The 260,585-nt window shown below is 34.6% G+C and overlaps 15 protein-coding genes, 2 long non-coding RNA genes, 1 other non-coding gene and 1 pseudogene across 26 annotated transcripts in view; 16 read left to right on the top strand and 3 right to left on the bottom strand.

Moving 5' to 3' along the window:
• Positions 1-594, top strand: part of LOC146914227 (DNA-directed RNA polymerase subunit beta-like) — a 10,421-nt gene extending 9,827 nt beyond the window's left edge. The window contains exon 3 of the mRNA XM_085717127.1: positions 1-594. This exon is cut by the window's left edge and continues 2,811 nt beyond it. The gene's annotated coding sequence lies outside the window, so the exon portion shown is untranslated.
• Positions 595-4,353: 3,759 nt separating this feature from the next.
• Positions 4,354-5,301, top strand: LOC146914226 (ATPase, F0 complex, subunit A protein). The gene is given in 2 exon segments (XM_085717125.1): positions 4,354-5,055; positions 5,058-5,301. Coding segments are annotated over 2 exon segments (744 nt in total). The 3' UTR covers positions 5,100-5,301.
• A 24,453-nt stretch (positions 5,302-29,754) lies between these two features.
• Positions 29,755-56,606, top strand: LOC146914222 (uncharacterized). The gene is made up of 3 exons (XM_085720588.1): positions 29,755-30,168; positions 30,602-30,801; positions 56,289-56,606. Exons 1-3 carry the CDS (start codon positions 29,859-29,861, stop codon positions 56,490-56,492), a joined length of 714 nt encoding a protein of 237 aa, XP_085576714.1. The 5' UTR covers positions 29,755-29,858; the 3' UTR covers positions 56,493-56,606.
• On the top strand, positions 31,396-38,232 carry LOC146914225 (DExH-box ATP-dependent RNA helicase DExH14-like). Its single transcript, XM_085717756.1, has 5 exons — positions 31,396-31,407; positions 32,245-32,333; positions 32,540-32,630; positions 32,871-33,020; positions 37,975-38,232. The coding sequence occupies exons 1-5, from the start codon at positions 31,396-31,398 to the stop codon at positions 38,230-38,232; spliced, it is 600 nt and encodes a 199-aa protein (XP_085573882.1).
• On the top strand, positions 35,631-40,996 carry LOC146914224 (uncharacterized). 3 transcript variants are annotated; one of them, XM_085717116.1, is made up of 6 exons: positions 35,631-35,882; positions 37,975-38,435; positions 38,523-38,649; positions 38,778-39,053; positions 39,156-39,263; positions 40,353-40,996. In XM_085717116.1, the coding sequence occupies exons 3-6, from the start codon at positions 38,632-38,634 to the stop codon at positions 40,800-40,802; spliced, it is 852 nt and encodes a 283-aa protein (XP_085573242.1). In that variant the 5' UTR covers positions 35,631-35,882; positions 37,975-38,435; positions 38,523-38,631; the 3' UTR covers positions 40,803-40,996. The 3 variants fall into 3 exon arrangements, with proteins under 3 accessions (XP_085573242.1, XP_085573240.1, XP_085573241.1); XM_085717114.1 differs by having other exon boundaries at positions 35,640-35,882; positions 38,775-39,053; XM_085717115.1 differs by lacking the exon at positions 35,631-35,882 and adding an exon at positions 37,443-37,666 and having other exon boundaries at positions 38,775-39,053.
• Positions 43,243-43,349, bottom strand: LOC146914223 (small nucleolar RNA R71). Its single transcript, XR_015017114.1, has one exon. It is a non-coding gene; the product is annotated as a small nucleolar RNA R71 (small nucleolar RNA).
• A 5,520-nt stretch (positions 56,607-62,126) lies between the features above and the next one.
• LOC146914218 (receptor-like protein EIX2) lies at positions 62,127-119,755 on the top strand. 2 transcript variants are annotated; one of them, XM_085717122.1, is made up of 2 exons: positions 62,127-65,530; positions 119,587-119,755. In XM_085717122.1, the coding sequence occupies exon 1, from the start codon at positions 62,171-62,173 to the stop codon at positions 65,525-65,527; it is 3,357 nt and encodes a 1,118-aa protein (XP_085573248.1). In that variant the 5' UTR covers positions 62,127-62,170; the 3' UTR covers positions 65,528-65,530; positions 119,587-119,755. The 2 variants fall into 2 exon arrangements, with proteins under 2 accessions (XP_085573248.1, XP_085573247.1); XM_085717121.1 differs by lacking the exon at positions 119,587-119,755 and adding an exon at positions 65,888-66,102.
• Positions 71,551-74,609, top strand: LOC146914221 (uncharacterized). The gene is made up of 3 exons (XR_015014042.1): positions 71,551-72,047; positions 72,229-72,301; positions 74,326-74,609. It is a non-coding gene; the product is annotated as an uncharacterized LOC146914221 (long non-coding RNA).
• On the top strand, positions 96,059-119,755 carry LOC146914219 (receptor-like protein EIX2). Of its 2 annotated transcripts, none has more exons than XM_085717124.1 (2): positions 96,059-99,461; positions 119,587-119,755. In XM_085717124.1, the coding sequence occupies exon 1, from the start codon at positions 96,102-96,104 to the stop codon at positions 99,456-99,458; it is 3,357 nt and encodes a 1,118-aa protein (XP_085573250.1). In that variant the 5' UTR covers positions 96,059-96,101; the 3' UTR covers positions 99,459-99,461; positions 119,587-119,755. The 2 variants fall into 2 exon arrangements, with proteins under 2 accessions (XP_085573250.1, XP_085573249.1); XM_085717123.1 differs by lacking the exon at positions 119,587-119,755 and adding an exon at positions 99,855-100,015.
• On the top strand, positions 115,775-119,755 carry LOC146914220 (receptor-like protein EIX2; annotated as a pseudogene). The gene is made up of 2 exons (XR_015014046.1): positions 115,775-119,185; positions 119,587-119,755. The product of XR_015014046.1 is annotated as a receptor-like protein EIX2 (transcript).
• Positions 119,756-151,981: 32,226 nt separating this feature from the next.
• Positions 151,982-158,183, top strand: LOC146914217 (uncharacterized). Its single transcript, XM_085717113.1, has 7 exons — positions 151,982-152,125; positions 154,096-156,294; positions 156,422-156,507; positions 156,996-157,202; positions 157,311-157,532; positions 157,766-157,890; positions 157,982-158,183. The coding sequence occupies exons 1-7, from the start codon at positions 152,123-152,125 to the stop codon at positions 158,092-158,094; spliced, it is 2,955 nt and encodes a 984-aa protein (XP_085573239.1). The 5' UTR covers positions 151,982-152,122; the 3' UTR covers positions 158,095-158,183.
• Positions 158,184-161,248: 3,065 nt separating this feature from the next.
• LOC146914216 (uncharacterized) lies at positions 161,249-168,698 on the top strand. The gene is made up of 7 exons (XM_085717112.1): positions 161,249-161,324; positions 163,514-166,459; positions 166,586-166,671; positions 167,317-167,505; positions 167,615-167,836; positions 168,075-168,199; positions 168,294-168,698. Exons 1-7 carry the CDS (start codon positions 161,322-161,324, stop codon positions 168,386-168,388), a joined length of 3,666 nt encoding a protein of 1,221 aa, XP_085573238.1. The 5' UTR covers positions 161,249-161,321; the 3' UTR covers positions 168,389-168,698.
• Positions 168,699-175,449: 6,751 nt separating this feature from the next.
• LOC146914215 (uncharacterized) lies at positions 175,450-183,121 on the top strand. Of its 3 annotated transcripts, XM_085717110.1 has the most exons (4): positions 175,450-175,581; positions 177,494-180,187; positions 182,359-182,444; positions 182,830-183,121. In XM_085717110.1, exons 1-4 carry the CDS (start codon positions 175,579-175,581, stop codon positions 182,957-182,959), a joined length of 2,913 nt encoding a protein of 970 aa, XP_085573236.1. In that variant the 5' UTR covers positions 175,450-175,578; the 3' UTR covers positions 182,960-183,121. The 3 variants fall into 3 exon arrangements, with proteins under 3 accessions (XP_085573236.1, XP_085573235.1, XP_085573237.1); XM_085717109.1 differs by lacking the exon at positions 175,450-175,581 and having other exon boundaries at positions 177,305-180,187; XM_085717111.1 differs by lacking the exons at positions 175,450-175,581; positions 182,359-182,444; positions 182,830-183,121 and adding an exon at positions 180,314-180,461 and having other exon boundaries at positions 177,305-180,187.
• A 16,622-nt stretch (positions 183,122-199,743) lies between these two features.
• Positions 199,744-201,058, top strand: LOC146914214 (uncharacterized). The gene is made up of 2 exons (XM_085721022.1): positions 199,744-200,566; positions 200,760-201,058. Exons 1-2 carry the CDS (start codon positions 199,744-199,746, stop codon positions 201,056-201,058), a joined length of 1,122 nt encoding a protein of 373 aa, XP_085577148.1.
• A 3,311-nt stretch (positions 201,059-204,369) lies between these two features.
• On the top strand, positions 204,370-205,422 carry LOC146914213 (uncharacterized). Its single transcript, XM_085721021.1, has one exon. The coding sequence runs from the start codon at positions 204,370-204,372 to the stop codon at positions 205,420-205,422; it is 1,053 nt and encodes a 350-aa protein (XP_085577147.1).
• Positions 205,423-217,083: 11,661 nt separating this feature from the next.
• LOC146914212 (uncharacterized) lies at positions 217,084-219,184 on the top strand. The gene is made up of 3 exons (XR_015016483.1): positions 217,084-217,257; positions 217,451-217,665; positions 218,593-219,184. It is a non-coding gene; the product is annotated as an uncharacterized LOC146914212 (long non-coding RNA).
• A 9,542-nt stretch (positions 219,185-228,726) lies between these two features.
• Positions 228,727-235,056, bottom strand: LOC146914211 (ABC transporter C family member 10-like). Its single transcript, XM_085717107.1, has 11 exons — positions 232,712-235,056; positions 232,230-232,550; positions 232,059-232,145; positions 230,965-231,552; positions 230,709-230,873; positions 230,282-230,576; positions 229,966-230,180; positions 229,565-229,870; positions 229,424-229,484; positions 229,105-229,344; positions 228,727-228,991 (listed from the first exon to the last, which is right to left on the bottom strand). The coding sequence occupies exons 1-11, from the start codon at positions 234,815-234,817 to the stop codon at positions 228,894-228,896; spliced, it is 4,482 nt and encodes a 1,493-aa protein (XP_085573233.1). The 5' UTR covers positions 234,818-235,056; the 3' UTR covers positions 228,727-228,893.
• A 2,570-nt stretch (positions 235,057-237,626) lies between these two features.
• LOC146914210 (uncharacterized) lies at positions 237,627-238,277 on the bottom strand. Its single transcript, XM_085721020.1, has one exon. The coding sequence runs from the start codon at positions 238,275-238,277 to the stop codon at positions 237,627-237,629; it is 651 nt and encodes a 216-aa protein (XP_085577146.1).
• Positions 238,278-244,612: 6,335 nt separating this feature from the next.
• On the top strand, positions 244,613-252,321 carry LOC146914209 (ABC transporter C family member 10-like). 2 transcript variants are annotated; one of them, XM_085717106.1, is made up of 12 exons: positions 244,613-244,917; positions 245,324-247,404; positions 247,533-247,853; positions 247,938-248,024; positions 248,311-248,897; positions 248,982-249,146; positions 249,321-249,615; positions 249,745-249,959; positions 250,057-250,362; positions 250,468-250,528; positions 250,842-251,081; positions 251,688-252,321. In XM_085717106.1, the coding sequence occupies exons 5-12, from the start codon at positions 248,529-248,531 to the stop codon at positions 251,798-251,800; spliced, it is 1,764 nt and encodes a 587-aa protein (XP_085573232.1). In that variant the 5' UTR covers positions 244,613-244,917; positions 245,324-247,404; positions 247,533-247,853; positions 247,938-248,024; positions 248,311-248,528; the 3' UTR covers positions 251,801-252,321. The 2 variants fall into 2 exon arrangements, 1 of the variants encoding a protein (XP_085573232.1); XR_015014039.1 differs by having other exon boundaries at positions 244,792-244,917; positions 251,688-252,308.
• Positions 252,322-260,585: the final 8,264 nt, after the last annotated feature.

Below are 260,585 nucleotides of genomic sequence, written 5' to 3'. Positions count from 1 at the left end.
GGTAGAATTGGGAGAAGCTGTAGGTATTATTGCTGGTCAATCTATTGGCGAACCGGGAACTCAACTAACATTAAGAACTTTTCATACTGGTGGAGTATTCACAGGGGGTATTGCGGAATATGTGCGAGCCCCCTCGAATGGAAAAATAAAATTTAATGAAGATTTAGTTCACCCTACACGTACACGTCATGGATATCCTGCTTTTATATGTAATATAGACTTGTATGTAACTATTGAAAGTGACGATATTATACATAACGTGATTATTCCACCAAAAAGTTTTCTATTAGTTCAAAATGATCAATATGTAAAATCAGAACAAGTGATTGCTGAGATCCGCGCGGGAACATATACTTTTAATTTGAAAGAAAGGGTTCGAAAACATATTTATTCTGACTCAGAAGGCGAAATGTATTGGAGTACCGATGTGTACCATGCATCCGAATTTTTGTATAGTAATGTACATATCTTACCAAAAACAAGTCATTTATGGATCTTATCAGGAAAGTCGTGCAGGTCTGATACAATCCATTTTTTACTTCGCAAGGATCAAGATCAAATTAACATTGATTCTCTTTCTACTGGAAAAAGAAATATTTCTAATCTTTTAGTAAGTAATGATGAAGTAAAACGAAAATTATTAAGTTTGAAGACTTTTGGTACAAAAGAAAAGGGGATTAGCAATTATTCAATATTTAATCAAATAATATGTACGGATCATTCTCATTTAATGGATCCTGCTATTTTTCACGATTCTTTTTATTTATTGGCCAAAAGACGAAGAAATAGATTTCTTATTCCATTCCAATCGATTCAAGAAGGAAAGAATGAACTAATGCGACCTTCTGGTGTTTCCATTGAAATACCTATCAATGGTATTTTTCATAGAAATAGTATTTTTGCTTATTTCGATGATCCTCAATACAGAAGACAGAATTCAGGAATTACTAAATATAGAACTATAGGAATTCGTTCCGTTTTTCAAAAAGAAGATTTCATTGAGTATCGAGGAATCAAAGAATTAAAGCCAAAATACCAAATCAAAGTAGATCGATTTTTTTTTATTCCCGAAGAAGTGCATATTTTACCCGAATCTTCTTCCATAATGGTACGGAATAATAGTCTCGTTGGAATAGGAACACCAATCACTTTCAATATAAGAAGTCGAGTAGGCGGATTGGTCCGATTAGAAAAGAAAAAAAAATCGAATTAAAAATATTTTCTGGAAATATCCATTTTCCCGGAGAGAGGGATAAGATATCCCGACACAGTTCTATCTTGATACCATCCGGAACGGTAAAAAAAAAATGGAAGGAATCAAAAAAAATTCATAATTGGATCTATGTCCAATGGATCACAACTACCAAGAAAAAGTATTTTGTTTTGGTTCGGCCTGTAATTTTATATGAAATATCGGACAGTATCGATTTTGTAAAACTTTTTCCCCAAGATCTATTCCAGGAAAGAGATAATCTGGAACTCAAAGTTGTCAATTATATTCTTTATGGAAATGGAAAATCCATTCGGGGAATTTCCGACACAAGGATTCAATTAGTTCGGACTTGTTTAGTCTTGAATTGGGATCAAGGCAAAAAAAGTACTTCTATTGAGGAGGCCCCCTCTTCCTTTGTTGAAGTAAGTACAAACGGTTTGATTGAGTATTTTCTAAGAATTGACTTAGTAAAATCGAATACTTCATATATCAGAAAAAGAAATGACCCATCTAGTTTAGGATTGATCGCGGATAATGAATCGGATCGGATCAATATCAATCCATTTTTTTCTATTCATTCCAAGGCAAAAATTAAAAAATCACTTAGCCAAAATCACGGAACTATTCGTATGTTGTTGAATAGAAATAAGGAATGCCGATCTTGGATAATTTTGTCATCATCTAATTGTTTTCAAATAAGACCATTCAACAATGTTAAATATCACAATGGGATAAAAAAAAATCCTAAAATTCCAATTAATAATAATAATTCATTAGGCCCTTTAGGGATAGCCCGTCAAGTTGGAAATTTTTATTCACTTTACCATTTAATAACTCATAATCAAATATCAATAATGAAAAATTTCCAACTTGACAAAATAACGGAAATTTTTCAAGTAATTAAATATTATTTAATGGACGAAAATGATAAAATTTTTAAACCCGATCTAGACAGTAATATCGTTTTGAATCCATTCCATTTGAATTGGTATTTTCTACATCATTATGATTGTGAAAAAACGTTTACAATAATTAGTCTTGGACAATTTATTTGTGAAAATATATGTATAGCTAAAATGAAAAATGGACCACATCTAAAACTAAAATCGGGTCAAGTTATAACTGTTCAAATGGATTCTGTAATAATAAGATCGGCTAACCCATATTTGGCGACTCCAGGAGCAACCATTCATGGCCATTATGGAGAAATCCTTTATCAAGGAGATATTTTAGTTACATTCATATATGAAAAATCGAGATCCGGTGATATAACACAAGGTCTTCCAAAAGTGGAACAGATATTAGAAATACGTTCGATTGATTCAATATCGATGAATCTCGAAAAAAGAATTGATGCTTGGAATGAGTGTATAACAAGAATTCTCGGCATTCCTTGGGGATTCTTGATTGGTGCTGAGCTAACTATAGCGCAAAGTCGTATTTCTTTGGTTAATAAAATCCAAAAGGTTTATCGATCCCAGGGAGTACACATCCATAATAGACATATCGAAATTATTGTGCGTCAAATAACATCCAAAGTCTTGGTTTCAGAAGATGGAATGTCTAATGTATTTTTACCCGGTGAATTAATTGGATTATTGCGAGCAGAACGAACAGGGCGTGCTTTGGAAGAAGCAATTTGTTACCGAGCTTTATTATTGGGAATAACAAAAACATCTCTGAATACTCAAAGTTTCATATCCGAAGCGAGTTTTCAAGAAACTGCTAGAGTTTTAGCAAAAGCCGCTCTTCGGGGTCGTATTGATTGGTTGAAAGGTCTTAAAGAGAATGTTGTTTTAGGGGGAATGATACCCGTTGGTACCGGATTCAAAAGAATAATGCACCGTTCACGGTCAACGCAATATAACAAAATTACCTTGAAAAAAAAAAAATTATTCGAAGTAGAAATTCGAAATCTTTTGTTCCATCACAGAAAATTATTTGATTCTTTTCATTTCAAATAATTTTCTGTGATACATTAGAAATATAGGATTGAATGCGCTTTTAGGAAGCATTCAATTCATCCCTTTAAATGCAGTCATTTGATTTGGTAATAAAGTATAATAAATAGAAAAAAATGAATGACCTGATTATATATTAACGGCCAATCGTCTATAAAAGAGAAGGTTCCATCGGAACAATTATTTATTGCTATTTCAGGATACCAGGTCTCGTTTTTTTCACTTTTTAAAAAAAAAAACGTGTGGGGATAAATGACAAAAAGATATTGGAACATAATTTTTGAAGAGATGATGGAAGCTGGAGTTCATTTTGGCCATGATACTCGGAAATGGAATCCTCGAATGGCACCTTTTATATCGGCAAAGCGTAAAGGTATTCATATTACAAATCTTACTCGAACTGCTCGTTTTTTATCAGAAGCTTGTGATTTGGTTTTTGATGCAGCAAGCATGGGAAAACAATTCTGAATTGATGGTACAAAAAAAAAGCAGCCGATTCAGTAACACGGGCTGCAATAAGAGCTCGATGTCATTATGTTAATAAAAAATGGCTCGGAGGTATGTTAACGAATTGGTATACTACTGAAACGAGACTTCGTAAGTTCAGGGACTTGAGAACGGAGCAAAAGACAGGGAAACTGAACTCTCTTCCAAAAAGAGATGCCGCTATGTTCAAGAGACAATTATCTCATTTGGAAACATATCTGGGTGGCATAAAATATATGACGGGGTTACCCGATATTGTAATAATCGTTGATCAGCAAGAAGAATATACGGCTCTTCGAGAATGTATCACTTTGGGAATTCCAACGATTTGTTTAATCGATACAAATTGTGACCCAGATCTAGCAGATATTTCGATTCCAGCTAATGATGATGCTATAGCTTCAATCCGATTAATTCTTAACAAATTAGTTTTTGCAATTTGTGAGGGTCGTTCTAGCTATATACGAAATTTTTGATTAATAATAAGATAAATAAATTTTTAGATTTGGTTGGGCGGTCATAGATTTATGGAATCGGTTATTATAGCATTACAAAATTTTGCAAAAATAAATATTTTGTGATTAGTAGGTATTCAAAATAGAAAAGGAAATGAAAGTCAAATAAGGAAATGGTTGAATCAAAATAATTCCCTTTCAAGTTATATATATTTTTTTTTTTAGAGGGCAGGGCAATATGAATGTTCTATTATGTTACATCAACACATTAAACAGATTCTATGATATATCTGCTGTCGAAGTAGGTCAACATTTCTATTGGCAAATAGGGGATTTTCAAGTGCATGCTCAAGTACTTATTACCTCTTGGGTTGTAATTGCTATCTTATTAATTTCAACCATTCTAGTTGTTAGAAATCCGCAAACTATTCCAACGTCCGGTCAGAATTTCTTTGAATATGTCCTTGAATTCATCCGAGACGTGAGCAAAACTCAGATTGGAGAAGAATATGGTCCGTGGGTTCCGTTTATTGGAACTTTGTTTCTATTTATTTTTGTTTCGAATTGGTCAGGGGCTCTTTTGCCTTGGAAAATTATAAAGTTACCTCATGGAGAATTAGCTGCACCCACAAATGATATAAATACTACTGTTGCATTAGCTTTACTTACGTCAGTAGCCTATTTCTATGCGGGTATTTCAAAAAAAGGATTGGCTTATTTTGGTAAATACATCCAACCAACTCCAATCCTTTTACCGATTAACATCTTAGAAGATTTCACAAAACCCTTATCACTTAGTTTTCGACTTTTCGGAAATATATTAGCTGATGAATTAGTAGTTGTTGTTCTTGTTTCGTTAGTACCTTTAGTAGTTCCTATACCTGTTATGTTTCTGGGATTATTTACAAGCGGTATTCAAGCTCTTATTTTTGCTACCTTATAGTTGCGGCTTATATAGGTGAATCCATGGAAGGCCATCATTGATTAGTTATCAAAATAGTCTTTTTTTGACCAATTTGTATTTTACTCCAATGAATATTATTTTTATTTATTATTTTGTTCATTTAATTAGAACTATAAACATATTTAATGAAAATTCTTATTAGATGTCAGATTAGTATATTTCATATATTTACTTATTAGTATATTAATTATTTCTAATATTAATTAAATATAATATACTAATAAGTAAATATTAGTATATTATATTTAATTAATATTAGAAATATTAGATTGGGAACTATAATTTCGGATGATATCTACGTTGTTTATGACATGTGATTAAAAAAAAAAAGATGTTATATCGAACTAGAAAATATTTCCGTTTCATTCATTCACATTTAATAATTGACCAAAGTTTATTTGATTTTCCTAAAATCAAATTAAATACGAATATTTCCATAGTAATAATTTGGTCTTTCAAATTGATTTAGATTAATTCGATCCATGTGGGATAATAATGAATAAAAGAAAGGACAAAAAATAGGGTGAGGGGGTCGAACTAAGTGTATATATATAATCTAATCATTATAAGACAACTCTTAGTTTTTTAGGGGTTTCCAAGAATGATTCTCGAATCCTATTGAATCCTATTGAATCTAAGGTATAACTAATTGGTTTACGATATCGAACAAACACATGTATATGTCATAGTAGATATTCATTAGTTATATATGACTATCTAAATTTGTCCTGCTACTACTCTAAATTTAGGTATTGAATAATTCAAAAATGGAAATAAAGAAAAAGAAAGAACGAAGAATTAAAAGAATGGTTCAAAATTTAAGATAAGAAAAAAAATTGTATGTATTCACAAAAAACTACATGGATAGAAACGAAAAAAAGAAATGAATATCGAAGTTATTTGGATAATTCAATAAAAATTATTCATGAATTAAACTTCGACTAGATAAATGAAGAATGAAATAATTAAGTCATAATTTCTTGGTTGATTATATTATTAACTATTTCTTTTCTTTATTTTATTTGGAATAGGAGAAACTTATCATGGATCCACTGATTTCTGCTGCTTCTGTTATCGCTGCTGGGTTGGCCGTCGGGCTTGCTTCTATTGGACCTGGAGTTGGTCAAGGTACAGCTGCAGGGCAAGCTGTAGAAGGGATTGCGCGACAACCGGAAGCAGAGGACAAAATAAGGGGTACTTTATTACTTAGTCTGGCTTTTATGGAAGCTTTAACTATTTATGGGCTGGTTGTAGCATTAGCACTTTTATTTGCCAATCCTTTTGTTTAATCTTTTAAAAAAATAGAAAAAGAAAAATACATATTGTTTTTTCCGTGGACTTTCATTGCTGCTATTGCTTTTATATATATTGCTTTTTTTTTTTATATATTTCTATATATATATTCCGATTTAACTCCTACAATTTATTCTTCATTCGGATTAACATACTGATTCGCCTTCTTCCGTCCCTTTATTTAGTCCAATGAGCGCCCCCTTTATTTAATTTAGAATTGAAAACAACTAGATATTTTGCAATTGACATAAGAACTAGTATCTACTTCTAAGAGGTATCGTGTGACTTATTAAAAGACACCACCAAAGGGTATATATATATACTCGATTAGATGTATATCTTAAACTAACGTTACAAAACCGTAAAGCTACAATTTAGGACTGAACAAGTAAATTGCAATGTGGAATATTGACTAGGCTCTAATAGGACTGAACAAGTAAATTGCAATGTGGAATATTGACTAGGCTCTAATAAACGTGTAGGCAGTTAGTTACATGACTTATTCAAAGATAAACTCTACACACAAGCCAGATAAAGAGATAATGTGTGTGATCGTGTAGATGAAAATCAATAATAATTTTTTACCAAAAAAAAAAAGTCAAAAGTGTTTGACAGAAGGGGGCATGGATAAATCAAAAAATAAGGAGTGAAGAACCTGAATTTCGATCAATTGAATCATTTCTATAAACTATGTGAAAAAGAAGATAGATCGACTTCTTTGAATTTGTCAATTGAATCATGTCTATAAATTATGCGAAAAAAAGCCATTTTGTTAATTGAATTTTTCAATTTCGAAAAAGAAGCGTCCCAATTCAATGAAGGATTACAACCCCTATAAATAGATAGGGTATATTAAAAATGTCTCTTCTTCATCGTCCTCTTTACAGAAACTGTATAATCTTTATGTTCCTTCGATACACTCGATGGCTTCTTCACCGACCATATTCATATGTTTTTATACTATCTCTATCCTTACAACCTACCTCATGCACGACTGATTCATCTGCGGGCTGTTCCAACGACAAAAATAAAAGGCTACCCAAGTTGCATGGACTTTCCAATCCTAAACGACATACTCCATTACTCTTGCAACAAAATAAACTCCAGCCTCACTCCGCCATGAACAACACAGAGAGGCTGGATTTTGTTATGTTGTAGGAGTAGTGGAGTGTGGAGTTTAGGGTTGGTTGTTGGAAAAGCCTACGGATGAATCATCCGTGCATGAGGTAAGGTTGTAAGAGAAGGGATATTATAAAAAAATAGATGGATAGGATTGATAAAGAAGTGTTTTGAAGAAATCGGAAGATTATAAGGTTTGATTAAAGAGGAAGAGGAGAGAAAAGAAGTTATTTAATCTGCAATATTTATTTATAGGGGTTGTGATCCTTCAATAAATAGTGATCCTACTTTATCGTCCATCCTTCTTTTCCAGAATCGACAAATTCATAGAAGTTGATTAAATATCTTTTCACACTTAGTATTCAATATTGTCTATGTTCTCCTCAACGTCTCAAGTTCGATTTTCCCCGGTATCAATTTAGTGGGCTAATTTAACTTCTTCAAAAAGCAAAAAAAAAAAAAAAAAAATTGCCTATGCACCCTACTTAGTTTAAATTAAATATACATACAACAAGTTACTTTTTCCATTAATTTGTATTTTAATTAAATGGGACTCATGGTTATAAAATGGTTATAAAATTTAGCTTATAATTTCTAATAAAACCAGAGTTTGTAACCTAAATTACTATTCAATGACTTGTGTAATAATTTAGTAACAACATCATGTCACATGCATATGCAGTAACAAAAAATGAAAAGAACGTGAAGTTGAAGAAAAGCATAAGTAATAGCAAAAAGCAAGCGTACACCTTTCTTCTTCTGTTGACGATGTGAATTGGAGAAGGAATCTCAACTATATCACTATCCATTATCTTTATCACCGAGAAAACCAAAGCAAGAATGAAGGAGAGATAACACAGCAAATGACACGATCAACAACACAAACGGTGTGAGGCAGCGTCAAGAGTTGCTCTCTCCTCTCGTGTTCGATTCCCTAGAAAAGGAAATGTAAACAGAAATATCATACTGAAATGCTAAGATCAGATAAATATGACTCAAAATTAAATAAAATAGAGAATATATAGAATTTATCGATGTTGATCGAGGCGTGTAAAAGTACTAGGCTTAAGGGTATTTCGATAGTATGGGTCAGTTACCTGATACGGTTAGTCTCAAAATTATATGAGTAAACTATTTTTGAATGTCTAAGAAAACGATAACAACTCTCAAATATATATGTGAGTGGAGATTTATTTTATGGTTTAGTTTTTGTCACAACAAGGGATGTATGTAATAAATAGCTACTAATTTGTTTATGGCTACAACACAAAAAAAAAAATCCTTCAAATTGGCCCTTCAAATTGCTTTTCTTTTTCTTTTCAAAAAAGTATGATCGATCAAATCAATTCAAGTGCATACAGATAAAAGGCGTATTGGGAGTTAAGAAACCATCAGTTGAAGGGCCTGCGAGCAATATAAACTGCGACAGATCTTGTCCAAAATATTTGAGAGAGCAACAAAAATTAACTTAGATATTATAATTAAAATTTTCTTGTGTACCATTTTTTATGGTTTACCATTGCATCGCTCATAGATTCCTACAAAATGCACAATTCAAACATCAATTACAAATAACATACAACATCACAATTTGTTCAAACGCTAAAGCCACTAAAAGGCAACAAACATAAAGAAGAAAGGACTACCCAAACACTTAGAAACCAATAAAGAAATTATATTAATAATAATTACGTTTTTTTTTTTTAGTTTAATCCCTTTGAGTTTCATGAGTTTAATCCCTTTGAGTTTGAAATTTGCAGAAAAAGTAATGAAACAAATAAAATAGAGGAAACGTTGAAAGAAATGCTGAGGGTGGGATGAAGATGAGATAAACACATGTTGGAAAAATTAGACATAGAATAATTTAGTACCCTACAATAATCAAGAAACATATGAGCATCAATAAATATAATTCAAAATATGTAAAATAGATGAGAACACGGAAACTTATCGATGTTGACCGAAGCGTGCAAAAGCTAAGCTAAGGGTTTTTCATTGTCACGGGTCAGTTACCATACATTTTGTCTTAAAGCTAGTACTATACCACACTCACTTGCTAACACCGCATTGTAATAGTAAGGGATTTATTTTTTGCTTCAGTTTATAACAGCAAGAGATGTATGTAATTGTAAGTAAATAGCTACCAACTCTCGTGTGTGTTTTACTTCAATTGGATGTCTATCTTTAAGTTAAGGTTGCAGAATTTTCTCTAAAACAAAACCGTAAAGCTACAATTTAGGATTCAACAAGTAAATTGTAACGTGCAATATTGACTAAATAAACGTGTAGGTAGTTAGTTACATGACATATTCAAAAGGTAAACAAATCTTCTTGTCTTCTTGTATATAAAAGTTAACCCGCTGAATATTTTAGCCCTAATTTTAACCTAAATCTATTGCATAGATTTACTGTTTTAACCCTAATGCTTATTTTTTGGTTTAACCTTATCTGCTTCTTACTCTTTCTCTTCTTCTTCTTATTATTATTATTATTATTATTATTATTATTATTATTATTATTATTATTATTATTATTATTATTATTATTATTATTATTATCTCTTATTCTTATCTTCTTATGTTAACCCGGGTGAATATTTTAGCCCTAATTTTAACCTAAACTTATTGCATAAATTTACTGTTTTAACCCTAATGCTTATTTTCAGGTTTAACCTTATCTGCTTCCTACTCTTTCTCTTATTATTATTATTATTATCTTCTTATCTCTTATTTATTAAAGTTAACCCGGACGCTAACTGTTGCCCTAATTTTAACCTAAATTTTATGCTTACTTTTACTGTATTACCCCTGTTTAATTAAACCTATTTAATTTAGTTAATTTAATCAAATTCTTATTTTCAAACGGAGAGATCTCTTATCTCTTATCTCTTATTCATTAAAGTTAACCTCGACGCTAACTGTTACCCTAATTTTAACCTAAATTCTAGGCTTACTTTTAATGTATTACCCCTGTTTAATTAAACCTATTTAATTTAATTAATTTAATCAATTTAATCAGAATCTTATTTTCAAACGGAGAGATCTCTTATCTCTTATTTATTAAAGTTAAGAATTATACCAATCTTTAGGTACCAAATAGGGGGAGAAATCTATATACAAGCTTACGAAGGGACGAGAACGAAAGACAAGAGACCTAGACCAAGTGAAGTAAACGATGAAGAGGGTAGAGTTTTGGTTCAAGAAAGAGATATTAAGGATAGATGGAAAAAGTATTTCCACAACTTATTTAATGAAGGATATGAGATCTTACCAGACTCTAACAGGTTAGACATCAGAGAGGATGACCGGAACTATAACTATTATCGTTGGATTCAGGAGCATGAGGTGAAAGAAGCGTTGAAAAGGATGAGTAATGGCAAGGCAGTTCGGCCGGACAACATACCTATCGAAGTGTGGAAAAGTCTTGGCGATAAAGGAATTGTGTGGCTCACAAAATTTTTCAACAAGATTATGAGGACGAATAAAATGCCAGACGAGTGGAGAAGAAGAACCTTAATTCCAATCTATAAGAACAAGAGGGATATACAACATTGCGCGAATTATAGGGGAAATAAGCTAATGAGTCATACCATTTGGGAGGTCGACTATGGAAGCGATCTACTTACTTCGACACGTGATGGAGCGATATCGGGCGGATAAAAAAGACTTACACTTAGTTTTCATTGATATGGAGAAAGCGAATGATAGAGTTCCCAGAGAGGTTTTGTGGAAAGCCCTGGAGAAGAAAGGGGTGAGGATTGTCTATATTAGAGCTATCGAGGATATGTATGAGGGAGCTTCGACTAGTGTGAGGACGCAGGATGGGGATACCATAGATTTTCCCATAACAATAGGACTGCACCAAGGTCAACCCTAAGTCCTTATCTTTTTACTTTAGTTTTGGATGTACTGACGGAACACATCCAAGAGTTAGCACCGAGATGTATGCTTTTTGCAGATGATGTTGTCTTGCTTGGTGAGTCGAGGGAGGAGTTAAATGGGAGGCTAGAGACCTGGAGGCAAGCCTTAGAAGCGTATGGTTTCCGCCTGAGTAGAAGCAAGACGGAGTATATGGAATGTAACTTCAGCAAAAGGAGAAGTGGGTCTACCTCGGAGGTGAAAATTGGAGATCATATCATACCCCAAGTTACACGGTTTAAATATCATGGGTCCATAGTACAAAATGACGGAGAAATAGAAGCTGATGTAAATCATCGTATTCAAGCTGGGTGGTTGAAATGAAGAAGAGCCTCAGATGTTTTTTGTGATAATAAAGTAACACTAAAGCTGAAAGGAAAGTTTTATCGGACAACAGTCAGACCAACAATGTTGTATGGTACAGAGTGTTGAGCGGTTAAGAGCCAACATGAGAGTAAAGTAAGTGTAGAGGAGATGAGGATGTTGCGTTGGATGAGTGGTAAGACTAGACATGATATGATTAGGAATAACACCATTAGAGAGAGTGGGGGTAGCACCTATAGTAGAAAAGTTGGTAGAAAATAGGCTTAGATGGTTTGGAAATATGGAGAGAAGACACGTAGATGCTAGGGCTGAGCATGAAAACCGAACCCACCCGAAAATCGTATAAACCGCAACACACATTAATTAAATGGGGTGGGTCTGGTTGGTTGTCGAGTTAAAAAATGGACAAAAACGAGTCCAAACGGTTTCCAACGGTCGGTTGCAGTTCCTGGATTTATAACCCATCAGAACCCACAACCGACCGAATAATAGCCATCCCATAGCAATAAACTAATAGACCTTTCCTGATACCTCACATCCCCCACTTCTCCAGAATAGAAACCTCTCACGGTAGTCATGAGTTTAAAGTTGTGGTCTACTAGAATCAATTTTCTTCTATTACTTGGGAGCTAGTTTCTTAATAACACATGGATATATAAACAAAAGATTGACATTTATTAGTTTCATTTTTTTGTCTCTATTTCCCAGCATACTCTTTTCCTTCTACAATGAAACAAAGACCCAAACCTTAGATCTCTCATTCAAAAATGTCCTTATTCTTCAACTTCTTCAACTCATGTCCATTGTTAATAATAGGACCTCAACTGTTCTTCTTTCCTTCTCTATTGCTCTTCCGTTTTATTGTATGTTTCATCAACATCTTCTTTCCTGTATAGGGGTAAAATTAGGGTCCCATTCATGTTTTTTTGTTCACTGTTTCAATTCTTTCATAGCAACTTATTTATTTTTTAACTTTTTTTTTTCTTGATGAGTCTCGTAACCGATCCCACCCACCTGCACTAACCGTTCAACCGACGAAACCGAACCCGCCCAAACCGATCATGTTAGTGGGCGGAATTGGGTCTTGAAATGGGATGTTCAGTTTCATCCATCTTGCCAAGTTCATTCCCGATCCCGCCCAAACCCGACAGTTGCTCTGCCCTAGTAGATGTCGTTGTAAGAATAGTAGATCACTACAAGAAAATCTGCATTTTGCGACACTTCAATTGCGACCCTTACCTCATAACTGCCTCAATGTGCATATTTGCAACAGTTGTTGCGACGGTTATGGTCAACAGTCGCAAGTTTTTTTGCTAAATTAGAAGGCTTGTTAATTTCCCATTCTCGCTTGGCCAAAATATTTCATTCACTCCAATACTCATCTCACTTTCCCAAAATTTTGTCTAAACCCTTGTTATACCCTAATTTTGGACCTAAAAATACTAGTCAATTTTTCTTTTCTTGCATTATAAGCCATTTGAACTGGCTCTGATCAATTGCATCTTTCTCTGCATTTTATTTCAATGATATTTGCAAAATTTACATGCAAGGGTATTTTAGTCATTTCCTATGTCAAGTGTCTCTCAATCTTTCAAAATTTTGTTTGAGGTCCTTTTAAATAAGTTTGAATAAATTTTTGTTTCATTCTATGTCAAAATCCATTCAAAATTTGCATTTGAAGTCATTTTGAGTCAGTTTTGTCCCTAGAGGCATTTTGGTCATTTCAAGTGTCAAGTCACTGTTTAAATCCTAAAAATTGTCTCTGAGTCTTTTAACTTTGCTTGTATGAGTCTTTGATTCAATGTCTGTTAAAAGTCCATTTTTCAACTGCATCTGAGTCATTTTTAGTCATTTTCAGCCCCAGGGGCATTTTGGTCATTTCACACGAAATTTCGGCAGAGAGGTACTTTAAAGTACCTCATTTAGGCCATTGGTTCGTTTTAGTCCGTTTTGTCAAATTTTAGACGTTTCACTTTACGTTTAGTCAATTTACCTTTTTTATTCCAATTTTATTTTAGTTTTTTTTCTAAGTCCTAAAGTTCCTAAAAATTGCACTTTGGTCCTTCATGTTATTTTCTCTTATTTTAAGATTTTCTTTATTATTTTAGGTCAAATTTCGTTTAAGTCTTTTTGGTCAAAATTGCACTTTAGTCCCAAAGTCCCAAATATTGCAAGATAGTCCTTTTTGTCCAGGTTTTTTCTTTTTAAGTTTTTTATTTTTGCAGGTCAGTCCTCCAATTTTCGCAAATTGCAGATTAGTCCCTCAAACAAAAAGTCCAGAATCCAGTCCAAGTCAGTCCAATACCACGTGTCAGCCACTCATAGGGTCAAAGGCCACATGGCTCCCTATAAAAGGAGCATTCACTGCAATGTGTCAGAATTCACCACACAATCATCGCCAACTCATCAAAAACAGAATCACCAACTCATTTTCACGCGCGCAACGCGCCACCATAACAAACCCTAACAAACTCTTTCAGCCCTTACAACCACCGTAACAAACACAATTCAACACCAATTTCGCCCCAAAATCACCGTCAGAAACACAATTCAACACCAATTCAAGCAAAGAAATTCATGATCTAGCACGTAGATTCCACAAAAAAAGCAACAAAACAGTTTCAATTTTGGCCTATTTCGATTCTCAGAATATCTTCGACGAAGATTTTCATCACTGAATCGGTGTCTTCTCCCTGCAATCCAAACCCTAGGGTGATCACAGAGAAGAAGACCGAAGAAGAGTAGAAGAGGGATCGAATTCGAGGTGAATCGAAGAGGAAGAGGATAAACAACGTTGAAGCACTTACCAGAAATCTCAGGGAGAGTTCGAAGAAGGTTTCATCATCTTCTTGCTCAGATTTTCGTTCGAAGCCAGGTAAACACACAGATCCTACTCATTTTTGCATCATTGAAGAATCCATGGTCAAAACGAACGGTGAAACTAGTTAGATCGAAGAGTTTCGAACTCTGTTCTTTCAAAAAACTAAAAAACTTCAAAACCGAAACAATCAGTGCACAGATCCATCACGTTTCACCGTTTGTTTCGAATTTAGGGTTCATATTCATAGATTATGTGAGGATTTAGGGTTAATTTAGAGTATCATGTTGCCTAGATCATCAAAGAAAATGAACGGCGCCGTTAGGGTTAGGGTGAGAGGAAGAGAGAACGAGAAGAGGATGAGGAGAAGAAAGAGAAAGAATCTGTTAAAATGAAAAGAAAACCGGCTCTTTGTTTTTATAAGGGAGCGAACCGGACCGGTTCACCTGAACCAGTCTGGTTCACTCCCTAAACCATCTTTTCTCTCATCCTCACCGTTCGATCTGCTTCAGAGTGACGTGTACGGTCTAGATTGAGTGTTAAGGTGTGCCTGATGTGTGTTATTGTGCGTTGTGCATTGCTAGCCGTCAGATCTAGGTCAAGCATGGACCTGGATCAATCCAAAGGCTGTGGAGCCAATGGATGATCCAGGATCCATCCAAGACCTTGGGCCTGGGCCTCTCTCTGCTGAATTTCGTTTTATCCTCCTTTTTCTTGCTATTTACACTACGTCGCATGTTTTTACACCTCCTGCATGATAAAAATTTCTTCAAGAAATTCCAAATAAATTTCCACATTTTTTTTGATAATTTTCTTGATGCTGCATAACCTTGTTTCACAATAAAACTTGATAAAAAATATGTGTGACTTTTTCACCATTCTTGATTAAAACTAGCAATTTTTCTTGTAATTTTTAGCTTAAAAAACCTCTAAAAAATTTTCCAAAAAAATTCATGTAGGTTTCTTGATATTTTTGTAGCATTTTGTGATAATTTTCATATATTAAAATTGGTTAAAAAAAATAAGGTGTTGATTTTCTTGCTATCTTTGTCATATTTTGTGCTAAAAATGAATGAGACTTGGTTTGATTTTAATCCAAATAGCTTGATGAATGTTGGTGACCTATACTACTTGAGTTCATAGGATTTTGGCTACTGTTTGTGTTTAATATTGTTGCATAATTGTGAGTCTTGGTAGGTTACTTAGCTTACAAGTCATTGTGTAGTTAAATAATGTAAATATGCTTGAAGTTGGTTTTAAAATGCCAAGTAAATCATGTGGCCTTAATTCCCATTCCAAGGCTTGATTCTAAACCTTTAAGAATATATTGGAATGTGAGAATTATAGGTCATTTGGTTCTTGCATTTTATGAACAAATTTTAGCTATATTTGCACTCATTTTCTATCCTTTATATTCTAGTGTTTCTCTTGCTTCATTTCCTTTGATATTGTCATGTGCTATTAACTCCTTTCATTTCATGCCTCATCATTTCATAAGCATCATCATTTCATACCATATTCATCTCTATTTCTTTCTTGCAACTTAATTTGTACAAAAATTAGAATGTAAACACTTAGGAATTCTTGTAATATTTTACTTTCATGCTTTTAATTTTCTTGGCAAAGAGGCCATAGAATGTATCTAGGGTATGATGTAAAGGACAATGGACTCTAATGATGTACACCGACACAAACACCGACACATGCACACACATCACTATAATATAGCTAGGATATGTATGTTTAGATGTATGTTTAGGATTGTATGTTTAGATGAATGCCTAGGACTTATACTTAGAAAAAACCAATTTTCCAAACAAATGTGAACAACTTCACTCAAATCTTTTCCAAATAAACCTTGGGATCCAACATCCCATTGAATTTTCCTTTTGTTTTCTTAATCAAAAATCCAATGAAAATAATCCTACTTTGACCATATTTTGCAATTCACTAATTCAACCTCACTATTTCCTAATCTCATGCCCTTGAGGCCTCCTTCTATTCTTCCAAAAATCCATTTTCAAACTTAAAATCAACCAACAAAAACAAAAACATTTTTTGAGAGAGAACTACGGTGGATTTGATCCCTTAATCGGGTACGTAGGCAAGGAACAAAATTCCTTCAATTCAAATAAAATAAAAATCCAAAAAACATTCTTCTCCCTCCAATTCTTCACTTAGTAACTTTTAGGTGTAAATAACATTTTCAAATAGCATTTAAAAATAAAGCGCGCGCGTAGAAATTAAAGACGGTTCCTATAGGTTACTATAGTCGTTATGGGTGCCTAACACCTTCCCGTAGCGAAAACAACTCCCGGACCTCGATTCTCAAGGGTTTTGCTTACTTTTTCCCTTCCCAAGAAAAAATAAGATATCACCGGTTTAAAAGGTTCAAACGTAAGCTATGTTTGACACCCGAAAACCAAGATAAAACAGCTGGCGACTCCGCTGGGGGGATTCGAGAGTTACGCCTAGTCTTTATTTCCACGCTTGCGCTTGTATTTTTACTTGTTTCTTTTACTTGCTTTCCTATGTGAATAAATGTTTAATTTCTTGCAAACGTGTGGGGTGAGAATATCAAAAGTCCTGCACCCGGGCTAAGTGAACTTAGGATTTAGGAGGGATATAATCGACAATTCATTCCGGGGGTTGCCTCGTGTTTTGGATTATGCGATCAATCCCACATAGCTGAGGCATTTTGGGGGTGATGTTGTCGGCGCGTGTTGTCGCGTTTAGGCACTTTGCTTCTAATTGTTCTATGACGCTATGAACCGTAGATAACCAAACCCATCCATGGCCATTTTCTGGGACGTAGTGCGGAGGCTAAACCGAGTGTTGTCTCGAGTTTTAGTCGTCACGCGATACTACACTCAAGTTAGACCTTCCACGGATAATCATGGAGCGAGTGTTGTCTCGTGACACCATGATATACGTCGGAGAGGTTGCAACTTGGGAACCTTTTTAGAACCCGGTTACTATTTCCTAAAGCCCTAGTTTCACCGGACGCCGTGTCCACCCATGACTCCTCGACTTTGAACTTCAACCCACCATGTTTTCTCCGAACTTGAACATAATCATGCATTCATGCATACATGCATAAACTTTTTTTTCATGCATTTATCGGAGGACTTAGACAAGTCATCTTTTGAATATCACGGATGTGAACACCAAGTGATACCATCTCAACTAAACTTCTAGTTTTGCTCAAGATTTTCAAATAAAACCGTGTTTCTCCGTGATGTTCACAACCACTTTGACAGGTCTTCTGACAAAAAAAAAAGAGTCTTTTTGCATTTGCATATCATGCATCATATGCATCATTCATCGGTCACAAATGGCTTCTCGTGCTCATTGTCTCCTGGTTCCTCTGCCGCAGTCTGAAAAGTGGCTCGTGCTCGTAAGGTTTACCAACTAGATAGAGTTCATCAAACAAGATTGTGCAAGAGAAGAAACATGGCTAACCTTGAGGAAGAGAATGCCAGCCCCTCGGGCCAGCCCATTGAAGAGTCTAATCTGGATGAGATTTTGAGGCTTATTAATAAGAGTGACTATAAAATTGTTGACCAGCTGCTGCAAACTCCATCAAAAATATCCATCTTGTCTCTACTCTTGAGCTCAGAGGCTCACAGGAAAGTGTTGATGAAAGTACTGGAACAGGCCTATGTTGATCATGAAGTCTCTGTGGATCAGTTTGATGGAATAGTGGGTAACATTACTGCTTGCAATAACTTGGGGTTTGGTGATGATGAACTCCCCGAAGCAGGAAAATATCACAACTTAGATCTCCATATCTTGGTGCACTGTAAGTCTGACATGATATCCAATGTGCTGGTGGACACTGGATCATCCTTAAACGTAATGCCTGAATCCACGCTAAGGCAATTGAGCCATCATGGAATCTCTTTGAGGGGAAGTAGCTATCTGGTTAAGGCTTTCGATGGATCTCGCAAGGATGTTCTTGGGGAAGTAGACTTTCCAATTACCATTGGTCCTGAGACATTCCAAATTACTTTCCAAGTCATGGACATCAATGCTTCCTACAGTTGCCTCCTCGGAAGACCGTGGATCCACGACGCTGGAGCAGTCACTTCTACTTTGCATCAGAAGCTCAAGTTCATGAGGAATGGTAAGATTGTCACTGTGCATGGTGAGGAAGCATATCTGGTTAGCCAAGTGTCATCTTTCTCTTGTGTTGAAGCAGGGTCCGCTGAAGGGACGTCATTTCAAGGCTTGACTGTCGAGGGTGCAGAACCCCGGAGGGCTGGTGCTAACATGGCCTCGCTGAAAGATGCCCAGAAGGCTGTCCAAGCAGGGCAAGCTGCTGGCTGGGGCAGGATGATTCAGATCTTGGAAAAACAAGCGTAAAGAGGGCCTTGGATTCTCCCCGACATCTGCTGTTTCAAAGGGAACCTTTTACAGTGCTGGGTTCATCAATGCTATTACTGAAGATGCTGCTGAAGGTGGTTACGTGCCTGCATTTGTTATACCAGGAGGCACTGTGAGAAATTGGGAAGCCATTGATGTTCCTTTAGTCATGCATGCTTCCATGTAATGTGTTTTGTTGCTCATGTTTTTTGTTTTCAAAATAACAATCCTTTCGCTCTGCCCAAGGCGAAAGTGATATCATTGTAAGGGCATGTTTGTTTCGGCATTGCCGTTATCAATAAAAAGTTGTCGTCTTTTTCGCGACTCTTTGTTTTTTTCCTTTTAGTGCCTTTTTCTTGGAAATAATGGTAATGCCAGAAAAAACCAAAACATCTGTATTTTCTTATTAATTTCAAAAATCTGCATGAAAAACATTTTTCTAAAATCATCCCAATCATATTATGCAGATTGAACCATAATAAACCCGTTGAACACAGTGACCCTATGGTTCCTCGAAATTTTGAATTCCCTGTATATGAAGCTGAAGATGAGGATGATGACGATGAAGAGATACCGTATGAGATCACTCGACTGCTTGAACAAGAAAGAAGAGCCATTCAGCCTCACCAGGAAGAGATTGAGTTTATCAACCTGGGTACTAAAGAAAACAAGCGAGAGATCAAGATCGGTGCTGCACTTGAGCCAGAAGTGAAAAAGAAGATCACTCAGCTTCTCCATGATTATCCAGATGTCTTTGCATGGTCCTATGAAGATATGCCGGGTCTAGATCCCAAGATTGTGGAACATCGGATACCGACAAGACCTGAATGTCCTCCTGTCAAACAGAAATTGAGAAGGTCTCGTCCAGACATGGCTCTTAAGATCAAGGCTGAGGTACAAAAGCAAATTGATGCAGGTTTCCTCATGACAGCTGAATATCCTGAGTGGATTGCCAACATCGTACCAGTACCAAAGAAAGATGGGAAAGTTCGAATGTGTGTTGATTACAGAGATCTGAATAAAGCCAGTCCAAAGGATAACTTCCCACTACCTCATATTGATGTGCTTGTTGACAGTACTGCTCAATCCAAAGTATTCTCCTTCATGGATGGTTTCTCTGGCTATAACCAGATACGAATGTCACCTGAAGATAGAGAAAAGACGTCCTTCATCACTCCGTGGGGAACATTCTGTTATAAAGTGATGCCATTCGGCTTGATAAATGCTGGTGCTACCTATCAAAGGGGTATGACCACTCTGTTTCATGATATGATTCACAAAGAGATTGAAGTATATGTTGATGATATGATTGTGAAGTCAAGTGATGAAGAGCAGCATGTTGTGTATTTGAAAAAGATGTTTGAAAGACTGAGAAAGTACAAGATGCGATTGAATCCTAACAAGTGTACATTTGGTGTAAGATCTGGAAAGTTGCTAGGCTTCATTGTCAGTCAAAGAGGCATTGAAGTTGACCCTGACAAAGTCCGAGCCATCAGAGAAATGCCGGCCCCTCAAACTGAAAAGCAAGTCAGAGGTTTCCTCGGACGTCTGAACTATATTTCAAGATTCATATCTCACATGACTACTACTTGTGGTCCAATTTTCAAATTGCTCAGAAAGAATCAGCCTGTTGTATGGAATGATGAATGTCAGGAAGCTTTTGATAGCATCAAAGAATACCTGTTGGAACCACCTATCCTTGTCCCACCAGTGGAAGGAAGGCCTTTGATTATGTATCTGTCAGTGTTAGATGATTCAGTGGGTTGTGTTCTCGGTCAACAAGATGAGACTGGTAAGAAAGAGCATGCTATCTACTATCTGAGCAAGAAGTTCACCGACTGTGAGACTCGGTATACAATGCTTGAAAAGACTTGTTGTGCTTTAGCTTGGGCTGCCAAACGCCTGCGTCATTATATGGTGAATCACACAACTTGGTTGATATCCCGAATGGATCCAATCAAGTACATCTTTGAAAAGCCCGCTGTTACTGGAAAGATTGCACGTTGGCAAATGTTGTTGTCTGAATATGATATTGTGTACAAAGCTCAGAAAGCAATCAAAGGAAGCGTCCTTGCTGAGCATCTTGCTTGTCAACCTCTTGATGATTACCAGCCGATTAAGTTTGATTTCCCTGATGAGGAGATTATGTATCTGAAGGCAAAAGACTGTGAAGAACCACTGATCAATGAAGGGCCGGATCCCAATAGCAAATGGGGATTGGTGTTTGATGGTGCTGTTAATGCTTATGGTAAAGGAATTGGGGCCATCATTGTAACTCCACAGGGGCACCACATTCCTTTCACCGCTCGAATAACTTTTGAATGCACAAACAACATAGCTGAGTATGAAGCATGCATCTTGGGCATTGAAGAAACCCTTGACCTGAGAATTAAACACCTTGACATCTATGGAGATTCTGCACTTGTTATTAATCAGATAAAAGGTGAATGGGAGACTCATCATGAGAAGCTGATCCCATACCGTGACTATGCAAGACGGCTGTTGACATACTTTACAAAGGTTGAGCTACACCACATCCCTCGGGATGAAAATCAGATGGCTGACGCTCTTGCTACTTTGTCTTCCATGTTTCGTGTCAATCACTGGAATGACGTGCCTGTAATCAAAGTGCAGCGTCTTGATAGACCCGCTCATGTGTTTACTATTGAAAATATGCCAGATCAGGCTGATCAAGATGTGAATGGTAAAAAGCCTTGGTATTACAACATCAAGCAATTCTTGCAGAATCGTGGATATCCACCTGGTGCTTCCAACAGGGATAAGAAGACTTTGAGACGATGGGCTAGCAGATTCTTTCTGGACGGAGAAATCCTATACAAGAGGAACTATGATATGGTCTTATTGAGATGTGTTGATGAACAAGAAGCTGAGAAATTGATGCATGACGTACATGACGGTACCTTTGGGACCCATGCTTCGGGCCACACCATGTCGAGGAAACTGTTAAGAGCCGGCTATTACTGGATAACTATGGAGCGAGACTGCCACAAACATGCCAAAAGATGCCACAAATGTCAAATCTATGCTGACAAGATTCATGTGCCTCCACAAGCTCTCAATGTTATATCTTCCCCATGGCCTTTCTCTATGTGGGGCATTGACATGATCGGAAGAATTGAGCCAAAAGCTTCCAATGGACATCGTTTCATCCTGGTGGCAATTGACTATTTCACCAAGTGGGTTGAAGCTGCCTCCTATGCCAATGTGACCAAGCAAGTGGTTGTCAAGTTTATCAAGAATAACATCATCTGTCGATATGGTGTTCCCAACAAGATTATCACGGACAATGGTTCCAATCTGAATAATAGTATGATGCAAGCTTTATGTGAAGAATTCAAAATTGAACATCACAACTCTTCTCCTTACAGACCTCAGATGAATGGTGCTGTTGAGGCCGCTAACAAGAACATCAAGAAGATTGTTCAGAAGATGGTCACCACTTACAAAGACTGGCATGAGATGCTACCTTTTGCGTTGCATGGTTATCGTACTACAGTGCGCAGTTCAACTGGGGCAATTCCCTTCTCTCTTGTGTATGGCATGGAAGCAGTTCTCCCCCTGGAAGTGGAGATTCCATCTCTTCGGGTGATCATGGAAGCAAAGCTAACTGAGGCTGAATGGTGTCAAAGTCGGTATGATCAATTGAATCTGATTGAAGAGAAACGTATGGATGCTATGACTCATGGACAGTTGTATCAAGTTCGAATGAAGAATGCTTTTGACAAGAAAGTCCGACCTCGAGAATTCAAGGAAGGCGAACTTGTATTGAAAAGAAGAATAAGTCAGCAACCCGACCCAAGGGGCAAGTGGACACCTAACTATGAAGGTCCTTATGTTGTCAAGAAGGCTTTCTCTGGTGGTGCTTTGATTCTTACACACATGGATGGTGTTGAACTCCCAAATCCTGTTAATGCCGATATAGTCAAGAAATACTTTGTCTAGAAAGAAAAGAACAGCGCGGTAGGTCGAAAACCCGAAAGGGCGGCCTAAGCAAAAATGCGCTTCCCGGTGGATCGAAAACCCGAAAGGGCGATCCAGGCAAAAGTTAGGGACAAAAAAATGAATATGAAAAAGCTCGCTGAGATTGTACGCAACTCAGGCAAGAATGAGCGCCTCGATGAGCCGAAAACCCGAAAGGGCAGTTCATGCAAAAATGAGGTTGATAAAAGACAAGTAACTATATCCGGCAAATCACCATCACCCCTTGGGGCATCTGCAACTGTCAATGATCGTCTTCATCAGAGGCTTCTGTACTTATGAATTCAAAATTTCTATGAAATGTAGCGGTCATCGTGTTCAATGTATCACCGACCAATAAAATTACCATTTTCCAAGCTTTGTAAATCCGTGAAATCACGCCTTTGGCTGACTTTCACTCTTCTACATCAATTTGAGCCTTTCTATTGTTCGAAACTCTATTTTTCTTCCTATTTTCAATGCCTTATACAAAACATTTTCTTTCTATTTGATAATGTCAACGTCTGAAACAAACATTTTTGAAAGTTAAAAAATCTTTTTCTGTCTATTTTGAAAGCAAACCTGAGCAATAGGGTACATTTCAATGAAACATGCATGAATAAATGAGTGTCAATGTCTATTTCAATACATGTTACAGGCAGGTTACTCCCCAGGATGATCCGTGGTCAATGGCAAGAATGAAAAAATAGAATGAAAATGAAAAGAAAAATGAAAAATGAAAATGAAAAGCTCGCTAAGTTGAAAACCCGAAAGGGCGGCTTAGGCAAAAATGAGCACCCCGCTGATTGACAACCTATGAAGGCAATTCAGGCAAAAATGGGGCAATGAAAAGAATCTTATTCCCCGGTGAATCGAAAACCCGAAAGGGCGGTTCAGGCAAAAATGGGGTTTGAAAATGAAAAATGAAAGAATGAAATATTGAGAAAGCATTGACCACAGATGCGAACATCCAATGTTTACCCAGCACTGACACGCCTAGCAACGGCGACTTGTATCCAAGAACCTTCCAAGGGTCCCTCCTTTACAAGTTTTATTGCCCTCAACCATGGTTTTGATACGTCTCTCAACGACGGTCTCTCCAAAGAGGTTTTCCCCCTGTGAATATGTTGCAGCACGAGCCACTACGTGCCCAATCTTCCAATGTCTCATCTGCCTTTGTGAAACTTCTCTGTCAAACTGCCAATCAATCATGCATTTCAAGCATTCATACATGCATAATCATGCATTTTGTGTGCTCATTTATCCAATAATCTTGTTATATCATACATACATGTTGCATATCCAACTCTCAACTGTCAAATTCAATCCAAATTTCAACTGCCAATTTCAATTTCAATTCCAATTCCAACTGTCAAATTCGAAGCAATTTCCAATCTCAGTTTCAATTTCAAATGTCAAATTCGAAGCAATTTCCAATCTCCAATGTCAATTCCAATCTCAATTTCAATGTCAAACTGTCAAATTCAACTCAATTTCAATTGTCAAATTCGATGCAATCTCAACTTTCTAATCTCAATTTCAATTTCAACTGTCAAATTCAAAGCAATCTCAACTTCAATAACAATGACAATGTCAATGTCAATCTCCAATTCCAATGTTGACATCCAATGACAATGTCAATGTCAATCTCCAATTCCAATTCCAATGCCAATCTCCAATTCCAATTCCAATGCTAATCTCCAATTCCAATTCCAATGCCAATTTCCAATTCCAATGTCAATTTTCAATGTCAATTTCCAATTTCAATCCAATCTCAATGTCAAATTCCAATTTCAATCCAATTCCAATGTCAAAATTCCAATTTCAATCCAATTCCAACGTCAATTTCCAATTTCAATTCCAATTTCAATGTCAATGTCAATATCCAATGTCACTGTCAATGTCAATGTCAAATGTCAATGTCAAATGTCAATGTCAATTTCAATTTCCAAGCCAATGTCAATGTCAATGTCAATGTCAAATGTCAATTTCAACTTTCAATTCAATTCAAACCAATGTCAATTTACTCTCAATTTACTCTTGGGCCAACCAAAATGGTCATGTCTATTTTCAAGTCAGGTCAATGACAATTTACCCTCAATTGGTATCTTGTTAAACCAGACTTTCAATTGGTATCTTGTTACTGGTCAAGTGCCAGGTTCGATCCAAAAAAGAACCACTTGTACCTGCTTGTATACCTGTGCTTCCAGACAAACAGCAAGTTCGATAGAACATTTTGTACCCAGCTTATGCTTTGTTATTGGTCAAACGGCAAGTTCGATAGAACAGTTTGTACCCAGCTTATGCTTTGTTATCAGTCAGACAGCAAGTTCAATCTGAAGAACAGTTTGTACCCAGCTTATGCTTTGTTATCGGTCAAACGACAAGTTCGATCTAAGAGAACAGTCTGCACTCTCCCACATGATGTGGTGATAATCCAACAAGCAAGTTCGATCCAAAGAAACAGCTTGTATCAACCCTTTTGTCTATGTCTCCAGCCAAACGGCCAGTTCAATCCGAAAGAACAGTTTGTGTCTGCCTATCTGTTTGTATCTTCAACCAAGTGTCAAGTTCGATCCAAAGAACAGCTCGTATCTGCCTATATGTCTATGTTTCCCGGTCAAGTGTCAAGTTCAATTCCAAGAACAGCTTGCACCTATCTCTTATTTTGTATTCCTTGGTCAAGTGACTAGTTCGACCCAAAGAACAACTTGTACCCTTTTTCTACTCCCTGGTTTGTCTACCCTGTCAATGTCCATCTGAATCCCCAGTGACATGATAGGTTCCATAGACTCCAGTTGTTTGTCTTGCATTCATAATCAAAGTATTGCATAACATTCATGTTTTTGAAAATCTGAAAACGTATTTTTATGTCCAAAAACAGTGCAAATGTTAAATATTTAAGTATCTTCGTCCCGTCAACTCTAAGACTTCGTCTCTTGACTCTCCGGACAAAGAAACTTAAATAGGGGCAGCTGTTATACCCTAATTTTGGACCTAAAAATACTAGTCAATTTTTCTTTTCTTGCATTATAAGCCATTTGAACTGGCTCTGATCAATTGCATCTTTCTCTGCATTTTATTTCAATGATATTTGCAAAATTTACATGCAAGGGTATTTTAGTCATTTCCTATGTCAAGTGTCTCTCAATCTTTCAAAATTTTGTTTGAGGTCCTTTTAAATAAGTTTGAATAAATTTTTGTTTCATTCTATGTCAAAATCCATTCAAAATTTGCATTTGAAGTCATTTTGAGTCAGTTTTGTCCCTAGGGGCATTTTGGTCATTTCAAGTGTCAAGTCACTGTTTAAATCCTAAAAATTGTCTCTGAGTCTTTTAACTTTGCTTGTATGAGTCTTTGATTCAATGTCTGTTAAAAGTCCATTTTTCAACTGCATCTGAGTCATTTTTAGTCATTTTCAGCCCCAGGGGCATTTTGGTCATTTCACACGAAATTTCGGCAGAGAGGTACTTTAAAGTACCTCATTTAGGCCATTGGTTCGTTTTAGTCCGTTTTGTCAAATTTTAGACGTTTCACTTTACGTTTAGTCAATTTACCTTTTTTATTCCAATTTTATTTTAGTTTTTTTTCTAAGTCCTAAAGTTCCTAAAAATTGCACTTTGGTCCTTCATGTTATTTTCTCTTATTTTAAGATTTTCTTTATTATTTTAGGTCAAATTTCGTTTAAGTCTTTTTGGTCAAAATTGCACTTTAGTCCCAAAGTCCCAAATATTGCAAGATAGTCCTTTTTGTCCAGGTTTTTTCTTTTTAAGTTTTTTATTTTTGCAGGTCAGTCCTCCAATTTTCGCAAATTGCAGATTAGTCCCTCAAACAAAAAGTCCAGAATCCAGTCCAAGTCAGTCCAATACCACGTGTCAGCCACTCATAGGGTCAAAGGCCACATGACTCCCTATAAAAGGAGCATTCACTGCAATGTGTCAGAATTCACCACACAATCATCGCCAACTCATCAAAAACAGAATCACCAACTCATTTTCACGCGCGCAACGCGCCACCATAACAAACCCTAACAAACTCTTTCAGCCCTTACAACCACCGTAACAAACACAATTCAACACCAATTTCGCCCCAAAATCACCGTCAGAAACACAATTCAACACCAATTCAAGCAAAGAAATTCATGATCTAGCACGTAGATTCCACAAAAAAAGCAACAAAACAGTTTCAATTTTGGCCTATTTCGATTCTCAGAATATCTTCGACGAAGATTTTCATCACTGAATCGGTGTCTTCTCCCTGCAATCCAAACCCTAGGGTGATCACAGAGAAGAAGACCGAAGAAGAGTAGAAGAGGGATCGAATTCGAGGTGAATCGAAGAGGAAGAGGATAAACAACGTTGAAGCACTTACCAGAAATCTCAGGGAGAGTTCGAAGAAGGTTTCATCATCTTCTTGCTCAGATTTTCGTTCGAAGCCAGGTAAACACACAGATCCTACTCATTTTTGCATCATTGAAGAATCCATGGTCAAAACGAACGGTGAAACTAGTTAGATCGAAGAGTTTCGAACTCTGTTCTTTCAAAAAACTAAAAAACTTCAAAACCGAAACAATCAGTGCACAGATCCATCACGTTTCACCGTTTGTTTCGAATTTAGGGTTCATATTCATAGATTATGTGAGGATTTAGGGTTAATTTAGAGTATCATGTTGCCTAGATCATCAAAGAAAATGAACGGCGCCGTTAGGGTTAGGGTGAGAGGAAGAGAGAACGAGAAGAGGATGAGGAGAAGAAAGAGAAAGAATCTGTTAAAATGAAAAGAAAACCGGCTCTTTGTTTTTATAAGGGAGCGAACCGGACCGGTTCACCTGAACCAGTCTGGTTCACTCCCTAAACCATCTTTTCTCTCATCCTCACCGTTCGATCTGCTTCAGAGTGACGTGTACGGTCTAGATTGAGTGTTAAGGTGTGCCTGATGTGTGTTATTGTGCGTTGTGCATTGCTAGCCGTCAGATCTAGGTCAAGCATGGACCTGGATCAATCCAAAGGCTGTGGAGCCAATGGATGATCCAGGATCCATCCAAGACCTTGGGCCTGGGCCTTTCTCTGCTGAATTTCGTTTTATCCTCCTTTTTCTTGCTATTTACACTACGTCGCATGTTTTTACACCTCCTGCATGATAAAAATTTCTTCAAGAAATTCCAAATAAATTTCCACATTTTTTTTGATAATTTTCTTGATGCTGCATAACCTTGTTTCACAATAAAACTTGATAAAAAATATGTGTGACTTTTTCACCATTCTTGATTAAAACTAGCAATTTTTCTTGTAATTTTTAGCTTAAAAAACCTCTAAAAAATTTTCCAAAAAAATTCATGTAGGTTTCTTGATATTTTTGTAGCATTTTGTGATAATTTTCATATATTAAAATTGGTTAAAAAAAATAAGGTGTTGATTTTCTTGCTATCTTTGTCATATTTTGTGCTAAAAATGAATGAGACTTGGTTTGATTTTAATCCAAATAGCTTGATGAATGTTGGTGACCTATACTACTTGAGTTCATAGGATTTTGGCTACTGTTTGTGTTTAATATTGTTGCATAATTGTGAGTCTTGGTAGGTTACTTAGCTTACAAGTCATTGTGTAGTTAAATAATGTAAATATGCTTGAAGTTGGTTTTAAAATGCCAAGTAAATCATGTGGCCTTAATTCCCATTCCAAGGCTTGATTCTAAACCTTTAAGAATATATTGGAATGTGAGAATTATAGGTCATTTGGTTCTTGCATTTTATGAACAAATTTTAGCTATATTTGCACTCATTTTCTATCCTTTATATTCTAGTGTTTCTCTTGCTTCATTTCCTTTGATATTGTCATGTGCTATTAACTCCTTTCATTTCATGCCTCATCATTTCATAAGCATCATCATTTCATACCATATTCATCTCTATTTCTTTCTTGCAACTTAATTTGTACAAAAATTAGAATGTAAACACTTAGGAATTCTTGTAATATTTTACTTTCATGCTTTTAATTTTCTTGGCAAAGAGGCCATAGAATGTATCTAGGGTATGATGTAAAGGACAATGGACTCTAATGATGTACACCGACACAAACACCGACACATGCACACACATCACTATAATATAGCTAGGATATGCATGTTTAGATGTATGTTTAGGATTGTATGTTTAGATGAATGCCTAGGACTTATACTTAGAAAAAACCAATTTTCCAAACAAATGTGAACAACTTCACTCAAATCTTTTCCAAATAAACCTTGGGATCCAACATCCCATTGAATTTTCCTTTTGTTTTCTTAATCAAAAATCCAATGAAAATAATCCTACTTTGACCATATTTTGCAATTCACTAATTCAACCTCACTATTTCCTAATCTCATGCCCTTGAGGCCTCCTTCTATTCTTCCAAAAATCCATTTTCAAACTTAAAATCAACCAACAAAAACAAAAACATTTTTTGAGAGAGAACTACGGTGGATTTGATCCCTTAATCGGGTACGTAGGCAAGGAACAAAATTCCTTCAATTCAAATAAAATAAAAATCCAAAAAACATTCTTCTCCCTCCAATTCTTCACTTAGTAACTTTTAGGTGTAAATAACATTTTCAAATAGCATTTAAAAATAAAGCGCGCGCGTAGAAATTAAAGACGGTTCCTATAGGTTACTATAGTCGTTATGGGTGCCTAACACCTTCCCGTAGCGAAAACAACTCCCGGACCTCGATTCTCAAGGGTTTTGCTTACTTTTTCCCTTCCCAAGAAAAAATAAGATATCACCGGTTTAAAAGGTTCAAACGTAAGCTATGTTTGACACCCGAAAACCAAGATAAAACAACCCTAAGACCCAAAAATTTCATCTCACTCTCAAATTTCAAAAATTTTATCAATTTCATCCCCAAAATCTTTGTTCCTTGAATCTTCTCACTCTCAATCGTTCACCCCCAAAACCTAGCCTCTCAATCGATGCTCAACTCACTCACTCATGGGTCAGGCGAAAACCACCAAAGGTCTTGTTCTTGTGTTGTGTTGTGTTTTTCCTCAAAGGAAACCCTTAACATCATCATCAACTATGAGGCCTCCGAGAACATCGATCCACGCCATCTCCACATGGGTCAGGCGACAACCACCAAAGGTCAAGGCTTTTCTCGCCGTTGTTTTCGGTATGGCCACTCTTGTTCTCCTCCGATTTATCGTTCATGATCACAATAATCTTTTTGTCGCTGCTGAAGCTGTTCACTCGCTTGGAATCTCTGTTCTTATCTATAAACTCATGAAGGAGAAGACTTGTGCTGGTTTGTAATTGTTTCCCCCATTTTACAAAAAAAGAATTGAATTTTTTTGGGTTATTATTGATGTTTGAATCTTTTTGTTTTCTTGGGTCTTTGTTAATTGGGTAGGTTAAAAATTTCCCCTCTTTATGTTTTATCATTCAAAGGTTAGTTTTTTTAATAATTGGTTTGAATTTTCATGCAAAAAAACATAAAACGTTACATGGGTCATGAAAAAGATCAATTTTTTGGGATTTATTTTTTCAGATTTTTATCCCTTTAGATTGGCATTGCTCTTAAAAAATTACATGGGTCAGGAAAAATTACATGGGTTAATTTGATTTGTGTTTGTGGTTGGCTTAATGTGTTATTTTTGGATCAAGAAAGACATGTATTAATTGAAGTTATGATTTTTTGTTTGTTTTTGTTTTGATGATGGTTATGAATGATGTAACAGGATTATCACTCAAATCCCAGGAATTGACAGCTATATTTTTAGTTGTTAGGCTGTATTGTAGTTTTGTCATGGAATATGACATTCGCACCATACTTGATTTGGCGACTTTTGTGACCACGGTGTGGGTTATATACATGATTCGTTTTAAATTGAAGGCGAGTTACATGGAAGAGAAGGATAACTTTGCAATTTACTATGTGGTAAGCTCCAATTGTTTGTTTCATCCTAAATTTAAAAGCATTACCTTATTGATGTTTTTGTGTCAATGGTGAAGCATTTTTTCCTACTTTTTTTATGGTAAAGATGTAAGTTTTGACATTATTAAATTCTATAGTATTTTTAGATGATAGAGATGTACTATGAAGCATCTCACAACTTCGACATGTCACCTGTGTGCAATGGTAGTATACATGAAAAATTGTCATATATGTTTCACTGAATCTTTAACTATTTGTTCTGTAACGTTAAAATTGTCAAATGCAAGTTTCCTTCAGTGAGCCTTGTCTTCTCATCCTCGATGACTTTGTAGATCCATAGTCCTTCACAATTTCCCTGAGCCATAGTGCTAAACTTGGCTTCTGTAATACGTCTTCCTACAACTCCTTGCTTCTTCTCCATGTCCCAAGATTTCCCCTGACATTTGTACCATATCTAGAGGTCGGTATTCTGTCTACGACGGATGCTGCCCCTTCTGCATACGTAAAGATAGAGACATTTCATTCACTAGTCTTCTTAAAGAATAGACCTTTCTAGGGGGTGGCCATCAAATATCTCAGTATTCTATAGACTGCCTCATGACGTTGAGAGTGCGTAAATTGAGTCACGGCATTGATTGAGATGGCAACGTTAGGTCTAGTCTAGTGTGAGAAAATGCTTATCTGATCTTGCGTTTTCTGATCATGATACTTCAACCCCGATGCTAGGCAAGAGCTCCATCTTGACATCATTAAACTCAATATCATTAAACTCAATTCTCCACGTATCCTTAGACTAAGTACCAGAAACAATAAAATTAATGGGTAGTGAACAAAGTTAAGGCTTGAAAGAAGGTGATTTACTGCTTGCTAAGAGAATCAATGACTGCTTGTAGACTAACCGACTCATCTTAATGAATGGGTAGGGACATTATCATCTACCGGTGGGATATTTGGACAACAGTACTTAATGCACATAAAGAATTTTTTTTTCGGGGAGGGGGGTCTTTTAATAGGTTATCGTTTTTTCTCGTGTACTTTACCCATTTCTTCTTTAGTAATACTGCAAAAGGTTACACTTTCCTACTACTCCCTCCATTTTAAAATGAGTGTCGCTTTAACCAAAATAATTTGTTTCAAAATGAATGTCACTTTCAGTTTCCAATGCAATAATAACTTTTTCTTTTCAATTGTACCCTCCAATTAATACTTTGCACACTACTTCCAAAATATTACTTTTAAAACTAACCAATAGTTAATAAGGATAATTTGGTAAAATAACCATTATCTTTCTTTTAATCATTGCATTTCTTAATATGTGTGTAAACACCTAAAACGACACTCATTTTGAAACGAAGGGAGTATTAACTTTCTAATCATATTATATAGTATGTTATTTGTTTCTTAGTTGTTGTTTGAATGCTCAACTGTGGAAATTTCTGTTTTTAGGTTATTGTTTCTAGGATGAGATATATATCATCACAAACTGAGCGTCCAGTACGGTTTGTTGGCCTTTCTACAGCTCTGGCAAATGCTGGGTAAGTTTATTTCATTTTTCTTCATGTTTCTTAAAATATAGTTATTTTAATATTCTTTCCATATCTTCTCCACTCCACTATTATTCGTGTATGTTTTTCGTGTCCGCACTCTCTAGACTCTCCAAACTTAAGGAGAGAGAAAGAGAGTACAAGATAAGAGTATGTTCTATCAACGTACTCCTTATTTTTTCCCCTTCTATTTGTAGTGATCTAGCTGATTGGTTAGGCGTGGAGGAGATCAGATTCTTCAATTTCAAGCCAAGTGTGAGGCCTGTACCTTTGGAAGTTCATATCCAGGCAAGTGGATATGTTGTTTCACATAGATTGTGACGTTACATGTCCGTTTTTTGTTTGGTTTTTGATTTAAGTAGTAAAATTGAGGAATCGATGAATGAAATTTGGAAAGCATGTATACATATCTACGTTAATTCTCCATATAAACCTTTACCCGTTTACTCCTATTAAGCAACCCCTAAGTGATGCGTAGTCTTGAAATAATATCATTACAAATATGCTAACTACTTGGTCTTCTTACAGGGATATCCTGGAAAGTATTACTGCCCACGGATGAACAGTATGAATAAACCAGCATATGCTGCAATATGCACACATTCACCTGCGAGACCAGTTCTTATATTTGTCTCGTCACGGCGCCAAACAAGACTTACTGCACTAGATCTAATTCAGGTACATACCCAATCTCTTTTGGGAAATAATATTTGATTCATTATGGTTAACTGCTAATTATCTTTCTCTGAATGAAGCATGAAATAATACGAATTTTTTTAATCATGTTTGATTCCTGGACTAAAAGGATCAGATTTGTTTAAGGTAGTGGAGGCTAATGGTGTAGTAAATCTCGCCCAACCAGACCAAAACCTGTTTAACTTGTCCAAAATGATAATGGACGATTTCTTCATGTTGTGTACTAAGTTGGAGATTTGGACAAGACCATGAAGTGTGTGTGTGCTTTAATATATTTGGTATGTCTTGTTATTTCATAATATTGAATTCCTCATATATATATTTGGAGGTAGCTGAAAAATGATTAAATTTTTAAAAAATAACACAAGCATGCACATTCCTTAAATCTTATATCTTGATCTAAACTTATAGGAAGAAACAGGAATGCTACTGTGTAACACCCATACTAGACGTATCTAGAAAGTCTAGCACGTGCGTTGAATTTAGTACTGGATACATTAAAATATACAACATAAAAACTTCGAATGAATTTATATACAACAAAACGCGTTCGTACAATATCAATACATCATATCTGGTCTAATTTAAAATAAATACATCCTTGAGATCCATATTCTTCATGCTTCGGGTACGAACGAGCTCTTGCTGAAAAATCCATCCGGCTACTACCTTGACGTCCAACCTGATATCTGAAACAAATAAGGATTGGGATGAGACATAATGTCTCAGTGAGTTCCCCTAAATCCTAGGCTATAGGTAACCTCAGGGGAAACCTACGGTCACCACGTGTCTACAATACAACCTGACGGTTGATTATACGTGTGTGGTCATGTTTCCTAGACGGTAGTGCATGCTAGACCCGTCTTAGGCTTATCTCACTTGTTATAGGCTTCACTTCCTATATGTGTCATGGCGGTCGAGGGGGAATCTAAAACCGGACGATTAGGGGAAACCTAAGATCGTCATCGGTATCGTGTTCTTTACTTGCTCTATTCCATGCCTTTGTACTTGTCTTATAGCACCTCTTGCTCTTGTTCTTAAACATAAACGTGCATGGATTCATTCTTGCATAATCATGAACATAATCATAAACATAACATGCATGGGCGTACATAAGTTCATTCATTTTATGTTAGCGTTGAACAAACAATTATTATCTTGATTCATTTTACGGAGAGCCCCGGGTGGAGTAACCCCGAGAACAATCCCATACATGACCGATGTACGTACATCGGACTCCCTCGGTGTCGTGCGGGTCCCTTGCGGCTTGAACCTCGGAACCTTGATCGATCCGATTAGTGGTAAATTCTTACTTGTTCATGCTAGTACTTGATCATGGTGGAGAGATTAACTAATCAAACCACGACTTAACGTGCTTGCTTTCTTATTCTTGTTCATGTGCGAAGAGAATAACTTCGCGTCTTATCATTCTAGGGATTCTTGCTAACTTGCTAGTTCTCGACTAACTATGTCGAGGCTCTAGTCCTTTCCCTTACTTAAGGAATATCTTGCTAACCCCAATACATATCATAACATCTCTCATTTGCCATGCTTAACTAGCTATACCAAATACTTGCTTTATTAACGTGAAAGCCTTGCAAAAGATTATCATTTAAGACCTTAGTTTGAGGGGTTTATCTTATTAAAAGACTGCTTGAAGAAAAACTGGACCGAAGTACTTTAAAAGCGCCTGAAGCAAGCAAACAGAGTGATGTCACCCTGTTACTCCCAATTGCAAGTAAATTACTCGCCATTGCGAGTTGCTTTGCTCGTCATTGCGAGTTGGTTGCGAGCTGGGGGAGAGTAAACACCCCTGCCTGTGGTGTTGCTCGCCATGGCAAGCTGTTTGCTCGCCGTTGCGAGCTATGACAGTCCAGAAGTGCAAAAATGATGTTTTTGACCCAAAATCCTCAAAACCAATTATCTCAATGCATGTTATGACTCTAGAGGTCATAGAAAACTTGTAAAACATTTACATGGCAAGTATTTGTAAGCATAGCAAGCATGGCTCAAAGGGGCAACTAAACATTTCACATATAAACCTGATGAGTCATAATTTAGTCTATTTTTATGCATTATTTAGTTTCGTTTTATTTAGATTTGAATTTATTTTATTTAAATATTATTTCCTTCTTGAGCTAGTTTACTTCAATTTCCTATTTTTATATTTTAGGAACGAATATATGCACTACAAGAAAATCTCTCATTACCCACGAACAATTACCCGCGGCCGTGAGGCCGCGGGTAATTTTTTTGAGTAGTGACGGATTACCCACGGCTAAACCGTCAGTATGGTTAAAAGGTCAATGTGAATTTTTTGAAATTGTTACCCACGGCTTAGCCATCAATAATTATAGACGGCTTTTTGCCGTCAATAGTTACCCACGGTCTAACCCTCTATATGATGCATTTATTTATTTGTTTATTTTTAATTATATTAATTCATATTCATAATAGCAAAAATTTATTTGTTTATGATTTTGGCTCCAAACTTTTTTCCCATTCCCAAAATTTCAATGATTTGGCTCCAAATTATTTTTGCCAAAACACATATCGACTTAGAAACAAAACAAAAGTGTCTCCAAAACAAATTGCCAAAACACATATTGAATTAGAAACAAAACAAAGCAGTTACGATTCCCCCATTATCCCTTTAACCTCCGATTGCACACTGTCATCTTATTCTCCACTTCGATTACCCATTGCCCCACTTCGACTGCCCACCGACTCCCCCTCTCTCTCTGTCTCTGTCTCTCTCTGATTTTGGGATTCTAGTTAGAAAGGGTTCTTGTGATATCAAAAGGGGGTATTCGTAAGGAAGAAGATTCTCTATTTTGGATTTTGGTAAGTTTTCTCACCTTCATTGTTAATTACATATTTGTATTCTTGTTCAAAAAAAAAATTACATATTTGTATTTCATGCATGTATATTTGTGGTTATTAGGGTTTAAATTTTCATTTGATTGTGTTTTTCAATTAACTGTGATTGTGGCTTATGTGGTTCAAATTGTTCAATGTGTTTGTGCCTGATTCATATTGTTCAATGTGATTGTGGCTGATTTATATTATTAGTTAAATGTTACGCTGATTCAAATTGTTCTTGTATATAAGTCAATAAGTTGTTTCTATATGAACAGATTAAATATGGTTAAATTGTTTTTGTATAAGCTATAATCTGTTTTCATATTGGTAGATATAGCTTATATGAAAAGTATAAGCTATAATCTGTTTTCATATTGGTAGATATAGCTTATATGAAAATATTGTAAAGATTATTTTTGGTTAATTGTAAATCTCAATTGATGTTAAGCTAAAAAAATAAAAAATACCTCAGCAATGCTCACTGCAGAATATAAGCATATACGAACATTTAATTCTTAATTTGCTGAGTCATTTTATTTGATTCTCTGTTTTGTTAATGTGGTTCTTGCCATAAAATTTTGATACTTAACACTTTTGATATCAACTTTTCTGCATAACAAGATTCTTAGGCCAAAAAGTTGGTTTGAGAGAATTTTGCCCTAAGCTAGTTGTACATAGACATCTTCATGGTTTCTCTTTTACTGCAGATTCTTATATTTTTCTCTCTTGGGATCACACAACAATATTGTTTACATGTTCTTTACCCTTGTTCTTGTCAATTCTCAAGTTTGCTAAATTTCTAGTTTTATAAGTTATATAACTTCAATGCATATACAACTAATGCTAGTCAAAGTAGTCCTCCATAATTTTTGGTCTGACCTCTTGTGTTACGGCTTTGGTTAGCTTAGAATCAAGTAAATTAGTTGGTAGTTGGGCTTCTAAATTTAGTCAACGTATAGATGTCTAATTAATCAATTAAATACATTTTTCTAATAAATTTCATTTGCATTTTTAACCCTCCTAGTTTAGGAAATCCAAAACTAAATAAGAACATATTTCAAACAAGCTCATCAGCCATGGTTTTTTCCTATAGCAATTAATAACCGTACAAAAAAAAAATGAACACAAGTGAGTACTCAAGTAACAATGGTGCAGGTGAGGTGTGTTGGGCTGAGTGCGTGTGTCCCCACTCTGTTACTGTCTTATGGGTGTTGGAATAATGGTGCTGATCCTGTTTTTTGTTTTCTGTTAGCACTTTGTTTTTGTTGTTGTGCATCGGTGTATGTTCTAGGCGTTTTTAATTTTCTGCTGTTGTGTGCCTTTCGGCCTCTCTGTAATGCTAGTTCATCCCACTTTTCTTTGTGGTATGGCTTTATTAATAATATTTTGATGTTAAAAAAAAGTAACAATGATGCAAATAGTGAAGATAGTGATGCAACCAAAGTCACATAGTGATGACAAAGATAGTGATTCTGATTCGTTTTGAAATGAAAATTAACTTTTGAGTATCAAAACCTGATTCAACAAAAAATATATGTTCCAAAAATATTATCCAACTTTTGAAGAAAATTTGGTAACTGATTGTGTATGTTTTTGTGTATGTACATCTACATTTGTGTCCATTTTGTCATTTTTGTTTTGTCCTTTATTTGTTGGTTCTTTCTTTGGTTGTGAGCGTATATTTTTTGTTAGCATATATTTTTTGGACAGATCACAATATGCTCCATTTGATTAACTTGTTGAGTGACCACATCGACTGTCATAAGGTAAAAGTCATCGCCACTTCATAATATGAAAGAGATTGCACACAAGGAATCAAAATTTGATACTAATATTGTACTTAAAAAGTTCTAATACTTTTAAGCACACTAAACTATGTTTTCTTCTCTTTTGTGTCTTTGTATGAAATTAGAAGAATCAAATTTCCACCTCACTGTTTGTCTCATTTAGTGTGCTATGTTTCAACTGTCACTCTGATTTTATTCACAGCTTCTGTTTTCCACTTCTTTAAAGTTAGCATATATTTTTTGTTGTTTCTCATTATCAACTGTATTCTTTTATGTTTTTTGGACAGATCATGGCTCCTAAAGAAAACTGTAAGAAGTTCAAAGGTTCACAGATGAAAAAGCGGATGATTATGCCACATAAGTTGAAACAAGCTACTAAGCATCTACATGCATCTGCTGCAAAGTCGCCTTTCAGTGATGACACTACAACACCATGGCAGCAGGATGCATATCAGCTGAATGAAGGGGAGCGAGATGCAGGGGAGCGAGATGTCGAGCAGCTGGATGCAGGGCAGTCGGACACAGGGCATCTAGATGCAGGGTAGTTGGATGCAATACCCTCATCTTCACCTACCATTGATCCTTCCCCATCAGCACAGGGGTCACGACAGACACCAAATCCTAACAATCAATCAAGTTCAGTGCATGTGCACAGCAGTGATGATAGGGCACAACTGTCAAGACACACTAATCATGATCTTGATAAAGCACCTGATGGAAGACCATATATTTTTCCAGATGGGAAAGGGTACATAATTAATTATTGTTAAATTATTGATTATATGATTATGTGTGTACAAGGTATTTTAGTCTTTTATTTATAACTTGTTTGTAGGTGGAACCCGTGTAGGGTGGCTTCGAGGGCCCTGACCTCAGTGATTCGATCTCAGTTTCGCAGTGCATGGTCTAGATGGGGAGAGATCCCACCTAAGAGGGTGGAGCGCATGTTCTTAAAACTTGGGGTAAGTTTGTCACTTTTCTTAGCCATTCAAAGTTTGTGTAAATTTGTCACTTTGCTTAGCTATTCAAAGTTGTGTGAAGTTTTTCACTTTGCTTTTTTTTTTGTTTATGTTGATTCTTATTGCTGAAGAAAGTTGCATGGCGGCCTGAGGATGAGTTTGAGCTTAAGATTATCTTCAAGAGCAAGGGCTCAAAACGCCTTTCTGAGATGTTAATGGAGGCGAGGAACAAGAATGAACGCCCATCTTGGATTGGCCCGCGTTCTTGGAAAGGGCTTGAAAAGAAATGGCAATCTACAGATTATAAGGTGAAATCTGCCAGAAATAAGAATAATCGTGCTTCTGCCAAGGGTGGATCCGTCCATACAGGTGGATCCATATCCACAAATGAGTATGTCATACGAATGGTATGTTTTTTTATGTTAAACACTTGATTTCTTAAAATTCAACTTATAGGTTCAATATTTAATGTTTCTAACATTCATATACAATTTTTTATCATATATAAGCGTCAAGAGATGGGTAGAGAGTCCACAGTTGATGAGGTCTTCTTATGGACTCATACGAGGAAGGAGGACAGATCTTCATGGGTGGACGAAAGATCCAAGAGGACATACGTAAGTGTCTATTGATGTTCAGTAGATGTAGTTTATATTTTGGGTGTTGCTGTTTTTGGGTTTCAGCCTCTTTGTTGTTTTTCGTTCAAATACACTAATGGGTCCTCTAAAGTTGATTGTTTACAAAAAAGACATAATGAATGGTTCTGTCAAGAAAGTTATTATTCATTCCATAGACCTTTGTAAGTGTGTGCATCCATTTTGCATCTCTCTCTTTCTTCTCATCAGATTACATATATAATAGAATTAAGTTTCTGCATGCAATGTGCGAAAGTGTTATAATATTAAGATCAAATAATAAATGAACATGTAGGTACTTTTTATCTATCTGATGATACATAATAGAATTCATTTCTTGACTAGTATTTTATTTCAACGATAACCAATGAAGGAACTCTTGCAACTGATTAGATGATGTTCAACTACATAAGATTGAAATCTCCCTTTTCCCCTAGATTTAGTATTAGAGTAATCTCCATCCTTTGGTAGAACAAACTTACAACAGATGTCATCAGCTTTTCTTGTCATTGGTGACATGTTTTCGCACTCTATAATGGTTTCTTTATGGGCAGAGTTGTGAAGCCACACCTCATAATCACATATTTTGTAGTGACCACAATATTCACAACTAGTACTATTTTGTGCTTGTTGCTTGGGATGATTGCAGATTTATGTATAATATAGCTTATCTGGTTTATTGGTGGAAAAATTCACTAGTTGTTTCTTAATAAGAAGTTAGAGAAAAATAGAGACAAAAAATACATAGGAAAAAAGTGCTAAATGTAATGTGCATCTCTCAGTGAATTTCTACTTGCTATGTTTATTATGGTGAAGTGTGGGAAACAACAATTGCTGATTTAACAGTAGATCAACAATATTTATTACATATTTGAGAACTAAGTTATTGAAGGATATATACCTACTGCAGTATGATGGAAAGTTACTGAAGGCTATATTCCTACTGCAGTATGTATGCTTCAATCATCATATAAAAATGTGTATGTTTGTATACTTTTGATTGCTAAGTAATTTCATACATTGTGTGACAACTTAAATGTAATATGTATGTTACATTGTTATGTTGAGCAGGAAACATATAAGGAGAAGATGAAGAAGGCATCTGATAATGGCACCAAGGAGGTTGATCCTGCAACTCAATTGAACTTATGGGCTGAATCAGCTGGGGGAAAGACTCGGGGACGTCTCTATGGTTTTGGTGATATGGCAAAGCGCTACAAGCCAGGTGTATCCTCCCTGACCCAGCAGTCGCATGTATCTCCATATAGTAGCCAAGTGTCTGCTGGGATTGCTGCACCGATGGCAGTAATTGAAGAGAGAGCAAATGCAGCAGAGAATGATGCTCGAGTTGCACGTGAGGAATGTCTCAAGGCGAATAAGCGTACACAGGATTTGGAGAGACAACTGAAGGAATTGGCTGAAAGTGTTGCTTCCATCAAGGGTAGCCGACAACGTCGCCATCCAGACTATGATGATGACTCTGACACTGATGCCGACTCTGTTGACAGCGTAGAGGATTGAATTATGCTGTAGTATTACTTTGACATCCACACGCTGTTTTATTGAAGACTTGTTTTATGTTTTGTTTAACTTCATGTCAAACTGCTTACTATATTAATGTTTATTTCATTCGGAGAATTGCGGATTGATAATCATTGAGACTTGTTTATGTTAAAATCCATTGGAGTTATGAAAGTTATTGAGTTTTGATTTCATTTTAGCTTTTGTTGATTACATAAAGGTCAATGTATTATATATATATATATATATATATATATATATATATATATATATATATATATATATATATATATATTGATAGGTGGTTCTAAAAATATAGAAATCTTTAAGGCTAATATGCAATCTATATATGAAACAAAAGAACCATCAATTGAATGAGATATATTGTGTATATATTGTATACAGCGAAAAAAACATTACTGATGGCTTAGCCGTGGGTATTAATGATTGAAGCTCAAAGCATATCAAAGAATTACAGACGGCTTAGGTAATTTTACTGATGGCTAAGCCGTGGGTAATATTACTGAGGGTTACGCCGTGGGTAATGTTACAGACGGCTAAGCCGAGGGTAATGTTACGGACGGCTAAGCCGTGGGTAATATATGACCAAAAATTTGTTGTTGAAACCACGCTTACCCACAAATTATCCATGGTGTGGCTGACGGTAAATACAGAGGGCTTAAATGGCCGTGGGTAACGTTACCGACGAGGCATTTTCCCACGGCCTCGGAACCCTCGGTAAGCCGTGGGTAATTAATATTACCCACGCCTTTTTGCTCCTATAGACGGATTTTGTCCCTGGGTAATAACAGATTTTCTTGTAGTGATGGTGGAAGGTGTCTTGGAGCAAAAGAAAGAGGACTGGAGCAAATACAGTGCGAAAATATGAAGATACGAGACAAAAATATGTATCCACAAAGTCAAAAGCTTGGCACGGCCCGTGGCAACATGTGGCACGGCCGTGCCACCTCCCAGAATCTCTTTTGCTGCTTTTCTTCGGGCCCAAGTTACTTTGTTGTAGTTTTACTGATTAGCCCTTATAGTTGCTTAGATTTTAAGTCAATTGTAAAGCTATAAATAGAGTAGCACTCCATCATAAACATTCATCTTTTGTTCTTGGAATAAAAGTTCACTTTTACTTTAATTGTTATTCTTCTTCTTCTCCTTCTTCTCTATGTCTACAATGAATGTTAGTGAGTAGACCATTCTTGTCTTGGGATTGTTGGATAAGTCTAATGACGTAATCCTAATCGAACCAAGCTTTAATCTTAATTTCATGTAATTCTAATTTCTAATTTAGGTTCACCGTTTTAACATGAATTAACCATTATCAAACTGTAGAAGCGAAAGTGGAGGGTTTGATAATTGTTAATCCATCATCCCAAACATCAATTCATAAAGCGAAAGCGGAGCTTTGATGTTGGAACAAGTGAATCTAAACAATAATTGCAAAGGCAGCGAAATAGTCTTTGCAATTATTGAGACACAAGTAGTTTCAATCCTTATAAGCATCTTCTAGTAATCAAGTCAGCGAAATAGGCTTGGTTGCTAGGAGTAAACTCTCACCGGACTTTCATCGGAAAGGTGAGGGGCTAAAGGGAAACCGGTCTTTAGAAATTAAGGTGTAAACCATGAAATTAGATTGTTATTATGACGAACCAACGATCCCAAGGCTATTTTTATTTATTGTTATTTACCTTCAGCAAATTAAACCCCTCTTTGTATAAACTTTCTTCTCATCTAATCATTTTCTAAAAGTTAATTAAATTCATAACTCCCTAGCAGAACGATACTCTCTCTTACTACTATTACTTCGATAGACCGTGCACTTGCGGTTTGGCTCTATCAAGTTTTTGGCGCCGTTGTCGGGGAGTTATTGCAATTTGATTAACTTTTTTAACGATTAGACTGAAGAAAAAAAAAACTTTTTCGTTATTTTATTTTATTGTTTTTCTTTTTATATTTCTTTCTAAAAAAAAAAATCTTTCTCTTTATTTTATTTTAATTTTAATTTTTTATTTTAATTTTTATTTCTTTTTCTATTTCTTCTTTAACTTCTTGGGAAGATAATAACGATATGGCTAAGGAACGCTCTCTCAAAGAGTATGCAATCCCATCTTCAAATGAGTCATACGATGTTATTGTGTACCCAACGGATGAGGACAATTTTGAAATAGAACCTGCACTTGTTCACTTAGTGCAGCAAAATCAATTTTTCGGATCACCCACTTAGGATCCGAATTTTAATATTTCAACTTTTTTTAGACTCAGTGGAACCTTGAATGCAAACCAAGAGGCCGTAAGGCTGCACCTCTTTCCTTTTTCCTTAGGGAGTAGAGCTAGTGCTTGGTTTCATTCATTGGAAATTGGTTCCATCACTTCATGGCAACAATTGAAGCAAGTTTTTCTTGCCCGATTCTTTCCCTATTCTAAAACTGTTCAATTAAGGAATCAAATCACACAATTCACTCAAAAAGATGGAGAATCTCTTTACGATGCGTGGGAGCGTTTCAAAGAAATGCTTAGACTTTGTCCCCATCATGGTTTAAAGAATTGGCTTATTATTCACATTTTTTATAATGGTCTTTTGTATACCACAAAAATTTATGTTGATGCAGCTGCAGGTGGAGCTCTAATGAACAAGAATTACACAGAAGCATACGCCTTGATTGAAGACATGGCTCAAAATTATTACAAGTGGACCGACGAGAGAGCCATCACTAATTCTTCACCCTCCAAAAAGGAGGCAGGTATGTATGAAGTCTCTAACTATGATCACCTTGCCGTTAAGATTGATGCATTAACCCAAAAATTTGAAAAAATAAATGTTATTGCCATCTCTTCTTCTTCTTTTGCATCTCCTTTTTGTGAAATTTGTGGTGTATTTGGCCATATTGGCATTGGTTGTCAACTAGGTAGTGTTGTTAGAAGTCCTGAGCAAGTAAATTATGCTCAATATAATCAAGGGTTTAGAAACAATCAAATTTTTTTTCAAACCCCTCAAAATCTTTTTGGACAACAAACAACATCACCCAGTTATGCAAACAACCAAAGAGTCCCTCAAAAATCCAGCTTGGAACTTTTTTTAGAAAATTATTGTATAAATCAATCCAAGCAGCTCCAAGAGCTTAAAAATCAAACTGAACTTTTGAAGGACTCTCTTGCCAAACATACATCAAAAGAAGACCCCATAGTTACTCACAGTAAGATGCTTAAGACTCAGACTTCTCAAGTGCCCCAACAGATGGCTACTTCCTCTCAATCCTCCGAAGTCCTCCTAGACCAAACCGAAACCAACCCCAAAAACCATATAAGTGATATTACTCTTAGGGATGGTAAACAATTAGAGGACCCCGTTGTGAAAATTAAGAACAATGAAGGAGAGATAGGGAGTGATGAGCCTCAAAGTGAGAAAGCCAAAGGAGAGAATGAAAAGCTACTTGTTTCACCATCTCATGAGCATGAAATTCCATTAACACAAGGGTTTGATGAGTCCAAGTTAGATGAGCAGTTTAGAAAATTTATTGAAATACTTCCAAACAAATTGCCACCTAAACTTAAGAATCTAGGAAGCTTTTCCCTACCTTGTGTCATAGGATCTGAAACTATAGAAAAAGCCATGTGTGATTTGGGAGAGAATGTTAGTTTGATGCCATTGTCCCTTTCTGAGAGATTGGGTATAGGATAGATGAACCACTTTCTAAACGTCAAGCTAATGACTCTAAACGAGCGCTTCGTGGGAGGCAACCCATGAATTTTATTGCTTTTATTTTTGCTGTGTGTTATTTTAATTTGTTTTGTAGGTATTTGTCCAAATATGATGCAAAAAGGGGAAAGAAAGTTGAAGCCATTGACCAAAAACAAAAAAAAAAAATTCCCTCTTTTTACAGAAGCTTGGCACGGCCCGTGCTAATGTTGGCACGGCCGTGCCAACCTTTCAGCCAAAAAAAAAAAATTAAAAAAAAAATTTATTTTTTATTTATTTATTTTTTTTTTTATGTTATTCAAAACAACCTCTTTCATTCTTCCTCCATAACTCTCTTCAAACTTCACCAAACCATAATTTCTCCACCAATCTTCATCAATAAACTCAAAAACCTTATTTAAACTCCAACCCCATCACTAAACCAACCTTTCACACACAAAACCTAACCTTCACCCAAACCAACGCAAAGTCAACTAGGTCAATGGCATCCAAGAGGAAAAGTAAGGAAATTGAAGACTCCGGAAGTGGTGCAAGAAGCAATCAACATCCCGCAATCAACATCCCGGAAGTGGTATAAATCTCTAATCTCTAGAACTATCTCTACTTGCAGGTACCTTGATGTTAATGCTATGACTAGAAATAGAGGATAATGTGATGAGGTTGTTGAATAACACAACCCTGTGCTTAGGAACCTTCAAAGGGTTATGGCTTGCACCATATAGAGTAGGAAAGAGGTAGGAATGATGAGGATTGATGAGCTGTTTATGTTGTGGGCTATGCTTTATAACCATCATATTAACATTTGCTATTTTTTTGCTTGATTATCTTGTTTCAATTGTTAAAAAGAAACCGGATGATAAGGGTGATATAATGGTAGGTGGAATCATCACTTTTATTGCTAGGAAGTTTGGGGTGAGTGTGAATCAAGGGATCAAGAGGATAGAGGGGAACTATTATCTAGACTTATATACTCTCGCTACTTTGTCCTTCCTTAGAACCCATGCCCCTACTCACAATACCAATATGAATGGAGAATTATTAGAGCTTATTGTTTGATTATTCTACCTAATCCGGACTTAACTATTCTGGAGGTGGTGGAAAATTTACTTTATGTTGGTACTAACCCACATGTACATAATGATGGTGATGATGATGGTAATAAAGAGGAGGTAGGTGCAAACTTGCACCATGAACAAGAAGCCGGTGGAAGCTATAATGATGCACGGTGGGCATGGATGCAAACCAAAGTTCAAAGAATAAGCACCGAGCATCAAAGACAAGGTGTTAAAAAAACAATGTCAAAAAGGAGCAATCGAATAAACGAAGAAAACGATCAAATGCTCCGAAACATGATGCAACACCTTCACCTCCAAAGTCCACCTTATGGACCTCAATGAAATTGTGAGCTTTCCTCTTCCTCTACTCTTCTTCTTCTTCTTCTTCTTCTTCTTCTTCTTCTTCTTCTTCTTCTTCTTCTTCTTCTTCTTCTTCTTCTTCTTCTTCTTCTTCTTCTTATATTCTTCTTCTTTTATATTTCTTTTTGAATCATTGAGGACAATGCTTTTCCTAAGTGTGGGGGGAGCCTAATAAAGTGTCTAGAGTCGTAGTGTTCCAAACTCCCTTGAACTTTATTCTTTTGTTTTGTTTTTATAGCGAAAGGCATGATTAAGTAGCTTGTTTTTAATGTAAATTATGGCATAAAATTTTTTGTTTTGTCTCTTCTTAAAAAAGGTTGTTTCTTGTACATGAAAGTGATTTCTTGTGTTTTTGTGCTCTTGCTATACCCATATCTTGTTTTATTGTGAAAAAATTCTCCAATGAGAAAAGCACCCAGTTGCAATCTTTGAGCAAGTGTATGAGTAGGTATTTTAAGGAACTCGTTCTATCTTTAGTGGTAACGTACACCCTTAAAAGTCTTTAGAGTAAAAGTAGTATAAGTTTGTGTGGGAAAATAATTAAATGTGCTTTATTGTTATATTCTCTTAATTGTTAAAGTTAAATGGGGCGGGAGAATGAGGAAAATAAATTCATCGATGCTAGGGGGAAAGGACAATTACATCCAAAAAGACTTCCTACGCGGAGATGAAATAAATAATTTTGCAGCACTGCTTAGGGTGATTTTGAATCTAGGGGGAAATGACAATTACATCCAAAAAGACTTCCTATGAGGATAGATAGCCCCTAAGCATCTACAGCCCCTTGTGCTTAAATTGTTAATCTAATCTAATTTTAACTAAATTCCCATCACTTTTATATGAAATGAAGAAAGGACTTTTTTCGGTTACTTTAGCATTAGGGATAGAACTTGTTCCTCATAATATCTGTCTTATACAGGAGCAAGAAAAAGGTTGGACTGCACACACACACTCACATGAGACTTGATGTTGGGTTGAATAGGTTCACGAGGAATGTTTGAAATTATGATTAGTGTACTTGAAACAAAACCTTCAAAGAGACATGTTGTTTTCAATTGCATTGCCATGATTAATCTTTTTATTGCTGCTATGTCCATTGCCTTTTGCTTGAGGACAAGCAAAGATTCAAGTGTGGGGGAGTTTGATGAGTCACAATTTAGTCTATTTTTATGCATTATTTAGTTTCGTATTATTTAGATTTGAATTTATTTTATTTAAATATTATTTCCTTTTTGAGCTAGTTTACTTCAATTTCCTATTTTTATATTTTATGAACGAATATATGGTGGAAGGTGTCTTGGAGCAAAAGAAAGAGGACTGGAGCAAATACAGTGCGAAAATATGAAGATACGAGACAAAAATATGTCTCCACAAAGTCAGAAGCTTGGCACGGCCCGTGGCAACATGTGGCACGGCCGTGCCACCTCCCAGAATCTCTTTGGCTGCTTTTCTTCGGGCCCAAGTTACTCTGTTGTAGTTTTACTGATTAGCCCTTATAGTTGCTTAGATTTTAAGTCAATTGTAAAGCTATAAATAGAGTAGCACTCCATCATAAACATTCATCTTTTGTTCTTGGAATAAAAGTTCACTTTTACTTTAATTGTTATTCTTCTTCTTCTCCTTCTTCTCTATGTCTACAATGAATGTTAGGGAGTAGACTATTCTTGTCTTGGGATTGTTGGATAAGTCTAATGACGTAATCCTAATCGAACCAAGCTTTAATCCTAATTTCATGTAATTCTAATTTCTAATTTAGATTCACCGTTTTAACATGAATTAACCATTATCAAACTGTAGAAGCGAAAGTGGAGGGTTTGATAATTGTTAATCCATCATCCCAAACATCAATTCATAAAGCGAAATCGGAGCTTTAATGTTGGAACAAGTGAATCTAAACAATAATTGCAAAGGCAGCAAAATAGTCTTTGCAATTATTGAGACACAAGTAGTTTCAATCCTTATAAGCATCTTCTAGTAATCAAGTCAGCGAAATAGGCTTGGTTGCTAGGAGTAAACTCTCACCGGACTTTCATCGGAAAGGTGAGGGGCTAAAGGGAAACCGGTCTTTAGAAATTAAGGTGCAAACCATGAAATTAGAAGTTAAAGTCTTGTCTAGTGAAGGGTTTGTTATTATGACGAACCAACGATCCCAAGGCTATTTTTATTTATTGTTATTTACCTTCAGCAAATTAAACCCCCCTTTTTATAAACTTTCTTCTCATCTAATCATTTTCTAAAAGTTAATTAAATTCATAACTCCCTAGCGGAACGATACTCTCTCTTACTACTATTACTTCGATAGACCGTTGCACTTGCGGTTTGGCTCTATCAAAACCCTAGAATTATCATAAAAATCTAACATGGCATAATCATGATCCCAAAGGGTGGGAAAACTATCTATGGAACTCACCTAATCAAGTTCTTGAAACATCACTAAGTTCCAAGCCCAATCAAGCCAAAACCCTAGCTTTGTTCCTCTTGCTTCCTTTGTTCATACCATTCAAACTTGCTATTCAATCTTGCAAACAAAGACACCTTGACCATGAAGAAACTTTAGGTTGAATCATCTTTGTACTTACCAACAAACAACCCTAACTCTTGCTTCCAAGGTGGCTCCAAAGCTTCCATCCATTCCATAGTTGTTTCCTGCTTACTTTCCAATCCCATGAAATATACCCAACATAAAGCTTCTTGATCCAAAACCAAACCCTAAATTTGAATCCATTTTAGAAAGAGAGAACAAACAAATCCCAAGCTTCTAGTTGTTCTTGAGATAGGGGAAGGAGAAGAAAATCATGATGAAAGATCCATCTCCAACCTAAGAATCCAAGAAGGAAGAAGTTTGCAAGCTTGATGGAAGGTGGGAAAGGAAGAAGTGGCGTGAGATAAGAGAGAAGGGAGAGAGAATTGTTTGCCAACACTTGAAGAGAGAGAAATGGATAAGGGAAATGAGATATTTTCCTCCCAAAACATATAAATATCCTTTTTCCATGAAATTACAATTATGCCCTTGCCTCAAGCGTGTTTAAAACGACTCTGATACTTTTCCCGTAAAAGCTGACATCTCATAAAATATTATCCGTTAACTTACCTTTCCATGAATTTAATTCCTGTGACACGATCACGGGTAATATATGGATGCTGACAGGCGGGATATTACATCCTACCCCCTTAAAAAAATTTCGTCCTCGAAATTTAAAGACCGTCTACCAATCATCATGACAAAAACTTACCATCTTTGGTCTGAGCAATACATTTTCTATTCATGCATATTCAAAGGGCTCGTCGTATCATGTCCTCATCTTGTTTCTTAACCCACATGCAACTGAACATAGCCTTCTTAATCTTAACGTCACTCAAACTTAGAGTTATCTTAGTATATCATGATTTGGAACTTACCTTGATACACATAGACTTATTGTCTCGAACTCATATCTTAGCCGCTTAACATAAACCATTCATGTAAGTAGCTCATCATAAACATGAACACTCAGGATTTGCCTTTTAACTGGAATCCTACAGGAAACCAGGTTTGCCCTGCAGTGCTTACTTGTAACATTAAAACATCTTTTCATGCATACATAATCTTATCGGGTAAACATATATTTTATGCATCAATTTACTTACTGTACCTGGAGACACATGCCTCTTACTTGCATTACTCATATAAACGATTCCACGAATCTCTTATCTCTTTTCAGAGCCTTAGGAAATCTTTCGATTTCATGGCAATCTCATTGCATCTTATCACACCCAAACTAATGGGTAAATCATATAGCTTGACATAGAAAGTGAAATCAACTATGCTGTTTCATCTGACAATCTAACAACCAGTGTTGTAGTTCACATGCTCTTGAAACTTTCTAGTAATTCCATTTGCACTTACGTCGAACACTCTAAACACAATTCCGTGTATTCTGTATGATATTGCTTTCATATAGACGTTGTTGTTTCCATAACGTGTGCATACTTTCAAGTGCCACTTCTTGTTAAATGATAACGATACATGTTCTAGCATCTTGCTTAAAGAAATTTATTTAAATATTGGTATACGGGTTCTTGGAACGAATAGATACTTGGCTAAAAAGAATTATCATTTCAAAACCGAAACTATAAAAGTATTACAGAACCACATGACAAGTCTCCATATTTTGAAAAAAAAAAAAAATTTACATCTCACCCTGAACTTGTTCACAACAAGTTGGTCCTGAAATTTGTAAGTCTTAAGTGAGCTCAATCACTTTCGACATACCTCCTCAGTTTCGACAAGGAAAACTTTCACATTTTAAAATAAGCATCGTTCCTAAGTTCCTTAATACCAATCTTAACTTTAAAAGTTATAAAATCATGGCTTGACACGTCTTAACGAGTATCGTTTTCACTCAATAAGTATTGCTTACAAAAGTATGAATCTCATGAATTGTGTCTCCTTTCGTGATAACATGCTTAACTTCGAATATGGGTTCTTCCCTTTTAAACCGATATACATACTCGCAATACCGCTTACATATTCGTAGGAAATCCTTGGATCTCTTGACATTACTTGTTCTTCTTCTTCTTCAGAACATTAAACTTGAATCTTCAAATAACCTTTTCAAGTATTACTTGAACATTACTACCTCCTCCGAATACCGGTCATCATTCTTAATGTTTCGATTCTTTACTTGAGTCACGAAAGGTGACCTTCTGAATCTTACATGTTTTCCATTATCATCATTCATGCATCCTGACCAATTCATATATGGCAACTCTTGTCTTTCTCATCTTACCTAGGTAAAGACACATACTTAAAACTTTTACCTTAGCCAACACTGATTGTATAAGCATCCATTCTTACTTATCACATTTTAGGATTCCTTGCTTGTCTTATGATGCTTCTTGTTAAACTTGTGCTACCAACCGAATATTCTTCACAAAGATTCTTTCATACTAAAATTCCATGTTTCGTGTTTAACGATTAGCTTCCATCTCGCTACTCTGATTCCCACCGGTTGGCTTAGACCATTACTCTAATCAGTTAGAGCGAATGAACTTCACCTTCCTGATTACCACTCAAATACTAACTTCTTGGACTGTTCTCAAGATTTCCCATGTTGCAACCTACGTCACAATCCTACACTTGTTTTTACCACTTCCTTGTAAGAACAAAACTCATGATAACTTATCTTATGCTCATAATACTTGACTTGGGGGTAAACCTTACATTCTTGCTGGTTGCATTTACCATACATATCATACTTGAACTTGTTTCCAAGAAACTTAAACTCCTTTGACAAACTCATCTAGCATTCTCACATACTATATTTTCTTAATCATATCAATGCTTGCTCGTTAATTTTTCTTTTAAAGAAAACTTCGTAAACTAACGCACGGGTCTTTGACGTTGAAAATTTTCTACTATATATATTGAGTTTAGGCCCCGGCCGTTGCTCTAAAATCATAGAACGAGTTGATAACACATACTTGCCATCAAACCTAGACTCTAATAAGTCTAGCCCGCTCCACGAGTGTCGAAGCAAACCGGTTCCTAGAAAATCTCGTGAATTTTCAAAATATCAACCTCAATCACCCATACGTGTAAATCTTTTTAAAATCCTTTAAACTTTATAGTTCAACTTCATAATGAGCCTTAGCAAGTCAATTAAGCAAAACATAGATTAGAGAGATACGTCATAATTCCACATAATCCGTGAACCTTGTGATTTCTCATAACTCTACACCGCTTTAACTTCTTACTTCATACCTCATGCATAAACATCTGTGACTTTCCTTCTAGATACCGAAACTTCTATACTCTTGATCTTGGCTCGTTCTTGACTCTTAACACATTAACTTCCAAAGCTACCTTAAACCGTATCGATTTCGTTGATGGTTGCCCATGTCTTTTTCCTTGGAAATCTTAGGATATGATATGCATTCGTTACTTGATGTCATAAAAGATTTTCGTCACATAAAAGTTTATTGTGAAGACATCTCCCCAATAGTCATTGCAAACCATAGGAACGAATTGGTAGGTTTCATAAACACGGAAAGTTTCGTCCCAGGCTTGCTATTGGTGAGCTTCTCCAACTCTATTTTTCAAAAAACATTTTTTGCATGAAATTCTTATTCTCATGTATACAATGCACATCATTCATTCCTATCATCGTGAAATATTCTATAACATATGCATGGCAATCCTCAACCTTTTTCGATACAATTCTTGGCACGTCGGAAATCAATGCCTTACTCCTGATAACATAAAACTTTCTCTTGAATCCTTAACTTCCTCCACTACTAATATCTTACCTCATTACGTTGCCACTTACACAACTTTTCGAACATACATGTCCTTAACTTCATTCATATAATACTATTCCTGAGAGCCTGCTGACTTCGTCAACATATGTCGATTTCTCACTATCTTGTAACCTTGTACTGACATTCCAGAATATCGTAAATCTGTTTCAACATCTCTAACCGAAACTTTCGGTCATGCTTAGATATATATATATCCAACTTCTTCACTTACGGGTACATGAAGTATTTCTAACATCTTACCCGACATTGTCGGAACGTTCCTTCTTAACATGACCTTATATTCCCGGAGGATTTACACTTCTACTTGATTAGTTCACCGGCCACCTTTTGGCACGATCAAACTTCTTCATCACATACTTCGTTGCTCCAGGGTCCTATTCAGCTCTCAGGCATCCGTTCTAATCGTTGAATGCTAAATTGAGTTAATCAGGCTCAACTAACAACAACAACTAGAGCATTTACCCGGAACCCAATGGTCCCACTACCTTAGTTGTAACTTAATGACCCAAGGCACGGTTTGAATCGACCAGCTCTGATACCAAAATAACACCCATACTAGACGTATCTAGAAAGTCTAGCACGTGCGTTGAATTTAGTACTGGATACATTAAAATATACAACATAAAAACTTCGAATGAATTTATATACAACAAAACGCGTTCGTACAATATCAATACATCATATCTGGTCTAATTTAAAATAAATACATCCTTGAGATCCATATTCTTCATGCTTCGGGTACGAACGAGCTCTTGCTAAAAAATCCAGTCGGCTACTACCTTGACGTCCAACCTGATATCTGAAACAAATAAGGATTGGGATGAGACATAATGTCTCAGTGAGTTCCCCTAAATCCTAGGCTATGGGTAACCTCAGGGGAAACCTACGGTCACCACGTGTCTACAATACAACCTGACGGTTGATTATACGTGTGTGGTCATGTTTCCTAGACGGTAGTGCATGCTAGACCCGTCTTAGGCTTATCTCACTTGTTATAGGATTCACTTCCTATACGTGTCATGGCGGTCGAGGGGGAATCTAAAACCACATTGCCAAGATACGCTCTACGTATCGAGGCCTAAACATAACTTATCATGACACGACTCTAAACCGGACGATTAGGGGAACCTAAGATCGTCATCGGTATCTGGTTCTTTACTTGCTCTATTCCATGCCTTTGTACTTGTCTTATAACACCTAGTGCTCTTGTTCTTAAACATAAACGTGCATGGATTCATTCTTGCATAATCATGAACATAATCATAAACATAACATGCATGGGCGTACATAAGTTCATTCATTTTATGTTAGCGTTGAACAATCAATTATTATCTTGATTCATTTTACGGAGAGCCCCGGGTGGAGTAACCCCGAGAACAATCCCATACATGACCGATGTATGTACATCGGACTCCCTCGGTATCGTGCGTGTCCCTTGCGGCTTGAACCGTTCCCCTTGAGTCGAGAACCTCCCGTATCCCCCTGACGTGGATAGCAAGAGACACGAGCACCGACATGCGGTTATAATCTTAGTCTTGCGTATTCGGTGACATGCGGGTCCCTTACGGCTTGAATCGTTCTCATAATGAGAACCCCTTGTATCCCCCTAATGTGGATAGCAAGAGACATGCCACCTACATTACATTAATCATGGTCTTGATGTTCATGAGAGTTAAACTTAATCATGCATACATGTTTACCTCGAAACCTTGATCGATCCGATTAGTGGTAAATTCTTACTTGTTCATGCTAGTACTTGATCATGGTGGAGAGATTAACTAATCAAACCACGACTTAACATGCTTGATTTGTTATTCTTGTTCATGTGCGAAGAGAATAACTTTGCGTCTTATCATTCTAGGGATTCTTGCTAACTTGCTAGTTCTCGACTAACTATGTCGAGGCTCTAGTCCTTTCCCTTACTTAAGGAATATCTTGCTAACCCCAATACATATCATAACATCTATCATTTTCCATGCTTAACTAGCTATACCAAATACTTGCTGCCACCCTGTTACTCGCAATTGCAAGTAAATTACTCGCCATTGCGAGTTGCTTTACTCGCCATTGCGAGTTGGTTGCGAGCTGGGGGCGAGTAAACACCCCTGCCTGTGGTGTTGCGAGCCATGGCAAGCTGTTTGCTCGCCGTTGCGAGCTATGACAGTCCAGAAGTGCAAAAATGATGTTTTTGACCCAAAATCCTCAAAACCAAGTATCTTAATGCATGTTATGACTCTAGAGGTCATAGAAAACTTGTAAAACATTTACATGGCAAGTATTTGTAAGCATAGCAAGCATGGCTCAAAGGGGCAACTAAACATTTTACATATAAACCCTATAATTATCATAGAAATCTAACATGGCATAATCATGATCCTAAAGGGTGTGAAAACTATATATGGAACTCACCTAATCAAGTTCTTGAAACATCACTAAGTTCCAAGCCCCATCAAGCCAAAACCCTAGCTTTGTTCCTCTTGCTTCCTTTGTTCATACCATTCAAACTTGCTATTCTTTCTTGCAAACAAAGACACCTTGACCATGAAGAAACTTTAGCTTGAATCATATTTGTACTTACCAACAAACAACCCTAACTCTTGCTTCCAAGGTGGCTCCAAAGCTTCCATCCATTCCATAGTTGTTTCTTGCTTACTTTCCAATCCCATGAAATATACCCAACATAAAGCTTCTTGATCCAAAACCAAACCCTAAATTTGAATCCATTTTAGAAAGAGAGAACAAACAAATCCCAAGCTTCTAGTTGTTCTTGAGAGAGGGGAAGGAGAAGAAAATCATGATGAAAGATCCATCTCCAACCTAAGAATACAAGAAGGAAGAAGTTTGCAAGCTTGATGGAAGGTGGGAGAGGAAGAAGTGGCGTGAGAGAAGAGAGAAGGGAGAGAGAATTGTTTGCCAACACTTGAAGAGAGAGAAATGGATAAGGGAAATGAGATATTTTCCTCCCAAAACATATAAATATCCTTTTTCCATGAAATTACAATTATGCCCTTGCCTGAAGCGTGTTTAAAACGACTCTGATACTTTTCCCGTAAAAGATGACATCTCATAAAATATTATCCGTTAACTTACCTTTCCATGAATTTAATTCCTCTGACATAATCACGGGTAATATATTGATGCTGACAGGCGGGATATTACATACTGAGATGCGAAAGAAGGGAGTTGGTTTTCAGCAATCAAAAGGGCTTTTACACACCACTCAAAGGGGAAGGTAATTTATGCCACTGCCTTCATACATCGTCTATTCCAAGAAATGTGAAATGCTTGATTTGTTTTTGTATGTTCTCGTTCTGGTTCTTATAATTGGTTTTCTTATGGCATTATATGCCAAAATGGTTAACCATTTAAGGACATGAAGATATAATGAGAAATTTTAATTGAATGCTAAGATTATAATTATGTGATGTGATCACAACAGACCCCGATATGAAAGGTCTACTCTTGGCTATTATATGGTGTGTTTGTGGTGATTAATTGAATTAAGAGCTTGGAAACAGAAAATTTGATAAACTCCCTCCTGTGAAACAATATAAATTGAGTGTTGAGAATAGTAGAGGAGAGTCTAAATTTTATAACACACTGGTTTATCCCTTAAGAATATGGTTTGAATCTCACTACTGATGTGAAGATTTCATGATAGAGTAGTTTGTAAGTACCTATTTTCTGAGCTGAAACTTTTACCAATGACATTGAGCGTCTTGGATTCAACTCACCTAAACTGTTATTGACAAAAAAGTTATAGCAAATTTGATGAGAATGTACTGTAATAGATAGACCTTGGTAATATTAAGAAAATTCTTCCTTATGAGTTATGAACATTCCAAAGCTTGAAGCTTCTACCTTTTATGCTTATGTATAAATGCGCATTATATGCATAAATATGTCAGTCATCAAATCTGCATTATAATGCGCATTTTTGTTGGTCATCCTTGATTTGGCCTGATCATCCAAAGTGCAGTTTTAGCCATGTCGTTTAACGAACAAGAACTTGTGAGTTTTATGTTATTGTAAATATTTTTAACTCATATTGTTCATGAATCTTAGGGTCTTATTTCTCTGTTCTTGATGCCTCTGCGTGCACCAAAGTTTCAGGCTATTGTTGAGGATAGCAGCAGACGCAGTACCGATAGAAGTGCATGGATCATGTTTGTGCATTCAGATATATCTATTGTAATGAGGCTCTTCAACTTTTCCGGCCAACAATATTTAGGAATATTACTTAATCTAATTTTTTGGAATTTGTTTTGAATTATTACCCACTAGTGTATTGGTTTTTCAATGTTCAAACTATGTACTTTATATATTGTTTTGATTGTTACTCTTGAAAGAATTATATGAATGAGATTTTGATATTTTTAGTTATATATTTCTGTATTTTAAGTATTTAATAATATATTTATTTAAATTGACAACAAAAACTGCCCCATTCAATTTTATTTTTTTTTAAAAAAACTTAACATTTGCGACTGTTGGTGAAGGGTCGCAAGCCCTTCAAATCTTATGAAAATTCTTCATTTGCGACTGTTCGCAACTGTCGCAGCACCTTTTGCGGCTATTGGTGCGTCTGTTCCACGAAGGGTCACAAAAGACAGTTGCGACCCTAATATCTGTGACTGTTGGGGAACAGTCGCAAATGTACATTTTCGACCCTTCTAACAGTCGCAATCAGCATTTTTAAAAGTCGCAAAATGCAGTTTTTCTTGTAGATCAAATGGAGGAGAGTCATGTTAAAAGAGGTAGAGGAAGACCTAAAAAAACCATTCGAGAAACCATTAGAAAAGATTTAGAGGTCAATGAGTTGAATCCAAATATGGTTTTTGATAGAACACTATGGCGTCATTTGATCCATGTAGCCGAGCCCACTTAGGCTTTGTTTGGTAAAAATAAGCTATAAGCTAGCTGATAGCTGATGACTGATAGCTGATAGCTTATAGCTGAAAAGCTCGATTATTAAAAATAATGTGTTTGGTAAAATTAGCTGTTGAAGTGGCTGATAAGTATAAAATGACATAAAAGGACATTTTTTTTAAGTTTTATATATATATATATATATATATATATATATATATATATATATATATATATATATTACACACATTTTTTCTAATGTATTTTTTTTTAATATTTTAATATGTGGTTAAATATGTTTTTGTTCCCTATAAATATTCAAACTTTCGGTCTTAGTCTTCATAAATTTTTCCTTCGACTTATAATCCTCAAATAAATTTAACTGACAATTTTGACCTCTGCTTTATGAATCTCAAAAATAAGAGGAAAGTGGAAACAAAATGTGAGCTAGAATATATAAAATTTTACAACTTATAATAGGCCAGTTTCCTTCACAAAAAAAAAAAAAAAAACTTATAATAGGCCAGTTATTTATTATTTGGTGTACAGTAGGCTAGTTATAACAATATATATATATATATATATATATATATATATATATATATATATATATATATAGCATTTCTTTAAAAAAAAAATACATGAATATAAAACTTTCCTTAAAAAAAAGCGTGGCAGTTTTTTTCTTAATGGAAAAAACGTGGCAGTTTTTTTTTTGGTAGTGAAAAAAAAAAACGTGGCAGTTATAAACATGAACATGGGGTAATTGTTTTATTAAAAAATAATTAATTTAAATTAATAGGGTTAAAATTGGAAGAAAATATAAAAAGCTACCAGTTATAAGCTCAAAAGCTACTTGAAATAGCTTCTCAAAAAAAGCTATAAGCTCGTGAGAAAAGCTTGTTACCAAACACATCACGTTTTCATCCAACAAGCTTATAAGCTAATCCAAGAAGCTATAAGCTAGCATTTTTGTGTTACCAAACACAGCCTTAGTGGGATAAGGCTTGGTTGTTGTTGTTGTTGTTGTTGTAGAAGCCAACACTACAACTAGGGTTTGTAAAGAATTCTCTTGACAACAAACACTAGGGTTGAGATTGAATCATCATTGATTCACCTTGGAAAAGACTATTAGGATTGAGTCTCTTGGTCACGGGAAGAGATTCGGGACTTTGGGTAGAATTAGGTTTGAAGACTAATTCTTGTAATCCTTTTGAATCGTTTGTATAGTTATTCATCATTATAGTGGAACGGAAAGCTGCTCTCTCCCCTAGAGTAGGTCAGTATTGGACCGAACTGGGTAAACAAATTTTCTTGTGTTCCCTCTCTCTTTCTCCTTTGTTGTTCTATATTTTACTTGTGTTAATAATTGTCACACACGTTGTTTTGGTTGCTTGATAATTTGCTCCACACATCAAGTACTTTATTAGTGTGATTTTTGACGAATTCACAACATTTTACAATTACACTAAAGAGATTTACAATTACACTAAAGAGATTAATTGTTATACACGGAATGTCTGGAACACTTTTACATATACATTCAACCAAATCATACAATAAAGCTACTTTATTATGTTAGGAAATATCTCTACAAATGTTTGCACAATGAGATATGATTGGATGTCCAAGTAAAAGAGAGTTTTGTAATGATTGTGTGTATACAAATTACATCCTTACACAAAACTCAATTAAGTAAACCTTAGTCACTACCTATTAAGTTCATATTCATAAACACTAAGCACATTCAATAAAAGTGGACTTCACTGCTACAGGGTGTGGATACCTATACGCAATAAGAAATTGTGATGGTGACTCGAACTCAGGTATCTCAGATTTCCATTACGAGTCCAATAAAACGATTGTCCTGTGCAGCTATTGGGAAAATCTCTTCCAACTCATGAGCATTGATGACATATGCTTTCACCGTGGTTAAACACTGTATTGTTGTCTTACTGATTTGAAGCGATAAACATACTAATTTCCTCTCTTGGAGTGAATGAGTATCACTTGGTTTCACATTGTAAAACAGCTAAGCAATGTCGAGCACTTTGGAAACTCTCATGAGGGTACCGAAGATGTTAAGCAATCAAAAATCAATACTCTCATCCAACAATATGAACTTTTTCACATGGAGGATGGTGAATCTATCTCCTTCATGCAAATGAGGTTCACACGTATTGTTAACAAATTGCAAAACTTAGGAAAAGACATCTCAAACCAAGATTGTACTAATAAAGTGTTGAGATGCATGACCAGAGATTGACAGCCCAAGGTCACCACAATAAAGGAATCTCAAAACCTAAGAAAAAAGAGATTAAAAAATTAATTCAAAGCTAGAGACTAGGAGTGTACTTCACTTATTAAACAAGTAATTATTCAAAACTAACTAACTTGCAAAAATTTAGCTAACAAACCGAACAATAATTTTTAGCTACATCTTATCTCAACTAACTTGACCTTATCTTTAACTAACTTGAAGTTGTTCCTCTATTAGACAATGCATGACCTAGCATTTCTTTGTTCACTTATTCTCCGATAAAGTGAGATCGTTCCTCTACATGTTTGCTTCTGCCATGCAATGCTGGATTCTTGGCCAAATCTATAGCAGATTTGTCGTCATTGAGCAATGCAATAGGCTTGTCGACTTCTATCTTCAGTTCTTTTAACACAATTCGACCATATTGCAGAATCAACCATATTCCCCATTCACACAGTCAAAATGAACAAAAATGTTACGCGGAGTGATTACAGCGAAACCAAGCCAACAAAACCCGATATCCATACTTTAAAAGCCATGTCACAATGCAAAAATAGATGGATGAGAAGAGAAGATGCACATCTAACAATTTATAGGTCAATTAGACCGTGAAAACACCTCTGCCTTCCGGTCTCTACCCCCAAGCATTGGCCCCCCTCTATCCTCGGCATACTATCCACCATCTCTAACCCTTCAATTACATGAAACTATACGCCAAGAGAATAGCCAATTTCAAATACCTCCAACCTCAAATTCCTCACCTCTGCCTCCTTTCGCTTCAAAATAGAGACTAAACTTTGAAATTGCACAAGGAGCATTACCAACCAAATAATCCCTCCTAAAACTTGTTAATCCACGATTTCCAACTTTTCTAAAAACTCCCCCTTTGAACCACTTGAAACCCCCCACTTTCTTTAATGTCAAAGCATCCATCTACCACCTCGAAGACTAGTCTGGCCTAGTAGCACTACTCAAATCCACCTCATTCAAGATCAGCTCTCTACAATTCCCACGAAAACCTTCTTCCAAAATGGTCTATCATTTTAAATTAACATTCATCCCCATTTTGAAAAAGACTTAAATTAACCATTCTTACATCTTTCAACCAAATCCGTTAACAAGAATTGACATAATCCCTTGATGAAATGTCATCTTACGTTGTTTTCAGCATATTTTAATAATGATTGACCCAAATAAGAGGAGTTTTAAACCAATTGCCTATGATATAAGGGACTATTTGTAATGTTTTCATATCAAGTAATTTCATTCTATTTCTTCTCTAAATCAAGCAATTCTTAGGTGTTTTTGATGTAATTCATTGAAAAATCATGTAATTAGGCAAAGCAAGACACCTCAGGAAGAATCGGGAAGACATGGAATGAAGAATTAAGATGCCTCTGAAGACATTAGATGTTGGAGAAATACTATTCCATGTCCCAAGACAAGTTTGAAGGAAGAAATCACTCCAAAAGACAAAGAAAATAGCAAAAACATACATTCAGCAAGTGCTACGCACCCCGGTTGTGCTCCCACACGCCTCGAGCATGCGAACCAGTGGTGGAAGGCTCTAGCACGCGCAAGGCACACTACCCCACACGCAAGGCATCTTCGGTTCCTTGAAACACAACCTTCAGTTGTGCTTTCCACAAGGGTTTCGGGAAAAAGCCAGTTTTTCACCTTACACGCACTCGAATACATGTCTATAATTACAAGAGCGTTCATTAAAAAATTCTCATACACAACGAGGCGTTTCAAGAGGAAGGTAGACACTATGAGAATCAAGGGAGAATTATCTCCTCAACCTTTCTTACAGTATATTTTATTTCTTCTGTAATTTGCTTTTAGTTGCAATGACAATGAGTAACTAAACCCTAATTAGATATGATTCTAAGATGAATCTCCATTTAACTTATATATGCAAAGTCCTTAATGCTTTTATGAATACTAGGTGACATATCTAGAGTCTCTTAGTTATCATAGAAATAGGGGGCTAAAATATTTCTAGTCTACTTTTCAACGTTGCATTTTAAAATTTATTATGTCTCGTTAGTAAGATAGGATCAAGCCTATCCATTTAATCTACTAAGGACCATTTAAAGTATGTGGTGTACTTCTATGATTCAAAAATGTGGTTGGAGCTTTTAGATGATAATTTATCGGTCAACATCAAGAAACTTCTTGTCACTTAAATTTGACCAATATCAAATTTATTTTGTGTATACGCGTGCCGAATTTACTAAGGTATGTCATCGTGAATTTAACTCAGTTGGTATAGACAATGCATAATATATACAAGGTCCGGGGTTCGAACCCCGACCACCACAAAAAAAAAACATACTTTTTGGAATTTCAAAATCGTTGCTGACGTTCAATTTATTGCCAAAATAAAGGCCGTTTAACTAAGAGCAGGTATTTTATGGTCACAAACACAAATCAAAAATATTTGACCACGCTCACATCAAATGGAAGTTGCTCAAATGTTTTTTATTTACGGTAGTGCAAATAAAAAAATTGTTGCATCATCATAAAAAAAATACACTTGTAAGAGGGATTCAAATATACAAGCCTTGCCTAACGAATATCCACATAAGTCAATTTAAAATCATGATAAGATAGCAATTGGACGTGTATCACATGGTCCTTTTTCTTTTGGTAGTGCCTCTTTTGGTAGTGCCTTTTTCTTTTGGTAGTGCCTCTTTTGGTCAGGAGAAAGAGACATCCACTCCTTCGTGCAATCAATCTATATAAATCTATCCCATGAGTTTTTATACTTCACAACTAAAAAGAAAAGCTTTAACAAAATATTTAACAGAAGCAAATGAGCAATTATATTCTCAAAATATTTTATGTATTGCAATTGCTTTTATTGCTTACCTCAGGATCCACTCATGAGTTCAAAAATACTATAACTGAAAGTGTAGAATCAAAATGGATAGAGAAGGAAAAACAAGCACTCCTCAGGTTCAAACAAAGCATCGTTGATGACTCTTACATACTGTCTACATGGAAGGATGATAACAAAGATGGAGACTGCTGCAAATGGAAAGGAATTGAGTGCAACAATGAAACAGGTCATGTGAAGAAACTTGACCTTCGTGGTGATGATTCACAACTCTTGGTAGGTGCAATTGATTTCACTTCGTTGATTGTCTTGCAAAATATGGAATATTTGGATCTTAGCTATAATTTATTTCATGGCAATCATATTTCAGAAAACATAGGCTCACTTACCAAGTTAAAGTATCTCAATTTATCAAATTCTTATGTTGGTGGGAGGATTCCTTATCAAATTGGAAAACTTTTAGATCTTGAATATCTAGATCTAAGTGACATGTTTTATGGTACAAACGGAGAAATCCCTTCTCAACTCGGGAATCTTACACGTTTACGATATCTCAATCTAAGAGATAATGAAAATATTATTGGAGAAATCCCTTGTCAACTTAGAAATCTCTCACAACTGCAGTACCTGGATCTTGAAGGAACTTCTCTTTCTGGAGCAATCCCTTTTCAACCAGGGAATCTTCCCGGTTTGCAAACTCTTAAACTTGATGTGTATTTTGATCTCACAAATGATAATATAAACTGGTTGTCTACACTCTCTTCTTTAACAAGTCTTTCCCTTAGCGGACAGTATCGTAGTTTTGTCTCTTTTCACTACTTGCTGCAAACAATCATGAAGTTTATTCCAAACTTAAGAGAGCTGAGGTTAGTTGATTTTGGTCTTATAGATACTGATGTCGCGTCTTTGTTTCATTCTCATTCTAACTTTTCCAATTCTCTTACCATCCTTGATTTCTCTGACAATATGTTGACATCATCAACTTTTCAATTCTTGTCAAATATTAGTCTTAATCTTCAAGAGCTTCGTCTTTCTCAAAACAATATTGTTTTATCATCTCATCACTATCCAAACTTTCCTTCTCTTGTCATCCTTGACCTCTCATATAATAATATTTCATCATCCCAATTTCCAGGTAGTCGCAGTTTTAGCTCCAAATTGCAAGAGCTTTATCTAACAAATTGCAGTCTTACAGATAAAAGTTTTCTTGTGCCATCTACTTCAATCGTGAACTCTTCATCTTCCCTTCTCATCCTTCATCTTTCCTCAAATATGTTGAGATCATCAGAAATATTTCTATGGGCTTTGAACTTTACCACTAGTCTTCATATCCTTTACCTCGATGGTAACTTGTTAGAAGGTCCCATTCCAGATGGATTTGGGAAAGTAATGAACTCTCTTGAATATCTTTCACTCTCAGAAAACAATTTACAAGGAGATATTCCATCTTTGTTTAGTAACATGTGCACATTGCATACATTATACCTATCATATAACAACTTGAGCGGTGGAATTTCTAGCTTGATCAACAAAAATTCAGGGTGCAATAGAAACATATTTACACAATTGGATTTATCTCATAATAGAATAACAGGCGCGCTACCTGAATGCATCAACTTGCTATCTGAGTTGGAGTATCTATACTTGGAGGGTAATTCTTTGGAAGGTGAAATCAATGAATTACATCTAACTAGTTTATCCAAATTGAAAGTATTATCCTTATCATACAACTCATTATCACTAAAGTTTCCCCTTAGTTGGGTTCCTCTTTTCAAATTAAGAACTTTGAACTTGGCATCTTGCAAGTTGGGTTCAAGCTTTCCAAGTTGGCTCCAAGCACAAAGATCCATAATGCAACTTGATATTTCTGATACAGGGCTTAATGATGGTGTACTCGAATGGTTTTGGAACAACTCGCAACATATGATATTAATGAATATGTCGTACACCAATCTAATCGGTACAATTCCATATTTTCCATATAAGCTTCCTCAAAGTTCGGTTGTATTTTTGAATTCAAATCATTTTGAGGGTACAATTCCGTCCTTTTTGCTACAAGTTTCACGTCTTATGCTCTCCGGAAATAAATTTTCACATTTGTTTTCATTTTTATGTGATAAAAAAGCACCAACAACAAACTTGGCCACCTTAGATTTATCAAACAATCAAATAGAGGGACAACTTCCTAATTGTTGGCATTCTGTAAACACATTATTGTTTCTTGATTTGACAAACAATAAGCTTTGGGGGAAGATTCCACAGTCAATGGGAACCCTTGTTAAATTGGAAGCTTTGGTTTTAAGAAATAATAGTATGAATGGTGACTTGCCTTCCACTTTGAAGAATTGTAGAAATTTAATGTTGTTAGATGTGGGTGAAAATTTGTTGTCTGGCTTAATTCCAACATGGATAGGAGAAAAAATGCAGCAATTGATAATCTTGAGCATGACAAGGAATCACTTCTCCGGGAACATTCCTATCCACCTCTGTTATTTAAGGAAGATTCAACTTTTGGATCTTTCAAGAAATAACTTATCAGAAGGAATTCCAACATGCTTAGAGAATTTTACATCATTGTCTGAAAAGAGCATCAATACTAGTGAAACTGAAAGTCAAATATATTCGACAAGTCAAGGCTACTTTTATGGTGTAATTTTCTATGATTATACGTTTAAGATACCTTTATTCTGGAAAGGTATGGAACGTGGGTTCAAGCATCCAGAGATGCGTCTTAAGGGCATTGATCTTTCAAGTAATAACTTAACAGGTGAAATACCAAAAAAGATTGGATATTTGGTTGGATTAGTCTCTTTGAATTTATCAAGAAACAATTTGAGTGGAGAAATCCCATCTGAAATTGGAAATTTAGTTTCACTTGATTTCCTCGACTTATCAAGAAACCATTTCTTTGGTAAAATTCCTTCCACTCTTTCCAACATCAACCGGCTGGAAATTTTAGACTTGTCAAACAACTCTCTCTCTGGAAGAATCCCTTTTGGCAGACAATTGCAAACCTTAGATCCCTCAGGTTTTGAAGGAAATCTTGATATTTGTGGTGAACCACTTGAAAACAAATGTCCCGAAGACGCGACAACAGTAAATCCTCAAGGGTTAGAAATTCATGGTGAAGATGACAATTCAGTTTTCCATGAAGGATTTTACATGTGCTTGGGGATAGGCTATTTCACAGGTTTTTGGGGATTATTAGGGCCAATACTACTTTGGCGACCTTGGAGAATTGCTTATATAAAGTTCTTGAACAAGTTGATAGACTATGTATATGTATTGGTGGCAGTCAATGTGACAAGGTTCCAAATGTGGCTCAAACACTAGAAGGTACGTAGTGCTGATGATTTTGATATTTTGTCATTTAATTTCTTTGCAAAGTTTTAAACCTTACAACTATATATATTTAGTACTCCAATAATTAATTAGGAGACTAATTTGTATGCACTTACGATGTAAAACCTTTTTAGACATGCGTCCAATCAAATCACACTAAAATGTCATTTTTATAGGTTAGTTTCTAAAATATCTACATGACATGATTTAATTAGATGCATGTGTAAAAATGTTTTACATTGTCAGCGTATACAAATTAAATCCATTAATTATTTGGTTGTGAATATTTTTAACTTTGTTTCTTGATCACCATGAAATTAATGTTTGTATTGCACACTGTAAAATTTGCAGTTTACAGCATCCCAGTAGCAAGCATTGAGAGTTGCTGGACTGGAAGGGAAAATATTCCGTTGTATATAATGACAAGCAAAATCATTGTTTCGTGAAGCTTGTTAGTTCTTTCTTGAATAATGTTTGTATTCGAGATGTAATTTCCATTTCTGTCAAATCTGTTAAATGTATCAAACACTTTGTTTTTCTATTAATCAAATAAGGTTTAATCATAATTAAGCACTAAAACCTTAATAAACTATAAAAACAAAGGAACGTTGTAAGATTCATAATATGTTCTATTACCTTTCTCGATCCACTCAAAATGAAACTATGCGTTGAAGGATGCAAACTCAAATTGTGTAACGACAACCACACGAAAATGTCAACCTTCCTCTCAGTGATTGCAAATCTAGCGTTGGAAACTATAACTAGATTTGAAAATTTATGAGGAGCTAAGTTGAAAATGTTTTTTATTTTGAGAGGGAATATATTAAAGTTTTTTTGTATAATTTTCAAAAAACCTTAGTAGATCATGTAATAATAAAAGAATTTATTGAATATACCTGAATATTGCTTTAGAATAGCAAAATAAGAATATATTTGAATAAAAAAAAGGGCAGCCTAGTGCACTAAAGCTCCCGTATAAGCAGAGTCCGGAGAGGGGTCCCACCATTTTGGTGTATTGTATGCAATTTTACCCTATTTTTTAGACAAGAGGTTGTTTCCAAGACTTGAACCTGACCTTTCAGTCACGTCACATAGGAAGAGGAAGACAGAGAAAGGGTAATCATTGAAATTTTTAAAAGGGGTTAAGATATTTTTGTCTAATGATGTTGTAACTGGATTTTCCTGAGGTGTAACTAGAAAAATTCTTTCTATTTTTATTGTGATGATAAATTATTGCCATCAATCACATGTCTCTTAAGGAATGTTTCCTAATCAGCATTATGAAGTCTTAGAGTATGTGGTTGGGACTTGGGATCCATCAAATTCTTGATTGAAGCCATCACAAGTTTACATTCTCAAATGGTTCAATTTGTGATAAAATCTGCAAAATGTTATTGCTTACAATCTTGCAAGTAAAATGAAAATAACAACTTCATACCGAGGAACAGAAATAATTGAGTGCAAATTACCATCTCCAAGGTGACCATATCCGATTACATTAGCTGCATCGCCTACAATAATAAAACAAAATACCACAGAAACGAAATTATAATAATGTTGATGTCCTAATATGTACCGTTGTGATATGACTAATACCATTGATAGAGCACATTGCTTCGACAAGACTGTACAAATTTTCAACAATTCCTCTGTAATACCCGGAAATTATTACATAAGAACTTGAGTTTAGCTTCGTTGATGACAAAATCGTTCTTGAAAAAAGCATTTTAAGAACTTGAGTTTAGCCTCGTTCTTAAAATGTCAACCTCACGTAGACGCCAAAAAGTTCATGCTTGGTTTATTTCTTGTGCAAGAACACCATCAGCTATCAATTCAATTTCCATAGAGCAGAACATTGGCCATAAGTTCTTTATATGCTTTACCATTTATTTATGTGTTTTTTTAGTATGCACATTTTACCTTTTACTGCTTTCAAATATTTATGATATGTACAAATTGTAACATGATTTTGTTGATGAAATTAAATGCATATGTGCAAGGTGTATATACATCTAGACAATTTTAATGTATTTAAACTTGGTAATTAGCAGACACATACTAATTAACTTCATCACAAAGCATCAATAGAGATTACCAAATCCATTGACTGGCCATCCAAAAATTCAAATGCAGATAAAATCTCCACAAACTTCCTTTTTGCTTCTGATAAGCAGTACAAAAACAAGTAACATGATAAGTACATTTCCATGAAGAGATCCGTAACAAAAAAGACGTAAGACACCGCGTCTGGCAGCTTCCTTTTGACACATAAATCTAGTGGTATAATAGATCTGAATGAAAAGTTTACACAACTTGAATACAGAAAGCATACATCAACTTCAAGGTCTTGAGTATAACTCAAATGGGCAAAGTAAGGAGAACCAATCTAAGACTGCCCAAAAAAATCATCTAATCGAAACTGTTATATGAAATTTCATCTAAGACTTCCCAAAAAAAACCAATGGTTTTAGAAAGTGAAGTTACCCTTCATTGTAGAGGAATGACATTATATTTTCCAATATGCACATACCAATATTCCACTAACCTAAGTGGAAGTAGGACAAAAAAAAAACAAAAAGAGATCTCATAAACTCTACACGCAAGCCAGATAAAGAGAGAGATGTGTGTGACTGTGTAGATGAAAATCAATAATAATTTTTGACAAAAAAAGAAGTCAAAGTGTTTGACAAAAAGGGGCATCGACAAATCAAAAAATATGGAGTGAAGAAGCTGAATTTGGATCAATTGAATCATTTCTATAAATTATGTGAAAAAGAAGATAGATCAGTTTCTTTGAATTTGTCAATTGAAGCATTTCTATAAATTATGCGAAAAAGAAGCCATTTTGTTAATTGAATTTGTCAATTCCGAAAATTAGGATGGGCGAAAAAGAAGGGTGGCAATTCAATCAAGGATTAAAATCCCTATAAATTAATAGGGTATATAAAAAATGTCTCTTCTTCATCTTCCTCTTTACGGAAAGAATATAATGCTCATGTTCCTTCAATACAACCGATGACTTCTTCACCGACCATATTCATTTGTTTTTATACTATCCTTGTTCTTAAAACTTACCTCATGCCCGACTAATTCACATGCCGGCTGTCCCAACGAAAAAAATAATAAAAGGCTACCTTAATTGCATGGACCTTCCAATCCCAAACGACACACTCCATTACTTTTACAATAGAACAAACTCCAGCCTCACTCCGAACAGCACAAAGAGGCTGGATTTTGTTCTGTTGTAGGAGTAGTAGAGTGTGGAGTTTAGGGTTGGAAGTCTCATGCAGTTTGCATAGCGTTTTATTTTGTTGTTGGAAAAGCCCACGAATGAATCATCCGAGCATGAGGTAGGTTGTAAGAGAAGAGATAGTATAAAAAAAATAGATGGATAGGATGGGTAAAGAAGTCATTGGTTGTTTTGAAGGAAGAGGAAGATTATAAGGTTTGAGTAAAGAGGAAGAGGAGAGAGAAGAGGTTATTTAATCTGCAATATTTATTTATAGGGGTTGAGATCCTTCAATAAATAGTGATCCTACTTTATCGTCCATCCTTCTTTTCCAGAATCGACAAATTCATAGAAGTCGATCAAATATCTTTCACACTTAGTATTCAATATTGTCTATGCTCTCCTCAAGGCCTCAGGTTCGATTCTCCCCGGTATCAATTTAGGTGGGCTAATTAAGCTTCTCAAAAAAAAAAAATTGTCTATGCACCCTACGTAGTTTAAATTAAATATACATACAACCCATTTGATAGAATTTGAGAGTCATTCAAATTACCTGTCGATGTTGCTGATGGATCCGAGAAAATTTTCGCCAATGTATCTATTGGTGTTAACAGAGACGAAATGCCACCATTGAAAGTAATGTAGACAGCTGTAGTAGGTAAAAATGGATTTCTAACATATTGGTTAAACTTGGATGGTTTTCCTGCTGTTGGATGGGCATTCAGCTATCTTGCAGAGATAGATGATTTTCCGCAAAATTAATATCGAAAATTCAGGCTAGTACTTCCGGGACATCCAAATTGGAAATCGGCATACTTTGATACATCCAAATATCACTTATATATCAGCACAGATAAATATTAGTTGAGAGCAAGGTTCTAAAAAACGGTCGCGGTCGCGATTGCGGTCGCGTTAAGGTTGTCTCGATTTCGGCTGTAACGGACGCTGCGATACAAATAACGGTCTTCGCGGTGTGAATTAATCAAAACCTTTCACAAAACCTATTAAAACGATTTATATTATCATATAATGTATAATAACTTAGATTAATACTTTTTCCCATAATTATAACATCAAAGTCCCAATTTTTTCTCTAAAATTTCATCTAATATTTGTTACCTAAATACTCAAATGAAATGGTTGTATTGAGAGTGTCAATATAAAATTACGTTAAACTTAATAAATAAGAGATGAATGCACACTTTTTTTTTATTTGAGTTTAATAAATAAATATATGAATAAACAAATAAACCATCTAAAAGTAATTATTAATTATTATTATTAATTTATTATTATTATATGAAGAGTGAAGCTGCACAAACGTGTCTATTTGGTAACCAAGTGATAAGTGATAACAATTAACAAACCTTATTCACTCAAAATAAAAATAAAAAAACAGAACAAACCAGAATCGGCAAGGAAATTGGAAATTGGAAAACTGAATGAAGCAAGAAACCAGAATCGGCAAGCAGGAAGGAATCACACAACACCAGAAGAATAACAACCCAAGAGAAGCATGTTTGTTTGTCACCACCACCACTGTATGTTAGTAATAGTTACTACCACCACAAGAGAAGAGAATAGAAGTAAGTAATTGATTTGTGTCTGAGAAAGGTTTAATTGAGAGTGAATGAATTGAGTTTCAGATTCCTTCTTCTTCTGTTCTTGTATTCTTGTGCTTTTTTTAATCTGAGATTCAATTCCTTTTCTCATATACAAATTTCTCTTTTTAAGTCTGTAATGGCGTTTTCGCGTCCGTAACGGCGTTTCGCGGCTGTAACGGCTTCTGTAACGGCCGTAACGGCGTTTTTCCTGTGATTTTCGTTCTCACCGTTAAAAGGTCCAAAAACGGTCACGGTGGTTGCCGATACCGTTTTGTAACGGCCGTTTTTGCCGTAACGGACCGTTTTTTAAAACCTTGGTTGAGAGCTGTCTGCTAATTACTCATCTGTTTTAATATTAGATTATGCTTATAACTAATTAGAAATAGTGTGTGTGCGTGTGTCCAGAACAATATGTTATCGGGAACTGTACCGTCAGAACTTTTGAGCAAAGATTTGGTTTTAAAGTGAGCACTGTTTTAACTATACTGAACTTAAGCATAGCATAATGCAGCATTGCATATGTGTTTAGTACATTTCAACATTTTGAACCTTTTTCCTCGAAATACTATCATATCAATTTGATCAATATATTTCTTCTATGTTTACTCTTCTGCAAGTTCTCTAATTCCCTCATCACCAGCTACTTTTATTTCTGTCCTCAACAGCTATTCTGGAAACATTGATCTTCCTAAAGGAAGCGGAAAAAAGAACCAAAGTGATATGGAAGAAAATATTAACTAAAATTCTAAAGTGATGAACCATTGTGTCACTACAAGAATTCCCCAATCTACTAACCAATACAAAATTGCATTACTGAGGGATTTAGGCCCTCGGTAATTACTAGCGGAATAAACCTTCAGTAACATCCAAAAAACCCTCAATAAAGTTACTGACGGAAAAATCCCACAATAATTTAGTGAGTTACATTACTGACGGATAAATCCGTCAGTATTTTCAATAAAGAACCTACGAATTATTACTGAGGGATATAATCCGCCAATAATGTAAACACATATGTCTTTGCTTTACTGAGGGAGATAATCCGTCAGTAATGGTATAACGGAATTATATAATCCGCCAGTAATTCAAAAGATCCGCCAGTAATGTTGTTATTTACGAATCCGTCAGTAACACATACCGTCCGCCAGTAATTAATGCAACAATCCGCCAGTATTGAAACCAAATCCGCCAGTATTGAAACCAAACCCTAAAACCCAATTTTAGAACTCATTTTCACTTTCCCTTAATTTTGTTCCCCAAAAGCGTTGTTCTCCCCATCTGAAACCCAATCTTTCTCAATCACCTCAAACTCTCACGCACATCCTTTCCTTTCCTTCAAACCCTCTTCAACCTCAAAATCCACACTCAATCGAAGCTTTCTCCACCTCAAAGCTTTGTTCACTCAATCGGTTCCCCTGAAACCCTCTTCAACCTCAATCGGTTCACTCAATCGAAGCTTTCTCCACCTCAGAGCTTTGTTCGATTTAGATTCCTCACTATTCAATCTCAATCAAAACTTTCTCCACCTCAAATCAGCGGTCAATTTCAATCAAAGCCACTTCAAATCTTTGTTCGGTTCCTCACCATACCTCTTCCACCTCAAAGCTTTGCTCATTCACTCAATCGAAGCTTTATTCAATTCCTGACTGTTCCTTTCTCCACCTCTATCTTTTTCCAGGTTATAACTTCACTCCCAGTTCACCACTTCTTCCTTTTCTGTTTTAATTTTTTCTATTCATCTAAGAATTTTTTTTTAAAAATTTTCAGCTTTTCTGTTTATTTGAGTGTTTTTTTTAATATCTTGATTTTTTTTAATCCTGTGTGATTCCTTGATTTGAGATTTGTTTGTGTTATTTCAGTTAGTGCATTTGGGTTTCGCGGCCGGGTGTCGCCGTCGTTCACACTTCAGCTCTATTACTGCACCTTCTTAAGGTATACCCTTCTCTTGACACTTAGTTGTGATTTTGATGAATTTTGAATTGAATACATGTAATGTTAGGTTTTAGAACTAAAATGTTAGTGTGTTTGTTAATGAAGATTATGAGATGTTTTTGTTGTTTGATACTTTGACTTTGTTAATGATTTTTTTGGTGGATTTAGTTTTGGTACTAAGTTGTTTCGACTTAGTTTTGCTTCTAAGTTGTTACTAGTTTTGATACTTTGACTTTGTTAATGATATTTGTTAAACCTGTTGTGCCATGGACTGCTAATAAATCTAATGTTAAAGTGCAGTGCAATCATAATAATGAATATATCAATATTAGGGCTGCTGTGATGTGTATGCACTCATCATTTTGATTTTTATTTTCTGCTACAATATATTGCATAAATTGTATCCGTTTAACAAATATCATACATTACAAGTGTATGTACGACAGAAAGTGAGAACTCAAAATATCTACATACTAGAATTCTTAGTTTGTATAACACCTTAGATAACTCTCAAACTGTTAGAAGATATTTGTCAGTATATATAATGCCATTGATGGTGGTGTTCACTTACCCTGTTGATATGTTCACACTTCCACCGTAACTTAACATATTCAGCTCCACCTTTCCGGGTTTATCTCCGACAAGTGTTCTCACAAGGTCTAAGCTTGTTGAGTTGTATAACTTTAGTGAGTTTTGGCTTCGAATGCGGATGCCCTTTGGTTGCTGAAATTTGATTTTCATATGAGTTGATGTTTCTTTATGGCTAGATAATGTTTTGGCTAGGAGAGTATGCTCTTATTTGCTTTTGTTGGTGTGTTGTTAAAACATGATTTATTAACGGTGTCCTTGTCACTCAATAAGAGAGGGATTAGCATTCTTGTAAACATACATGTGTTATTTACTGCCACTTAAAAAGTAAATTGGACTCTGCAGCAAGCTAACTAACTACAACTTTAGTTTTTGGTAAAAGTCATGTGTTGTACTTTAACTTTATTTATACTTTAACTTAGTGTATGATATGTTTATACTTTATACTCAGTTCTCTTTGAATTCTGTTAGTCTTTTAATGTTTAGTAACTCAGAGAGTTATTGTTCTAGTAAAAAATAAATCATAGCAAAAATAATATTGAATAATTGTAAATCTCAATTTGTTATAAAAATGCAGTTGCATATGTATCCCTCCTAATCTCTGTCAACTGAATTCTTTTTGAGTGCATATCATTGTGTTTGATTGGAAAAGCTGCCAACAGGTTTAGTACGAATGCTTATATGATTCGTTTCATATGATGAGTTGGAGAAAAATCTGGTTTATAATAGCCTTTGTGTGAGAATGCTTTGTTGTATTCAACTTCATTTTCATCACTGAATGAAAGTGTGTCCGATGTCTGACATTAACACATGGTGTTACATTCAATCACTTTCATTTTAAAAAATTTATTAATGGTGTCTATAACTTGTGTTTACGAGTCAGTGCATTCATGTTTCATGTCAATGTGGTATCTTCTGACTTACGTGTGAGTGTTCTGTTTGGTGTTACATTCAATCACTTTCATTTTAAAAATTTTATTAGTCATTTACCTTGATAGTTCAGCATGCCACCTTCATGATTTTTCGTCTTCCTTCCAAAATTAAGTTGATAAATAGAACTTGATGTACACATTTAGAGCTTATACTAACTTACATTCTTTTAAGAATGAGCATAACTTGTGAGAAGTTGTTATAATAAGCATTTTATTCACAGTAGCAACTGCTAACAGACTTGGTTCCTTAAATGCTGACATGCATAATGTGGTAAGGTTCTTAGTTGGAAAAGATTAATTATGTCAGCTCTATCTATTAATGAATCATTTTTAGCCAATCTTCATCATTCATTCTTTTTCATTCCTATAATCGGCTTGATCTCGCGTTTTACCTTTTATTCTGATCGTCTTTGCTTTAACTTGTACTCTGATGTAATTTCATCTAGTTTCTTTATTATGTTAGAATTTGTTAACTGTCTTATTCAGTTTGTTACTTTATCTTAGGTAACAGGCATTGTAACAGGTTTTGTACTAGAAGAGGACCTAAACTCACAATCCATCATTCATCCTTTGTTCCGATGCCACCGGAGGAAATACGAGCAGCAAATTACCAAGAGGGAGACTAGGAACAAATTTGTTTGAATATTATGATCATTAGCTTATTATGTTAGTTTTATAAATTGTATGAATATTATTTAAATATTTATGATTTTTTACGAAAACTATTTAAGGATTGTACAAATATTATGATATATTGATTAATTAATTTGTGTCTTATTAAATTAAAATTTTATTTCTTTTATTTATTTGTGTTGAATTAATATTATTTCTTTAATTAGAATTAAAAAGTAGGTAGGGATCACAAAAAAAAGGTCCATTACATTACTGGCGGAATTTTTCGTCACTAATGCAAATCTGTATAAACATTACTGGCGGAATTTTCCGTCAGTAATGGGGAGTTAGTTTTGACAAAGCATTACTGAGGGATTATTCCGCCAGTAATTACTGACGGATTGCAATCCGCCAGTAATTACTGACGGAATAATCCCTCAGTAATGCTTTGTCAAAACTAACTCCCCTTTACTGAGGGAAAATTCCGTCAGTAACATTTCTGACGCTCATATTACTGAGGGACTCGAATCCGCCAGTAATGCGTATTACTGAGGGATTTTTTGCATTACTGGGGGATTATTTCCACCAGTAATAAGGAAAATTCTTGTAGTGTGTTGTGATTAACTAAAATTTTATGAACCATAATGTAGTTTGTACATTATGATAGAGCACTTACATTTAGTCTCTATAATCTATACAATTGCATCTAGAATCAGTTATTGATCTCAACTATCCTAACACACTTCATAACATAAAAACAGTTAATTGGTTAGTCAACTAATTAATGACTTGTGATACAAGCAACCACCGAACCTTATCAATTCTACAATTAACAGTTCATATCAGTTAAATATAATCACCAATGATTGAAACACATTGGAGGACTTGGTGAAATAAAAAATATCAGCAATGTTGGAAAACAGTTATAAGTGACAACTTCAAAAAAATAAAGTGGAAGAAGTAGGACTAGGTAGCAAAAAGTTGACCCTCAATTAAATTATTTTCCTTAGTTTTTCTCTGCCAATTAGAAGAAAAAATAAAGTATAAAAACAAATTAGCAAAATTTAGTTGAAGAGAAAATCCAGAGAAGCATAAATCACAAGAATAAGTCTTTTCGTGAAATTCTAAGAATGAACTGGAAGCTTTATGTCCGTTGGGTTTAGCATATTTCTTTGACTATTCGCTTAATAACAAAAAAATAAAAGCAACAACCCATGTTTTCCGGACAGAAACAATTTTAATTGGCCAAAATGTAATTCGAGAGCATTTCTTGAGATAATCTCTCGGGAGATATAGCATTCCTCAAAATAGATACTTCAGAAACACTTGTAAAGCATAGAAAAAATAAAAAGGTTGATATACATATCAAAGAAATTTGTAGTGCTTTGATATTTTTGTTAAAAATCAGAACATAAACATGTGTACCTGCTGTCACAACGTACAAAACTAGCAACATGTTCTTCAACTCATTTCAAATTTTAAGGTTATCATGGTTACTTAAGTATGTGCATATAATACATTGTTTTCTAAGATGAAAAAAAATAAATGGTTATTAAATCAATAATAATTTTCGACCACAAAAAAAAATTGTCAGTGTGTGTTTGTTGCACAGGCAGAGAGAAACAAAGGGGCATCGACAAATCGGAAAAAAGTAGCAATGAAGCTGAATTTGGGTCAATTGAATCATTTCTATAAACTATGCGAAAAATAAGTTGGTTTTTCAATTGAATCATTTCAATAACTTATGTGAAAAAAAGAAATTAGATCGGCTTCAATGAATTTGTAAATTCCGGAAAAGAATGATAGGCAAAAAAGAAGGATCGTTATTCAACGAAGGATCACAACCCCTGTAATAAATATTGTAAATTAAAACACCTCACTTGTTTCTTCTTCCTCTACCTCTTTACACAAACTTTATAATCTTCCTCTTACTTGAACACAACCAATGGTTTCTTTACCAACACTATTCATATGTTTTTTAAACTATCTGTGTTCTTACAACCTACCTCATACCCGGCTGGTTCATCTGCAGACTGTTCCAACGATCCGTGAATCTTTCAACCCAAAACGCCATACTTCATTACTCCTCGAACAGACCAAACTTCAGCCTCTCTGGCGTTCAACTCCCTTGAACAACACAAAGAGACTGGACTTTGTTTGTGTAGGAGTAGTGGAATATACGTCGTTTAGGGGTTGGAAAGGTCCACGCAGTTTCCGTAGCCTTTTATCTTCTCGTTCGAACAACTCACAGATGAGTAAGCCACGAGGTAGGTTGTAAGAGCAGGGATAGTATTAAAAAATAGAAGAATAGGGGTTTGTGAAGAAGTCATTGGCTGTGTTCAAGGAAGAGGAAGATTATAAGGTGTGGGTAAAAAGGAAGAGAATGAAGAGACATATGAGATGATTTAACTTACAGTATTTATTCATACGGGTTATGATCATTTATTGAATAACAATCCTTCTTTATTGTTCATCCTTCTTTTTTTGGAAACGACAAATGAAGCCTCTTCTTTTCCAACACTCTTTCTCTTTTTAGAAGGTACCAATATCATTTCAAACTTAGTATTCAACATTGTCTATGCGCCTTACTTAATTTAAATATACATACAACAAGTTACTTTTCCATTTGTATTTTAATTAAATGGGACTCATATTGGTTATAAAATTTAGCTTGTAATTTCTAAAGAAACCAGAGCTTCAAATCTAAATCATATATAATTCAATGACTTAGAAATAATTTAGAAACAAAGTTAAATCCATGCATTCAGTAACAAAAATGAAAAGAACGTGGAAATGAAGAACATCAATAGTAATAGTAAAAAGCAAGCATACACATTTCTTCTTCTGGTTGACGATGTGAATTGGAGAAGGAATCTCAACTATATCACCATCCATTATCTTTATCACCTAGAAAACAAAAGCAAGAATGAAGGAGAGATAACACAGCAAATGACACAATCAACAACAAAAACGGTGTGAGGCAGCGTCAAGAGTTGCTCTCTCCTCTCGTGTTCGATTCCCTAGAAAAGGAAATGTAAACAGAAATGCTAAGATCAGATAAATATGACTCAAAATTAAATAAAATAGAGAATATATAGAATTTATCGATGTTGATCGAGGCGTGTAAAAGTATTAGGCTTAAGGGTATTTCGATATTATGGGTCAGATACCTGATACGGTTAGTCTCAAAATTATATGAGTAAACTATTTTTGAATGTCTAAGAAAACGATAACAACTCTCAAATATATATGTGAGTGGAGATTTATTTTATGCTTCAGTTTTTGTCACAACAAGGGATGTATGTAATAAATAGCTACTAATTTTTTTATGGCTATGACACAAAAAAAATCCTCCAAACTCATCTCAGCAGGGATGATTGTTCAATTGGCCCTTCAAGTTGCTCTCTCCTCTCGTGCATACAGATAAAAGGCAGACTGGGAGTTAAGAAACCATCAGTTGAAGGGCCTGCGAGCAATATAAACTGCGACAGATCTTGTCCAAAATATTTGAGAGAGCAACAAAAATTAACTTAGATATTATAATTAAAATTTTCTTGTGTACCATTTCTTATGGTTTACCATTGCATCGCTCATAGATTCCTACAAAATGCACAATTCAAACATCAATTACAAATAACATACAACATCACAATTTGTTCAAACGCAAAGCCACTAAAAGGCAGCAAATACTAAAAGGCAACAAACATAAAGAAGAAAGGACTACCCAAACACTTAGAAACCAATAAAGAAATTATATTAGTAATAATTACGTTTTTTTATTTTTTAGTTTAATCCCTTTGAGTTTGAAATTTGCAGAAAAAGTAATGAAACAAATAAAATAGAGGAAACGTTGAAAGAAATGCTGAGGGTGGGATGAAGATGAGATAAACACATGTTGGAAAAATTAGACATAGAATAATTAAGTACCCTACAATAATCAAGAAACATATGAGAATCAATAAATATAATTCAAAATATGTAAAATAGATGAGAACACGGAAACTTATCGATGTTGACCGAAGCGTGCAAAAGCTAAGCTAAGGGTTTTTCGTTGTCACGGGTCAGTTACAATACATTTTGTCTTACAGCTAGTACTATACCACACTCACTTGCTAACACCGCACATGAAATAGCAACGGTCACAAGAAATACTTATTTTTTGATTCAGTTTATAACAGCAAGAGATGTATGTAATTGTAAGTAAATAGCTACTAAACTCTCGTGTATATTTTAGATCTAAAAAGCCATTTTTATATATTTTCAATTGGATGTCTATCCTTAAGTTAAAGGTTGCAGAATTTTCTCTAAAACAAAACCGTAAAGCTACAATTTTAGGATTGAACAAGTAAATTGGAACGTGTAATATTGACTAAATAAACGTGTAGGTAGGTAGTAAGTTACATGACATATTCAAAAGGTAAACAAATTAATTAGTAATTTACTTTAAAATAAACTAGACTTTTCACCCGTGCTGCCGCACGGGTCATATACAATGTAAATATATTTTGGAAAAACAAAAATACATGGTATAATTCCAACTTAATATTCAAATGTCTTAACTTTAAATTTAAGAATAATGGAAGTTTTCCGTGTCTACACATTTCTGAAAATTTCTTTAAGCACTACATTCAAAGTACTATCAATGTAAACAACACCTTCTTCATCTATTAGCAAAACTTTTAGTCCATTTCTTGAGGTAACCCTTGATATTGATACATAAAATTGACCATGCGAGAACACTGGTTGTAGAAGGTATATGCCGACTTGTTTTAGTGACTGTCCTTGACAATGTTGCAATCAAAATCTTCCTAATACACCCTTTAAGGACACTTGGATAATAATAAATAACTTCAAAATTATAATAAACAAACGCAATTGACAATAAGAAAGTTACAGTAACAATGACGACGATGTGATATGTAACAAAAACAAAAAACAATGACGATGTGATGTCATTTTTATAATTAAACATTTCATGAAGCTTCTTTATATACTACATTTGAGGTATTGTCAATGCAAACACCATCTTCATCAGTTAACAAAATTTTCAGACCATGTCTTGATGTAGCTCTTGATATCGCAACATTTAGTTGGCCATGCAAGAACACTAATTGTGGAAGATATATACCAACTTGTTTGAATGAATGTCCTTGACTTTTTTAAGTCATTACAAAACATACAGATGTAGGAAACTGTCTCCGTTTTCATTACATATATTTTAGACTGATGATATAAATTTTAATAAGCTTTGTAAAGGGTGATGTGCATGTCTGCTATACAAACTTGCAGCATGTTGTAAACAAAAAATATAATACACAAACAAAATATAATAAACAGCATGTTGTAATTTGTCATCTTATTTTGAATTTTCAAAATATGCTACATATTTTTTTTATGCCAGATGAACTGCAAAAAATTAAAAAAAATTGGTATCATCCATGTCTCTTTTTAATGTCCAACAAAATTGAAGTGGTGGCTAAGAGTTGGAACACTATCCACGTGAATTGGGATTAATCACGGTGACTTTAGTGTTTCATGAGAGATAAAGATGAAATAGTAAGTAGTTAAGGTGAGAAACAATAATATATATAAGTTTTATATTAACAACATGTCTTCAAAGTTAGCCAATCTCAATCCATATCCACAACATGTCTTCAAAGTGTATTAACACAAAATCCCTTATTGTGAAATGAATGGGAGAATCACTACATCCTGATTCCTGAGTTGGTACTATAACAGAAGCCTCTGAGGCAAAAGAACTTTTGCAATATCGCAAAAACTTTGCCGAGGAAATAGTTTTCGGGTCCATTTTTTGGGAAGAAATAATCATTGAGAGGCTATGCTTACTTGCCCATGATGGCATAAACTTATTATTTGGCACATCTTCATCTTCAGCATCATCTGATCAATATGGAGACATCTCGTATGATTTCTCTTGAAGTGAGTATTTGATGATAGTGTCATTGTCTTCAACAGCTTTGATCAAATCAACCATTTTCGCCTTTCCTTTATGGGCACATTAGCTCACAGATTCTGACTTACCATAACAGCTTTCCTTGGTTTTGTTTTTGGATGAATCGATGATGGTCAAAGGTTCAGTTTCTTAAATTTTCTGCACATTGCCTTGTCTATTATTCTCTTGCAGTAGCAAGTTGTTACAATTGTCTCTTAGAGATGTTCATTTTTCATTATGAACTATCTTAAAACACAAAGTAAAGAATAGTTGGTCCAAAAAACACAAAGTAGAGAATGTGAAAAACTACCTTCATCCTAGCTCTGCTGTAAACTATTTAGAATTTTGGTAAGCAAGTAACCTTAATGCAGAGCCAAATTATCATATGCCTTCAAACATCTTGATGAAGAACCAAGATAGACCCTGAAATGCTCACCATTATTGTCCTAATTCGCATTAGAAGATAAATGCCTAAAGCAGTGACCTAAAAGTGATACTAACTATAGAAATTATACATGTGTTTCAAATATTAACAATGCACATGCACTAACTAAAAGGTGAATGCCATCTAGAATGAGAATAACAACAAATAATAAACTTAACTATTAAATAATCCAATAAGTAAACCAATTGTTGTCAGCTGTAATCCTATTAGATGTGCTTGTGCTCTTCATCAATACCTAAGTAAGAAGAAAATTTGAAGGAAAAAATTTCACATAGATCATGAAAGTACTTAAAAACAAAACGTGCAATGACACATATAATTGTGAAATCGAAAGTGTGAACAACATGCAGAAATCAAAAGCTCAAATTTTAATGTTAAGGGTGAACATATAACATCCTTGTAAAACCTTTGCTTATATGTTAAGGTTGAACAAATCACAGAGACAACACTGTCGAAGATAACATAAACTTAAAGGATAGAAAATCATAGAGACAACAAAGTCGAAGAAGACGTATTACCTTCAACGTATGAAAGTCCATTGACAATTTTCTGTGTGAAAACACCTTATTTATGCCACCAGCCCCAGATCAAAATTCTCATAAACTATAACTCCATTAGCTTATATGACTAAGATCAAATCAAGAAGTGATAGTTGATATCAAATCGCAGAAAAATGCAACCCAAATGCAATGAATTTATGACCAATCTAGCTGCATCAGTTATATAAAGTAACAAAGAATTAGTAACAGAGACTAATGCATAAAATAAAATACCAATGATAGATACACATAATATACAATTCCAATGATAGTTAAACAAATAAACAATAAACAGTTTACTTCTATAATAACCTATTGATTGTTGAAGTTTGAAGTAACAATAATAAAAAAATTTAATTAAACCCCAAAGTTCACAACAAATATAAGTGGAAAGTGGAAAAAAAATGAAAATTGAAATAGATAGGATACCTAAGGGGAAGATGGCTTACACGACTGGGGATTAGAGGAATGTGGCTAACCCAAACAAACAAACAGGGACGTTAAACAAAACCTCGAGCCATTGAATTAAAACTAAAACAAATTAATTACACTTGATTAACAAAACAAAAAGGGTTGATAGATTGAGTACTTGGAGAGAAAAATTCAATGTGCTACCACAAATTGAAACCAACATATGGAGAGTAAAATTCAATGTGATAGGTTTTCAAATTCCAATGATAAAATCGATCTAAAATATCAAGAGAAGAATAATAGAAGAAATATAAAAAATATCTAATGGAAATGATTGACCCATTCGACGAATTATCATACACCTGAAACGGCGATTAACAAAACAGTAGGTGAACCATTGCAAAATCCTTAGGCTCAATCTTCACACATTTCAGCTTGACCGGCTTCGTGGCGGATTCCTCGCCATCCAGCTCATAGACCGTCAGTTCAGAAATTCCTTTCTCAACAGACATTATAACAAAACAGTAGGTGAACCATTGCAAAATCCTTAGGCTCAATCTTCACACATTTCAGCTTGACCGGCTTCGTGGCGCATTCCTCGCCATCCAGCTCATAGACCGTCAGATCATAAATTCCTTTCTCAGCAGACATTTTCCCCACAACTTTGCTGAAGGTGTCTGTTCATCCTCATTCTCATTCGCTTCCTTAAAAACACCTGCTTTTTGATTAAGGGCAGACTTGGATGAATCAGCGCACTCAACCATCTGGATCTGAACACAAAATGAGTGTAACGTGAGCATTTAAAATTGGCTTAATTGCACTTTTAACCCCTCAAGTTTCTCAATTGTGCTATTTTGGCCCCCCTAATTTTTTTTGAGCTATTTTGGCCCCTCAATTTTACCACCTTTTGAATTGTAAAGCCCCTCACTCATAGGTGGTTGGATTTGTTTGAGGTCTATAATAGTAACATAGACCATTCACACCTAATCATCTATCCCATTTTCTTCTCTCCCCTTACAATCCTCCCTTGTTCTTTCTCTGACCAACCACACTCAACGCAACTTCTTTCTCTCAGCCTTCTTCTTCTTCTTCCGTTGATTTATGTCATTTCCAATCAATTTTGTTTATGCTCCTTCAATTGCAAAATGGAGATGGTGAGAAATTCTTGTTAACTATTACAACCAGCATATTAAAATAAAATAAAAAATTGTGGAAAATAAAAATAAAAAAAGTTATTCTTCTCTCGGATCACCATTGTTAGTTGTTACCATATTAAAAATATAAAAAAAAAAGTTGCAGACTTATCCTTCTTTCAGATCCATCATTGGATACACCAATTTTAAGCGAATTAAAGCAAAAATTCAATTAAACAAGTTTTCAATCAACGATCCAACAACTTTGTTTTACTCGGTTAATCATTGTTCTTAATATTAAGGGAATTTGTTATCCATTTTAATTCATGGCGTCCAGTTTTGGCCGGCGGGAAAAAGATCTTAAATTTAAGGCTGCTGAAAAAGTTCTGCATCTTGCTGGAGAAGCTGCGTTAGTTGGTGAAAGAATGGAGGAGAGTAAGAGGAGAAGAAAAGGGAATAGATGATTAGGTGTGAAGGGTATATATTATTATCATAGACCTCAAACAAATCCAACCACTATGAGTGAGATGCTTTAAAATCAAAAAGGGGGTAAAATTGAGGGGCCAAAATAGCTCCAAAAAAACTAGGGGGGCCAAAATAGCACAATTGAGAAACTTGAGGGGTTAAAAGTGCAATTAAGCCTTTAAAATTTATAGGTTCATCACGAATATACCATCTTCATAAAAGTCAACCAAAAAGCAATTTTTGTTTTTTACTTCATAAAAGTCAACCAAAAAGCAATTTTTGTTTTTTATACAGATGATTTGGTTGTACCTTCCCATAATTGCAAGAATATGAAAAAGACCCAAAATTCAAGCATACCCTAATTCAGAGAACAAACTGAAAAATCTTTTTTTTTTTTTTGTTTTTTTTTTTTTTGCAAAATTGAACCGACCCAATTCAAGAGAACCTGATAAAGAAGCAAATTTCAATCATGCCCAATTAAGAAAACAAACAAAAAATTCATTCAAAACTAATCACAAAATTCATTCATGTACCGGCATTCTCCTCTTCTGCTCCGACAACCAGTATCGTCGTCGTGACCTTTGTCGCCTTTGTTTAAGCCCTATCTTTTCAACAACTTTAAACCCTATCAGTTCTAGAAAAACAATGGTGAAAAGAGAGTGGAGGGAGGAGACGGTATTACTATTGCCAGAAGTGGAGGCGGCACGCGGAGAGGATGAGGTTGTTGTTGCGGTGGGAGGTGAACAGCGGGAAGAAGAGAGTGGTTAAGTTGTGTGAGGAGGTGTGTGGAGCAGAAGGGGGAAACGTCGGTGGCTGATGGAGAGGTTTGGTGGTCGCTGCCGATGGATGGGGGGGATAGGGTTGGCGGTGGTGATGATGATAAGAGGAAGAAGAAGAAGAAGAAACGCGTGACCTTGTTTTGGGGAAATAGGAGATTATATTTTAAACAGGGGTAATACAGTAAAAACAAGCATTAGGGTTTGGTTAAAATTAGGGCAAAAGTTAGCTTCCTGGTTAACTTTTATATATAGATCTTTTCAACAACTTTAGACCCTATCAGTTCTAGAAAAACAATGGTGAAAAGAGAGTGGAGGGAGGAGACGGTATTACTATTGCCAGAAGTGGAGGCGGCACGCGGAGAGGATGAGGTTGTTGTTGCGGTGGGAGGTGAAAAGCGGGAAGAAGAGAGTGGTTAAGTTGTGTGAGGAGGTGTGTGGAGCAGAAAGGGGAAACGTCGGTGGACTGATGGAGAGGTTTGGTGGTCGCTGCCGATGGATGGGGGGGATAGGGTTGGCGGTGGTGATGATGATAAGAGGAAGAAGAAGAAGAAACACGTGACCTTGTTTTGGGGAAATAGGAGATTATATTTTAAACAGGGGTAATACAGTAAAAACAAGCATTAGGGTTAGGTTAAAATTAGGGCAAAAGTTAGCTTCCTGGTTAACTTTTATATATAGATAGATTATAAATAAAAATATAACAACACACACGCTGATAAAAGAAGATGTTGTACTCGCAGAGAAAGTGAGAATGAAACTAACTGAAATAATTTGGAGGATATTTTAGTAATTTCCTGTTTTAAACAAAATTAATAAATAAACTAAAAAGGAGTTTAAAAAATTAATTCAAAGCAAGACACCAGATTATATGTATACAACAAACAAAGATGGAGTTTCTTTTCTTTCAAAAGATATGCTTTGAAGGTATTGAGGCGCCTAATGCTTCCAATTGTTGTACTTCCAATTGTTGTACCAATGCTCTTAACACGGTAACACGGTTAACAAAATTCTCGGCGCACACAATATTTTGTTGTTTTTTGGATTTTCAAACTGTTGAATTTGGATTTCCAAATTCCATTATCTACCGAAATTGTTATGAGTCACGACCACGTCTCGTGGCACTGCCTAAAATTGTGCCAACTACGCCGCCTACAGGATAAAAACAAGTCCAGCTACAACTTTTCGATTAACTACTGGACTGTAGAAAACCGTTTGAGAACTACACCACCAATATGATACCAAGACCATTCTTTTAATACTGAAACCACTTTGTTATGGTACTGTTACCAACACTATATTATGGTGCTGAGACCACTCAACTATGGTGTTACCACCATTCTAATTATTAATTTCTCCAACAATGATACTATGATCACTCAAATATGGTTTTACACCATTCTAACGTCCAACTTGTTCAAGAGTCGAAGAAGAATATATTTTAAGATCATTCATAAGTTTGAAGGGACGTTACACCGAAAAAGGGACTATGATCTTAAATTATTATTTATTTCGAAGGACATAAAAATATCGAAGGGACTATGAACTTAAGACCATTCTTAATCCCGAAGGGACATTAAACAAAAAAGGGAATATGGTCTTAAGAACACTCTTAATTCCGAAGGGACAGAAAAAGGAGATGAGGAGAAGAAAGACTCGTCAACACAAGTCAAGAAAGGGAGAAGAGAGAAAGAGTTCCCGACAACTCAATGAAACTCTTTGGTCTGTTTTTTTGAACTGAGTGGAGTCCTCTATTTATATAGAGATTTTGTAACCGTTTTAGCAAAAATTGCGGCAGTAGTTATTCTAATGGATATAATCAAAAGAGAACTTATCCATTAATCAGTTCAATCAACACTTGTGGATAGGATCAAAAGAAACAAATCCACAAAAGTGGAGGAAACAAACTATTGAATTTGAATGAAGGAAATATAAGAAATTCTATTAAATTTTTATTCTTATCATAACAACCATTAGCTAAATTTATGGGAAGTGATATTCACGAATAAAAATAATAATTACTATTATTTTTATCATTACTAGCGAAAAGACGGGCACTCACTTGTCCGTCTTTCCGCTCTTTTTCTTGCGCTAATGTTTGAAAATTATGAACGGTATTTTTTTGTATGAAATTTTGATTTTGATTAAAACTAAAAATATTAATGACTTTTGCATTCATATTATAACAAACTAGCGGAAAGACGGGCACTACTTTCTACTGCGCTAACACATGTGATTATTTTATTATGTTTGTTATTAAAATTTTTAAATTATTAAATATTAATGGAAATTATTGATATATCTATTTATAAACAAAATATTGTCAAGACATATAACAAAAATATTTTTGAACTCAATATATTTTAGTTTGCCTGCATATAAAATTAAGATAAAATAATGATCATTTATTGTTTATTCTAATAGTAATTAGTAACATCATAATATAAATGTATAAATGACATATTATGTAAAAGAAACATTGATATGATTACGATAAAAAAAATATCTTTAAAAACTACATTTTTTGTAAAGTCTCCATCTTCTTCTATTTTTCCTTCTTTAATGAGAACTTTTGTTGAATTTGAGAAACTCCTCTTGATAAAGCTACATATAATTGACCATGGCTGAAAACATGCAATGGAAGATAGATTCCGACATTGGGAATGGTCTTCCCTTGTGACTTATTTATGGTAATAGCAAAATTTAGTCTAACGGGAAACTCATTTCTATTAAGCACAAAGAGAAGTCTTGAACTAACATTTATTTTTAATTTAATTTTGGGCAAGAATGCTCTTTTTCCAGCATTGCTTCCTGTTAGGATTTCCACATCCAACATATTCTTAAATAAACCACGACATAACAATTGTGTCTCATTACACAGGCCATATATAGGGTCTTTGTTTTGCAACAACATCAAAGGCGCACCTTTTTTTACCTTTAAAATATGTGGTGGGATACTTCCTTGATCAATTGAGTTTAGAAATTCCTACTGATATAAGTTATGAGTATCACATTCAACCTCGTCAAATGACAACAAATTATGTTCTTCTCCTGGAAACTGATTGATAATTAATATTTAATATAGTGCTAACAAATCTTTTTCTAAACTATTTTGAGTCCTAATCTTTTTTTAGAGGGTTTAAAGTCCAATCTTTAACATTATTATTTTTTGCTCACGTTTGTTACTAATCTTTTTTTAGATGATTTAAAGTCCAATTTTTAACACTATTTTTTGCTCACGTTTGTTACTAATATTTTTTTTAGAGGATTTAAAGTCCAATCTTTAACAATATTTTTTGCTCACATTTGTTACTGATTTTTTTTAGAGGATTTAAAGTCTCATCTTTAACATAATATTTTGCTCACGTTTGTTACTAAACTTTTTTTCGGAAGATTTAAAATCCAATCTTTAACATTATTTTTTGCTCACGTTTGTTACTATTCTTTTTTTAGAGGATTTAAAGTCCAATTTTTAACATTATTTTTTGCTCAAGTTTGTTACTGATTTTTTTTAGATGATTTAAAGTTCAATCTTTAACAATATTTTTTGTTCACGTTTGTTACTAAACTTTCTTTTAGAGGATTTAAAATCCAATCTTTAACATTATTTTTTACTCAAGTTTGTCACTAATCTTTTGTTAGAGGATTTAAAGTCCAATCTTTACCATTATTTTTTTCTCACGTTTGTTACAACTGATCAAAGGCTAAGGAAGAGTAACTTATATTAATAAAATAAAAAAATGATATGGAAATACTGTTTTTTGTGGAAGTAATAAAATAATACGGAAATACTGTTTTTTGTGGAAGGGGTATGAAAATACTTGGCAATCTTTATCGGTTGTATTGAGGGCAACAACACAGATGTATAACATAAAATCGGCTGATAAAAAAGTAACATTAGTTTGTGTTTTATGCTAGTTTTTTGTGAGTTTGATATATGGTTAACGGAGGTAAAATAGGGTTAACGGGCTAACAGTAAGAATAATTCATAAGAAACTGTGTGTAAGTTTTCTCCTTAAATTAAATTTATTGCTATATATTTGTTACATGTGTTATTTGTATTTAAAATTAAGGGTATTTTTGGAAAGAAAAGTCCAACCCAAAAGTGTGCGGAAAGGGGTAGTTTTCTTTATATATAGTATAGATCAAGTATTTAAAATTAAATACCATAATTTAAACACTACTAATGTTTGTGTTCTATTTTATGTGGGACCTCACACTCTATTTTTTCAATTCACACAACATTATATCAAAGTATAGTTACTTGGTGTTTAATCTTCCAATTTTTCTTCCAACATCACACTAATGTTCCAACAATCCCCCACTTGAATTTATAAAATGGTTTCAATAATAACGTCAAAACGTTTCTATAAGGTTGCTAATAAACAAAGGTGTCGCCTACAACTTGAACCTTTGCATAGCGGATAATATTCCAATTTAACAAGAGTTTATTACAGCAGATAATATTCGAGATCCAAATGGGCTGGTAGCAGCGGCTGGCTGTTGGTGGTTGCCAATTTTGTGAGACTCTAATGTTGTTGAAGCTATGGCTTTGTTTAAAGGTTTGGAGTTCACTTTTGTTTTCATCTCTTCAGGCTGAATCCGACTCTAGTAATGTGATTGAGGCTCTCACAAACAAACAACATGCCTCACCCTACTTGGATAAAATGCAGAGGAGTGCACCAAGTAACATTCTAGTTTTAATTATATTAGTTTCACTCGTGTAAGGCGTGTGACAAGTCAAGTCGCTCCTTATTTAGAAAAATTTGCTCTAACGTCTAATTTAGATGTCCTTTAGATTGAAGAGGATCCATCTTGTATTTATGAGGTTGTGGCATTTGATTTATTGCCAGAAAGTATCCTTCCATTAAAAAAAGGATGGAGTTTTTTTTTTGGATAAGCAACAACACTTGTTTGTAGTATGATGTGGGGTTATCATGATTTTGATTTCTCGTTCAAGCCATCAGAAGGGAGGTCCGGTGGGTTGTTACTTGTTAGCAATATGGGATAATATATAATGCCTTTTCAGTAAAGAGAAAACAGGTCAGCGAGCATATGTGTTGTTATTGGAATGAGAATGAGATGAAGATAAGAAGCAAGTCAACATACCCCCATGCGACGCAAGGATAAAACTTGCTTTGTGGTTGGATTTAACTTTGATGATTGAGGCAAAGAGTGTCGAAAGGATGTATTTAATAGGGGATTTTGATGTTATTAGAGATTTTTTTTTGTGGTGGATGGGATTCGAACTCCGGACCTTACATATATTATGCATTCTCCATTACAACTAAGCTAAGCTCACGAGGACGATGTTATTAGAGATTAATCAGAAAGGAGATGCATCAACAAAATTATCATAAGGGATCAAATATAAGCTTTTGATGATTTTATTATAAAATTAGATTTGATTGACTTACCACTTAGTGGTAGAAGATTCACTCTGTTTAGAGTGTGGGCTTCAACTATAATAAGTTTCTCATTTTGGATTAATGTGTTCTATAAGCACTCAGTGGTATATTCGGAATAACATTGCCTCCCAAGTAAAACGTTTTCTAGGATTCGCCCCAATGATAAGTGCTCAAAAGTGATATATTTCTTGTGTTAATTTATGCACTTTAGTAATTTGTTTTGCAAGTTATCTATGGAAAAGCTCCAATTTTATGCAAATATGTCATTTATGCTTTATGTGCCTTACTCTACCCTCTTTGTGCCAGAAATACAAGCCAGGACCCAAGAATCAACCAAAGTGCACAAGTTTTCTAGCTTAAGCGAGTTTTCTGGCTTAAGCGAGATAAGTCCAGGAAGTACACGCTCCTAGAAGGCCCAAGCCAGATCCAGAAATGTTAACAAGATAAGGCTACGTGGCGGCCATCCATTGGAGCTGTGTGAGATTTCCTACATCTGGCTTAAGCGAGCTGAGCTGGCTTAAGCCAGTTTACCCAGACTTAGCCCATATAAATAATTTTCCTTTTCTTTCCAAAGGTGATATTCATTGTTTTTGATATTTTTCTGATTTTTTAGAAAGAGAGAGATCATGAATATATGGTTAGAGAAATCATGAAGCAAGAGTGTTAGAAGCGTATTCTTCCCAAGATTTTTAGAGAAATCATGAATCTTGTCATGAATCTTCATCTTTTCTTCCATTTTTGCAAGGCTACTATGAAAGTATGTAGCTAAATCTATCCTTTGGGGTTAGAGGTACTTGATCAAGCTAATATGTATTCTTTTTATCCTTAAATATATGGTTTTAGCAATTTTTACTTGATGTTGATTTTATTCTTGTGTTTAATGTTATATTTATGATTTGAAATGATGTTGAAAGATGCTTTTAAATATAAGGTTAGAATAATCATCTATCAATACGTCAAAGTTCTAGACATGGAATTTAGGTTTTGATAATCGCGTTTAATATTGGAACTCAAAGCTTTTGTATCATTTAAACGATTTAATAGAAATCACGACATTATTTGGACACGAATGATGTTGTTGAGCGATATGTGATAATATCGAGTAAAGCTAGAATTCATTTAAGCGATCATAAGAATGCACTATTTAATGCTTGGACAATTACTCTAACCCCAGGCGTGAATTGCCCTACGTCGTCTCAATTTTATTGCTATATTCAAATTTAGTTTAGTTTTTAATCAATCAATCATTTGAACCATACGTTTAGAACGATATCGATTGTTGAACGGCTAGAATATCGCGCTAGTCCATGTTGAGACGATACACAAAAATTCTTACTTTTAATTGACTTACCCTAGAATATCGCGCTAGATTTCATTGACTTGCCACTTAATGGTAGAAGATTCACTTTGTTTAGAGTGTGGGCTTCAACTATGGTTCGAATAGATAAGTTTCTCATTTTGGATTAATGTGTTCTATAAGCACTCAGTGGTATATTCAGAATAGCATTGCCTCCCAAGTAAAAGATTTTCTAGGATTCGCCCCAACCAAAAGACCCAAATATTAGAAAGGAAAGAAAAATCTAGATTACAATCTTGAAAATCGCAAGACCTATTTCCCTAAACTCATTAAGAACGTTAACCCCACGCATAAATTAACTTTCAACCCCAATACCATTTGAAAACCTCATAGCAAAGCCTTCATAGTCTACAAATGATCCACCGATGCTTCTTCTATATAAAGAGTATCACTGCCATATTAGAGATGGCAAATAATCATCCCATCTTGAATAACCTGAAAGCAACTCATATATCTTTTCAAAATCCACTTAAAAATAAGATAAATAGAATGTACCACATATTACCCCACATATCTCTTGATCAGTGTGTTGAGGTAAAGGGTCCAAATTATATCTTATTGTCCCCGTAAAAAGGGTAGGTTATGTTGAATATAAGAATAGTAATTAGTTGAATAACTTGTGGTTAGTTAGTTAAGTTTGATTCTTGGCTAACAAGTAATTGTTATAAATAAGTTGTAGTCGTTCCTATCATTCACTAATGATATTAGTTACAACACAAACACTTTCTCTCTCAATTTTCATCATCATAATATCATCTTCCATCATTCATTCATAGATTTCTTAAAACGTAAGAAACAAACGTTGCGCTAACTAGTGGCATCAAGAGTCAGGTTTCGATTTTCAGGAAACACGAGAGATTAGTGAGGGGACTAATCTCTAGGAAGCACAAATGAAGTGTGTGTGATTTCAGAAAATTCTTACATAGTAATCATGAATACAAATGGTGGTTTTCCTTCAAATCTTTCTGTTCTTGTTGGAAGCAATTAGAACGATTAAGTTCTTTGATGAAGTCATTGTTTAGTTCTCAAGAAGCCAGAGTTATTTTAGAATGGATATCAAGAATTGGTGTGGATCCAACAGATGCACAAAGAGCTATGTTCAGATATTCAAAGAAGAAGGATTGCAAAGCTTTGTTCTACATTCAACAAAATGTTGACTCTCACCACTTTGAGAAAATCTCAAAAGTAAGGAGATCATATGAAGCCTATGTAGTCGGGATATGCTAGAGAAATACAATTAGATTAGTTTGAAAATTTAGTTGCATATTATTTTCTTAAATAATTTTTTTTTCTCTGTGACATATAATATTAAATCAAGCTTTCAATAATCACTACAAGAAAATATCACATTAGCTACCAAAATTATGCTACAGTGCTTTGCTCTAGTTAAACTATCTTTAATTGGTTTTGCTCTTACCGCAAATGAAGTTTTTGTAGCTGATGCTTAATTAGGTTCATTACTGTACATAAAATAAAACTAATTGTTTTGTTTTATTTTTATTTTTCCTTAAAAAAAAGTTTCATTATTATTTGAAGTATTCATTAACGAGTAATTGTATGTTTGTATACAATTTCTAGATTTGTGTTGATCTGGTTCTTCAATACATTCAAAATGATAATATGAAATGCATTGAAACATGATGTGGTAGGTAAAGTTGAACCTATGTTGCTTTCTATATTCATGGTGTGTGCTGTTTTTTACCATCTGGCTTACTTGCTTATAACTGTGTCCTGTCTTGTCTGTTTGAGTATATCTGTTGTTCTATTGATTTCAGCAGGCCAGAAAAATGTGAATGATATGCATTGTTCAGTTATTTTAAACATGCCATTCTTTGCATATTGTTCTTTTAATTATCCCTTTTTGAATTCCGCTATGGAAGAGACGTTCCAGGTTCTGATTTGGATTCTGTCTCAAGTTCCAATACTTTTTATGTACTTGAAGAAAATAACTTAAGTTAAATTGATAGTTTGATCAATTGTGATGGAATATATATTGTTACAATATTGTTAATTGTTTAGTAATTTATGTGTAATCACTATTTATTGATGGTGAATCAATGCCTATTTTTACATTTAATTTTTTTTTTTTTTTTTTTTTTACGTTTCTAGATTAATCACCTTCCAATTTGCACCTGAAATTAATATTATTACAATATATATTGCTAGGAAATTGCGGCTAGTGATTTACTTCAAAATTATTGCGACAATATCCTTACTAAATAGCTAGGAAAGATATAAACTTTTGGCTAGGAGACATTAACCAACGATGCATTCGTTCCCATGCTACATCGCCTCACTCATTTCAAATCGATTGAAACTTTTGCCTCAGATTTACAATCTATTGGTTCTCTTAATGATGATTCAATGACAAACTTGTTATCACTTCTGGCTCATGCTGGTACAATCAATATGCTCATCCATAATAATGGAGAGGTCAATTTGTTCGGTTGGAATTGGAATTGGCTACGGAAAGGATTATTATTGTTTTTATTACTAGGAACATGAGAGTGAAGAAGAAGAAGATGACACTGACAATAACATTTCAACTAAGGTCATTTACATTCTAATTGAACAAATCCGTGTGTAGACATAGGGTTTCACGCTTTAACAAAAATTATGCTATAACATAATAAATAATACGATATGAATAATATAACAAATGGTGGTAAAGCGCCTTACCCATCAGTTGAGGGTCGCGGGTTCGAGTCTCATCTCACCCATAAATTTTAAATAATTTACTTTTGCACGATTTAATATAAAAAACGCGAAATCTCTTTGTGACGGAAAAAAAAGGACGTCACTAAGCATACGTAGATTTTCTGACGGAATCAATGACGGAATATTTAGAGATGGAATCAAAACGTCGCGAAATCCCTCAGTGATGGAATATTTAGAGATGAAATCAAAACGTCGCGAAATCCCTCACAAAACATGATCCCTTCAAATTACTGACCGAATTTGTGACAGAAATTTAGCGATGGGCGGAACCGTCACAAAATCCGTCGCTAAAGGTATCATTACTAAAACCCTCACAAAATCCATCACAGTTTGCGATGGATTCTATGATCTCCTCACAAAATTCCGTCGCTAAATCCGTGTTTTCTAGTAGTGATTAGAGAGCTTCTCTATTTTCTTTACCTTTCCTTTTGTCCCTGAGCCAGGTTGTGATCCTTCGTTGAATAGCAATCCAGCTTTATCATCCATCCTTCTTTTCTAGAGTCTACAAATTCATAGAAGTCAATCTAACTTCTTTTCTAATACTCTTCCTTTTATAAAAGGTACCAATATAGCAATATCTTTTCCCACTTAGTATTCAATATTGTTTGTGCACTGCACCCTACTTAGTTTAACCTATTTACATACAACACGTTAAGTTTTCCATTTGTATTTTAATTAAATGGGACTCATATTGGTTATAAAATTTAGCTTATAATTTCTAAAGAAACCAGAGCTTGAAATCTAAATCATATATAATTCAATGACTTAGTAATAATTTAGAAACAAAGTTAAATCCATGCATGCAGTAACAAAAATGAAAAGAACGTGGAAATGAAGAACAGCAATAGTAATAGTAAAAAGCAAGCGTACACAATTGTTCTTCTGGTTGACGAAGTGAATTCGAGGAGGAATATCACCATCCATTTTCTCTATGACCTATTTTCTAACTTGCTTTGCATGTAGAAATTATTTTGATTTTATGTTTGTCATACATATATTTTCTAACTTGCTTTACTAGTAGAAATTATTTTGATTAGATGTTGGTCATAAGTATAATTTCTAACTTGCTTTGTAGGGTAGGAATTAATTATGATTTATGTTTATCATACATATATTTTCTCTGGTGCCCTATTTTCAAACTTGCTTTGCATGTAGAAATTATTTTGATTTTATGTTGGTCATACATATATTTTCTAACTTGCTTTACGGGTAGAAATTATTTTGATTATATGTTAGTCATACATATAATTTCTAATTTTCTTTGTAAGGTAGGAATTGATTATGATTTATGTTGATCATACATATATTTTCTCTGGTGCCCTATTTTCTAAATTGCTTTGCATGTAGAAATTATTTTGATTTTATGTTTGACATACATATATTTTCTAACTTGCTTTACTAGTAGAAATTATTTTGATTATATGTTGGTCATAAGTATAATTTCTAACTTGCTTTGTAGGGTAGGAATTAATTATGATTTATGTTTATCATACATATTTTCTCTGGTGCCCTATTTTCTAAATTGCTTTGCATGTAGAAATTATTTTGATTTTATGTTGGTCATACATGTATTTTCTAACTTGCTTTACGGGTAGAAATTATTTTGATTTTATGTTGGTCATACATATATTTTCTAACTTGCTTTACGGGTAGAAATTATTTTGATTATATGTTAGTCATACATATAATTTCTAATTTGCTTTGTAAGGTAGGAATTGATTATGATTTATGTTGATCATACATATATTTTCTCTGGTGCCCGATTTTCTAACTTGCTTTGCGGGTTGAAATTATTTGGATTTTATATTTGTCATACATATATTTTCTAAGTTGTAGAAAATATATGCTGGTCATACATATATTATCTAAGTTGGTCAAAAAAAAAAGTTGTAGAAATTATTTTGATTATATGTTGGTCATACATATAATTTCTAATTCGCTTTGTAGGGTAGGAATTGATTATGATTTATGTTGATCATACTTATATTTTCTCTGGTGTCCGATTTTCTAACTTGCTTTGCGGGTAGAAATTATTTTGATTTTATGTTTGTCATACATATATTTTCTAACTTGCTTTACGGGTAGAAATTATTTTGAATATATGTTGGTCATACATATAATTTCTAACTTGCTTTGTAAGGTAGGACTTAATATCCACACAAGTCAATTTAAAATCATGATAAGATAGCAATTGCTTTGTAAGGTAGGACTTAATATCCACACAAGTCAATTTAAAATCATGATAAGATAGCAATTGGACGTGTATTATTTGGTTTGATGTATATATGTAATGTTCTTATTTTATTTTCAATGAATATATATATTTTTAATAAAAGAATCTTTTGGTCAGTAGAAAGAGACATCCACTCCTTCGAGCAATCAATCTATATAAATCTATCCCATGAGTTTTTATACTTCCCAACTAAAAAGAAAAGCTTTAACAAAATATTTAACAGAAGCAAAATGAGCAATTATATTCTCAAAATATTTTATGTATTGCTTTTATTACTTACCTCAGGATCCACTCATGAGTTCAAAAATACTACAATTGAAATTGGTGAATCAAAGTGCATAGAGAAGGAAAAACAAGCACTCCTCAAGTTCAAACAAAGCATCGTTGATGACTCTTACATGCTGTCTACATGGAAGGACGATAACAAAGATGAAGACTGCTGCAAATGGAAAGGAATTGAGTGCAACAATGAAACGGGTCATGTGAAGAAACTTGATCTTCGTGGTGGTGATACACAATTCTTGGTAGGTTCAATTGATTTCACTTCGTTGATTGTCTTACAAAATATGGAATATTTGGATCTTAGCTATAATAGCTTTGATGGCAATTCTATTTCAGAACAAATAGGCTCACTTACCAAGTTAAAGTATCTCAATTTATCAAATTTTTTACTTGGTGGGAGGATTCCTTATCAAATTGGAAAACTTTTAGATCTTGAATATCTAGATCTAAGTGTGATGTTTTATGGTACAAAAGGAGAAATCCCTTCTCAACTTGGGAATCTTACACGTTTACGATATCTCAATCTAAGAGATAACAAAAATATTATTGGAGAAATCCCTTGTCAACTTAGAAATCTCTCACAACTGCGGTACCTTGATCTTGAAGGAACTTCTCTTTCTGGAGTAATCCCTTTTCAACCAGGGAATCTTCCCGTTTTGCAAACTCTTAAACTTGATGTGTATTTTGATCTTACAAATGATAATATAAATTGGTTTTCTACACTCTCTTCTTTAACAAGTCTTTCTCTGAGCGGACAATTTCGTAGTTTTGTCTCTTCTCACTACTTGCTTCAAACAATCATGATGTTTATTCCAAACTTAAGAGAGTTGAGGTTAGTTGATTTTGGTCTTATAGATACTGATGTCGCGTCTATGTTTCATTCTCATTCTAACTTTTCCAATTCTCTTACCATCCTTGATTTCTCTGGCAATATGTTGACATCATCAACTTTTCAATTCTTGTCAAATATTAGTCTTAATCTTCAAGAGCTTCGTCTTTCTGAAAACAATATTGTTTTATCATCTCATCACTATCCAAACTTTCCTTCTCTTGTCATCCTTGACCTCTCAAATAATAATATTTCATCATCCCAATTTCCAGGTAGCCGTAGTTTTAGCTCCAAATTGCAAGAGCTTTATCTAACAAATTGCATGCTTACAGATAAAAGTTTTCTTGTGTCATCTACTTCAGTTGTGAACTCTTCATCTTCCCTTCTCATCCTTGATCTTTCCTCAAATATGTTGAGATCATCAGAAATATTTTTATGGGCATTTAACTTTACCACTAATCTTCATAGCCTTCACCTTGATGGTAACTTATTAGAAGGTCCCATTCCAGATGAATTTGAGAAAGTGATGAATTCTCTTGAATATCTTTCAATCTCAGAAAACAATTTACAAGGAGATATTCCATCTTTCTTTAGTAACATGTGCACATTGCATACTTTATACCTATCAAATAACAACTTGAGTGGTGAAATTTCTAGCTTCATCAACAAAAATTCAGTGTGCAATAGAAACATATTTACAGATTTGGATTTATCTCATAATAGAATAACGGGCGCGCTACCTGAATGCATCAACTTGCTATCTGAGTTGGAGGATCTTAACTTGGAGGGTAATGCTTTGGAAGGTGAAATCAATGAATTACATCTCACCAATTTTTCCAAATTGATAGCATTATCCTTATCATACAACTCATTATCCCTAAAGTTTCCCCTTAGCTGGGTTCCTCCTTTCAAATTATCATCTTTGTTGTTGGCATCTTGCAAGTTGGGTTCAAGCTTTCCAAGTTGGCTCCAAACACAAAGATCCATAGTGCAACTTGATATTTCTGATACAGGGCTTAATGATGGTGTACCCGAATGGTTTTGGAACAACTCGCAACATATGATATTAATGAATATGTCGCACAACAATCTGATCGGTACAATTCCAGATTTCCCATATAAGCTTCCTCAAAGTTCGGCTGTATTTTTGAATTCAAATCAATTTGAGGGTGGAGTTCCGTCCTTTTTGCTACAAGTTTCACGTCTAATGCTCTCCGGAAATAAATTTTCACATTTGTTTTCATTTTTATGTGATAAAAATGTACCAACAACAAACTTGGTCACTCTAGATTTATCAAACAATCAAATAGAGGGACAGCTTCCTAATTGTTGGAATTCTTTAAACACGTTATTGTTTCTTGATTTGTCAAACAATAAACTTTGGGGGAAGATTCCACAGTCCATGGGCACCCTTGTTAAATTGGAAGCTTTGGTTTTAAGAAATAATAGTTTGAATGGTGAACTGTCTTCACATTTGAAGAACTGCCGAAATTTAATGTTGTTGGACGTAGGTGAAAATTTGTTGTCTGGCTCAATTCCAACATGGATAGGAGAAAACATGCAACAATTGATAATCTTGAGCATGGAAGGGAATCACTTTTCTGGAAACTTTCCAATTCACCTATGTTATTTAAGGCATATTCAACTTTTGGATGTTTCAAGAAATAACTTATCAAAAGGAATTCCAAAATGCATTGAGAATTTTACATCATTGTCTGAAAAGAGCATCTATACTGGTGAAACTGAAAGTAAAATTTATTCGACAACGGAAGGCTACCCTTACAGTTATGGTTCTAGTTTCGAGGATTATGTGTTTAACACAGCTATATTTTGGAAAGGTATGGAACGTGTGTTCAAGCGTCCAGAGATGCGCGTTAAGAGCATTGATCTTTCTAGTAATAACTTAACAGGTGAAATACCAAAAGAGATTGGATATTTGGTTGGATTAGTCTCTTTGAATTTATCAAGAAACAATTTGAGCGGAGAAATCCCATCTGAAATTGGAAATTTAGTTTCACTTGATTTCCTCGACTTGTCAAGAAACCATTTCTTTGGTGAAATTCCTTCCACTCTTTCCAACATCGACCGGCTTGAAGTTTTAGACTTGTCAAACAACTCTCTCTCTGGAAGAATCCCTTTTGGCAGACAACTGCAAACCTTAGATCCCTCAGGTTTTGAAGGAAATCTTGATCTTTGTGGTGAACCACTTGAAAACAAATGTCCCGAAGACGCGACGACAGTAAATCCTCAAGGGTCAGAAATTCATGGTGAAGATAGCAATTCAGTTTTCCATGAAGGATTTTACATGTGCTTGGGGATAGGCTATTTCACAGGTTTTTGGGGATTATTAGGGCCAATACTACTTTGGAGATCTTGGAGAATTGCGTATATAAGGTTCTTGAACAAGTTGATAGACTATATATATGTATTGGTAGCAATCAATGTGTCAAGGTTCCAAATTTGGCTCAAAGACTAGAAGGTACATAGTGCTAATGATTTTGATATTTTGTCATTTAATTTCTTTGCAAAGTTTTAAACCTTACAACTATATATATTTAATACTCCAATAATTAATTAGGAGAGTAATTTTTATGCACTTAGATGTAAAACCTTTTTAGACATGTGTCCATTCAAATCACACTAAAATGTCATTTTTATAGGTTAGTTCTTAAAATATCTACATGATATGATTTAATTAGATGCATGTGTAAAAATGTTTTACATTGTTAGCATATACAAATTAAATCCATTAATTATTTGGTTGGGATTTTTTTTAATTAAATTTATTTGATCATGAACATTTTGATTACTCTAATTTGTTTCTTGATCACCTTTAAATTAATGTTTGTATTGCACAATGTAAATTTTACAGGTTACAACATCCTAGTAGCAAGCATTGAGAGTTGCTGGACTGGAAGGGAAAATCATTGTTCCGTGAAGATTGTTAGTTCTTTCTTGAATAATGTTTGTATTCGAGATGTAATTTCTATTTCTGTCGAATCTATTAAAAGTATCGAACACTTTGTTTTTCTATTACTCAAATAGAGTTTAATCACACTTAAGCACTAAAACCTTAATAAACTATAAAACTAATAAAGTAATTTTCATCTAAATCAAAGGAACCCAAATGAAAGAAATGTTGTAAGATTCATAATATGTTTCATTACCTTGCTCGATCCACTCAAAATGAAACTATGCGTTGAAGGATGCGAACTCAAATTGTGTAACGACAACCACATTGAAATGACAACCTTCCTTCCCGTCAATGATTGCAAATCCCAAATCCTATTGTTTGTTATTACTAGTCAAAACCCTGCAATTCATTATCCTACCCAATCTATAAATCCAATATTGACATGGATGTATTTACACTAATCTCTGCTATAGATTCCCGCATTACAATTTAGATGGTGTGTAATTTACTCGACGATAACAAACAAATCAATCAGCATAAAATGGCAAGGACTTTACTTTTCCGAAGATTCATCACTGCCTGTTGTCTCAATCAAAACATAAAAGTTATGATGTGAACTAGGAAATGGATTCCGAGAACCTTCCATGTGACTATTGACTATGATCCAACCGGGTGAAGAAGAAAATAAGTTACAAAGTTCTGATTCTGATAATTTTCTGAGTAATAACAGTAAGAGTTATAATTTTACACGAGTAATTTGTCTCAATCCTATAGATTTTTTTATCAAATAATCTATAAAAAAAAAATTAATGTTAAGAGTGGTGTAAAACCAGCTTGTTATTGTAATGATCAGATATAACTTGGTACTTGGTAATTCACATTACAGTTGTAAGGATTATATGAAAACCTTAACAAAGAAACTCTCTGTAATGCCCTTTCTGAACCAATCATCTATAACTTTCAAGACTTAAGTATTGTAAATTTTTTTCCTTGAAAAGTAAGGAGAACCATTCTAGACTGCCCAAAAAATCATCTAATAGAAACTGTTATATGAAATTTCATCCAAGACTTCCCAAAAAAATGAATGGTTTTAGAAAGTGAAATTACCCTTCATTGTAGAGGAATGACATTATATTTTCCAATATGCACATACCAATATTCCACTAACCTAACTGGAAGAAGAAGTAGGACTAGGTAGCAAAAAGTTGAACCTCAGTTAAATCATTTGTCTTAGTTTTTCTCTGCCAATTGGAATGAAAAAAAATAAAGTACAAAAACAAATTAGCAAAAGATAATGGAAGAGAAAATTCAAAGAAGCATAAATCACAAGAATAAGTCTTTCAGCATTGCATCTGAGTTTTGTGTTCTTGGCACTTATAGATTTGCTGGAAGTTGGTAGCCTTCAACTCATTTCAAATTTTAAGGTTTATCTTAAGTTTGTGCATATAATACCTTTTGTTCATATAAAGAGAAGCTAATTTACAGCATAATTGTTGGTTTAAGACAAAAATAAAAAAAGATAAAAAGAGCTCTCATAAACTCTACACACAAGTCAGATAAAGAGAAAGATGTGTGTGTGACTTTGTGTAGATGAAAATCAATAATTTTTTACCACAGAAAAAAGTGTCAGGGTGTTTGAAAGAATGAGCAAAGAAGCTGAAATTGGGTCAATTGAATCATTTCTATAAACTATGCGAAAAAAGAAGCTGGATCGGCTTCTTTAAATTTTTCAAATGAATCATTTATATAAATTATGCGAAAAAGAGGTTTGTTCGTTAAATGAATTCATCAATTCCGAAAAAGAAGGGTAGCTATTCGATTAAGGATCACAACCCCTATAAATAAATAAGGTGAATTAAAGATGTCTCTTCTTCCTCTTCCTCTTACACAAACCTTATAATCTTCATATTCATTCAATACAACCAATGGCTTCTTCACACACCTTATTCGTTTGTTTTTATACTATCCCAGTTCTTACAACCTAACTAATGCATGTTTGATTCATATTCGGGTTGTTCCAACCAAAACATAAAAGGCTACAAAAATTGTGTGTGTGCCTTTCAACCCTAAACACCACACTCCGCTACTCCTACAACAAAACAAATTCCAGCCTCACTCCGCTATGAACAACACAGAGAGGATGGATTTTGTTTTGTTGTAAGAATAATGGAGTGTAGAATTTAGGGTTAGAAGGTCCACCCTATTTACGTAGACTTTTATGTTCTCGTTGGAACAGCCCGCAGATGAATCATCCGAGCATGAGGTAGGTTGTAAGAGAAGAGATAGTATAAAAAAAATAGATAGATATGGTTTGTAAAAAGGTCATTGATTGTGTTAAAGGAATTTGAAGATTATAAGGTTCGAGTAAAGAGGAAGAGAAGAGAGATGAGTTGATTTAATTTTCGATATTTATTTATAGGGGTTGTGATCCTTCTTTTATAGAGTCTACAAATTCATAGAAGTCAATCCAACTTCTTTTCTAATAATTCTTTTTAGAAAAGGTACACCAATATGGCAATATCTTTTCCCACTTAGTATTCAATATTGTTTGTGCACTGCACCCTACTTAGTTTAACCTATATATACATACAACAAGTTACTTTTTCCATTTGTATTTTAATTAAATGGCACTCATGGTTATAAAATTTAGCTTATAATTTCTAAAGAAACCAGAGCTTGAATCATATATAATTCAATGACTTAGTAATAATTTAGAAACAAAGTTAAATCCATGCATGCAGTAACAAAAATGAAAAGAACGTGGAAATGAAGAAAAGCAATAGTAATAGTAAAAAGCAAGCGTACACGATTGTTCTTCTGGTTGACGAAGCGAATTCAAGGAGGAATATCACCATCCATTTTCTCTATGACCTAGAAAACCAAATCAAGAAAGAAGAAGTGAATTGTTTATCTACGAGATTAGGGAAATTCTTAATACAGCGAATAAATTAACCACAAGAGGGATCACGAAGAGATTGTAAGTGAAACTTGAAAACTTTGACCCCGCTACCTTCCATGGTTTCCGCATAGGAATAGATTTGATTGGTTGATAGCAATTTTGCGAGCTCTGCGCTATGAACTCTCTCGCTATGAATAGCAATACTCGTATGATTTTACTGAAACAATATAAAGATAGAAAATGACAATTAATCAAGGCAGCGTCAAGATTGCTCTTTCTTCTCTAGTTCGATCAAAAACCCATTTTATAGAAATAGAAATATTTCTTCTCTAGTTCGATCAAAAACCCAATTTATAGAAATAGAAATATTGTAGAGAAATATTAAAGAGAGAGACAGATATTATACAGGTCTTATTAACGAGTACGGGGTCTTATTAACGAGTACCCCGTACGCTCTTTAAGCATTTTAAAAGAAGCAATTATTTGTTTAAAAAGTTAAATATTTCGATTTCCAAGACATTGATTACATGCATTTTCATATATACTTATTATTTATGGTCCTTAAAGAGTGTCACAGGCCACTCGTTAACATTTTCCATATTATAATTAAAATTTTCTTACTTACCATTTCTTATGTTCCATCATTGTATCACTCATAGTTTACTACAAAATCCAAAATTCAAACATCAATTATAAATAACATAAAACACCGTCCTCGTATGGACAATGCAAAATATATGCAAGGTACGGGGTTCGAACCCGGCCACCACCAAAAAAAATAAAATAACATAAAACACCATAGGTTGTTCAAATCCAACGTATCTATATCTTTATTAATATTAACATAAAACATTGAAGTTTGTACAAGTCCACGATGTCTATTTTTTAAAACGGAACTAGTTACAAACCCGTGCTTCGCACGGGTTGAATAACGTATCCTTTAAAAAAATTGTTCTAAAGGAAAACCGAGCATCTTACTGAATATTGCACAAACATTATAAACATTTACCAAAATATTTCTGAAAGCTCTACCAAGTCTTGATTCATGAAAATGGGATATATTTTGTTTATGAGACCATCATAATAATTAAGATGAAACTAATTGGAACCAATGAAGGAACAAATAATGTGCAAGAAAATAAAGAATAGAAGTATTCCACACAAGATTCCATTTGGCAGCTAACAAAAAGGGGGAATCAATAAAGAAATGGTACATGAAATGAGCAACCTTAAACCCAACCAATTGTTGGATATATTAGGTTTATCTGCAAAACAAAGGTGAAGAAATTAATGTAAATAAATAATACATGACCAAACTATCGACTAAAATAATACATGCACATAATATTGACCAGAGTCACATAATTCGCTGGGTTGAGTGGCGAACCGCGAATTGGTTCGCGCGAACCGATTCGCGGTTCTTTTGCGTATTGGTTCGCTCAGATTCGTGGAGAAATTCGTCAAAACTCGCGAACCAAGAGTACCTGCAGAAGCCAGCGTCGTGAGAGTAAGGGCGATAGCTGTGAGTTGAAGAACGATGTTGTAGCCTGAAAGTGAGAAGAACGCGAGCAAGAGTGAAGAAACTCAGTTGAAGAAACTGGACTGGTAGCGGCTGCTGCTATGAAGGAACGAGGAAGAAGATAAGGAAATTAGGGTTAGTGTGTTGGCTGGGCTCTTGCTGGACTTTACATTCTTTATATTGGGCTTTTCTAAATTTGGCCCAATGAATTGAGAATTGCTACTCAGAAGTAAACAATATAATAAGTATGGCTTTTGTGAAAAAAAATTTAAACGTAAACCAATTTTTTTAAGTTAAATATTTTATTTATTTTTTGTATAAAAACTCTAGTAAAAATAAATATTTTTCTTAAAAATTTATTGATGGCTTACTATATTTAATTAGGTAATATTAGTATTACGAACCGAAGCGTACCGAAGCTCTATACCCCTACACGTACCGAATTCCTCTAATGTCGCGTACCGCGTACCGACGCGAATTGCGAATTATGTGACTATGATATTGACCTCCAAGCTTGCATTGAGCATGAGTTAATATCAAAACAACGGGCCTAACATCCTTTCGAAACACAATCTAATATCAATTCCTATAAAATATATAGAAACACAATCATGAGTTTTCTGTATCATTAATTTATACTCAAGTAATGGAGGAATCATAAATGAGCATTTACAGAGGTTGTTTATAAACTTATATAAGTAACGAAACTGTTTATAAACTTATATAAGTAACGAAGCTATTCATAAACTGTGGGTAGCAGAAATATTCAATCTTTTACAGTATATACGGAATCATGAACACAATGAATAAGAACTAAAAGAATAAGCTAGATTAATAATCAAACAAAATGTCTTCATTAAAACACAATAATTAGCAACTAATAAGTAATTATTTAAAGACCAAGAAGGACTAAGGAATAACTCAGCAAGGACTGACATGGTCCAAGAAATCAATGCAGTATGACAGACTAAGACTCGCGCGGATCCTAAAGTGGTAAGAAAAAATGAGGTACCAGCTGAAGAAATATCCAATAAAAATCAAGCTCAAAATTCTTACCGCATCAGCAAAAACTCAAAATTCAAAATCAAGCCCATCTCTTTCGAGCCCTGCACCATTTTCTGTACACATCTGCAATCCATATTCTTTGTTAACACTCCGCCAATTGAATTCATAAAAACACAAAGAGGAACTCATCAAAGAATGCATATTTATTACTAAATTTTAATATTAATGTAATTGTTGACTTACATAATAAGTTGTGACAACAACAGCAGAATCACCTCCTACTAATTTCAGCTTCATACTGAACCATCCAAATCTATATCTTTGTTTTGTTTGAAACCCGCATCCTGTCAAACATTCAATACTTAAAAAATGGCCTCAAAATCTCAACATTAATGAATGCTAACAATTAAAACATTTGGTCTATGTTTAGTACCACATTTGTACCTTCCAAAATAATGTTTAACTTACTCAAACATGATTCAACCATAAATTATACTTTGAACTTTAGAATTGATCCTAGTCCCAAAATCAATTCTATCGAAAAGCTAATATATCTAGCTTGTGCGGTGACACAAGAATCAATTCTCAAATTTATTGGCATATATACATACACACACTGACAACTTTGATCCAAACTATCCAAAGTAAGTTTATGTAAATCATTTTTTAATGAATGTATAAAAACATAAACCATTGTACATTCAGCTCAATTTCAATCAAAAACGATTTTTGTCACAGCAGATGAAAACATAATAATAGAGTGTATGTGCAACAAAATGCTCATTTTAATGTTATGTGTCATTGTCTAAGGAGAGATACCAGATCTGTCCATCTGTAGAGGTAGTAAAATATTTTCCGACCACATTATGTTGTAGTTGTCTTCAAAAGATTTCATAGACATAGCTGCTTCTGCTGAATGATAATAAGCAGCTACTATGGCTGCAAGGAAAAGAAGATAGTAGTGTCACAAAAATGCAACATACCTCAGCTATATGTACATTTCTAATACATTTACCAAAGCAGAGGTCAAATAAGACAGGTTTAGCGAAATTGTTTATTTCCCACACCAGATCTGACAATAATAGAGCGATTGTGTAACAGTTAATCGTCTCCCCAATCCAATTATCCCTTTATGCCAGATTCAGACCAAGGAAACATGAAAATTAGGTTGAACTTGAAACGTGGCGGTGCATGTCAATCCCTATCATTTATAATTAAAATTTTACAATGCAAGGGATGCACCAGTGCCATGATCCGTTCATAGCTTTATTGACTGTTAAATTGAATTACAGTATTTGATGATCACTACACTGTCAGCAGGGAATGTACTACATTTAACAATCCACAGACTTTGACTTCACCTTATAATTGTGGGTTTCTTTCGCATATTAAGAAGTTGCGATCACCTCTTCATCCAAAGAAAAATAAATAAAAAGATAGGCATTTAAGGAGACTTTCACATTAGCTAATTTAGTAAATAGAGTCATACCATTCTCTTAGTTCACGACCAAAACCACTACGTTTAATGCCTCCCCATGGCGCTTGAGTGAGGCATTGCTGAGAGCAATTGACCCATACTATTCCGCCCTTAAATGCCTGCATCAGAGCAAGATAAACTGTTCAATTGCAACAACTATCCAATTATTTAGTTGTTTTCTTGATGACCTATAATCAGTCTCACCTTATTTACACGCTCACATCTTTCTAGACCATTTGATATTACAGCAGCACCTAAGCCATAGCTGTAGAGGACCAGAGTATATAACTTAGATACCGTTCAACAAATGACCGGAAAACAGTATACAAATGAAGTTAACATTAGTTCGCAGAAAACTGACTCACATGGTGTCATTTGCAATAAGGTAATTTGAGATTCTAAGTATGATCGCATCTTCCAAATAGAAGATTTTAACACTGACCTTTTCTAAGGTAAAAGAATGAAGCAGACACACCAATAAGTTTCCATATGGAGGGCCTTTCAGTTACTGTTATCTGCAGATCAAGTTCTTCCTCCACTTTTCTGTATATAAAGGTCATTCAGATTGTGCCATTGTGTATCAAAAGTAAAGAAATTACAGGCAATGAATCGAAATCTTATGAATCAAAGAGAAACTGGTTTAACAGAGGAAATCAAAGTTTGCAAGGAGGAAAATCACACACACGGACTATATAGAATCAGAATGATACCATACCTGTCCTTATTCTTTTGACCCTTCTTCTTATTTGTAATCCCACCACTGCGCCCCCTTAGTTTATTTTTATAAGCAGGTGTCCTCTTCACCATGGCCACAACCTGTGCAATGAATCTGGATGTTTTAATCTTCTGAAAACATTTCACAAATAACAAAATAAAGCAAGTTTCGATTAAGCCGCAGCCAATATGTCATGAGCCCAATTTTTACACCTGTGGCTGTCACCATAATTCCTATCATCCACTTTTCTTTCACGGGATCCCTATCAGGTTGTGTTAACAATTTCAGCTTAATGAATTTAGTGGTACACATCATATTTATTGCTTTAAGTCTCTAAAACTGCAACATAGTAGCTTAAAAAATCTTAACATACATCATGCTAGGATTAACAAATGAAAATATTTGACAGATAAAAATGAAACAAATGATGCTTGTTAATAGAAACTTGAAACTTACCAAATACAACAATATTAAAAAGCTAAGCTAAGACCATGATGAAATTCAATGCACACAAAGAACAAAGCTGATGCACATGCCAAAAACAATATATTAATTTAAAGAAGATTGAAAGAAATCCAAAATAGAGAATTTAAAGAAGTTCAAATTACCCAATCTAGAAGATATATAAAATTCTCCTCTTTTGTGTTATTTCCCTTTCCATCATCACCTGCTCATTTGTTTGCTCTTCCTGCCAACACAAAATATGATGTTACTTATCAAAGCAAAACAAACATTGAGCTGGAATAAGTTATGATATCGCATCGTATAATCATTTTAAGCTACGTTACAGTACAATATTATCTACACAAAAATCCATAACATTGAAATCTACCACCAATAAGGAGGAAAGAAAATAAAAATCGATAAATAGTTTCAGTTCTGCCCCGATTTGAAGGGAGAAATCATTAACAAACATATTAACATTTCACATCACATGAACTTAATCTAAGTCAATTCACATTTCACAAATTGATTGTTTGCTAAGTCATTAACAAACAAATTAAGATTACATACCTCCTGAAGAGAAAATTGCAATATTGTTCGTTGAAAATCTGCACAAAGAAGACTACATAGCTTCAAATCAATTGATGCACAGCTTAATCGCAACTTTCATCAATTTATAAAGAAAAAACATCTTGCAAAACCAGTCAAGATTGATGCACAACCTGTTAAATAATTGTGAGCTCCATTCCAGGATGAGCTCCATACAGGTTGAAGAAGATTCCCTAGTCACTAAATTTGGTTTGCATTAGGTAAAAAAGACAAGCATGTTGATATTTACTTTCTCCATGCTTTAATTATCATATCATCCAAGGCTCAAGTAAATAGACTTAATTCATTTAAGGATAGATATGTTACTGTTACTTACAGTAACTTGTAATCAACTTAACAACATATAGCATAATGAAATTTGATGAAATCTGGCACAAATTATTATGAAACCATAGATATTTTTAAAAAAAAAGTACATATATCGAATGTTGTTTAGAACTCAAGTCTGCCGCACCGGAACAAACTTAGTTAAAAGTGTACCGGAACAGTAGTCCTATCGCGTGTGACTTATGTCCTTATCCTAGTTTCAATGTTCTGACCTCAAATCTGAGACACCACTTTTCCAAGGTATTGTCCGTATTGAGTATTGTGTAAGCCCTCAAAATTTGTTCTTAGTTGAAAAACATCTCAATGAGTAATGAGTTGAGGAGAGTGGTGTATATAAACTACTCTCAATTCCCAAGTAATGTGAGAAATTTTTGGTGTACTGTGACAAGAGTAAATCATGACCATGGTATATGCTCTGCACTTATATGTAACTATCACTCCTGGCACCACATTTGCCACACTAAACATGAGATATAGCATAATTTTGTATTTCAAAATTTTAGGGAATGTTTTACGGAACGGAACAATCTTTGCTTATATCTCAAATGGCCTCTCCTTGAGGCTGCAACAGTTTATATTGTATCTGAACTATGAACTAGTTTATTTTTACTCTTTAGGTTGGAAAAACCAATAATCAGATAATAACATATAGATGATGTAGTTCTTCTCTGGTTTTCATTAGGGAAAATCAATAATCTTATTTCAATTCCTAATGAAACTGCTTACTTTAATCCTTCAAACTATGAATACTAATTTCTGTGATATTCAGAATACAGATGGATAGTTTATTCTTCATCAATAGTTCCATATTCTACTTGCACATTTAGTTTGGAGTTTGTCTACATATTTGAGTGATATATTATTTCTTCCTTGTGTTGTGGTTTCAGTAATTATGTTTCTGGAAGGCTTACTTAGTGGGAATGAGGGTAGTCTTTTTTTATTTTATTTTAGAATATAGACCCATCTTGGTCCTTTACAATTTCTCTGTGGCTCAATTCAGTCCCCGACAAAAATAATACTAAATTAGTCCCTTTGTTATGATGATTCAGAGACTAAACTGGATCCATTATGAAAATGTCAGAGACTAATTTAGGCCCTTATGAATTGGGCTGAAGGAAATCGCAGAAGACGAAATTGGGTTTTTATTTTTTATTTTATGTTGTCGCTTGCTAGGAATGTGAAATTGGAGGGTGTTGGGACTTGAAATTGGTTTTATTTTCTGAATGAGAACAACTCTAACATTGTTGGAATTGAAACTTTTAAAAACTTATAGCTTCCTTGCATTATTCCTTACATTTTATAGAGTGGTTTTATTATGCCAAGTCTTGGTATAGAAACGGAGAAGTAGAATGACAAATAAGTTTTCTGCTGGTTTTTGCCCTTACCTGTCGGAGAGGTTCAGGTTGTTTGCTTTGGGTGTCTTGTTACTGGTATATCGTAATGTCGGGTTTTGGTGTGTCATGTGCTCGGTTGTGGTCATAGAGACGCATTTGATGTATCTACCTATGTGAGTTTGAGGGCATATGCCCCCTTCTATAAAAGACTTAAACAATCTTTCTAGAGAAAGTGCTTACTTTAATCTTGAATTTTATGTAATTGTGTTCCTTTGAGACTTGCTTAGTGGGAATAAGCTTGATTATAAGTTTTGATTTTAGGGGTAATCGTTCGTTTTAATATGATTATGTTTTTTTGATTAATTGAGTAAGCAGTAATAATACAAAAGTCTTTTTTGTTGTTGCTGGTTGGGATTTTGAACAATACTATTATCACTGCATAATTCCTCAAACTTTTTTTGTCGATATTGAAATTTATAAAAACTTGTACCATAGTATAATGTGATGATCAAGTGATGTTTTTTTATCACAATTTCTGGATGTTATCTTTTGCTTTGGCTTATTGACCGACTAGTATGAAGGTATTCATATTTGCTACTATTTTTTTGTTCTGCATTCAAGGTATTGTTAATCGTGCTTAAACTTAAACAATATTTGGTTAAATAATCTAACCAATTTATATTTATAGAAATCAATGCATTTGACCCCTTTGCTAATTCAAAGGGGTCATCATCGATATCTATGAAGCACAAACTTTGCATAAACAAGTTGACATTGCTAATTTATCAACATAGGAGGAGACATATAATTTGTCCAAAACGTGTCGTATAAATATAAGACACTGACGCGTGGTGGACACTAGGATACGTCTAATTTTAGAAGTGTCTCTGCTTTATAGTTCTTCATGCACTATATTTTAGAGTGGATTTATGCCAAGTATATGTAGGGAAATGGAGAAGTAGAATGTGCACTGTGAATAGCTCATTTTATCATAACTTGAATCCTAGGGTGAAACAAAATCAGAATATCACAATCTCTTAAAAGGATAATACATTCTTTGTTGAAAGCGTACAAGCAGAAAGCAAATTAGAAGTAAAAGAGAAAAAAACTGGAGAAGAATTTGTTTATTGCAATGAACTCAAAAGTGGTTACAGGTGTATTGCTAGTATTTATACATTATTTATGAAGCACGGACACCGGACATGACACGGACACTGACACTCCAACACGACATGTGTCCGACATTGGTACACGCATAATCGGAGGAATGTCCATGCTTCATAGTACATTAACAAACTAATTAGAATGCTAACAGAGCAATTAACCCTTCAACAATTCTCTTACAAGCTTTTGGAGTTCTGTTTGTGATGTTGTCGGATTTGAGTTCAATGTGAGGAATGTCATAAGAGAAAAAATAATCTGAATTGAATTAGTAAACAGTGGAATAAACAAACTATATGGAACAATACAGTTGTTCTAGGCCATAATACATTACGTAATTTACACCAAAAGATGTTGTTATAGGCCAAAGGTGTCTCCATTACATAACAGAATTTCGATCTACTCGAATGCCCTCCAACTTCATTCTCTCTGAAGTATACTAACTCCCCTCGACCTGTATATCACGAATTAAACTTTCTCTGAATATGTGTACGATATTATAGACGATGAATCTGCTATGACAATTAACAGAGGAGTCAATGTATATTTTAATTAACCGAAGTAGGAATGTCAAGATTTTCTTAAAAAATTTCACACAGAATAAATTGTTCAACAACTAAATGACATATCACAATTTTTTTACTTTTTTTTTCCGAAAGAATAGCGCCAAAATTATTTAGAAAGACATGTATAAAATATTGGTGTGTTATATTATTACCCCCTTAAAATAGTTTCGTCCCCGACACTACTAAGTATAAAAAGATTAAGGTAGAGTTCCTTCATTTAAATAAGATCATATGATACTAGAATCATTTTATCAAAGTGAATGGAGATAAAATATTCATAAACATAAATAGAATAAAATAATTATGAATATGTTAAAATTTGTCAAGATCATGGAACTCTATTTCATTACTTGATTAGCATGCTACTATAAAAAAAAAAAAAAATATTGGTCGGATAATGAGACAACACTTGCCTATTATTCAAATGCGTCGTACTTCTTTTATCAATACAACATTTATGATTAATGATGTTATTTTAGATGGATTCTAGTAACAATTATTTGGTTGTATACCTATTATTCAAACGTGTCGTACTTCTTTTGTCGATACAACATTTATGATTAATGATGTTATTTTAGATGGATTCTAGTAACAATTATTTGGTTGTATACCAATTTTAAAATTAAGTCCTAGCATAAAATCACATAGTCAATGAAACAATGTTCTATTCTAGACGTATGTGGATTTTACGCATAGCCAATGTCCAACTTCTTGGAAACCTTCATATTCAACAAATATGATATTAATATCTGGTATCATATACATATTGATGCAAATATAGAAACTTTTACTTTCTATATTAAGAAGTGTGAAGAGGAAGTGTTTTTTTTTTTTTTGTATCAACCGTGTTTAACCATCCTAATATAGAGGAATAAAATGTCAGGTTCCTGTTCAAAAAAAAAAAAAAACGAGGTTCATTACCATATCATTTTCCATCATGATTAATTGCATCTATGAGATATCTTATATCTATCTATTCCACCCCATGCTTCTGACAAGCATTTTTTCTAATCTAGATATAGCAAGTTGTCTGGAATTTATTTCTCGAGAACATACAATTTTGCTAATTCTTGAGAACAATTCTCAATTTTTATTTTAAGAAGTTAAAATGGAATATATTACCAAATGGTGCTATATGTACATAAAGAATTTACCACGAAGGGATAGCGAAAAACTTTATAGCCAATTAAAAGAGTTGTTGGCCACAAAACACGGTGGTCATGTTGTTATTGATTTTTTGTTTTGGGCAGTCAGTCAAATAGATATTTAATCCAATGAAGAATAAGCAGCCAACAAATTTGTGAAATTTCCGTGATGAGTTTATTCGCTCTACCTAGCATTTTCCTATATTACCATATCAAAATGTCCATCCTAACACACGGTGTACCAAAGAAAACATGAGAGACAGAAACAATTCTCAATTTTGCACCAATCTATAATATCCTTTGTGAAGCATTTCTCCGTCATAAAAACATTTACTGTAAAAAATATATGCAAATAAATTCGAAATACGGAAAGTATATAAATATATCATGATTAAAATATACCTAATTAGGCACTTAGTTAAATATGCTTCCATTATTTTACTCAAACCAAATGACCTTCAACAAGATTCAAAAAATCTTGTTGGAATATTTGCTAGTAGGTTTAAATAGGTATTTCATTTGTTTTGAGTCACCGATGGTTGAATTCTCAAAACTTAGTTCTTTAGATAGAAACTCATTCGTATTTTAAATTATTTGGGTGAGTATTTACTATAATTATTACTATAATTTATGATAAAAATGTTCTCAAACATTATTTCTAAATTTATTTTAATCTTATTCAAATAATTTAGTTAAATTAGACCCAATACAGTTGGGTAAATGGGAAAATTTGCGGTGCTCTAATATTTTTGTTAAAAATCATTTCAAATATCCATCCTAGGAACTGATTATAATTTATGTTGATCATACATATATTTTCTCTGATGCCCGATTTTCTAACTTGCTTTGCGGGTTGAAATTATTTGGATTTTATATTTGTCATACGTTTAATTTCTAATTCGCTTTGTAGGGTAGGAATTAATTATGATTTATGTTGATCATACCTATATTTTCTCTGGTGTCCGATTTTCTAACTTGCTTTGCGGGTAGAAATTATTTTGACTTTATGTTTGTAATTCATATATTTTCTAGCTTGCTTTACCGGTAGAAATTATTTTGATTATATGTTGGTCATACATATAATTTCTAACTTGCTTTGCAGGGTAGGAATTGATTATGATTTATGTTTATCATACATATATTTTCTCTGGTGCCCGATTTTCTAACTTGCTTTGAGGGTAGAAATTATTTTGATTTATGTTTGTCATACATATATTTTCTAACTTCCTTTATGGGTAGAAATTAATTTGATTATATGTTGGTCATACATGTAATTTCTAATTTGCTTTGTAGGGTAGGAATTGATTATGATTTATGTTGATCATACATATATTTTCTCTGGTGCTAGATTTTCTAACTTGCTTTGTGGGTTGAAATTATTTGGATTCTATGTTTGTCATACATAAATTTTCTAACTTGCTTTACGGGGAGAAATTAATTTGATTATATGTTGGTCATACATGTAGTTTCTAATTTGCTTTGTAGGGTAGGAATTGATTATGATTTATGTTTATCATACATATATTTTCTCTGGTGCTAGATTTTCTAACTTGCTTTGTGGGTAGAAATTATTTGGATTCTATGTTTGTCATACATAAATTTTCTAACTTGCTTTACGGGGAGAAATTATTTTGATTATATGTTGGTCATACATATAATTTCTAACTTGCTTTGTAGGCAGCGGCGGAGCCAGAAACTTTTAGTAGTGGGGGCAACAAACACACATTCATGTAGAATAAATTTTCAATTTAATCCTTAAACTATCACACTATTTTCGAATTTAGTGTAAACTATGTCAATATAATAAGGGATCCTTGAATTATATAAAATTCATCAATTTAGTCTCTACTATTAAGATATTAAGGATTAAATTCATAGATTTCATACACTTTACGAGCTATTCATAGATTTCATACACTTTACGAGCTAAATTGACAAATTTCACACGCTTTATTTGTTGACAAAAAAAAAATGGATTTCATAAATTTAAAAATTACCTACCTGCTAAGTTCTGAAACTATTATGATCTTTTTTTTAGGAACTGAAGAGTTAAAAAATAAGTCTAAAGCAAAACAAATGACTAACATACAATATATTTTCTGATTGCTGCAAATTTGATAGAAAGATCGTTAACCACTTCGAATTTAAATTTTTAAGTTTTACCATAACATATGGTATAATATATTGTCAATATCTTGCTAAAAAAAATGTTGTCAATATCATACAATTAAATGGAAGGAAACCAACGACAACAAAAAAGGATTTTAAGGGCTGCAAAACATAACACGTAGATTTTACCGAATGGGTCAAATGCATATAGTTGATCAAACTTCCTTTTTCAATAAACATATAAGTAAATTTGTATAGGCAATTATGATTATTATAATTTTATTCAAAAAATTTGTATAGCCACACACAAGTGAACGTGGCTCCGCCACTGTTGTAGGGTAGGACTTAATATCCACACAAGTCAATTTAAAATCATGATAAGATAGCAATTGGACGTGTATTATTTGGTTCCTTTTCTTTTGGTTTGATGTATATATGTAATGTTCTTATTTTATTTTCAATGAATATATATATTTTTAATAAAAGAATCTTTTGGTCAGTAGAAAGAGACATCCACTCCTTCGTGCAATCAATCTATATAAATCCATCCCATTAGTTTTTATACTTCACAACTAAAAAGAAAAGCTTTAACAAAATATTTAACAGAAGCAAAATGAACAATTATATTCTCAAAATATTTTATGTATTGCAATTGCTTTTATTACTTACCTCAGGATCCACTCATGAGTTCAAAAATACTACAATTGAAAGTGTTGAATCAAAGTGCATTGAGAGGGAGAAACAAGCACTCCTCAAGTTCAAACAAAGCATCGTTGACGACTCTTACATGCTGTCTACATGGAAGGATGATAACAAAGATGGAGACTGCTGCAAATGGAAAGGAATTGAGTGCAACAATGAAACAGGTCATGTGAAGAAACTTGATCTTCGTGGTGGTGATACACAATTCTTGGTAGGTTCAATCGATTTCACTTCGTTGATTGTCTTACAAAATATGGAATATTTGGATCTTAGCTATAATATCTTCTATGACAATTCTATTTCAGAACAAATAGGCTCACTTACCAAGTTAAAGTATCTCAATTTCTCAAGTTCTTTACTTGGTGCGAGGATTCCTTATCAAATTGGAAAACTTTTAGAGCTTGAATATCTAGATCTAAGTGACATGTCTTATGGTACGAATGGAGAAATCCCTTCTCAACTCGGGAATCTTACACGTTTACGATATCTCAATCTAAGAGATAACTTTAATATTGTTGGAGAAATCCCTTGTCAACTTAGAAATCTCTCCCAACTGCAGTACCTTGATCTTGAAGGAACTTCTCTTTCTGGAGCAATCCCTTTTCAACCAGGGAATCTTCCCGTTTTGCAAACTCTTAAACTTGATGTGTATTTTGATTTCACATATAGTAATATAAAGTGGTTGTCTACACTCTCTTCTTTAACAAGTCTTTCCCTTAGCGGACAATATCGTAGTTTTGTCTCTTTTCACTACTTGCTGCAATACAACATGAAGTTTATTCCAAACTTAAGAGAGTTGAGGTTAGTTGATTTTGGTCTTATAGATAATGATGTCGCGTCTTTGTTTCATTCTCATTCTAACTTTTCCAAGTCTCTTACCATCCTTGATCTCTCTAACAATATATTGACATCATCAACTTTTCAATTCTTATCAAATATTAGTATTAATCTTCAAGAGCTACGTCTTTCTGAAAACAATATTGTTTTATCATCTCATCACTATCCAAACTTTCCTTCTCTTGTCATCCTTGACCTCTCATATAATAATATTTCATTATCCCAATTTCCAGGTAGCCGCAGTTTTAGCTCCAAATTGCAAGAGCTTTATCTAAGAAATTGCAGTCTTACAGATAAAAGTTTTCTTGTGTCATCTACTTCAGTTGTGAACTCTTCATCTTCCCTTCTCATCCTTGATCTTTCCTCAAATATGTTGAGATCATCAGAAATATTTTTATGGGCTTTTAACTTTACCACTAATCTTCATAGCCTTGATCTTCATGGTAACTTGTTAGAAGGGCCCATTCCAGATGGATTTGGGAAAGTAATGAACTCTCTTGAATATCTTGTACTCTCAGAAAACAATTTACAAGGAGATATTCCATCTTTCTTTAGTACCATGTGCACATTGCATACTTTATACCTATCAAATAACAACTTGAGTGGTGAAATTTCTAGCTTGATCAACAAAAATTCAGGGTGCCATAGAAACATAATTAAAAATTTGAATTTATCTCATAATAGAATAACAGGTGCGCTACCTGAATGCATCAACTTGCTATCTGAGTTGGAGTATCTATACTTGGAGGGTAATTCTTTGGAAGGTGAAATCAATGAATTACATCTCACCAATTTTTCCAAATTGAAAGTATTATCCTTATCATACAACTCATTATCCCTAAAGTTTCCCCTTAGTTGGGTTCCTCCTTTCAAATTAACATCTTTGAACTTAGCATCATGCAAGTTGGGTTCAAGCTTTCCAAGTTGGCTCCAAACACAAAGATCCATAGTGGAACTTGATATTTCTGATACAGGGCTTAATGATGGCATACCCAAATGGTTTTGGAACAACTCGCAACATATGCTATTAATGAATATGTCGCACAACAATCTAATCGGTACAATTCCAGATTTTCCATATAAGCTTCCTCAAATATCGGCTGTAATTTTGAATTCAAATCAATTTGAGGGTGGAGTTCCTTCCTTTTTGCTACAAGCTTCACATCTTATGCTCTCCGAAAATAAATTTTCGCATTTGATTTCATTTTTATGTGATAAAAATGCACCAACAACAAACTTGGTCACTCTAGATTTATCAAACAATCAAATAGAGGGACAGCTTCCTAATTGTTGGAATTCTGTAAACACATTATTGTTTCTTGATTTGACAAACAATAAGCTTTGGGGGAAGATTCCACAGTCCATGGGAACCCTTGTTAAATTGGAAGCTTTGGTTTTAAGAAATAATAGTTTGAATGGTGACTTGGCTTCCACTTTGAAGAATTGCAGAAATTTAATGTTGTTAGATGTGGGTGAAAATTTGTTGTCTGGCTCAATTCCAACATGGATAGGAGAAAACATGCAACAGTTGATAGTCTTGAGCATGACAGGGAATCACTTCTCCGGAAACATTCCTATCCACCTCTGTTATTTAAGGAAGATTCAACTTTTGGATCTTTCAAGAAATAACTTATCAGAAGGAATTCCAACATGCTTAGAGAATTTTGCATCATTGTCTGAAAAGAGCATCAATACTAGTGAAACTGAAAGTCAAATATATTCGACAAGACAATGCTACCAATACATTTATGGTGTAATTTTCGATGATTATACGTTTAACATACCTTTATTCTGGAAAGGTATGGAACGTGGGTTCAAGCATCCAGAGATGCGTCTTAAGGGCATTGATCTTTCAAGTAATAACTTAACAGGTGAAATACCAAAAGAGATTGGATATTTGGTTGGATTAGTCTCTTTGAATTTATCAAGAAACAATTTGAGCGGAGAAATCCCATCTGAAATTGGAAATTTAGTTTCACTTGATTTCCTCGACTTGTCAAGAAACCATTTATTTGGTAAAATTCCTTCCACTCTTTCCAACATCGACCGGCTGGAAATTTTAGACTTGTCAAACAACTCTCTCTCTGGAAGAATCCCTTTTGGCAGACAATTGCAAACCTTAGATCCCTCAGGTTTTGAAGGAAATCTTGATCTTTGTGGTGAACCACTTGAAAAGAAATGTCCCGAAGATGCGACGACAGTAAATCCTCAAGGGTCAGAAATTCATGGTGAAGATGACAATTCTGTTTTCCATGAAGGATTTTACATGTGCTTGGGGATAGGCTATTTCACAGGTTTTTGGGGATTATTAGGGCCAATACTACTTTGGAGACCTTGGAGAATTGCTTATATAAGGTTCTTGAACAAGTTGATAGACTATATATATGTATTGGTGGCAGTCAATGTGAGAAGGTTCCAAATGTGGCTCAAACAGTAGAAGGTACGTAGTGCTGATGATTTTGATATTTTGTCATTTAATTTCTTTGCAAAGTTTTAAACCTTACAACTATATATATTTAGTACTCCGATAATTAATTAGGAGAGTAATTTGTATGCACTTACGATGTAAAACCTTTTTAGACATGCATCCAATCAAATAACACTAAAATGTCTGTTTAATTTTTCATAGGTTAGTTTTTTAAATATCTACATGACATGATTTAATTAGATGCATGTATAAAAAAGTTTTCAATTGTCGGCGTATGCAAGTTAAATCCATTGATTATTTAGTTGGGAATATTTTTAATTAAATTTATTCGATTACGAACATTCTAATCACTCTAATTTGTTTCTTGATCACCATTAAATTAATGTTTGTATTGCATAATGTAAATTTTGCAGTTTACAGCATCCTAGTAGCAAGCATTGAGAGTTGCTGGACTGGAAGGGAAAATATTCTGTTGTATTATAATGACAAGCTTGTTAGTTCTTTCTTGAATAATGTTTGTATTCGAGATGTAAAATTATGTGTTTGCTAGTCTTATTGACTAAATAAATTATGTGTTCGTAATGTTTGTTAGTTCATTCATTGAACTACTTGATTGCCACATCAAAAAGTATCCCAAATCTATTTGGATAAACTACAATAATCGCGCATTATATTATATATTTTCTATTGATAAAAGAAATTTAGGCAGTTGGGTCTTGAGGGCTCACATTGCTACTTACTTACAATCACATATTACTCATTAATGAGATTCTTACACTAACAGCAGAAGTTGAACTCACATCCTTGTAGAGTATGAGTCAACTTCTTACCGATTAAATCAATATATGTTATTTTATACAAATACATAGGAAAAAAGGGAAAACTTCAATTCTCTTCAGTGCCAATTTCAATGGGTAAGTTTGACTTATTAAAAAAAGGGAAACTTGTTAGAAAATCAAATCTCCGTGAAGGCCAAAAGCAACCATGCTCGAAGAATGACTAACAAGGCTGAAGAGAGACCTTAGTTGCATATAACACATGTTTGCGCATTGAACAGGGCTGAAAAGAGGTCTTGTTTTGAATTCGGACAAAATCACACCAATGAAAAACAAAGACGTGTGGAGCTAGCAAAGGAAATGGTAATCAATGGATAAAGTGTCTTCAAGCAACAACAACAAAAAACAGTCCTAAAACTAAGTGTAAAGCATCACTACAAGCATACTCAAAGCAACAAGATAAGAAAGCAAGAAAGAAAACAAACACACACAAGATGCTAACCCAGTTCGGTCCAATATGACCTACTCTGGGGGAGAGAGCAGCCCTCCAATCCACTAAGATGAAAGTGATACAAATAGGTTACAAGAAATTAGCTTGCAAGCTCACAAAGAACAAATCCTAATTTCTACCCATTTTCATGTCACCCACACTCACAATGAATCCTAAGAGAAAACACAAAAGGAAGCTTTTTGATCCTTCCAATGGTGAAATCTCACTACCCAGGGTGTTTACAATGTTTCCCAACCCAAGAGAACCTCACTACAAAGACACTCAACCCTAAAGTTACCTCCTTTGTAATCCAAGTTTCTCTATCTTCAACCTCTCCTTCAAAAACTAAACAGAAACACTTATATATCAGTCAAGCACAGGCAAAATCGTGTCACGATTGATGCGTACGACCAACCTTATCCTGAAAACGTGCCAAGCATGCCAAAAAAAAACATGCTTCCTGCCAAGAAAATTGTGACACGCTTACAAAATCGTGTCACAATTCTAAACTTTCTCAGAATCACAATTGAAGGCAATAACAACATTTCTCCACCCTGACTTCAAATTGGTGATGATGTTAATTTAACCATCAACCACCATGCTGCTCTCTCCAAAAGGGAATTACTCTTCAACAAACTTGATCAAGTCCAAGCAAAACCTTGATCTAGGCAATGACTTGGTAAACACATCCTCCAGATTCTCTTCCGATGCAACCTTTTCCACCACAATCTCTTTTGATTCAATCATGTCTCTAACAAAGTGCAAGCGAATGTCAATGTGCTTTGTCCTCTCATGATATACTTGATGACTTGCCAAGTGAATGACATTTTGGCGCTCACACTGTATCTTCACACATTCTTGAGTAATTGCTAACTCACCAATCATCCCTATCAACCATATGGCCTCTTTCACCTCTTTAACAAGGGCAATGTACTCAGCTTGAGTTGTAGATAATACCACCAAGGATTTTTTATTTTCCTTCCAACTAATAGCCGTTCCATGAAGGGTAAACACAAAACCTGATAAAGATTTTCTTGTGTCCACATTGCCCGCATAGTCCGCATCTAAAGAGTCTTTCTCATGAGCTGCTCTTGTGTACTTCAAATCGCCCTTCAAAGACCCATTCAAGTACCTCAACACCTACTTCAAAGCTTGCCAATGCACAATACCCAGATTTTCCATAAACCGACTCACAATGCTAACCGCATAAGCTAAGTCCGATCTACTACAAACCATTCCATACATTATGCTTCCAACCCCACTTGCATAGGGAGTACTTTCCATCACTTCCTTCTCATCCTCGGACTGAGGACATTGTTTTATGGACAACTTTGTGTGGTGACCCAAGGGAGTGCTAACGGTTTTATAGTTTGACATTCTATAACGCTCCACCACCTTCCTCAAATAACTAAGTTGAGATAACAAAAGTTCGCCTTTGTCACGATTCCTCAAGATATCAACACCAAGGACTCTCTTTGCTGGACCAAGATCTTTCATCTCAAATTCGCCATTTAATTTTTCTTTTAGCTTCACAATGTCATCCTTGCTAGAGCTTTCCATCAAGATATCATCCATATATAAAAGATGGTACATAATGACTTTCTCATCCTTCTTTAACATGTACACACAAGACTCATACTCGTTTATCACAAAATCGGTCTTCAAAAGAAATTCATCAAACCGACGGTACCATGCCTAAGGCTTTGCTTCAACCCATACAAAGATTTCTTCAAAAGACACACCTTAGACTTGTCCTCCACAAAACCTTCTGGATGCTCCATGTAGATTGTCTCTTCAAGGTCACCATGTAAGAAAGCGGTCTTTACATCCATTTGTTCCAACTCAAGGTTGAATTGATTCACAATAGCCATAACAGATTTACCTTCAATTCCTTTCTCATTACTTTCCTTCAATGAAGCAAACATCATAAACACACTAGCTTCACCGTCCAAAGATTTCTTCACTTGCTCCGCGGTCAAAAACTTTCCACCTACCTCAGCTACTAGCTTAGAGAATGTTATACTCTTGGTCAAACAATTAATGTTAACATCAAAAGACAACATCCAGTCCATACCAAAAATCACATCCATATACTTCAACGGAAGACACACTAGATTCAACTCGAAATCAACAGGAACCTTAACACAAACCACAACCAACTGAGCCTATGCAGCCAAAGATACCTCCCTTTCCAAACCACACACTAGGAGCAACCTGCTACTCCCCCACTACGCTCAAACCCACCTAAAAGAACGAAACAACACAACAAGTATCGACTGTACTCTCGTACATGTCGCATACAAACAGGAAATTTCACCGAGTTCTAGTCTGGACAAGACTGATCATGGCTCTGATACCAACTTGTAACTCCCTATTTCTATTAAAGCGATAAAACACGCGAATAATACAATTATTCAAGAAGTAGACGCTACGTCTCCAAAGTTCTCCAAAAATATAACATGCATAAATATTCAACCAACTACGCAGCGGATATAATTCATACATCTCCAAGTATACATGTCATAAACTCTAACACATCAATACATAAAATCTCCAAATCCCGACATATGGGTAAAATCTCAACAACATAATCAACATCAAAAATAAAAATAACGAATGACATCCTAGATCAGAGTCTAATCTAAGACATCGAAAAACAGATAGACGAGGTAGCTCCCGCTATCCTCAAGCACTCCGAGCAAGCAACAAAACTAAACCTGCACACCGTCTACCCATTCATACAAACAGGTAGACGGTCCACCACAGACCACTGGGGTTAGCTTCACATCAATCATAATCAACATAAACAAACATAGGCATTCATGGATTCATGCATAAATTATATACATACCCATCCCTAGAATGCTAACATCACATGATTATTATCCCACATTCCGTACACATCAAGCTATCACAATACTAACATAGCATAGCAAGCATATTCAATCTCTAATCAAGTCATCGACATAAGCTCATCATTTATCAACATCAATCAATGAAAGGATTACTCACCTTATTCTTCATTTATCATACTTAACTCAACAAGTACAATTCATTATTTCAAAGTTATAAGCAAGCAATCATCATTATCAAAGAAATCACCACATCACACACACACACACACACACACACACACACACACAATTCTTACCTCATTACTATTACCAAAATAATTATCATCAAATAGATTCACCATGTGTATAAGCACAAGCAAGTAAGACATGCAATTAGAGCATAATTCAATTATTCATAACCATCAACAAAATCCACCAATGTACATATACACCAATCCACATAAATCACAACATTCAACAAATTTCACCAATGCACAAATTCACCAAGTCACATATTCAATTATGACACAATTCATCAATTACTCAAATGCATGCAATGTTCTAGACTCTTCTAGATGCATGCGGTACCATCACCAACAAAAGTCGTCACCTTAAGATGCCAACATAACATCCTATCCATTGAACACAAAGTATTCAAATCACACCATTGGATATAAATATCCTAATCTCCACCAGTCATGTATGCATGAACGTATGACTCAACAACAATGCATATGTTCACACAAACAATTAACCACATCATCACCATTAAATATATATAAATATCATAAACCATTGAATACAAAGTATTCAAATTACACCATTGGATATAAATATCCTAATCTGCATCAGTCATTTTACAAATATGCATTCACCAACAATTGCACAATCAATCAACATACATGTATTCACCAACAATTGCATAATCAATCAACATATATGTATTAATCAACATCTACTATATCATATAGTTCTACAACTCCATACAATTTCTCACAATCCAAGTAAAGGAGAAACTACTTCACATGATGATAAACATCTTATTCAACACCTATAGCAATCATTCACATATCTTTATATAATCATATCAAACAATCCACAAAAGATTTGCCAAGTATTTGGTCTCAAAGATTATTTTCGACAAAGTTCGTCTCTCATTTTACAACTTTAACAATTGAGACAATTGAACCAAAACCAAGTAAACAAACTATAATGCCTCAACTATGTATACTCATATATCACATATGAGTGAAGTTGAGTATACATGTGCGGTTCACCGGCCAACTATGACAAAATCATAAAAATCACAAAGTTCGTCTCTCTTTATCACTTTTCCAAAAGAATTCCATTTTCAAAGTAAAACAAGTTGAAACTCAATGAAACCAATCACAACCATTTTTAAAAATCATATAATTAGTATACAACCTTAACCCTACTCCATTTCCTTGAGAAAAACAAGTTTTGGAAAAATCGACGATCTTGGACATTTTTCAAAAGTTAAGTTCAAAATCACAAAATCAAGTCCAATCCCATCTATGAGATGTTCCAGTAGGTTTAAGAATATAAACAGTAGTTAAAAAAGTTGGAAGAAGCATTTTGGAAAGCCCAGATTGGTCCCCGAATGCCCGGAACGAAAAACAAAAGATGCTGAAACTGAGCTCATTTGCTTAAGCGACCATCTGTTCGCTTAAGCGACCAAGTTCCAAAAACTTACAGCAGTTGTTCGCTTACCATTCGCTTAAGCGAACAGTCATCAGTTCTGCAGTAATTCTTTCGGGTTCCAACCTTTTTTCACCCAAAAACCCAAATTTTGACCCACCCCCCAACACCCAAATTCGTTTCCAAAGGTTGTTTAGAAGTTCATATACTCCAAAGGGCTTTCAAAAACACATCAAACATGAAATCAAATATCATTTCAACACAATTCATGAAATCAACCCATTTTTACAAAAACCTTCAACACCAACTCAATTCATACTACAAATTCGTATTCATGAACACCCAATTAAGGTATGAATCATCAACAACAACATCTCATAACAACAACAACATCAATTGAACATGAAATCATCAATAATCCATCAACAACAATATTATTCTTCATCAATTTTGTGCAAAACACAAGTATACATGTATATACATCATAAACATGTAAAATTCAACACTAACAACTTTATTATCATCAAATTCATATATCCAAACTTTGCATCAAAACATAAGCACAAATTTCACCGATTAAAATCACAATAATCACTTATTTCAAATAAGCACTTTTGCATAGAATTAGAGAAGGGATTACAACTAATAGATTATGAATGAAATCTAACCACCTTACCTCAATAAACAATTATCCTAGCAAAAGCTTCAATTTAGCTCCTAGAATCTCTATCACCCTTGATTCTTCAAGCTTCCTCTTTTAACCCTCTTCTTTCTTCCTCTTGCTCTTTCTCTCTCTACCTCTCTCAATTTTTTGCAAAATGAATGTGAACCATATTTTTCTACACAGACTAGAGCTTAAATAGTGTCCACACTAATGGGCTTAACCCTTAAAAAGTTTTGATGGACCTAAGACCTCTAAATAACTAAATCACAAAGTCTTACTCAATTACGGTAAAAAGTTATCGATTACTTACCGGCTCACAACTAATTACCACAACCCACTAGTACCTTAGTAAAAATAATGGTTCCCACTTGAAACACTAAAAATAATCATCACAGAGGAATTACTAATTTACCCTTGCTCACACAATGACTAAAATACCCCTAAGTCCAAAATGACTAAAATACCCTTCTAACACCGAATTCTAATAATCCCAACCAAAATACACACAGAGGCAATTAATCACGTATAACCACATATAAACACATATAAAAACAATTAAAATAAATCTAACGAAAATCGGGTTGTTACACGTGGAGGTGGACGTGCAGGCTGTTTGCGTGGGAGGAGGAGGAGGTGGGAGAATTAATGTTATTACTTCATAATGTTCATTCGCGGGTTGATAGGGATGCCAGATGGCTGTGGACATTGGATTCATCTAATGTATTCTCTGTTCGGAGTGCATATAATTTCCTATCAGTTTATCCTCCATTAGTTTCATCGATTCTTGTTGCCTCAATGTGGCATAAAGATGTGACGTTAAAGGTTGTGTTATTTGCTTGGCGTTTGTTCTGAGACAGGTTGCCTACAAAGGACAATTTGCATCGACGTGGTGTTCTTGATCGTGACTCTAGGATGTGTGTAGCTGGGTGTGGTTCGATCGAATCTTCCCAGCACTTGTTTCTACATTGTAATATTTTTGGGGCTGTTTGGCATTTCATTTATAGGTGGCTTGGCATCTCAGCGGTCATTCCTGCTCAGGTGCAAGATCACTTTAATCAATTTAGTGTCAGTGGTGGTATCGCGAAGACGCACTGCTCTATATCTTGGGTCATTTGGTTTGCGACAGTTTGGGAAATCTAAAAAGAAAGAAATAACAGGCATTTTAACGACAAAATATGCTTAATAAGTCAGGTGGTCGATAGGATTACGTCTCTCGCTTTTAGGTGGTTGAAGGTGAAATTTGCTACTCTTCCCTTTAACTACCATGGATGGTGGCTTAGTCTGTTCACCTGATAGTTATTTCTTTTTTGTTGTTTTTGTACAGTTTCCTTTTGTAAATATTGTTTCGACTTTGTTTGTCTTCCCTATTTACACATTGTGCTAGGAAAGACTTTTTTTAGTTGGTAATATATTCCATTTTAACCTCTTAAAAAAAAGGATAGATTATGGGACACATTCATGAGGCTAAATAAAGAAAATAAAAGGGCGTAGAATTATATTAAAGAATTAGAAAACAATAGTTTCTATGAAATTTTAACATAAACAAAACTAGGTCATATTTTGACAACCATATAAAAGCCCTTCAATTATGGAAGCTATATCAACAACGTTACACAAGTGGTGTTGTGAAAAAGCATATTAATCTACATCCTGTATGTTTGTTCAAAAGGTTGGTATACATATCAAGAAATTTGTAGTGCTCCGATATTTTTGTTAAAAAACAAAACAGAAACCTAGCAACATGTTCTTCAACTCATTTCAAATTTTAAGGTTTATCTTAAGTTTGTGCATATAAAGAGAAGCTAATTTACAGCATAATTGTTGGTTTAAGACAAAAATAAAAAAAAGATAAAAAGAGCTCTCATAAACTCTACACACAAGTCAGATAAAGAGAGAGATGTGTGTGACTTTGTGTAGATGAAAATCAATAATTTTTTACCACAGAAAAATGTGTCAGGGTGTTTGAAAGAAAGGGTTTTCGACAAATCGAAAGAATGAGCGAAGAAGCTGAATTTGGGTCAATTGAATCATTTCTATAAATTATGTGAAAAAGAAGCTGGATCGGCTTCTTTAAATTTTTCAAATGAATCATTTCTATAAATTATGCGAAAAAGAGGTTTGTTCGTTAAATGAATTCGTCAATTCTGAAAAAGAAGGGTAGCTATTCGATTAAGGATCACAACCCCTATAAATAAATAAGGTGAATTAAAGATGTCTCTTCATACACCTTATTCATCTGTTTTATACTATCCCAGTTCTTACAACCTAACTAATGCTTGTTTGATTAATATTTCGGGTTGTTCCAAGCAAAACATAAAAGGCTACGAAAATTGTGTGCGCCTTTCAACCCTAAACACCACACTCCGCTACTCCTACAACAAAACAAACTTCAGTCTCACTCCGCTATGAACAACACAGAGAGGGTGCATTTTGTTTTGTTGTAAGAGTAATGGAGTGTAGAATTTAGGGTTGGAAGGTCCACACTATTTACGTAGACTTTTATGTTCTGGTTGGAACAGACCGCAGATGAATCATCTGAGCATGAGGTAGGTTGTAAGATAAGAGATAGTATAAAAAAATAGATTAGATAGATATGGTTGGTAAAAAGGTCATTGATTGTGTTAAAGGAATTTGAAGATTATAAGGTTTGAGTAAAGAGGAAGAGGAGGGAGATGAGTTGATTTAATTTTCGATATTTATTTATAGGGGTTGTGATCATTTGTTGAATAGCGATCACAACCCCTTTTCTAGTGTCTACAAATTCATAGAAGTCAATCCAACTTCTTTTCTAATACTCTTCTTTTTAGAATCCATGCATGCAGTAACAAAAATGAAAAGAACGTGGAAATGAAGAACAACAATAGTAATAGTAAAAAGCAAGCGTACACGATTGTTCTTCCGATTGAAGAAGTGAATTCGAGGAGGAACATCACCATCCATTTTCTCTATGACCTAGAAAACCAAAGCAAGAAAGAAGAAGTGAATTGTTTATCTATGAGATTAGGGAAATGCTTAATACAGCGAATAAATTAACCACAAGTGGGATCACAAAGAGATTGTAAGTGAAACTTGAAAACTGTGACTCCACTGCCTTCTGTGATTTCCGCATAGGAATAGATTTGATTGGTTGATAGCTAGCAATTTGGCGAGCTCTGCGCTATGAACTCTCTCGCTATGAATAGCAATACTCCTATGATTTTACTGAAACAATATAAAGATAGAAAATGACAATTAATTGACGCAGCGTCAAGATTGCTCTTTCTTCTCTAGTTCGATCCAAAACCCAATTTATAGAAATAGAAATAGAAATATAAATAGACTTTTATTAAAATTCACCTTCAAGCCTGACACATGTTCAAAAATCATCAACACCGCCTGTATCGATCACACATTGGACCAATTATTTTCGCCGATGATCAAAGTATCATCAGCAAATTAGAGATGAGACAGACACACAGTAGAGGCGCCATCTCCCACAAAATAACCACGAAACAGCCCCACCTCTATTAACGACACCATAAGAACATTAAATCCTTCAACCGCCAATAAAAAAAGAAACAGAGACAAAAGGGTCACCCTGACGTAGTCCACGCTCCATTGGAAATTCATCCGTTGGACACCCGTTCACCAAAACCGAAGTTGTAGCCATTCCGATGTAAGCAGATATCCACTTCTGCCATATAGTCGGAAAGTTCATTTTATGCATTACCTTATCGAAATAATTCAAATCAACGGAATCATAAGCCTTTTCGAAATCAACTTTAAAGAGCAACATATCCTTATGTTGGCGTCATGCCTCATCTACCGCCTCATTCGCCACCAAAGTACCATCCAAAATATGTTTACCCTTTACAAAAGTTGACCGAGAGTCTGAGACCACACTTCCTAAAGTTGCCCGGAGTTTATTTGCAAGGATCTTTGCTAGCACCTTATACCTACACCCCACTAAAGATATGGGTCTGAAATCATTTAACTGCTGAGGACTATCAACCTTTGGAATGATTGAAATAAATGTTGCATTAAGTCCCTTTGTCAACCTGCCGTTATTATGAAATTCCGACACAAAATGCATAAAATCATCCTTCAATTCCGGCCAAAATTGTTTAAGAAAGCCGAAGCTAATACCATCCGGTCCTGGACTCTTGAAACTATCACAATCCCAAACCACTCGCTTCTTACAACGTAAACGGAAGAGTAAGAGAGACCGACTCCACCATAGACAACTGGTGAAACCGAAGCTCCTCCGCCCCTGGCCGATCCGAATCAGTGACTTTGTAGTGCAAAGAAAAATGTTGAAAAACGGCTTCATGGACATTTTGCACTCCCTCAATTTGAACACCGTTAACCTATAACATCTGAATTATGTCGTTTCCTTGAAGACATTATGCCATTAAAGAATTTCATGTTTGCATCACCTTCTTGTAACCACTTCAAACGCGCCTGCTGCCAATACATACTAGTTTGAATACGCGACATAGAATGCAAGGACTCGGAAAGTTCATGAAGCTCGACCACTCCAAAAGAGCAGATGTCTCCCCTTTTATGTCTATGATGTAAGATTTTTACATGTCTAAAAACTATATACACGTGAGTATAATATAGAATCGTTTCCACAGGGAGTTCCTTTAATCATAAGCGTTTTCACAATAATTCACATTAAGGGTTTGGATATAAATTGTTTGTTTGTAAAACTACTTCTAATCAACACAAAAGCAAAACGAGAAGAGATAGAACTATTTCGCTTGCGGTTAGAGAAATACCCCAAGCATAACAGTAGCAATCTCTCGATCGATTAACAGATTCTAGCTTTATAACCAATATTATCACAATCATTTCTACAATATCCTTCGTGTCCAAAGTGATATCGTTATTTCTAAAGTATCATTTAAACATTCGTGTCCAAACATTTAAAAGATAACAAAGTCGATCGGATAACTTAATCGATGATTTCCCAACTGATTAAATGTCCGAAAGCATTAAGTTCTTGATTAAAAGCGATTATCAAAGATTAGCAAACATGTCAAGAGTGATAACTTAAGATAGATTGTTATTCTAGTTTTAGATTCAAGAGTTCGTGTCCAAATCATCTTGAATCTCATTGAAAGCATTAAGAGCAAGAATAACAACAATATTGAATCAATAAGCTAGAACCATATATTAAAAGATCTAAAGATTACATAATAGCTTGTTTGATTACCTCAATACTACAAAAGTAGATGATTGCTACACATTTCTATGTAAGCTATGCAAAGGATGAAGAAAAGATGAAGATTCCATGCCAAGATCCTTGATGTCTCAATGAATCTAGGGTTGAATCTACTCCTAAACCACTTGCTTTGTGTTTCTCTCTTAAGAAATATCTCTAACCTCTCTCTAGAAATGTATAAAATATCTAATAAAACAGTGAATTATAAGGAGAGGTGAAAAATCTATTTAAATGGGCTGAGTTAACGAAATGTCGCTAATAGCGAAATATTCGCTATTAGCGAATGCATGTCGGCTTAAGTGGTGGCCAATGGGGTTGTGCCACGTTGGTCCTTGTGCCATGTTCTTCATGAGATTTCACCCAAATACGCTAATAGCGTAGTCCCCTGGAGTTGTTACGCTAATAGCGTAGTTGTCGCTAATAGCGACATTCTTCAAAACCATCTTCTGACTTCGCTCCAGATACGCTAATAGCGTAACTGTCTGGACCAATTTCGCTATTAGCGAAATATTCGCTAATAGCGAATTTCTTCAAGTGAGCTCCTGACCTCGCCCCAGATACGCTGATAGCGTAACTCTTTGGAGAGATTTCGCTAATAGCGACATTCACGCTAATAGCGACTTCTTGTGAACTTTGGCAATTCTTGCTCCTTACTTGTATTTTCCTGCACAAAAAGGGTAGAATAAGGCCCAAAAGCATAAATGACATATTTGCAAAATATTGGAGTTTTCCATGGATAATCTTGCAAAACAAGTCACTAAAATGCCTAAAATAACACATGAAATATATCACTTTTGAGCACTTATCAAACTCTCCCCAACTTGGCTTTTTTGTTTGTCCTCAAACAAATCATTCAAAAAGGAAACTTACAAGGCTTTGGACAAGGTTTTCAACACGGTGTCAACCAATTCAAAACAAAAAAAATTCAGGTGGTGACTCAAATATGATTGCGCGGGCAAGCATGAAGTCCTCCGCTACTATAAATGCAAACTATGAATGTGAAACAAGTCCTAAACACAAATTATACATCATAGAATTCAAAACATAAACATAACTATCTATGAACCACACCTAACACACTTCTTTAAAAGTAGATGAAATACTATAATAACAATAAGCAAGGGTAATGAACACACATCCAACAATCATGCTAACATCCTAACTTGTCTTTATTGAGCAAGTTGCTCATTGGCTTTGCTCTCTTTGAAAAGTTTTTGAAGAATCTCCAGTAAAACCCGGCATGGCCAAGAAAACTACGAACACCTTTGACATTCACCGGTGGTGGGAGCTTTCCAATGACATCGACCTTTGCTTGGTCTACCTCAATACCCTTTGAAGAAATCATGTGACCAAGGACAATACCCTCGGTAACCATGAAATGACATTTCTCCCAATTGAGCACCAAGCTAGTCTCAATACACCTCTTCAGCACGGTATCCAAGCTCTTTAAACACAAATCAAATGATGATCCAAAAACCGAGAAATCATCCATGAACACCTCCATACACTTACCAATTAAATCGGAAAAGATGGCTTGAACACACCTTTGAAAAGTTGCGAGTGCATTAAACAAGCCAAATGGCATTCTTCGATAAGCAAAAATACCAAAGGGGCAAGTAAAGGCTGTAACACCCTACTTCTAATAAGCGGTAAAACGCGCGAATATACAAATATATTCTAGAAATAGATGCTACGTCATCAAAACAAAAACAACATACATGTTTAAATTGTCAAGTTACATCACATAGCAGCCGAACACATATATAATCCATAACAACTTTAAAATCTCAGAATAAAGATACAAAAATAACATCCTCCAATCTCAGATAAAATAATATCGCAAATCTCAACATAATAATGTCTCGACACCAAACTACATAATCAAATAGAAATCCAACGTGCAAGAACTACCCTAGATCAGAGCCCTAATCTAGACACTTGTACATAAAAAGAGGAACTCCGCTCCTCGGCAACATCAACACAAGTCTAAGCATCCTGCACTCCATCTACCCGTCCATACGGAAAGGTAGGTGGTAAACCACTGAGGGTTAGCATTACATCATCATAATCCATATAAGATTAAACAAGAACATTGGAAATGAAAGATATATTCAAGAACGAAGGACAACAATTCATACATGTACTCACAAGTATTCACAACACTTATATCATTCAATATCATCATTCCAAGTTCGTATCAACAAGTATATCATACATGTATCACATATACATAACCATCCCTCCTAGAACACTAGCATCACATGATTATTATCCCCCATCACTTACATTTCAAGCTATCACATTATTAACATGGCATAGCAAGTATATCCAATTTCTAAACAAATCATCGACATAAATTCATCAATTATCAATCAATGGAAGGATTACTCACCTTATTCTCCACTTAGCATATTTAATTCAAAAGTACAATTCATCATTTCAAAGTCATAAGCAAGTAATCATCATCATCAAGGAAATCACCACATCATATGCATATACATATACAACTCTCACTTCATCATTATTATCAAATTAATTATCATTAAATAGATTCACCAAGTGTATAAGCACAAACAAATAAGACATGCAATTAGAGCATAATTCAATTATTCACAACCATCAAAAAAATCCACCAATGTACATATACACCAATCCACACAATCACAACATTCACCAAATTTCACCAATCCACAAATTCACCAAGTCATATATTCAATTATGACACAACTCATCAATTATTCAAATGCATATAATGCTCTAGACTCTTCTAGATGCATGTGGTACCAAATCACCTCAAGTTCGTCACCTTCGATGCAACAAAAACATCGTAATCACCTCAAGTGGATATAAAATCCACCACCATCAGTCATGAATGCATGAACATATGACTCGACTCAATGCATATGTTCAAACAAACAATAATCACCTCAACTTCACCATAACTTCACCACCACTTAACATATGCACAATCACCAACAACATCCATAATTCAAGCAACATATAGTTGTCACATATATACACCACCAACAATCAACATTTAACATGTTCAACAAATAACATAACATAAACATGTTCATCACCATTCAATTAGTATATATGTATCGACAACAATTCACCACCACTTGACATATACATACATCATTAATCATCTCCACAAAAATCAACATATAGTTGCCACATTTCCACATAATTCCTTACAATCCAAATAGAGGAACAAATACAACATATGATCACAAACATCATATTCATCACTCAACAACCATTCATACATTATCTCATAATCATATTAATCTATTCATAAAAGGTTCATAAGCAATTGGCTCTCAAAAATCATTTTCTACCAAGTTCGTCTCCAAAAATCACAACATTGAAAATAATTTTGCATTTAAGCCAAAACCAAGTAAACAAGTTACAATGCCTCAACTAAGCATACCCCTAGGCCACATATGAGTGCAGTAGAGGATACCTTGGCATTTCACCAGCCAAATATGACGAATTCATAAAAATCACAAAGTTCACCTCCCTTGATCACTTTCCACAAAAATTTCCATTTTCAAATCAAAACAAGTTAGATCCCTCAAATCATAGTTTAAATACTACTAAACACCTTAATTGAACTCATAAAACATAAGTTTGAAGTTTGGAACCAATCCATAAGGTTTGGGTCGACTTAAGAGTAGTTATGTGGAATTTTTGTAAAATTTCACCAAGACCACCTTGGAGTATTTTCATCATAACTCAAAAACCAAAAATCATTTTCAAGTCAAACCAAAGCCTCTGGAAAGCTAACAAAATTATCTACAACTTTCATGTTTACACCAAAAACTAAATCAAAACAGAAAGAGTAATGATATTTTGACATCCATTTGATGACAACTTTGTTGACAACCTTGTTTTTCTCACTTCTTATTGGTCAAAAACAATGGAGAGAGAAAAAGGAAGAGAGAGGATAACAACATCATTTGAGTATGAGAGAGAAAGTTGTCCAAAAGTTGTCAAAAAGTGGTTGTCAAAATATCATTTCTCAAACAGAAACGAGGGAAAAAGACGCAAGAATGCGAAACAGAGGGGTGCTGTCCTGTGCAACTTGCAACTGCGAGTAACTTTACTTGCAACTGCGAGTAGCTTTCAGGAAGCCCCTGCTGCTCGCATCCAACTTGCCATTGAGAGTACGGTTGCGAGTTATGACAGTAGTTTCGGGAAAAAGAGCCATTTTCACCCCAAAACCCCAATTTTGACTCCCCAATGCCCAAATTTGATCCCAAAGTTTGTTTAAACATTTCCAAACATGAAAAGACACTCAAATCCATGTAAAATTTGCCCCAAAACATTCTCTTAACAAAAATCATCATTTGACCCATTTTTCATCAAAACTTCAAAAACAACACAAATTCATAGCAAACTCCACAATTATGATTACCCAAGGTTTTAATCATCAACAACAACATCTCTCAACAACAACAGCAACTAACCATCATGAATTCATAAATAATTCATCACAACAACACATCATATCATCATTTTTAGACAAAAATGCATAGCATACATATAACCACAATTTAAGCATGTAATTTCATCATCAACAACTCAATTCACATTCAATTTACATACTCAAACATTGCATCAAAACATGAGCACGAATTTACAATTAATTAGGTTCAATTCATCAAATTTCACAAAATGGGTAGAAATGAAAAGTTAGGAATTATGGTTGAAACCTAACCCTCTTACCTCTAGCACCAAGAATCTCTAACCCAAGCTTCAATTTAGCTCCTAGATGATGAATCCCTTCTTGCCTCTAACCCTTGTTCTTGTTCTTCCCTCTAGCCTCTATCTCTTCTCTTCTCAAATGAAAAATGTTGGTGAAAGAACCCTATTCCTCTACTAACATTAGTTTATATAGGTTCACTTAATTGGGCTTATCTCACAAACCTTAATGGGCCTAACCCATTTCTATTTTAACCTCAAAAATGTTACTACTCACTTAACGGTAAAATATAACACTAACGGTCACTTACCGGTAAATAAAATAATTACTACACCCTCTAGTAACTTGGTAAAATAATACTCTTACTAAGCACTAAAAATAACCTTTAGCAAAATTACAAAATACGATTCCCAACCAAAAATACACACAGAGGCAATAATACACACAGAGTGCTTCAAGGCTTCCCGGATGTTGAAAGTAACCTCTTCATCATTTACTTTAACCTTCATGATATTATCATCAAGATCAATCATCATCCGAGCCGTTTGCATGAAATTCCTTCCCATTAATAGAGGCGTATCCTCATCTTCTTCTACATCCATCACCACAAAGTCCGCCGGAAAAACAAATTTGTCCACTTTTACAAGAACATCTTTGGCCATTCCTAGTGGTGTTGCAAAAGATTTATCGGCCAATTGCAAAGTCATCCTAGTCCGCTTGATACAAAGGTCACCAACTCTTTTGGCAACGGACAAAGGCATGAGATTAATGCTTGATCCAAGATCAAGTAGTGCTTTACCTACATTGGTTGTGCCTATTGCTACCGGTAGAGTGACTCTTCCCGGATCTTGTTCTTTCTTAGGCAACCTTCTTTGAATGATAGCTTTACAATTGGAATCAAGTTGGATGGTCTCTTCATCATTGATTTTTCTCTTCTTGGAAAGGATGTCTTTCATGAATTTTGCATAAGCCGGCATTTGCTCCAAGGCTTCCTAGAATGGGATATCAATTTGCAATTTCTTGAAGAGTTCAAGAAACCTTGAGTATTGCCGCTCTTTGTCTTTCTTTGATGGAGCATGTGGGTAAGGTAAGTGTTGAGCCGCCACTTTCTTCTCAACTTCCTTCTTCTTTCCTTTCTCTTTCTCCACATTTTTCTTCTTTTGCTCCATCTTCTCATCTTCAACTACTTCTTGTGGCTTTTCTAACTCTATTCCTTTTTCACGCTCTACAACTTTCTCTTGGTCCACTACATCATCCTCCTCTACAACATCATCAACAACCTTCTTTTTCCCCTCAATAACATCACCTAACCCCTCACTAATCACCTTGCCACTCCTTGTTGTAATAGACTTACAATGCTCTTTTGGATTTTGTTGAGTATTGGCGGTGAATGGTCCTCCTTGTTGATTACCTTGAGCCATTTGTTGAGCCAATTGACCGACTTGTGTCTCAAGACCTTTGATAGACGCATCGGTGTTCTTTTGATTGGCCATAGACATTTGCATGAATTGGTTCAAGGTTTCATCGGTACTTTGAGAACGATTTGGTTGTTGTGGGTTATTTTGTGGTGGATATTGGTATTGGTTGTTAAATGGTTGTTGGAATTGATTATATGGTTGTTGGTAAAAGTTTGATGGTGGATATTGGTAGTTATATGGTGTTCTCCATGGTTGGTTATATGGGTTCCCTCTTGGAAAATAGTTACCCGGATATCTTGGTTGATTGAAATTACCCGGATTTTGGCCTTGGCTTGAGCTACCGGCTTGTTGCCCTTGTGGTTGGTTTGGCCTTTGTTGTTGGTTTCCTACAAAGTTGACCTCTTCTTCAAAAGAACCAGGTGTTGGACAAAAATCGGTGGGATGATCACCCGTACATAACTCACAAGTGTTTACTTGTGAAGTTTCGCCTTCTTTTTAGAGAGATTCTAAGATTTGCTTGGGCATGGCTTTCATTTCTTTTTTGCATTGCCTCCATTTGTTGAGTGAGGAGTTTGTTTTGAGCCAACACCGCATCATTAGCATCCAATTCAAGAATACCAGCTTTCCGTTGTGAAGGATTCCGGTTGTGAGACGATTTGCGAGTGTTGAGTGTCATTTGGTTGATGATCTTCACAGCTTCCGCTGGAGTTTTTAACATTATAGATCCACCTGAACTTGCATCTAACATAGTCTTTGATTCACCTTGAAGCCCTTGGCGAAAGAGATAGATTTACATTTGGCTATCATAACCATGCTTCGGACAATTCCTTAGCAAAGACTTGTAACGCTCCCACGCCTCACATAGTGTCTCACTAGAACCTTGAGCAAAAGTTGTAATAGATGTCTTAGCTTCTAGATGCCTATCTTCCGGAAAGAACCGTTCTTGAAAAGCTTTCTCTAATTCATTCCAATTCTTCATCAAAGAAGTCGGTTGATCCAAGTACCACTCCTTAGCTTTCCCAATCAAAGAATGAGGAAACAATTTAGTGAACATATTCTCTTCCTCGTCTTCTTTCATGCCAAGTGTACCGGCTGTAACATAGAAATTGGTGAGATGTTTATATGGGTCTTCATGATCAAGACCGGTGAAGGGGTTTTGAGTTATCAAATGGATTAACCCCGACTTCAACTCAACTTGTTTAGTATTTTGATTTCCAAGACTAGCAAGCCTCCTTGGACTAACCCAACACGGTAGTGCATTCTCATCTTCATTTTCTTTAGCCATGGCTACAAATGTTTCCCTTTCCGGAGATGATGGTGCAGACAAGTGTAGAGACCCGCTAGGAGATAAAGTATGAACCGAACCAGAAGGTGTAGAAATAGAACTAGAAGATTCCGGCTGAGCCAGCCTGGCTAACCTCTTAGCTTCCCTTGTCTTTGCTAAGTTTAAACGAGCTGTTTTCTCTATCTCAGGATCAAACTGAAGTTGGTCTTTAGCAACGGTACCTCGCATAAACAAAGTTCACAGAGACTATACCAAGTGGTTAGCACAAAAAGGATAATAAATGTTATATGTGTATGTTTTATACAAGAAAGAATTTTGTGCAAAATTCCTTAACATGACAAAATTGTTTCGATACTTATGATAAAATTCCGCTACTCCCCGGCAACGGCTCCATTCTGATGTAAGATTTTTACATGTCTAAAAACTATATACACGTGAGTATAATATAGGATCGTTTCCACAGGGAGTTGCTTTAATCATAAGCGTTTTAACAATAATTCACATTAAGGGTTTGGATATAAATTGTTTGTTTGTAAAACTACTTCTAATCAACATAAAAGCAAAACGAGAAGAGATAAAACTATTTCGCTTGCGGTTAGAGAAATCAACCAAGCATAACAGCAGCAATCTCTCGATCGATTAACAGATTCTAGCTTTATAACCAATATTATCACAATCATTTCTACAATATCCTTCGTGTCCAAAGTGATATCGTTATTTCTAAAGTATCGTTTAAACATTCGTGTCCAAACATTTAAAAGATAACAAAGTCGATCGGATAACTTAATCGATGATTTCCCAACTGATTAAATGTCCAAAAGCATTAAGTTCTTGATTAAAAGCGATTATTAAAGATTAACAAACATGTTAAGAGTGATAACTTAAGATAGATTGTTATTCTAGTTTTAGATTCAAGAGTTCGTGTCCAAATCATCTTGAATCTCATTGAAAGCATTAAGAGCAAGAATAACAACAATATTGAATCAATAAGCTAGAACCATATATTAAAAGATCTAAAGATTACATAATAGCTTGTTTGATTACCTCAATACTACAAAATTAGATGATAGCTACACATGTCTATGTAAGCTATGCAAAGGATGAAGGAAAGATGAAGATTCCATGCCAAGATCCTTGATGTCTCAATGAATCTAGGGTTGAATTTACTCCTAAACCACTTGCTTTGTGTTTCTCTCTTAAGAAATAGCTCTAACCTCTCTCTAGAAATGTATAAAATATCTAATAAAACAGTGAATTATAACGGGAGGTGAAAAATCTATTTAAATGGGCTGAGTTAACGAAATGTCGCTAATAGCGAAATATTCGCTATTAGCGAATGCATGTCGGCTTAAGTGGTGGCCAATGGGGTTGTGCCACGTTGGTCCTTGTGCCCTGTTCTTCATGAGATTTCGCCCAAATACGCTAATAGCGTAGTCCCCTGGAGTTGTTACGCTATTAGCGTAGTTGTCGCTAATAGCGACATTCTTCAAAACCATCTTCTGACTTCGCTCCAGATACGCTAATAGCGTAACTGTCTGGACCAATTTCGCTATTAGCGAAATATTCGCTAGTAGCGAATTTCTTCAAGTGAGTTCCTGACCTCGCCCCAGATACGCTGATAGCGTAACTCTCTGGAGAGATTTCGCTAATAGCGACATTCACGCTAATAGCGACTTCTTGTGAACTTTGGCAATTCTTGCTCCTTGCTTGTATTTTCCTGCACAAAAAGGGTAGAATAAGGCCCAAAAGCATAAATGACATATTTGCATAATATTGGAGTTTTCCATGGATAATCTTGCAAAACAAGTCGCTAAAATGCCTAAACTAACACATGAAATATATCACTTTTGAGCACTTATCAATCTAGGAATGACATTCGTTCTTTCACCGTATTGCATTTACCTTCCATATTCTGCGTATGTTGTTGATGTCAATCTTTCAAATGTCTTTTAATGAGTTTTAGCTTTTCTTTCAGAAAAAACCACCCCAACCTTCAATATTAAAAGAACCCCATTTTTGCGCGAAAAAATTGAGCATATCCAGGAAAATCCGCCCAACATTTAAACATACGAAGAGGTCTTAGCCCCCAATTATCCACATTTACTGACAAGACCAAAGGGACGTGATCTGAGAGACCCCGTTGGTTAGCCACCTGAAAGAAATTTGGCCATGTGGAACACCAATTTACCGACAACAGATACCTATCCAACCTACTCATCGAATGCCCGTCTACACGATACCACGTAAATAATCTCCCGCAAATCGGCAAGTCTACCAACAATCCATCATCTATGAATTTATTAAAAATTACCATGTCATGTTGACGGAGAGTAGAACCACAACCCCTCCTTTCCTCAATCAATCTGATCGAGTTGAAATCACCACAAGGACAAATATTAGCGTTACAATTAGTCTGAACAAGATGCAACAACTGATCCCAAAACATTTGTTTCCCCGCCATATCACATGGAGCATAAACATTAGCTATAAAAAAATTCTTGACCAGTCTGAAGAACCCGTCCACGAATCACCAAAACATGAGCAAAAGTAGAAGTGGACCAGACTTTAACACAATTACTATCTCACACCGTTATAAGACCACCTGAACCTCCTAACGAAGGTTAGAAAGAAAAAACCTTCGCTGAACTCCCCCACAACGACCTCATTAACAAATCATCAACAGTAGAAAGCTTAGATTATTGTAAACATAAAACAAATGGTTTCTTTTCAACTATCAGCCTCCTAACTTCACTTCGCTTCTCAAACCCATCTAACTCCCTTACATTATAAGTAATGATCTTCATTGGGACCAATCTACACCCCACGACACACACACCAACCACCAACAGCTAACCGACACCACCACTCCCACCTGACCCTCCTTTCGACAAAATCCTCCCCACCTCTGTTCTAAGTTCCCGCCTACCTGCCTTCAACAATACATTAAATCTATTCGAAGTATCTCCTTTATATGTCACACCAATCAAGCCCCAAATACCACACACATCCTCTACTATCGCCTTACCACCACCTTGTAAAATCGCCTAATGCTCCCATCTTTATTTACTGAAGAAATTGAGGTATCAGAAGTTGTTTTTGAGCGAAGAGATCTTACCACTCCCTTTGACTTATTTGAATGAGATAAAAATCGAGCTCGCCGGTCAACATATTTTTTCTTAAAGAGTGTCGCTGACCACTCGTTAACATTTCCCATATTATAATTAAAATTTTCTTACTTACCATTTCTTATGTTTCACCATTGTATCACTCATAGTTTCCTACAAAATCCACAATTCAAACATCAATTATAAATAACATAAAACACCATAGCTTGTTCAAATCCAACGTATCTTTATCTTTATTAGTAATAACATAAAACATTGAAGTTTGTACAAGTCCTCGATGTCTATTTTTTACTCCCTCCGTCCCAAATTGTATGACGTTTTGGGCATTTCACACATATTAAGAAGTGCAATTAATATTGTGTGGAAAAGAGATATTATAAGTTGTTTTACAAAATTGTCCTTAATAAATAATATGGGAAAGATAAATGAAAGAATTGAAAGAAGAGGGAGTAATAAATAGTTAAGGTTATAATAGGAAAAATAACATTAATGTTGCATTGGTATTGTAAAACGACATATAATTTGGGACAAATATTTTTCCCTAAAGCGACATACAATTTGGGACGGAGGGAGTAAAACGGACTACAAATATCACACTTGGATCCAATTTACAAGGAACACCAAAAGAATTGCCAAGCCAACACACTCAAACATTAAAGGCATTCAAAGGCACATGTTAAGGAACTCACTATGGAAATATATATATTTCCATATTGGGAAATATGGAAACATTATGGGTTAAATATGTTTTTGGTCCTTATAAATATACCAACTTTTCGTTTTAGTCCCTCTAAAATTTTCCTTCAACTTTTAGTCCCTATAAAATTTTTAATCTTTACTTTTAGTCCCTATTTTTAGGTAAATTTTTGTATTTTTTAATGAAATTGTGCAGAAATTTATGGAATTTTGTAAAAATCACTCCAAAAAAGAATTAGAATTTTTTAGAAAAACATGAATTAAATATGAATTTTTTACCCCCAAAAAAATAAAAATTCATATTTAATTCATGTTTTGGTAAAAAATTCTAAATTTTTTTGGGAGAGATCCTTATAATATTATACATTTTTCTGCAAAATTTTATTTAAAAATATGAATTCTACATATGAGTTTACTTTAAACGAGGGACCAAAAGTAAAGATTGAAAATTTTATAGGGACTAAAAGTTGAAGAAAAATTTTAGAGGGACTAAAACGAAAAGTTGGTATATTTATAGGGACCAAAAACATATTTAAACCAAAAATTAATATTTTTTTTTAAGAAATCAAAATGGAATATATTAAACCAACATGCTACCCCTCCAGCACAAGGTGTACAAAGAAGGATAACCAACAATCCAAAGCTTGTGACCAAATTTTTTTTATTAGAAATGCTAATGAGAGCCCTGAGCACTATTTGAGGACTTTAAATGATAAGTTTTTATAAAAATTTATGACACCATCATAATGTTAATCTATATGGAAACAGGAGTATGCGCTAGAGGGGAGTGATTAACATTTTAAATTATTTTACAAGACAAATTGCAGTCTGACACTTCAGTTATAGAGGGTGCAGCACAATGAATCGAAGCAAGACAATACAGGTGCGCAACATTTTTTATTAGTAGAGTTTGGTCTTCAGGCATACCGAACAAGTATCTTAAGTTTCACCATTAATGCAAATTTAAGCTCAACAAATTAATTAAATATGTTCTATCTCATTACATTAATAAATAAATTATAAATGTATAAGATTGAAAATATAAAATTAAAATTTACAATAAAGGTTTAACCTTTAAAAGACTAGCAATGGAAGAAACTGTAAGTGAGTGAGGTTTGTTGTATGTAGTGTTTGTGTTACTTTTAATGAAATTTTATTATGGATGTGAGACAACTACAAGTGAGACAAAAACAAATGTTCGATAGAAATTGTAAAAATATGTGTACCGTGTTCTATGTGAGTGAAATAGAAAAGCTTCTAACATTTCAATTGAATGATAGATAAGTGTGGGCTGCTTGGTCAAAATTTCAACATATAGAGTAATTTCACAAAACATAGTGCAGACATGGGGAAATACTTCAGTGACTTAGAAATGATGCCATTGGTGCCATAACAGAAATCCTGGCCGTTGATGTGTGTGGGTCCGCGTGGGGATGTGTGTGTGTGGTGGAGATGGAATTGGATGGTGCCATTGGTGCCATTAATGGCACCAAAGTGGAACCCGCAGACATGTGCTCCCACCATGTTACATGTGCCTCCGCCCCTGCATGTTGTATTGTATTATCATTCAGATATGTTATGTATTGTGATTTTAATGCATCTAGTACTAAGTTTTAACACTCGAATGAATATTCTAATCAAATTTATTTTGGCTGTTACAGCTTGGTTCTCTTTTCACCAATATGATCACTTAATAACTCCTTATAATCAATTATGTCTGGTCCTTTCTTATTTATTCTTACACAAACACATAACCGACAACATAACTAAAAAATATAACTACAACTATCTAAAACTAAAATTATGCAAACAGGTTTCATCATGTTCTTACATGCAGAGAAAATCGAAAGATAAATGTTGCCGAATTTTGGAAAAAGAAAAATCAAACTTGCAAATTAACCCTTCCACATTATAGTATATGTAATGCAAAGAATGCAAGCAGCCAAACTATCTTTCTAAATTGATATTTAAAACGGTTGTATATAATTAACACATCCAAAGATATTGGAAAACAAATTATGGACCAATAATTTTATTTTACACCGATGACTTAAAATCAAACATTAACATGAAATCTTTCAACCTGAGAAAACGAGATGAGTAGAAATCTTTCATGTAGGAAATAAAATTTTATTTTTAACTAATTTTATAGGGACTCTATTCTATTATAGGGACTCTATTCTAGTACTTTTCTTTGATATTTTTTTATTAAATTAACAAGATATCAGCGTCAACGATAGCTTCTATTCGAGTGAAGCTAAACTGGGTAAAAAAATTGAATTGAAAAAAATACATGTGTGTTAGATTTAGTAGTCACTTAACAAAGATTTAGTGGACGTTATTAGCATCAAAATTGGCCTGACGCTAAAATTTCTAAAACTAAATTGTTGTTTTCTTGTAGTGACCTTTCACATCATAAAGACTTTAATGGCAGCAACAAAACTCAAATAGTGTAACAAGTCCGCATCTCTTTTTATTGAACATCATGGCTGATAACCAAAAAGACACAACAATACAGGCATAGACCAGCCAACGCAAAGTCAATAAATCATTTATAAAATATAATCTATAATTTCCTAAATATTGTAATCAATATTCAACAAAATTAATATCATTTTCTAATTTTAAATAGATGACAGTAAAACTTACGATAGGAAGATCCATGTTGTGTAAATATTCTATACTACAAGAGAAATGGGTTTTAGCAATAGCAGAAAAATAGGCAAAAAGTGGACGCTAATAGCTTTTAGCATCAGAATAGCGTTCACAAAACAATTTTAGTGTTTTGAGTCTTTTTATTTATAAATTATGTAATTCGGCAAGCAAGACATCTCATGGAAGTTTTTGAAGACATTGAATTAAGACCAACAAATTTGTAAAAGGCTTTGAAGTCATTATAAATTGGAATTTTTTTATCCAAAGTCACAAGAACAAGTTGAAGAAGCAAAACACTCGAAGAACGGTGAAATAAGACATTTTTTGCACATTAGGTTAAAGTTATGTGCTCCAGGCGCATTGGACAAAGAGCTCAACTCTCTTTTACACATACCATGCACTACGCGCACAGTCTGATTCATGAAAAAGCAGCTGATTTTTCCTCTAGTACAAGCTTTGTGCTTAGTTTTTCCATGGAGACAACTACCTGAGAATCACTTTCCACCTACAAGTTATTCCAGCCCATTTCTCTAGCATTTTTCAAAGACGAAATCATAGCCAAGTATTCAGCGGGTAAGCATTATGATCCCTAAGGATTTCCCATATATCTACAACTTTAGGAGAACAAATTGAAGATCAATCGATATCGACTTTTATCCCCCCCTCCCATGGGAGACAGGTTCAAATAAAGCTCAATTATGGGATTTGAATTCTTGTGCCTCTCGGTTACCTCAAAAAAACGAAGAACCACAAAATCCTCTATAGTAGAGGACATACAATGTTTGGATAGAGCGATACAATGTCTAACCTTAGCCATGACCTTTTCAATAATCCCTTAAAATGTTAATGAATATGAGATATTGATAAATACTAATAGTAAAATATTACCCTTCAAATAATACAAATTTATTACTAATATTATAATAGTACTAAGATACATTAATAAGAAATTTGGGGGGGTGTTACATTGGAAATGCACTTTAAAAGGAGGGCCTTGTCCAAACAAGATATACTGAAGAGTCCATATGTCATATGGACTTCTTGGACTAGTGAAGCCCGTCAATGAAACTTAACCTAATTACATCAACAAATCCTCGTGTGAGCTATTTATAAATGTGGTATTAGGTTAACTAATACAATACAAGCAGACGTCGCCGCTTGAATTCGTCCTCTTTGTGTCTCTCTATTTGTCCATGTTATCTTTCATTTGGATTTTTAATATCTTTCTATCATTCATCTACATATAATACAAGTTCACACGTATGGTTGAAGTGGTTATGATATGTAAGGGGGGATACGTCCTTTGTGATATCATTTTAGTCAAATCATGTGTGTTTATGTTCAGTCTATAAATTTTATTTTATTTTGCCATATATTGATATATTCTTTTTGTCATTGGGTTATTTTCTCTTGTTTAATCTTGTGTTTTTTCTATTAGATCTAAGTGTGGCAACAAACCCAGATCCATGGGCTATCCTTCCATGCTTGATCGAATTCAAATCAATGATTTTGTTTTGGATTTCTATACATTATCGATTATGATTTGCCGCTACGCAGTTAGTTTTTTCAATGTCCACGACAAATCTCTGACGAGTGTAATTTCTTTGATTAAATATGGAGAAAAGGTAAGCTTGGAAGAAACATAATTTTCTTTTAATTTTTAATGATTATTAAATTAATATATTAATTATATTTTATTGTGATGATTTTATTTTGATAAGTAATATTTTGTATAATTTATTTATTTGATATTATTTATTATGTTTTTCATCTTTTTCTTGAGAGTATTTTAAAAATTAGGATAAGTTTAAAAGGAGTAATTCTTGACTTGATTTATATGTACTATCTACATTTTTTTTTGTTAATTCTGTAATTTTGCTGATCTGATTTATAGTCGATAGAGTGTATTTTGATTTCATGTTTTAGGTCCAGATTTCAACTGAATTTCAAGAGTTTATGTTAACATCGAACATATGAATGTGTGAATCTGTAATTATCTTGATTGAATATAGAATGTGTCCTAATTTTTCTTAAGGTTGAACAATTATAAACTTTTATGGTTTCTTTAATGTTATTCAAAATGAATGTTCTCTAGTTACACAATTACATTGTTAGAGATTAAGGTCATTCAATTAAGAGCATACTCGATGTTTATATTTGACTCAACAATTTTGAAATCATATAATACTATTATGGCAAATTTTCAACAAATACTTGCATTCCCTCCCATGAATTATGATCATGAGAAATATGTGGTTGTTACTCCACTTGATTTTATTATCTTGTAAACTATTAAATGTCTTAAATACTATTTGATGTAGCAAACATTTAAACATAAAGATCATCTTATGAAAATTTTATTGAATTTTATTTCTCTGATATTACTATTGGAATCTTCATGAAAATCATGGAATGAGGTTTTTTGACTCTTTACTTTGGGCTAAGTTCCATCTATCTCAAATTAGTTCAAATGGTTTTAAAGTACAAATTCTTGAAGTGGAATATTGACCAAATTCTGAAAGTATGCTCTAATTAGTTTGACAATTATAATGTAAGTTGCTTGGATTTTAAGTCAGGTATATGTTGTGGCATGCAAAGTAACTAGCCTTCTCAGATTATGTTGTGGCATCCTGCGAATGGATCTATCAAACAAGTGCCATTATCTCTTTCAGATTGTGTCACTACTGAAATCTCAGGTTTGATCGCTGGTTATTCTCGATTCCACCAAGATGGTTATTCTCGATTCCACTGATTTACATTTGATTGGCTACTATTGTAGGAGCATAAAACTTTTGATGAGAAATTCATTCGCAGAGGTACAAAGATGTTATGTGGGTTTGCAGGTGTTGCTGCAAGACTTAAACTTAATCATTTTCTTAATTTGTCATGTAATGCACTTTCTTTGATATTTAAAGGAAAAACTACTGAGGAGATTCGTGATATATTTCTCACACAAGAAGACCTCACTATGGTTCGTGATGATTGTCAAAAGCTTAAATGTTGTCCCTTAAATTTTACAACACAATTTCATGATTTTGATTTGATCCTTTGACAGGAGAAGATATCGAAGCATATGACTAGTCATCGACATGAGAAGGCATATGCTGCACAATTTTACAATCTCATCATCAATGAAGGTGTTCTTCAAATCTTCTCGTCATCTCCTAAACATGAAAGTTTGGATTTCAGGGGTTGTTGTAGTATCAAACATGACTACATATACGTAAATCAGATAATTTTATGAAACTTATGGTTTTGGGGCCTCGAGTTCTTGGATATTATGAGATGTTGGACGATTGCTTGGATATCTTGGATTCTTTTGACTCGGAATATGATGATAGTGATGTGGACAAGTATGATTATTATGATGATGATGATGATGATGAAAGCGATGATGACATATGGTACCTTGAAGGAGGGATTGAAGAGTTTGACTATAGGGTTTATGTAGGAGGTATTGAAGATACTTCGATGTATTGATCTCCATCTCCATGAATTGTGTTGTTTCCTTGGACTCCATAATACACATTTAACTTATTAAAAATTATAGGGTTAATTGTTCGAATTGTCCTTGTAGAGAAGAAATCTATAAAATACATAGGAATGATCTGCAAAGTTTGATGGCATTTCAAATATGCCTCGACTTAATTTTATTTTTCAACTGAAACATGCGAAATTGTTATTTGTTCAGAGTAAGCAAACATATACTAACAGATTAAATTTTGTTCCCTTGTTTTTTAGACATGGTTTGGACATCATAAGAACTTTCACCATGAAATTTAGAGTTTTTAAACGAGGAACAAATTAATTATGAATTATTAAGAAATTTATCATGACGGGGAGCAAAAATTTATAATTGATTCATCCCTTGTCGAAAAAATCGATTTTATTTTGTAAAGACATACTTTAACCTTCTAAATATTCCTGCAAAAAATCATGAATAAATTAAACTTCTATATCACTTTTTTGGACTTCGTGTATATTACAAGGTCAAAAAAGCAAGAATATCAAATTACAGAATTTGAATATGTGTATTTTATTGTATAGGATCATTTTTCAGATTTCACGGATATTACAGGGTCAAAAGTAAGGGTATTTTTGGAAAGAAAAATTCAGCCCAAAAGAGTTGAAAGTGGTAGTGTTCTTTATATATAGTATAGATTAAAGCCTATATGTCCTCGTGAGCTTAGCTCAGTTGGTAGGGACAACGCATGGTAATATGTAAGGTCCGGGCTTCAAGCCCCAGCCGCCACAAAAAAAAAATTAAAACCTAAATGTTCTATTTTATTCTATTTTATTTTTCTTACCCTCCCTTTTGACTAAATCAAGTCCATTAATATAAAAAAAGGCATTGACTTATTTCTTTTCACTTACTCATCACTGAAATTATAATATTGACACTTTATATTAGCCACTAAATCATAGTAAATATGTATAAATTATATTGACACTCTATCAAGGACTTCCACTATTGTTGAAATTTGATTACAATGTTGTGATTACTAGAATTCCCTTAATTACCTTAATTTTCAATTCTTATGCAACCACAACCCACAATCTTCAAGTAACCCTTGAAATTTGTAATTCACCAAATATTCAAATCCTCAAACTCTCAGGCAATCCTTGAAGCTCTACACCTTGAACTCTTCTTTGCTATGTCTAGGGTTTGGATCCCATTGAACTTGAGAAGATTAGAAAGAACCCCAATCCCCTTGGAGGTGGAATGAAATCACTCAATTCAATTTGGACCCTTGATACCCAATCAAGTTCCTTAAATGAAACCAATATACAATCCGTATAGCACTCTAGCAATCTAGGACGACAAAGATTCTCTCATCGTGATGATTCTCTCAAACCAATGACATAATCTAAACTAATCATAGGGCCGACAATCTTGCTCCTTCAAGCTTGACTTTCAAGGTTGTTCTTAAATCATGTATGCTATTACCTTCTTGTATTCTAATTACATTACATTTGGAGGAAATTCATTTTACATACGACATAGTGAATGAAAAAAGAATGTACATACCTAACTCAAGAAAGAGGCACAACACACACGTTATATATTAAAATTCCAAAATATAAATTAAATTAAAAAGAACTAGGGCCATAACATACACTAAAACAATAACAATCACATTTCTCCTTAAAAAAAAAAAACAAACACATTTTATTATTAATAATATTATTGTTAAATTATCTTAATTAAATAAATTAAATTAAAATTTGACGATTGATTAAATTACCCAAAGTTTTCTAAGGGTTCCATATTTCACTACCATATCTTTGATTTATTTAAATCAGACTCAAATAAATTATATCTCTTGAAATAATTTTAAGACCATATCCTTGATTTTATTTAAATCCAATTTAAATAAAATATATATCTTAAAACAATTTCAACACCATATCTATGATTTTATTCAAAAGCATATTTTTTCTTTGAACAAATCAAAATGGATTATATTGCTCAAACGAGAAGTGATTCACCCCGCACAAGGTGTGCTAAAAGTGATGAATCATACAATCTGTTACAAATACAAGGCCCTTAGCTAAAGGAATGCCGCCACCAACTGAAAACAAAAAGATAAAAACTACATGACATCCATACAAAGGAGCGGATGCCTCCACCAATCATGAAAAGTAAAAGCTAACGGAATGCGATTCGAAGATAGCCAAAGAAAGGAATTAAACTTCACTTTATCAAGGATGCTTTGGGGATCTAATACCACATTTTTGAAGACACAGTTGTTCCGTTCTTTCCAAATTGCCCAAGTAGTAGCGAGCCAAATTACCTTAAAGTAAATATGGGAAGATCTCGGCATACCCGCCAAATTCGTAAACTGTAGAAAATGATCAGTTACCAAACCTGCGGGAACATAAGAAATGCCAAGCCAATTACAAATTAAGTACCAAGCACTCCCAAAAATATTGCAGCCGATGAAAAGATGATCCGCCGTCTCTAAGTTTCCACACCCACCGACACACAGATTGCCGTTCGGATGTAAAGCATGTCTTCTTACCAAATTAACTCTGGTTGGAACTCTATCTTGAAGTAGTCGCCAAGCAAAAATAGAAACTTTAGAAGGGACTAGCTTATGCCAAACATTGGAATAAGCGTGATTCACCACCGTATCTTCAACAGATGTAAGATAACGATATGTCTCACGCACCGAGTAGCCATGTATAGGATCAAGAAGTCACCTCCAAAAGTCCTGCATATTATCCTGCAAAATAACATTACTCAACAAATCACTGCACTCCCTGACACTCACCTCCTCCCACGCCAACAAACGTCTTCGCCAAACCCACGGCCCTCCACCATCCTCCCACCCTGAAGCTGCCATATCTGCCACCGAATACTCCTTATGCAATGATAAATCAAATAAGCGGCTGAACTGAAGCTTTAAAGGCACTCCACCCAACCAGTTATCAGTCCAAAAGTAGTCCTTTTATTAGGAATAAATTTCAAGAGATGATACCTGAAACATAAGTAGTCCTTTTATTTTTATTTTAATAAACATAAGTAGTCCTTTTAAGTTAAAAACATAAGTAGTCCTTTTATTTTTATTTTAATAAATAAATAACAAATTTATGTTTTTAAATTAAAAAATATCAATGACAATATAAATTAGTCCATTTATCACTACCAAAAAAAATTAGTCCTTTTATGATCACAATATAAATTAGTCTTTTTTTGTTAGTCTAATGACTAGAGCTCACACAATTTAATTGTGGAGAAGTTGGGTGTACATGGTTCGAACCCCGCCCTGTATATAAATATGCAATATAGTATCTATCAACTAAAACTCTAGTTAACCTGTCCCGTGAGCATAGCTCAGTTGGTAGGACAATGCATTATTATATGCAGGGGCTGGAGTTCGAACCCCGTATACCCTACTTATTCACCTTATAAGGTGAATTCTAACCACTAGGTTACTTCCTTACTCCTTCAAAATAAGGTGAATTCTAACCACTAGGTTACTTCCTTAAAAAAAAACCACTACACTACTTAACAAAAAAAAAAAAAACTCTAGTTAAACTCACAGGGATAAATTAGTCCTTTTATTATAACAAATTAATGACAAATTTGTATTTAACTTAAAATAAATAAAATATGAATGACAAATTTAGATTTTATTTTTGTAACAAATATATCAATGTACTTAAAATATATTTTCCAAAAATAGTGGACAAAGATTTTTGTGTTACATAGTAAAACTAAAAACCCTAGTTAATGACCGCATCTGTTTCCGTACTTTAAAACAAAACACTGTCGCATGTAACACATCATCGCATCGCAGGTTGCACTAACTTTCTCTCTCTACATTCTCAACACCATCATCGCGCTTGATTCATTCATAGCCACATCAATTATCAACCACAATTATTCGATTTTCTCATCTGATAAATTCTTCAATCCAACAAACACAATGGTTAGTTTTTCTTTTTTCTAATGAAAATAATTTTTTACCAATATATTTTTTTTTTGTTGTAGAGATGAATTTGAGTTTATGATATTACAATGAATTTTAAGAATTTTGTTTATGGAATTGTCAATGTGAATTTATAGATGAATTTTTAGAATTTTGTTTGTTCCAATGATAGTACGATGAATTTTAAGAATCTTGTTTTTAGTTTTGTTGATGATAGTACGATGAATATTAAGAATCTTGTTTTTTTTATTGACCCTTTTTTTGTTTTGGGTGAATTTTGTTAAAAGTTTTTTTTTTTTGTTTTGTTTTTGAAATTGGGGTTTTTGGGAAAAGGTTGAATGTGACTGAATTTGTTCTTAATTATGTTCTTTTGTTATTGTAGAGTTAAATTTGAGTTTATGAATCTCAAAGTGAATTAATTAATTAATTGTAGCTTTTTTTATTTATTAATGATGGTACGATGAATTTTAAGATTTTTTTTGTCAATTTTCTTTGACCCCTTTTTTTTTTTGGTTGGTTGTGTGAATTTTGTTAAAAAGTTTGTTTTTTTATTTTTTAATTGGGGTTTTGGGAGAATGTTGAATATGAATGAATGCCTTCTGAATTATTTTTTTATTTTTATTTTTTTTGTTGATGTAGAGTTGAATTTGAGTTTATGCATCTCAAAGTGAATTCATAGATTGTAGTTTCTCTTTTTTTTAATATGAATGACCCTTTTGTTGTTTAGAGTGAATTTTGTTAAAAAGATGCATTTTTGAATTTGTGGTATGGGAAAAAGTTGAATATCAATGAATTAGTTTTGAATCAGGGTAAATATTGTATGCATAATGAACTATTTTGAGAAGCGGTTTTAAGTCGTGAAAGTTTCTTGTTTGGTTTTGAGATTCTTTTTATCTGTTTTGTAAGGAATTTGTAGATTGTAGTATCACTTTATCTTAACAATTAAGGTTGAATTAAAATTCGTTCTGAATTAGGGTAAATAATAATGCACAATGATTAAGGGTTTTGGAAAGGGGTTTTAAGTAGTCGAAGTTTCTTGTTTGGTTTTGAGATCTGTTGTTTTTTGAATATGTTGTTATTCAGAACTATGGACATTGATTTGAATGCATCCATAGAGTTAGCATTGTTATTTTTGATTTTTGTGTAATCCTTAAATTCTCAATTAATTAAGGACATTGATTTGGATGAAATTTTAGATTAGGGACATTGATTTGATTGAAATTTTAGATTTTTTTAATAAGCCTGTAAATCGCAATGTTGCTAGGGGGGTTTTGGAGTGCATAATATGAATGGTGGTTGTTAAATTATTGATTTTTTTATTTTTTATTTTTTTTATAGCGGGTTATCACATGTTGCAATTGTTGTTTTCGGTACTTTTAAAAGTCAACTCTGTAAAAGAAGAAAAATATGGCAGGTTGTCGGTTATAGTTGAACTCATCCATGGTTTTATGTTAAACCAAAATTTCTCTATTAGAAACAAGTTGACTTTATGTCTCTTTGTACTGTGAAGTTTGTTTGAAATTTTGTGAAATCTGACTGATTTGTCTAAAGTTGGACTGATAGATGTGTGTCAATGTCAGGTAACTATATCGAAAATGACAATATGTAAATGTCGAAATGTTAGACTTTTTATGGGACTTATTTAGAAGTTAAGTTAAATGCTCGTAATGATGATGTTCCAACATTTTTAGTTGAATGTGAATGCTTTTCAAAATTGGTACTAGTTTAGAAGTTAAGTTAAATGTGGTTTGAGTGATTTAGTTTGTTTCTGAATCGTAGAATTATTCAAATAGTATAGTATTTGAACCTTATTGTTAGAAAGTCGAGATAGTTGTTTTTGAATGTTGTCACGATAGTTATCTATGCACTGTGTCATAAATCACTTGTTTCAAACGTTTAAGTTGTTAGGTGAAAGACATGATTGGTTTTATATCTAACTCATTGCTTCATGTTTGAATGCTTATTTGCAGAATGGAAATTTTCAAAACAATTATAGAGGTGGATGGAATGATATGCCATTCAATGCTTTCAGTCAGGGACAGTTTAACTACAATTACCAACAAACACCGACGCCGCCATGTGTTGATAACAGGCAGTTACCGCATCAAGCGCAAACGCCGCCATGTGTTGATAACAGGCAGTTAGCACATCAAATGCCGACACCGTATGTTGATAGCAGGCAGTTAGCACATCAAATGCCGATGCCATATGTTGATAACAGACAGTTACCACAACCAACGCCGACGCCATATGTTGATAGCAGGCTGTTACCACATCAAGCGTGGGAGCAATATGTTGATAACAGGCAGCTACCACATCAAATGTCGACACAATATGCTGATAACAGGCGGGTACCACATCAATTGCCGGTGCCATATGTTGATAAGAGTCAGTTGCCACCTCAAATGCCGGCACAATATGCGGATAACAGGCAGTTGCCATGTCAATCGATGGTGTCATATGCTGATAGCAGGCAGTTGTCACATCAAATGCCGGCACAATATTCTGATAACATGCAGTTACCACATCAACCGCAGGCGCCATATGTTGATAACAGGCAGTTGCCACCTCAACCGCCAGCACAGCATGCAGATAACAAGCAGTTAACACATCAAACACAGGCGCCATATGTTGATAACAGGCAATTGCTCCATCAAATGCAGGCACAATATTCTGATAACACACAATTACCACATCAACCGATGGTGCCATATGTTGATAGGCCGTTGCCACCTCAACCGCTAGCACAACATGCAGATAACAGGCAGTTACCACATCAACCGCCGGCGCCATATGCTGATAGCAGGCTGCTGCCACATCAAATACCGGTGCACTATGCTGATAACAGGTACTTACCGCATCCAGCGCCGGCACACTATGCTGATAACAAGTACTTGACACATCAAACACCAGCACCCTATGCTGATAACAGTCCCTTGGCACATCAAACGCTGGCACTCTATGCCGATAACAGTACCTTACCACATCAAATGCCGACACCTTATGCTGATAACAGACACGTGCGACATCATACACCAGAAGACTGTGTTGATAAAATGTGCTTACCACAACAAACGCGAGAAAGTTTTGCTGATAAAAGTCCTGTACCACCTCAAAATCCGGAAGAATTTGCTGATAGTAAGTGCCACTTGTCAGAGCAAATGCTGGAAGACCATGCTGATGAGAGTCAGTTACCACAGAAAGCACCTGAAGCTGATAAGAAGTGCTTACCACAACATGTACACTGTAAGATTTGTGATTGTGGGATTCCTCACAAGTGTTTGGAACAACATAATAAGGGAAGGAGACATCAAAAAAATTTATCAGAACTACGTGAGCTACGAAAGAAATTGAAACGTGCTAAAAGAAAGAATAAACGTGCACAAGCTCTTGGTTTCATGGTAGCAAATTTGAAAATTGAAGGTCCTAGTTTCAAGAAGAAGAAAGTTCCAGCTGAAAGGTCTAAAAGGAAAGTCAGGGATAACACAAATGCAGAGGATCATGGTTCCAAGCGCAAGATTGAAGGAGCAACAACAGGTAAGGGCATGAAGATCAATAATGGGAAAAAAGAGCCCGTGAAATCATCAAAACCTGGGGTCAATGCTCTGTCAAATCTTGCCAACTGTCTAGTTGAAATACCTGAGTCAGAATCACCACAGTCTCCTATTGGTTCCGAGGTATCCACATCTGTAGCAGCAGTTACACAGACAGAAATATCTGAAAGCAAAGTTCATAATGAGATTCAGAATTATGTTTTTGATTCAAATGATCAGCAACAATCAATCTCAATGGAATTGTTCGACCCTGCTGGTTCTTTAAATAACAACCAAACCGAATTTGTGAATTCTGATTCTGCAGCAATCGAAATAGTTATAGAACCACTTGCATCTGCACCACCAGATCCATCATTGTCAAGTTTTGAACCCCTAACCAAACATGGTCTACATACTGAAATCGAACCTCAAGTATCGGAAGCCGTAGTATGTTATGAGCGCCAACATCTTTCTGAGGAGATAGATATTCCACTGCTACCATCAGTCTCAATGCAGATTGATACCGCTTCAGAGGCCAGTGATGAAACCGAAACTGAAGATGAAGATGAAAGCTCCCAATCTGAAGTTGAGATGGATGTTCTTGAAACTCAGTCAGGGTCAACTAAATTGCCTAAGGTAGTTCTGATTTCCAATGGAAGTATCAACCGATACTGTACTTTTTTTCCATCAAAATATGTTCCTTTTTTGTTGTTATCTAACCTTTTATGAATCATTGCATTAAAACTTTGCCAACTTGTTGCAGATACCTGTTTGTCTTACGTGTGGTGATGTAGGCTTTGAAGAGACGTTGGTATATTGCAACAAATGTGAAGAATGTGCTCTGCATAGGTACTTGTTACTTACTCTATCCATCTACTTTGTTGCATGTACTCGTAGCGGATTTTAATCATTGAATTATGACTCTGAAGAATATTGAATGACGCACATTGTTTCGCTCAATACTCACCCTGATCCTGTTTTGTTTCTTTCCCGTCGTAATTTGTTAGATAAAGCTGAAATAAGATTTTATTGTTTTCATCATCACACTCAAGTAGCAAATGCATCTATTATGTAAGAAGCACTGAGACATGACATGAGCAACTCATTTGGTCCCGCATTGTACTTGATACGCCATCGATACGTATCAGCTAAATATCACGTCTTTCTAAAAAAATCCCTATTCTGTTCCATTTCTTCATCAGAAACACAGATTTTAGAATGCTATTTAATTTTGCCATCATATTTTTCTACACATGCAGATTTTACATTATATGAAGTTGTAGTTTCACATTCTTAAATGCCATTTCACCTTATAAATTTCAACTTTCCCTTTTCAGGTATTGTTTAGACGGGCCTGTGATTTTTACGGATGAGGTTATTTGGTATTGTGAGGATTGCGAAGAAGAGGTAATAGACACAAATTGTCTGGATCAAGACACTTCTGATTCTTCAGATTCTTCCGATTCAGAAAGTGAAGTTGATTCTAGTGAGGAGGAATGTGTGGCCGATGTTCATCCACAGCCTATTGCTGATCCAATCTGGAGGTAAAAAATTTGTTTTTTTGTGATTTTTCATACTGTCTTTTTTAATGAATTTTTTTGGTAGCTGCTACAGCGGAAGCATCGTCTAAAATTGAATTTTATGTCCAATAGGGGAAGTTTGAAGGTTTACCACAAAAGCGTAGATAAAATCACAAGACTAATGGGACATTTGTCCACATTAGCATGCCCTAAAGTTCTTGAAGAGGCAAGACATATCCCTGATGTGCTATATGCAGAATTGCTTCAAAGATCAGCTGTGTGGCCAGAGAGTTTCAAGAAATTTGGAACAAATAATCTGAGCATCGGCCTTTATTTCTTTCCGCAAAATGAAAGGTGACATTTTGTATAAACTTGAGAACATGTTTGATTTGATACAAAGGATATGCACCGTCGGTGCGAACTAGATTTATACTAACATCCGATAAAAACTCGCTATTTTGCCACATCATTCCACTTTCATAACTGTATTTTAAAAAATGAATGGACGTCAACGTAAATTAAGTTTCACCGACAATTGTGCTCATATTGAAACTAGTATTGAATTAAATGCTAATGTCTTTTTGCAGAGTTGAGAGATATTTTGACCAACTAGTTCATGAAATGATTTCCAATGACCTGGCCATAAGAACTTTCATTGTAAAAGCCGAGCTTTTAATTTTTCCGTCAACGGTGCTCCCAAGCGAATATAAGAGTGAGTTACATTACATTACATACATGCTCCTTCTTCATTTAAACTTCATTGTTTGTTAATTGTGTCTAAATTTGAGTTACTCATTTTGCAGGATTTCAATCAAAGTATTATTTGTGGGGAGTTTTTAGAAGAAAGCAATCACCATCCAAGATAAGTGATGCTGGTTCTTCTAGAAGTTTTTATAGTAACAAGTCTTGTGAATAGTTTTTAGGGCATTTTTGTTTGTACTAATGTGCTTCTAACCATAGATTATGTATGCTTCTTACAGTTTTATTTATCACATTTTTGTTTAATTCTTTTTTAGAAGTTACAAGTTAATGCTTTGTTTAAGTCTTTGTTAAAAGTTACTAGTTAATTTTATTTTTTTTTTACAAGTATTTTTTAAGAGTTGTATGATAATTAAATATGTTTTTTTATTTGCAATTAAAGTATTTCAAAACAGTTTTCTTGATGAAGAAAACATTCACATTTTGCAAAACCATTTTATTTAGGCATGTTAGACTAAATATCTATTAATAAGATAAGATTTGTTATAAGTTTTCTTTCTCTCAAACCAAAAGTGGAGTAGTTTGTAAGGTGTATAGTTTCTATTGGGTGACATGTGTGGGCAATTGGTCAAAATGTCAAACATATAGTAGTGTAATTTACCAAAATTTATTTTCTATTTTTGTTCATCCATCCTCTCAAATCAAAACTCAAACTCAATCATATTGATTTTTTTTATCAATGGTTCCAAACCAAAACAATCTCTACCTTAATTTCTCAATTTGTTTGAGCCAAAGGATATAAAGTTGGAGATCATTTGTTTAAACTTGAATGAATGGGTAAATATTAATTTAATTATGGTAAGAAACACAGAGTAAGTAAGGTTCACCTTAAAATGAAGATAAAAAATCTCATTCAATCATTGCTAAATATTTCTAAAGGTATAGTTTTGGGAGTGAATCAAACATGTGATTCTTTTGGCTAAGAATTTGCAATGGACATCACATTTGTTTACAAGATAAAAACTGGTCATATGTAAAAAGTTGATAGTCAAAGTTGAATGACGTAGTTCATATGTTTGCATGATGTTACCTATTACTCAAAGTATTTATTTTATATATACTATAAAATATTATTATAAGTAAATTAATTATTTTTTGATGAGAATAGATTATGTATGGCTCTTATAAATAATTTAAAATTGTTACTATCTCAAAATGATTTACCTTTTTTATATTTATTTTTTTTCCCGATATGTAACAATCAACCTAACAGTAACAACATTGTCAATTAAGTTATACCTTACTAATGATATTTACATATTTTTATTTTTATTATAAAATAGCAAACGTCTCGTCTTTTTTCTTTTTTTATGGCTCTGATTATATTTTTTTCTTATAAGACAATCAAATAATTTTAGCAAATATATCAAAATAAACTCTCTTTTAGTATTGAAATTATTCCTATTACAATGAGATTGTTCGTACTTCAATAAAATTTAATTATTTTTAATTAAATAATTTAAATAATGTTTTAAGAGGATAAAATTGGGAATACAACAATTGAATGAACATGTAATTGGGAGAAAAGGACATTACATTAGCTAAAAGGACAAAGACCATATCAAAAGGGGGCTTCAAGTAAAATAACAAGACAACTATCACTTAGACCTTCACATAAAGTATGTCGTAACCTAACCACCTAATCCCTACAAAGAAGGTACTTAATAGTCATGATCAAATTTTTATACTTGTGATATACATTCAAATTCTTTTGCATGAGGTGAACAACAATAGTTTAATGAGATAGACAGAACACGTGTATAAAGCCAATATCGCAACACAACTTCACATGATATAAACCAAAATCTCAAGATGAAGAATGCAAGGATGAATGAAAAAAAATAAAAATCTTATCTAATTTATAACCAAACTCATGTAGTAAGATTTTTTTTCTGACGGAAACTCTCATAGTGAGATATACTCGGGATATTTAATAAATTTTGAATGGAGACTAAATTTGATCCCTCATAATTTTCTCTTAATGCGTGACATTTTTATAAAAATGACAAAACAAATCTTTACGTATCATAACAAATGGACTAATTCACCCCAATATAAAAATGTCATGATTAAATTATTTTGTTGAATTAAAATCGATAAAAATTACGAAAAATCAAATTGAATCTTTACCCATATACTCTACCGTGTTACAATAAACGACTTAGTTTAACTATGTACACTATTCATATTGCATATTTTGAACATATTTTTCCAGTAATATATGAAGACAAATGTTAACATATAAGAAATTATTTTTAAAAGGGTATATAAAAAGTTGTTGTCTACCCTTAAAAAAAAAAAGTTGTTGTCTAGATTAATATTTTTAAAAGGCCAAATACCATTTGCGGTCCTTTAAGTCACATGATTATAACAAGTTAGTCCTTTAATTTTTTTAGTTACAAATTGGTCCTTTAAGTCATAAAATATTGCACTATTATCCTAATTTCATCAAACTCAATCATAAAGTGTTTACGTGAATGTTTAATGTTAAGTTGGTTTGTCCAAATTCATTGCTCTCAAAACTAGAGCTCATATGTGTGTTATTCAGTCTTGATTCAAAACAAAATTGACAAATTACTTTTTATAATATTGCTGATCAATATTTCTATGTAAAATTAGGTTTGAAGTTCAAAAACAAGAACAAGAAAATGTGTATAAGTAATCATATTTGATGTCATGAGCAATTTTGGACCTACCATCTTAATGTTAAACGGTCTATAAACACTTTTTAATGAAGTTGGATGAAAGCATGGAATGACAGTGTAAATATTCTATGACTTGGACCAATTTATAACAAAAAATAACTTAAAAGATCAATTAGTAACAAAAGAGCTTTGTTATTTGAACAACCATTTAGATGACAACTTTTATGACAACCATAGAAATACTAAGAAAGAGGTATTGACATAAAAACCAAAACAATAGAGAGAGAAAGGAAAAAGATAATGTGCGTATAAGAGAGAAAGTTGTCACCAAAGTTGTCAAAAAGTGATTATACAATTATCATTTCTCATAAAAAAAAACTTAAATAATTAATCTATTATAAAGATATAACTTAAAAGATCACGAGAGATATTCAGCCTTTTTAAAATATAAACTTTGACACTAATGTTTTTCACAAATAGATGGATAGATTGTGTGCTTTGTGCTTTAACATTTGTCTTCATGTAAACATATGATCACCTCATCAACACACACGTTGCACTCTTTTTTCTTTCTTTCTTTAGTTAAAAATTAATTAAAAATATATCTGCACTTAACACATGTGCGTTAGTATAAATATAAGTTATTGTCTTTCTCTTCACACTTTCACTCTTCATACTCTTCCTTCCTTCATTCTCAACAAATCTTCGCGCCGCTTCAGAGCAATATCAACACTACACAATGGTTAGTTTTTCTTCTTTGTTTTCTTTTATCAAAATGTTTTTTCTTCTTCTCTGTTTAGAGCTGAGTTTGTTTGAGTTTATGCATGCATGCATGTCAAACTCAAATTATAGATTGTACAATTTTTGTTGTTATTCAAAACTAAGGAGTTCATAGATTGTTGTTTCTTTGTGTTAAACATAGTCATATGAGTTTATCCTATGAATTACGGATAGAAACATGGATACTTAACACGACACAGACACTGACAGACCAACACATAATAATCTGAGAAAATCACATAATTCAGTGTAATTATATGCGTACCTGACACTGGGACACGCCCAATCTAATAAGTGTTTGTGCTTCATAGTTTGGTAAACAAACTTATTTGCATCTTATAGCACATACGACCAGACATTTATCGTGATAAACTTACATAAGCTATTTCTATAACAAAAGATAAAATTATTTAAATTGTTTTTGTATATGCTATAAGCTGTTTTCATAAGCTATATTGGAGAAGTCATGAAAATAAGTTGAGAAAACTTATGTAAGTTGTCATAAGCTGTTTCACAAGTTCTTTAAACAATCTCACAAAACTTATGTCAAATAGATAAGTTCAAATAAATCAATCCAAACAACCCTATTTGACTAAGAATCTTTTTCTTTATTGTCAATTTTGTTTCAACTTTTTTGTCTTGAGTGATTTTTGTTAAAAATATGCTTTTTTTTTGAATGGGGTTTTGGGAAAAAGGTTGAATGTGAATTCTTCCTAAATTTAGGTGAATAATGCTTGAATGATTAAGGGGTTTAGAAAGGGTTTTAAGTGTTGAAAATTTCTTAATTGGTTTTGGATTTTTTTTTATTGAGTTGTTGTTATTCAAGATGAAGAACATAAATTTTTTTTCTTGATAAATAAGAACACTGATTTAGATATATAACTGTGAAGTTGGAATAGTATTTTTTTTTCGTGCGTAATATATAAAATCTCGTTAGATGTTGAAATTGAGGTTTGGAAAGGGTTTATATATAGTGAACGTTTATTGTTTGGTTTTGAAATCATTTTTTGAGTAAACCATCAAATTCGTCTCTAACTTTGTAGGGCACTCTCAAATAGGTCCTTGTCATTATGAATATTTCAAAAAAGTCCCTTGACTATGTCAAATTTTATTCATATTTGTTCTTGTGATAGAATGTTAGTACTATATTGATAGTAAGTTGTTAAAATATAGGGAACTAATTGCTAGTAAATGATTCATTGAAAGACCAACGTAACAATTTAATAGAGTCGGGGACCTTTTTGAAATATTCATACTCTTAGAGATCTACTTAAGAGCGTCCTACAAAAACCAGGATTAATTTGGTGGTTTATTCATCTTTTTTTCTTTTAAACATACAATGATCTGACGGTGATGTTACATATTTATGAAATTTTTAGATTTTTAATAAGCTTGTAAAGTCCAATGCTGGAAGGGGCTTGGTGAATTGTCTAAGATAGGTTTTGAATTATTGATTTTTATTTTTTTTTGTAAACCGAGTTAGTACACGCTGTATTTTTTTTTTGAAGGAACGCTGTAATTGTTGTGTTCTATCACCTTTAAAGTGGCCATTGTTATTCTTTACTGAATTCTGTGTAATGTAATGCAAGACAATTATGGTTGGTGGGATAGTTGAAATCATCAAAGGTTTTTACATTGACCGGTATTGCTTTATTAGAAACAGGTTGAAATTTTGTGATATATCATAACATTGATTTGTCTAAAGTTAGATGTGTGTCAGTGTCAAGTTTACTATATAAGAAATGACACAATATCATAACATGAATGAACATGGTTGTAGTAAATGTCGAGATGTTAGAATTTTTGTTGGGAATTCAGATCGTAGTGATAACATTCCAACATTTTTATTTGAATCTGAATGTGAATGCTTTTCAAAACTATGTTTCAAATCGTAGTGATAATATTCCAACATTTTTATTTGAATCTGGATATGTTTGGAAGTTTCGGAATGTGAATGGTCAAATTATTCAAATGGTTTAGTGTTTGAACCTTATTGCTACAAAGTAGGTAGTTATTTCTCAATGTTGCCTCGATATAAATCTATGCACTGTGTCATGAATCAATTGTTTCAAATGCTCAAGTTGTTAGTAAAAAGTTATGATTGGTACTATATTTAATACACCTGCTTCATGTTTGAATATGTATTTGCAGAATCGAAATTTACAGAACAATTATAGAAGTGGTTGGAATGATATGCCATTCGATGATTTTAGTTGGAGACAGTTCGACTACAATTACCAAATTCCTCATGACAGGGGTCACCACTATGCTGATGACATGCAGATGCCGGCGCACCATGCTGATGACATGCACTCAACACATCAAATTCCGGAACACTATGATGAAATGAGATTTTTACCACATCGAAGTCCGGATCACTATGATGATATGAGGTTTCTACCACATCAAAGTCCGGATCACTATGATGATACGAGGTTTCAACCACATCGAATTCCGGATCACTATGATGATACGGGGTTTCTACCACATCGAATTCCGGATCACTATGATGATACGGGGTTTCAACCACATCGAAGTCCGGATCACTATGATGATACGAGGTTTCAGCCACATCGAATTCGGGATCACTATGATGATACGAGGTTTCTGCCACATCGAAGTCCGGATCACTATGATGATACGAGGTTTCTGCCACATCGAAGTCCGGATCACTATGATGATACGAGGTTTCTGCCACATCGAAGTCCGGAACACTATGATGATATAAGGTTTCTGCCACATCGAAGTCCGGATCACTATGATGATACGAGGTTTCTACCACATCGAAGTCCGGATCACTATGATTTTACGAGGTTTCTACCACATCTAAGTCCGGATCACTATGATGATGCGAGGTTTCAACCACATCAAATTCGGGATCACTATGATGATACGAGGTTTCAACCACATCGAATTCGGGATCAATATGATGATACGAGGTTTCTGCCACATCGAAGTCCGGATCACTATGATGATATGAGGTTTCTGCCACATCGAAGTCCGGATCACTATGATGATACAAGGTTTTCACCACATCAAACGCCGCCATACTATGCTGATAACCGACACTTGACACATCAAAGGCCTAAACACTATGCTGATAAGAGGCCTTTACCACATCAAACGCCGCCACACTATGCTGATAACCGACACTTGACACATCAAAGGCCTAAACACTATGCTGATAAGAGGCCTTTACCACATCAAACGCCGCCATACTATGCTGATAAGAGGCATTTACCACATCAAACACCCAAAGACTTTGCTGATAAAAGGAACTTACCACATCAGAGGCCGAAAGACTATGCTAATAAGAGGCACTTACCACATCCATTGCCAGAATGCAATGCTGATAAGAGGCCTGCACTACATCAAACGCCCGAAGATTATGCTGATAAAATGCATTCGCCACAACAAAAGCCGGAACACTCTGGTGATAAAAGGCACATACGACAAAAAATGCCCGAAAACTTTGCTGATAAAAGGATCCTACCACATCAAAAGACGGAAGACTTTGCTGATAAAAGGGACTTACAGCATCAAAAGTCGGAAGATACATCTTCCAGTCTTGATGCAATAGCAAGAGCACCACCACAAGGTCCTATGACTTCTCAAAGTGCTTTATGGACCAAAGTAGATGAAGGGAAAGAACATCGTGAGGTTCAGAATTGTGGTATGGATGAATGTGCTGAGAAAGTGTGCTTGCCACATCAAAAGCCAAAACCAACTATGCCTGTTGTAGCGACTGCTGAATGTGTACAATGTGAAATTTGTAATATTATGGTTTCTCACAAGAGTTTGGAAGAGCATTATAATGGAAAGAAACATCGAAGAATGTTATGTGATCTATCAAAGAAACATAAAACTTCAAATGGAGAAGAGAAGAGAGTAGTTCAAACGCCTGACTTACCACAGCAAACACCTGAAAACTGTGCTGACAAGAAGTGCTTACCACATCAAATGCCGGAACCAACTATTCCTGCTGTAACCACCATTGAACTTGTACATTGTGAAACTTGCGACATTATGGTTCCTGTTAAGTGTTTGGAAGAGCATAATGGTGGAAAGAAACATCGAAGAATGTTATCAAAACCATGTGAGCAATCAATGAAAGATGGGAGTCCGGTTGAAAATATTAGTCATGAAGCTCCTAGATTCAGGTACAAGGAAGTTTCAACTGAAGGTTCTAAAAGGAAAGTCAGAGATAACACTGATGCAAAGGGTCATGCTTTCAAGCGCGAGGTTGAAGAAACAACAGGAGGTAAGTACATGAAGATGAATAATGGGATAAGGCTTGTGAAATCATCAAAACCTGAGGTCAATGATATATCAAATTCAGCCGAATCTTTAGTCCAAATACCTAAATTAACATCATCATCAGGGCATGTGGCTTCTCCTAAATTGGCACCAATCCTAGCGTCTCAACATGTCTCACCCTCACTGTCTCAAGAGTTCAAAGGCAAAGAACATCACAAGTTTCAAAATACTACAGTGGAGCAGAATGATCAGCCACAATCAGGTCTAGTAGAGTTGAATGCCTCGGTAGAATCTATGAGTTGTGATTTTGTAGGAAACGCACCAGCACAAGTCCCTGTGACTTCATCGGTATTCACACCAGTAGAAGCAACAGCTGGATTAAGTCTTGAACCGTCAATTCAGATCAATTCACAGAAAGAAGTAGCAGAAGGCAATGAACATCTTGAGGTTCAGAATTATGGTGTGGAAACAAATGATCAGCCACACTCAATTGCGATGGAGTTTCATGCTCCTGCAGTTTCAATGGAGTTGCATGACCCTGCTAAAGTTGTGAATTCTAATTCTGCAGCAATAGTTGTTGAACCACTTGCATCCACACTGCAAGATGCAGTAGGGCCAAGTTTTGAACCCCTAACCGAACATGGTCTACATACTGAAACAAAACCTGAAGTATCGGAAGCTATAGTATATTATGAGAGTCAGAATCCACAATCAGGTTCAATGAAGATTGATGCCGATTCGAAGGTCCGTACTGAAACCAAAACTGCGGGTGGAAGTTTGCAAGTTGAAGAGGAGATGTATGTTCTCTCCGATGAGTCGGGGAAAGTTCCGTTGCCTCAGGTTTTTCTTAATTCCCGATTCCCAATACTGTGCTTTTTTCGTAAGATGTTTTTTTCTTTTTTTTTTGGAGTTATACATCTTTTATGATTCATTGGTATATTGTAAAACTTTGCCTACTTGTTTCAGGTATCTGTTTGTCTTAAGTGTGGTGATGAAGGCTTTGAAGAGACGTTGGTATATTGTAACAAATGTGAAGATTATGCACTGCATAGGTACTTGTTACTTATTCTTTCATTCTACTCTCTTGCATGTACTTGTTGCAAATAATAATCATCGTTCTTTGATGCATATGCAAGATGCAACCACTTCTATTTCTATCTGGAGACGTGACTCCAAAGAATATTGAAGCGATACGCATTGCTCTGCATTAATACCCTGATCTTGTTTTCTGCAGAAATAAGCTTTTATATTTTACCAACTTTTATTAACATATCATATGGACATGCTTTCCAATTTCTATTTACTTTGACGTTGAATTCTGACGATGAAAATAAGGGTACTATATAATCTACAACATGATTTAGATTCATATTACTATTGTATTGTAATATATTGTATGTCCGTCTTTTAGATTCGTCTCTTCTATAAGAGAAAATTGTTGTGTGAATACCAACGTTCTCTTCGTTTGAGTTTATAAGCAACTCGTTTGTATTAATAATACCATGAACTACCATTTCTTCATCAGAAGCATAGTAATTTTAGCTTTTGCAATTTATAGAGTTTCCACATTCTTAAATATCTATGAAAGTACTAACACAGACACGTACACTATACACAACAAGACGCGTTGACATGGATAATAATTTGAAGAAATAAAATAATTAAATGTAATTGCATGTGTCGGTGTTGTGTTTCAGGTATTGTTTAGACGGGCCTGTGATTTTTACAGATGAGGTTATTTGGCTTTGTGAGGATTGTGACAAAGAGGAAGTAGACACAGATTATCCTGATTGCCAAACTGCAGATTCAGAAAAAGGCAAAGTTGATTCCAGTGAGGACATTGTGACTGTTGCTGATCCACAACCTATTCCTGATCCAATCTGGAAGTAAGAAACACGCTTTGTAACTTTAGTCACCGTCTTTTGGAATTAACGAATTTTATGAAGCTGTTATGGCAAAAGCATTGTCTGAAGTTGAATTTTGTGGATATAATAGGGGAAGTTTGCAGGTTTTCTACAAAAACAATGATAAAATCACAAAACTGATGGGCCATTTGTCCACTTTAGCATGCCCTAAAGTTCTTGAAGAGGCAAGACATATCCCTGATGTGCTATATGCAGAATTGCTTCAAAGATCAGCTGTGTGGCCAGAGAGTTTCAGGAAATTTGGAACAAATAATCTGAGCATTGGCCTTTATTTCTTTCCTCAGAATGAAAGGTGAGATTTTGCACAAACTTGAGAACATGTTTGATTTGATACAAAGGATATGCACCGTCGGTGTGAACTAGATTTATACTAACATCCGATAAAAACTCGCTATTTTGTCACATCATGCCACTTTCATAACTGTATTTTAAAAAATGAATGGATGTCGGCGTAAATTAAGTTACACCGACAGTTATGTCATGCTCATATTGAAATTAGTATTGAATTAAATACTAATGTCTTTTTGCAGAGTTGAGAGATATTTTGACCAACTAGTTCATGAAATGATTTCCAATGACCTGGCCATAAGAACTTTCATTGTAAAAGCCGAGCTTTTAATTTTCCCGTCAACGGTGCTCCCAAGCGAATATAAGAGTGAGTTACTACATTACATTACATACATTCTATTTCTTCATTTAAACTTCATTGTTTGTTAATTGTGTCTAAATTTGAGTTACACATTTTGCAGGATTTCAATCAAAGTATTATTTGTGGGGAGTTTTTAAAAGAAAGCAATCACCATCGAAGATAGCTGGTTCTTCTGGAAAGGATGCTAGTGTCTGACCTGACAATAATCTTTTGAATAGTTTTTATAGTAACAAGTCTTGTGAATAGTTTTTAGGGCATTTTTGCTTGTACTAATGTGCTTCTAACCATAGATTATACATGTTTCCTACAGTTTTATTTATCACCTTTTTTTGTTTAATTCTTTGTTAGAAGTCATTGGTTAATGCTTTGTTTAACTTTTAAGTCTTTGTTAGAAGTTACTAGTTAATGCTTTTTTTTAGAAGTATATTTTAAGAGTTGTATGATAATTAAATATGTTTTTTTATTGGTTAAAGTACTCCGGTGATCATAGCTCAATTGATAGATATATTACATTATTTTTTATCAATTAAAGTATTTCAAAACAGTTCCCATAAGCATAGCTTAGGGACATCGTATTATATATGCATGAACGTGGGTTCGAACTCCAAATTTTCTACTTATTCCACTTAAGGGTGAATTCTAGCCATTACACTACTTGATAAAAAAAATATGTCAACAAAAAATATGTCAACAATTAAGTTTGATATTTTTCTTAGAAAATAAGTTAGTAGCTTAGGAAGAGATCGTTTGCATTTTGCTAAATAATAATCAAAACATAAATATAAAGAGAAACATCATATATAAATTACTCTGATTTGTGTAAGCATGAATTAATTCACAACTTGTTGAATCTTTTCATTCTAATCCTTGAAGTGTTACGGTTGTTGGTTGCTGGTGCGTTTTGCTAAAGTTTTTTCTTATTTTAGTGTTAATTCTCTAGGTTCTTAGAAAAAGAGGATTTAATAATGTAGAGTTTAGTCGTGAGGTAAATACAATTTGATTTAATTCATCCGATAATCAAACTCAGATTCTATCAAATGATTCATCATTTAGTGGAGTTTTATTAATCATTTGTCCTAAATCACTTGTTGGAGTGTTGTTGAAATTTGTTACTTTGTTTGTCTTTCTTTTAATAAGAATTTTTTTCTTTTAATAAGAGTTGTTATTAGGTTTTCTTTCTTTGTTACTATGCATATGCATGCTGGTGAAGAATGAAAATTTTTACTTTTTTCGTAAAGAATTGTTGAATCCAAATTGTTTTAAGGAGACAAAACAAAAGTGCACCAACACTCACCAACATACATGAATTTTTCCCTAAACACACACGTAACGTATGTGTAACAAATGAAAATTTTCCAAAATTTCTTTTCTAATTTTGTTCATACATTCTCTCAAAATTCAATCTCATTATATTGATTTTCATAAATCTTATGAGATATTGATTTTCATCGGTTTTAAAGCAAAACAACCCCTTCTTTATTTTTTATTTTTTTCCAGTTATAAAAGGGAGAAAACGGGAAAAGACTCAAACTAGAGTCTGACAAACTCAACGTCCATGACATTTGCAAAAAAGAAAGAGGCCATATTTGAAAGGATAAGGTAGTGCAAAGGATAACAGTACTATAGCTAACAAATAAAAACAGAGAACTTTCTTTCTTAATATTTTCGATACCTTCTTTATTCAATACATCATCCTTATAAAGGCACACTAGTGTAGCTAAATGATTGGTGACTCATGCATTCTAACAAACTAGAGTGAGTCAGCAACAATCATTTGTACAAAAGGAATATTCTAAACATCATTCTAGAAGGTCTATTCTTATCATTTTAGTAAAGCTGGTACCCATTCAGCCTCTTGGGCTTCTGCTTGTTCCGTTTGGGTCTAATTCTGTTGACAGGTCCAATAGGTTCCTCTTCAGCTAAATCATCATCTCCCTCTTCTGGCTCAGTGTTCATTTCATCCCTGGACCCATGGAGAAACACCTTGTCCTCAAGGTGTAGTTCTGGGTACGCCAGCTGAATGTCTCCTAGTTCTTCCCATGTCGCATCTTCAGGATAGGAACCTCCCCACTGCACTAGAATCTGTGTTTCTCCAGTTGAAGGGTCTTCCTTCCAATCCAGAATGCTCAAAGGTGTGATCACCGAATGATTTTCAATTGAAGCAGGGGGTAAATCTATGGCAGCTTCCGAATCAGCATAACACGGCTTAAGCTGGGATACATGAAAGACCGGATGTATCTTTCTAGTAGTAGGAAGTTCCACTTCAAATGCCACCTCACCAATCTGTTTCAGCAACTTGAAAGGTCCATAATACCTCTTTGACAGTTTATGATTCCTTTGAGCAGGTAGGGATGTTTGGCGGTATGGTCGAAGCTTAATGAAGACTTTTTCTCCTACTGTGAAAGTATGCCCCAAACGGCGTTTGTCAGCTTGCAGTTTCATGGCTTCTTGCGCCTTGAGCAATTTTCTTTTGAGTATACCTAGCATTTCTTCCCTGTTAGTGTACTCAGTATCAATAGCTTCAAGTGTGCTAGTCCCTTGTATGTATTGAGGTAAGGATGGAGGTTTCTTTCCATAAACCACTTCAAAGGGTGTTTTTCCGGTGCTGGAGTGTATGGCTGTATTGTAATGCCATTCCGCCCAGTGTAAGTAGCTGCCCCATTTCTTAGGCTGTGTATGAACAAAGCATCGTAAATACTGTTGTAAAACTTTGTTTACTACCTCAGTTTGCCCGTCACTTTGTGGGTGATAGGCAGAGGACATTCTCAGCTTGGTACCGCTCAATCTGAACAACTCTTGCCAAAAACGACTTAAGAAAATGGGGTCCCTGTCTGAGACGATGCTCTTGGGAATCCCGTGCAAGCGACAAATCATTCTCGCAAATAAGTCTGCCACCTTGACTGCTGTGAATCCTGTGGGCAACATTCCAAAATGCGCCGCTTTAGATAGTCTATCTACTACCACCAGTATGACTGTGAAATTTTGGAAAGAAGGGAGCCCAGTGATAAAATCTAATGAGATGTCCTCCCAAACGCCGTCTGGCACCGGTAACGGTTGCAGCAACCCATAAGGTAGGTGAGCAGGTGTTTTCGTGTGTTGGCAGGTTAAGCACGCATTGACAAACAGTGTTACGTCTTTTTTCATACCTTCCCAAAAAACGTTCTCCTTAAGGCGGCCATATGTCTTCTGAATTCCACTACGACCACCCAATGGCGTGCTGTGAAACTCCTGTAGGATTGCTTCCTTACACAGGGATGTAGGAGGAATATAGAGTTTTCCTTTGTAGAACAGCAGTCATTGAAATACTTCAAATGAGGGAAACGCTTCAGGATTCTCCATTACCTTCTGTAACTGTTCTTTAGATGTATTATCCGTGGTATAAGTCTCACGCAACTTCTCCAAGAATTCCCAATGTGGAACAGTTAGAGCCATGAGTATGGGGGAAGTGTCATGGATACGAGAGAGAGCATCTGCCACTCTGTTCTGAGCTCCTGGTTTATAACGAATCTCATAGAAATAACCCAGCAGTTTTGCCAAATAGTATTGTTGCTCTGGAGTTTGGATTACTTGAGTCATCAACTCTCTCAAGCTGCGTTGATCCGTGAGTACTACAAATTTCCTGCCCAATAAATAAGTTCTCCACTTCTTTACCGCTGAAGTAATGGCACATAGTTCCCGGACGTAAGTGGAAGAATTCAGCAATTTGTTACAAAACTTTTTGCTGAAGAAGCATATAGGATGGTGGTTCTGTGTCAATACCGCCCCCATGCCTAGGCCAGATGCGTCGGTTTCAATCACGAATTCTTCATTAAAATTAGGCATGGCCAGCACCAGAGCTTGTGTCATGGCGAGTTTCAGCTGTTCAAACGCCTGTTGGGCGCCGGAATCCCACACAAAAGCATCCTTTTTTAGTAATTCAGTGAGAGGTTGAGCCACCATGGCGTAGTTCTGAACAAATTTGCGATAGAACCCTGTCAGCCCTAAGAATCCCCGTAGTTGCTTTATATTCACAGGTTGAGGCCATTGGAGCATGGCTTGGATTTTTTCCGGGTCCGATCCTACTCCCTCAGCCGATACTATATGACCCAGATATGCAATAGAGGTCTAGCCAAAAGAACACTTAGATTCTTTTAAAAACAAATGGTTTTCCATCAGTAGCTTAAACACAAGTTCCAGATGTTGTACATGATCAGTGATTGATTTGCTGTAGACCAATATGTCGTAAAAAAAAACAATGACGAATCGCCGTAGATAAGGGTGGAAGATATCATTCATGGTAGATTGAAATGTTGATGGAGCGTTACACAGCCCAAACGGCATCACCAAGAATTCGTAGTGCCCGAGGTGTTTCCGAAACGCCGTTTTGGGAACATCATCTGGCTTCATACGTATTTGGTGATAACCAGAACGTAGATCCAGTTTGGAGAAGTAAGCAGTGCCATAAAGCTCATATAGTAGCTCGTCGATTGCTGGAATAGGGAATCTATCCTTGACTGTGATGGCGTTCAAAGCCCTGTAATCCACGCAGAACCGCCACGTTCCGTCTTTCTTTCTGACCAAAAGGACTGGAGAAGAAAAAGCACTGCAACTGTTTTGAATAATACCTTGTTGAAGCATGGATGTTATCTGCGCCTCTATCTCTTGCTTCTGGAAGTGAGGGTAGCGATACGGCCTGACATTAACTGGGTCTGCTCCTTCCTTCAAGGGAATCTGATGGTCAATGGTGCGTGAAGGTGGGAGGGTTTCTGGTTCCTCAAAAATGTGACGGAACTGCTGTAGGAGAGGCATTATTTCAGGCGGGATCTATTCAGGGATTGCTTCATCAGGGGATGGACCATTGAGGTGGAAGCGGAGCAATGTGTCAATGGCATTGGTGGAAGCGAGACGCCTGAGTTGATGTAGCGAAGCTTCATCTGGGCTTCTTCTGGGAACCCCGGTTAATTGTACCACCTCATCATCCTTCATAAATCTCATGGTTAGGCGATTGAAATCCGTGAGAATGGGACCCAGAGTTTGGAGCCATTGCACTCCTAGAACCAATTCGGCGCCGCTCAGAGGTAGCATAAACATATCCACCACTGTTTGGTAAGAACCCATATGTAAATTAACTTGAGGACAGAGTAATGTGCAAGCTAATTCCTCACCATTACCTACCAGAACCTAAAAACCTGGAGCTTGTTGTGTTGTAAGGCCTATTTGTTTAGCAATTCGATCCTGGATGAAGTTATGAGTAAAGCCACTGTCAATAAGGATGAATACAGGATGTTTGTTAATAGAGCCATGGACACGGAGGGTTTGTGGGATGGGGTGGCCCATGAGAGCGTGGAGGCTAATTTGGGCTTTATCTGTGTTTGGGCTTGTAGGTGGGCCGGGTTGTAGTGGGGCGGGTGAAGCCATAAGAAGTTGGGTTAGGGTTTCATCATCTGGTATATCGGGTTCTGGGTCGGGTGCTGCAATCAAAAGGTGAAAGAGTCGTTTGCAACGGTGACCCACGTGAAAACGTTCATCACAGTTGTAACATAACCCTTGGTCACGACGAGCCTGTAATTCATCAGGGGTAAGGCGTTTGATAGTGGTGGGTCGATTTGTGGGTGGTTTGAGCAGTGTTGATGTCAGGGCTGGCCGGATCGGAGAACGAGAGGATCCGGCGGTGGAAGTATTAGAAGTAGGAAGAGTTTTAGGGAATCGATCGTTTACCTTATCCTCCTGAAGCTTTGCGAGACTGATGGCATGAGGTAACGAAGTGGGTTGAAACGCTTGAACCTCACGGCGGAGCTCCGGTTTGAGGCCGGAGATGAAGCAGCTCAAATAACATTGTTGAGAGAGACCAGTGATGCGGTTAGCTAACCGTTCAAACTCCGTTTGGTAGTTCTTGACAGACGAAGTTTGACACAGCTTGAACAGAGTGCCTTTAGGGTCGTCGAAGTGTGACGGCGCGAACCGGATTTCCAGAGCGTGGAGGAAGTGACTCCAAGAGAGGAGTTGAGCATTTGAGTGCATCCACTGGTACCAAGTAAGGGCCTCACCGTGCATGTAGAACGACGCCATACGGAGGCGCTGATCTTCCGGCGTCTGATGAAACTCAAAGAATTGGTTGATCTTGAAGATCCAACCAAGGGGGTCGGAGCCGTCAAAGGTGGGGATCTCAAGTTTAATGGAAGCTGGAGAAAAAGAGGGTGGTGGTGGTGGATCTGCTAATTGAAATCCCGGAGGACCCATACAAGTACGAATCTGATTGACCTCAGTGGTGAGGGAGGAAAGGTCAAGGAGAATACGGTGGAGGAGTTCATCGGAGGTGGGAGGAGAAGACATCAATGAAAAGCACCAATGAAAGGATAAGGTAGTGCAAAGGATAACAGTACTATAGCTAACAAATAAAAACAGAGAACTTTCTTTCTTAATATTTTCGATACCTTCTTTATTCAATACATCATCCTTATAAAGGCACACTAGTGTAGCTAAATGATTGGTGACTCATGCATTCTAACAAACTAGAGTGAGTCAGCAACAATCATTTGTACAAAAGGAATATTCTAAACATCATTCTAGAAGGTCTATTCTTATCATTTTAGTAAAGCTGGTACCCATTCAGCCTCTTGGGCTTCTGCTTGTTCCGTTTGGGTCTAATTCTCTTGACAGGTCCAATAGATTCCTCTTCAGCTAAATCATCATCTCCCTCTTCTGGCTCAGTGTTCATTTCAATATTCGAATAGACGTTCATGTCAAATAACAAAACCACTATCAATTACCTTTTTAGTCAGAAAATCAACGACATTGTTACCCTCAAGGAAAATATGTCTTGAACTAACCACCTAATATTTACAAGGAAGGTACATAATAGTATGACCAAATTATCATACTTATGATATATATTCATATTTTGTTGGATGAGAAAAACAAAATTAATTAAATAAGAAAGTCGCATAATTATTTAAAGCCAATATTCAAATACAACTTGAAACTATGGTATGAAGTATGAACCCAAAATCTCATCATGCAAAATATGTAAGGATAAAGAAGAAAATAAAAATCTTATCTGATCTATAACCAAACTCTTATAGTAACATCGACCCACTTGTGTTTTTTCCTTCCAACAACACTTTCACTTTCCACACATAGATTCTGTACTTTAAGTTTTAACGCTTGTCTTCATATAAACATCACCTCATCAACATACACGTTGCACTGTTTTTTCTTTCTTTCTTTAGTTAAAAATTAATTAAAAATATATCTGTACTTAACACTTTTGCGTTAGTATAAATGTAAGTTAGCATATTATTGTCTTTCTCTCTCTTTACACTCTTCACTTTCTCTCTCACTCTTCCTTCATTCTTTCATATTTTCATCGTTCTTTGTTGGAGAGAGAAACCTTTCAACACTACACAATGGTTAGTTTTTCTTTTCTGTTTAGAGCTGAGTTTGTTTGAGTCTATGCATGCATGTCAAAGTCAAATTATAGATTGTAGAATTTTATTAATTTCTTGAATTTTTGTTGTTATTCAAAACTAAGGAATTTATAGATAGATTGTTGTTTGAGTTTGTCCTATGAGTGGACACCTAACACGACACTGACATGACACGCTCATGCGAATAATTTGAGAAAATCACATAATTTAACGTAATTATTTGTGTCTCTGTGTGTGTCAGCTAACACCGAAATGTCTAATACCGACGCATATTCGATCCGAGAAGTGTTTGTGCTTCATAAAGTTTGTTTGCGGTCCTCTTTTCGTAAACAACTTATTTGCAGTTTATAGCTTGATAAACAACTTAGTTGCAGTTTATAGCGCAAGCGCTTATGTTTAAGATTGCATAAGCTATTTTTATAACAATAGATAAAATTAAATTATTTGTGCATACCTATAAGCTGTTTTCATAAGCTATGTTGGAGAAGTCATGCAAATAAGTTGAGAAAACTTATGGGGTTTTGGGAAAAAGGTTGAAAATGAATTCTTTCTACATATGGGTGAAGAATGCATGAATGATTAAGGGTTTAGAAAGGGTTTTAAGTGTTTTAGATGAAGAACATAGATTTTTTTTTTTTGTTGAAAAATAAGAACAGTGATTTAGATGCAACTGTGAAGCTGAAATTGTACTTGTTTTTTTTTTTTTTTTTTTTTTTTTTGTGTTACCTATAAAATCTTGTTAGATGTTGAAATTGGGGTTTGGAAAGGTTTCTATGTAGTGAATGTTTCTTGTTTGTTTTTGAAATCTTTTTTTTGAGTAAACCATCAAATTCGTCCTACAAACATTGTAGGACGCTCTTAGATTTTTTTTTTGAAAACTCGGTATCCGATCCAAGGACCAACTAATCCGAGGGGACCAATCCCACCGCCCACTTGCGGGGGGCCCCGTTCTAAGCCAGAGCAAAGCTCTGTAGGGCGCTCTTAGATATGTCCTTGACATTATGAATATTTCGAAGAAGTCCCTGACTCTGTCGTATTTCATTCATATTTGTTCTTCCTCAAAAAAAAAAAAAAATCATATTTGTTCTTGTGATACAATGTTAGGACTAAATTGATAGTAAGTTGTCAAAATGTAGGGAACTAATTAATAGCAAGTGGTTCAATGAAAGACGAACTTAACAGTTTAATAGAGTTCGGGACCTTTTTGAAATATTCATAATCTTAGGGACCTACTTAAGAGCGTCATACAAAGTCTATGATGTAATTGATATTTTTTGTTTAAACTTACAATGATCTGGATGTATCTGTAATGTTAGCATTGATATTTTTTATTTTTGTTTTATCTTTAAAATTTTACTAGATATTGATGATATTTATAGATTTTAATAACCCTGTAAAGTCCAATGCTAGTCGGGCTTGATTAATTGTCTAAGCTAGGTTTTAAATTATTGATTTTCTTTTTTTGTAAAGCGAGTTAGTACACTGAATTCTGTAATTGTTGTGTTCTATCACCTTTAAAGTGGCCATTGTTATTCTTCACTGAATTCTGTGTAATGGAATGGAAGACAATTATGGTAAGTTGATGTGTTTGATGTAGTTGAAATTTTGTGATATATCTGATTGATTTGTCTAAAATTAGATGTGTGTAAGTATAATATTCCAACATTTTTAGTTGAATCTGAATGATGACTCGTAATGATCGTAGGGATAAGTTTGGAAGTTTCTGAATGTGAAAATGATTTAGTGTTTGAACCTTATTGCAACAAAGTAGGTAGTTATTTCTGAATGTTGCCTCGATATAAATCAATTTTTCAAGCGCTTAAGTTGTTACTAAAAAGTTATGATTGATATTATATTTAATACACCTGCTTCATGTTTGAATATGTATTTGCAGAATCGAAATTTGGAAAACTATTATAGAGGTGGTTGGAATGATATGCCATTCGATGATTTTAGTTGGAGACAGTTCGACTACAATTACCAAATTCCTCATGACTGGGGTCACCACTATGCTGATGACATGTACTTACCACATCAGATGCCGGCGCACCATGCTGATGACATGCACTCAACACATCAAATTCCGGAACAATATGATGAAATGAGATTTTTACCACATCGAAGTCCGGAACACTATGAGGAAATGAGATTTCTACCACATCGAAGTCCGGATCACTATGATGATACGAGGTTTCAACCACATCGAAGTCCGGATCACTATGATGATACGAGGTTTCTACCACATCGAATTCCGGATCACTATGATGATACGAGGTTTCTGCCACATCGAATTCGGGATCACTATGATGATACGAGTTTTCAACCACATCGAATTCGGGATCAATATGATGATACGAGGTTTCAACCACATCGAAGTCCGGATCACTGTGATGATACGAGGTTTCTACCACATCGAATTCCGGATCACTATGATGATACGAGGTTTCAACCACATCGAATTCGGGATCAATATGATGATACGAGGTTTCTACCACATCGAATTCCAGATCACTATGATGATACAAGGTTTCTGCCACATCGAAGTCCGGAACTCTATGATGATACGAGGTTTCTGCCACATCGAAGTCCGGAACACTATGATGATATGAGGTTTCTGCCACATATAAGTCCGGATCACTATGATGATACAAGGTTTTTACCGCATCAAACGCCGCCATACTATGCTGATAACCGACACTTAACACATCAAAGGCTAAAACACTATGGTGATAAGAGGCCTTTACCACATCAAACACCCAAAGACTTTGCTGACAAAAGGAACTTACCACATCAGAGGCCGAAAGACTATGCTAATAAGAGGCACTTACCACATCCATTGCCAGAATGCAATGCTGGTAAGAGGCCTGCACTACATCAAACGCCCGAAGACTTTAATGATAAAAGGATCTTACCACATCAAAAGCTAGTAGATTATGTTGATAAAATGCATTCACCACAACAAAAGCCGGAAAACTGTGCTGATAAGAGGCACACACGACAAAAAATGCCCGAAGACTTTGCTGATAGAAGGATCTTACCACATCAAAAGACAGAAAACTTCACTGATAAAAGGGACTTGCAACATCGAAAGTCGGAAGATACATCTTCCGGTCTTGATGCAATAGCAAGAGCACCACCACAAGGTCCTATGACTTCTCAAAGTGACTTATGGACCAAAGTAGATGAAGGGAAAGAACATCGTGAGGTTCAGAATTGTAGTATGGAAGAATGTGCTGAGAAAACGTGCTTGCCACATCAAAAGCCAAAACCAACTGTTTCTCACAAGAGTTTGGAAGAGCATTATAATGGAAAAAAACATCGAAGAATGTTATGTGATCTATCAAAGAAACATAAAACTTCAAATGGAGAAGAGAAGAGAGTAGTTCAAACACCTGACTTACCACAGCAAACACCTGAAAACTATGCTGACAAGAAGTGCTTACCACATCAAACGCCGGAACCAACTATTCCTGCTGTAACCACCATTGAACTTGTACATTGTGAAACTTGCGACATTATGGTTCCTGTTAAGTGTTTGGAAGAGCATAATGGTGGAAAGAAACATCGAAGAATGTTATCAAAACCATGTGAGCAATCAATGAAAGATGGGAGTCCGGTTGAAAATATTAGTCACGAAGCTCCTAGATTCAGGTACAAGGAAGTTTCAACTGAAGGTTCTAAAAGGAAAGTCAGAGATAACACTGATGCAAAGGGTCATGCTTTCAAGCGCGAGGTTGAAGAAACAACAGGAGGTAAGTACATGAAGATGAATAATGGGATAAGGCTTGTGAAATCATCAAAACCTGAGGTCAATGATATATCAAATTCAGCCGAATCTTTAGTCCAAATACCTAAATTAACATCATCATCAGGGCATGTGGCTTCTCCTAAATTGGCACCAATCCTAGCGTCTCAACATGTCTCACCCTCACTGTCTCAAGAGTTCAAAGGCAAAGAACATCACAAGTTTCAAAATACTACAGTGGAGCAGAATGATCAGCCACAATCAGGTCTAGTAGAGTTGAATGCCTTGGTAGAATCTATGAGTTGTGATTTTGTAGGAAACGCACCAGCACAAGTCCCTGTGACTTCTCCGGTATTCACACCAGTAGAAGCAACAGCTGGATTAAGTCTTGAACCGTCAATTCAGATCAATTCACAGAAAGAAGTAGCAGAAGGCAATGAACATCTTGAGGTTCAGAATTATGGTGTGGAAACAAATGATCAGCCACACTCATTTGCGATGGAGTTTCATGCTCCTGCAGTTTCAATGGAGTTGCATGACCCTGCTGAAGTTGTGAATTCTAATTCTGCAGCAATAGTTGTTGAACCACTTGCATCCACACTGCAAGATGCAGTAGGGCCAAGTTTTGAACCCCTAACCGAACATGGTCTACATACTGAAACAAAACCTGAAGTATCGGAAGCTATAGTATATTATGAGAGTCAGAATCCACAATCAGATTCAATGGAGATTGATGCCGATTCAAAGGTCCGTACTGAAACCAAAACTGCGGGTGGAAGTTTGCAAGTTGAAGAGGAGATGGATGTTCTCTCCGATGAGTCGGGGAAAGTGCAGTTGCCTCAGGTTTTTCTTAATTCCCGATTCCCAATACTGTGCTTTTTTCGTAAGATGTGTTTTTTTTTTTTTTTTGGAGTTATACATCTTTTATGATTCATTGGTATATTGTAAAACTTTGCGTACTTGTTTCAGGTATCTGTTTGTATTAAGTGTGGTGATGAAGGCTTTGAAGAGACGTTGGTATATTGTAACAAATGTGAAGATTATGCACTGCAAATAATAATCATCGTTTTTTGATGCATATGCAAGATGCAACCACTTCTATTTCTATCTGGAGATGTGACTCCAAAGAATATTGAAGCGATACGCATTTTGCTCTGCATTAATACCCTGATCTTGTTTTCTGCAGAAATAAGCTTTTATATTTTACCAACTTTTATTAACATATCATATGGACATGCTTTCCAATTTCTATTTACTTTGACGTTGAATTCTGACGATGAAAATAAGGGTACTATATAATCTACAACATGATTTAGATTCATATTACATGATTTAGATACATCTTCCGGTCTTGATGCAATAGCAAGAGCACCACCACAAGGTCCTATGACTTCTCAAAGTGACTTATGGACCAAAGTAGATGAAGGGAAAGAACATCGTGAGGTTCAGAATTGTGGTATGGAAGAATGTGCTGAGAAAGCGTGCTTGCCACATCAAAAGCCAAAACCAACTGTTCCTGTTGTAGCGACTGCTGAATGTGTACAATGTGAAATTTGTAATATTATGGTTTCTCACAAGAGTTTGGAAGAGCATTATAATGGAAAGAAACATCGCAGAATGTTATGTGATCTATCAAAGAAACATAAAACTTCAAATGGAGAAGATAAGATAGTAGTTCAAACACCTGACTTACCACAGCAAACACCTGAAAACTATGCTGACAAGAAGTGCTTACCACATCAAACGCCGGAACCAACTATTCCTGCCGTAACCACCATTGAACTTGTACATTGTGAAACTTGCGACATTATGGTTCCTGTTAAGTGCTTGGAAGAGCATAATGGTGGAAAGAAACATCGAAGAATGTTATCAAAACCATGTGAGCAATCAATGAAAGATGGGAGTCCGGTTGAAAATATTAGTCATGAAGCTCCTAGATTCAGGTACAAGGAAGTTTCAACTGAAGGTTCTAAAAGGAAAGTCAGAGATAACACTGATGCAAAGGGTCATGCTTTCAAGCTCGAGGTTGAAGAAACAACAGGAGGTAAGTACATGAAGATGAATAATGGGATAAGGCTTGTGAAATCATCAAAACCTGAGGTCAATGATATATCAAATTCAGCCGAATCATTAGTCCAAATACCTAAATTAACATCATCGTCAGGGCATGTGGCTTCTCCTAAATTGGCACCAATCCTAGCGTCTCAACATGTCTCACCCTCACTGTCTCAAGAGTTCAAAGGCAAAGAACATGTCAAGTTTCAAAATACTACAGTGGAGCAGAATGATCAGCCACAATCAGGTCTAGTAGAGTTGAATGCCTCGGCAGAATCTATGAGTTGTGATTTTGCAGGAAACGCACCAGCACAAGTCCCTGTGACTTCTCCGGTATTCACACAAGAAGCATCACCAGCGGGATTAAGTCTTGAACCATTAATTCAGATTGATTCACAGATAGAAGTAGCAGAAGGCAAAGAACATCATGAGGTTCAGAATTATGGTGTGGAAACAAATGATCAGCCACACTCAATTGCGATGGAGTTTCATGCTCCTGCAGTTTCAATGGAGTTGCATGACCTTGCTGGTTCTATGACTAACAACCAAACTGAAGTTGTGAAATCTGATTCTGCAGTAATAGTTGTTGACCCACTTGCATCCTCACTGCCAGACGTTGTAGGGCCAAATTTTGAACCCCCAACCGAACATGGTCTACGTACTGAAACAGAACCTGAAGTATCGGGAGCGGTAGTATATTACGAGAGCCAGAATCCACTATCAGATTCAATGGAGATTGATGCCGATTCAAAGGTTCGTACTGAAACCGAAACTGCGGATGGTAGTCCTCAAGTTGCAGAAGAGATGGATGTTCTCTCTGATGAGTCGGGAAAAGTTCCGTTGCCTCAGGTTTTTCTTAATTCCCGATTCTCAATGAAGTATCGAACAATACTGTGCTTTTTTCGTAAAATATTGTGCTATTATGAATATTGCTGTAAAACTTTGTCTACTTGTTTCAGGTATCTGTTTGTCTTAAATGTGGTGATGAAGGCTTTGAAGAGACGTTGGTATATTGTCACAAATGCGAAGAGTATGCACTGCATAGGTAATTGTTACTTACTCGAAAGAATATTGAAACGGTGCACATTTCTTTGCATCAATACCGTGAGCAATTCATTTGTATTAATAATACCTTGAACTTACCATTTCTTCATCAGAAGCATAGTGATTTTAGCAACTAGCATGCTATTTTTTCACATCATACTTTACTAAACACACTACTTTTGCATGTTATAAAATTTCCTAATGCTTAAATACCTACGAAGTACTCACACACACACACACACGTGAACTAGACACAACATGACACGGATAATAATTTGAGAAAATAAAATAATCGAATGTAACCACACATGTCGGTTTTGTGTTTCGATGCTGCATAGTTACATACCTTATGGACTTATACATACAACTCAACATCCCCTTTTCAGGTATTGTTTAGACGGGCCTGTGATTTTTACAGATGAGGTTATTTGGTATTGTGAGGACTGTAAAGAGGTGGTAAACACAGATTGTTCTGAAAGTAAGACTGCAGATTCAGAAAACAATGAAGCACCATAAAAAATACATGATGCTGGTGTCATAACCCTTATTTTGAATGGTTTGAGTACTAGTTGTATAAATTTGTTTCAATGCATAGTTTACTAATATGTAAATAACCATAGTTTATGTATGCCTTCTGACTGTTTTATAATTTTTTTGGGCATGAAAAGTATTTTAAAACAATTTATTTTAATGTTTCTCTGAAAATACTAAAAAAGTCTCTTATGAAGAAAGAGAAACTTTGTTTTTTGGTGGTGGCTGGGGTTTGAACCCCGGATCTTGTATATTTTTATGCATTGTCCATACCAACTGTGTTGGAAATTTAGGTCTTAATGAAAACAGATTTCATAAAACATGTTCAACAATTATGAATCAATAGCGGAAGCAAACAAAGCATTGAACATGATTATGATCGGATCTACGATATGTTTGATTTATCAAGGATATTAAGAATTATGGTATTAGGAATACCTGGATAAAGCTTTCATGTAGCCCTCTCGACAACGGCAATAAGGAGAGAAGGTGATCTGAAACAAACATCAACATCAACACGGTTAGCGGCGGCTGATTTGGTTCTTCCTCAACCGGTACCTTTATGCCTCAAGTTCTCTTCAGATGGGGAGAAGAGAGAGTTTTGCCGTGTACGGTGTATTGGGGACCATAGCCTATTTTATATTGGATGACCATTAGGGTTTCCCATTATTCTGTTAATGGGCTATCCAGACATCCACTCATATTGAGTCCATATCCATTAATTAATTAATTAATATTCTAAATAGAAATCTAATAGCTTTATTACTTAATTTGATCACTAATCAACTAAGGCTCACAATTGATAAATAGCTAATATAATTATTATTACGATATTTGCCCACATAATGATATTGGAATATAATAAAATAATAAAATATTTCAACAATCTCCCCCTTGGGCTACATATCTTAATAATTATATCAGAATTCTTTAGGCGCGCATCCGAATGCTATTTATCGTTAGATTTCAACTTTACAATCTGGTCCACCTCATACATTAATAATGGGACCACCGCGGCTGTCGTCACTGACGTATAACGTGACGGAACCCCGACGACCACCATATCAATGCACTTGATGACATAGATCGATATGGGTGAGTGGCATGCAAAATTTCATGCAATGTGACCTCTAAATCATGTCTATTTCCAACTGATCCAAGTGAAAACTTTAGTGAGATCAATATGAAGTTTGCAAATTCAATATTTGCACAAATGATACAGAAATGGTTATAACAAAATAAACTTATGAACTTTATTTCTGCAGAAAATCATAACATAAAGTCTGTATCAATACTAAAATAAAGTATAGAACATAAAATAAAAGAGACTCCCACTAATCCAAGACATCTTAATGACAACAACCATATGAAAGACCTTGTGTCAAGTCTTAGATTAGTGGATCAGCTAGCATAAAATTTGTCTCTACATGTTCTATCATTTAACAACAATAATCTATAAGGTAATGAATTTTTAGAAATTTGTTGTTAAACAACTACACGACTGAATTATGTCACTATATAACTTGAGCGGTCTTTCAATACCTTTAACAATATGCAACCAAGTGACATAAATACTTACAGTCAATTCTTGAGTTATGATGTGTATTATCTACTTACATCCAAAAGTCAAAGTCTGACACATAAATGATCTCCAAATTGTCAGATCTCTTATGTGAGCATAAGCTCTCTTGTTCTCTTTAAAAATTATTCTGGTTGCTTCTTCAATAATTCAAATTTTGAATTGCTCAAGTATCTGCCAAACAATCTTATTATATATTTTCCAAATGCGTATAATAAGATCATACATAAAAAAATATTTTATAGGCAAAGCTTAGGAAAATACTTAAATTTCTGAATTCATAAACTTCCTAATGGGCAATATTTGAGACTGAAAAGTCTCTCTCGGTGATTGAGGTCATCCAAAAATTATGTCATTTATTTTCAACTTTATTGATATAACTCTTTTGTGATATCCGAATAATACCTTGAGAAGAATCTCTAAGTATTGAAATGCCTAATACAAAAGAGGTGTCCCCAGGATCTTTCATCACTAACTTTTGTTAGAGATTTCCTTGGTTTCACATAACAAACATATATCATCGTTGACTAAATAAAATAAAATTGACATATTAAACTAGGAATATAAACTTACTCCCACTGAACTTGCTAAATCCACAATTCTCCATTTATCTCCAAACCACATGAGACAATTACTTTATGAGAATTTGTGGTAACACTAAAGAGACAAATTTCTTAACATATAAGTGGATCATGACTTTGCAAACCATTTACTTAGTGTCAATTGACACAAAAGTTTTATTCAACTGCACCATATTGTATCATTAATGTCACCATTAAGAAACAGCTCCAAAAGTATAATAAGCAAACTAGTATCATGACTGTCCTAATAGAGTCTTTCAAATAAACTAAATAGAATTTCTCTTTTCAGTCAATTCTTAATGACACTAGAAGCCATAGTCCTTGAGGGTGTTGAGTTTGATCTATATGAATTAATTTCTTAACTTGATTGAGAGGAAGCACAACAATGTCCTCATGACGATCCAAATATACTATAATAATAATAACTATATGAATTAGTTTAGAACTAATTCTTCCTCATTTAAATTCAATTTTGTTTTAAAACCATATCTCACCCCCAAACTCAATATCCTCAAGAAAGCTTAACAATTTATGTCTCAAAAAATTTCCTAATTTGTGGGACGAAAAAATTATAGTATTCAAAATCAGAACCTTAAACAAATAGAATGTCACAAGTCATAACTGAATTGACTCTAATAATTGAACTTAAAAAACACATTGAATCATCCTTTGAAAATAAAACTCAAAATATCTTAATTTATTCAAAGAGAAATTAAAACAAAAAAAAATTCAAATAATGATTCACCAAATTGTCTTTTAAATACAAAAATAATCCATTAATGACAATCTAAAAAACAGTTCAAAAAATGAATAAAGAAATCTTTATCAACTTTGTCCATTCTAAATTGATATATCTTTCAACATCATTGGACATAAGTCAGCAAAGACCACCTTTCTTTATTTGCCTTTATCTTTTGAGGTATTTTCCGAATGAACACTATTTTATTTTCTCTTGCTTCAGCTTTTCTTTATTTGCACACTTTATGAATTGATCCTTCAAAAGATCATTTCTAACTATAACAATTACAAACTTAATTGTGCAAATAGAATACTAAATGCTGAATTTTCGAACAAGTCACATGATAGTCGAAATTATAGTGTCTTAGCAAGATTAAATGTTTACATAATGTGCTCCTAACATTTTCTTTGCCTAATAATCTTAATGAAATACTTACTCTCCAATGAGAGCTTGTCTTTCTTTATATTGCTTTAAAAGCACCTTAATTTAAGCAAAGAAAATATGACAAAAAATTTGTCACCTTAAATAACACCTCTAATACATATGATATTTTAGCTTTATGATCTCACGTGACCTATGAGATTTGGTGTATACTCACTTGTCAAACTTAATTCTCACATTAGTTGCTGAATTTGTGAGAGAATGTGAGTTTCACCAACCTTATTTAAGGTCTAGATCCAAGAACAATATCAATATTCTTTAAATCCTAAAAATTAAAATTTTAAGTGTTAAAAAATTTAACTCAAATTAGCATATACACAAACTATATTAGTTTAAAGAGAACAAGAGTAGCTAAAGAACTCACCAAAATACCTAGTGCATCATCAATGTCAAGTCTTTAAACAATAATATCAATTGCTAGTGGTATTCTATAACAATGATCAAACAATGACAATTTACTATGACAGAATAAATTCTTATAATTGTTGTGTGTTTACCATCACAAGTGTAGATGTAAACTCTTAAATACTTGAATGAGTTTACATTCACACAACATTAGTAGACATGTCAAAATTAATTAATTGTAAGACATGCACAATTGATCTTTATTTGTAAATTAAAAGACAAAAACAAGATACCAAGCGCACCATTAAAACACAATCTTTTGATTACTAAGAATTAATTGCATGCGGTACTCTCAATGGAATGATCAAGTATTGGTAATAAGTCCTGTCAGATAATGGTGCCTTTTGACATCCTCATTACCCACATGGAAAAACTTAAAAGTCTTGTCAGATAATGGGTGTCTTTTGACACCCTCATTACCCACATGAAAAATTTAAGAATTACCACATATTTATCATCACAAGTTGTAAATTAAAAGACCAAAAAACAAGATACCAAAGCACCATTAAAACACAATCTTTTGACTGTTAAGAATTAACTGCAAACGGTAATCTCAAGGCAATGATCAAATATGGTAATAAGTCCTGTCAGATAATGGGTGCCTTTTGACATCCTCATTATCCACATGGATAAAACTTAAGAAGTCCGGTCAGATAATGGGTGTCTTTTGACATCCCCATTATCTACATGGAAAAACTTAATAATTACCGCATATTTACCATCGCAGGTATGTAATTATCTGGCCAAACTGCGCCTTCCTTTTGGCCGACTAAAACAGCTCGCATGAACAATTACATACTACATCTTTTGTAATTCTAACTGAATCAAATCTACGCAACAAAGGTTACTTTTGCAACTTGTTGTTTCAACCAACTCAACCAAAATTACTAGACAATTCAATAAATGAATTTAAGTGGGAATGGTCTTAATTTTACAAGCCAAATGGGAAATGTTTTAAATTTACAAGGCACTACCGACTTAATGTAGGCCGAATTAGTTCATTATGTCGCTAAATAACCATAAGGCCACTGAGCAACTCTTAAGTGTGAAGACAAATTCACAATAATTGAAAAGAAGATGCAAGTCCCAAAATCACACCAATGTGTGTATGACAATGCATTTACAGTTATCGCATAAAGTGACAACAACAAACATAGCATGAAATATATTCAAAATGCATGATTAAGACAAAATATTATTGTAGAAAACTTAATAACAATAAACTTAAATATAACAATCATGCTATAAACCAAATATTCAATTTCAAGCCAAATAAAAAATCGAAACTTTGCATGATCAAAAAATATTATTGTAGAAAACTTAATAACAATAAACTCAAATATGATAATCATGTTTTAACCAAATATTCAATTTCAAATCAAATGAAAATTGAATCTTTATGAAAATTGAATCTTTATATTCCAAAAATATTCATGATATAATTGATTCACAAATACACTTAATGATTCTTTAAACAAAGGAACAAATAATTCTAGAACCAATTATTTCCAACATAAGGAAAACAAATCTTTATATGCTTAAAAAAAAAATAAACAAACAGCTCTAGACTCCATATTTCCAAAGTTAGAAGAATCAAATCTTTAAATCATGTAATACAAAATTCTATTCAAAAGAGACAACAAATTTTATAAATAATATATGATAGCCTAATATATATTAACTCTTTGTTTGTCTATTTCTCAAAATAAACTTTATGTACAAAATCTGTGTGAATCAAAATTAATTTCAAATAGAAATTAAGTACAATATATGATAACAATATTTGAAAAAAAAATATTTTTACCAAAAGATTTAATATGAAATCAAATCATCAAAATTAAAATAAAATTCAAACCATTATCGATTCCATGTTCAAATCCTTATTTCAAGTCAACAAACATAATTTCTGATAACATGGACAAATTACCACACAAGATAATTTAAAAACAAAGCTCTATATTGGTGACAATCATGCACACATCAATAACGGATTTTAAATAAGACCAGGAAAAAAAAAAACCCATAAATAAAAGACTAAAATTAAATCACATATCTCCGGAAAACAAAGGGAGCTTTATTTGTCAAAAGCTTTAAATCGAATATCAGAAAGTATCAAAACATGAAAACTTTAAACAATATTCCAAAACTAAATTGGAAATAATTTCTTTAATTTCTAATAATTGAGAAAACAAAAAAGTTTGAAACAAAACCTTCTTTTCCAGAAGAAAAAAAAAACTTTATTTTCGATTGCATCATGAAGTCATAAATTATGGATTTCAAAGTAAATAAATAAAAACCATAAAAAAAAAATGCCTACAGACCATGAATACCTAATGCAAATTTCCAAAGTGATAATCAATTAAGCTCTCGGTCAAAATTATTGTGCTTTGGTTAGAAATCAATAACTAACTCATATACAATTGTATCCAAGAAAAATAAAACCATGTAGTGACCATCGGTACAAATTAAAGCAAAGTAAATAGGTTTCTTATACATAGCATCGATAAACTGACAGGTCAAAATAATACACCGATTGAATGAAACAAATATGCATCAATAAACAATTAGAGAGGCTATATGAAGTCATCGATGAAGAAAATAAAGCAAACAATCATCGATAATATATATACGCCATCTGGATAAAGCTTTCATATAGCCCTCTCGACAACGGCAATAAGGAGAGAAGGTGATCTGAAACAAACATCAACATCAACACACTTAGCGGCGGCTGATTTGGTTCTTCCTCAACCGGTACCTTTATGCCTCAAGTTCTCTTCAGATGGGGAGAAGAGAGAGTTTTGCCGTGTACGGTGTATTGGGGACCATAGCCTATTTTATATTGGATGACCATTAGGGTTTCCCATTATTCCGTTAATGGGCCATCCAGACATCCACTCATATTGAGTCCATATCCATTAATTAATTAATTAATATTTTAAATAGAAATCTAATAGGCTTATTACTTAATTTGATCACTAATCAACTAAGGCTCACAATTGATAAATAGCTAATATAATTATTATTACGATATTTGCCCACATAATGATATTGAAATATAATAAAATAATAAAATATTTCAACAAACTGAACTAAGATTACGAGGACGAAGAAAGAGAAACTGACATACCAACCTTAATTTTATTAATAACAAAAAATCACTACAAAATGTAAAATCAAAATTGATGATTAGCTGTGTGACGGTGTAAAAAAAAAGAGAAGAAATAAACGGCATCTTGTCCAAAACGACAGAATCAATATACGAGATAAAAAGATTGTTGGTAGCTCTGAAAAATACTTTGTTTTTTTAGGAATTTTACAAATGTGAGTATACACTATCTTAAATAATAGTATAAAAAGGTGGAATCTACAGTGACCGAGATGTTATAGCTTTGCAACTTTTCAGTGGTAAACAAACTTGTTTGAGAAAAAAATAAAATAAATCATCTTAGGTGTCACAATAATAAAAGGAAAATATTAACATCAAATAGCCGTTAAGGAAACCAGCTAAAAATACTTAGAAAGTCTCGAGAATAAAAGTGTGGTTTAGATCAATGATTCAGTTATGACATGGTTTTGCAACGGTGTAGAGAGATAAAGCTTTGTATAGCTTTCTGACAACTTGGTGGTCTTGGAGGTTTTCCAACTCAACAATCTTGTCAGACACAGATGACACACCTTTCAGAGTTCTATCACAGTATCAAACATGCAACATTACTATGTTAGGTCTCGGTGGCTCTTCATTTATGGAGAGACTAAGCCATTTGCCTATGACAAGAAATCTAGATAGATCTTTGCTCCAGTCTTTGAAGTTTCTATCCCCTTCAGGTTTCAAGGACATAATTCATATTAAACAAACAGATTTATTTCTATTTCCTTCTAGTTTCAAGGAATTGGGCAATAAATATAAAAGTGATCAAGCTTTACTTTTAAAGATTAGCATAAAAACAATTTGTTTAAAAGAAGTTGTAACTTTCTAACCTTATGCAAATATAATTATAACCTCATCATATCTAAACCACTAAAGGGGTATAGCTCATGATGAGTGTAACGCCCCGGATTTTGGTCCAAGACATTACGCCTAAATCATTCTCATTTTTAGAAAATCACTACTATTATTTTTTTTATCATCAATAATAAATCCTTAGTATAGCCTATACAAAATTCTTAACATAATTTAATTAAAATTCATAGAATAAATATCCTTCAAAAATCACTTCTAAAATTACAATTCAAATAAAAACCCAATTTGTCCCCCGTACGCACTTCAAGCAAAAACTTCATAGCATAGACCATCTCTTCTTTGGTACCTAAAATGTTAGTGTAAGAGTCAATTTCCTTATCCAAATTGGTTCATACTCAAAGCACCAGAAACAATGTCATAAAATAGATAATATCAAAACTTATCAATCAAAAAGAATTAAGAAAATTTCATTCAAGTCACATGCTTCAAAGTAAGGTTCAAACACATCTTGTTTGCAATAAAATATGAATAAAAGCGAGTGCTAAAAGTGGTGGAAGTAAAATAAATAAATGGATAGGGACGTGATCATATACGTAGCGGATAGGTAACTGATGACTTGACTTAATCTCACACTAAATTCTACTATTAACAACTATTAAGTCTAGGTGGTGAGGTGTACTCCCTCCGGTCACATTTATAAGCAAAAAATCACATTTTAAATTCATTGAATACCTAATGTATTTGATATATATTATAGATCAAATACATTAAGTGTTGAATGAACTTAAGAAATGGTTTTTTGCTTATAAATGTGACCAGAGGGAGTACATGGGTAATAGCTTGCATCAAAAATTAAGGATAAACATGACTAAATCACACTTCATAAATTTAGTTTCACATGTTATTATTGTCTTATGCCCCGTTTGGATAAGCTTATTTTAGAGCTTATATAAAACAGCTTATGCAAATAAATATGTTTTTATGCACTATTTATAAGTTTTTAAGGTAGTTTATGAAAAAACAATTTACGATGATGCAATTTTCGTTAGCGAAAGCTTATAAATTAAAATAAAAGTTTATTTATTTACATAAGCTATTTTTCATAAGCTCAAAATAAGCTCAATCTACTGACTTGTTTTATCAAACTAAGCAATTAACCACCCAATCTACACACGTTCCCTTCTTTCTCTAAGGGTGTGTTTGGCAAGAGGGTTCAGGAGGGGAGGGCTCACTTTTATTTTTTAAATTACGAACAATGTAAAATGTCTTTTTAAGATAAATTAAGTGTTTTTGAAGTATTATATGATTATTTATCATGTTGTTAATTCAATTTTTTAAAAATCATTTTATAATGTCTTTAAATTAAAAAAGAAATGTAAGCCCTCCCCTCCTAAACCTTCTTCCCAAACACACCCTAACTAACTCCTTTTTTTCTTTTCTTTTTTCCTTTCTTTAGTTTCATGCCGTCACCATATACATATATATACAAATTCTTTTAATAACTAAAACTATTAAAATAAGTTCCTATTAGGATAAGTGTCTTTATTAAATACATATATGGTTCTAATCTAAACTAACATATTATACCTTTAAGTAAAATAAATAGACTCAACATATCAATCATTCAAAATAACCTCTAAGACAAAGACATAACATGAATAAGTAGGAGGTTATCCAATTATAGTCACACCAAATTGATAAATAAAAATGAACTATATGGAAAAATTCTAATTAATTAACCAAAGTAAGGAATGCCGAGATTTTGCGAAGTTTCTCGCACATAAAATAAATTGTTGAACAACTACGTGGCAAGTCAAGAAAATTATTTAAAAAAAATACATACATAAAATATTGGGATGTTACAATGAGCTTAACCACAAAAACATAAAGTAAAGAAGAAATGGATGAGGATATAATAGCTATATTATTAGAGAGACAAGAGTTAGAAAATTATTACACTCCAAAAAGAAAAGAGGTGAACTTTTTGCACCACCAAAGTAATCCTAACTCTACTCCACTAAGAACTAGTACTTACGCTCATCTATGGAGGAGTTGAGATGACGCGAGAACTCTAGTGGCTGCTCTACTCCATTAAGAACTAGTACTTATGCTCATCTATGGAGGAGTTGAGATGACGCGAGAACTCTAGTGGGTGCTAACCGTAGCTGGAACATGGCTGCTCAATTCAAACTAACAAATTTTGAACCTCTAACATCAACATGTGGTTGTTCTTTTATAGTACAAGTCCGACCACTAAAAGTTATGCCCTTTGATAATCTCTCCTATCGCATGTCCTTGTTTTATCTTCTCGGTACTTGGTATATTCTTTTATTCCTTGTAAAACAATCATTAGGCGGCTCATCAAACTTCATCCCTAATCAACGGTAGACAAGGGACGTAAGAGTTCGTACACATGTACTGGATGCCCTATCACGATACAGCTCTAGATTCCTTCGTAGCCTACATATTTATACATCGCATTCATCCTTCTCAATATTATAACCTCTAGTATCTTTGCATCAGATGTTACACAAAACAACCATAACAAGCATTACTAGTTCAAAATAATTACCAATATTTTTGCCGGTTATCATTTGTATTATTTATTGAAGAATTGTTTATTAAGATAAGAATTTTACTTTTAATTTAGAAATGTATTTGTTATGAATAGAAACTTTTTTTAAGGATAAAAATAATTAATACACCGTTAAGTTAAATTTAAAATAAAATTTTAATATTAAATAAATAAATCATAAATCATACATTCTCTTTCATCCTCATCTATTAAATATTCTCTTAAAAAATATATAAAATATGACCCTTAGAGTCATGCATGTTAATAACAAAAAGCACTACCAACTATAAACATGCACCATACAACCAAAATACTTTTCTCATTCTTCATGTATTAGATATAGCTTAATGAGTCATGTATGTCATGTGATAATAAATATTATATGTAAATCAAAGTGAGTGTAAATTCTAACCCATATTACATCCGATCTTTTTTTTAATATCATTGTAACCCCTATTACATATCTTTGCCTTTTTTGCATGTTTTTTCTTACAGATTATACGTTTTTTCTTTTCAGAAAATTACATATTTTCAAGATTTTTATTTTTATTTTTTAAAAATAGTTTGCCTTAGTTTTTTTGTATCCTTCTGAATAATGACTATAAAAAACATCAGATAAATATCAATCACTAAATAAACGAGTCACTAAATAAAAATTATTAATACATAAATAAAACATTAACACCATCTTTATCAATTTGTAATATTTTGACATATTTGTAGTTCACCACTTTATAATAATTAGTTACAACTATCCCAATGTTAATAAATTAGTTAAATTGAGTTTTTTTTATGTAATTTTAAAAAGTAATAATAAGTTGAGGGATGAAAACTCAAATGGTGTATATTTATAAGGACTGAATACATATTTAAGTCTTTTTTTTTTCAATGGTCTAACCTTAAAAACTCATTTTTGGTTCCACAATTTTACCTCACATATTAGCATTTTATTTATATTTGGTCCCACATGAGCTTGTTAACAAACATTGATGGAGACTGGGCCCTACAAAATCATGTTACTTCAGAAAGTAACGGTCACACACTGTGGCAGACTCCAATGAAAAATGTTATGAAAATTGAAATTACACGGTGGCGGTCTCATAAAATAACCCAACACTAAAGTTTTATTTACTCCCTCCGTCCCATATCATGTGATATGATTGACTCTGTCATGTATACCAGTGTACAGTCTATAAGAATTTTTTTTTGAAATATTTGTCGAGACGAATCCAACATTTTATATGCTATATTTTTCTTTATATATTAGGTTTAAAAGTATGTTATATGAATAATACACATTTTCAAATTAGGTCATTTTAAATGGGACGGATGAATTTTGTACCAAAAAAAAAATGGGACGGATGGAGTATTTATTTATTTATTTTTGAAAGGGCCATGGAAAGTATGAGAAGAGACTTGTTTTACTTATTATTACAACAAGTTAATTTAAAATTGGTTTTAATTTTTAATTTTCCTCAATTTTTTTATTTTAAAAAAATAATTATCATTGAATTTTTTGTCTCATCTATAATTATAAAAACATTGAATAGTTATTTCAAAATTAATCATCTTAATTTAATTAAAAATAGTTGTTTCATTCATTAAAAAATAATTTTGTTACCATTATTATTAAAAATAAGCTTATTCTTGGTAGCTGGAATAACACAAAATCGGGAAAACAAAGCAATAATAATAATAATAATAATAATAATAATAATAATAATAATAATAATAATAATAATAATAATAATAATAATAATAATAATAATTAGGAATTAATACACTCTGGCGATCCGCATGCTGCATCTAAGTTTTTTCTACAACCGTTGATAAAAAATGAATCAATTGTGTTAAGAAGATACCACGTCATCTATCCGCTTGCAATCCAATTGTATACATAGTCGTTGATGGGGATGGATCTAATGGCTTCTTATTTAAAAGTCGGCGTCTTCTACATTCTACACACTTCAATTCAAATTATTTCGCGTTTTCAGTTTTTTACTCAAATGAATCGCGCACTTACATTCTCTCGGTAATATCAAGACAACCACAACCTCATCAATCACCCTTTTGCACCTGTTCGGCTTCTCATACCCAATGTTTTCGTCTACCACGGAGACTTGCCTCCACCCGACAGTTTTTATCATTCGGTCTTCAACTCCAATGTTGATGTCCGCTCTGGTCCTGGAAGCGTGACCAATGGAAGGTCGTAGTCATACTTTGGGGAGACTCATCTGTTTAACCTCTGATTTCAGGGAGAGGTAGGAGTGTTTGGATCCTCTCATTTTCAGTCACGGAGTCATTTAAGTTACAAACGTTTCACATCTGAGTCCTTAAGCTACTTTCCAAACGGGGAAGAACCACAACCACCATCTTCCAAGCAGAAATCACCACAACCACCGTCTCTGAGTAGCGTCACTGATTCGATTTCTACACCTAATTTCCACAAGATTCGTGTTCTACTCGAGCATTTACTTTACTTTTAGAGATCGAATTCCACAATTGGAGTATCAATTTCATATAATCAAATCATTTAAAATTAAGTTTGTCTAACATAAACACCCAATAAATAGAATCTACTTATAAATTAAATTAAAAATAGTATGATGGATATGCTCTCATAACGTTGGCTAAGATGCCAATATTTTTCTGCAATACAGCTAGCATGATGTTGGAGTATCTCTGGGTCAATTTTGATTTCTTCCTTCGGGAGTAAAACATTAGGTTTATTTTTGTCTATGTAAAAGGAAAATCCTTGCATATGTTGTGACGCATGTAGAAAAATGATGTGCGTCACTAAACATAGAAATAAACAACAGATCAACAATTTCTTGCATAGCATTGTGTCCTTTTTCTTATTTCTTTTTAGCTTTTGTGTTTTTTATTATAATTGCAAACGTTGTATTTAATTTATTATTTTTTTGGATATTTGATTTAGGTGAAGGGAGAACTAAAGTGAAAAATATAATAAGATAAATTAATTGGATATTTTATTTTAAAATACTTTTTACTATTCAATTTAATATGACAAAATATATCTTCAAAAATCAAAAATTAATCTAACAACATGATAAAATATATTAAATAAGAACTATTATGACTCATTCTTTTGAATTAATCAGACAAAATTAAGGTGTGACAATCCACAACTTCTTATCATGAGAAACACGTAAAATTATATATATTTTAGCCAATTTAAGTCACCAAAAACACGAACCATGTGACAGTTTGATAAAGAGAGAAAATATCATGGATTTTACTATGACTATATTGAACATTAACTTTAGGAAGATGGCCTTATATTGTGGGATGGTTATTGAAGGATAGCGGGTTCACTAGCACGATGTAGGCAGTGGCGGATTTAAAACCATGAATCAGGGGGTGCAACCATTTTTGTCGTACAAAATTTTGATTTTTGTCCTCTTAAAAAGTTGTACATTTTAGTTCATTGAAATATCTTCTTCTATACATATGATCGTTGTTAAATCAATTTTGGATTTTTTCTACTCCCATATTTAGGACATTATAAAAATTTATATCATCAATATGACTTAGTGGTTTAAGAACTATGAAATTACTTCACTCATTTTAATATTTATCACTTGAAATTTGAAAAACTATTATCGTCATTCTTCAATAATAGATAGATATTGAACCATGATTATATTCTTTAAAGATAACTAAAAAGAAGGAGAAAATAATAAAAGGGAGGTGTGAAATTAAACATTAGCAATTTATATATATATATATATATATATATATATATATATATATATATATATATATATTATATTAACTTAGTTTAAATGAGTTAATAATTCATGATGGTAAGGGTGAATATACGAACAAACTCATATAAGTGAAAGGAAAAAAAGATGCATGTGTGAATATACAACTATTTTTTTTTACTCATATGTAGATGACATCTGAACTAACAATATCGACACTATCGGTTAACCTAATAAATGTCTCATCTATTGGCTTTTTTATGTATATAACATCCTGTCTTTTCGCTAGTTGGAGTAAAAAATACTACAAAATTAGATAAGAAAATTTGTTACAAAAGGGAAAAAAACGGAAAAAACAGGAAAAAAAAATAAGGAAAAGACTCAATCAACATCCATGACATTTGCAAAAAAGAAAGACATCATATCCAGATAGGCTTCATGTAAAATAACAAGACCACTATCTAGTAGACCTTTTGAGTTTAGAAAATCAACCGCATTGTTACCCTCGCGTAAAACATGTCTTAAACTAACCACCTAATATTTACAAGAATGGTGTATAATAGCCATGATCAAATTTTTATACTTATGATATGCATTCATATCTTGTTAGATGAGATCAACAAAAGTAGTTGAATCAGAGAGTCACATAATATTTAAAGCTAATATTCTAATACAACTTGAAACTATGGTATAAAGTATGAACCCAAAATCTAATCATGCAAAAAGTAAGGATAAATAAGAAAATAAAAATCGTATCTGATCTATAACCAAACCTCATAGTAACTTGACTATAATAATTTGAGAATAATTTGAGAAAAACACATAATTCAATGTAATTATTTGTGTCGGTGTGCATCAGTGTCTAACACCGACCCGTGTATCCGAGAAGTGTTTGTTTACAGTCCTTTTTTGGTAAACAACTTATTTGGAGTTTATAGCACAAACACTTATCTTGTTAAACACTTATGTATAAGATTACATAAGCTATTTTGATAACAAAAGATAAAATTAAATTATTTTTTGTTTACGCTATAAGCTATTTTCATAAACTATATTGGAGAAGTCATGCAAATAAGTTGAGAAAACTTATGTAAGTTGTCATTAGCTGTTTCACAATTTCTCCAAACAGTCTCACAAAATTTATGCCACTAGATAAGCTCAAATAAACCAATCTAAATAGGCCTTAAGACTAAGAATCTTTCTTAGTTTTTTAATTTTCATTCAACCTTTTTAGTTAAGGTAAAAATGCAGAAATGTATATGTTAGCATTGGTGTTTCTGATATATTTTTTTTTTTTATAATCTTTAAAATCTTATTAGATATTGACGAATATTTAGATTTTCATATTGCAATGCTGGAATGGGGTCTGAAGAATTGTCTAAGAGAGGTTTTGGAGTGCATGAGATGAATGTTGTTTGTTGCCATTCATATTCTTTACTCAATTCTGTGTAATTGAAGAAAATTATGAAATCATCAAAATTATGAGATGAATGTTGTTTGTTGCCATTGAAAGAGCTTGACCTTGTCCCTTTGTACTATGAAGTTTACCATATGAAAATGAAGATGCTTGTGGTAAATGTCAAAATGTTAGAATTTTTTGTTGAGACTTATGATCGTAGCGATACTAGTCCAATATTTTTAGTTGAATCTGAACGTGAATGCTTTTCAAAACTGGGATTAGTTTGGAAGTTTCTGAATGCGAATGGCTGAATTATTCGAATGGTTTTTGTGTTTGAACTATCGCAAGAAAGTAGAGGTAGTTGTTTCTGAATGTTGCCACGATATAAATCTATGCACTGTGTCATATCATATGAATCAATTGTTTCAAATGCTTAAGTTGTTGTTAGTTGAAAGTTATGATTGGTTTTTATATCTAACACACATTGTTTCATGTTTGAATGCATATTTTCAGAATAAAAATTTTCAAAACTATTATAGAGGTCGTTGGAATGATATGCCATTCGACGATTTCAGTTGGGGTCATTTTGACTACAATTACCCGATTCCTCACGATAGGGGTCACCACTATGCTGATAACATGTACTTACCACATCAGATGCCGGCACACTATGCTGATGACATGCACTCAACACATCAAAGGGGGGAACACTATGATGATATGAGATTTTTACCACATCAAATTCAGGAACACTATGACTATATGAGGTTTTCGACGCACCAAATTCCGGAACACTATGACTATATGAGGTTTTCGACACACCAAATTCCGGAACACTATGATGATATGAGGTTTTCTCCACAACGAATTCATGAACACTATAATGATATGAGTTTTTCTCCACACCAAATTCCGGAACACTATGATGATCTGAGGTTTTTACCACACCGAATTCCGGAACACTATGATGATACGAGGTCTTCTCCACACCAAATTCCAGATAACTTTGATGAGCTAAACACCAAATTCCGGAACACTATGATGATATGAGGTTTTTACCACATCAAACGCCGACATACTATGACGAATACACACACTTAACACATCAAAGGCCAGAACACTATGCTGATAAGAGGCCTTTACCACATCAAACAGCCAAAGACTTTGCTGCTAAAAGGAACTTACCACATTAGAGGCCGAAACACTATGCTGATAAGAGGCATTTACCACATCCATTGTGAGAACGCAATGCTAATAATAGGCCTGCACCACATCAAACGCCCGAAGACTTTCCTGATAAAAGCATCTTACCACAACAAGAGCCGAAACACTGTGCTGATAAGAAGCACATACGACAAAAAATGCCCGAAAACTTTGCTGATAAAAGGATCCTACCACTTCAAAAGACGGAAGACTTTGTTGATAAAAGGGACTTACAACATCAAAAGTTGGAAGATAGCTGTTCCGGTCTTGATGCAATAGCAAGAGCATCACCACAAGGTCCTATGACACCGCCAATCAGTGATGGTTCTCCTTTAGCAGATTTGCGAGTAAAGGAATGCATGCTACAAGATCTAAAAGCCTGGAATGTTCCTTTTCTGCAAGCTATTTTCAGTCCGCAGTTGGTGGAAAACATAGATGGTGAATACTCGGTTAGGAGTGCACATCGTATGTGTATGCAGAAATTTTTTGATGTATCTCATTTTAAGATTTCCGGTTCTTGGGATATAATTTGGAGACTAAAAATGCCGCCGCAAGTTAAAAACTTTATTTGGAGAATTTGTAGGAATTGTATTCCAACTCGAATACGACTCCGAGACAAAAGGGTTAATTGTGATACTGTTTGTTCATTGTGTAAATCGGAAGAAGAGGATACTCTTCATCTCTTCTTTCATTGCCCAAGTAGCTATTCTGTTTGGAGTATGTGGGAAAGCTATTCTTCCATTTCTGCTATTTTAAGCCAAGACTATGACATCAAAACAATTGTTTTTAAAATTCAGCAGGTGTTGGCAGCCGAAGATGCAGCAACCTTTTGTGGCATTCTTTGGAGCATTTGGAAGCAAAGGAACAATAAGGTTACAGATGCAAACGCTTTTGTTCTACCTCGCGCGAAAGACAGCTTGCATGAGTGGAAATTGGCTAGAAATCTGAAACAAACAGATTTTGTGCCTCGGCAGCAGCATGGTAATATTTGTTGGACAAAACCAAACACAGGTAGATACAAATGCAATAGATGCATCATTTTTGAAGCAACTGAACAAGGATGGATTAGGTATGTGCATTAGAGATGAACATGGTACTTTTGTCCTTGCCAAAACTGATTGGTTTGGTCCCATATGTGAAGTTCATATTGGATAAGCTCTTGGGTTGATTTCAGCACTAGAGTGGGTGCATGAGCTCAACTTGGGACCTATTGACTTTGAGATGGATGCGAAGAGAGTGGTGGATAGTTTTTTATCTTCTCGACATGATGTTACTGAATTTGGTATCATTATCCAAAATTGTAAAACTCTCTTTAGGCATTATTATGAAAACTCGACTGTTGAGTTTGTACGGAGACAAGCAAATGATGTTTCTCATAAATTAGCTAAGGCGGCCTTATTGTCAACTAGTGTCCAGGTTCTATTTGAAATACCAGATTGTATTGAAAACACTTTGATTAATGAAATGTTATAAGTTTGTTTTCTCTATAAAAAGATCAATTTGTAATATTTAAACATATTTTTAGTCCCACCACTATTTAATATTTAGTTACAACTATCCCAATGTAAATAAATTAGTTAAATTGAGTTTTTTTAATTTAATTTTAAAATTAATAATAATAATAATAATAAAATAAATAATAATAATAATTATAATGTTGAGGGATGAAAACTCAAATTACGTATATTTATAGGGACTGAATACATATTTAAGTTTTTTTTCTTCTCCAATAGTATAACCTTAAAAACTCATTTTTGGTTCCACAATTTTACCTCACATATTTATATTTTATTTATATTTGGTCCCACATGAGCTTGTTAACAAACATTGATGGAGACTGGGCCCCACAAAGTCACGTTACTTCAGCAAGTAACAGTCACACACTGTGGCAGCTCCAACGGAAAAGATGATGAAAAATTGAAATTACACGGTGGCGGTCTCATAAAATAACCCACCACTATAGTTTTATTTCACTTCCTCCTAGGGATGGCAATGGGTACCATATGGGTAGGGTACTACAATGCCCTTCCCCATATCCGCGTTTGTAAAAAATACCCGTACACAAACACATACCTTTGTGGGCAACAACTTTAGTGCCCTTCCACATACCTTATGGGCACATTAGTGTCCATACCCGTACTTATTACCCGCACTTTAAATATGAAAAGGCTAAAAATATCACAATTAAAATAAAATTATGGTTCAAAATTTATCAAATCAACTCATAAAATAGTATGAATCGTAGTATTTAAAAAAATAAAATAAAAAACATCCAAAACATCCTTCAAAAACTAAATACCAGCAAGAGGACCAAAATGGTTAAATTATTGTACCAAGTAGTTTTTAGGTTTAGGCTTAGACTTAAATAGCTAAATAAATTAATTATTTATACACAAAAAATAAATAAATTAGGTATCATATCATATAAATATGTATATGCGGGTTGCAGGGCTGGGTAGTATAGTACCCTTACCCGTACCCATACCCATTTAAATTTGCGGGTAATACCCGGACTCAAGCCCGGACCCATGAAAGCGGGGTTTTACCCTACCCATTGCGGGTATCCATCGAGTCTGGGTCCGATTTCAATCCCTACTCCCTCTTTCCCATATTAAGTGATACGGTTGACTCTGTCATATATACCAGTGTACAATTTTGATTTTAAATAACTTCAAAAATCTATTATAATTTTTTTTGAAAATTTAATATTTTGAAAATAACACAAAATAGGAATAAATACACGTTGGTGATCCGCGTAAGTTTCTACGATAGCTGCCACTTCAGCTATCCGCGTGCTGCTTGTAAGTTTCTACGATAGTCGTCGATTAAGGATAAATCTATCGTCTTAAGAAGCTGACACTTCAGCGATCCGCGTGCAGAGTCTAAGACTATACCACAATCGGTGATACATGGATCTAACATATTCTTATTTAAATGTAACTATACATATCGTCGTCTTCACACTTTAGTTCAATTCAAATTATTTTCCCCAAATCATTTCAATCATGGATCACGCAATCACATTCTCCAACCAATACCATGAAGACCACAACTTGTTGAACCTTCCGTTTGCACGTGTTCGCCTTCTGATTCTGAGTGTGTAACTTCGATCTCGTAGATGTGCGATCCGGTCCGGGAAGCATGAGCAATGGTGGTGGAAGAGGTCGTTTTCATTCTCACACTTTAGGGGAAACTCATCTCTTCAACCTTTGATTTGAGAGAGAGGAAGGAGTGTACGACTCGTCTCACTTCGCCATCACCGAGTCCAGTCTTCCCTGCCCCGCTTGGTAATATTTAATTTCAGTTTTAATTTTCAAGCATCGGGTTCCGATCTAGGTTTTAATTAATTTTGATTTGATTTGAATTTTTTTAATAGTTTGATTTTAATTACTTTTGATTTGATTTTTTAATTACGTTTGCATTTTTTTAATCGTTTGATTTTTTCCATGTTCTACTTGTTCCACTTGTGTCTACATGAACTTCATCGGGTTCTACTTGCTCTACTTGTCTACTTTGTAATTACATGAACTTCATGTTCTACTTATCTTGTTATGAAAATATCGCATGATTTAAAATCATCTATGGCTAGCCACAAGATATAATACATACGAATTACTGGCTTACAAAATATTTTTGATCGAATCAAACTTCAAACTATGTCAACAGAATATAATATACCGACATGATTTTGCAGCTTTGTTTTATAAATATGGCAATTAATAACGAAGAGAACAAGAAACTTTTGAAGTTAATACTATCCACCTAAGTTTTATATACCCACATTAGATCCTGCATAAACTGTTACAATTAATATCATAAATAAGAAATATGGAGTTGATTACAATATCAATAAGGATCTTAACTAGCTTCGTCCTTTCGCTGACAAGAGTAAACATAACAAAAAAAACACAAAATCAGACCATATTCAGGTTAATCAAGTGAATCCATGACATTATCATATTAAAAAACCACAAACATAAAGAGAGATGGGTAAGAGATCTTACTTCAGCTATCTCAGGTCCAACATTTCAAACGTGAATGACCTTTGAAGGTTCAACAATTTCAAATTACCTGTAAAAAACCTCTAGGTCAGAATTCATGTTGAAGGAATTCTGATCTAGAGGTTTTTTACAGGTAATTTGAAATTGTTGAACCTTCAAAGGTCATTCACGTTCGAAATGTTGGACCTGAGATAGCTGAAGTACGATCTCTTACCCATCTCTCTTTATGTTTGTGATTTTTTAATATGATAATGATATTGTCATGGATTCACTTGATTAACCCGAATATGGTCTGATTTTGTGTTATTTTGTTATGTTTACTCTTGTCAGCGAAATGACGAAGCTAGTTAAGATCCTTATTGATATTGTAATCAACTCCATATTTCTTATTTATGATATTAATTGTAACAGTTTATGCAGGACCTAATGTGGGTATATAAAACTTAGGTGGATAGTATTAACTTCAAAAGTTGATTGTTCTCTTTGTTATTAATTGCCATATTTAGAAAAGAAAGCTTCAAAATCATGTTAGTATATTATATTTTGTTGACATAGTTTGAAGTTTGACTTCTACCAGCCATCATTTACCCTTTTCTTCTCTTTTTCACTGCCATTTTGCACCCTCACTACCACGAGCCCTGCCATGGCTTTTGATTGGCAAACCGAATTGGCCTCTACGGTGAAACCTCCCATTCCCTCCATCGTGGTTGCACCAACAAACAACAATCCACCAGCAAAATCTTTCGCGCATGCACTATGCATTCATACTGAACAAAGGCGACTATGACAGATACCTCCAAACCATTACCAACTCCGGTTATCCGTGGCGAGACACTATGCATTCAGATTTCTGAGGGGACCTATGCACGGGGAGTTGATGTTTGCAAGCGAAACCTCCGTGGCAGACTCATACTGAACAAAGGCGACAAGCCATGTGGATCGAGGGAAGTCCTAACAAAGCTTCAACAACTTTGGACAAACATTGGCCCATGGAAGATGATGCCTCTGGGTAAAGGTTATTTCGAGTTCTCTTTTGCTTCCTATGATTATTTGCGAATAGTATGGGCCAAGGGAACATTGAATCTTAAACCGGATTTACTTCGGCTTTTTGAATGGTCCAAGGATTTCAGTGTGCGCACAAAACGTAAAACACATGCACAAGTTTGGATTAGACTGCTTGAGCTTCCTCAAGAATATTGGATGGACCGTACATTAAGAGAGATTGAGAGTGCAATTGGAACTCCTCTACTTATCGATTCAGCCACGCAAAACCGCGTCTTCGAACACTATGCACGTGTTTTGGTGGATATGGACCTGTCAAAACAAATATTTTATGAGGTAATGATTGAGAGGGAAGGTTATTCTTTTGCAATCGAAGTTACTTATGAACGATTGGCGTCGTTTTGCACTCAATGTAAAAACATTGGAAACCACATTACAAGTTGTAGGTGGCTGCACCCAAACAAGGATACTCACGTGATTGAGAAACAGAAGAAAAGTATTGTATCACATACACAACAGGTTCAAAAATGGCAGCCCAAGGACAATCCCAACGACATAGGTTCATCTAAAGCTTTCGAAGCTCCAGAGGTCAATATTGTTACAGCTGACAGTACAATACCGCAAGCTGATAATATTCAATTACAAACACAGCCTGATGCCAAATCCGAACAGGAGGAGGAACGTTCAGTTGATGTCTCCACTTTGGAGTTTCAAGCGGATGCGCACACGGTCCAGCAGACTGACAAAGAGCCCTCAGCCATAACCTTCACTATACAGAATGTTGAAGAAGAAATTCAACAGGAACGGTTACCTAGATCATCAATCCATGTTTGATTCGATTAAAATTATTTTGCAAGCCAGTAATTCGTATGTATTATATCGTGTGATGAGTCATAGATGATTTTAAATCATGCGATATTTGCATAAATTGGTGCAATCATGTGTCATTGATATGAATGTACATTTTAAAAATTTCGTTAATCTTCCTATTCTCCCTTTTGTTTGCCAATTTTTATAATATAAATTGAAAATTATTAAATCGTACATTCATATTAATGACATAGAATTGCACCAATTCATGCACGTCGCATGAATGTCAGTAATATGCATATACTTTTCCGTTTCCTTTCTTTCTCTGACACACACACACACAAATATATATATATATATATAATTTCTTTTTCGTTACTTATCATCTTATTCATCATAAATGAGAAACAGAAATGATTAGTAGACTAGTTAACCTAAACAATTATTCGACAATATTATTCTTGTTGATTATTTGCTCCAGCTATTTCGTCCTTTTGGAGTCAAAACAAAGCTTATGATGTTGCGTCCCAAAAATCAGGTTTTCTTTCATGCCTTTAAATGAATCTTTTGGTTTTTTGCAGACTCTTATAACTCACAGATGAATTGTTTTATCATTCTTGCAGGCACTTCAAATGCAAGATGTTCCTTCTGCTGTTAGTGCTATACAATTTTGCACAAATGCTCAACCAAGGATAAGGTATATATATACATAGATTATTTATTTTGCTTTTATGCAAGTTGACTACTCTTTTGTTAACTTGATGTTGGAATGTATATGTTTGGTAATTGAAAGCACTATTCATTCCGATTGATGTTAAGAAATTGTAGTTTACGTAACATACGTAATTTTCGGTATGTTTCATTCAAGGGGGAGAAATCTTTATGTCCAATTTTCCTCTCATCGAGTACTAACGACAGTGGATCAAAGTCAAGACAAGAAGTCGTGGTTGGTTTTGTTTTGGTTTTTCTTTAATTGAATAATATATACCTTTTTCGTTTGTGGAAAAAGAGGAGAATCAATTAGCCTTTTGCTATTGGCATTTCTTTTATTTTTGAACAAGCGAAAATTGAATATAGATTACCACTGGTAACTCATCTCGCATGATAGACATTTGACAAGTGTACCAATTACTATCGAAGTAGTAAAAATATCGTTCCCACAAGGACTAGTTTTAATCTCAATAATTCAATTACGTTGTAAATTAGGATGTATAAAAGTTATTTTGATTTGCCACTAGGCAGTTGATTGGTTTGATTGCATAAAAATAACGACAGAAAATAAAGTTGATTTTAAGAATATGAGAGAAATGAGTTTAGGTCTTTCGAATCATCTATGTTCCCCTAATTGGTATACTGCACCTATTCTTATGAATGATTTTCTAGTTCCACGATAGTTAACAAAATAGCCCTAATCAATCCCTTGAGTTAGGACCCTCTTCTCGGATTACAGCCCCTAATTCCTTAGGTGGTTTAATAATCGTTGAAGGTTTAAGCACGTTAACCTAATATCACTAACAAACGATTATCCATTCCTAGACTAACCATGTTTATTAGAACAATTCAATTAGGTCTAAGTCGAAAGCTAGGGTCAGTAGTCATTCGTTCTCACAAAATCATATTTATATTTGATCAGGATATAAAAAGCATTAAGAACAATTGAATTGAATAAAAACTAGATTGTCATTCACAATAAATAAAGTTTCACAGCAACATGGTTCAATTAGGGTTACAAAGAATCATCTCAGACCTAACCTCTAATGGATTTAGCTACTCATAATGGTGTTTACAAATAACATAATCATTAGAGGAATCAATACATACATGAACTGGTAAAAGGATGAAGAAATCGCCCTCTTATCTGTCTTGTAGTCTCAAAATCGCACTTTGCTCTCTTCAAATCGTAACCCTTGTTTTTGGAATAAACTTCAGCATAAATAGGCTCAGAATTTCACCTAATTGTGTCATGATTTAAGTAAATCGTGACACGTTTATGCCTTGTGCAACAGCCCACAGAAATTAAGGTTTCCTGAATCGTGCCACGTTTTGGACATCGTGACACGAATTGCCCAATGTCAAATGCATGTTTTGGCCTTGTAGAATTGTGTCACGCTTTATCTGAATCGTGACACGTTTTGTCTCTTGGCATTTTCTTCAGTTTTTCTGCTTTTCTTGCTGCATAAGTTGCCTTGTGAACTCCAAAATGTGATCAAAATACATAGAAAAATACGTAATGACGAGATATCATCATCGCACAAGATGTGCAAAAGATGATCACCAAAATAGAGTACAACAATAAGTCACCAACGCTTAACAACGAGCACCGAAGTAAAGAAACGAAAAAAGAAAATTACAGATTAATGCCCATACAAGACAGAGGGTGCCGCCACCACTCATGATAGCTAAAAACAAAAGTAATCATATTTGCCTTTAGCCATTGAAATGATAACAGTTTGACCCTCTCTGCTAAATAAAGTGAATCTGCAACCTTTTGATGAAATACCCTGTTGTTCCTTTCCTTCCAAATAATCTAGACACAAGCAAGCCAGATAATCCGAAAGAATGTGTGTGAAGAATGCGGTAACCCAGCCATAAGTCCAAACTGATAAAAATGACTCCTACTCCCAGATGGAGCAATAAAGGATAAATGAAGCCACTGCAAAACTGCCGACCAAACGTTGCCAAATGGTTCGCAACTAAAAAGGAGATGGTCTGCAGTCTCCAGTAAGCTGTGAAGCCCGGATACGAGATACGATACGGATACGATACTGCACCGATACGCCGATACGGAAAAATTTCAAAAATCAAGATACGATACGGCTGAGATACGTTAATAAAAAAAATTATATAATTAAATGTACAATATAATTATAACCATTTTTTTAATATGCAAATATATTAACAAACACAAGAAACCAGGCTCGTAGCACATTAACATAAATATAAATAATATTGACGATTAAGAGAGTGGTCATTAGTCAATTACATACGCAATATATACCAAAGTCGTTCGATACCAAGACTTCGACGGTGGCCAAAGTGGACGGCGACCACTTTGGAAGAAAAAGTTGAAACCCTAATTTCTTAGAAAGGGAAAGATGCAATTGTTTGTGTGGTGTGGTGTGGGTCGTACTGGCACCAAAGAAAGATAAAGGAAATGTATATATATTATAGTAATATAATGTTTTTATTCTTATTTTTTTTAAAAAAAAAACAGAAATCAAAATTAAAACACAAGTATCCGTGTGTATCGGGACGTATCGGAAAGTATCGGATAATTAATTTTAAAAAAAATAAAATTTAATATTTGGATACTCTCCGGATACGTATCGGGAAGTATCAGGCAGGTATCGGTGCAGGATACGCAGGGGATACGGTACGTCATCCATTTTGAAGTATCGGGGCTTCACAGCCAGTAAGCCACACCCACCCACACAAATATTATCTCCTGTATGAATAATATTACGCCGAACAAGATTATATTTATTCGGCAACCTGTTACAAAAAAGTCTCCAAGCGAGCAAAGATACTTTAAGTGGAACTTGCTTAAGCCAGACATCAACGGACAAATTTTGATTCGGGAGTGAGTCAACCATCGTGAGAATGTGGTATGTCCCCTTGACAGAGTAACCGTTAATAGGATCAAGATACCACCGCCATCAGTCATCAACATGATCCTGCAAAATAACATCATGCAACAAAACAGAGCACTCCAAAACATTCTCCTCCTCCCAAGCTAACAAATGTCTCCGCCAAACCCAAGTGGCACCGCCTTCCTCCAACCCCCTCCTCCCCTTCTCCTCACCGTCACCCACCTATTGGTAGTCAGATCAAAAAGGCGAGGGAATTTGTGCCGAAGCGGGATTCCACCCACCCAATTGTCCGTCCAAAAATAAGTACTACTACCTCTACCCACCTCCCTCCGGATGTTCTCCTCAAACGAACTCCCCGCCCCCGTCCCAACACCACTTCGAATGCCCTACATCATCCGCCACCACACAGAACACTCCCTCCCACCATCCATCAATCGGCCTCCCTCCTCCCCATACTGAGCCTTCAAGACTCGATATCATAAACCCTTTCTATCCACTAACATCCTCCACCACCATTTCCCTAACAAAGATATATTAAACTCTCGCATTCTCCGCACACCTAACCCTTCTTCCTCCTTTGTTAAACACAACGAGTCCCAGCTAATCCAAGATATTTTTCTAAAGTCCTCACTTCCCCCCCCAATTTTTTTTTTAAATATAGATTCGATAGAGGAAATTATACCTGTGGGAGCCTTTAAGAAGGAAAGAAAGTAAACCGGAAGAGAGGACGTGACATTTTTCAGAAGAATCAGACGACCGCCTAAAGATAAAAATATGGTTTTCCACCCCGACAGTCTAATAACAATCCGATCAACCACAGGTTTCCGAAACTCAAGTCTTCTAGCATTCCCACCAATCGGAAGACCCAAGTACATAAAAGGAAGAGAACCCACTCTACAATCCAGTGTTGAAGTCGCCTCTGTCAACCAAGAAGTGGAGACATTTACCCCCGTTAGCATGCTTTTGTGAAAATTGACTTTCAAACCAGACACTTGTTCGAAAATAGTCAACACCGCTCTTATGGGCCTCACATTCGCCCAACTTTTGTTTTCAATTAACAATGTGTCATCCGCAAACTGTAGATGTGAAACAGTGACTCCATCAGGGCGGCCCACAAAATAACCGTGAAACAAATCTGCCTCCACCAACGACTGCATTAAAACATTAAGACCCTCTGCTGCTAGTAGAAAGAGGAACGGTGAAAGACGGTCTCCTTGTCGAAGCCCCTTTTCAATATTAAATTCCTCCGTGGGACTCCCGTTCACCAGGACAGAAGTCGTGCCTGAACCGACACACTCAGATATCCATTTCCTCCAAAGAGTATGAAAATTCATTTTTGACATTACTGCATCCAGGTAATTCAAATCCACCGAGTCACACAGGCTTTCTCGAAATCCACCTTAAATAGAAGAAAATATTTTTTCAATCGACGAGTTTCATCAACAATCTCATTGGCCACAAGAATACTATCCAAAATCTGCTTTACTTTGACAATTGCGGATTGCGAATCCGAAACCACAGTAGTAATGACGTAGCGCAGACGGTTAGCAAGGACCTTCGTCAACACTTTATACATACACCCTACTTGAGAAATTGGGAAATAATCATTCAAGCGTTGAGGGATCGCTACCTTTGGAATAAGTGAAATGAAGGTGGCATTAATCCCCTTTGTAAGCTTACCATTTCGGTGAAACTCATTAATAAATCTCATAAAATCAACCTTCAATTCCGGCCAAAACTGCTTGATAAAACCAATACTAATACCATTCGGCCCTGGATTTTTAAAGCTATCACAGTCCCAAATCGCCGCCTTAACCTCCTCTATAGTGAATGGTCGAACCAAAGAAGTAGCTTCATTAATAGACAGCCTGCGAAAATGTAAATCTTCCACCCCAGGCTTCTCAATTGTAACTGCTTTGAAGTGAGAAGAAAAGTGATTCCAGACTGCTCCTCGAATATTATGAACTCGCTCAATTTGAACATCATTAACATTAATAAGTTTAATAGCATTGCACCAACGTCTGGAAGACATAACACCATGAAAAAATTTAGTGTTCGCATCACCCTATTGTAACCAATTTAGGCGCGCCTTTTGCCAACTCATACTCGCCTGAACCCGAGACAAAGAATCCAACGACTCAGATTAATCATGTCATTCCTCAACTTCAACCTCCTCAAGGGTAGATATTTCGCCTTTAGTGTCAAGGGCCGACATCCGATCTTTCATAGTTTGAACTCTCCCTGACAAGTTTTGAGCATGTTGCCGATGCCATTCCTTCAAGCTACCTTTGATCATTTTAAGTTTTTAATGCAATACAAAACCGCCCAAGTCGTTAACATCAAGTAAGCTCCATTGTTCACGAACAAAATTTTCATAACCTGGAATATCCGCCCAACATTTCAACATTCGGAGAGGTCACTGTCCCCAATTTACCTCATCTACACGTAAAACCAGAGGAACATGATCCGAAAGACCACGTTGCAAAGCTATCTAAGTACAATTAGGCCAAGTCGTACACCAAAAATCATTCAATAAAAACCTGTCTAACCGACTCATAGAAGGCCCATCTCCACGATACCAAGTGAACAATTGACCACAAACAGGCAAATCCACCTAAAAGTTGTCTTCAATAAAATTATTAAAAATATCTACATCATGTTGTCGTAACACAGTACCCCGGCTCTTCCTTTCCTCCGCTGAACGAATCGAATTGAAATCACCACAAATGCACATATTGATGTCAGCATGAAGAAGAGAAATAAAGTGAAGCATATCCCAAAGAGTCTACTTAGCTGACGTATCACAAGGCGCGTACACATTTGCAACAATAAATTCTTGATTCATGTTGATAACTCGACCTCTAATAATCAAAACATGCCCAAAACTCGAAGTGGACCAAACGTCGACAACATTATTATCCCACACCGTCACCAAACCACTAGACGCTCCCATGGAAGGTTGAAAAGAATAACCATAATTGGAACCACCCCACAAGGCCGTCACTACTGCTGCATCCACCACAGACAACTTGGTTTCTTGAATACATAAAACATACGGTTGCTTCTCAGACACCAACCTCCGCACCTCATTTCTTTTTTCAAACCCTCCTAAACCCCGCACATTATAAGTTATCATCTTCATTGCAACCACCCTCCTCCCCAACACACCCACCAATACACACGCATCTAACACCCGACCTCACCCCTCGAACTCCCCTCCACCTCCCCACCCGACACTTCTTTCACCACAACCGCCCGCATCTGACGTCTACCCTCCTTAGACAAGACATTATATCTGTTCATGACATCCCCATTGTATTTGACACCTATCACACATCCTATATTCTCCACATCAGCAACCGTCGCTTCAGCGGTACCTTTCAGTTTTATCCAATTCTCATAGTCTTTATTAACCGATGAAACAGAAGAATTGGAAGAATCTGAATGGGTATTAGGAAAAGAGTGCAACACTGGTTCCTTAGTCTTGGATGAATGAGATGAAGTTCTAACTTTCCTTTTTTTTTGCTTGTTTTTTCAAAGTTTTCAAAATGTCTCTCCTATCCTTCACAGGCATCCTTGCTACTCTTCTCATATTCCGAGTAGAAAGCTTAACAACTCCGACACCTTTTTTACCATTAAAAATAATATGTTTAGAATTCAAAGAAGGCTTGATGGCGTCTGCAACCACACCTTTAGTCTTAAGAAATTCAAAGCTCCAAGCCAATCGAATTCTCTTAGTTACAATTTATGAAGTGATGCATCCTATGATTGTGGATGTGCTACAACAAGTATTTTCTCACCATGGATATGTGGAAAAGATTGTAACATTTCAGAAGCAAGCTGGTCAGATTCTCTCGATCTCTCGATCTCGAAGCGCTTTTGAGATTATTAGGCAACAACTTCTTTTAAAACATCAAAATTTTTTCATCCTTTTTTACTGAATAGGAAAGAGTTATTTTTAAACATTATATTTTTCTTTTTCTTTAAATTATAACAGGAAAAACGATGAAACAAGTTTACTCCCTCCGGTCTCAAATGTAAGAAACTTTTCACTTTTTAGATTCATTCAATAAATGATGTATGTGGTCTTTATTATAAACCACATACATCATTTATTGAATGAACCAAAAAAATGAAAAGTTTCTTACATTTGAGACCGGAGGGAGTATTTTACATGAGTGAATTTTTTTTCTTGGTAGTTAATGTTGGGAAATGTTAACCAGTGCCCTCAGGGCAAATGGTTAAAGAAACAAATATAGTAATCTTGCATTGGAACTTGTGCATTCAACTTCTCAAAAGTCTAAAAAGTGGTATTTTCAACATAAAACTTTACTTTTTCGGTTTCCTTAACCATTGCCCTAAGGGCACCGGTTAGCATAACCCTTTAATGTTTCATAGAGTGGTTCACCTTTCTCACCAGAATAACAGTATGGAAAATGCTAACAAGTGCCTTAAGGGCATTGTTTAAGCATATAAAAGTAGCAACTTTTACATTGAAAATTGTACGGTTATGACTTTAAAATGTGTTGGACTTGTATTTTCAAGACATAGTTTCTTTTTGTGGGTTCCTTAAACAATGCCCTTAGGACACTTGTTAGCAAGACCCTAACAATATACATAGCTTCTATGATTAGATCGGGAAATACTTGGGTGCCATTAATGACACCGTGCCATTACATCCTGGCCATTGATGGCACCCAAACATTGTGGATGTGTGTGTGGTGGAGATCTAATGGCATGATGCCATTAATGGCACCAAAGTGCCACCCGATTAGATCGGGGAAATGAATGTTGCTGCTTTTGATTAGTGCTACATGTCATGAGGAAAATCAGTCACAAATATCATATCATGTACACGTGTCAGTTTTTAAGAATCAAGAATAAACCTTTTAATAAGATTTTGACGAAAAACACAGGTGAATGGCCAATAATACTATTTATTTTTTTGACAAATCATGATGAGCTATTTTGTGACGTCAAGCAAATTCCTTATTGTAATGGATGAAGATAATCATTATATTTGAAAAATTGTGTGGGCTTTCAAGCTCTCATCCAGTATGAGACTCATCAGAGTGCCTTCACTGCAGGTTGTTTTGTAATTACATCAACTTCATGTTCTACCTGTCTTGTTAATTCTGATATTATTTTTCTGGAATGATGATTGTACTTTTTGAATTCTGATATTATTTTTTTAATTACTTATGTGGTCCATGTGACTACCAGAAAAATGAGAGAAAAGAATCATAATGTGTTGCTCATAAGTTATAAATGATATCCACATTTAGGTACTCTTGACTATTGGTGAAAAATCCCCCTTCTCTAATAGAATCAAATAAAAATATTTTCGAGTCAAAAGAATTAATAAGGGAAGAATTTAGAGTAAAATACCCTAAAAATAATTGTTCAGATACTCTCTATTAAAATTAAGACCTCTAATTACATTAAACAAATTTATCACAAAACACAAGTAATATTAGTAATGATAATGATAATAATCTATCTATACTATATATAAAGAAAACAACCCCTTTCAACTCTTTTGGGATGGATTTTTCTTTTTAATAATGCTCTCAATTTTAAATACAAATAACACATGTAACAAATAGATAAGAACAAATATAAATATTAGAAAAAAGGCTTAATTGCATAAATCGTCCTCTAAATAATTTCAAGTTTACATTTTAGTCCCATAAATCGTAAAACCAACATTTTGGTCCCCTTGGTTTTGCTCCGTCAGTCAAAAAGGTCCTGACCGTTAACTTTAACCTCCAAATGTCTATGGTAGACCAACTTTAAGAGTGGTCCACCATAGATCCTATTAATTATTCTAATTTAAACCGTTTGATTTTTTTTTAAAAGGAGGGCCATTGAATTACGCATGTGTATTTTATCTTACGGTGAATCAACAACAACTAACTAATTCTCCTTTTCTTCATCTTCTTCCTCACTCATCTTCATATCATCATCACACCATATCTTAATCTTAATCATTCTATATATAAAAGTTGTCCCAAGCCAATATTGAAGCCCTAATTTTAACCTAAACCTAGGGATTAAATTTCCTGTTTTAACCCTCACATAAACCTAACAAATTTTCCTCTCTTTCTCTCACGCGTTTCTTCTCCAACCCTCTCCCCCCAATTCTCTCTCCCTTTTCTCTCACAGTCACACCCATTCTCTGAACCTAATTTACTACCATCGATAGCAGTTCTCCGCCGTACACGCACCATCGCCTGTGGCCATTTAACCTCCGCCGCAACCGTATCTGAATCCGACACAACAGTTTCTTCCTGCTCACATCAGAACCTCTGTTTTTCTCTCTCATTTTCGCTCTTCTATCGCAATAGTTGTTGCTCTTCTCCTCTCTCAATCGCTGCTTTTGCTTCTTTTCTTCATCCTCATCTCCTCCAGTTCCGTCTACCTCCCCGAAAACCGCTGCAAGAACTGTGAGTTGAGAAAGTGATCATACCCTGAAGAGAATCACACATCAAATACAGTCATGAAATCCTCTGCATCTTGATTTGTTGGTTTCCATTTCTCCAGGTACTAAATCGATCACATTCAGTTGCATGTCTGTTAATTTCTAAAATTAAAAAAAAAATTGGGTTTGTTTCTGTCTCATTCAAATTGACAGTAAATTATTTAAATTTGTATTTTTGTGGTTTTATTGGGTAAACAATGGTGTTGTTGAGAATGAAAAGTGGTAAAAATAATGACAGGATTTTGTTTAATTAAAAGAAATTGATAAAGGATGTTGAAGATATGAATAAATCTATGTAATTTGACAGAAACACTTCAAGGATGGTGGATGCATTTGTTAATGTGAAATTTCTTATGTTTTGACAGGTTGTGAATATCACTGTTTGTAGAATTTCCTTTGTTGCTGTGACGATTTGGTTCCGACAATTCAGGTAATGCATTTGTTTCTCTTATGATGTGTAATTGAGTGTTGTGCCACTTTTGTAAACCTCAATTCAGTTTCTTCATCAACTCTCGCACGACACCGGAAGTCCCTTATATTGTGTCTTTTATAGTTTGTACTGTTATCGTGTCTTTTATTTTATTAATTTTATTAATGTACGAGTCACTTATTCCATTGAATGATGGTCAATGAAGAATGCAAGTATTATTAGCAGGAATGACCTTTTTTGAGTTGTTGCTTTTTTCCAGAATGCAAATAATGCATGATACTGTCATTTATTTGAGTTTGTTTGTTTCTGTTTATTCTCATTAAAGGGCATATGTTCAGTTCTATCCAAATATGATATTGTTGGTTAAAAGAGTGAGCAATTACATGTTCACTTCACTGTTGTGGTTTTTATGAATCTAGCCATCTGAGACACTCATTCTCTTCTTTCCTTAGATTACATAATCTAGCCAGTCTCATTTAGGCCATGTTTTCGCCACATGTAGTTCTTTGGGGTAGCTTTCCCATTATAACTTCTTTTTTCCAAAGTAGTTTAACTTAGCTTTGAATGTACACATCAATGAAACTTCGGAATTTTAAGATTCCTGCATAATTTTGTCGCTTTATGTATGTCTGTCAAAATCTTAAAACTCTCTAACTATGATATTACCGGATGAGTTCCAGCTCAAATTGGATCTGAATTCCTATGATTTTTCCTTTAAAGATGCGTTTTAAGTGGTTAGACTCAATTGCTTACAAAACTATCACTGTACAGTTGCATTACTCTTTTCTAATTATGTGTAGTCAAGCCATTATTATACACACTGCTCAAACACGACTTTATTTTGAGACTTGAATTCCTGTATTTCTTTCTTTTTAGTTCATGCGCAGTGTATCTTTATAAGTTGTAGATTGATCAGCTTTTGACAGCTGAGATTTAGATTGAGACTTCCATCTATGCGTCAAATTTCTTCTCCACATTAGATTATGTATTTTCCATTGACAAGATGCTGTAGTTAAGCAAAAGTAATCCAATGTCTCCAGCACACCAGTGACAATATATCCCTCCTCTATTCAAAATCATTCTTTTATATGACTAATTCAGATTGTTTTCTAACTTATAATATGAAATTTTATATATTTATTCTGAATTTCTTATTAAACTGTTATCAACAGCATAAAGTGGAATCAAATGAAGTTGAATGGTGGGGCTGAGCAGCCAAAAAGAGGTGGTAATTGGGTTCAAAACCAGGAAGCGGTTGAGCCGCCATCTCACCGCAGCCCCAAACTAATCAATAGACCACCGTGAACGATTTTGGTGACATAGAATTGTTCTGCTTGGTCCATCAATCCCTCTATCATGTAAGCCACATTCCCCTTAAACTATCCTATTCTTTTCAACTTTTAACATTTTATATCAGATAACACAACGCTTATATTGCTCTATGAATAGAGTAATTATACTTAACATATGAAATTATAGACTATGAATATTTTTGCTTCAGTATCATTTGTAAGTGTTATCTCAATACTGCTTCCTTTTCTCTCCAATCAGATTTTGTTCCAGCAGAAAATGAAGAGTCGTGTTAGTTCTAATAACGAGCTTTCCAAAGTAGTATTTTCATTTTTGGAAGACTTTAAATGAAATCCATCCAAGCTTGAGTGATTCATCAAATAGTGCACCATAAAGCATTATCAAGGACACTCTTTGAGCAGTCAAACTGGGGGTGCTCATTCATTGAAGCAGGAAAACAACAAAGGCTATAAAAGGTGACTTTTTATGATGTAGATGAAATACTATGAGCGAAATTATACATGTGGCTGCATGTTTATTATTGTGTTTCACTGTTGCTATAGCAAGTAGTACAAGTGGATCATCTCATTTGATACATCATTTGTCCGCACATCAAATGATCACTTTTAAAGTTTACCGACATTGTTTTATATATTTGTCTTTCAGCCCTGCATTTTGTGCTCACTCATAAAACATTGAACCTCATTTCACATTTGCCTCTCATTAATTCCGACAGCTACTTTGTACACCCTCATCTTCTTAACAGCGGCTAGGAGGTGGTGTTCTCCGACTATCTCTGCCACCACTAAAATCCAAACCAAACCAATTACCAAGAGAAGCTTCACCACCACCATGCTCACAAATGGATGACATAGAGTTTTGTCAAAAGACTATCTAACCCTAGCATTCCATGCAAGTTCATTTGCAAGTCCTTTAAATCATGTGTATCCTTAGCTATTTTCTATTTTGAGGTCTGCGTATTATTTTTTTCATTTATAAATGCAAAAACATGATATATGTAATGAGCTCTATACTGAGTTTGTTTTTGTTTATTTTACGTGCCTTCAAATGTATGAAACGTCACTTTGTTGAAAAAAATTGTATTTAGTCTTATCTAAGTGTCTGTGATCATGTGTTTTTTGTTGGTTTTGTTGGCTATTGGCTTTGCATGTGCACTTTGAGCTGGATATTTTTAGCTCATCGGTTTTTGTCTGCTTCAAACAACAATTGCTTTGGTGATTTTATCTGGTGTTTCTTTTGTACTAGATGTATCAAATTAATTTTTGATTTGTGCAATATCTTTCTTCATACAGGATCTTGAAAGTCCTCTCCTCCTCCCTTTATATATATTGTCAAACTGCATTACCTTTTTATACATTCGATTGCTTTGTTGTTTGTTACAGTTGAACCCAAAAATCAATTGCAAGGATTGAATGTTTGAACTATTTTGTAAAAGTAAAGTCTTAGCAGTTAAAAGTAACTTGACTAGGACTCAAAATAGAAGATGTCTTCTTGAAGTAGTTTTAGATTGAAGGCGAAATATCACAGCTTTTACCTGTAAAATCATGCTGCAAGGGAGCTGGTCAGGATGTTACTTTACTATTTAAAGGAATTTTGCAAGTTTGGTGCCGCTTTTTTACATTGTCATGGAGCTGATTCAATTGTAGAAATTAACTCATTATAGGCTTATGGCAAGGGTTGAAAGGCATGTTCTAGGAGTAGTGAAGCTTTGCCTCAAATATCATTAATGGATTGTTCAGTCTATGTTGCAGTAAATGGTGGATAACACTTAATTATGAAAGGATGGTCTCTAGATAAGGCATTGAAGGTTATGCAGAATCTTGCTCCTGCTGCTTAATCTTTTATAGAAACAGTACTGTTGCAAGTTTTATGAAACAATTATTGTTATTACTAATAATTTATGGTAGACAAGTATCACAATGACTTTTACCAAATCACCTTTTTAATGTTTATTATTGTTTTATTTATGTTTAATTTTGCATCTCTCATATGTTTGATTTAATGTTTACGGGAACTTATCCGATACTTGGTTTTAAATTTTTACATTATATCATAGTTGAATATGTTGAATCATCAAGTTTGGTTAAATTTGGTTTTTAAAACCTTTTTTTTGAAGAGGATGAGAATTCAAAACAATACGAGAGTTGTATAATTAATTGCAATGATAATGTTTAAAAAAAAACAACGATTATTTTTTTCCTTATTGCTGAGATTAATTTAATCTTTCTGTTTGCTTTCTCTGAAACTATTTTCTTATTAATGTGATGCAAAAGTTGCACATGCTTCTTATCATGGCAACGTACTATCTTTAAGAGAATTTCTAACATTGTTATTATGTTTTGCTATTGGATTCCAACACAAATATGTCATATATGAAAATTAGTAATTTGTAATTGAAAACGACAATTTTTTGTCCAAAATAAAAAACGACAAATTTTAACCAAAAAAAACGATAAATTTTAACGATAAAAATATGTCATGTGAATGATCCTTTTAAAAAAAAAAAAGCATGTCAATGAAGGTTGACTCAGTTGACTCGCCCGCAAGGTTGTGGGTTCAACTTTTGTTGTCAATATAAAAACCTCTTTGGTGTGTGATTAGTACTTTATATTTATATTGATGTATTGTGGCTATTAGCAACTAATTACATACCTAATGTGACCATCATGCGTTTAATTTATCATATTTCACATCATATGAACTGTGAAGTGCATTGTTTCAACCGTAACAAATAGACCTATTCATATAAACATGTTATATAATGGTGTAACTTATTTGTGTATGTTTTAGCTGATAGGACCCGTGCGGAGCACGGGTCGGTGGTCTAGTATATATAAATGTTAGACAGTCTGACCTAACCCTAATCCCGCCCTTTTTGGCGGGTCTGAATAATTTTTATGAAAAAAAAGGTTTTCCAAGGATTCGAACCATGTACCATTTGGCTACATTTTACAAGTCTCACCACTAAGCCACTTCCTTTTTGATTGAAATATTGTTGGTTCCAAAATTGATATACCGTACTAAAACATTTTTTTTAAATCCGCAAACGCCCCAACGGTTCCTTTTCTGATAGAAATTTCTTTTCATTCTTAACTGTTCCTTTATTGATGGCAGTATTTTTTTATTTTTTTTATTTTTTATTTTTTATTTATTATTATTATTACTATTTTTGTTGTTATTGTTGTTATTATTTTCTGTTGTTTACCACATAAAAGTTCCTTTCATATTTCTTCTTCTTTCATGTTACCACATAAAAGTTCATTTTCCTTTTCATTTTTATAGATTTAACGACCCTTGCGATTAGGATCAGTTTCTTGGTGTATGCTTACTACGTGTTACGATATTAAAGTTACATTTTTAAAATCGTTGATAATTTGACTGATTCTGATAATAATTTTGTCGTTAGAAACTTCACTTTTTAGTGTAATTTTGTCAGCCTCTTTGTTTCTCATATATTATATTACTTGAAGTTATTTATTCTGACGTTTCATTTGCAAAAATCACTACACTAGATTATAACATTACTTTACTTTCTCCCTTTGACTTTTTAAACATGTTTACTATTTTCAATTTGTTTATTTTTGTTGTTCTTTTAACATGAATGTAATTGAATATGAAGATTGAGAAAAAAGAAATTCATAAACACAACCTGGTAATATTATTTGGTAAGAAAATAAAGTTAATAACTTAAAATAGTGTAATTTTTGCATTTTTTGTTTGTTTTTTGCAGTCGTTTCATAGCATGTATTGAATGTACAATCAATATGATATTTATATACAAAACCCGTGCATCGCACGGGTAAGAGTCTAGTTTATAACTAAAAAATCCAGAAAAATAAAAGAACGAAACCTAAAAATAATAATCCAACACTGGGTTTTGCCGCCACCACAATCCACACAAGAAATCCAACACAACTACCATCACCACCTATCTTAACACACCTTTGCACATCACTGTTGAAGCCCAACCACCAATCTAAATTAATTCATTCTATAAATCAACTCACCATTGCAGATCTACTGTTCTACATCCCAAACCCACAATACTCTCGATTTTTCAAATCCATAGCTTTGAAACAAAGCAAAAAGCTTCAATTTTTACAAAATAAACTTTGATTCTGCGAATTGGGTATGCTTCAAAGTTCAACCCAAAACTAGTATGGTGGTAGTTAAAGAACTGGGTTTTGTATGCTTCACCAGAATCATCATCTTCATATCAGGTTTCATTGTTTTCTAGAATTTATAAAAGGGTGTGTTTATTTTCTGTGTTTGTTTTGCGAGTAGTGATCTACAAGAAGTGGGAGTGAGTAATGGTCTTCATGGGGGAAGAAGAAGAACATTTATGGGGTAAAAGAATTGAGAAGTGGGAATGAGAAGTTGATAGGTTTTGATTTGGGTAGTGGTCTACAACAGCTTATGTCCAGCGCCAAACACTTAATCTGGATGAAGATGTTGTTTTCTTTTAACCTTGATCATGTATTGATCTTGAAATTTTCTAAAGAAAGCTTCTTGTTGTTTATGTGTAGTGATGAGATGATGGTGGTTAATTTTTCTTGAAGGTTGTTGTAATTTGTATGTTATGTTGTGTTTCTTTGAATTTGTATTTTGGAAGAAAAAGAATTCTGGAAAAATGTTTATAGATTGAGGAAGAAGAGAGAAGATGATGAAAAATGAAAAAAAATTAGGTGCTGATGGTTTACTATAGGTATAATGGACATGCAATCAAACGGTTAAAATCATATCAAAAATTTTAGACATTAAAAAATTAACGGATGAGACCATTTTGACTGACGGAGCAAAACCAAGGGGACCAAAATGTGAGTTTTGCAATTTATGGGACCAAAATGTAAATGCATAATTATTTAAGGGACCAAATGTCCAATTAAGCCAGAAAAAATGTAACAAACACGATATAAAAAATATATGTGTCAATTTTTTAACTTTATTATTTAAAAAGTGTAACAAACTAGATGAGTATATTTATACTTACTTTCTCACTATCCCAATTATACCCTTTAACAACTTTTTCTATAATGAAGATCGTTGTTTTTTTTTTTTTGACGATAAATAAAATTTCATTAACAAAAGTCTGGCAATAAATCAAAAGTCAAGACTGCGGAAATACAAGGTGGAGTCTCTTCAATCCCTATACAATCAGGATTATGAAGAGAGTATTGAGCTAGACAATGAGCAGCTTGGTTAGCCTTACGTCTAACATGAAAGAATCTTAAACTACGAAAAAAGACATTAAAATTAATGCAATCTCCAATAATAGATCCAACATAGTTGGGATGTTGTTGATGAGTTTTTTTTTTTTGATGTATATGTTGTTGATGAGTATTATATTAGTAAGTTTATATTTATACTAATGTATTTTAATCTCCAACATAGTTGGGATGTTATCGTAAGTTTCTATGATAGCCGCCACTTCAGCGATCCGTGTGCTGCTTGTAAGTTTATATGATAGCCGCCGATCAAGGATAAATCTATCGTCTTAAGAAGATGACACTTCAGCGATCCACGTGAAGAGTCTAACGCTATACCACAACCAGTGATACATGGATCTAACATTTTCTTATTTAAACGTAACTATTCATCTCGTCGTCTTCACACTTCAGTTCAATTCAAATTATTTTCCTCAAACCATTTCAATCATGAATCGCGCAATCACATTCTCCAACCAAAACCGTGAAGACCACAACCTATTGAACCGTCCGTTTGCACGTGTTTGGCTTCTGATGCCGAGTGTGTAACTCCGATCTCGTAGATGTGCGATCCGGTCCGGGAACGTGAGCAATGGTGGTGGAAGAGGTCGTTTTCATTCTCAAACTTAAGGGGAAACTCATCTCTTCAATCTTCGATTCAGAGGAAGGAGTGTACGGATTGTCTCACTTCACCGTCACGGAGTCCAGTTTTCCACGCTCCGCTGGGTAATATTTAATTTCAGTGTTTTAATTTTCAAGCATCGGGTTCCGATCTAGGTTTTAATTACTTTTGATTTGATTTTAGAGATACTTATTAAATTTAAGACATACTTCATACTTGTATGAAATGAAATATCAATATTTTTAGTTGAATTTGAATGTGAATGCTTTGATAAATTGTCTAAGATAAGTTTTGAAATATTGTTTTTTATTTTTCTTAATTGTTGTGTTCTATCACCTTTAAGAGGCCATTGTTATCCTTTATTGAATTTTGTGTAATGGAATGGAAGACTTAAATGTGTGTCACTGTCAAGTTTACTGTATAAGAAATGACACAATATCATACTCCCTCCGTCCCGTTTTATCTGACCCAGTTTAGTTTTTCACACAGATTAAGAAAAATGTATAAATAAAGGGGAAAGTGGAATATATTGTATTGGAAATGATGAAAGTAGTATTAATTAGAGTTATATTGTATTGGAAATGATGAAAGTTGTATTGAAAATTGAAATGACTCAGTTATTTTGGGACACTTTTTTTTAGAAAATGGGTCAGATATTCCGGGACGGAGGGAGTAATATGAAAATATGCATGAACATGCTTGTAGTGTTTGAACCTTATCGCAATAAAGTAGAGGTATTTGTTTCTGAATGTAGTCACCATATAAATCTATGCACAGTTTCATGAATCAATTGTTTCAGCACCAAGTCCTATTATTGATGTAAGGTTTCTCTTTTCAATTGAAAATTTTGTTTTCCCCATTCTCACCAAATTTTATAGTTTGATGAAATTAATAACTATTTTGCAGATGAAGTTAAGCTCAAGACCGATTGTTCATGATAATTATTCAGTGCTTGACATATACTCAAGGTCATCTTTCTACCTCCCCTTCTTTGTCCTTATGTGATTGACACTCATTCCAACATATATGTTATGTTCCTAATATTTTCTATTATTATTAACTAATTATTTATTTTTCTTTTTTCAATTTTTCATTCAAATACAATTAATGAAAGATAAATTTGTAAAATTACTTAATTTATCATTCAAATACAACTAATGAAAGATAAATTTGTAAAATTACTTAATTTATCTTTATTATTAAAGTTCACTATCACACTTGAGGGGAAATACTTAGTGCGTGATGTCATCCCAAAGTACACTTGATTGAAGAAAGTGGTTTATTTTTTTTTTTTGAAAAGTATGTAAAATGGTTGAGAAGTTGTAGAATCTTTCTCTCTCTTTGCGTCATTAATCGATGACTATTCCCAAGTAAAACCTTTAACCATAAGCTTATTCTACAAGTCCCTTTTTTCATTTCATTTTTGTCACTTTCCTTCACTTTTCCGAAAATGGATGAAAACATCAACATCATAGAAGCCAGACAAGAACTCATGGTTTCACCATCATCAGGTTAAAACCAAACAGTCATAACTGCCTATTTCCTGAAACCATGCATCAAACAACACTCTTATTCTCTTCCACCCCATTTCTCTATTTCCTCTCAAACCATCACAAATTTGCCACTAGAAGTTAAGTACAATGGGTGGAGAACTCCACAAGAAGAATGGAAGAAACCTTAGCGTGTCTTCCAATGTGATTGTTGATTCTCCCCAAGGGTAAACAAAAGTATTAGTCTTGGAACACCATCTATTAGCAAGTTGAAGAATCAACTCATCATCCCTTTTGATTTCATAAGTAGAAGCTGTGATTGCATTGTATATTCCAGTTTTGATCCATAAAAATTCAAACTTTGATCTTAATTTGTTGAGCCATTTCTTCAATTCCAACAAATGGGTCTTAATTTGCAAGAAGAATGGAAGAAATTGATCGACAAATTAAGGCGAAAGTTTGAATTTTTATGGATCAAAACTGGAATATACAATGCAATCAGAGCTTTTACTTATGAAATCAAAAGGGATGATGAGTTGATTCTTCAACTTGCTGATAGACGGTGTTTCAAGACCAATACTTTTGTTTTCCCTGATCAACAATCACATTGGAAGACACTAAGGTTTCTTCCATTCTTCTTGCGGTGTTCTCCACCCATTGTACTTAACTTCTAGTGGCAAATTTGTGATGGTTTGAGAGGAAATAGAGAAATGGGGTGGAAGAGAATAAGAGTGTTGTTTGATGCATGGTTTCAGGAAATAGGGAGTTCTGACTGTTTGGTTTTCACTTGATGATGGTGAAAGTTCTTTCCTGGTTTCTATGATGTTGATGTTTTCATCCATTTTCGGAAAAGTGAAGGAAAGTGACAAAATGAAATGAAAAAAGGGACTTGTAGAATAAGCTTCTGGTTAAAGGTTTTACTTGGGAATAGTCATAGATTAATAACTGAGAGAGAGAGAGAGAGAGAGAGAGAGAGAGAGAGAGAGAGAGAGAGAGAGAGAGAGAGAGAGAGAGAGAGAGAGAGAGAGAGAGAGATTCTACAACTTCTCAATCATTTTACACACTTTTAAAAAAAAAAAAACAAAGAATAAACCACTTTATTCAATCAAGTTGTACTTTGGGATGACATCACACACTCAAGTATTTACCCTCAAGTGTGATAGTGAACTTTAATAAGAAAGATAAATTAAGTAATTTTACAAATTTATCTTTCATTAGTTGTATTTGAATGATAAATTCTGTAATTGTACAAATTTATCTTTCATTAATTGTATTTGATAAATTAAAAAATTGAAAAAAGAAAAAAAATAGTTAATAATAATAGAAAAAATATCATTAGTCTCTTTGTATAAGCTCAACACCAACATTCAATGGTAGAAATCAAGAATCAATTGGCTGAAAGAAGGTGATGCCAATTCCAAATTTTCCACAATTTTATGTCTTCTAGAAGGAGAGTGAATTCCATTGTCTCTCTCTCAGTAAACGGGTCCAACATCGAGGGTGTGCTAGACATCAGAAATGCAGTCTTTAATCATTTTGCGGCTCATTTTCGTGATCCAAATTTTGATCGGCCTAGTGTGGAAAATCTTTCTTTCAAAACTCTCACTTGGGAGCAAGGTGGGACTTTAACGAAGCCTTTTTTTATTGAAGAAGTAAAGCATACAGTCTGGGATTGCGACAACTACAAAAGTCCAGGGCCTGACGGTATTAACTTTGGTTTCATAAAGGAATTTTGGGGGGGGGAGCTCAAAGATGATTTTATGCGCTTTCTTTATGAATTTCACCGGAATCAAAAGTTATCAAAAGTCATTAACAATACTTTCATCGCTCTCATTCCTAAGGTGGAAAGCCCTCAACAATTGTCAGAATTTCGACCTATCTCTTTGATTAGTAGTGTATAAAGTGTTGGCTAAGGTTCTAGTAAACAGATTGGGTTGTGTCATCGGAAGCGTCATCTCAGAGTCTCAGTACGCTTTTGTTCATGGCAGACAAATTTTAGATGGTATTTTAATAACTAAAGCGATGGTTGATGAGGCTCGTCGTTTAAAAAAAGAGTTGTTACTTTTTAAAGTAGATTTTAAAAAGGCTTTTGATTCTGTTTACTGGCGCTACTTAAACGCCGTAATGCACAAGATGAATTTTCCCATGTTATGGTGTAAATGGATTATGGAATATGTCACTACAGCTTCTGCTTCTGTCCTAGTAAATGGAAGTCCAACAGATGAGTTCCAATTTGAACGAGGACTTCGCCAAGGTGACCCCCTTTTACCGTTTATATTCTTAATTGCGGCGGAATGTCTCAATGTTATCCGAGGTGATCACAGAACAATCCACCACTAGCGGCATGGATACCAATCACTGAGCTATCAGTGTTCACCTTTATCCAAGGGGCCAAGGGGGATTTCCAACTAACCAAAAAAATATCTCTAGCACGACGATTGTGTGGAGAGACTGAAAAAGCATCAAGAAGCTTTGCATCAGAAGCAATACATTTGCCACCAGAAATATTTCCACAAAAACTAATATCAGCATGAATACGCACCTGTACCGAACGCAAAGAAGGCGTGAGCATAGTGAACCTCAAAGAATTTCGAGACAACCGGATATGATGAAGAGTGTGAACCACCGCAGCCAAATAAATATCACGAGCTTGGGAGGATCAATTCGGTCGAATAGAGTTAAGCAGGGACTGAAATGAAGCGAGATGAAACATGATATTCAAAGTACCACCCCAACCAAATCTAAAGGTCCTTTGCGAATGAACATTGCAGAAACAAATGGTCTGAAGATTCATCCGTGCACAAACAGAAACTACAGATAGAAACAATGATACAACCACATCGACGAAGATTTTCGTCGGTGGGCATTTTCCCATGCATAATGTGCCATAATATCAAAGAGTGGGAAGGAGGGATGCAAGTCTTCCAAATCAAAGCAGCCCAAGGTAAAACAACATCAATCGGCCTCAAAAAGCAAAAGCTTGTTTCGAAGATAACTTACCATCTGAAGAGTGGCACCAAACAAGGGAGTCGGATAAACGAGTAGTCGGCAAAACCATAGAATGAATACATTCTGCCACACCTGGAGAAGCCATCACCTCCAAAGGTAAATTCCAGCCCCCATCAACAATAAAATCCGCCACCAAAGAGATTAGATGCTTGTGAAGAGATGGCGAAATGTGCAAAAAATCCACCAATCGATTACCAAGCCAATTATCAGTCCATAACTTAATGTTTTCACCCGTAAATGTTATGATGAATGCTCTTGTCAAAGCTGACATTTTCTCCGGCTACCAAGTTGGTCGAACTGATACCATTCGTATTTCTCACTTGCAAAGTTGCAATTCACTGACGACACCTTGCTTGTTGGAAACAAAAGTTGAGCACTGTTTCTTGGAAGATTATGTGTCGATCTTGGGCAGCAGGTGGTCTTGATATTAAGCCGACACGTCTCATTAATGAATCCTTGATCTTACAGCTTGCTTGGCATTTTTCTCCGGGGGATTCGCAATGGGTGGGGCTGTTAAGAAAGCGTTTTATAAAAAATGGAACACCCCTTCAGCAGTATTTTCAATCTTTGGTGTGGTGTGGAATTAAAGAGAACATGGTTACAATTACGTCTAATTCAATTTGGATTGTGTAACACTTCTAGGCGCCTTTGCTTGTAACATTGGATTATCTACAGTTTTCAACGCTGAAGTTCATGCTTTTCTCCTTGCATTGGAGTATGTTGCTCAACATGGTTGGAGACATGTCTAGTTAGAGAGCGACTCGGCGAGTGCTTTGATGGTCTTTAAGAACCGATCCTTGACCCCGGTCATGATCCGTAATCGATGTCACAATGCTTGTAACCAAGGGATTCAAATGATTACTTCTCACATCTTCAGGGAAGGTAACTGTTGTGCTGATTTGCTTGCTAATATGAGACACTCAATATAGGACACAGTTTGGTTCTCGGTGTTGCCTCAGACTCTTCAGACTGATTTCTTCTTGGACCAGAGTAGGATTCCTCGCTCTAGGTTCCCACAGTCAGTTGTTTTCTATTTTTCAGTTTTATGTTTTCTCATTTTGTTCTTTGTTTTTTTTAGGGTTTTGGCCAAGTCCCCCTCTTGTATTCTTTTTCCCCATTTTTTTTAATAAAATTTTTCTCTGAGATTGGCGGCATAGGATGGGGGTTTTGCGGGGTGCCAACCTAGTTGGGATGTAATTGTTGATATGTAACATTATTATACTATGACTTGATTACAAAATTATAGATCATAATAAATAGATAGAAATAGATTATACACTTTATTGGCATTTTTTCTTTTGCTAATTATGCATATAAAAAAATGATAACAAATATGTTGGTACTAAAATCAGTCTTTACTACTGAAAATGAAACCAATATTCCTTTACAAGTTGTCCAAACAACGATTTTTCTTTCTTCATTAACTTCATTGGCTCATCATACTCAGCCAACTTTCCTGTAAAATAATCACAAATTTCAATTCATTGAAGGGAAACAAGTAAAGAATCATATGAAAGTGTCATTTAAGGATTAATCTAATTATTTACTCGACATTTGATATGAACGTACCGTCACTTATGGAAAGAACCATATTGCAATCCATCACAGTTGGTATTCGGTGTGCTACCGTTATCACTGTACAATCTGCAAATTCTTTTCTAATGGTATTTTGAAGAATTAAATCAGTCGCATTATCAATTGATGCAGTTGATTCATCCAACACCAATATCCTACTTCTCCTCAAAAGAGCGCGCCCTAAACAGAATAGTTGCCTTTGTCCAATGCTCCAGTTTGATCCATCTTCGACGACTGCATAACATTTTAATCCTTCCTCAGAAGATGTTCTTGCGGAAAATTTAGTTACAACATTGAAATGAATTATAATTACCTGAGGAATCTAAGCCACCTTTATCTTTGACAGACTCTCGTAACTGACACTTTCGAAGAACCTTCACATGAAAGTAACTATTAATCCATATTTGCTAGGATAAACAAACTTTTAAAACATTTAGAAATTGAATATAATTACCTCCCATATTTCTTGATCGGAATGTTGAGATAAAGGATCCAAATTATATCTAACTGTCCCAATGAAAAGGGTAGGATCCTGAGGTATTATACCAAAATTTGACCTCAAGTCATGAAGGCCAATAGATGATATGTCTATTCCATCGACTATAATTTTGCCACCCGCTGGCTTCACAAGACGAAACAAAGCACCTATCAGAGTAGATTTTCCGCTGCCTGTTCTACCGACAATCCCAATCTTGTGCCCTCCTTCAAAGGTGCAATTGATATCATGTAGTACAAGTGGTGCATTAGGCCTATATTGTATCTGGAATAATATAAACAATGAAATTATCTATTTCATTTCATCTCACATTTTCTATGAACAATATGATTCACATTACAAAAATAATTTCGTATTACCTTCAAGTCTTTTATTTCAACTTTTCCGACATCTGGCCAATTAATAGGAGGACGGTTTCCTTCACTCACTTCTTGGGCCTCACTTGGTATATGAGAGTATTGATTTATTCTTTCTACTGATACTATATAATTTTCTAGAGTGCATTGGTATTGAATGCTATATACTAAGGCACTGTTTAATGAAAAGCCATAAGAAAGGGCCATACCAATAAAACCTGGAACAATGGTTGATGAAAATAAGAAACTTGCATAATAAGATATATAATGCATTGATGATAAAAGCATATGACTTTCATGAATATAAGAAAAGTCTCACCAGATGATAAAGTCCCTAATGGAAGCATAGCGATGGATAGTGCTGCAGAGGCAAGAACAACTGCGTATGCTGTTTCTACCCGTTGGATCAACCACTCATTCGAGGCAAAACTGTGTAAGAAAGCACTGGCGTTGACATCAATTAAATCAAGATTCTTGTTGAAAAAACGATCTTCTTCCTCGAAAGCCCTTATTGTCATAGCTCCAGCAGCAGTTTCAGCTACATGATTAGCTACGGCGGATTTTGTCGTGCCATTTATCCGCATAAGTTCTTTTGCACATGCATAGTAGTGTCTCTATTACAATATAAAGGAATGCCAAAAGTTAATTAAAGCACATTACAAAACGATAAAAAAATATAAAATTTGATAGAAATGAATACACCGTTTAATCACCACAGTATGATTTAAATTGGATATGTTATTTACCTGTAAATGAATAATAGCATAAGCCATTGGTATACACACAAACAAGACTTGCCAAGCGACCGATGTTAAAACTATTAGACCTGAATAGTAAGTTATATTGGCTGCTATACAATATGTGAGGTTAAAAGAGATATCAAGATCCACAATGCTCAGATCTAACGATACCTAAAGAAGAAAAAAAGTTAATTAAACATTAGTCAAAATATATTATTTCATCGATTACATATGTATGGTAAAAATAATTTAATAAGCTTACCCTACTAAGTATCCTTCCCATGGGTGTGGTGTCATAGAAAGACATTGGTGCATGAAAAAGAGAATTTATTAACTGTCCAAATAAAACCTTTGATGATTGAATTCCCAATGCAGTTGCAAGTAGAGCTCTGGTTATAATGAAAACCGTAGAACTAACTCCAATCATCAAGTAAACTGTAATCAATTGCAATGTGCTGACTTGAGGATTGTCAACATTAGCAGCCATCCATGAGTTTTGCGATATCTGGCAGATCACAAATATCAGATAAGAAAGAGAACTGAGGAAGAAGTATATGTAGCCGCTTTTCTGATTGAGATATTGCAAGTAAGGCTTCAACCCTGTGTCTCCTTTTTCTCTCTCTTCTTGATCAATTAATTGATCACCATTTTTAGCATTAGATGACTTCTCTATGGAATATTGTTTCATCTCTCGACTAGACTTTGAATGTAATGGGGCTGAAGTAACATCTAGAAGATGATTAGGGTTGCCAATCTTTTTGTGTGCATTAACAAGGTCCTTAAATTCTTGGCTAAAGGTTAGTAGATCATGATATGTAGAAGCTTGTTGGATTTTTCCATCTGACATCAACTGTGGTAAGAAAAAAGGAATTGTTCATTAAGAAGTTGTAGTACAAGTCGAAGATGACATTAATGACAGAAAAATGTCTGATTAATAAATAAGAATTAAAAGGTCAAATATCAATATTTTTCTTCGAAAAGCCTTGAAATAGTACAAGGAGGCTTGAAAAAGTTGTAGAAGAGAAGAAATATACTAAAAAAAAAGCAGGAACATGGCAAGTAATCTGATAAAAACACTGAATTTGAGCAATGATAAGAATGGTATAAGAACCTGGTATTTTGAGCCCTAAAATATAATTGCTTGTTCAAAGAATTCAAAATTAGAAGAACCCTATTCACATTCCTCTAGGTTTCGTACCGCAATTGAGGCAAAAAAGATCAACATTGAATAACAAGAAGTGATATGCAAACCATAGATTGAAAAAAGATATATAAAAACAAACATTCCATATATTTACAATTATTATAGCTGCATGAAGAAGTATTCTGTAAAAAAACTAAGATACAAGAAATTACCAAAATAGAATCAAAAGATGGGAGAAAGTCAACTTGATGAGTCACAAAAAGGACTGTCTTTCCGGCAAGTCCTTCCAATATGTATTCCTATCAAGTTTCAATGTCATTTATCAATAAAGAATGAATCTTATGATGTAATTGCAGTTTGTTAAGAAAGGAAGAAGTGATTACATTGAACAAATTTTTTGCAGTGTGCGCATCAACAGCACTGAAAGGATCATCCAAGAGATATACATCAGCATTTTGATAAAGAGCTCGAGCAAGTTGAATTCTCTGCTTTTGACCCCCGCTTAGATTAACACCTCTCTCTCCTATCTCGGTTAGATCACCATACGGAAACAACTCAAGGTCCTTCATCAGTGAAGACCTATGAAGTACTTCTTGATACCTTTGAACATCCATTGTTGATCCAAACAAAATATTTTCTTGTATTGTTCCAGTTTGAATCCAAGCTGTTTGAGAAACATAAGCAAACTTTCCATAAACTTCAATCTGTAAATTACAAAAGAGAATTTAACGCCAACGAATAGTATCTACGTCTCGAATAAAAGACATGAAAATACCTCCAATTTAATCTAGTTATAATAAATTAAAGTATAACAAAGTATAGGAATGTTATCGATATGCATAAAATAGAAGGAATAAAAGCTTACTTTCCCCTTAGTATTAGGCACTTCTCCGAGAATTGCTGCTAATAAAGTTGATTTTCCTGAGCCAACTTCTCCACAAATAGCTATTTTTTTCCCGGCTCTAACCTTTAAATTAATATCTTGTATTGTTGGCTTCCATATATTACATTCCCATGAAAAATCTGCAGACTTGATTTTTATTGAGCCCTTTAACTTCTCATCATCGCAGCTCTTTCTGACACTAGTAGTTTGAAGCTCAGGTGCCTCGAGAAATTTTACAACCCGAGAAAAAGCAACCTTTGATTGAATGATCACTCCAATAACATCTCCGATGGTTGAAATAGGATCTTGCACAAGGCGCACGGTTGTGATAAATGTGAAAACATTATTTGCATGGAGAGGAACTTTCAAGAGGTAACAAGCCAAAAAGGTAGCAGCAGACACCAAAGTAGGTGAAAACCAAAAGAGCATAAGGCTGTATGCCTTTTGTAATAGCACTGAAGATAACAATTTTTGTTCAACAATTCTTAGGATTTCAATGGAATTTTTAAAATGCATTTCCCATGCATATAACTTTAGCACTTTCATGTTCACCAGAGCCTCAGAACTAGCCTTCAACCTTTCATCTTGGGCCACCAGAAGTTTACTTAGATACTTATGTTGTAACTTTGCTAGGGGAGCATTCAAAAGCACGGTTAAAACTATCACCACCAACGATGCAATTGTTGCCAATCCAATAGCGCGAAAAAGAATTACTAATGCAATTGATAGTTGGAGGACTGTTGTCCATGATTGGTGAAACCAAAACGGAAATTCTCCGATTCTATAGGCATCCACATTCACATAGTTCATTATCTCACCGCTAGAGTGAATCAATCTAGCAGCATTGGATAATTTCAGCTGTTTCTTATAAATAGATGCAGTAAGTAACGATCTAACTTTCATACCAATAACTCTCGAGCGAAAATACCACTGCCTTTGAGATAGGGACTCTAAAATCTTGATAAACAAAAGTGAGATGGCCAAAAAGTAACCTTCAAATTTGAAACTTTGATTACCCTCAGCCACCAGTATAAAGGCATTCAAAATTATAGGACAAGAAGAAAGAGTGAGTACCTTGAGAAATGCGAAGAATCCTGATATCAAAATCTCTCTCCGGTGGCACAAAACGATTGTCCATAACACCGATGATCGAGATGATGGATCCTTCTGCTTTTTTCTATTTAATTGATCTATAAATAACGAGTAACATACTTCTGCTCTATCCGACTCTTGCAACTTTGGGATGTCTTCGTCCTCAAGTGTTTTCTTTTGACCCTTTTTCATCAGTGGATTCAACCACCAAAAAGACATCCGACTAAGGAGTCCGGCTTTGGCAAATGGGGTTGCACTTATATGACTAGCAGGATCAACATCACGGACCCGGCTATTCAAAGGGGCATATAGACTTCCATCTACTTCCTTGTCAATATCTTCATCTTTACATACTTTGTATGTGCAAAAGAGCAGCAAAAGTACTCCCAAAAAAGATAGAACATCTAAAGCTATCTTAAGGGACAGTTCTTTGCTGCTAAGTGCAAAAGATATGGACAAAGCACATAAAATACCAGAAACAAAAAATATAAGAATAGTAAACAGTCTCAAGCATGTTCTTGGAAGTTGTTTCGGCAGAAGACTTATAGTTAAAGCAACTAAGATCCATGTGAATCCGTGAAGAAGTTGTAGTGGCCACCAAGTATGAGGAAAAACAGTGAGGTTTTTCCTTAACTTCTCTAAAATCCAAATGCCTAAGAAAAAATGCAACAAACCAAGAGAGCCATTGGTTATTGCAGAAACTAGCTGCAACTTTGAATACCTTTCCGCTCTATTCCGATCCTGAATTGACCTCACCAAAGACTTTTGGATCATAACAAATGTCAACATTATTAGCAACAACAGATTAAGAAAAATGATCAACAAATGGTTGATGCATGAAGAAGGATTCATCAGAACCTCGAAATCGAAACAGAAAGGTTTTCCTTGAAGTAAAGAACAAGCTGAATCATCATCTCCACAAATCATGTTCCAAAAATCTTCCATTTTATCTTTACCTTCTCTTTTGTGGTAAAAAAAAATCTGCAACATAATCATATCTTTAGAGTGAAAACTTTACTCTAAAAGTTGAATCAAACTAATTCATAAATGGGCATTGCTATTTATAGAGACAAGCAATTTCACGAGTGTTCGTGAATTCAAGGTGACCGTTGGATTTTCTTTAACATATATCAAGGATGGTTGGAATAAAAGATGGTATCATGGTACAATATCAAGGTACACAGTACAAAGGTGGTCGTGATATTTTTGCTTGGAATTTTGTCGCGATCTACAGCATTTTCCTTCATAAATTCAACCATCAATAAAAAGCATAGAGAATTGCCAACAATCGCTTTCTATTCATTAAAGGCATCCATAAATTCTAAGGGAAGAGTAATGAGGGTAGATATGCCAACAAAAATGAAGGCAACTTTTCCTTGTGGAGAATATTTTATTTCCAAAAAAATCTTTTTATTCTAAGAGTAGTATGTTTCAAAAATAATTAAGGACCAAAGGGGACCAGAGCTGAAATCTTCAAAAGTTTGAAAACTTAAGAAAATCTAAACAGAATTGATTTAGTGATTGATTGCAACTTCAAGCAACTTTCTTTAATATACCTAATACTACTTATGACTATTTATATAAACCCTCTATAAAGAGTAGCAAACTTTCAATCCCCATTGTACTTGCTAAAAGCACAATAAGGGATACTAGGGCTAAATATCGTATTCTAGGGTTTAGACTGATTATTGGATGCCTTGAGAAAGCTCTCAAGGGTTGTATTTATAGCCTTCTATGGGCCTGATTTGTAGTTACTTAGGCAGCAAGTAACGGGGGGTATTTTAGGTATTCGGGCGCTTTCCTGCGGTTTCTAAAATCCTAAGAAAACAATTACCCAGGATGGTTATACCTTGGAACCTAAATCCCTGGTACAATCCACAAGAAACGGGTTTCCTACGGGATTTTTACAAATGTCAAATAGAGCAACAAGATTTAACAAATGTCAAGTAAAATCAAACAAATAACTTTAGCATTGTTGTGATCAAAATTTTTATTTATTTATTTTTTAAATTGGGTAAGGGGTAATTACCATTAACTAAAGTGGCATTAGTCAATGATCATTTTACAACTATCCCGAGAGAATTTGAAGTTTGTCCGTTTAGAAAGTGAAACTCTTACCACTAAACTGAAACCTCTTAAACGTGAGCACACAACATTTAAGTTAACACAATTGAAGAAAAACAAATGAAGAATGTCAAGTGCATGCATTAAACTCAGTTGAAGGAAGAAAAAAAAAAACCTAAAGCATTTCATACCACCACAATAATAATGGAATAAAAGTTAGTAGCAATGCAAGCAACACAAAGATGAAAAAAAATAGCAAATTTAAATGGATAAAAAAGAAAAAGTGTAAGTAACATACTTGTTATTACTGCTACTTAATTGGTTTATCAGTGAAGTTTTATGCTTTGATGGATGTGGAAACAAATGTATAAGTAGAGGAATAAAATGAAAACGTGTTTTTGTTGTGATGTGAGAACATAGACCAACCAGTAGTGCTAACAATACAGTCCTTTGGTTAATTTTTTAATGACATGTGCCAAACCATGGAACATATTTTAATATACTCTTTGACTTTCTACAATTTTTTTATAAATCTCGTGTAATTATTTAATTGATAAAATTTTGTGAAAATCTTTTGATCGAATCTATTTTTCTGTTTGTTAAGAGATGGAATCCAGCTAATAGAATTTAGGTTTAATTATAATTTCTTGTCCATCTATTAGTTTGAGTCATTTGAGGACTAAATGAATATATATATGATCCCTTCTCCAATAAAATAATTATATATGAGCCTATAGTCAATTTTACTTCACATGTACCTCTTCAATCTCACTTATATACCAATAATTGAGCCCTTAAAATATGTCAATTTTACTTACTATGTCCCTTAAAATATTATCCGACGTTGGCTAATATAATTCGGCTTCTTAAAAAATTGATGTGCCAAGCCAATTTTTTTTTTGAAACTTATTTTAATCAACTCTTTGACTTTCTACAATTTTACTTCGCATGTGCCAGTATCATAAAGGGGTCTTATTAAAGTATCATAAATAGATCACATGTGTGGATCCCCCAGTTTATTTTGGTAAAAACCAGGAACAGTGTGGATCCCCGAGTTTATTTTGGTAAAAACCAGGAACAAAACGAAAAGCAAACAAATGGAATTGGAAAAATGAATATAATTTAATTGATAAATTTACAAAATACTATAAAAAATTTAGAGATTAAAAAAAATAAAACTTGACCAAAAAAAATAAAAAATAAAAAGCAATGTATATTGTATACTTTAAAAACAAAAATTTACTGAAAAAAGATAGAAAATCAAAAGTCGTACATAGTCCAAATACAAAGAAAAACTATAACAAAATGTAAAATTTAACTCATTTTCACAAAAAAATAAAAAATAAAAATGAGGACAATCCGACTTAATCCGAATCATGTCTATGTCAATTGTTGACTATATTTTATTTACATCTCATCGAAACTCTAGATTATTGAAGTTTGAGTAACAAGACGATCCGAGTTAACTCATATTCTGATAGGGATAGACGAAAGAAGTCACTTTCGAGCAGTGATAGGCTCCAGGAAAGAGAGAGAAGGAAAAAAAAAGACTGATATTAATTCATTTTATTTTCATTCTTACAAACGGTTTACCTTTATAGCTCAAAGAAAACTCTTTATCCCTATCTGATAAGGACAAGTGTACTCAGATCCCTCTATTGAGGTAACTAATTGCAACAAGAATGAAAATAGATAACATGATAAAATATCCCTTCTACTAAGTAAGACAGTTGTCTAGCTTCTAGGTTCTTCTAGAATTCTTGCTTCCCTTTCTTGCAGCACCTAACATGTAATCATTGGTCCTTATGGGAGCTATCCTTTCCCTTGCTTGCTTTGGGCTCTTGTTCTCCTTCGGCCCAGTGTGACTCTTGGCAGATGTTGTTATTGGCACATGCGTATCATTACCCACCCCTTTAAGGCTCACCTTGTCCTCAAGGTGCACATCAGGATAGGCCTTCAGTAATTTGTCCTTGTCTTCCCATGTAGCCTCTATGGCCGGTAGTCCTTCCCATTGAACCAGTACCTGTACCACGAGACCATTCTTGGTGTGGAGTTGTCTTGAGCCAAGGAGGTGAATTGGTTGGAGTGAAACCATGGTGCCTACAACAGAGGGGTCCAGAACTGGGGTAGTGTTAGGCGGAGTCCCATGGAATAACTTCAGCTTAGAGACGTGAAAAAACGGATGAATGCGCGATTCAGCTGGAATAGTTAATTCATACGCTACTGGGCCAATTCTCTTTTTGACCAGATACGGACCAAAAAACCTTTTACTGAACTTGGAAAAATGGCGATCACGCATAGTATTCTGCATGTAAGGTTGGAGGCGCAGCCACACCCAATCACCCTCCGTGAACTCGCGGTCGCGACGGTGAAAATCAGCCTGGTTTCTCATACGTAATTACGCCTGCTGCAGATTGTTCTTAATGAAATTTAGAATTTGATGTTGACATGTTGTGCAGTGTGGTTTTCATCGAGTGTGGCAATTGCAGTTGACCCTTATATGTAAGAGTGGATGGTAAGGGGAGTCCTTCCGTAAAGAGCTTCAAAAGGGGTCCTCTTGTTGGCTGACTGGTAGGACGAATTATACCAATGTTCTGCTAGCGGAAGATAAGACACCCACTGCTTCGGACTATCACTAACGAAGCAACGAAGGAAGGTTTCCAAAGTCCGGTTGGTCACCTCTGTTTGGCCGTCCGTTTGTGGATGGTACGCACCAAAAAAAAACACAAAGTGGTGCCGTTCAATCGAAAAAGCTCTTGCCAAAAACGACTAACAAAGATTCAATTACGATCACTAACGATAGTTTTTGGCATCCCATGAAGCCGGTAAACCTCAGTAATGAATACATGAGCTAGAGAGGCTGCGAAAAAGTGTGAAGGAAGAGCAATAAAGTGGACCTACTTGGTGAGATGCTCTACCACCACCCAAATAATAGTTTTCCCATAAGAAGGGGCATCTGGGTGATGAAGTCCATGGAGATGCCCTCCCATACTTGATTCGGAATAGGAAAAGGTTGCAGCAAGCCTTGTGACTTTTGAGTAGAGTACTTGTGTTGCTGACGTGGGACACATGCTTGGATGAAGGCCTTCACATCTTTAGCTAAGTTAGGCCATGAAAAAGAAGTCGTGATACGCGCTAGTGTCCCCTTAACCCTGAAGTGTCCCCCAATAGGTGTAGCATGGAATTCCTTCAAAGTTTGGGCTCACAGTTCAATTTCCGCTGGTATAAATAGACTCTCTTTAAAAAAGAGTAACCCTTGATGGAATGTGAAATGGGTAGCTGCAGCCAATCCAACTAGTTTCTGAATTAGGGTGTTACCAATTAGTTTATGAATTAGGGTGTTACCTACCGCATCTGTCTCATAGAAATGACAGAGTTTCTGCAGTAACATTGGTTGGCATTCGGTGAGGGTGGCTGACATAAGAACAACTGGTTCTTCCGGTCGTGAAAGGGCGTCAGCAACCACATTGGTTTGCCCCGGAGTATAATGAATCTCATAGTCGAACCTCAAAAGTATGACGAGCCACTTGTGTTGTGCCGGTGTTTGAATAGTTTGAGATAGAAGCCATCTTAGACTTTGTTGATCGGTAAAAATCCGAAAATGACGTCCTAAGAGATAGTGGTGCCATTTCTTGACTGCAGCCGTAATAGCATACATCTCCCGCTCATAAGCAGACGCGGACATCATAAGCTATACTAATTAAATGGTCCAAAAAAAAGTCTTTTCAATATAAACAAATAAACTATTTGAGAATAACACTTCGTCCATTTCATTCGAGTTTTTTTACAATTTTACTGTTTTAAATGTTTGCTCTATAGTTATTGTAAAGAATAAAAGTGTCAAACTTAAGTAACCTCACATGGAAAGTCATCTATCACATCAGGTATGAACCCGATGTGAAATGTCATGGACATTTAACCTCACCTTTAGTTACATCGGGTGGGACCCGATGTGAAAAGTCAATTTCAACTGATGTTAAATGTCATTTCTGTAGTAGTGCTTGTACCAAAATAAAAAATAAAAGTGTCAAAATGATAAAATTTTTAAAATTAATTGTGCTAATTTTTAGCAAATAGATTTATTTGGAATAGCTGATGATATATTATTTGATAGGTAAATATGTAAATGCACTTAATCATTAAAATAAAATAAAGTTTTGGGGATAGTCAAGGCAACCCTATTCACCCAAAAACCTCTGCTGCTTATATCAATGAAAATTATTGACATGAAAAAGTCTCATATGTTTATTTATATTTGGTTCAAACATCATTGATTGACATTTCGTAAAGGCAAATGCTACTTATCCCGAGAAACATAATCACGAAAACATCACGACTGTACAAACTATAATACCCTTCTCCATCCAAATCTTTTTTTACCAACCACCCATGTATTGTGTATAGGCCATATCTAACGGTTACAATCTGTTCTTGATAAATTCGCTATATTTCCAATCGCGATCAATTGCATTGCTCTTTCGTCAAATCATATGCTTTTATCATCAATGAATTGGGATTAGGGGTGTTCAAATCCAAACCGAGCCAAAATAAAACCGCAAACCGATCCAAAAAAACCAAAAACCGCAAAAAACCGAATATTTTTGGATGTGTTTGGATGTTGTTTTGGGAAAACCGCTATGATCGGATCGGATTTCGGATTGCCTTTTCAAAACCAAACCGAACCAAACCGAACCGCAAAAGTAAATTTTTATACTTATTTATTATTTTATTAGTATTATATATTGCATTGATATATTTCTTATTGGTATAGTATTTAATCTTATATATTGCATTAATTTAATCTATATTATTACTACTTCATCTATTTCAAATATAATCAATCATTTTCATCGTGTAATGTTAACTTTTTTAATAAATTTGTGTCATATTTTTTATCAAACCTATTATTTTACGGTGTATGAGTAATATTAATATTAATAAAAAAAATTACATGTTGCACTTTGGATATCCAAAAACCAATCCAAATTAAACCGCATATATTTGGCGGTTCGGATTTTTTTAACATAATCATCCAAACCGAACCGAACCGCACATGATTTTTATTTTGGATCGGTTGATTTTTTACCTCAAAACCGATCCAAACCGAACCGCGAACACCCCTAATTGGGATAGTCAAAGCTACCCTATTCACCTAAAAGTCTCATCTGCTTATATCAATGAAAATTATTGACATGAAAAAGAAGATAAAGGTTCACTCATGTTCAGCTTCTTTCCCTTTCCATCCTTTTTCTTGTTTAAGGCTGCGTTTCTTTTCTTTTCTCTCTAGCTCCATGATCCATTAACCATACTATATATAATTTTGACATGTCTAATTGGAATATCTTTTTTATGTAATGAGAAGAATTAATACTTAAAAAAATAGATTGTTGAGATTAAAAAATCTCATTTAAAAACATATCTATCTCTCTGTGGTATGTTGTCTATTTATGAAATAATATGTGTTTTTGAATTCGTGTATAGTTTTTTTTTTTTTTTTTAATTCGTGTATAGTTCTTTTTTAACGGTAAAATTTATTAATAACCAAGTCCATGCACAAGACGAACAAGGACCGGTAAAATAGAAACTACAAAGCAAGGACGCCATGTATAGGCAGAACCCTAAAAAGGTAATGCATAAAACGTACATCTTAAACACCAATAAAAAACAAACCTCCAAAATCAAATCAATGCCAAAACCAAGCTAAAACCCCACTAACCAACATAAACTAAAAGTTGAGTCAAAATCTCACCCCATTGTGAATGACAACAGAAACAAAATCCAAATGTCTATGGTCTGCTTCTCACACCAAATCCACTCCAAGAAAACCATCACACCCGGTGAAACCCCTAAGAAAAACATCTTACCTTCTCATCACCACAACTGAGTCAAAATCCCGCACTCATTCAGATTCCACCACTAATCAATCCTTGGTATGTCGGAGAAAAGACCAAACTAGCCCAAAAACTTGAGTCATGAAATTGATTCCCGATCTCGCATCAAAAAACGATCGGCTCACCAATCTCCAGAAACAAATCACTAAGACACCCCTCAACTCCCGAACCTTCGGTTAAGACACCTTAACTAACCCAAAAACTTGAAACTAGACGCTTACTTCTGATCTCGAAGCAAAAGTGATCGGCCCACCAGAATCCTGAAGACAAATCTCAAGATATAGTCAACAAGTGGAATAATAGCGTTAACCGAACCAACTTGAAAACAACCCAATAATGAACCAATTTTAGTTTTTTCATCTTTTTCATTCCACAATCATCTATAACATTATTGACTTACGTCAGCTTTTTCATCTTTTTCATTCCACAATCATCTGTATAACATTATTGACTTACGTCAGATGAAAATCAAATCTCAAGTCACGAAGATATAATTGACTTTTTCTAAAGTTGAAAATGGAAGTGTTTGAAATCAAATCAGAAATAGAAAGATCAATGATAGAAGAAACATTGCAGACCACTGTCGCATAAAGTCAAAGGCAGAAGAAAAAACCTGACAAATGGTTGGAATAAGAGAAATCATTGAGAGCATTTGTTGAACCTAAGCCCACTTATGAGTTGTAAATTAAAGCTTCCCTTTTGGATTGTGATGGGAACCTGGAGTAGAGAGGACGTGAATGTGATGGGAACATGAAGAAAGTTCATACCTCAGACTCAGTGTTCCCATGCATGCCTCGCAAAATAATTTATCAATACCACGTTAACCAACTGAAGGAAATATAATATATTTTTCTGACAAATAAAGCAAATTATCATTTTTATGATAAAAGGAATAAAGCAAATTATCATTTTTATGATAAAAGGAAAATTATATTGTGCTTTGATCAAGGTTGTCAAATTCAGAATTTTGCTTCACATTGATAGGAAATAGCAAAATCAAAAATCGTAAAATCGCAATTAAAATCGAAGGATTTTATTCAGCTACTTTTGTATAATCATTATATGATAGCAAAATCGAAAATCATAAAATCGCAATCAAAATCGATTGATTTTATCAAAACAAAAACAATGTTAAATATATGTTATAAATTGCATACAATCAAAAATTACTCAAAAATTCCTTAATAAAAATAAATGACTAAAAATTTAAAGTCTACAAAATAATTATACACTCAAAACCTAGATGTCATATATTCTTTAGTAGTCATAATATAATAATTCTAAAAAACCTAGACAAAACTTGGTCTTTATGTATTTATAGAACCGGGTCACATGTATTAACAGGGTATTGATGAATCGGGTCAGAATTGATATGTATAAAAAATTGCCAAAATACTTGATTTCATAACTTATATACTTGATTTCAAAATTCAAGAATGCAAAGATTATTGAAATGGGCGGTGTAAGAAAAATGATATTAGTTAAATAAAAGACAAATAAAAATTCATGAAGCTTTATAAAGGTATTTAAAACCATTAGTTAAAGTTGTTAAGAAAAAAATATTATTAGTTAAATAAAAGAAAATCCCGTTTTGTGCTTATGATACACAACGGCACCGTTGGCTATCATCTACTATTTCAAAGAGTTTAAAAGCTAGACAGTTGAAGGAAACCATGCAATTGATTGTCTTTAATTATTGAATTTTTTTTGACAAAATTGTCTTTAACTATTTCAATCCATTAGTTAAAAAATAAAATAGAAATGTAAGGAAACCAAACAGAAATTGTACAATTTTTATTTATTATTTTAATAGAATCACTAACAATACTTATGATTTGGAACAAATTTTATTTTTGTAAAGTGACTTATAGTATAAAGTGGACAGAATATTAATTTGAGAAATCAATTTTGTTTAAAGAAAATTAATATTACTTTAAAATTAAAAAAGATGCTCATTTTAAGTATTTGTTTTTACAAATGTGACACGAAATGAAGGAATAGTATAATTAGTAAATACCATACTTGAGCCATGACAGCATCACCTCTTAATATTTTTCAGTTTTCACATGTGCAATTGACAGCTGAGCCATGCCAGCATCCTTTCTTCAATATTTTTCAGTTTTTACAGGTGTCATTAATGAATGGAACTAACGCATAATTAGTAGTTTTCACAGGGGATTTTGGAAGATTTTGTGGGGCTATTAGGTCTATATTTTAACATATGTTTAATATTTTTGTTTCAAGAAAGAATACCATGACATATGAACTTCTATAACAAATTATATATAATTGAGATTTAAAAAATAAACAAAAGAATAGCATGATATATGATAATATGATAATTCAATCACATTTCATTTGTTTTTAGAGAAAAACATATAAGGAGGGATTGTATCTCAACTAATTTGAGCTAAGTAAAAAGGAATTGGAGGTTATGCAATTCAAAATTCAACTCTTACTAATTTTTTTTTTTTGAAGGAACGTACCCCAATAATAGACATATTTGAATATTAAGTTACTTGTTTATTAGGTCTATAATCATCATACTTTTACTATTAGACTAATAAAAAAAGACATATTTGACTATTTAACTTTTTAAGAAAAGAATTTGAAAATGAAGGAGAGTATTATATGTTTACTATATAGTATGGAGTATTGATATATTTACTGTTAAAATAAACATGTCGTTGTTACAACCTAGTGATTTGGTATTGAGTACATTTTATGTGAGTGTTTGGGTTCGATTCTTGGTCTCCACATTTCCCCCTAAGTCGTAAATAGGAAAACTAAATAAATAGAAAATGAAATATATTGAATTGAGAGTGGTGCATGTATTATTATTGGTGGGGTACAATTATATTATCACCTAGAAAATTTAAATGGTCAATTATTATGGAAATAGAACAATGAAGGGAGTATTTGTTATCTACTAGTACGTTCTAACAAAGAGAGCTATATCACCTAGAAAATTTAAATGGTCAATTATATTTTGATATTTAAATAAGTTATGTGTATTTGTATGCACACAATGCTTTGAAAACTTATATAAAGAAGCAAACACAACATACACTCACTAAATTGTTTCTTTCTCAGAAGCAGAAAGTTTCCCCTAGATCCATAAAAACCCTTCAATTAAATCAAGTAAGTCTCACCTTACTTATATATATTCTATATTTTGTTGATACTATATTTTGTTTTGACTGATGCATTGTTACTATTTTTATAATTTGCATCACATTACATTTTATTCCACTATTGCTGAAGTTTTTGGATTTTCATGCATCTTGAAAATTTTCCTATTATGTGTACTTGACATTAATTTGTTTTTTATTTAGAGACATCAATTTGTGAATTCTTGTTGCTCTATAGATTTCAAGAGTCTTGATTGTGAGTCATGATATGAATCTGTTCACATGGATATTTAGAGCCTTGAAAATGTGATTATTAGTCCTTTTTGTTGTTTTATGTTTTAGATGAATTTCAGGTTTAGTATGTTTCAAGTTATAGGACAAATTGTTCACATAAAAATTTGATTTATGTTTTATAGCATTTGATCAGTAAAGAAAAGCTACAAATATTATGGAGCACTTTTGGAGCATGATTTGTGTGGATTCTTCTTGTTCTGAGATTGAAGGAAGGTCTTTATGTTTTGACATCAAGTTTCTAAACGATCCTTCCTCATGCACCAACCATCTGTTCATCATTTGCTTCGAGCTGATGTTGTTGATCATGTTGTCAGCTGTTACGATCCAAAAGAAGTCTTTGATTCGGAGTCCAAGCAGAGTGGAAGGAATTTCAAAGTTGCAATTGGTTTCTTCCATAACCAATGGTTGCATTGGTTTGTTGCATTTGTGCCTTGGAATTTGGATTTTAGAGGATAAGATAAAGAAAAATTTCTCTATTTTTCCTCTTAGTTGGTGGCTGCTAGAACTTCTTCAAGGATTCACATGGATGTTAATTGCTTTGACTACAAGTTTTCTGCTGAAAAAACATCCAAGAACATGTTCGAGACTATTTTCTATTCTTATGTTTTTTGTTTCTAGTACTTTTTGTGCTTTTTCCTTATCTTATGCATTTCGCAGTGGCGAATTGTCCCTTAGGTTAGTTTTAGATGTTTTATCATTTTTGGGAGCATTTTTGCTACTCTTTTGCACATACAAAGCGTGTACGTATGAAGACACCGACATGGAAATTGATGGAAGTTTGCGTACCCCTTTAAATAGCGAGTTGAATGAAGTTGATCATGTTAGTCGTGTAAGTGTAGCTCAATTTTCCAAAGCAGGATTCTTTAGTCTGATGTCATTTTGGTGGTTGAATCCATTGATTAAAAGGGGTCAAGAAAAAATACTTCACGATGGGGATGTCCCAACTTTGCGAGAGTCTGACCGAGCAGAAGTATGTTATTCAATGTTTATAGATCAACTGGACAAACAGAAACAGAAGGACGAATCATCATCAAGGTCGTTGGTTTTACGGACAATAATTTTGTGCCATCGTAGAGAAATTTTGATATCAGGATTCTTTGCACTACTCAAGGTACTCGCACTTTCTTGTTGTCCTATAATTTTGAATGCCTTTATTTTGGCGGCCGAGGATAATGAAAGTTCCAAATATCAAAGTTATGTATTAGCCATCTCACTTTTGTTTACAAAAGTTATAGAATCCTTATCCCAAAGGCAATGGTATTTTCGCGCTAGACTTGTTGGTATGAAAGTTAAATCATTACTTGTTGCAGCCATTTATAAGAAACAACTGAGGTTATCCAATGCTGCTAAATTGATTCACTCGGGTGGCGAGATAATGAATTATGTGAATGTGGATGCATATAGAATTGGAGAATTACCGTTTTGGTTTCACCATTCATGGACAACATTTCTCCAACTATGTATTTCATTGGTCATTATTTTTCGTGCTGTTGGGCTTGCGACAATTGCATCGTTGGTGGTAATAGTTTTGACAGCGCTATTAAATACTCCACTAGCAAAGTTACAGCATAAGTTTCTAAGCAAACTTCTTGTGGCACAAGATGAAAGGTTAAAGGCTAGTTCCGAGGCTCTAGTGAATGTGAAAGTGTTGAAGTTATATGCATGGGAAACCCATTTTCAAAATGCTATAGAAAGCCTAAGATTTTCCGAACTCAAATTCTTATCTTTAGTGCTACTGCAAAAAGCATACAATGTCATTCTCTTTTGGTTTTCTCCTTTTTTAATCTCTGCTGCGACATTTTCTGCATGTTACTTTTTGAATGTTCCGTTACGTGCAAATAATATATTCACCTTTGTTGCAACCATACGCCTTATGCAAGATCCGATTTCCACCATCCCTGATGTCATTGGCGTGATCATTCAAGCAAACATTGCATTTTCCCGGATTGTGAAATTCCTCGAGGCACCTGAGTTGCAGAGTTCAAATTTCAAAAAAAGTCGCTTTGATGAAAAGTTGAAGGGCACAATTTTAATCAAATCTGCAGACTTTTCATGGGAATGTGATATATTGAAACCAACAATAAGAAACATAAATTTAAAGGTTAGTGTTGGTCAAAAGATAGCCATTTGTGGAGAAGTTGGCTCAGGTAAATCAACTCTCTTAGCAGCGATTCTCGGAGAAGTCCCAAATACTAAAGGAAATGTAAGATTTTACCTCTTATATAAACATACAGAAAACATTCCTAAAATGAATTTACTAATGTGTATTTTCTATGTGTTTTTTTTATCGGTATTATTAATAGGTGTAACATTTTCCTTCGTAATTTACAGATCAATGTTTATGGGAAGTTTGCTTATGTTTCTCAAACAGCATGGATACAAAGTGGAACAATACAAGAAAATATTTTGTTTGGATCAACCATGGATGATCGAAGTTATCAAGAAGCACTTCGTAGATCTTCACTGATGAAAGACCTTGAATCGCTTCCACATGGTGATCTCACTGAAATAGGAGAGAGAGGAGTTAACTTGAGTGGGGGTCAAAAGCAACGAATTCAACTTGCTCGCGCTCTTTATCAAAACGCTGACATATATCTCTTGGATGATCCATTCAGTGCTGTTGACGCGCACACTGCCACTAATTTGTTCAATGTAATGAATTATTCCTTTCTTCAAAAATTGCAATTGTATCTTACGCACCCTTCATTATTGGAATATGGTTTTGAAACTTTGCAGGAATATATATTGGAAGGACTTACTGGAAAGACGGTTCTTCTTGTGACGCATCAAGTTGACTTTCTCCCAGCATTTGATCATGTTCTGGTAATTTCTTTGATCTCATGGCATTAGTTTTTGTCGTTTTTTCTATGAATTCTTCTACATACATAAGCATTCTCTAGGAGGGTTTCGATTTATCATAAATGATTGCTGCCAAATTGTACTATTCCTTTGGCCATAAAATTTGAATTTTACCCTTTTGTTTTTTGTTTTTACTTATTCTTGTGCACAATACATGATAGTATTGCTCAATAAGAAGTAATATTTTTTGTTCAATTACTCTTTTGTCGTTAGTACCAATTTGACTTGTCATCTAAAAATTTCTTTACAGTTGATGTCAAATGGGAAAATCCTGCAAGCTGCTCCCTATCATGATCTACTGACTTCTAGCCAAGAATTTGTGGACCTTGTCAATGCTCACAAAGAGACAGCTGGTTCCATCGGCTTGTAAATGTTACTTCAACCACAAGACATTCAAATTCTGATAGAGATATTAAAAAATCTTTCACGGAGGAACCTCTTAAAGCTTTAAACAACGATCAATTAATCATGGAAGAAGAGAGGGAAAGAGGAGACACAGGGATGAAGCCTTACTTACAATATCTCAATCATAAAAGAGGCATCCTATACTTCTTGATTGGTTCTCTTTGTCACCTAATGTATGTAATTTCCCAAATATTGCAAAACTCATGGATGGCTATTAATGTCGACAATCCTCAAGTCAGCACATTGCAATTGGTTGGAATTTACTTGTTGATAGGAATTAGTTCTACTGTTTTCATGATCATCAGAAGTCTTCTTGCTGTTCTATTGGGTTATCAATCATCAAAATATTTATTTTCACAATTAATGAACTCCCTTTTTCGAGCACCAATGTCGTTTTTTGACTCTACACCATTGGGAAGGATACTTAGCAGGGTAAGCATATTAAACATATTTACCCTTAAGTTAAAGTTATCATTCTTGTTGTAAAATATATGAATGATCAATTTCCTTATTTAGGTTTCATCTGATATGAGCATTGTGGATCTTGATGTTTCATTTAATCTCGCTTATGCCGTTGGATCAACTATAAATTGCTACATGGATCTTATAATTTTAACATCAGTCAAATGGCAAGTCTTGTTTGTCTCTATACCAATGGCTTATGTTATTATACAATTACAGGTAATGGACTTAGAATTTAAATCTTCCAAAGCTCAAGTTTGAACAATACACAAACCTATTATTCTATGTGTTTTTCTTTATAAAATATGTTTTCAAAAGTGCCAAGGATCAAATTTCTTAACATGAGTATACCGTGAAAGTGAACATGTGAATAATGTTTGTTTTGTTTAATAGAGACACTACTATGCATGTGCAAAAGAACTTATGCGGATGAATGGAACAACAAAATCATCTATAGCTAATCATGTAGCTGAAAGTGTTGCTGGAGCTATGACAATAAGGGCTTTTGAGGAGGAAGATCGTTTTTTTGAAAAGAATCTTAATCTAATTGATGTCAATGCAAGTGCTTTCTTCCACAGTTTTGCATCAAATGAGTGGCTGATCCAACGGGTAGAAACAGCATACGCAGTTGTTCTTGCTTCTGCGGCACTTTGCATTGCTATGCTTCCTTTTGGGACTTTAACATCTGGTAAGACATTAACATTCAAACAAAAGAAACTCGCAAATGGATTTTAATATGATTTATTTTTGTACAAAAAATAGTATGGTTTTATCTTCAAACATGCAAGTTTCTTATTTCCAACCTTCACCTTTTCAGGATTCATCGGTATGGTCCTTTCCTATGGCCTTTCACTAAACGGTTCCTTAGTATACTCAATTCAAAGCCAATGCATTGTAGCAAATTATATAGTATCTGTTGAGAGGATAAATCAATACACTCATATACCAAGTGAGGCCCAGCAAGTGATTGAAGGAAATCGTCCTCCGGTTAATTGGCCAACTATAGGCAAAGTAGAAATAAACGACTTGCAGGTATTTGTTAGTATTTTAAAATTTGCATCATCATGTTTAGAAAATAAATGTGAGATAAAATGAACCAAATATTTTGTTTGTTTTTATACAATGTCAGATACGATATAGGCCTACTGGACCGCTTGTACTTCATGGTATAAATTGCACATTCGAAGGGGGACACAAGATTGGTATTGTTGGAAGAACGGGAAGCGGGAAATCAACTCTGATAGGTGCTTTGTTTCGTCTTGTTGAGCAGGAGGGAGGCAGAATTATAATTGATGGAATAAACATATCGTCTATTGGTCTTCATGACTTGAGGTCAAGTTTAAGTATTATACCTCAGGATCCTACCCTTTTTATTGGAACAGTTAGATATAACTTGGATCCTTTATCTCAACATTCTGATCAAGAAATATGGGAGGTAGTTATAACTTCTACATTCTAGTTATATTTGATTTTTATATGGATTAGTCAATGAAGTGCGAGTTTATTGGCAAGAGCTTGACATTGTAACTTGCGTGTGAAGGTTCTTCAAAAGTGTCATTTGCGAGAAATTGTCAAAGATAAAGAAGGCTTAGATTCATCAGGTATATTGTTTCTACTTTTCAATGTTGCACCTTAATTTTGTTAAGAACATATTTTGAGAGGATCTGAATTGCATGTAGTCCTACAATCAGACGATTTGTGAGCGTCAAATGAAAATCAGACAGTCTAGATTTAAAAACATATGATAATATCTGATGTAAATTTGGATCGTTTGATCTTCATGAGACGGTCATACATTGTCTGACTATAAGACTTCATGAAATTTTTACCGCATGCAATCCAGATCCGTTTTCTTGTTCAACATTTCAATGCTACAATTTAATATTTTGTAAAATGTATTAAAATGTTATGCAGTTGTTGAAGATGGATCGAATTGGAGCATTGGACAAAGGCAATTATTCTGTTTGGGGCGTGCTCTTTTGAGGCGAAGTAGGATATTAGTGTTGGATGAAGCAACTGCATCAATTGATAATTCAACTGATATGATTCTTCAAAAAACCATTAGAACCGAGTTTGCAGATTGTACTGTGATCACGGTAGCACACAGGATACCAACTGTGATGGATTGCGATATGGTTCTTGTCATTAGTGATGGTACGTTTTTATTGAATGTCGAGTAATGATTAATCCTTAAACGATACTAACATTTTAGTTTTGCATTCTTGAGTAATTAGAAATATATGCATATAGTTTTTCTTTCAAAAAATGTTCAAAGTTCTTGAATGAATGAAAATTATCATTTTTAGATCGTCAAATTAATCCTAGAGGTACCTAGTGGGAAGATTAATGTGAATTACAAACTATACATTCAAGACTTTTGAGCATAATTTCAATTATTAAGAATTAATTTGATTGAGAATATGTTTTTTAGGCATTCATTTGATTTTTTGTTAATTGAATGCATTTAGTAATTTAATTGAATAGACGGTTTTTCCATACTATTCCATAATCTTTTTCTTGTATGTGGATAATTAAGTAATTATACTTGCATAAAGAATAGTTTTGTGGCACAAAATGTGAGCATTATATTTAAGATAAGAGCTTAGCTCAGTTGGCAGAGAATGTATAATACATGCAAGGTCCGGGGTTCAAACCTCGACCACCACAGAAAAACTCTTAAGATAAACAATAGGAAAAAATAACATGATTATTTGTGTTTTCTATTATAAAAAATAAATAAATGTATGATTGTGTTTACAGGAAAATTGGGCGAGTATGATGAACCAATGAAGTTGATGAAGAGAGAAAGATCGTTATTTGGAAAACTTGTAAAAGAATATTGGTCTTATTTTCAGTCTGCAGAATCACATTGAAGAATGATCTTATGTTTTATGATAAGATTTTAGATGTTAAGGAATTGGTCCATAAGATCCAGTTCTTTTTGTAATATTGGTTTTTTGGGTGACACTCAGGTTTCTCTTGTTCACACTAAGAGTGGATGGTGAAACCCGTTCTTTGCTGGAGTCGGTAGTTTTTTTGTGTAAGGGTCTGTTTGGGTGCCTTTGAGTGGGGTTTTATGTGTGTTTTCTTCGGTCCATGTGCCACATCTTTCTGGTGGTGTAGACTTGATCTATTCTTGTTTTTGTTTGGGCATTAAGAGGGAGAGGTTTCTTATGTTTTTGTTAGTGTTGTTGTTAGTGTTTTAGTTTTTGATTGCGTGGTGTTGCGGGTGTTTTTTCCGTTTTCTTAGAGGTTATGGTTCACTTATATATACTAGTGAAAAAACGTGCACTCGCGTGTTAGTTTTTTTGTTCTTTTTATTGTGTTAACGCGTGTAAGTTATGAACGGTATTTTATATGAAATTTAACTTTAGATTAAAATTAGAAGTACAAATATTTGTGACTTTCAAATTATAAGAAACCCAAAAAATCATGTTTATCTTTTTTAAATAACAACAATAATTTAACAAATATAATATTAATAAATCCTTATCTTTTTAAATATCACCAACAATATAACATGAATATAGGAAATTTTATTTAAGGGTATAATTGGAATTATAAAAAAATTCAGCCCAAAATCTCAATCCCCTTCATATATAATTTGACAATATTCAGATGCAACCGGACAAGTCCCCAGGTCTAGATGGTTTTAATCCAGCATTTTATCGGAGATTCTAGCATGTGTGTGGTGATGATATTTTTTAAACAGTGGCTTCTTGGTTGGATTGTGGTTACTTACTAACGACACTAGGTCATATATGACTTTTAGCTCAGTTTTTGTGTAATTCTAGTTGAGTTCAGGTGTTTTTGGCATAAGTTAGAAGCTACAAAGGAGAAATTTTGATACTTGAGCATCATAGTCCGATTCTGAGCATCGTAGTCCAATTTTGCTTCAATTTTGAAGCTTTTGATTCGTAAAACACCGGGGTACGATGGAATCCCATCGTGCTCCGATTTCGTGGAGTGTCAGACCAAGTTTGTGAAGATTTAGGAGCAATCGTACTCCGATTTGGAGCATCGTGCTCCGATTTAGCGAGGCCCAGATTTTTATTATAAAAGGGAAATGGTTTTCTGAAAGAGGGGTTGGGAATTTTTACGGAGAAAGACTGATTTTGAAGCTGGATCACTGAGCAGAAGGTGGGATACCATCAAAGCTCATAGTCGGTTATCAATTGAATGTAATGAATTCTTCTTTATCATTAGTTATTTGTGTTTTAGCCATGAGTAGCTAGATCCACTGTGATTAGCTTTATCATAGTCGGTTATCATAGTCGGTTCTCATAGTCGGTTATCAATTGAATGTAATGAATTCTTCTTCTTTAGCTTTATCATAGTCGGTTATCTGTATTAGCTCATACTTATGTAACCTGATTATTCAATATATCTTTTGCTTAATGCCTTTATCATTCTGAGACAATATAATTGATTCAAGAGATTACCTGACTATTGACAGTAGCGTGTAACTCTGATATATTTATGCTGTTCAATCTAAAGGACAATCTAGGGATAGAGAGTTGTTAGATTCTGATAATTGGATTAACGGACTTTATATGCTTTGATAATTATAGGTTCACCTAAGGAATTAGGGAATTGTGATTAGATAAGCGGACTTAGGATCAAGGGATTGACCTAAGTTAATTTGTTAATTCGTCGTTTACTTTGTGACATTCATGGACATAAGAATCAGGTTGCGAATGAGTGAAGTGCAAATGAATCGAATGACCTAGTCATCTCTATAATATTCCTCAAACCAATTTTATTTCCGTCATTTTTAATTACAATTGCATCTAAAACCAACTTGCCTAAGGCACTCCCTCGATTTAATTACATCCTAATGTTAATGTTCTTGTTCAGTAGAGATTAAATCAGTCCCTGAGAAAACGAATTATTTTATTACGTGATTCAAGTTAGTACACTTGCTAATTTTCTATCAAGTTTTTGGCGCCGTTGCCGGGGACTGTTGATAAATTTCAACAAGGCAATAACGTTAATTGTTAAGATTTATGTCATTTAAATTTTTGTCTGTATTTTTTTTAAAAAAAATTATTGGTTGTTTATGGTGCAGTGCTACTAAGGTATTCTTTTGCTGTGTATGCGAGGTAGAGTCCAACCTGAGGACTTGTGTACAATCCGGAGATCGAAAGGACCGCAAGGGCTAATCGAAAAGCAGTTCGTTTAGCTAGAGCAGCTGAAGGTACAACCCGAGAGTCTTCACCATTAGACATCCATCCCACTGAACCTGAACCTATAGCCATGGGAGAACAGCAACCACCGAGACCTATGATGGGAGATTATGGGTTGGATGCCAACCGTGGCCATTTAACTCCCGTTTTCCAACCAGCTAACCCGGTAGCCTTTGACATTAAGAGTTCTGTCCAACAAAACCTTAAGGAAAATCAATACAATGGGCGTGATGACAGAAGCCCTCATGAGCACTTGAGCCACTTTCATGAAACTTGTTAGTTCTGTGTGCCACCCGCTAATGTCACCGAGAGCCAAAAGAAGCTTAGACTATTCCCTTTTACTCTTACCGGTAAAGCCAAAGATTGGCTGCTGCCCATACCTAGTGGAACCATTCAAACTTGGGATGAACTCTGTAACGCCCGTCGTAATTATTAAATTATTTTGATGAGTTTTTAGCATATAATTATATGATTTATATGATTTAATAATTTAAGTAGTTTACATGATTTATAGATAAGTTATGTGATTTTCAAGATTGATGTGAAGTATATAATTTTGTGAAGTTATTATGTTGGTGTGACTTATTTTATTATTAAATAAAATAAGATATGAAAATAAAATAAAAATATTAAGAAGTGGGGCTGTGATGTGAGATGAGTAATCTTAGTGGTGAGAAAAGAATAGAGGAGTGTTATAAATAAGAAGTTAGGTTGAGAGAATAGTTTTACACAGAACGTACGTTTTTGGAGAAAAAGGGAGAAAAGTCAGAAAGAGGAGAACAAGAGAGAGAGAGAGCTGCGATTTCTGCAATAACCAGGTAAGGGTGAGACTAACTTTCAATATTATTAAGGGTATAATTCTGTAGAATGAATTTAACATGATTAGGTTGAGATTTTGTGAGAATTAGGAATTAGGTTTTTGATCGATTTTGAGGATTGAACCATGAAAACATGTTAGAATGATGCAAAATCTGTGTACAAACCTTAGATATTACTTAGGGTGATAATTAGATACTATTTGGATGAAAGAACCATGAGGATAGATGAGAAGTTGTGATTTTTAGGTTTTTGGCCGTACTGACATTTATCGCTCGCAACTGCGAGCAGTAACGCTCGCAACTGCGAGCTACCCCAGACGCTCGCAACTGCGAGCAGGATCGCTCGCCATTGCGAGCTCAACCCAAACACTCGCCATTGCGAGTGAAATCACTCGCCACTACGAGCAACCCATAACGCTCGCCATTGCGAGCAAAGTTACTCGCCATTGCGAGTTAGGCTGTTAGTTGCCCCAAATTGCTCTGATGCGACCCTTTTCGCACGTGTAGTCATGAGTTGATCTTAGAAGTAAGAATGAGGGTTGTTTAGGATACTCTCAGAAGTTCCAGAAGTCTGTTTAGGTGACTGAAATTATTAATGATGATGCATGAGTAATATTATGTTGTTTTATGATGTATATGTGGATGTAATTCACTCCTCTAATGATGTTAATACATTCAAGCACTGTCATATGTTGTATCTTGCTGTTATTCAATGTTGTTGCCAGTAATGTTTTTGAAGTTGCATGAGTCGGTCTAAGTTGTAAAGATTTAAGAAGTTCTCCATGTTTATGGAATTGTAAAAGATGTTCACGTTGTTGTCTAAGTTGTAGGAAGATTGAGTCCATTGTATACTCATTAAAGATGGGGGCTTGAGGCCCAGCAGCTTAATGCTCAAACTACGTTGGGGGCTTGAGGCCCGGCAACTTTATGCTCACTAAGTTGAAGAGCCTAATTACGCTCATATAAGTTGGGGGCTTGAGGCCCTGAATGGTACCACATGCATTTGCATATCAAGAAGTTTGCGATGTTATAAGTTGATAAGAGTTGCATTTGTCAAGTTGTGTCGCATCGTCGAGTTAAGTGTCAAGTTGAACATGATGTCTGATGATGATTTAAAAGATGTTGTTGATTATGATTTACTAATGATATTTGATCATGAATTGATATTATGCTATGTGATAAATATGGATAAGTGTTTTATGTTGTTAAATGCATTTTGATGAATTATATGTTTAATTTATTGACTGTGAAATCTCACCCCTTCTGCTTGAAAATGTTGCCCTTCGTATGGGTAACTTGCAGGTAACAAAGACTAGAGGCGTTCGTGAGTGGACTCCTCACATTGTGTCTAGGTGCTCTGATACGTAACGGGATGGGGTTTGCTTACTTCTATTCCTTACGTGTCTTTTATGAACTTTTTTTATGAATAAGTATTGAACCAAAACTATGAGATTTTCTGATAAGGCCTGCGTGCCAAGATTTTATTTATGTTGAACTATTTTCCGCTGCATAGTTTCAGATTTTATAATGTTGAATTTTGAAGGATAATGTTAATTATCCATTTTATGACTTTCAAGTAGTATGTGACATTCCGTTTATGATTTAAATACTCTGATTTAATATTAAATTTTTATGTTGGGAAAACGGGGTGTTACAATTGGTATCAGAGCAGGTCGGTCCATCCGGCCAAGTAGTTGAGTCGCGTTGTGTCGTTTTACAGTTTTGTACTGTATTTAAGTTGTACTTATTGTTGATTGTTATGTAGAGAACCAATACCTGGTATGAACTGGTTGGAGTACAACCATGTTCGTATTAATTGTTTTAGTAAGTCGGTGTACTCTTCTTCAGCCGAAGAAGAAAGTGGAGCAGAGTGTTTGTCTACTAAGCAGCTGAAGCAGTTAGCACGTGATGGAATTTTGATGTTTTCGTTGATGGCGTCACTATCTATTGAGAATCAAGCAATGAGTGATAAGTTGCAAATTGTGTGAGGATTTCCCGAAGTTTTCCTGAAGAGATTGTTGTTTGATCTTACCGGCATATCAGGAAGTGTCTGCCTCAAGAGAGAGAGGTTGAATTTTCTATTGATCTTATTCCGGGAACGAAGCCTGTGTCTATGACACCTTATCGTATGTCAGCTTCTGAGTTGGCTAAGTTGAAGAAACAGTTGGAAGATCTACTTGATAAGAAGTTTATAAGACCGAGTGTTTCACCTTGGGGAGCGCTGTAGTTGTATCTGTGCTTAAGATTTGGAGACATTACTTGTATGGTTCGAGATTCAAGGTGTTTAGTGATCACAAGAGCTTGAAGTATTTATTCGATCAGAAGGAATTGAATATGAGACAGCGAAGGTGGCTCGAATTGTTGAAAGATTATGACTTTAGTTTGAATTACCATCCGGGTAAAGCCAATGTTGTTGCGGATGCCTTAAGTAGGAAGACTTTACATATGTCTGCTATGATGGTTAAAGAGTTTGAATTGCTTGAACAGTTTAGAGATTTGAGCTTAGTGTGTGAGATGTCGTCTCGGAGTGTTAAGCTAGGAATGCTGAAAATTGATAATGATTTCCTGAAGAGTGTTAGGGATGCGCAGAAAGTTGATGTTAAGTTCGTGGACTTGTTGGTTTCTAGTAATCAAACTGAAGATAGTGACTTTAAGGTAGATGAACAAGGTGTGTTGAGGTTTCGAGGTAGGATTTGTATTCCAGACAATGATGAGATAAAGAAGATGATTCTTGAAGAGAGTCATAGGAGTAGCTTAAGTATTCATCCGGGAGCTACAAAGATGTATCATGACTTAAAGAAGTTGTTTTGGTGGTCTGGATTGAAACGTGATGTAGCGCAATTTGTGTACTCCTGTTTGATTTGTCAGAAGTCGAAGGTAGAACATCAGAAATGACACCGTTAGATGTACCAGAATGGAAATGGGATAGTATATCCATGGATTTTGTGACGAGTTTGCCGAATACTCCTAAAGGGAATGACGCCATTTGGATGATTGTTGATAGATTGACAAAGTCGGCACACTTCATTCCGATCAATATTAGTTTTCCTGTAGCCCAGTTGGCATAAATTTATATTCGAGACATTGTGAAGCTGCATGGTGTTCCTTCAAGCATCGTGTCAGATAGAGATCCAAGATTTACTTCTAGATTTTGGAAGAGTTTGCAAGAGGCTTTAGGCTCTAAGTTAAGATTGAGTTCGGCTTATCATCCTCAAACAGATGGTCAGTCGGAAAGAACAATTCAGTCACTCGAAGACTTGTTGAGGGTTTGTGTACTTGAGTAAGGTGGAGCTTGGGATAGTCATCTCCCGTTGATAGAGTTTACTTATACTAACAGTTATCAGTCAAGTATTGGAATGGCACCTTTCGAGGCTTTGTATGGTCGGAGGTGTAGGACTCCGTTGTGTTGGTTTGAAACAGGTGAAAGAGTTGTTTCAGGACCGGAAATTGTTCAACAGACTACTGAGAAGGTAAAGATGATTCAATAAAAGATGAAAGCGTCGCAGAGTCGACAAAAGAGTTACCATGATAAACGTAGGAAAGACCTTGAGTTTCAAGAAGGAGATCACGTGTTCTTGAGAGTTACTCCGATGACCGATGTTGGTCGTGCTTTGAAGTCAAAGAAGTTGACACCGAAGTTTATTGGTCCGTATCAGATATCGGAAAGAGTCAGAACAGTGGCGTACCGAGTGGGTTTATCACCGCATTTATCGAATTTGCATGATGTGTTTCATGTGTTGCAACTGAGGAAGTATGTTCCAGACCCATCCCATGTGATCCAGAGAGATGATGTGCAAGTAAGAGACAACCTTACGGTGGAGACTTTACCAGTGAGGATCGAAGGTCGTGAAGTGAAGAAGTTGAGAGGCAAGGAGATACCTCTTGTGAAAGTCGTTTGGGATGGAGCGACTGGCGAATGCTTGACGTGGGAGCTAGAGAGTAAGATGCTGGAGTCTTATCCAGAGTTGTTTGCTTGAGGTAAATTTTCGAGGGCGAAAATTCTATAAATTGGGGAGAGTTGTAACGCCCGTCGTAATTATTAAATTATTTTGATGAGTTTTTAGCATATAATTATATGACTTATATGATTTAAGAATTTAAGTAGTTTACATGATTTATAGATAAGTTATGTGATTTTCAAGATTGATGTGAAGTATATGATTTTGTGAAGTTATTATGTTGGTGTGACTTATTTTATTATTAAATAAAATAAGATATGAAAATAAAATAAAAATATTAAGAAGTGGGGCTGTGATGTGAGATGAGTAATTTTAGTGGTGAGAAAAGAATAGAGGAGTGTTATAAATAAGAAGTTAGGTTGAGAGAATAGTTTTACACAGAACGTACGTTTTTGGAGAAAAAGAGAGAAAAGTCAGAAAGAGGAGAACAAGAGAGAGAGAGCTGCGATTTCTGCAATAACCAGGTAAAGGTGAGACTAACTTTCAATATTATTAAGGGTATAATTCTATAGAATGAATTTAACATGATTAGGTTGAGATTTTGTGAGAATTAGGAATTAGGTTTATGATCGATTTTGAGGATTAAACCATGAATAGATGTTAGAATGATGCGAAATCTGTGCACAGACCTTAGATATTACTTAGGGTGATAATTAGATGCTATTTGGATGAAAGAACCATGAGGATAGATGAAAAGTTGTGATTTTTAGGTTTCTGGCCGTACTGACATTTATCGCTCGCAACTGCGAGCAGTAACACTCGCAACTGCGAGCTACCCAGACGCTCGCAACTGCGAGCAGGATCGCTCGCCATTGCGAGCTCAACCCAAACACTTGCCATTGCGAGTGAAATCACTCGCCACTGCGAGCAACCCATAATGCTCGCCATTGCGAGCAAAGTTACTCGCCATTGCGAGTTAGGCTGTTAGTTGCCCCAAATTGTTCTGATGCGACCCTTTCGCACGTGTAGTCATGAGTTGATCTTAGAACTAAGAATGAGGGTTGTTTAGGATACTCTCAGAAGTTCTAGAAGTCTGTTTAGGTGACTGAAATTATTAATGATGATGCATGAGTAATATTATGTTGTTTTATGATGTATATGTGGATGTAATTCACTCATCTAATGATGTTAATACATTCAAGCAATGTCATATGTTGTATCTTGCTGTTATTCAATGTTGTTGGCAGTAATGTTTTTGAAGTTGCATGAGTCGGTCTAAGTTGTAAAGATTAAAAAAGTTGTCCATGTTTATGGAATTTGAAAAGATGTTCACGTTGTTGTCTAAGTTGTAGGAAGATTGAGTCCATTGCATACTCATTAAAGATGGGGGCTTGAGGCCCGGCAGCTTTATGCTCACTAAGTTGAAGAGCCTAATTACGCTCATATAAGTTGGGGGCTTGAGGCCCTGAATGGTACCACATGCATTTGCATATCAAGAAGTTTACGATGTTATAAGTTGATAAGAGCTGCATTTGTCAAGTTGTGTCGCATCGTCGAGTTAAGTGTCAAGTTGAACATGATGTCTGATGATGATTTAAAAGATGTTGTTGATTATGATTTACTGATGATATTTGATCATGAATTGATATTATGCTATGTGATAAATATGGATAAGTGTTTTATGTTGTTAAATGCATTTTGATGAATTATATGTTTAATTTATTGACTGTGAAATCTCACCCCTTTTGCTTGAAA

The sequence above is a fragment of the Medicago sativa genome, chromosome 6 (genome assembly GCF_051527215.1).
Source record: "Medicago sativa cultivar Bolivia chromosome 6, Bolivia_mono, whole genome shotgun sequence".
Lineage (NCBI taxonomy): Eukaryota > Viridiplantae > Streptophyta > Magnoliopsida > Fabales > Fabaceae > Medicago > Medicago sativa.
The sequence above is the reverse complement of the archived record's forward strand: the minus strand, read 5'-3'. Positions and strand labels throughout refer to the sequence as shown.

Excerpts from the sequence above, each read along its gene's own strand:
- LOC146914213 (XM_085721021.1), top strand. The coding sequence starts at position 204,370 with ATGACAGATACCTCCAAACCATTACCAACTCCGGTTATCCGTGGCGAG.
- LOC146914210 (XM_085721020.1), bottom strand. The coding sequence starts at position 238,277 with ATGAGAAACCAGGCTGATTTTCACCGTCGCGACCGCGAGTTCACGGAG.
- LOC146914222 (XM_085720588.1), top strand. The coding sequence starts at position 29,859 with ATGGGTCAGGCGAAAACCACCAAAGGTCTTGTTCTTGTGTTGTGTTGT. Across the intron at positions 30,169-30,601 it reads GAAGGAGAAGACTTGTGCTG|GATTATCACTCAAATCCCAG; the intron begins GTTTGTAATTGT and ends ATGATGTAACAG. Across the intron at positions 30,802-56,288 it reads ACTTTGCAATTTACTATGTG|GGTCTTATTTCTCTGTTCTT; the intron begins GTAAGCTCCAAT and ends CATGAATCTTAG.
- LOC146914216 (XM_085717112.1), top strand. Across the intron at positions 166,460-166,585 it reads GGAAAGTTCCGTTGCCTCAG|GTATCTGTTTGTCTTAAGTG; the intron begins GTTTTTCTTAAT and ends TACTTGTTTCAG. Across the intron at positions 167,506-167,614 it reads ATTCCTGATCCAATCTGGAA|GGGAAGTTTGCAGGTTTTCT; the intron begins GTAAGAAACACG and ends TGGATATAATAG.
- LOC146914219 (XM_085717124.1), top strand. The coding sequence starts at position 96,102 with ATGAGCAATTATATTCTCAAAATATTTTATGTATTGCTTTTATTACTT.
- LOC146914217 (XM_085717113.1), top strand. Across the intron at positions 156,295-156,421 it reads GGTCAACTAAATTGCCTAAG|ATACCTGTTTGTCTTACGTG; the intron begins GTAGTTCTGATT and ends AACTTGTTGCAG. Across the intron at positions 157,203-157,310 it reads ATTGCTGATCCAATCTGGAG|GGGAAGTTTGAAGGTTTACC; the intron begins GTAAAAAATTTG and ends TATGTCCAATAG.
- LOC146914218 (XM_085717122.1), top strand. The coding sequence starts at position 62,171 with ATGAGCAATTATATTCTCAAAATATTTTATGTATTGCAATTGCTTTTA.
- LOC146914211 (XM_085717107.1), bottom strand. The coding sequence starts at position 234,817 with ATGATTATGTTGCAGATTTTTTTTTACCACAAAAGAGAAGGTAAAGAT. Across the intron at positions 230,874-230,964 it reads TGGGAAGGATACTTAGTAGG|GTATCGTTAGATCTGAGCAT; the intron begins GTAAGCTTATTA and ends TTTCTTCTTTAG. Across the intron at positions 229,871-229,965 it reads TTGAAATAAAAGACTTGAAG|ATACAATATAGGCCTAATGC; the intron begins GTAATACGAAAT and ends ATATTATTCCAG.
- LOC146914215 (XM_085717109.1), top strand. The coding sequence starts at position 177,440 with ATGATTGATATTATATTTAATACACCTGCTTCATGTTTGAATATGTAT. Across the intron at positions 180,188-182,358 it reads GGAAAGTGCAGTTGCCTCAG|GTATCTGTTTGTCTTAAATG; the intron begins GTTTTTCTTAAT and ends TACTTGTTTCAG. Across the intron at positions 182,445-182,829 it reads GAAGAGTATGCACTGCATAG|GTATTGTTTAGACGGGCCTG; the intron begins GTAATTGTTACT and ends TCCCCTTTTCAG.
- LOC146914214 (XM_085721022.1), top strand. The coding sequence starts at position 199,744 with ATGCCCGAAAACTTTGCTGATAAAAGGATCCTACCACTTCAAAAGACG. Across the intron at positions 200,567-200,759 it reads TGTGCCTCGGCAGCAGCATG|CACTAGAGTGGGTGCATGAG; the intron begins GTAATATTTGTT and ends GGTTGATTTCAG.
- LOC146914209 (XM_085717106.1), top strand. The coding sequence starts at position 248,529 with ATGGAAGAAGAGAGGGAAAGAGGAGACACAGGGATGAAGCCTTACTTA. Across the intron at positions 249,960-250,056 it reads TAGAAATAAACGACTTGCAG|ATACGATATAGGCCTACTGG; the intron begins GTATTTGTTAGT and ends ATACAATGTCAG. Across the intron at positions 250,363-250,467 it reads CTGATCAAGAAATATGGGAG|GTTCTTCAAAAGTGTCATTT; the intron begins GTAGTTATAACT and ends TTGCGTGTGAAG.
- LOC146914224 (XM_085717114.1), top strand. Across the intron at positions 39,054-39,155 it reads ATGAGTATGTCATACGAATG|CGTCAAGAGATGGGTAGAGA; the intron begins GTATGTTTTTTT and ends ATCATATATAAG. Across the intron at positions 39,264-40,352 it reads AAAGATCCAAGAGGACATAC|GAAACATATAAGGAGAAGAT; the intron begins GTAAGTGTCTAT and ends TATGTTGAGCAG.
- LOC146914225 (XM_085717756.1), top strand. Across the intron at positions 32,631-32,870 it reads CTTTGGAAGTTCATATCCAG|GGATATCCTGGAAAGTATTA; the intron begins GCAAGTGGATAT and ends GTCTTCTTACAG. Across the intron at positions 33,021-37,974 it reads CTGCACTAGATCTAATTCAG|ATCATGGCTCCTAAAGAAAA; the intron begins GTACATACCCAA and ends TTTTTTGGACAG.